The 288,358-nt window shown below is 41.8% G+C and overlaps 1 protein-coding gene across 2 annotated transcripts; it reads left to right on the forward strand.

Moving 5' to 3' along the window:
• Positions 1 to 12,648: 12,648 nt before the first annotated feature.
• On the forward strand, positions 12,649 to 233,403 carry LOC115194265 (ATP-binding cassette sub-family A member 1). Of its 2 annotated transcripts, none has more exons than XM_029753857.1 (50): positions 12,649 to 12,835; positions 26,232 to 26,359; positions 35,635 to 35,728; positions 36,613 to 36,754; positions 36,998 to 37,125; positions 38,852 to 38,979; positions 40,021 to 40,218; positions 45,416 to 45,502; positions 45,793 to 45,988; positions 57,474 to 57,613; positions 58,419 to 58,535; positions 66,304 to 66,501; positions 73,460 to 73,665; positions 74,159 to 74,332; positions 83,137 to 83,359; positions 87,502 to 87,723; positions 92,452 to 92,656; positions 93,698 to 93,814; positions 95,664 to 95,835; positions 96,784 to 96,915; positions 98,028 to 98,167; positions 100,512 to 100,649; positions 114,095 to 114,309; positions 116,327 to 116,405; positions 127,961 to 128,154; positions 128,660 to 128,708; positions 129,455 to 129,568; positions 129,714 to 129,755; positions 130,407 to 130,546; positions 136,527 to 136,654; positions 144,231 to 144,332; positions 145,535 to 145,724; positions 159,062 to 159,156; positions 159,520 to 159,625; positions 163,397 to 163,471; positions 164,641 to 164,810; positions 173,080 to 173,257; positions 177,398 to 177,513; positions 178,023 to 178,167; positions 185,751 to 185,874; positions 187,758 to 187,887; positions 188,691 to 188,811; positions 195,300 to 195,362; positions 200,684 to 200,790; positions 203,315 to 203,456; positions 204,452 to 204,586; positions 208,176 to 208,279; positions 211,582 to 211,674; positions 227,168 to 227,411; positions 231,827 to 233,403. In XM_029753857.1, exons 2-50 carry the CDS (start codon positions 26,294 to 26,296, stop codon positions 231,965 to 231,967), a joined length of 6,765 nt encoding a protein of 2,254 aa, XP_029609717.1. In that variant the 5' UTR covers positions 12,649 to 12,835; positions 26,232 to 26,293; the 3' UTR covers positions 231,968 to 233,403. The 2 variants fall into 2 exon arrangements, with proteins under 2 accessions (XP_029609717.1, XP_029609718.1); XM_029753858.1 differs by lacking the exon at positions 12,649 to 12,835 and adding an exon at positions 13,670 to 13,818.
• Positions 233,404 to 288,358: the final 54,955 nt, after the last annotated feature.

Genomic DNA, 288,358 nt, shown 5'->3' on the forward strand with positions numbered 1-288,358 from the left:
CACATGCGCACACGCACACGCGCACACGCACACACACACACAGCTTCCAAGAGGACGAGGATGTGACAGCAAAAGCACTCACTGATAAGAACATAAACATGTATTATACTTGTAAACACATTATAAATTAATCCTTCTCAACTTAAAGTCTGTTGGGTTCCGTCAAGTGTTGATCACAGTTTGATGGGCACCAATTGGAAAACAAGCAGCGGGGTAGTGAATTTGAGGTAATTAGGCAACTCAATTTAAGTGAGTTAGGTTGCATGACAACCAGGGGGTTGTTAAATTATATCTTTAAAACTGCATGGACAATGTGTCATCATGATTCTTTTAAGCAGACCCAGATATGTCTAGCACCATCTCTCTTTGTCGTCTACTATGGGTCTATTAGATTTTACCTGCTGTGAGTAGACAGCTCACTGAGGGAAGACTGGATATGATTTGCCAAGAAAATTCAGAACCTTGGACAGCGCCTCCGAGACATTGTGTTAAGTGCATTAACAGAAAGTACATTGAGCTGCTGTGTAGGCCAGTTGGTGTACAGTATATGCACAAGGGCATATGATGTACTGGTCATTTGTTAAACATACGGTGTCCATATAAGGACATACTTGGTCTCCACAGGGGACGGTGGCTGTCCTAATATGGACACCATAAACACAGGGTCTCCCAGTGACCAGTTCAGCTCGATGTTAGCATTCAAATGGTACCAAGGTTGACGGACAGGTAGACAATCTGCTTTTCAAAAATAATGATAAGGACTTGTTGGTTTTGTGTCATGACAGTTCTTGTCATTGTATTGTAACCCTCACAAGCATAGTCAATTGCATAAATATTACGATGTATGATTACAATGACATGTAGTCTGACAGGTTATTTTATGTTCCTCTGTTAGATGAATTGCGTGTGTGTTCTCGGCGTTCACAAATACAAGGGGCGGTATGTATCAATCATCTCAGAGTAGGGGTGCTGGTCTAGGATCAGGTCCTCATGGAATCCTATTCATTGTGATCTAAAAGCCCAAATGAATCCTCAGCACTCCTACTCAGAGACACTTGATACATACGGCCCCTGATCTGTCTGTTCTGTAGTCGTACCGTATGTTGTGTACAGTATCTCTGGGTATGTCAGTCATGCTGACATTAGACTATCCTAATTGAATACTGACGTTTTTTTTAGTTTTTTTTTTACAAATAATGTAAATGTAGCGAAATGCCTAATTAAACATTGCGCAGTGATGGTTGCATTTGTGAGTCTTGCATTGGTTTTGTTGGGCTATTGGTTATGCCAATAGCTTCAAGAATGCGTTGTGTTGTTGGGTTCGCTGGTTTGAATCTCAGCTCCACCAAGACAGTGATATACCTTGTTACATACAGTGTCTTTGGAAAGTATTCAGACCCATTAACTTTGTTACGTTACAGCCGTATTATAAAATGGATGAAAAAAAAATTATCCTCAAAAACAGGTTTTTAGAAATGTTTGCAAATGTATTAAATACAGAACAGTCAAAAGTTTGAATACACCTAATTCAAGGGTTTTTCTTTATTTTTACTATTTCCTACATTGTAGAATAATAGTGAAGACGTCACAACTAAGAAATAACACACATTGAATCATGTAGTAACCAAAAAAGTGTTAAACAAATAAAAATGTATTTTATATTTGAGATTCTTCAAAGTAGCCACCCTTTGCCTTGACGAAAGCTTTGCACACTCTTGGTATTCTCTCAACCAACTTCACCTGGAATGCTTTTCCAACACTCTTGAAGGAGTAACAACATATGCTGAGCACTTGTTGGCTTCTTTTCCTTCACTCTGCGTTCCAACTCATTCCAAACCATCTCAATTGTGTTGAGGTCGGGTGATTGTGGAACTCAGGTCATCTGATGCAGCACTCCATCACTCTACTTCTTGGTCAAATAGCCCTTACACAGCCTGGAGGTGTGTTGGGTCATTGTCCTGTTTAAAAAGAAATCATAGTCCCACTAAGTGCAAACCAAATCAAATCAAATTTTATTAGTCATATGCGCCGAATACAACAGGTGTAGACCTTAGTGTAAAGCTTACTTACGAGACCCTAATCAAAAGTGCACTTTCAAATAATATGGATAAGAATAAGAGAAAAGTAACAAGTAACTAAAGAGCAGCAGTAAAAAATTATATATACAGTTGAACACGGAAGTTTACATACACCTTAGCCAAATACATTTAAACTCAGTTTTTCACATTTCCTGACATTTAATCCAAATAAAAATTCCATGTCTTACGTTAGTTAGAATCACCACTTGTTTGTAAGAATGTCAAATGTCAGAATAATAGTAGAGAGAGTAATTTATTTCAGATTTTATTTCTTTCATCACATTCCAAGTGGGTCAGAAGTTTATATACACTCAATTAGTATTTGGTAGCATTGCCTTTAAATTGTTAAACTTGGGTCAAATGTTTCGGGTAGAATTCCACAAGCTTCCCACAATAAGTTGGGTGAATTTCGGCCCATTCCTCCTGACAGAGCTGGTGTAACTGAGTCAGGTTTGTAGGCCTCCTTGCTCGCACATGCTTTTTCAGTTCTGCCCACAAATGTTCTATAGGACTGAGGTCAGGGCTTTGTGATGGCCACTCCAATAACTTGACTTTGTTTCCCTTAAGCCATTTTGCCAAAACTTTGGAAGTGTGCTTGGGGTCATTGTCCATTTGGAAGACCCATTTGCGACCAAGCTTTAACTTCCTGACTAATGTATTGAGATGTTGCTTCATTATATCGACATCATTTTCTTTCCTCATGATGCCATCTATTTTGTGAAGAGCACCAGTCCCTCCTGCAGCAAAGCACCCCCACAACATGATGCTGCCATCCCTGTGCTTCATGGTTGGGATGGTGTTCTTAGGCTTGCATGCGTCCCCCTTTTTCCTCCAAACATGACGATGGTCATTATGGCCAGTTCTATTTTTGTTTCATCAGACCAGAGGACATTTCTCCAAAAAGTATGATCTTTATCCCCATGTGCAGTTGCAAACTGTAGTCAGTTTTTTTTATGGCGGTTTTGGAGCAGTGGCTTCTTCCTTGCTGAGCGGCCTTTTAGGTTATGTCGATATAGGACTTGTTTTACTGTGGATATAGATACTTCTGTGCCTGTTTCCTCCATCATCTTCACAAGGTCCTTTGCTGTTGTTCTGGGACTGATTTGCATTTTTCGCACCAAAGTACGTTCATCTCTAGGAGACAGAACACGTCTCCTTCCTGAGCGGTATGACGGCTGTGTGGTCCCATGGTGTTTATAATGGCATACTATTGTTTGTACAGATGAACGTGGTACCTTCAGGCGTTTGGAAATTGCTCCCAAGGATGAACCAGACTGTAGTATGTACATGTAGGTAGAGTTAATTAAAGTGACTATGCATAGATGACAACAGAGAGAGGTAGTGATGTGGAGGGGGGGGCAGGCAATGTATATAAAAAATTGACTCGATGTTGAGGAGTCTTATGGCTTGGGGGTAGAAGCTGTTTAGAAGCCTTTTGGATCTAGACTTGGAGCTCCACTACCGCTTGCCTTGTGGTAGCAGTGAGAACAGTCTATGTCTAGGGTGGCTGGAGTCTTTGACCATTTTTAGGGCCTTCTTCTGACAGCGCCTGGTATAGAGGTCCATGGCAGGAAGCTTGGCCCCGGTGATGGGCTGGGCCGTTCACATTACCCTCTGTATTGCCTTGTGGTCGGAGGCCGAGCAGTTGCCATACTAGGCAGTGATGCAACAAGTCAGGATCCTCTCGATGGTGCAGCTGTAGAACCTTCTGAGGACCCATGACAAATCTTTTCAGTCTCCTGAGGGTGAATAGGTTGTATCGTGCCCTCTTCACGACTGTCATGGTGTGCTTGGACCATGTTAGCTTGTTGGTGATGTGGACACTATGAATTCCACTGCAGCCCCATCGATGAGAATGGGGGCGTGCTCAGTCCTCTTTTTCCTGTAGTCCAAAATCATCTACTATGTCTTGATCACATTGAGGGATGGGATGGCATATCACTGCAGAATTCTGTGGTAGCCATGCTGGTTTAGTGTCATCAAGCACCACCACACCATCACACCTCCTCCTCCATTCTTCACAGTGGGAATCACACATGCGGAGATCATCCATTCACCTACTCTGCATCTCACAAAGACATGGCGGTTGGAACCAAATATCTCAAATCTGGACTCATCAGACCAAAGGACAGATTTCCACCGGTCTAATGTCCATTGCTCGAGTTTCTTGGCCCAAGCAAGTCTCTTCTTCTTATTGATGTCCTTTAGTAGTGGTTTCTTTGTCTCAATTCCACCATGAAGGACTGATTCACGCGGTCTCCTCTGAACAGTTGATGTTGAGATGTGTCTGTTACTTGAACTCTGTGAAGCATTAATTTGCGCTGCAATCTGAAGTGCCGTTAACACTAATGAACTTACCTCTGCAGCAGAGGTAACTCTGGGTCTTCCTTTCCTGTCGCGGTCGTCATGAGAGCCAGTTTCATCATAGCACTTGATGGTTTTTGCTAATGCACATGAAGAAACTTTTAAAGTTCTTCACATTTTCAGTATTTACTGACCTTCATGTCTTAAAGTAATGATGTACTGCCGTTTCTCTTTGCTTATTTGAGCTGTTCTTGCCATAATATGGACTTAGCCCTATTTGGTAAAAGACCATCTTCTGTATACCCTCCTACCATGTCACAACACAACTGATTGGCTCAAACACATTACGAAGGAAACAAATTAACTTTTAACAAGGCAAACCTGTTTATTTAAATCATTTCCAGGTGACTACCTCATGAAGCTGGTTGAGGGAATGCCAAGAGTGTGCAAAGCTGTCATCAAGGCAAAGGGTGGCTACTTTGATGAATCTCAAATATAAAATACATGTTTAACACTTTTTTTGGTTACCTCATGATTCCATATGTGTTATTTCATAGTTGTAATGTCTTCAATATTATTCAACAATGTAGAAAATAGTAAAAAATAAAGAAAAACCTTGGAATGAGTAGGTGTGTCCAAACTTTTGACTGGTACTTTTGACTGACACACCTGTCAATATAAGGTCCCACAGTTGACAGTGCATGTCAGAGCAAAAACCAAGCCATGAGGTCGAAGGAATTGTACGTAGAGCTCCGAGACAGGATTGTGTCGAGGCACAGATCTGGGGAAGGGTACCAAACATTTCTGCAGCATTGAAGGTCCCAATGAACACAGTGTCCTCTGTCATTCTTAAATGGAAGAAGTTAGGAACCACAAAGACTCTTCCTAGAGTTGACTGCCCAGCCAAACTGAGCAATCGGGGGAGAAGTTTCTTGGTCAGGGAGGTGAACCCAATGTTTACTCTGACAGAGCTCTAGAGTTCCTCTGTGGAGATGGGAGAACCTTCCAGAAGGACAACCATCTCTGCAGCACTCCACCAATCAGGCCTTTATGGTAGAGTGACCAGACGGAAGCCATTCCTCAGTAAAAGGCACATGACAGCCCACTTGGAGTTTGGCAAAAGGCACCTAAAGACTCTCAAACCACAAGATTCTCTGGTCTGATGAAACCAAGATCAACTCTTTGGCCTGAATTCCAAGTGTCATGTCTGGAGTAAACCGAGAGATCTTTAATGAAAACCTGCTCCAGAGCACTCAGGACATCAGACTGGAGTGAAGGTCCACCTTCCAACAGGACAGCGACTCGAAGCACACAGCTAAGACAATGCAGGAGTAGCTTCGGGACAAGTCTCTGAATGTCATTGAGTAGCCAAGACAGACTGGACTTGATCCCGATCTAACATCTCTGGAGAGACCTGAAAATAGCTGTGCAGCAATGCTCCCAATCCAACCTGAGAAAGCTTGAGAAAATCTGCAGAGAAGAATGAGAGAAACTCCCCAAATACAGGTGTGCCAAGCTTGAAGCGTCATACCCAATAAGACTCAAGGTTTTAATCGCTGCCAAAGGTCTTCAACAAAGTACTGAGTATAGGGTCTGAATACTTTTGTAAATGTGATATTTTTATAAATTAGCAAAAAATTCTAAAAACCTGTTTTTGCTTTGTATTTATGGGGTATTGTGTGTAGACTGATGAGGGGGGAAAATGATTTAATCCATTTTAGAATAAGGCTGGACCCTAATAAAATGTGGAAAAAGTCAAGGGGTCTGAATTCTTTCCGAAGGCACTGTATACTACTTAGCGCCGTAATCACACAGCTCATCAAGGGTTTCTTTTTCTCTTGAGTAAGCAAGGCAGTTTAAATATCATGCCACTGTGTCTTACAGTGGCTCAGCTCTTGTAGTCACTCAACTACATTTCAGTAAATTGGTTAGCTATTTACATGAAAGTGAAGGCAACTCAAGTTTTCATCTGTGGGCCTTTTATCAAGGAAGCAGATGGCGGACGACATTGTGCTTTGAAAGGGAGGATTGCAAGCCGCGTGATACCGCACTTTGGAGTAGATACTTACTCTTGGACTTTGAATCTGTGTCTTGGACTGATTCTATAGCTTAGTCTATTTTGTTTAATGTAGTCTTTCTGTTATCAGGAGCATGCATGCATATGCCTCTGCCCTAGTAGCCAACCACTGGCAATACCCCACAGCTTTGTTTTCTCTGTAGAAGTTTAAAAAAAAAATCTATCCCGACTTCACGGAGTAGCTGTGTGTGTAGAAATTAAACAAAATACATTGCCCTTGTTAAAGATTTTAGAATTCCTTTTTTATTACTATAATGTTTTGGGACAATAGCATGTCTCTTTATGGGAAGTAAAGTCTTTCCACTGTTTCTGACAGGCTTCACGGAGCAGCTGTGTTTTGTAGAAATAGTCATGTATTTACAGTATGTCAACCTTGTTTCAGCTACAGACCAAGACAAAATAATCTAGAGAAAAATGCACTCATTAAATAATGAATAGACCTATCTCATTGAACTTCATAGAGGTCCTCGGTACAGAGTAGGGCTTTGAATAAAGACAGCACATGAATAAGGTCTGCCTGGCACGTTATTCCTGATTTATCTTCAACCAATACTTCTCTCAATAATTCCCCCAGATTTTCCCACTCTATTGCATTTGATATCCTGGGAGACTTGTTAACTCCCCCCCTTTCAAACATTATTATTTATTCCCCCCCCTTTCAAACATGGACCCTCTCATATCAAAGAGGGTATTTTCTGATCAGCCAGGCTCCTGGAGCTGCTCCACCCACTACAGATGGTACAAGTGCTACAGTGACGTTGGCCCCGTCGATATCCTGGACAATGCTGGATTTGGCTTTCATGTTCCGGGTGCTGCCCGCTGCCAGTCCATCAGCAGCTGTCACTTCTGGCTCATGCCCTTGTGTACAGTTATCCACCTGGACAATATGTCGTGTTGGTGTGTGCATGTGCGTGGGTCTGTGCAAATGCGTTTCAGAGTGTGATCATAATTGTTGGTTTGTTGAATGGACTTGCATGTGTGCATTTCTGCTAGAGGTATAGTTTGGTCCTACGGACTACCTACAGACATTCACATAATGTATAGATCACTCCTTGATGATTCGATGGAAGAACTCTTGGAGACTTCAGTGGCTTTTTTTTAGCTTTCTTACCTTTTATTATGAATACAATACCCATCTACTCCCATAGTGTGCAACCGTGCTGCAGAGAAGCGTATCACAATATGATCCAATAAGAAAAAGGCTGCTCTCTCCGCACACAGTATCAGGTTCACTACTGCTGTGGCAGAGAACATCTTCCAAAGGTCAGACAAATAACGTTGTACCGCTGTTCAGCAGTCAAGAAAAGCACTGCAACCATTGGCAAGCTTTTATAAGTTGTCTTCAACTTTTGTGTTCTGTCTTTGTTTCCCATCCCGGGAGAAAGACAGAACAGGTACTGAAAGGTGAGGCGTAACACAAAGCCTACTGCACTCTCAATTTACGTCCTGCAGAGTGTCCATCAACTGTCCACACTCCTCTTGTGGTTGAGTGCGGCTAACAAGCACCTGTGTGAAAGGCTCCTCACTCCATCAACACAGAAAGAGAAGGAAACGGACAGTCTTGCTTTGACTCAAGGTCAGGCCCCTCAGGCTTTCCATCCTAGCTCTCCTTATCCTGATTGGCGGCTATGGCTTCTGGCATTTTGACACTCCTCACTCTTCACTCCTTCGTGTTGGTTAATTCCAGGCGTCTCTCTCACATCGCATATACATCAGGTGGGCCTGCCTGGAGGAAGGAGTTGTTCCCTACTGGTTATTAGACATGAGTTTTGCTAGGTGTGGGCACTGACAGTTGGACCTTTGAGGGTGAGGGGGAATGCACTCTTGGAACATACAGAGAATATCATGTATAATCTGTATGCTTCTAGAATGAAGTTTGGCCTGAACTCGATTGAAGCAGAAGGTATAAATCAGGCCTTAGACTGAACTGTTTTACCACTGTAGTGTTATTAATGTAATGGTGGCCCCATGGGAGATGTGAGGATGAATTCTAACCACCGATTCCAATCTGTTAAATAAGAGAGAGAATATTAACATGAACAATTCTGTCGCAATATTCCATCCTTGCATGACTTATTTAGTATACCTTTCTGTGGCTGAGGTAGAGTGAACCAAACGTATAGGTGCTGTCTTGATCTCTGGTTAATTGGGTGTCCTACAGGTATAGCGGCAGGTGGGACTTCATTACCTAGTTAGCCGGTTGGTTTCTAGGACTCTGTTGAGAATCTATTATGCACTCTCCTATTCTATAAAGGATGAGAGAACAAGTGTCAATCATCCTGCACTAATATCCTGAGAAAAGTTAATAATGATAGTGCTAATGATTAGAACTAACCAACCGGGTGACGAGAGCGTTCATACTTGATGCTTGACTTCTTGAACGCTGCTTGCTCATTAATAGGAAAGAAAATCCTGAGGCATCTTAGCTATATTTTGATGCTGCATCAGTTTCATCCAGCACTGCTCTCCCCACCCTCCTCATCTCCATTAAAGAGGTATGGGGAGGTCATTTACAAGGTCAAAGTACAGACCCTTTTTTTAAATTTTCGACTCAAATGGCATACCCATATCTAACTGCCTGTAGCTCAGGACCTGAAGCAAGGATATGGATATTCTTGATACCATTTGAAAGGAAGGACTTTGGAGTTTGTGGAAATGTGAAATTAATGTTGGAGAATATTACACAGATCTGGTAAAAGATAATACAAAGAAAAAAACCGTGTTTCATTTATTTATTTTTTTCATCATTTTTCAAACGCAAGAGAAAGGCCATAATATAATATTGCAGTTGAGGTGCAATTTAAATGTTGGCCATTAGATGGTAGCACTGTGTGTGCAAAGTTTCAGATTGATCCAATGAAGCGTTGCGATACTGGACAATATTTTGTATCAAGTCTGCTTTTTGAATTTTGTATCAAGTCTGGTCAATTGATACATTTTCAAGTATATAACTACAGAAAACATACATAAATGATATGGTAATACAACATTTTAGTTTACAGACTCCCAGGAATTTCATACATGATGGATGATTAGCTTATACACTAACTTTCACACATCTAGATGGCCGGACGGGGTGGGTGTGGAGCCAGAGACAGCAGGGGTTCAAACTGTTGAACCCAGTTCCAATATTTGAATATAAAAATAGATTTTATCAAACAAAACTATGCTACATTTTATCTCTGGGACCCTCAGGATGACACATCAGAGCAAGAATACTGAATGTAAGTACATTATTTACCTTCAGAGGTGAATGTATCAAACCAGTTGCCGTGATAAGTTTTTTGTTGTTGTGCACTGTCTTCAAACAATAGCATGGTATTTTTTCACTGTAATAACTACTGTAAATTGGGCAGTGCAGTTAGATTAACAAGAATTTAAGCTTTCTGCCCATATAAGACACGTCTATAACCTGGAAAGTTTGCTGTTACAACGTCATACTAATCACATTTGCGCAAGTTCGCTCAACCGTACTGGTATAGGGACACCGAATCCCGTAGAGGTTAAAATGTGTCTATTTAGTGTTGATAGGTTTAAATACCAGAGCCAATAATACATATTTGAGAAAACAATACATTTATGCCTAGCTTTGTTGATTTCCAGCACAGGCATATTGCCTAGGCAGGCTACGGCTGGGAAACACGAGAAACTCCGTTCAAGAGAGAATACTGTTATGTAGACAGAACGAGACTACTAGCTAAATTCTTAATAAACTGCAACTGTCCACTAGGACATATAAGGTGAGTCAAAAGGAACACACAACAATAATTCACAAGGGCTACATGGTGAACATAACAAATACAATTGTTTATTACGGATTCTCATGACAACTAAGTTGGCACGTGCTACACTGTGTCTGAATTGACGCTCTCTACTCTCGCGCGCACATTTTGACGCTGTTGATGACGACATCGCTCTGTGTGGTTTCAATTTTGGTCTATTCATATTAGGTGCATGAGTTTGAGCAATAATTCACTTGTGGTCTTTTTAAATAACAATTGTTTTTGACTGTATGGAGCACAAATACCACGGAGGAGCTTAGAAGGGAGGAACTCACATTCACGTTAATGCGCTAAGTGGAAATTTTTAAAAGTACAGATATCCGTATCGCCAGTAGGCTACATCACTGATGTGGTCCTTACCTCCAAGCGTTTATTCAAGTTGGATCGTCTTTGGATGCCGACAGCAGTCGTACCATTGGAAGACATAGCTTGGAGTGTAGCCAACAAAAGCCTATTACTGCTCTTGTCTAGCAATCCATCAAACGCATTTAGTGTGTCATCATAGTGGTCTCTGACTTGTGGTCAGAATCACTCAGGTGGAACAAACTTAAACTTGCACCTTTTATCAATGCTGATTTGAATGTCATTGAGAAAGCAGAAAGGTGTCAAAAACCGTTAGCAAACATTATTTCTGAATTTAAAAGTAATCCTAGAAGTAATCGTCTAGTTTTTCCAAAATATCTGTAATCTGGCCAATGTGAATTTGATGCATTAGCATTTTACCTATTACCCAGGTTGTGTCCCAAATGGCCCCCTTTCCCTTCTTTTTGCTCTACTTTTGACCCAATAGTTGTGCACTATAAAGAAAATAGGCTTTTCATTTGGGACGCATCTCCAGTTTAAGACTGGGTTAACTGGCTTGGGATCGGCTGGGCCCCCGTGTCTGCTGGTTGCCTGTGAGCCCCAACACTTAATTAATTGAAGCAATTACTTCGGGCAGCGGAGGTCTCACCTGGGCGTTATAGGTGTGAATATTTTTGATTGAGACTGCGCTCCAACACCCCTAGGACTAGCCTCTGAAACCCCCTGAGCAAGCATATGGAATAGAAACGTTTTGAAGTGCGCTCAAGAGATCATCGCAGAGTTGATAAACTTACTAGACCGAGGTCACTTTCCCTCATTTAGAGTTTCGTAATGGAGTTGGTCTTCTGTCATGAATATCCCCCTCTATATGTTATTCATTAAATATTAAACAAGTATTAAATGATGAATATCCAACATATGGGTGCTCTTGAAATTTTATTACATACTGTATGATTTAGACGAACATTTGGGAATGTATTGGTGTAAGGAGCGGAACTGAAGCACCTGATACATTATGAATAAAAATAGACATTTTAAAATCTACATAACATAGATAAGATTACGTAGAATCAACATAAAACTTAATGCAGGGTCTGGAATAAGCACCAGACTACCTGCCAAACACTGGTAAAAAGTGTCAGTGGCTGGTGGGCCATTAGGCCATGCTTATCGAATACTAAACATTCTCATATGGCTGCAATGATGCGTTTCCTGTTTGTTTCCTGGCTGCTCCCATAGTAAACATCCTCCTAATATACATAATTATGTCCCCCTCAATGCACCGTTGGTATTATAGTTTATCACTGAAAGCAGTAAACCCTTATTCCGTTGTTACCAAATTATATAGTTCCCATAAAACTCAACAGAAAATGCACTTAACAGGCTCCCTGTGATGCATCCACAAGTTGATCATCAACAGCATCATCAATATCAACAACTTGGCTGTTTCTAAATATGCTCTGCTTGTTCCCATCTGTTCCCTTTATAAAATAATATTTAAATAATAAATATTAAGTTCAATTTTGGGTTGGAATTTCTAACGCTTTGTTGAAGATCTGGTGACCACAGGATGTAATTCAGTATGCAGCTAGTCTTGTAAGAGAATACTTTTCAAGTCCAGGGGCCGTCTGCATCGAGCGTCTCAGAGAAGGAATGCTGATACAGGATCAGTTCAGCCTTTTACATCCTAACGAATCAGATTACAGACAGGGGAGACCAGGACCATTCTATAGTGACACATCATTGAACTTTATTTCCACACCTAGCCATCAATCCTCAGAAACATAGTCAAATGATTTGTTTCTCTGTTTAGCTTAGACAATAAAAGATCTTCGGTAACGCTTGACCTAAAGCCTACAAGTATAATGTATTACGATGCGGTTACAATACATTTTAAGACTTGAGTTATGAGAACGTATGATCTACTCAAGGTCATGACATCCCTCCCCCTTGATTTTTACCTCAGCCAATTAAGATAAGACTAGAGTCAACACGTGCTCCCGAGTTGAGCTAAAGGGAGTACATTGTGTAAGGTATATCTGCACACTACTGTACCTCATCACCTATTACCTGAGTACTGTTGCCATGGCAGTCCCTGTAGAAGTCATTTGCATACTTTATAGTGCTAGATAAAAGGGGATAGAGACAGGGAAGTAGAGAAGGGATAGAGAGAGAGAGAGAGCAGCCTCAGAGGGAAGAGGGTGACTACGTTTGGAGTTTACACTGGGTCAATTTCATCAGGGGACTCCTAAATATGTGCTGAGAATAATTATAGTCTAAAGAGCTAGGAGGTAAGTTGCTCATAAATTGATTTTTGGTAACACTTTACGATACAGAAATTAACAGGTAGCTTGTTTACATAGAAAGTACATGATAACTATATAGTTACACTGTAATATACTATAACATGCTTGTCTTTGGGATTCATGAAAACAAGTAACTCTAAGCGTCATTTGGTACCAGTTACCAAATGTGTTTTTGTGTGTTTTTATGTACATTTTACATACTGTAGCAAGGTCTCATGCGATGCTGTGGGTTGTTGTTGTAGCCTAGTGGTTAGAGCGTTGGGCCAGTAACCGAAAGGTTGCTGGATCGAATCCCCCAGCTGACAAGGTAAAAATCTGGTGTTCTGCCACTGAGCAAGGCAGTTAACCCACTGTTCCACGGGCGCCAAAGACATGGATGTCAATTATGGCAGCCCCCCGCACCTCTCTGATTCAGAGGTGTTGGGTTAAAAGCGAAAGACACATTTCAGTTGAACGCATTCAGTCGTACAACTGACTAGGTATCCCCCTTTCCCTTTGTTATAGTTGCTAGCTAGTTTCCTCATGGGGCTATGGCTGGGTCAGTATTTTGGCTGAGTCACTGTATTGTCATGTTTTCCATGGCTACATAATGCAATGATCATCATTAGTGGCTTCAATACCAGCAGCTTCGTGTGACTTTAAATGAGGTATCGGTCATTTCTTACAATTTTCTTCAGTAATTTCCTTGTCATGAGATCTATTGTTTACACTTTTTGAATAGCATGCACAAATGATGCAGTGTGACTTTAACAGGTGGGGAGGTAGATGGGTTAAAAAAAAAACATAGCGATCAGATTGGACTTCAGCCTTTTACGTAGTAGTGTCATAACGCTGAACAAAATGATTTACCAAAACCCTGTTGTATTGCTGGTGCGGAGATAAAGGCAATAGGATTCCTTGATAAGGATGTAATAAAATGACAGTCTCATGTCATGTGTTGACCCGTGCACGTGACAGGAAGAGTTTGAGTGAGTATTCTGTTGGGGTAAAGGTCAGGCCGATATATAAGCACCTACTTTTGGTGATACCACATGCTTTGCTATGATCTATTTGCTTTGGACAAGCTGGTTGTCTACTTAATACTTCATGCTTACCTTCAGCAAAAGTGATAATAAGTGAAGAACACAAACATTTAGAAGCAAAAGTCAGCTTGATTGGCATGAGCCACATTGCATGTAAACATGCAATAAATTGGTTCTAATGTGGCTAATTAGCAGCAAACGACTGCGTAATATGCACCAGATTAATATGACTCTACTGTAGTTGATTGATGCTAATAACATGCCGCTTTGAACATCTAAATAGCCTTAGTTCAAGAAGAGTTTCTGTCTTTGCAGTGACCCATTTTAAACATTTCACAAACAGTTTTGTTGTCAAGTTTTCAAAACTTAAAAGGGGCAATCTGGGTGGGAGGGTGTGTAAGTAAAAAAAACAAATAAAAAAGGGGGAAAAGTGTAATGTTATTTTTTATGATTATATTGCCCTTGCGACCCAATAAAAAACAATTGTTCACAAAAAAAGGGGCAATCTGGAACAACAAAGCAGTCATGTAACCACACTCCAAATCATACACATCTGGATGGATATGGATGCAAGAACTTACCATCCATGACATTCAAATGTTAGTTTTATCCATCTTTTCAAGCTATACAGAGTTTGTTTACAATATTATAATTTTTTACAAATAATTAACTTCTCTAGGGTAGGGGGCAGTATTTTGACGTCCGGATGAAAGGCGTGCCCAAATTAAACTGACTGCTACTCAGTAGGATATGCATATTATTAGTAGATTTGGATAGAAAACACTCTGAAGTTTCTAAAAATGAATGATGTCTGTGAGTATAACAGAACTCATATGGCAGGCAAAAACCTGAGAAAAATCCAACCAGGAAGTGTGGAAATCTGAGGCTTGAAGTTTTTCAAGTGATTCCCTATCCAGTACACAGTGACTTAGGGTTCATTTTGCACTTCCTAAGGCTTCCACTAGATGTCAACAGTCTTTAAAACGTTGCTTCATGCCTCTACTGTGAATATAGAGTGAACAAGAGGGCCTAGAAGTTGATGAATGAAGAAATGACATGAGCTCAGAGGCACGCACTCACGTGAGTGTGAGCTGTGTTCCTTTTCTTTTCTGAAGACATTGGAATTGTCTGGTTGGAATATTACTGAAGATTTATGTTAAAAACATCCTAAAGATTGATGCTATACATCGTTTGACATATTTCTACGAACGTAAATCTAACTTTTTTTGACTTTTTGTCATGACATTTTCGCGCGCTTCCTGCATTTGGAGTAGTGGACTGAATGCACGAACAAAAATTAGGTATTTGGACATAAATTATGGACTTTATCGAACAAAACAAACATTTATTGTGGACCTGGGATTCCTGGGAGTGCATTCTGATGAAGATCATCAAAGGTAAGTGAATATTTATAATATTATTTTTGAGTTTTATTGACTCCACAAAATGGCGGGTTTGGTTTCGTGTCTGAATGCTGTACTCAGATTATTGCAAAGTGTGCTTTCGCTGTAAAGTTTTTTTGAAATCTGACACAGCGGTTGCATTAAGGAGAAGTGTATCTATAATTCTTTGAATTACAGTTTAATATTTTATCAAAGTTTATGATGAGTATTTCTGTAAATTGATGTGCTCATTCACCGGCAGTTTTGGGAGGCAAAACATTTCTGAACATTACACGCCAATGTAAAATGGGATTTTTGGATATAAATATGAACTTTATCGAGCAAAACATACATGTATTGTGTAACATGAAGTCCTATGAGTGCCATCTGATGAAGATCATCAAAGGTTAGTGATTAATTTTAGCTGTATTTCTGATTTTTGTGAGGCCTCTCCTTGCTTGGAAAATGGCTGTGTGGTTTTTCTTGTCAAGGTGATGTCCTAACATAATCTAATGCTATGCTTTCGCCGTAAAGCCTTTTTGAATTCGGACAATGGGGTTGGATTAACGAGAAGTTTATCTTTAAAATGGTGTAAAATAGTTGATTGTTTGAGAAATTTGAATTATGAGATTATTGTTGTTTTGAATTTGGCACCCTGCTATTTCACTGGCTGTTGAATAGTGTGTACTGCAGGTGGGACGGTCACGTCCCACATACCCCAGAGAAAAGAAGCTTATATTTAGGTTGTTATGGGGTACAAGTTATATTGTTCAAGAATCAATGGCTTATATATCATTCAATTCAAAGTCCAGACATGGATGTGCCATTTCCAGATTGCATCTTTAACACACACATAACACCGAACCCAAACCGGCTGTGCACGTGCGCCATCGTGCGCTATCGTGCATAAATGTATTTTGTCCCCATACACCAAACGCGATCACGACACGCAGGTTAAAATATCAAAACAAACTCTGAACCAATGACATTAATTTGGGGACAGGTCTAAAAGCATTAAACATGTATGGCAATTTAGCTAGTTAGCTTGCACTTGCTAGCTAATTTGTCCTATTTCGCTAGCTTGCTGTTGCTAGCTAATTTGTCCTGGGATATAAACATTGAGTTGTTATTTTACCTGAAATGCACAAGGTCCTCTACTCCGACAATTAATCCACACATAAAACGGCCAACCGAATCGTCTCTAGTCATCTCTCCTCCTTCCAGGCTTTTTCATCTTTTAAACTTATATGGTGATTGGCATCTACACTTTCATAGTATTACCACGACAACCGGCAAAACATTTCATCTTTCAATCACCCTCGTGGGTATAACCAATGAGGAGATGGCACGTGGGTACCTGCTTCTATAAACCAATGAGGAGATGGGAGAGGCAGGACTTGCAGCGCAATCTGCGTCAGAAATAGGAATGCCTTCTATTTTAGCCCTTGGCAACGCAGACGCTCGTTGGCGCGCGCAGTGTGGGTGCAATAATTGAATAAAATGGATTTCTACATTTATTTTGCAACGCTCGCGTACGCGACGTGTCCGGTCTGGTCAGCATGTAACACAATGGCTTTAATGCAGTTGGTGTTCTGAATTCAATAACATGTTGAGTTAAAGCCATTGTACAGAATCAGTGGAGGAAGTATGAAACTGGTTGCAATGACGTCGTCATGACATTATTTACGACTTCAATATTACTTAATCAAGGTCATACTGATTGTATAAAACAGTTGTATTGCTAAAGTATACACAAAGTTGATTGAACTAAAGGGATAGTTCACCCAAATTACAAAATGGCATATTGATTTCCCTACCCTGATATCAGTCTATGTACAAGGTTAGACATCAATCCATATTTCGTTTTGTTTACCTGGCCACTGTCTCCAAATGGAAGGAAACCAATGTAATTTTGCAATTTGTGTGAACTATCCTTTTAATATTAGTGAGTGTCAAGATTCATTTTCTCCTATAAAATTCTCATTAGCTGAATACATGAAAATGCAACACTACATGCTTCAGAATACTTACTGTAAAACACTACAATTTACAGGGTCATGCCTCTTCAGCTGCGAGCAAATAACATTCCATTGAGCCACATTGCATGTAATTGTTTCTACATAGAGAAATCAAACAGGCTGTGCAGCAAAACTGCTCCGATGCAGAGGCAAACCTTTCAAGACGACCATTTGAGGCCCCATCTTGAGCGTACGTTTTATAAATAGGAAATTACCTTATGCATTTTTTATAACATAGGTTTCTGGTTATGTTAGGGCTTTTTTTTTTACCCAATGATGTTGTCTGTGTAGAGCGTAATGAAATATTCAAGTAAAGCAGAGACAAATACATTACCTAGTGCACACTGAGTTTCTGAAGGCTGTGGATGTCAGGAGCCTGAGCTAAATGTATTTATATCAAATAAACACGTTGTACTTTGTGAGGGCCACACAATATGCAGCCTTTTTTATACAGTAGCTACAGCCTTTAATAATGCGAATGTAGATATTGAACAGCATTTAAGTTTCTGTTAATAAGAATCTTCTCAGTCAACTCACCAGTGGTGGAAAAATAACCCAATTGTCATACTTGAGTAAATGAAAAGATACCTTAATAGAAAATGACTCAAATAAAAGTGAAAGTCACCCAGGTAAAATATTACTTGAGTAAAAGTCAAAGTATTTGGTTTTAAATATACTTAAGTATCAAAGGTTAAAGTATAAATCATTTCAAATTCCTTATATTAAGCAAACCAGATGGCACCATTTTCTTGAATTTGTTTACGGATAGCCAGGAGCCTACTCCAACACTCAGGCATCATTTACAAACAAAGAATGTGTGTTTAGTGAGTATGCCAGATCAGAGGCAATAATTAATGTTGCAAAATTTTGTAAGTGTTTCAACCTGGTCCTGAATAACCCTTGCCAGCTGTTCAGGAATAGCTTGGCCGAAAGAGGGGCGACAATACCTTGAAGGGACCATTCCATGGCCATGTTTTAAAGCACAGATGTTCAGGGGGATTAGTTTTGGGTGTTTAAGAGTTATTCTGGAGGGAAGTAGCATCAAGGAGTGCGCAGAAGGCCCTTGGCCCTCCTTCAATGCACTGTTGGTGGTATAATCTACTCTGGCTTTGTAAAGGTTTAGTTACCAAACTGTCTGTGACAATGCAGGTTTAAGTCCACTTTTAGGTTTATAGATTTTTAGGTTTTTTACTATGCAGTGCCTAGGCTTTTTTGGTTAGTGGTCTGGTGATTCTGGAATGTGATGTGTTATTGTGCAGAGTTCACCTCCTGCAATGGCACATAAAATATATGTTAAATGTGATGGTTGTCTACAGTAACCAAGGCAACACTTATTTGTGTTACTATACACTACAGGTCAAAAGTTTTAGAACACTTTTTTTTTATTTTTTACTATTTTCTACATTGTGGAATAATAGTGAATACATCAAAACTATGAAATAACACATATGGAATCATGTAGTAACCAATAAAGTGTAAAAACAAATCAAAATATATTTTATATTTGAGATTCTTCAAATAGCTACCCTTTGCCTTGATGACAGCTTTCCACACTCTTGGCATTCTCTCAACCAGCTTCACCAGGAATGATTTTCCAACAGTCCTGAAGGAGTTCCCACATATGCTTAGTACTTGTTGGCTGCTTTTCCTTCACTCTGCGGTCCGACTCATCCCAAACCATCTCAATTTGGTTGAGGTCGTGGGGATTGTGGAGGCCAGGTCATCTGATGCAGCACTCCATCACTCTCCTTCTTGGTCAAATAGCCCTTACACAGTCTGGTGGTGTGTTGGGTAATTGTCCTGTTGAAAAACAAATGATAGTCCCACTAAGTACAAACCAGATGGGATGATGTATCACAGCAGAATGCTGTGGTAGCCATGCTGGTTAAGTACGTCTCACAAAGACACGGCGTTTGGAACCAAAAATCATTCATTTGTACTCCAGACCAAAATACATATTTCCTCCAGTCTAATGTCAATTGCTCGTGTTTCTTGGCCCAAGCAAGGCTCTTCTTATTGGTGTCCTTTAGTAGTGGTTTCTTTGCAGCAATTCGACCATGAAGGACTGATTCACGCAGTCTCCTCTGAACAGTTGATGTTGAGATGTGTCTGTTACTTGAACTCTGTGAAGCATTTATTTGGGCTGCAATTTCTGAGGCTGGTAACTCTCATGAACTTATCCTCTGCAGCAGAGGTAACTCTGGGTCTTCCATTCCTGTGGCGGTCCTCGTGAGAGCCAGTTTCATCATAGTGCTTGATGGTTTTTCGACTGCACTTGAAGAAACTTCAAAAGTTCTTGACATTTTCCGTATTGACATTAAAGTAATGATGGACTGTCATTTCTCTTTCCTTATTTGAGCTGTTCTTGTCATAATATGGACTTGGTATTTTACCAAATAGGGCTATCTTCTGTATACCCCCCTACCTTGTCACAACACAACTGATTGGCTCAAACGCATTTAGAAGGAAAGAAATTCCACAAATTAAGGCACACCTGTTAATTGAAATGCATTCAAGGTCACTACCTCATGAAGCTGGTTGTGGCTACTTTGAAAAATATCAAATTTATTTTGATCTGTTTAACACTTTTATGGTTACTACATGATTCCATATGTGTTATTTCATACTTCTGATGTCTTCACTATTATTCTACAATGTGGAAAATTGTAATAATAAAGAAAAACCCTTGAATGAGGTGTTCTAAAACTTTTGACCGGTAGTGCACGTGTTTTTGTTTGTGTAGTTATTGTCATATGACTTTTTTCATTATGCAAACATACTGGGATAAACAAATGCTGCAGGCATAGGCAGGCCTAGATGTTCAAGTTACTTTCTCTGGACTCATTTTTTTATATTTGGTTAGATGATTACTCAGAAGCACCTGCCAAATACTGCCATGCTGATGTTCTTTGTTTTCTTGTTTTAATCTGATATACACTGAGTGTACAAAACATTAAGGACACCTCTTTCCATGAAATAGACCGACCAGGTGAATCCAGGTGAAAGCTATAATCCCTTATTGATGTCACTTGTTAAATCCACTTCAATCAGTGTAGAAGAATGGGGGAGACAGGTTAAAGAAGGGCTTGTGGTAATGGTATCAAATAATGGAATGGAATGGTATCAAAGACCTGGTTTCCATGTGTTTGATGTCATTCCATTTGCTCTGTTCTGGCCATTTTTATGAGCCGTCCTGCCCTCAGCAGCCTCCACTGATCTATACCCATGTAAATCTACAGGGTTATTACCTTGAGTGTAGACAATGTGTACATGTAAGCCTACATCTTCCTGGCGGATCGTTTTGAGTAGGATGTCCTGCTTCTATCACAATAATGATCACTTATAAAGCAGTACTTCTGCCACTGACGAGATATGTAGGTTTATAAAGCTGGCCTGAAAATACCTTTTACCAAGGTTAATTCATCTTTGAATGTGAGCTATAGTTTCCCTTATTAATATAACGTAATGAATGAAGACCTCATCAATGTCAACTCAAATACCACAATATTTAGAGAGGAATGTGTTGGATACTGATGTGTCTACCAGGGAGTGATTTCTCGGGAAAAGCTGGTAATGATACAGTATACTTGCGTGACCCAGCAATTCACCTCTCCCCTTAGGCACTAATTAAAATTAACTTTGCCATAAGCCATCCCCTTGAACCTGCCTCAGAGACTTTTATGATTCCCACATATAAATAGAGCGTGTAATAGAGGGGGTTAAAGAATAACAGGGATAGATGGAGGGGCAAGAAGAAGAGGAGAGGGAGTAGAAAGAAAGATGGAGAAGGGGGGGCATTTGCTCTTTGGAAAGGGTGGAACATTCTCTGCCCTCCGATTGGATGACAAAATATCTGTTTACACGTTCCATCATTGCGGGAGTTGAAATAATGCACTCTGATTTAGTAAGTCCCCAAATGCCAGGCATGCATCAGCACTTTTATCTCATACTACATGCCTGTTATTTTCTTTTTCTCTTTCCTCTGCCTCGCTCTGCGCTCTGTTCTTGGCTCTTTGGAACTAATGACACCATTGAGATGTCTTGTGGCACAGCAACATATTTCAATTATTCAGAAGTGTTCCCTCTGTCACTAGGAGAAAATGTTTTTATGGAAAACCCGTGAGATTGTAGTGTGCGGCTGACTTTTTGTTTAGTCTGTATTGACATTTTTCTTGGGGTACAAAAAAAATACATGTTATGGTAATATTTCAAAAGATTTATTAACCTCAGTGATCCACTTCCAGGTAGCTGTTGATGCCTATTCCTATGTTGCAACCATCTCTCCTACGTCTGTATATAGTATGGTATAAGATGTATGTATGCGTTTCCTAATTTCTGCATAAATGGTATGAGTAGAAAAAAAGTAGGACATAGTTAACAGTACCTTTCCAGATCAAATCCATAGACCTAACAAGACTCCTAACAAGTTAGAGTTTACAGGTTTGGTTTTGTCCGTCTTTTGTCTGTTACTTAGAGGTAACAGTAGTTTAACGCTAATGGATTTGGAAAACTGGATGTACAGTAACCTCAACTTCCCCATGACAGTAAATAAAACATCTATGAAGTAGGCCTAGCTGTAAATAATGTAAAGACACAGGGTGAAAATGGAAGGAAGAGGAAATGGATAGTTAAAAGCAAAATAATGGTCCCGGGCTTTCCCTCAGGCTAAAACGCAAATCCTCTATCCTAACCTTTTGCTCCTAAAGTCCTACAAGTCTTTATGCAGGACATAAAGTTACAGTATCTCAAAGTAGCTTAAAGCAGCATACTATACACATACTGTAGCTATCCTAGCTTGACGTCAATCTATATGGCCTATGATTTATAAATACAGTGTCTGATGTCTGGTGAAGTGTTAGCTCTGGTCCAGGGCATTAGTGCGTGTTCCTTCACGTTCACCAATGCCCTGGACCAGATCTTGTGTACTGTAGTGGTAGTACTACCAAAATTAAGTGAGAGTTGATTAGGTACGTTATTGAGATGATAAGTCGTCAGGCTAAATGTATTATTTGGTTTAGAAAAGCAGTGGGGTTGTCTAATGTAACCGTAATAGAATGCAGGAAAAGGTGACAGCATGTCAATGATGGACCCAAAATCTACAAGTTAAGGGCCTTTCCGTTGTGCAATTATTGAGTTTTTAATAAAGGTCACGATGAGAGTGTAAAATGCCATCGTATATCAATCTATGTTTATTATCTGTGTAATCAGTGTGCCAAGGCCACTAAAATGTTTCATAAATCCTTTTAGTAACGCCTGAAATCGGGAAAAATGTATCTATGTTGATTTGTTGGCCATCAATTATCATACAACTGGTTTGTGTGACGTGGTGAGGTTGGACCCAGGTGCAGAGAACAGACCAGACGAGGAATCGGTGGTTAAGGATAAACATAATACTTTACTGAGAAACGTTAGCCACAGGATCACAGTACACTTAAAAACAACAAACACTACGTCTCAAACTCAATCATGAAACGAACGCACACGGTAAACAAACTCAAGCTTCTGCAGAGGACAACAGAAAACACACCTCTTCAGGGAAATCATAATGAGTAAGTAGGACACACCTGAGTGTCTGTAATGTCTCTATGACGGCCTCTGCCGCCCTCTGGTGACAGGTAGAACCATGACAGTTTGTGCCTAGGATTCACATATTGTAACGGTACATTTTAGATATGGGCAACCATCTGGGATTGCTACGTTCTTTTTTGGCATTTTAAATCAATGATATTATAGCCTATAGCAGTTGGTTAATGAGGAATAAATTCCTCATGAGCTTAGTTCAATTTACCCCATCAGAACTGAAAATATAAGCAAGTTGTATTCCACTCTTTATACCACTGCAATTCTAAAGAAACACTCTATAGCTTCAAAACATGGTTAAAACTATAATTTTGACATAATGCACAGTATGGTCTGTTCTTGCATCCATAGCTCTGTCTATTAATTTGAGACTGGTGTATCAAGCCCAATCCCTCAGCTCTTTACTAATCCCAGATTGCCCCTTTCAACAATGAATAAAACATACTTGGCAAACAATGAATATACTGTAAATACTACATATGAAATAAATAGCTGCCTCTTATCTTTAGACAGAATTATTTGGAATGTAATGCACATTTTATTCTTCATAATGACTTCCCTGTGGATGCATGTACAAAGAATGCACCCTACAAGCAATGAATTTGTATAATTTAATAAGTAGCTGGAGTGTTGCGATTGATTCTATGTTAGATCAGCTTTAATATTGCAGGTAGCTTGTAAGGTTCTATCAATCCACTAACCCTACTACCCCTCCCCTAATTGGAGTAAACTAATTGACAACAATACTTAGGCTTCTACTTTCAGTTCATACATACTATATACATTTTATGGACACCGTATATTTTATATTAGCTATCTTTTTTGGTTTGCTTTTAGTCCCACCCTTCAGCTAACCTCAACCCCTCCCATCTACCACTGAAAACCATCCAGTTTTGATTTCTATTTGCCATATATGTTTTACCTGGGTCCTAAACCTTTCTATTCTCATAGTATCTACAGATTGTAAATTAAAAATTAACATTTTTAATAGGAGTAAAGTATTATATTATTGGTCATTTGACTATGGCTTTTAAAGTCCCCCAGCAGTGCTATTTGCAAAGTTAGCTCGAGGTAAATGTTGCAATTCTTCAGCCATTCCTGAATCTGTGACCAAAAATAAGCTACATATGGGGTGTACCAAAACAAGTGATTTAATGATCATAAACCATGTGCCATGGTATCAGCACATCGGAAGTCTCTTCCCAACTATTTTGCAACCTGTATGGTGCATCTGTCAATTTTTGGGTCCTTATTAAATTAAATTGGAATTATTTTTCGTTTATCACAATTTTCTTTAATTAACCAATTTTGGTCTTAATGTAGGGCCGACATTCTTCCACTTGCCTCCATTTTTTCCAGTAATGCTGCAATGAGTTGGTTGTAATTTTTGATAGAGCAGACATTTCCATAGATATTTGTTCTGTCTTTTCTGGTGGATTAAACTGAAACTGCGACCAGCTTTCAAATAACCAAAAGTGAGAGGTCGTCGTCTCAATAAAGGGAAAAAGGCTATTTTTGAACAATGGGTGAGCCATTCTTACTAATCTGCTGGAAAACCAGTTTCGACTTAAGTACAACCTTTGTATGACTGATACCTTTAGTGAGAGGTTCAATACTTCAATATTTAATCGTTTCAGTTCTCCATATTCATTATATAAATAGGCCCATTTAATTTTGGCTAGCTTGCCCTTCCAAATAAAGTGGAATATTTTTGCTCACAAGTCATTCAGTGTAGGCAGGGCCATAAGTAAATGGATAAACTTGGATTTGACTAAAGAATCAGGGTGATTTTTCCACACAAATAGACAGGTATTTACCTTTCAATGGTGGCAAGATCTTATCTATTTTTGCTAACTTTCTATTAGAATGTATCATAGTGAGATCATCTCTTTCTTTCGGGATTTGAATACAGATTATGTCCACTTCACCGTCAGACCACTTTATTGGTAAACTACATGGTAATGTAAAAGTAGTATTTTTTAGCAATCCAGTACATAACATGGTATACTTATCATAGTTTGTTGTAATCCTGACAGGTTAGACTAATTATCTAGATCCTCTATGAGGTGTTGCTGGGATCCAAATTGTGGATTAGTCAGTGTACAATGATACCTATGTTTTTAAGCCCTGTGATTTCTAGCCCTTGATATTATTGTTGGATCTAATTTTAATAGCTACCATTTAGATAACCATAATAAATAGATATGCCAATAGTGGACAGCCTTGTTTTACTCCTCTTGACAGTTTAATACTTTCTGAGAAGTAGCCATTATTTATTATATTACCCCGCAGGCTCCTATACATAACTCTGACCCGTTGTAGGCCTATGAGAGATTCTCCTAAATGAAAATAGTCCAGGTGTTTACATACAAATTCTAGTTGTATTTCATCAAAGGCCTTTTCAAAATGAGCTTATTAATACCTGGCCTGATTTCCTAGATTTTTCATAATGTTTTATTGTTTCCAGTACTTGTGTTATATGATCTCCAATGTATCGTCCATGTAGAACGCCTGTCTGATTAGGATGAATAATATCAGACAATACCTTTTTAATTCAATGTTCTATACATTTTTGCTATAAATATTGCATCACAACACCGAATTGTAAGGGGCCTCTAGTTTTTAAGCTGGACTGGATATTTATATTTACCACCTGGGTCCCGTTTCAGTAATAGTAAAATCAGTCTACTATTTTTATTGGTGTGGTTAAAACACGCTAATAACGGATCTCTGAGTACATCAAACATTTTTTTGATATACCTCAACTGGTATGCCATCCAGCCCTGGAGTTTCCCCAGACTTAAAGGCTTTAATTGCATCAATTAGTTCCTCCTCTGTAATTTGGCCTTCACATTAGTCTTTCTGTACAGCTGTTAATTTTACACCGTTTTTAATACTATTAATAGAAAAAAATCTTTACAACAAATTTCAGATGGATTGAAGTTGAATCAGTCTTTTTACAATCGTTTTTTTGCGCTAACTTGGACCACCGTGCTTGAGGTTTCTTGCGAACAGACAACCAACAATGCAGATTTAATCCAAGTTTCCATCTGTATGATCATTATAACTGTTTTTGTTTCCACAAGTCATCCATTTACTAAAATAGTCAATGTTGCTATTCTTTAGGGGTTAGTTTACCTTACCTCTTTTTGGAGGTAAGGAGACTAAAATGAAAACATTTGCTTAAGTACGTTTCTTCCATTTTCAAAATATGGTTTGGTGAATCATGGATGGCTCCAATTGTAACAAGTTTCTGTAAATTCTTTTTGGTAGCATTTCTACGTTGAAGATGAAAAAAGAAGTGGGTGATTAGTGGCGTTCCCTTATGATGCGCTTGTCCTCTGTATTAAAACAAAAACCTTGCTTTTATTCCATTTAGGGTCTATTAAGTGGGGGTTGCCATAACGACGCTTTGGCAGGATATTGCCTGGATAACGCATAATGGGTCTCCTGACACAACTCGGTCTGCTCCTGTGGAAGAACTTCACTCTTCGGAAGAGACAAAAGGTAACTGCACACCCTCTGTATAAAATCAATCTATGTCTGCTAAGATCGGCCAAATACGGGGTATAGAAGGATATACGACCGCGTGCTCGTGCTACAGTGGACAAGGACATCTTAAGTATTGTGATAGTGGAAGAGTAGAGGGAATTGTCCTAAACTGGTTCATATTAATGTGAGATGATGCCTTAATTCCCTCGCTGGAGAATGATTTTTTCCCCCAGACACACAGTTGGAAGTGTCACCTTCCAAATGTTATGTCACTTGCAGCCTGTGTTTTAGCTTTTACAAAGTCAGCCTGATGGGAACAGATGGGGCATTGGGAGTGAGTGGTATAAGGTTTGTATAAAAGCTAGACTATACCTTTACCCACCAAAACAACCCTCTATATAACGTGATACCTTGTATATGACACAATTTCAATTGTGTCGGTCCTACTGTAGCAAAATGGGTTCGTCATGCGCTTTGCTGATGTCCTGGTCAAAGTGAACTTTGTCCAAAGACTTTTATAAAATTAGCTAAATAAGCAAAAAACATCCGGGTCTCTGTTGATGGTTGTTGACTCCTCATCTTAGATCGGAGTGTGACATACCGAGTTTGATACCAGCTGCCCTCCAATTTCGCTAGAAAGCTTTGACTTTTACTGGAATGTACTCCACCAATCCGGCCTTTATGGTAGAGTGGCCAGATGGAAGCCACTGCTCAGTAAAAGGCACATGACAGCCTGCTTGGAGTTTTACAAAAGGTGCCTAAAGGACTCTCAGACCATGAGAAACAAGATTCTCTGGTCTGATGAAACCAAGATTGAACTATTTGGCCTGAATGCCAAGCATCATGTCTGGAGGAAACCTGGCACCATCCCTATGGTGAAACATGGTGTTGGCAGCATCATGCTGTGGGGATGTTTTTCAGCGACAGGGTCTGGGAGACTAGTCAGGATCGAGGGAAAGATGAATGGAGCAAACTACGGAGAGATCCTTGATGAAAACCTGCTCCAGAGCACTTAGGACCTCAGACTGGGGTGACGGTTCACCTTCCAACAGGACAACAACCCTAAGCACACAGCCAAGACAACGCAGGAGTGGCTTTCGGACAAGTCTCTGAATGTCCTTGAGTGGCCCAGCCAGAGCCCCGACGTCAACCCCATCGAACATCTCTGGAGAGACAAAAAAATAGCTGTGCAGCAATGCTCCCCATCCAACCTGACAGAGCTTGAGAGGATCTGCAGAAAACAATGGGATAAACTCTCCAAATACAGGTGTGCCAAACTTGTAGCGTAATACCCAAGACTTGAGGCTGTAATTGCTGCCAAAGATAATTCAACAAAGTACTGAATTAAGGGTCTGAATACTTATGTCAATGTGATATTTATGTTTTTACCGGGTATTGTGTGTAGATTGATGAGGGGGAAAAAATTATTTAATCCATTTTAGAACAAGGCTTTAACGTAACAAGATGTGGAAAAAGTCAAGGGGTCTGAATACTTTCCTAAATCACTGTAGTTCCTGAATTTCAGGACTTAGTCTCTTATTCAGGTTAAAGGTTCAACTCCCAATATCACTTTGCCCCGGCCAATTCCCCCGACCCTAGTCATTAGCTCCTCACCTCGCTCACTTTACACACACACCTCTCTCTCACACAAGCCTAATGTAGCAGCTAAAGAAGATACTTTAGAAAAACTAGATGATTACTTCTTGGATTACATTTAAATTCAGAAAGGATATTTGCGAAAAAATACATTATGACACCATTCTGTTTTCTCAATGACATTCAATTCAGAATCGAAAAAAAGGCGCAGGTTTAAGTTTGTTCCACCTGAGCAAGTCTGACCACAGGTCAGAGACCACTATGATGATGCATTTGATGGATCCTTTTTGTCTTCTTCTAATGCCTCTCAAGGGGATAGTTATCCAAAAGTAACTGAAAGTAATCAAATCACGTTCTGAGTTTGGGTAATCCAAGAGTTACGCTACTGATAAGAATTTTGGACGGATAACTAGTAAGGGTAAAGGATTACATTTAAAAAGTAGCATACAAAACCCTGTAGCTAATGGCGTATGGGCCATATAATACTCTGTGATGTCACCAACCAGCCATACGGTCCCAGACTATACTGACTTAAGGGAGATGTTGCCAGTAGGCAACGCCTAGGTCAGAGCTTGTTGTCAGTGAAACTATACTGCCTCCAGGGATGCCACTGTTTGTTATACAGTAGATACAATAAGGCCCTCCATTTTTTCAGTCAATGTCAATCACATAGTTTTTTTGACTTTCTCATAGTGACGGTGATGAGAAAAACACCCAGCAGTACACCGGGTTCCCTATGGATAAAGCACAGTAGGCTGCACCTCATTCCAGCATAAAACAGCAGACTTGGGAAAGTTTTCATGTCAGCTTTTTAATAAAGTTTCGTCTTTGTACTCGATTCAGATGACCCGTGGCAATTTTAGCATGTACATCTTAGGGGGCAAACTAAAACATTTTTTGGGGAATGCATGCCAGCAAAGCCACTACACAATACAACACTAAACAATACATTAATGGCCCCATAATGGTGACTAACGGTGCCCACAAACTATTAGGGCCTACATAAAGCTGTCCCAACAGCAGAGTCCCAACAGCAGTCCCAACACCTTACCACTGCTACACCTGGCTATTAGCGGAGCCTTGTCTGGCAGCAAAACAGTTCATTCAGCCTCATTTACTGCCTTTAAAAAAACATAGCTGATATGGCTGACTTGCTTAAACAAATGTGTTTTTTACTGATAATTGAGATGTACAAACTATGGCATAAGGGGACGACAAGCGGATACAAGGCAATCTGCAATTTCGATTAAGAAATGAATGTGCGCGCTAGGACGGACGAAGTCAGTTTAACTATTTGTTCAGCACCTTTGAAATGTACAGCGATATAATTCAGATCATGGGCCGTTCTTACAGTGTTCTCCCTGTACACCAAGTCAGAACAGTAGGATAAATGAAGGGGGCATATAAGCAGACAATGAAAGCTCTTACAATATTCAATGATTGCATTTCTATTAAACAGGTTACAGGCCACATGTGCACCGCCAAGTAAGAACAGTAGGTGAAATTAAGAGGGGTAAATAAACCAAATTATTAGGTGAGGCACATGGGCTGCTAACAGTTTACTACACAACATACAGTTAGTATTATTTTCATAGCCACAGTATACATATCTCTCTGGCCTATTACATAATTTATGCAGCAGCATACAAGACATTTTTAGACTCACCTTGTTGTGCTGTGCTCACTTGAACATGAAGGTGGCGCGGTGGTCCTTCGTGGGACAATTTTGTCATCAAACTTTGTCATCAAAGTCTAGCATTCTCTGGATTTATGGTGCTTTCAAATCAACTGGGAACTCTGAAAAACAAGGTTGAATCATGATGACATCAATGATATTCAGGTCATAGCTCTAGAAAGAGGCCTGAGTTCCCGACTTACAATTCGGAGTTGGATGAAAGTTCAAAAAGTATTTTCCCAGTCGGAGCTAGTTTTTTCCCCGAGTTCCCAGTTGTCTTGCACTCACTGAAGTCAGATTTCCCAGCTCCGCATTAACAGTTGTTTTGAGCATGGCAGAAATGATGCTGGATATATAGCAAGGCCAATGTTGAATGTTTATCATTTTAAGCTTGGAAAAGAGACCCATAAACCCAGAATTGGGACCACACACCCACTCCGCTGAATAGCAGGCTAGTGATTGCTTTGCAATGTTTGCAGCTTGCAGTTAGCCGCTGATTCCTTCCAAACTACACTTTTTTTTACATTGTTTTAAAACTGATATGTGACACGTATTACTGGCAAAATAAAAAAACATTTAGCAAAAAATGTGGGGCTCAAAACAAGTGGGGCTCTGTTTTGAATTAGAACATGTTAGGGGAAAGAAACATAGGATATTGACTTGTGGAAACTGAATGGGAGTTAACAAGGAGATTTGGTCTTTTAGAGGTTAATGACCAATTCAATTAATCACCGACCAAGCATTTTTGGGGATTTTATAAAAGTCATGAAACTGATTTTATGGTTCAACATTTCACATAATTTCATATGGAGAGATTATCCATTCACAAAGACCACCGTGTCCAATGGCTAATGCCTAGAGAGCCCTGTATTGAGAGAGTCCCCATGATCCTTCTCTTCTCGCTCTTTCCTCTGGTACTCTGGAATACATTATAATAAATCCCATTCTCAGTGGTACCACAATTTCCCTGACCCATGTAAGGCTGATGAAAATGGAAGATATGTGAAATGACCCAAGACATCCCTCAAAAACTGGGGGTTTCGTATTGATAATGTGCTTTGACTTTTGGATACATACAGCATAACATTGTGGAGCAAGAAATAGCTGAGTGATTATGTACTGTATCAACCAAATCCACTTGGTGTGGCTCATTTAAGTTATTTTATGATGGATTGTGGATCACTGGAGAAGCTACAACACTGAGTAACAACAAACTAAACACCTTTATACAGTAACATGTGGTTTGACAACTTGTATAACTACTGTATTGGCAGAGGACCAATGGTGGAAAAAGTACCCAACTGTCATACTTGAGTAAAGGTAAAGATACCTTAATAGAAAATGACTCAAGCAAAAGTCAGTCACCCAGTAAAATACTACTTGTCTAAAATGATTTGGTTTAAAATATACTTAAGTATCAAAAGTAAATGTAATTGCTAAAATATATTTAAGTATCAAAAGTAAAAGTATGAATCATTTCAAATTCCTTATATTAACCAAATCAGATGGCTCCATTTATTTTTATTTTTTTAATTTACCAAGAGCCAGGGGCACACTCCAACATTTAGACATAATTTACAAACGAAGCATGCAAGTTTAGTGAGTCCACCAGATCAGAGGCAATATGGATGACCAGGGATGTTCTGTTTATAAGTGTGTGAATTTGACTTAGATTTTTCTGTTCTGCTAAGCAAAATGTAACGAGCACTTTTGGATGTCAAGGAAAATGTATAGAGTAAAAAATACATTATTTCCTTTATGAATTTAGTGAAGTAAAAGTTGTCCAAAATATAAATAGTAAAGTACAGATACCCCAAAAAACGACTTAAGTGGTACTTTAAAGTATTTTTACTTAAGCACTTTACACCACTGCAGACGACCGTCTCACAACGGCGTCTCATTATGCCATTATGTATGGCATAATAATGGCATGACACATGCCATAGAGACTCCATAAGTTGTTCACTTTTGAGAGGATTGACAACAATAGACCTGTCAGTAGAAGAGCACTATTGATTTTTAAGGCTATGGACTCTTGCGAGAGCCAGGCTAGCGCTGCCTCTGATTTCTCTAAGCAGCTAGGTCACTCCGCTAGAGATGATGGGGGTGATGAACACGCCGCTAGACAAGGTTGGCGGAGGGAGAGAGAGAAGGCGCCGAGGGACGCGTAAAAGCCTAAATGAGGGAGGGAGGTGAAGAGTTGAGGCGAGATGTAGCATCGTAATATCTTTCTCCCTTGTTGGCTCCCTGCGAAGCCTGTAGACAGCTCACGCTGTTCGAGCACTTTGACTGTTGTTCTGAATTTCCCTCTCAAAGTGAACTCTAGTCGAGAGGGGAACGCAGGTACACCTACCTTGCCCCTTAGCTACACAAGTTGCCATGGCAGAAGTATTTCCAGGCTGCATATAGGAGTTGGTTCAACATTAGCAAGTTCGCCGACTACTCTTAGGAAAAAAAGGAGTTATCTAGAATCTGAAAACCCTTTTTTGGTTCCAGGTAGAACCCTTTTGGTTCAAAGTAGAACCCCTTTGGGTTCCATGAGGACCCTTTCCAAAGAATATCTACATGGAACCCAAAAGGGTTCTACATGGAACCAAAAAGGGTTCTACATGGAACCAAAAAGGGTTGTCCCTGGAACCAAAAAGGGTTATCCTATGGGGACAGCCAAAGAACCCTTTTGGAACCCTTTTTTTAGGAGTGTGTGGCTAGTTGATGCGTTTTAAGTGAGATAGCATAGGGCAAGAGTCCCATTGAAACTTTGATTAGCTAGGAGGGGTGAAAAGCCTCCCATCTCCCATGCCACGGTGAAATTGTACTCACAGTGTTCCTAGCCATCTCTGCAAAGGGCAAATGAAGAGATAGACTAAGAGAAAAACTAAAAGAGAACACATCAAGCCTCCATTTGGTCCATCGTTTTTTCTCTCCATTCTTCATTCCCCGGGGTTATTTGGAATAAAAGGCTGAGATCTTTGATGTGGTAAGAAGGGATACGGGCGGGTGGTGAAGTGGACATATTAACGAAGGGAAGGGACCTATGGGTCCAGACACTCAGGTTTAGGTTCCATTTATAGCAGGATGGACAGTGCCTGTGTCCCAAATGACCGCCTATTCCCCTATATAGTGCACTTCTTTTGATCAGAGCCTTATTGGGCAGCCCAAAATAGGGAATATGGTGCCATTTGGGATGCAGACAACGTATGAGGAGATGAGGTGAGTTAGCTTTGGCCGGGCGGAGGAGTGGAGGATTCAGTGGAGCTTGCAGTCTCATCCTCAGAGGTATAGGGATGTAAAAGCCGACCGACCTGACTGCAATGACTATGCTTTGACACACACACACAGGCGCCGATACGCATACACACACACACACACACGCTCCAGTGAACTCTCATTCACGTCACTGAACCATACCCAATGATTTGAAAAAAGCACATTTGTACATAACAGGTGATTTTGCAGAGGTGATGCAATTTACTGAAACATCTGACGGCTCTGTGAGAGAGCTGCATTTTTGGTAATCATAGATGGGTTGCTATAGTTTTTGTTTCAAATTCCCTGGAATCATCAGGACCTTTACAGTTTTTCTCAATTGCGTGAAAGCTTTGTTAAATCAATGCTGTCAAGACACGTAACTCTGTGGCCTTCTGCAAAACAGGAAATGCATTTTCAAAATGAAGTTGCCTTCTCAAAACGTAAATGCATTCGTCAAAACGATACTGTACCGTCCCAATTACTAATACATTCCGCAAAGGAACACGACTGCCTGCAAAAAGGTTAACGCAAACAGGCAAAACGTCAGTACAGAGACAAAGTGGAATCGCAGTTCAGTGGCCCAGACACGAGACGTATGTGGCAGGGTCTACAGACAATCACGGACTACAAAGGGAAAACTAGCCACGTCATGAACATTTACATTTACATTTAAGTAATTTAGTAGACGCTCTTATCCAGAGCGACTTACAAATTGGTGCATTCACCTTATGATATCCAGTGAAACAACACCGGCGTCTTGCTCCCAAACCAGCTAAACACCTTCGCCCGCTTTAAGAATAACACAGTGCCACTGATGCGGTCCGCTCCCAAGGACTGTGGGCTCTCGTTCTCCGTGTTAACCCTCACAAGGCTACCAGAACAGACGGCATCCCTAGCCACGTCCTCAGCATGCACAGACCAGCTGGCTGGAGTGTTTTTATGGACATATTCCATCTCTCCCTATCCCAGTCTGCTGTCCCCACTTGCTTCAAGATGTCTACCATTGTTCCTGTACCCAAGAAAGCAAAGATAACTGAAATAAATGACTATCGCCCCGTAGCACTCACTTCTGTCATTATGCTTTGAGAGGCTAGTTAAGGATCATATCACCTCCACCTTACCTGACACTTTAGACCAACTTCAATACCTAAATAAGACTGCTGTTCATTGACTATAGCTCAGCCTTCAACACCCTAGTACCCTCCAAACTCATCATTAAGCTCGGGTGGTGAAGGCAGGAAACAACACCTCCACTTCACTGATGCTCAACACAGTGGACCTACAAGGGTGCGGGCTCAGCCCCCTCCTGTACTCCCTGTTCACCCATGACTGAATGAGCTGATCATGGACTTCAGGAAACAGCAGAGGGAGTACGCCCTTATCCACATTGACGGGACCACAGTGGAGAAGGTGGAACGCATCAAGTTCCTCGGCGTACACATCACTGACAACCTGAAATGGTCCACCCACACAGACCGGCTACCACCCGGTTACTCAACCCTGCACCTTAGAGGCTGCTGCCCTATATGCATAGACATGGTGACTTTAATAATGGAACACTAGTCACTTTAATAATGTTTACATACTGGTTTATTCTACAGTATTTTAGTCAATGCCACTCCGACATTTCTTGTTCTAATATTTATGTATTTCTAAATTCCATTCCTTTACTTTTAGATTTTTGTGTAGTGTTGTGAATTGTTAGGTACTACTGCCCTGTTGGAGCTAGGAACATAACCATTTCGCTACACCCGCAATAATGTCTGCTAAATATGTGTATGTGACCAATAAAATATGATTTGAATTGATTTGATCTTGAGTCAAATCTGACAAAATAAAGTTATTCTATCATTTAAAAAATCCTAGTTATTAAATTGTTTTCTTTGAAGTCTCTAAATCATGATGATCAAAATTTGAAATACAACTATCAAAAGGTGCAGAATTATGCAAAATTACTCTTATGTACAGTACCAGTCAAAAGTTTGGACACACCTACTCATATTTGAGATTCTTGAAAGTAGCCACCCTTTGCCTTGATGACAGCTTTGCACACTCTTGGCATTCTCTCAACCAGCTTCATGAGTCAGTCATCTGGAATGCATTTCAATTAACAGGTGTGCCTTGTTAAAAGTTAATTTGTGGAATTTCTTTCCTTCTTTCCACTGTCATTCATTAATGTCATCACAATCCAAGTCCATGTATTCAAAACTGTACATAGGCTTGGACATTCCGACGGCAAGCAGAAACACACTCCCCAGTAGAAATAAGGAACGGTGAATACAGTGGAGGAACCACAACTGATATGAATGTATAGGCCGGGTCTAAAATATGCAATTGATGTACAAAGGCAAGAAAATGATCAGCCATTCTGCGAATGTATTTAAGCATTTGATCATTTGCTATAGTTATGTTTAACCACGGTTTCAAAAAAATACTGGTACGTGATGGAGATTTTTTTTATTGTGGACAGTAAACATCATAACATAACATGCATGGCATGTTAATCAAATTAGATTATATGGCATTTGTTGCAGAAATCTATGCATTTGGCATGCCGATTTGAATATACAAAGTATTTTATTGTGACGACAAACAATGTGACCCCAACTCCACTTCAGCAACAAGTGTCGAACCCTATCATTTAGGGCTAGAACACAGGCATTAGCAACACAAACACAGTGACTAGAATGGGATTCATGAGGTAATATACTGTAATATGATATAATATGATTTAACATGAGGTAATCTGTCTACTTCATCTTCAATTCAGGTGCGTCTGGTGGTGGAGTTGTTGTGGCCTCTCTTTCTGTTCTTCATCCTGGTCTGGGTGAGATCAACCACCCAACCCATTTACCAGGGCGAATGTAAGTAGAATGGTCCCAGTTTACGCAAACTGCAACTTATAAAGGCTTTATAATGCATGTATAAAGTATTTACAATTTAAATAGATGCTTCACAAATAAACTATAGGCTCACAAATCATATGCCAAATGTGACACTATATCAATTCCCCCAAAATGAAATCTATTGCACTACAATCATAGTGTTTCTAATCGTGAAATGCAGCGTGTCCCTTCCTTTCTCCAATTTCTGCTGTAACTTTGTCACCTGATAAAAGTAGCAATGTCACCGTGGCCCAGCAAATGTCATACCTAGGACTATAACACACTGTTCAGTATCACTCTTCCTACAAACTCTCATTAGTATAATGTACATTTTCGGACACCCCTACTCCCTCTGACATGAAGTATGAGTAGGAAGTAGGGACAATTGGTCATGTGGAGAATGGGTGTCCTAAAAAGTTCCCCTGACATGTCAAATCCAAGGGTAATGGCTAGATGGGCTTATGTCAAAGTGCAGCTTATGTCAAAGTGACATCAAAATATGCATGTTTGAGTTGCGTCTGGGATAATTTGTGCATTTTAGATGAGCCTAACTCTTCTCTTAACCTGTTACGTTAATTCTCCTAACCGGCTACGAAAAGTCACTTCTGACCATAGCTGTATACCTTCTAGTCAAAACTCTATTAAAGTGGCTGAGGGAGTACGCAAGATGGCCGCCGAGTCAGCTGACACTAACAAACAAGTCAGCTGACACAGAACATGAACACGCACACCAAGCAATTCCCTAATTGAAGCCATCATCTGAGGACACTGCAGAAAGCTGCAGAAAGATGGTGGAGGATGAGGACTGTTAGGTGCTCATGTATGGAAGAAAAAAAAAAAGTAAATAATTTTTTGGGTTCAAGGTCATTATCCAAATAAAGCCATGCCTTCCGCCGGGGTGCTGCCTTGGCTTCAAGGCATGATGTGTAACATAGACAACCCATGTGTAAACCATTCCACGCCAGGAGAAGCACCAGGACAAGTCAACAACTTCAACAATTCCATGTATGTAGAAGGGCAACCTTTTTCAAGCCATTTACCTACAGTGACAATTTCCAAATGTACTGTAAATGATCCTAGTTTGAGTTACATTATTTCACCTTGATAATGGCAGGTTTTGGTAGTCAGTTAGCCATTGATGTCCCTTCAGAAAGTGAGTTACATCACATTTGAAGTAGGCCTATTAGCTATCTTTCATTTAGCCATGCATTGTCTAAGACTTTCTAAATTCTTCCTCTGTCCAACCAGAATTGCTGGGATGTTGATCGAGTTACAGTCACTTCTGGCAAACAGATCCATCATAACCAAGATCCAGACGCTTTCTGATGATGTGGACCAGTGGGTTTTGATTCTACAGACATCTAACCATGAAAAAGGTACAGTATTTGAACCGTTTTCAAATTGTTCAAACTGTTTTTTTTAGAGCCCTAGAAAATCATGAGCATTGATGCATTGATGATCTACTTTAGCACACCAACCAAACTGATCCTGTACTCACTGTTCAATACACTGAGGACCATATTAATGAACTAAGTTCTAAGCCAAACCTTGAATATCTCATGAATAATAAAGCTTTTACAGCCACTGACTAATGGCTCAGCAGTAATTGGAACAGTATAATACTTTACCAGACTGACAATCACTTTGCCATAGATTTGACCACAGTCCTCTATCAACTAGAGTAGCCCATTCATGAGGGTGACAGTTTGGAGGATTTGTTATTCTCTGAGATCACTCGAAAAACAATGACAACTGATTATTTATGATCTAATTTGCCGTGTGGAGTGGCAGATCGTTTATCTTCATAAGTTGCTACTTTGCATTAGGCTCATTTAGCCTGATGATATTCAGATTTTCACAAGGCACCTAATTTGCAAATAGGCAAAAGTGGGCCCAGCCATTGTTTGAGGCTCACACAAACATCGCACCCAAAACCGTATTTGCATTTTGGGGTCACAGGCTTGTAATATACAAGATTAAATCCATCAGAGATCTAAGGCACGGCTTAATTAATGGGATACGCTGTCTGAGGCGACATGGCGAAAGGTCATATAGCACAAGGGAGAGGCAGAGGGATATCAAAGGGATATAAATGGCAAAGGTGATTGTGTTGTGCTTCTCATCGGAGATGTTTAAAAGTGTAGGGGTGGGGACTCCAATCTCACCCGGTAACCAAGTTCAGACAGAGCCCAGAGCATGTTTTTGTTTCGACCTGTACAAGCGTCATGTTGTCCTACCTTATTGATGGTGTTGAAAATGATCATGACAGAGGTAGTAGTTGTTTTAGTAAGAGTATAATGACAGGATAAGTATCTCTACCTTGAATTCCTATAAGCATGAATTAAACGTCATAGGTACATACTATCATTTATGTTCTACCATATTACAATGCCATGTATGTGGCTTAAGTCAAAATGTTCTCTGCATATTCTACAATATTGTATTCATGAGTTTGTTTCAAGAGCAGATTTCTTGAGAATACTCAACGAACCATGTAGCCTAAGAGATAAACATTGTGGAGTGAAGTGGTAATGGGCTGTCTTTGGCTTGTGATCTGCACCCAGACATTCTCACCAGTCTAAGCGGGGAGGATTACATTAAACAGTCGATTGGTTTTGATGTTGTCATTTCGACCAAGACTATCAGTGGGCATCTAATCAGTACAAAATGACTGCTTAACTGACTGATGCATGTTTAGCAACGATGTGCCAGCTCCCACTAAAACAATTCCACTGTCGACCCTCCCTCGCTCTTATCCACATTTTATTGCAACATTCACCTGTGGAATACAATACAATTTCAACTCTGATTACGACCAAATGCCTCCCAAAGTGATGTTAAACAAAAAAAGCATGGCAAAGCAGTTTGGGGAATGCTACACTTAAATATATCAGTTGGATGCTGTCAATATCAAATGAGTAAGGAACATCACATTTTCCAAACCCATCTTTGATGTTCGCCACGTCTATGGAGCATACTGTTTTACATGCCGTCTATCAAAACAAACTGAAACAGCTCCCTCAAAAATAGTTTTCATCCCAGATCCATTCTAATTCTGACCGAGTGGAAGCACATTACTTGTTCTCGCTCTTCATGTTTAAGGTCAGCCCATTCCTCTGAGAAGTATCCTGAATGACAATGAAATGTTCACCACATATCTGAGGGAAAACCTGTCCATGCCATCGATGGTAGCCGACAGTCTGATTACCTCAAATATTCGCCTGAATGAGGTGAGTCAGCATAATTACCACACAATATTTTTTTCACAGCATAGTACTGCAGAGTGGTCTGGAAACAAGATGTAATGTTTTGGGTGACCTGAACAAATTCACATAGAAATATGCATTATAGATCTGTCATTCTCATTGAAAGCAAGTCTAAGAAATCGTATATATGTTCTATGTGCACTATTTTAATGCTTCCTGTTCTTAAGGTTGTTTTTGTGTCTTTTGCTTTCGGTTTTGTACAAGGAAAAGATATTTCACAACTGTTTAGATGGTATAGATGGTATAATAAACTGAAATTAGGTGAACTATTAGAATTTTAGCAACCAGGAAATGGCGGAGGGATTTCTGCATAGTGCATCTTTAACAAACACAATGCAAATCTTCAATCCAAAATGAATCTTCTGCTCTTCTGTCAACCCCCTCTCTCACATAAGACACAACCTTCTGGCTTCAGGTCTACCTCTCCAACCTCTAGGCTACCTACCTACCCATATGATTGAAAATAATGCATTGCAAGGACATCATTTCTTGACTGTTCTAATCGATTCAGGAGAGACTTACTGTATGACTTTGCAGAGAATTTATTGTCAAAGTCAATGTTTCTCAATCTACTCTTAGGGGTACACATCTTTGTTATAGCCCAGCATTAACACACTTTGTTCAACTAATCAACCAATCCCCAAGCGCTGAGCTAAACCACAAATGTCACACATTGGGGGTACCCCAGGAATTGATTGAAAAACACTGCTCTACCTGACACGTTTGTGTTCGGGTGAAATGCAGCTGTTGTAGCGATAAGCGTGATCTGTGAGTGGCCCCTTCAGATGTTCCACATCGATACCTTGCCATGTTCCAACTGATGTCAGAGGAGTAGGAAAAATATCATTATTTGTGCTAGGCTATACGCTCCTCACTGACAAGGGTGCTTGGTGTGTGTGCTTGTGTGTGTAAAGTATACAAATCAAACTCCAGGTAGAAAACGGAATCAGATAGGTTTCTATTTTACTTCTACCACTTCTGACGCTCATCCTATCCTTTCACCAGATGATGGGCATTTCAAGGCAAGACGATCTGAGGATCACCCTTTGCAATGGAACAGCTCTTGATAGATATGTGGAATTCAGCAGCGCCTCTGACAAGGAGGCCTTTCAGAAAGTCAGCTGCTCCCTCACAGCACAGCAGTTGAGACAAACCGGAGAAGTTTTCCTACAAAACCTGGATACAAGGAAGATGCTCACCAATGTAAGTCAAATCGAATTAGGTCTACCACTCAATTATGGAAATGTCACTTGATTGTACTGTTTACTTCATTGTGACATAAAGATGTAATTATGTATTTTACTTGCTTCTTAATTTAACTTTTCTCTCTGTGGCTCTTAGTTGTTTGAAATCTATGTTAGCTACTGCCAAATAGCTCCTTTTTTTTATGTCATCCAACAAATGTAAACGCCTAGAGCTTTCTAAACGGTATTGGCGATTAGTACTGTATGGTCAGATGACATGAACACCAGTGGTGGGTTTGGCATCGAAAAGAGGAATCAAATGCAGAAAAGATCCCCATACCTAATGTAAAATATGGCGGTGGATCTTTAATGTTATTTGGTTATTTTGCTTCCGCTGGTCCTGGGGCCAGTATTTTGCCCAGTACCAGGACATTTTAACCTAAATCCTGGTCGGCTCTGCCAGGAGGCTAAAACTTGGCCGCAAGTGGATATTATAGCAAGACAATAACCCCAAGCACATCAAAATCCACAAAGAACAACATTTGGAATGGCCATATCGGTCTCTGGACTTGAACCTAATGGTTTTCAATGGAAGAGGGCATCCAATAAGAGCAGACGAAAGATATCAAGGATCTGGAAAGATTATGTATGGAGGAACGGTCTAAGAATGGTCTAAGATCCCAACGTGTTCTTCAATCTCATAAAACATTTTACAAAAAATGCTTAGTGCCTTTATCCTCGTAAGGTGAGATATTAACAGGTATTGAAAAGAGTGTTGCCAATAATTTTGACCCCTATCTTTTTGAGAGAAAATATATTACTTGTTTAACAAAATCTATTTGGTTTTAATTGTATTCATTTAAAATAATATAATAGTAAAAGAAATAATGTGCATACTTTATAACTCAGTATGTGTATTATTTATTTCACTCTTTTGATGGACCTGACTGCTACTATACATCTATAGATTTTGCCATGAGTGTGTGGAGTTGGCAACCATTTGGGTTTATATTCTAGATTATACTCTCCAGAGTACTTTCCTTACTGAATCTTGTGTCTTGTATCTCATTGACACCAATGCATGAGTTCACTTTTTCAATCTTGCACCAAACAGAGCGCCCTGAGGTCAAAACTGTCAAAGCCACTCACCATTTTAACCTGCTTTGTTTATTGCACCTTTGAAATATGTTAGTGTCTGAAGAATATTAGCTAATGAGCCAGCCAGCTAACATTAGCTAGCTAACAGTACGCTTTAACTTGGAGTCTTTTGTTTAGACATGTAGCTAGCTAAACAATGAACCATAATTCCAATCCATAGAGTACTAGCAATACAAACAGATTGTCATAGCTAGCTAAAGCTAGCCAACTAGGTTCAATGTTAGTTAACTAGCTAACATTAGGCTATAACTAGCAATGCAAATTACTTTCTGAGATATTACTACACAGATCATAGACGTAATGTTCTAGCGAGCCAGCCAGCTAATGTTAGCTAGCTATCTAACATTACGCTTTAACTTGAGATGAAAATGACTTTCTGACAAAATTAGAAACTTATATATTATGTTGGCATGATGATATAATGGTCTGGGTGACTGTGGGGACAAAGTATGTTTGATTAAAACCCAAGGTGAGAGATATTTTTCCTAAGCCTGAGAAGCTGAGCTTTGCGCTTCATTAAAGATGCTTTATGGATGTTCAGTCACTTAACGCAAGAAACCACACAATCCTTAGTTTTTGGCTAACAATATGCTTTTGTTCATGGTCGTGGGGAGTTATATACCTTTTAGTCAAATTAGGTAATCTCTGGCCAATATCTGTCCATTTAGGGGACCCCTTTTGGCTCAAGAGCACCAGAGGCAAAATGTCTGTACAACCTCTTTAATTGAAGTTTGTTCTCCATGCTCCTCCTCTCTTGGTCTCCACTAACCATTGTAAAGTAGAAACAATTAGATTTATTTAGCATTGATATTTGCTGGATATCATTGAAACCTTACTTCCTGTAGAGGCGACAAAAGAGTGCACTTCCCTTCCCAGTTTATCTTTGAGAGAAAATGTATGGGACAGCAAAAGCAATGAATAAGTGATGAGGCAAGAAGTTCATGGAGGGGAAAAAAAAGCCATTTGAACAACTTAAGCTTGGAGGCATTTTCAGTCATCGAAGAAAATGCCAGACAAGATATGGCAACAAAAAAGTCATCTGGCCCCCCTGAGCAAAATGGAGGCTGAAAAAAATACCCTTTCACACACTGAGAGCTTGGGGTTGAAGAAAAGTGGTGATAAAAAATACATAAAGAAAGGGACTTTAGAAATAAAAAAATTTAGTCTGGGTTTATCAAGACAGCATTGAGTGGTAGTGGGTGATTTAGTTGTGTTGAGACTTAATAGATATTTTTAAGGGAACGCAGAGCACAATATAGTGAGGTTATAGGGAGCATTGTACAGAAAGTAACTGGTGCTATCTTGTCTTACAAGAGTCCAGGTGCACATTACAGTAGCTTAGAAATATTACTTTTGCAACGTGGATATTTTCGGGAAAACAATGTGGTTGGTAGTATGTTATAAACATAGAAGAATTTAATTGAATACAAGTAATTTATCCCCAGAGGGGAAATTGGATTTGTCACCAGCATTGGGCACATAGCTACAGGGACAATACAGACACACAGGAATACATAAGAACACAAAGTCCTGATAATACTGATGGCTGGTGGAAGCAGTGCAATACACAGTGCATTCGGAAAGTATTCAGACCCCTTGACTTGTTACATATTTTGTTACGTTAAAACCTTATTCTAAAATTGATTAAATTGTTTATTTTCCTCATCAATCTACACATAATATCCCATCAAGACAAAGCAACAATTTTGCGATTACGGCCTCAAGTCTTCCTGGGTGTGAAGACTCTCCATGATGATGGTGCCAGCATCATGCTGTTGGGATGTTTTACAATGGCAGGGACTTGGAGACTAGTCAGTATCGAGGGAAAGATGAATGGAGCAAAGTACAGAAAGACCCTTGATAAAAACCTGCTCCAGAGTGTTCAGACTGAGGCGAAGGTTCACCTTCCAATAGGACAACAACCCTAAGCACACAGCCAAGACAACACAGGAGTGGCTTCGGGACAAGTTTCCGAATGTCCTTGAGTGGCCCAGCCAGAGCCCAGACTTGAACCCAATTGATCTCTGGAGAGACCTGAAAATAGCTGTGCAGTGACGCTCCCCATCCAACCTGACAGAGCTTGAGAGGATCTGCAGAGAAGAATGGGAGAAACTCCCCAAATACAGGTGTGCCAAGCTTGTAGCGTCATACCCAAGAAGACTCAATGCTGTAATCACTGCCAAAGGTGCTTCAACAAAGTACTGAGTAAAGGGTCTGAATACTTATGTAAATGTGATATTTCAGTTTATTTTCTGTCATAAATTTACACAGATTTCTAAAAACCAGTTTTTGCTTTTTCATTATGTGGTACTATGTGTAGATTGATGAGGATTTGTTTTATTTAATCCATTTTAGAATAAGGCTGTCACTTATCAAAATGTGTAAAACGTCAAGGTGTCTAAATACTTTCCGAATGCACCGTATGACGTCAATAGCATCAACAGAATCAACTACACATTCTGAAACATCTTAAGATATAGCCCCCATCACATGGTAAATGTATTGTAGTAACCAGTCATACTGTGTTGTGAAAGTACAGTAAATTACAGAGCTATTACTTAAGGTCAAAGTAACATTCGTTTTTGTCCCCGACTCATTTTCAGTGACAAAGTAGGGTGCTTGGATGTTATGAACTCTGAAACAACAAAAATCTGAGGAGGTTCTTTTGGGGGCATTCCTTCTGAAGTTACAGTATCCATTACAGCTCCCATTACATCTAGTAAGGTCACTGTCTTGGTAACCTTTGTGGTTTCTGAGTCCACAATGAAATGAATGTTCTATTTTTGTAACACCATTCCATGCTCTAGCCTCCTTTGGAAACACAGCTGAGAAATGACAGATCATGCGGAGAAAAAAAGAGCGAAACATCATAGAGTTTACCGAATGGCTCTGAGAGATTGCCTTGTGCCACGGGTCTACTTATCAAGCCATTAATACGATACAGCCCAAGACCTCACTTTCTGCCCATTGACTACTTAGCTGTGATTTCAAGCTGTTTCATCCCAAATTTCCTAAGTGAGATGCCCATGCTTTTCCAATCAGTACGTCTCGGCTTCCTTGTGTATTGCTGCCGACGGTAAAATTGAACCAAAATGAATGTACTGAGAACTCAATAAGGGCTGCCGGATAAACGGGGATTCGAGTGACACCTCCTTGAATTTGTAAATGCTCTGTGGCTTTATACTTTTCATAAATACAACTGGGGGGATTTAGGATTCATTTTCTCTCTTTAGCAGTCTCTCTCTATGGATTTGAGCTATATTGTTTTTCTCAGTGAAGGTCAATGGGGACTCATGTTAGCATACTCCTGACACATGGAAAGGATAGTGTTTCAAAGGAAACGTGCAGCGGCTGGGCTGCCTTGGGCCGTTGTGTTCTAAACATCAGATATGTGGTATGGCTCTGAATCATATTCCTGCCATTTTATAAAAATACATCCACAATAAACATTGTTGGGGAAGATATTGGTTTTAACATTGCTTAGACTAAACCACAGGCCTCATGCACCCAATGCTTTTGAAGGAGGGCACTGTTGGAAAAAATGCTGTGTCTAGGCTGTTTTTCCATTGTTACAGTAACTGCACTTTATATAGTGCTGTATATCCTCAAGCAACCATTACTTTAAACTGAATGACATGCACCTGAAAAAGGAAATGCAGAACTACTCTCTGTCGGCCAGTTTTGTTGCAAACACCTGAGGTTTTTGAGGTAACATCTGAGGTGTTCGCTTGAAGGGGGAAGTACAGTATTTTACAACATAATCTTAGAAGGTTTCTCACCGCGAAAGTAGTCTATGGGCTAGAATAAACTGTATCCACGGTTTGGTTTTCTTTAAATAGCCACAACGAACATGAGCGAACTTTAACCAACGATAGCTCAAAATCAACGGGAGTGATAAGGGCAACACTGCAATTCAGATTGAGGAACCATCTAACATTAAGTTGTAAAATACATAATTTAACCTTTAAAACACTGAGCCTGTTACAAACAAATGCACATTATATATTGAATATAAATCAACAATGTTTGCTGAATCAACTTCTTATTCCCTCATTTAGCTACCTTCAGCTTTGGATTTGACTCCGTCCGAGACCTTTGGATTAGTGAGAAAAACTACAGAGGATGCCTTACCCGTGCTTGATGAGGTTGGTGTGGTAGTTATTTACCATCTGACAGGACAGTGGGCCTACATGGAAATCCAATAACATTCAGTATTAGTTTCTGTTGAGAACACCTGTGTCGCCCAGTGACCTGGGCTTGTATGACTCATTGTAATCAATAATGGCAATTTGAAGACAAGTCTATTGAGAAATTGCATGATATTGGGTTGTATCATATCAATTTGTTGTCTTGAAGTCAATAAGTGAAGTACTATACCGTCATGTTCTGAAATGTAGTTGTGCATCTTCCTTCAATGACACCCCCACCAATACAGATGAACAAGTTGCAGAACTCAATGTTGTTAAAGGCCGCTGATATGCTGGATTTCAGAGCAGACACATTTGGCAGTCTGAACATCCTACTTTGTGGTAATGCACCAAACTCCAACTCCACAAAGACCACCATGAATTTCCCTGCTTTTGGAGCGATGAGGAATGACACAGAAAACAACGTCAGGAGCAGCAATTCCAGTAAGTATTGTTAATAGTGCACTCTGCCTTGACCTATCAAAATACTAACTTCAATTGTTGAAGCTTTTATTGTCATATTTACCACTGTATCAGTCCAAAATTGCATTTTAAACAAATATGTGAATGGTTCAATTCGAGCCCCCTGAAGCTTAGACTTTTGTTGCATTTAGGGGAGCTCATATCTCAACCGTAATTCACACTGAATACAATATTTGTACCAGGGTGAACAGAAAATTCCCTCAATGTTCTTACTTTTTTTGTGTAATTAGTTTGAGTTCACACAACAATAACAAATATTAATTTCTACAAAAATAAAATTACATTGACAGAACAGAACAGACATAACACAGGGGCGATTCCAAACACACAATGTTTTTTTAACTCCTTTTTCTCCCCAATTTTGTGATATTCAATTGGTAGTTAGATTCTTGTCCCATCACTGCAACTCCCGTACGGACTCGGGAGAGGCGAAGGTCGAGAGCCACGCATCCTCCGAAACACGACCCTGTCAAGCCGTACTGCTTCTTGACACACTGCTCGCTTAGCCCGGAAGCCAGTTGAACCAATGTGTCGGAGGAAACGCTGTACAACTAGCGACAAGAGTCAGCGAGCATGCACCCGGCCCGCCACAAGGAGTCGCTAGAGCGTGATGGGACAAGGGATTGCCAGCCGACCAAACCCTCCCCTAACAACGCTGGGCCAATTGTGTGCCGCCTCATGGGTCTCCCTGTCACGGGCCGGCTACGACACAGCCTGGGATCGAACCTGGGTCTGTAGTGACGCCTCTAGCACTGCGATACAGTGCCTTAGACCGCTGCGCCATTGTGTGGGAGGCCCACACAATGTTATACATGGAGTACCCATCACTGTGGGGTAGGAAGAGAGACTGTGGAGAAAAACCCCCTGCGCGAGCATTAAAACCAGGCCCTAAATAGAAGCATTCCAAAACATCAGGGACTAGTCTGCTGACAGCATCTAGTAATGCATGATCTTTTCCCCACCTCAAAGAATAAACACTAAGCCAATTTGAGAATAACAAAACAATACGATTCTTCTACCTTGGCCTTGATAAAAAAAATACTGTGGAGTTATACTGTACATGCAGCTCCAGCCCATGAAAAATCACAGAAGTAAAATACAATTGAATGTACAAGTTTGGCCAAGCCTCCCACCCATCTCCCACCAACAGTCAGTAGCAAACTTCTCAAATAGTAGAGATAGTCAAAAAGAAACAAAAAAGGGGAAGAAAAGAGAGGCAAGTCAGCCAAGCAATTGGTCTCTTAGGGCGGAGGATATCCCTGCCCATGCCTGCACTGTGGACGGCATCGCCCTATTGTTTTGCTGTTGTGCATTCCAAATGCACAATACTCTGGAAAACATGTAGTCAATTTCCAGAGCCAGCCCCGAATTACACCGTAACTGCACAATAGTTTTCTTTGCTGCTGTAAATCCAGCTAGTAGAATTCTATGTGGAATAAGTGTGAAAGATAAAGATGATTCATCATTCAGCAGGCAAGGAAGGATCTGAGATAAGGCTTGCCATCATCAATCTTGACAGCACTGAGCATGTGTCACTCCAAAATGTGTGTGTAACCGGACAATCCCGGAACAGTACCTACAACATTGATTGTACAGTGTGTGCAGTTTGGAATTATAATTTTCATCAGAAAACGTTTATATGGAGTTGCATATTTTCTGTGAATCAATTTGAAGTGAATGAGCTGGCTAAGATTCTTAGATCCCTCGCTCAGATTTGACCATATCCTATCCCATCCTATCCAACTCTGTCTCCCATACCACCTCCATGGGTAATATCTAATAAGTCTTCCCTGTAAGTGTGTCATACATCTCTGCTACTAGCCCTCTAAAACTGCTATCTGGACCTATCCAGCCTGCCATTGGGTGGCAAGGGCAAATTCCAGGGTACACCATAAGCCTTCATAGCTGACCTTAACTGCAGATGCAGATAGTATGAGGATCCTGGCAGGGAATAGTCTTCTTTAATATCCTGAAATCTGTGCAAGCCAATCTCAATATAAATACATCTGTTTCTACATCTGCATTGCTTGCTGTTTGGGGTTTTAGGCTGGGTTTCTGTATAAGCTTTTTGTGACATCTGCTGACACAACAAGGGCTTTATAAATACTCTTGATTTGAAATAAATGTGATCCTTCAAAACATAAACACCCTTTGAAGACCAAGAGGCCTGTGTGAAAGGATGTCCACCTGTCAATTATTTGAAATTGTTCCATATTGGAGATGACCTGATGACCTATTCACTTTTTCACCCTATATTCAAGGAGTTCAGAACTGTGCTACCAAACCTAAAACGAAGATGTTTTCTACATACCCCAGCAAATACAAACTGTTTTAGTCGATACCGTTTAACCAGATCAGATTCAATAGCTCTCCAAGGTACAAGTGATTGACGGTCCATTCACACTTGTAATGCTCTTATTTGAAAAGCCCAATGATATAAATTGAGAACCTCCTGTGCATTTAGCATGCTGCAAAGTAGGGAGTTTGATCCTAGCCCGTTTTCCACTTCATATAAAGTTAGAGATAAACGTTGGAGGTGGCGATAAAGGGATCATAAAGAATAAAAAGTTAACCTGGGGCAAGATATTCATTTTCACTGGGGTAACTCTGCCCTGTAACAATAGTTAGATTAGACCACCTCTGCAAATCCTTGTTAATGTTTTGCAACAGGCCATAGAAGTTGTCTCTAACAATTTTCTGCAAAGCAGGATGTATTTTAACCTCCAAATAAGTAAAGCTGGTGCTTATTGGTTCAAAAAAGGGTAAAAGAGCATAGCTGCTTTATTTAGAGGAACACAGATTTGGTCCAGTTTATCTTGTATCCAGCCAGCTCTTTAAAATTATCAAACAACTCCAGTACATGAGAGAGAGAGGACCCAACATTGGAGAGGAACAGAACGATGTCATCTGCATGACATGAGATAAAGTTTGTAGACCCATGAATTGCAATAGGAGATATAGTCATACTTTCTCTGACAGCCAGTGCAAAGGACTCTAGCAAAAAGCAGTGGGGACATAGGACAATCTTGTTTAGATCTGCGTTGTAATGGAAATGGAGACGATTGACAGGTACCAGTTGTCACTGAAGCAGTGGGGCTGTTATATCATGTTTTTATCATAGAGATGAAATTATGATTGAACTCAAACTGCTCCAAAACCATCCCTACATTTCCCCATTCTAACCGGTTGAATGCCTTTTCAACATCAAGTGACATAACAGAGTAGTCGTGACTAAAATTGATCAGCAATGTAAATAACATGCAGTACCTGCGTACATTATCTGCAGCCAATCTCCCTTTTAACAAAGCCAGTTTGGTCATGGTGTATTAACTTACACACCAAGAGATCAATACACGTGGCCAATACTTTTGCATTTAACTTTGCATCCCCACAAATCAGGTAGACTGGTCGGTAACAAGAACATTCAAGCGGGTCTTTTCCCTTCTTCAGTAACAGAGTAATTCATGCAATGTTCTGGTCCCTATGGAGTGACCCAGTCTCAATAGCATAATTAATGGAGTCCAAAATCTGGGGATCAACTTTATCCCATAGAACCAGATATAGTTCCATCAAGCAAGGGAGATTTTCCTTTTTGTAGAGCCCTGACCGCATCCCCAGCTCTTCTAAGGTTACGGGTTGTTCCAACAGCTCTGTCTAATAAATACCATTTAGTTAAAGCCAAATTCTGCATAAATAACTTGTTCCTTTGCATATCAAGTGTAGCTTCTGATGAGTAAAGGGCACTATAACAAATATTTAAAAATGTAATTTATTTCTTCAGGATCTGTGACTACTTGCCCATCACTTAAGCATATAGCATTAATTGATGTCTTAGACTCATTCTGCTTCTGCCACAGAGCAAGCAATCTACTAGGTCTTTCCCCATGAAAATATTTCTGTTTAGTTCAGTGCATAAAAAATGCAGCTTTGCGCAATGAGAGTGCATTGAATTCCCCTCTCAGTGCTAAGAGTTTATTTGACCTCTCCTCTGAGAATGCATCCATCTGCTCCCTCTCCAATGAGTCAACTTCAGCCTCAATCTCTGTGTAGCGCTTATTTCTGGCAGAGTTTAATGTAGAGGAAAACACTATACAATTGCCTCTGATAAAACATTTAGCTGCTTCCCATAATGTTTGAGGACTCTCACACTGCTCCCTATTGATTACCAACAATTCTTCCAGCTGTTGATTGATCTACATTGTCAATCCTGGGTTCAACAACAAAGAATCATTGAAACACCATCTACGAGCTCGAGGAAACTTATTAAAATGGGTTATTGTGCACATCACAGGAGAGTGATCAGATATCAAAATGGGCAACATCTCCAATGTTGATATATTTTCGATTAGTGAAGGTGTGACAAAGATAATATTCTAGAATTGACTATATGTAGAGCAGAGTCTGCCATATATCTATTAAATTCAGTTCTGCAATAAATGTTCTCAGCTCAAGGGAAGACGCAGGAAGAGAATCCTGACTACTTGAGGATTTATCTGACGCTGGATTAATCATTGCATTAAAATCTCCCCCCACAATGAGATGACCATAATGGAACCGTCGCAAAGAGACGCTGAGATCTGGAGTTTTCTATCAACCAAGACCAACAATAAAGACAGCATTTACCTTGAAAGCACACGGTACATGCAGTGACATTAAAGACAACAGAGGATACATATTTCCATCTAATAGCTATGTTAATTATCCAATCGGAGACAGGGTTGTAATCATCCATACCTGTCATCGCAGTCTTCCTGCTGGACTATTGTTGTGTTTCTTGGTAGTTTCGCTAGCTAGCTAGCCAGCCAGCCAACTACTCCCCCTACTACTAACAGTAACAGACAAGTTGCTTGCCTTTATCTACAAAAAAAGTATTCTTTCAGTTCGGAAGAAACGGTTCAGTAAAGTCCTCACAACAAAACAACTGGCCACGCCAGTTAATTCGTAAACTCAGTTCTGTGAAGCACAGAGCTGTAGCTAAGGTTAGTTTATGTCTACTAAAAATAGCCAAACAATTCAAGGACCTAGCTAGCTAGCAAGCTAGTCAGCCGCAACACAGTGGCTACCGCTCTATCCCAGGGTGAAGAGATGTCCATCTCCTGTGCGACTTTGTCTTCTCCGCAATCCAAGCCTGAATTGTCACTGCGGCCTGGGTTCGAAGTCCCATTTGCCTCGAATGTTGATCAGAGGAAATCCTCTGCCTCCCTGAGTGAGTTGAAGATAATCCTGTTGCCTCCATGCATTAGTTTAAGGAGTGCAAGATACTGCAGACATGTCTGTAGACCAAGCGCCGTCATCTTTTTTACCGGGGTGAATGCAGTTCTCTTATTTGTGGTCTCTGCACTGTAATCCAGAAAGAACTGCAGATGTTGGTGTTTGTGCATAATGGGGAAAACAGCCCTTGCCTCTTGCAGGATAGCCTGGCGGTCAGTGTAATCCAGCAGATTAAAGATCAGGGTTAGGGACCGCTCAGACCCGATGCCTTTGCCGAATACACAGTGCGCCCTCTCGATGTAGATGTCCTGGCCTACCAATGAAGTGCTCCAAATTGACAGATTTCCTTTTAGGAACCAACGGAGTCCGACCCTTCCTCTGAGTTGTCAAGTCCCACCAATTTCAAATTTGACATACGATTTCTGCCCTCGTTTTTCTTTCGTTTGTTCTCATGCACCTTGGAGTGAAGCTGGTCGTATTTCCCCTCGGTCTGTTTAAGAGACTTGCTCAAGCCTTCCACGGCCAAGGCATTAACTGAATTGGCTTTAGTCACCAGGACATGCAATCAATCACTCAATCAATCAAATGTATTTATAAAGCCCTTCTTACATCAGCTGATGTCACGTAGTGCTGTACAGAAACCCAGCCTAAAGCCCCAAACAGCAAGCAATGCAGGTGTAGAAGCACGGTGGATAGGAAAAACTTCCTAGAAAGGCCAGAACCTAGGAAGAAACCTAGAGAGGAACCAGGCTATGAGGGGTGGCCAGTCCTCTTCTGGCTGTGCCGGGTGGAGATTATAACAGAACATGGCCAAGACATTCAAATGTTCATAGATGACCAGCAGGGTCAAATAATAATAATCACAGTGGTTGTAGAGGGTGCAACCGGTCAGCACCTCAGGAGTAAATGTCAGTTGGCTTTTCATAGCCGATCATTCAGAGTATCTCTACCGCTCCTGCTGTCTCAAGAGAGTTGAAAACAACAGGTCTGGGACAGATAGCACGTCCGGTGAACAAGTCAGGGTTCCATAGCCGCAGGCAGAACAGCTGAAACTGGAGCAGAAGCACGACCAGGTGGACTGGGGACAGCAAGGAGTCATCAGGCCAGGTAGTCCTGAGGCATGGTCCTAGGGCTCATGTCCTCTGAGAGGAAAGAAAGAGAGAAAAAGTGAGAGAGAATTAGCATACTTAAATTCACACAGGACACCGGATAAGACAGGAGAAATACTCCAGATATAACAGACTGACCCTAGCCACCAACACACAAACTATTGCAGCATAAATACTGGAGGCTGAGACAGGAGGGGTCGGGAGACACTGTGGCCCCGTCCGATGCAATCTTTGGTGTCAGAATGTTGTCCACAGCCTTTTCCACGGTTGAGGTAATAATAACATCCATCCAGGCTGCGATGTTGTTCCACCATAGCCTGTCTAGAGGCCTGCAAAATGGCGTCGTGGAGCTCTTTACAGAGGGCCTCAGTTTCCCTAAATGTCTTCTTCACAGGAGAGTTTGCATCTTTTCTTTTGACCCCACCTTTGTACACTGACATGTTACAAGGTTGTTAGTAATACTTTAAATCTCAACACATATCAAAATAACACATTTCGAAGGAATTGGAGGTGAGCTGAGAAATCAAGCTTGCATCGCTCCCACTTTTTCTCCCCATTTTCGTGGTATCCATTTGGTAGTTACAGTCTTGTCTCATCGCTGCAACTCCCATACGGACTCGGAAGAGGAAACGGTCGAGAGCCATGCGTCCTCCGAAACACAACCCAACCAATGCCCACTTTACCCGGAAGCCAGCCGCACCAATGTGTTGGAGGGAACATCGCACACCTGCCTATCGTGTCAGTGTGCACTGCGCCAGGCTCGCCACAGGAGTCGCTAGTGCGCGATGGGACAAGGACATCCCTGCCGGCCAATCCCTCCCGTAACCCACAGCACAGCTAGCACTGTGCCACTCGGGAGGCCCCCCTCAATGTTCTTACAGTGTTAGTACTATGTTCCTAGAATGATAAAATCAGTTTTGAACAGTCCAAGGAGGTTTCTTTCATGTGTAAATGTTGTCTTACCGTTAAGGAATTGTGTTGTACAACAGTTTTAGAAAATTTGAAATAATGATTGGAATAGTAAATTATTATTATTATTGTTGTGCAAAGGGCTTATTATGTGGTCTTGGATCCATTTAGCTGTCAAACAGCAATGTTGGGTAATGTATACACAGCTCAGACATGGCACTCTACCATGTTTAGAAATTACATTCATGAACGCTTCAAAGGTCACACTTGTCATGTGGGACCTATATGATTCCCCTGATCACTGAAGTATTGTTCTGAGAAATGGGCTGCAATATGCTTCCTCCAATGACAATAAATCCATTTAGTATAACAGTAACCAGCTAGGCATACACACGTGGTTGCTATTCCCAATGACATTTAATAAATATGTAGCCCGTTTTCTTTTCTCTCTGTTTTCCGACAAATGGTCATGTTTTAAAATGCAGCCGAGCCATTGTCTGTTCAGCTTGACAAATAGTCGGGTGCTAAGATATTCATAGATTTTTTTTACAGAGTGGAAAAGTTTTCTGAGGCCAGGAGACGCCAAAGTAAAAAAAAACGAGAGAATCTTAAACCTTACCAGGGGTCTGACCTGTCAAGCCAACCTATTTATTTACAGTGCTGAGTTCCTCATTACACAAATGGGTTTGTCCCTCCGCTTACCACTGAGTACAATTTCTCAAGTGTAATGTTTTTCGGATTGCACTAATTAGGGGCTGCTCTATGCTGTTCCATTAATTGCCTGTTAGTTTGAGGATCCGCAGGATTTCTTTTTGATTTTAATACGTTTGGTTTTTCCGTGGAATAAAGTGTACACCCTAAAGTGGATTTGTGTTCTGGTGCCACTACAAATTAGTAAAACAATGCGGCAGCCATTTCAAATGAGTGCCAACACCTCTGTCTGCATGCTAATCGCTTAACTTGCTTCTTTTTAGTGTTCTGTACAGTACATGAGTATGGGAATACACATCTCTTTACAAGAACCAATATACAGCACGTCTCTTTTGCAAGACTCAAAGTGGACTCTGAGGAAAACTAAAATAGAAACAATAAAGGCTATAAAAGTTTCTTGGTAAAAAATGTACCCCTCCCAAATTAATTTATGTTGGGATTAGGCACCATCCAATAGCATCATTAAAGTAAAAAACAGGGTAGTAAGCTGCTGTCTGTGGCAGTAAACACTTGTAAAACATTTTTTAAGATGGCCTCCCACAAAGGAGAAATAAGTTTAGCCCTTTGGATCGATTGTTTACACTCCCCACTGTGCTGGGGAATCACATATCATAGAAAAAAATGGTGTGTATAGGGCATTGAAATGTATGATGGATAGAGCCTATAGCAGTTCTTTCCAACCCTGTTCCTGTAGAACTACTGTACCTTCCTGTAGGTTTTCAATCCAACCCCAGTCGTAACTAACCTGATTCAGCTGATCAACCAGCTATTTAGTAGAATCAGATGCACTAGGCTTAGAGTTAAATATCTTCAGGATGGTAGCTCTCCAGGAACAGGGTTGGAGAGTCCTGGGCCCTGTTTCGCCAAATCTTCTTTAGGATAAGTTCATTGTTAGAACTGTATGATCCTATAGTTCTAACAATGAACATAGCCTTAAGATGCTTCTGGGAAACCGGGGCCAGGCTTATAGCATACAGAATGATACGTTCATTTTGCTCGAGGCTGTTTCTATATACACTACCGTTCAAAAGTTTGGGGTCACTTAGAAATGTCCTTGTTTTTGAAAGAAAATTGTCCATTAAAATAACATCAAAATGATCAGAAATACAGTGTAGACATTGTTAATGTTGTAAATGACTATTGTAGCTGGAAACGGCAGATTTTTTTAATGGAATATCTACATAGGCGTACAGAGGCCCATTATCAGCAACCATCACTCCTGTGTTCCAATGGCACGTTGCGTCAGCTAATCCAAATGTATCATTATAAAAGGCTTATTGATCATGAGAAAACACTTTTGCAATTATGTTAGTACAGCTGAAAACTTTTGTTCTGATTAAAGAAGCAAGAAAACAGTAAAGTAGCGAGGCTACATACAGACACCGGTTAGTCAGGCTGATTGAGGTAGTATGTACATGTAGATATGGTTAAAGTGACTATGCATGTATGATGAACAGAGAGTGGCAGTAGCGTAAAAGAGGGGTTGGCGGGTGGTGGGTGGGACACAATGCAGATAGCCTGGTTAGCCAATGTGCGGGAGCACTGGTTGGTCGGCCCAATTGACCATTGATTGCCCTTAGTTGGATGTAGAAGTTGCAGTAGAGCACTGTTTGTAGATGTTCATGTGAATTTGTGTGTGTATGTGTGTGTCTGCACAAATATTATGTTTGTATCTGTGTGTGAGTGATGAAAGGAATATTGTATGGCTTTCACTTAAGAGAAAGTCCTGTTTGAATAACATTCTGGAGAGTTCTATTTGAATGTTGGAAGCGGTGCAGTCTAAGTGAGTGATGTGTGTGTTAGCCACGATAGGTAGGCGTGTGACTGTGTGTGTGTAAGTGTGCAGAGTAAAATGTATGTGTGTGTGTGAGAGAGAGTCTTATTTCTGCACTGTGCGGAACTCAAATGTATTAAATTTGCCAGGTATGATGAGGGGCTGACTAGAGGCTCCGAGCAATTACTTGGCTGCAGCTCCCTGTGTAAAATATGGATTCAGTTCATCCCTGCCACCATTGTGTGACAAATCAGACACCTTTGGTAAGAATATGATGGTATGTCACAGATTTGGGGGAGATAAATATTAATATGAATACGAATGTGTGGAAGAGATTCATCCTGATATCAATATTTATTGAACGGAGAGCTCTAAGCCATGTGACACTGTGTACTGCCTGTCTAAGCGATATGATTATAGGAAATTACGTGTGGTCAGGGGAAACAGCTGGCCGGAGTGAGGGCGGCCATTAGCACTCGACAGAGTTTCCCCGGAGCACCTTAGAAGGGATGGCCGCAAGGCAAAAGACTAACATTTATCGCACATCCTGCACTCAAAATTTCCACAAGTCTTATAGGTAGCCAGCGGTTAAGGGAGCACTGTGATAGAAGAGGTGGAAGAGGCTTTTGAGTCGAGATGACGAGTCAAGTATAGACCTACGCACCTGAGCCCAGACAGACGGACCAAAAGACACACATAAAAGTACAGACAGTTAGACAAAGACACAGCGACACATAGAGGCAGACAGAAACAGAGACACAGATATAGAGACATGTACAGTAGGCAGGCAGACAGACAAATATAGGCAGGCAAGCGGACAGACATACCGATAAACAGAGACGCTTTACAGGACAGACAGACATCCTCACACCCTACAGAACACAAACAAGTGGTGGTTTCAGCACCATGCTATTCCCTCAGATCTATCGTCCTGTGTAACCTACACAGCGCTCCAACCGACCTGGCAATATTCACATTGGCAGATTGGATAAATTAATAATGATCCCACTGCAGCTGAGCATATTGACTTGTTTTCTCCCTCAGTGTTGAGCACTCCTGGCTCCCAACTCCTACTGTGTGTATTCAGCTGTGCTGGACTGCTATATAAATATCTTGCTCCCTTCCTTCCTCTCTCCCCAGCCATTGTGTTATTAGCTACACATTAATGGAGTCGTTCGACACAAAATAATTGAGTCTTTGAAGTGTCGTAATTGCAATAAATCCTCCGCGTAGTGAAAAGTGTAAACTTGACCGGTTGTCAGATCGCCTCCTACTTCCATTATTAAGCATGTGAAGACTACCGTTTATTTTCTCAGCAGTGGCGTGAGGGTTTGATGTGATTTCTGGAATCTATGGACTCTATTTGTACCCATAGTGGTCCACTATAGGGAATAGGGTGCCATTTAGGATGCAGGATAAATCTTCTGTTTCTAACCATGAAACACAACAGATTAACAAACTTTTATTTTGATGGTAACTTTGATTGTAACAGATGGATTAAATGTGGTCCGCAAATGTGATGCCAACATAAAATGTTTTTCGTTTTTTTACGTCTATTATCATCAAGACATTATTAATTTATCTTATGTTATATTTGGTGGTTTGGTCCAAGTACTCATTCAGACAGATGTCTGTCCAATTTTTATCTGTTGCTTTTCTCAATTTCTAAGTCGCTAACAGGTGTATTTACACATGTTTTTTGAAGGAACAATAGATGTTTCTCTCTCACCAGGTGCCTTCTGCAAAGTACTGATTGACACTCTTGAGGCAACTCCTGGCCTACGTATTGTTTGGAGGACATTTCGGCCCCTGATCCAAGGGAAGATCCTCTACACCCCTGACACACCTGCAACTAGACTAATGGTGAAAGAGGTAAAACAAAGGAGAAACTCATATTGTATGCACATCACATGTCTGCCAGGGTTGGTGTCAATTTGAATTGAAGTCAGTCAATTAGACTGAAAGGAAATGGATGTCTGCAAGAATGTGGACTCTGTGATCCCAACACTCATAACAGTGTTGGGGACATTGACTTTGGGTGCCTATGTAAATAGCTTGAATAATTAAAACGTTTGCGATTGTATCTAATTGCATATTTTCACTTCACGAATCATACCAAGACGAGGCATTTAGATTAGCTGGTAAATCAAAACGTGATGATAGACGCTATGAACCCCTCTCCAGAAACCGCAAAGAAAGAGCCAGGGAGAGGAAATAGGGAACACACTCGGGATATGATCTATTTTTCATGACGTTTCTCCCATAATTAACATCATTTTGAAACTGCATAAACAAAACAAACCAATGGTGAGAAGCTGTAGGGAATTGGATGTGAAGAATATCTAGTAAGATAATGGCTGAGTAGATCCACCGACTTCACAGCGAGTGGCTCGGTCTTGCCATAGGGGCCCGTCTTCACACTCCTAGCAGCCCAATTGTTTACATCTCAGTGCTTGGGTGTAAATAACCCTGTTTACATTAGTCACAACGGGGGTAGAAATCAAATCAGTCTCCCCGGGGGATAGGTGAAAATACGAAGACGCAGTGTGTTCTCAAGGTCAGATTGGCTGCGAAATAAATTTGATAGCACAGTGTGAATGCCTTCAAATGGAGTAGGGTTAGAGATGGAATTTTCCATATTTTAATCACCACACTGTATCTCTCTTTCTTGTTTCAGGCAAATAGTACTTTCAACGCATTGGCCATGTTGAAAGAGTTGTTGGAAGCTTGGGAGGATTTTGAACCACGTGGTCGGAACTACTTTCAAAATGGCCCCCAAGTCAGTGCACTGCGGGTAAGATGTATGACTCATTCAACAGAAACATGGAAACCTGATGTACTACACCAGAGAGCTGATTTACATGTGACAGATGTTAGACAAGGATGAATGACTTGTCATACATGAGTATCACTGTCTTATCTATGGTGATTTTATCTAATGTTAATGTAAGTGAGAAAATAAAAATAACAGTTGGTTTTATGTGTTAAATCCAGTTGAAAAGAGCTTTAATGTCAATATACATCTGTGGAGGCTCCTCAGAGGAAGAAGGGGAGGACCATCCTCCTCAGTGAATTTCATATTTTTTTAAAGTAGTGAAACATTAAAAATTGATCCTTTTTAGATAAGACTATACTAAATATATTCACGTCACCAAATAATTGGTTTAACCACTGTTTTGCAATGAAGGTCTACAGTAGTCTCAACAGCACTCTGTAGGGTAGCATCATGGTGTAGCCGGAGGACAGCTAGTTTCCATCCTCCTCTGGGTACATTGACTTACAAAATACAATACAAAACCAAGGACGCTCGTGGTTCTCACCCCCTTCCATAGACTTACACAGTAATTATGAGGACATCCTCCACCCTACCAGAGCTCTTGCAGCATGAACTGACATGTTGTCCACCCAATCAAAGGATCAGAGAATTAATCTAATACTGAAAGCATAAGCTACAGCTTGCTAGTATTCCAGTGCATAACATGTGAGTACTTAACTAGCGAATGTTTAGCCTACTCAAACACCCGGCTCAAACAGAGAGGGATGCTATGTTAGCTAGCTGGCTATGGCTATCAAACACTGGAACTCTTCCAAGTCAAGGTAAGCTTTTGGTTTCATTAATTTATTGCAACCAATGCCCGCCAGTGTAACTGCTAAACTGCTTGCTGACTGACTGTATTACATGATTGTAGCGGATTTACTAACACGTTAGTTCTAGTAGCTACGTTGACTATGACGTTAGCTAATATGGTGACAACAATGTAGGCTGTGTTTAGCAGTTATGATATGAAGGATTGGCTTGGAAAGTTTTTTTTCACCTGGTCACAGGCAGCTGATGTGTTGTGCACTGAAGTCCACAAGCGAAGGGAAAAGGTGAGAGGAGGAGAGTGTAGATGCAAAAAATAATTATTCAATGATCAAAGGGATCATGTTTGTATGTGGCTGCTATGGAATTGAACAGTGTTTACGTGTGATCGGGGGTGTATTCATTCCGCCGATTCTGTTGAAATCTGTTTCTTAAACGGAAGCAAATGGACCAAAATGGGGATAAACATACCTGAATTTAACCAATAAAAACTCTTGTTTTCAACTGTTGGACTAATGATTACACTCTAGATCAGCTAGATGCAGGCATGTGTGCAAGGCGGTTTTGAATGTGTCAATGTCTGTTACCTTGATGACTCAAATTTATCTCGACCTGTGCACCTACGTTGTAAACTTTCATTCATGAGCTAGGTCCTAGCAACTTCATGATAGGTATAGGGAAAATGTGAGTATCGTGTTGTAGCCTAGACCTATCGATGTTACATTGATCTGCCTGAATGGAATATGAATGGCAGTCATCCAATATGCTGTAGTAAAAATAAGGCCATGCTCATAAAAAAATTATCGTCCTCCCTCATCTTAAAACTTCTTCAGGATCGGTGGGTCCCCTGCAGTATGTTGAGCTAACATAGGTTAATGCAATTAGCATGAGGTTGTAAGTGACAAGAACATTTCCCAGGACATAGACATATCTGATATTGGCAGAAAGCTTCAATTCTTATTAATCTAACTGCACTGTTCAATTTACAGTAGCTACTACAGTGAAAGAATGCCATGCTATTGTTTGATATACATATGGCCTTTCTCTTGCATTTCAAAGATGGTGGTACAAAAAAATACAGAAGACGGTTGGTTTTCTCTTTGTATTATCTTCTACCAGATATAATATGTTATATTCTCCTACATTCCTTTCACATTTTCACAAACTTAAGTGTTTCCTTTCAAATGGTATCACGAATATGCATATCCTTGTTTCAGGGCCTGAGCTTCAAGCAGTTAGATTTGGGTATGTCATTTAAGGCGAAAATTGAAAAAAAGTAGCGGATCCTTAAGAGGTTTCTAAACTGCACCAACCGCCACTGATATACAGTGTGTTCATAATGTATTCAGACCACCTGACCTTTTCCACATTTTTTTACGTTACAGCCTTATTGTAAAATTGATTAAATTGTATTTGTACCCCATAATGACAAGCAAAACTGGTTTTTAGAAATGTTAGCAAATGTATATAAAAAAAGGAAATATCACGTTTACATAAGTATTCAAACCCTTTACTCAGTACTTTGTTGAAGCACCTTTGGCAGCGATTACAACCTTGAGTCTTCTTGAGTATGACGCTACAAGCTTTGCACACCTGTTTTTGGGGAGTTTCTCCCATTCTTCTCTGCAGATCCTCTCAAGCTCTGTCAGGTTGGATGGGGAGCGTCGCAGCACAGCTTTTTTCAGGTCTCTCCAGAGATTCTTGATTGGGTTCAAGTCTGGGCTCTGGCTGGGCCACTCAAGAACATTCAGAGACTTGTCCCAAAGACACTCCTGTGTTGTCTTGGCTGTGTGCTTAGGGTCATTGTCCTGTTGGAAGGTGAACCTTCACTCCAGTCTGAGGTCCTGAGTGCTCTGGAGCATGTTATTATCAAAGATCTCCCTGTACTTTGCTCCATTTATCTTTCCCTCGATCCTGACTAGTCTCTGAGTCCCTCCAGCTGTAAAACATCCCCACAGCATGATGCGGCCACCACCATGCTTCACCGTAGGGATGGTGCCAGGTTTCCTCCAGACGTGACACTTGGCATTCAGGCCAAAGCAAACTCCAAGCAGGCTGTTATGTGCCTTTTATTGAAGAGTGGCTTCCGTCTGGCCACTGTACCATAAAGGCCTGATTGGTGAAGTGCTGCAGAGATGGTTGTCCTTCTGGAAGGTTCTCCAATCTCCACAGAGGAACTCTGGAGCTCTGTCAGAGTGACCATCCGGCTCTTTGTTACCTCGCTCACCAAGGCCCTTCTCCCCCGATTGTTCATTTTGGCTGGGAGGCCAGCTCTTGGAAGAGTCTTGGTGGTTCCGAACTTCTTCCATTTAAGAATGATGAATACCACTTTGTTCTTGGGGACCTTCAATGCTGCAGAATTTGTTTTGTACACTTCTCCAGATCTGTTGCCTCAACACAATCCTGTCTCGGAGCTCTACGGATAATTAATTTGACCTCATGGCTTTGTTTTAGCTCTGACAAACGCTGTCAACTGTGGGACGTTATATAGAGAGGTGTTTGCCTTTCCAAATCATGTCCAATCAATTGAATTTGCCACAGGTGGACACCAAACAAGTTGTAGAAACATCTTAAGGATGATCAATATAAACAGGATGCACATGAACTCAATTTCGAGTCTTATGGAAAAGGGTCTGAATACTTTCCATTATTTTTATTTGCAAAACAATCAATATTTGCAAAACAAACCTGTTTTCCCTTTGTCATTATGGGGTATTGTGTGCAGATTGATGAGGATTATTGTCACGGGTGTCGTTGTGTAGAGATGACCAAGGCGCAGCGGGTTGCGTGCTCATCATTATAATTTATTAAGTAAATGTGAACACGGGAAAAACAATAAACAAAAGAACGACAGAAGGCAGTTTAACAGGCTATACTTACAACAGCAGTGCTAAAGACAGCTACCTATATATAGGACTCTCAATCAGAGGAAAATAGAAACACCTGAACTAGACAGAACGTAGACAGAACGTAGAAAATGCAACCTAGAACATACCCAACACCCAGAACTAATAAATCACACACCCTAAACACAACCAACCACCCCGAACAAACCAAAACAAATACCCTCTGCCACGTCCTGACCAAACTACAATACAAATAATACCTAAACTGGTCAGGATGTGACAATTATATATATATTTTAATCCATTTTAGAATAAGGCTGTAACGTAACAAAATGTGGAAAAAGGGAAGGGGTCTGAATCCTTTCCAAATGCACTGTACATCAGTCGGAATTTTGAATGACATACACAAGCCATTCCACTAGGGATATTTACCAACCTTTATCTCTCAAAAGTAGAGTCCTACACTTCCTCCCACCAGAATATATATAACATTTTTAACACAAATTCAGCTGAAAATGTCACGTTCGTTTGTAGAAACAGACCAAGGCGCAGCGTGAGTAGCGTCCCACATAATTTATTAATAGTGAAACTTAACAAAATACAAAAACAATAAAGAATTAACAAAACGTGACGACAATGCAACTACACATAAACACAATATCCCATAACCCACAAGTGGAAAACATGCTACTTAAGTATGATCCCCAATTAGAGACAACGATTACCAGCTGCCTCTAATTGGGAATCATACACAATCACCAACATAGAAAAACAAACCTAGAACCCCACATAGAAATAATAAACTAGACTAACCCCCCAGTCACGCCCTGACCTACTCTACCATAGAAAATAAAAGCTTTCTATGGTCAGGACGTGACAGAAAAATATAGCTACATATCAGGTTTATCGATATGGAAAAAATAAAGTAATTATGGGTAAGTGCTGGATAATTTTCACCCCGGCAGTCAGGGAAGAGGATTAGCTTGGAATGAAGAGATGGAGAGCTCACACACCTTTCCTTTCCCTTCCCAGAAACCCCCTCTCTCTCCTTCCCCTTCCCTTGAAGCAGACATTACTCCCGTGTCACCTGAAATGAGCTTATGGGCAGCTAGGGAAGAGCGTAGCCGAGCACTCCATGTAGCCAGGTTATTCATTACCCCAGCCCTAACCTTTACACAAATGGACCCTGCAATTCTCCTTTGTCTTCATTTTCTCCCTCCGAGCAGCAGGCATCAGAACTGGTAGTTCCATGGTGTCATCTTCTCCAGAGGTCTCTCAAGGTTTTAGCAACTTTCTACATTGATGGCGGCAATTACAGCACAGTTGAGTTATCAGCCGAGCTGAAGAGAGAAATCTCTTAAATCCCAAATAAACCCCTAGCCCCCACTGATGGGATCTAGGAGGATTGGATAGGCATAAGCAATATGGTGACAATTCCACCTCATAGACATAGATAGACAACTGCTGTGACCAAAAGCCATTTTAGCATGGGCAGTGCTATTGAGGACTTGCATCATTTTGAAGGCAGGTTTACGTTTATTGTCATGGATCTTGTCCTGGAGGCAGAGCTGAGCGATTTCCGCTAATGGGCCAGCTGCAAGGTGAAAATTGTCTACATTGTAAAAAGTAATTTAATTTCAGGTTAGGCATTAGGGTTAGCAGTGTGGGTAAGTTTAATGTTAGGGTTAGGTTTAAAATCAGCTTTTACGACTTTGTGGCTGTGCCATCTAGTGCTCACTCTGCAGAGCTGCCTCCAGGGTAAGATTAATGACAATAAATGCCAACCGGCATGTTGAAGTAGTCAACTGGGTGTGACTCCCTATGGGTTAAGGAAGGATCACTTAATTCCATCCAGGTTATCAGGATGGATCAACCAATGAATTATACTCGTGAGCAAACATTCCACAACTGCAAGTTGTCTTTATACCTGTTCAAACAAGACAGTATGCACCCTTTCAGTTTGTTAACCAACTCATAGAAGTTGTAAAATAAGAAAATGGACTACTTAAAAATGGAGATGGTCTTTATGGCGCTACCCGTGCGCTCACAGATGCCTTAGTGGAACAGATACAAAGAAGAGTCCTCTAACTAGCTCTATGTTCCACCTTGACTATCAGAGGGCAAGATGGATTTACTACCATTTTCCCTATACCCATTCAATCCTCTCAGATCTATGCTAGTGCATAGGGGAGAGGGGATAGCTCTGATTTTATGGAATGGCTTGAAGGACCCAGAAAGCAGTATTCTCAAACACTACTCTGTGTAAAAATAATTACTTGTGTTGCCAACAGGTAATCGTATGGGTTTACATCTGTTCATATAGCATTCTATTACAGTAAAAGGGGCAGCAGGGTAGCCTAGTGGTTAGAGCGTTGGGCTAGTAACCTGAAGGTTGCAAGTTCAAATCCCTGAGCTGACAAGGTACAAATCTGTCGTTCTGCCCCTGAACAAGGCAGTTAACCCACTGTTCCTAGGCCGTCATTGAAAATAAGAATTTGTTATTAACTGATTTGCCTAGTTAAATAAAGATAAAAATACATTTAAAAAGGTTGGTTGCCATTTACTTGATGCCAAACCAGTGACCATCTAGGAAAATGTCAAGCAGGAATTATTATTAGAATGACCCTATGTTGGAAAATGGTAAGAGGGCTGGTTTGAGTTTTCATTGCCGTCGGGAGCCGACCATTTCCATCCTTTTAAAAGGCCAGGGGAAATGTGGGGAAAACAGGGGAACATGTATTTATTTGCTCGAAGACCTCATGTCGGATAATGTAATTTGACACTTGGACGCCGGGGTTAAACGGCATTTCTGCAACAATCCGTCCCAAATGCCACTGAACGTTAGTAGTAGTACAACATATATACCATGTTTAGCCACAGACACATTGGCAATGTATAATCAATAGAATTTCAGTGACCCTTTACAAATATTCTTAACTCTAAAGTAAAAAACGGCATATTGTTTACAATATATTTCTGTATGTACATCTTGAAACGAAATTAATTATTCCACTCTTACTATCACAGATATATGGTTAAACCTGATGTTTTTAATGGTCAGGAGCAGCATGGACGTTTGACACTTTGACCTCATGTTAAACATTCCAAAGTGTTTACTTACAAACGCCACTGAACACATTGGTCAGAATATGTTTGAGGCAGAAAGAGAGAGACAGAGAGAGAGAGAGAGAGAGACAGAGAATTTCAGCCTGTTTTGCCACACTACATTATCAGCAGACCATGTTCAGTTATGCAATACAACACCACTATTATCGTGTTATTACACGGTTGCAATTTCATGGTTGCGAGCATACTGTATGCACCCTACAGATCACACTGAGGGGAGCAGTCCCAGACAGATGGAAATTGTACATCCCAAATGGCACCCTAAACTCTTTATAGTGCACTACTTTTGATCTGGGCCCATAGGGATCAGGTCAAAAGTAGTGCACTATATAAGGAATAGGGTGCCATTTGGGATGCAAGTAATGTATTTTCACCAAACCTGTACCAGGGAACGTACAGAACCTGAGTAGGAAGCTATTATGTAAGGCTCCCATTGTTCTACACTACAGGGATGGGTGGCCATTCATTTTTGAAACTGCACACATACTGTAGGGAGGCTGTAACAGCAACACCATTTGCATTTAGATTAGCATATCTCTTCCTTAACTCTTTGAGTGCCGAGTGAAATCATGGAATGAGGCTTAAGCCGAGCTGACAGTTAAGACACCTGGTGCTTATCACACTGGGGTGAGGGCTGGGGAAGGAGGAAGGAGACAGTCACAGGAAGCACACAGTGTGTGTATGTGTGTGTGTGAGTGTGGGAATGTACGCTTGTTTGTGCACATGCCTGAGTGTGTCTGCGTATGTGCCTGCGACTCTACATGTGTGAATGTGCATGGTCATGAAAAAGGTGGGTGTAAATTCCCAAGCCTGCAATACAACAGTGCCATCTAGCTTAATGTTTCTAATTAATTCTCTCACAGAGGAAAAACTAGGTCCTAAGGATCTGCAGTGCTGCAGGTCTCCAATTAGCTTCCAATGCATTCATTTCTCAGTGCATTGATTGTTTTATAATCTGATGAGTGTAAATTACCCACACAACCCCTTTTCTCTGCTTTTCAAATCAGGCCTTTCTAGATAACCCGGTGTTTGCAACCGCACTCAGCCACGGGCTCAAAGGCACAAGATGGACGGAAGAACTGCTCGCCAACTTCCTGTACAACAGGCCCCCCGAGGACCGCCCCGCGGGTATGCCGCCGAATGACTGGCGCGACGTGTTCAACGCCACCAGCCAAATCCTGGACCTCCTGAAGAAGTTCATTGGGGTTTGTTAATTCTCTTCACATTGGCAAATGTTATTTGATACTTCCCCCCCCCCCTTTTACAAAATACACTGACATTTTGGAGTGTGTTTATGTATCCTCCCACTGGGCACAGACAGTCAATTCAACATTTATTCCACATTGGGTCAATGTAATTCCATTGAAATGAGGTGGAAACAACGTTGATTCAACCATTGTGTGCCCAGTTGTCTAGCTCTAATATATGAGTAAAAACGTTCAACATCGTGTGTGCGTTCACAAATATAATAGTTAAATTCTTCGCCCCCAACAGCACAAGTTGTCGTTTGATTGGGTGAATACAAAGCTAGACTGCCAATTGTTACGGTATATACAAAGGTCCATATCAATTGACAACTTTGACAACATTCCGAAAATACCAACTGTACTGCTGTGGTAATAAAATGGATTGTTATAAGCCTCCACGGACACACATTTCAGCTAACATAACAACACAAGACACAGCGCTATCTTTACACATACTGTTGTGACATGCAGACAGTTGGGTGAACATTGACGTATTGATCCGTTTGGTGGTTTGCAGCGATACACTACTTTCCCTGTTGCTATGTAGCCACACGTGTAGACTACAGACATTTTATCATCCCCCTCAATGCTAATACCTGGGAGATGACATCTAAGCCTCCTGGGGTTTAACCACATGGGGCGAAAGAATTCCAAAAGTAATGCAATCCATTTTCGTTCCTGATGTAATTCCATATCTCAAAATGGATGCCGGGATGATGTTTACTCGTCAATCATTTACCTTTTCCTTGTCGCATAGGCTCAACGCATGCTGAGCGTGGACAGGGGGGAGAAAATGTGAAATGTGCTCTCTTTCTCTGTCTCTCTCTTTCTCTCTCCCTACCTCTTTCCCCCCGCACTCCTATGTTTGCTCTCTCTCTCTCTCCCTCTCCCCCGCTCTCTCACATTCGCTCTCTTTCTCTCTCCCTCACTCTCTTCCTCTCTCTCCCTTTTTCTCTCCCCCTCTCTCTACCCTTCCCCCTCTCTCCCTGCTGTTTTATTTTTGCTCTCTCTCTCTCTTTTCCATTTGAATTTCTCTCAAGGTATAAAAAATGTAATCAGTATATTAATCAAAGGCTCATGTAGTCAATACATGTCAAGTTGAGGAAGCATGGCAACATTTAACTATAAATCAACATTTCTGGTCTTTCAGGTCCTTCAAACTCAAGAAGACATATGACTAGTAATACAACATTGATTCTTTATACTTTTTGAAAATGAAATGTCAAATTGGTTGGACTCATTACATCCACAGAATTTACTAATACAATATGAATTTTATTAATACACAAATTGTAGCTAATCATTGACCAGAGGACACGTTTGGTTGTGAAAGATGTTTACTGGGTGCCTACATAAGCTATTTCCTGAAGTGGTCCATAGATAGATTAACTGAAGTGAGTAGAAACACTTGATTTGTACTCTGTTATCATCTATAATGCAGACGGCTAGTCCTCCCCAGCGAATATGCTGGCACATGGCTAAAAACATATCATTATCATATACAATATATAAATATACACTGAGTGTACAAAACATTGTGAACACCTGCTCTTTCCATGAAATACCGTGCCTTCTAAAAGGATTCATACCCCTTAACTTAGTCCACATTTGGTTGTGTTACAGTATGAATTCAAAATTGATTAAATCAATTGTTTTATCACCCATTTACAAACAATATTCGTAAGGACGAAATGAAAAAATATTTTTTTATAAAATGTTTCAAGTTTATTGAAAATGAAATACAGACATTTCTAATTTACACAAGTCTTCACACCCCTGAGTCAATATATGTTAGAATCACCTTTGGCAGCGATTACAGCTGTGAGTCTTTCTGGGTAAGTCTCTAAGATCTTCACACACCTGGATTGTGCAATATTTGCCCATTATTCTTTTTAAAATGCTTCAAGCTCTGTCAAGTTGATTGTTGATCATTGCTAGACAGACATAAATTGCCATAGATTTTCAAGACGATTTAAGTTAAAACTCTAACTAGGCCATTCAGGAACATTCAATGTCGTCTTGGTAAGCTACTCTCCCAGTGTTTGTTGGAAAGCAGACTGAACCAGTTTTTCCTCTAGGATTTTGACTGTGCTGATAGCTGTATTCCTTAAATGTTTTCCCTAAAAAGCTCCCTAGTCCTTGACAATGACATGGATACCCATAACATGAAGCAGCAACCACCATGCTTGAAAATATGAAGAGTGGTACTCAGTGTTATGTTTGGGACAAATCCACCACAACACAACGCTTTGTATTCAGGACCAAAAGTTCCTTTCTTTGACACATTTTTTGGAGTATTACTTAAGAGCATTGTTGCAAACAGGATGCATTTTTTTGAATATTTTTATTCTGTACAGGCTTCCTTCTTTTCACTCTGTCATTTAGGTTAGTATTGTGGAGTAACTACAATGTAATTGATCCATCCTCAGTTTTCTCCTATCACAGCCATTAAACTCAGTAACTGTTTTAAAGTCACCATTTGCCTCATGGTGAAATCCCTGAGCAGTTTCCTTCCTCTCCGGTAACTGAGTTAGGAAGTACGCTTGTATCTTTGTAGTGACTGGGTGTATTGATACGCCATCCAAAGTACAATGAATAACTTCACCATGCTCAAAGAGATATTCAATTTCTGCTTTTTTTATTACCCATCTACCAATAGGTGCCGTTATTTGCAAGGCATTGGAAAACCTCCCTCGTCTTTGAGGTTGGATCTCTTTTTGAAATTCTCAGCTCGACTGAGGGACCCTACAGATAATTGTGTGTGTGGGGTACAGAGTTGGGGTAGTCATTCAAAAATCATGTTAACCACTATTATTGAACACGGAATGAGTTAGTGAAGCTTATTATGCGATTTGTTAAGCACATTCTTACTCATGAACTTATATAGGCTTGCCTTATCAAAGGGGTTGAATAGTTATTGATTCAAGACAGCTCGGCTTTACAGATTTTATTAATACAAAAAAAAATCTACAAAATAAATTCCACTTTGACATTATAGGGTATTGTGTTTAGATCAGTGACACAAAATCTAAATGTAATCAATTTTAGATTCAGTCTGAAAAAGCAAAGGGGTGTGAATAGTTTCTGATAGCACTGTAGAATTGACCAGGTGAATCCAGGTGAAAGTTGTGATTCCTTATGGATTTCACCTGTTAAATCCACTTCAATCAGTGTAGATGAAGGGAAGGAGACAGGTTAAATAAATCGTTTTTAAGCCTTGAGACATGGATTATGTATGTGTTCCATTCAGAGGGTGAATGGACAAGAAAAAATATTTAAGTGCCTTTGAACCGGGTTTGGTAGTGCGTGCCAGGAGCACCGGTTTGAGTCAAGAACTGCAACGCTCAACAGTTTCCCGTGTGTATCAAGAATGTCCCACCATCCCAAGGACATCCAGACAACTTGACACAACTGTGGGAAGCATTGGAGTCAACATGGGCCAGCATCATTGTGGAACGCTTTTGACACCTTGTAGAGTCCATGCCCCGACGAATTGAGGCTGTTCTGAGGGCAAAAGGGGGGCATGCAACTCAAGGTGTCCTTAATGTTTTGTACAGTCAGTCCATGCTAATGTCCTCCCGCAGCTATCATCTATCAACGTACCCTCTACAACCATGACATCACTGTGTCTGCTACTACAGTGTTGCCTCACGCCCAAATAGCAACCTGTTACATTTATGGTGCAGTTCTTTTGACCAGGGCCCATAGGGCTCTTATCCAAAGTAGTGCACTATTTAGGAAATAGGGTGCCATTTCTGAGTCTAATAAAGGGCAGCGAGAGATTGGAGGTGGCAGCCTGTCACATTGTCAGTAGGTTAGTTCCTCAACCGTGAAAGTCCGATCATTGCTATCCAACTGCTTAGACTTAGCACCACCATATCCAGTGGTTGGGGAAAAGCACGACATGTTTGACATAGGGCCAATTTCCTCTAGATGCTGATTTTGGATCAGATTCACATTTTCCCAACTAATGGTTGAAGTTAGGATTGGGGGAGGAAGATGCTGATCTAGATATGGACCTAGCGTAAACTTCACCCCGGAGCTAGTAGGGTTAGGGTTTATCGAGGACAAAAATGTACTTACTATGACTGTGATAGAATATGTGGTTGTCTCACCTAGCAATCTTACGATTAATGCAATATCCTATTATAAGTTATTAAATGTAATAGGATTTTGATGGGTTGACTTAGAGCAGTGGGCTTGTGCTGAGTGGCTGCTTAGCCTGCTTCCTCAATGGATCACTACAGATTACAAGTGTAGATCCAAACTCTTAAGAGGACAAACTTTTTAATGCAGTTGACGTTTGACTCGGCAGCGTTCTTGTCGTAAGTCGTCACGGAGATGATGAACTAAGTGGGATATTGAAGAGTCTGTCAGGTCTCAATTGAAACATCAGCTTGATGAGCACACATACACAGTCCATGTCACAATTGTCTCTAAGCTTAAAATGTTTTCTTTAACCTGCCTCCTCCCCTTCATCTCCACTGATTTGAAGTGGATTTAACAAGTGACATCAATAAGGGATCACAGCTTTCACCTGGTCAGTCTGTGTCATTGAAAGAGCGGATGTTCTAAATGTTTTGTACATTCCGTGTATATGACAATGAAACACATGTATTTGTTTAAGCGATGCTGCCACATGGTTGGTCGTACAGTATATAAACAGTCTCATAGTTAATACATTGCAGGTAAGATGACACAATATATAATCCTACCTAATGCATTGCGAATAAACCAATGCATTAAAACCCTTTCCTGCAGTCAAATGACCTAGTGGCCTCATTGGTGGAATAAACATATATATTTTTTAAATGCTGGAAATCCGGTGTTTCTATGTAAAATAGTTTGGTTATATTTCAGCCTTCTGTGATGTATATAAAGTGTAGTATTGGGATGGAAACTCAAAATGGAATACATTTCAACTCCATATCTGACATGGTACAGGTGTCTTCTTCTTTGTAAGCCCATAACCATGTGTGTGAGATGTATACTTCTGTTTCAAAGTAGATTTAAGACTACCAAGAAACACTCTGTGTGACCCTGATTTAGCCCACTGCTGCAAAAGGCGAAACAAACCTGACATTTCCCTACATACAGGGGAGGCACAAACTGCCCAATAATCAAATAATGTCATGTACTGCATAACGTACAGCCAACAATGTGACATGCTGAATTTGGACACTCAATAACAACATAGGCAATTATATGCTGTCTGTGAAAATAGTGAAGGACCTTCTTTACTGAGAGAAAGTAACATAACAAGCCCGTGTGGTAGAGGTATGTGTGGACAGCTGTCAAGCCAGACTCACTCCCCAGATGGCTAGCTCATTACAGTCCATTGGAAACAAGGATAAAGCGAGTACCAGCCAGCTACCAAATCTGTATCTCAGTATGCCTCAGCCATACTCCATAACATATCCCTTGGCAGCTCTGCATCATTTGTAACTCCGCTGTTGTCCAGTCTATTGTTTTCAGTGTCAGTACCAAAACATATTTGTTCTACTGCACCATTCCTCAGGCATGTCTTATGTTGTGGTTACTGTTCATCGCTTCTTTTTGGATCGTGGTATTGCAGAAAGGCTATTTTCCCTTTTTATTTTATTATTGTCTTTTAGTGAGGAGCATTAATACAAATATGGTACGATTAAGCAATTAGGCCCGAGGGGGTGTGGTATATGGCCAATATACCACAGCTAAGGGCTGTTCATAAGCACGACTCAACGCGGAGTGCCTGGATACAGCTCTTTGCTATATTGGCCATATACTGTACCACAAACCCCCGAGGTGCCTTATTGCTATTATAAACTGGTTACCAATGTAATTAGAGCAGTAAAAATAAGTGTTTTGTCATACTCGTGGCATACGGTCTGATATACCACTGCCGTCAGCCAATAAGCATTCAGGGCTCGACCATCCAGTTTCTAATCATGTGTACATGTCTAAAATCTTACTGTCGGTACAGGAGAAAAAGGTTGTGTATGATATTGCGGAAGACCTAACATGAGTTCGTATGCCCTGTGCACTGAGGCACAAACTTGATTTGCACGCTCAACTCAGGTTTAAATCGAGTTACAAATCATGTAATTTCAAACATTGTGTACAACAATCTACCAAAGGTACTCTGATGTTGACTATTGTCGCTATGATACATAATGGGGAGTTGAAATGAGTTGAGTGTTGATTGAAGGACATTTAGTTTAGATAGGTAAGATTACTTTATTAGTCACATGCACAGGGTGGCAGATGTAATCGCAGGGTACTGTGAAATACTTGTGCTTCTAGCTCAAACAGGGCAGGTCAAATGTGGCCGGTGACTCTTTGCTTCTTAAAAGCCCAATATCTTGAAAACTTGACTGCTGACATGCAAAACATTTTGGGACTGTATCAACAGCGGACTAATGGAAAAAAATACCAAAAGATAGTTTGAGTGGAGTTTTCCTTTAAGATTAGTTTCTGAAGGTAATGGGACTCTATTGAGTTCAGTAGTGCAACTACATATTACAAAAATTATATGATTCTACTCTTTCAACCATGCAAATAAGTTTAATCATGTCTTTCATGGGCAGTACAGTTGGCCTTGAAGTCTCCATCTTTCAGAGTTGTTGGAAAGATGGGAGATGTGGCGAGTGGGCGTAATGGTTTTGGACATGTTCTTTCTGTGTAATATCTATGAAACACCCAGGGCTGGAATTGGTTGGCAACGGGTGGGAACTTTTAAAGGAATGGGTTCCCAAAGTGACATTTTCAGTAAGATTTGTGTCCTGAGATGAATGCATACCTAAAGCACTCTCCAGCGCTCTCTTTTCTCATCTTATATTAAAGTAATGATCTTGTTTAAGACACCTAGCAGTTTGTAAAGAATTAAGTAAACTTATTTTCTCTCTTTCTTGGTGTAACTTGTCTTTCAATGTTACAGTGCCTGGACCTGGATAAGTTTGAGGCTGTTGACAGTGAGGGACATCTCGTGGCTAGAGCCTTGGAGCTTCTAGAAAACGATACGTACTGGGCTGGTATAGTTTTCGAAGAACTCGACCCTGCCGCCAGCCACCCCCCTCCTTACGTCAAGTACAAGATCCGCTTGGACATTGATGAGGGGGAGAGTACCAATAAGATTAAAGAAAGGTAGGCACAGTGCACAGACTCTCCGCTGTCAGCCTGTTCTGTTTTAGTGCTAACGAGAAAACATTTGGCGACAGGGCCCGTATTCATAGTGTCTCAGAGGAGTGCTGATCCAGGATCAGGTCTCCCCGTCCATGTAATGTTATTCAAAATGACCTAAAAGGTGCAAAATATCCTAGATCAGCACTCCTACTGTGAGACACTTTATGAATACAAGCCGTGATGTTGCTTAGCCTTTTTGTTTTTTACCAGACAATTGAAGTATCTAAAGCAAATAGACATTTTCTTGCATATTTCTCTGCTATATCTCAGATGATTAATAGTAAGCATTCAGTGCCAATAAATGGATGATTCCATGTCACTCATGGGATAAATGTCATTACAAAAAATGTATATATTTTGGTGTAACATATAGCGGTTTCATCCATGATGTTTTCAGCCGCGGCTGTCTCTTAAACACTGACAGTCATGTGACGTGTGTCCTTTCAATTTAAAGGGGATGGTCTCCCGGGGCCCGTGACTCCGTCAACAACCTGCGCTATATATGGGGAGGCTTCGCCTATCTGCAGGACATGATGGACCACGGCATTATACGGTTGCACACGAACAAATCACAGCCGCTCGGCGTGTTTGCCCAGCAAATGCCGTATCCCTGCTACGTGGACGACGTGTGAGTACAAAAGCTTTTATCTGTCTGGCCCATGATTAGAGAGGGAAGAAGGCATTACCACAATAAAAATCTACTCACTCTGGGACTTGCCACTCACCGCCACCACAGGCTTGAGTAATGGCAGTTACTAAGCCCTCACAAATGTCCCTGTGGAAATGTTTTTTTGAAGCTACAGGGTATCTCTTCTTTTGTCTTTCGTCGTTGGCTACTGCTGTCTGGTACAGCCACAACTTAGGAAAACATAGAGGAGAGAATTGTTAGTATTGCAACTCTAACATGAACATTTGAGGTCCGTCAGGAGTTTTGAATTATGAATTTTGGCTAAGCTGAGGAAAAACAAACTTGTGGCAAGATGGAGAGACAACAACAAGACAGAGCAGAAGAAGTCTGAGCTATTGATTTACTCAAACCGCAGGCCTCCCAGGTCTTGAACATTATATACCCGAGCCAGTTTTCCCAAAAGCATCTTAAGGCTAAGTTCCTCGTTAGACTCTTCATAAGAGCATCATTGAATCTTTAGAGATGTGTTTCCCTAAACCATTGTTACTAAAGTTGCAGTTGAAAAGGTTTGTTATTTAACGATTGCATCAGACCACTCGTAGAACAGGTACTGTAATTGGGTCGAATTAGACGCCTCACAAGTCCTCAACTGGCAGCTTCATTAAATAGTACCCGCAAAACACCAGTCTCAACGTCATCAGTGAAGAGGCAAGTCCGGGATACTGGCCTTCTAGGTAGAGTTCCTCTGTCCAGTGTCTAAGTTTGCGGGTATTTAATGAAGCTGCCAGTTGAGGACTTGTGAGGTGTCTGTTTCTCAAACTAGACACACAATGTTCTTGTCCTGTTGCTCAGTTGTGCACCGGGGACACCCACTCATCTTTCTATTCTGGTTAGAGCCAGTTTGCGCTGTTCTGTGAAGGGAGTAGTCCACAGCGTTGTATGAGATCTTCAGTTTCTTGGCAATTTCTCGCATGGAATAGCCTTCATTTATCAGAGCAATAATAGACTGATGAGTTTCAGAAGAAAGGTATTTTTTTCTGGACATTTTGAGCCTGTAATCGAACCCACAAATGCTGATGCTACAGATAATCAACTAGTCCAAGGAAGGCCAGTTGTATTGCTTCTTTAATCAGAACAACAGTTTTCAGCTGTGCTAACATAATTGCAAAAGGCTTTTCCAATGATCAATTAGCCTTTTAAAATGATAAACTTGGATTAGCTAGCACAACGTGCCATTGGAACACAGGAGTGATGGTTGCTGATAATGGGCCTCTGTGCACCTATGTATATATTCCATAAAAAAACAGCCGTTCCCAGCTACAATAGCCGTTTACAACATTAACAATGCCTACACTGTATTTCTGATCAATTTGGTGTTATTTTAATGGACCAAAAAATTGCTTTTCTTTCAAAAACAAGGACATTTCTAAGTGACCCCAAACTTTTGAACGGTAGTGTACCTACGGTATATATTTCAATGATATTGAAATACATTTCTTCTTCAGTCAATTGAGGAAAGATGTATGGTTAAAACACTCGTAAGCTTAAGTTCCATCGCTATCGGGAAACAGGGTCCTGAATGCTTGATGTACCTTTGAATTATTCAGGCTACATTCTTATAGTCCCTCCCTTTCATTCAATATTATTTTTCCTCCTTGAGAAAGTACCCAATTCCCTTATGAAGCCACTGACAAAGTCCATCATATAGAGATTGATAGGGACCATTCTATTCTGTGTAAATCAGGCATTCATTAGTGTTACTGTTTTATGTCACAATACATACAGTATCTGTATTTCAAGACAGAGAATGCACTACTGCGCTCAGTCTTAGGCAGCTAAGGTTTCCTTAGAGGAAATTACTCCCGTCTACATGGATTGATCATGTAGCTCAATGACGTCATCGGGGAACAGATAATAACAAAGGAGATCTAAGTCCACTTGTACAACAAAGTACACTGAGTGTACAAAACATTAAGAACACCTTCTTAATATTGAGTTGCACCCTGCCCTTTTGCCTTCAGAACAGCCACAGTTCATCGTGGCTTGGACTCATCAAGGTGTCTTAAGCATTCCACATGGTGTCACGCCCTGACCGTAGAGAGCCTTTTTATTTCTCTATTTGGTTAGGTCAGGGTGTGATTTGGGTGGGCATTCTAGATTATGTATATCTATGTTTTGTATTTCTATGTTGGCCTGATATGGTTCCCAATCAGAGGCAGCTGTCTTGCGTTGTCTCTGATTGGGGATCATATTTAGGCAGCCTTTTCCCACTGGGGTTTTGTGGGATCTTGTTTTTGCATTGCGTTGTATTTAGCCCTGCAGAACGTTGCGCTCGGTTTTTGTATTTTGTTGGTTTTGTTGGTGTTCATCAAATAAAGTAAGATGTACGCTTAACACGCTGCACCTTGGTCTCATTCTTACGACCAACGTGACACATGGATGCTGGCCCATGTTCACTCCAATGCTTCCCACAGTTGTGTCAAGTTGGCTGGATGTCCTTTGGGTGTTGGACCATTCTTGATACATACGGGAAACTGTTGAACGTGAAAAACTCAGCAGCATTGCAGTTCTTGACACAAACCGGTGCTCCTGGCACCTATTACCATACGTTCAAAGCCACTTCAATCTTTTGTCTTGTCCATTCACCCTCTGAATCACACACATACACAATCCATGTCTCAATTGTCTCAAGGCTTATAAATCCTTCTTTACTGAAATCCTCCCCTTCATATACACTGATTGAAGAGGATTTAACAATTGACATCAATAATGGATCATAGCTTTCACCTGGATTCACCTGGTCAGTCTATGTCATGGAAGGAGTTCCTAATGTTTTGGACATTCAGTCCCAAGTGACACCCTATTCCCTATAGTGCACTAAATAGTGACTAGGGTGCAAAGCAGACACAATTTTTCAGGACACAGATATTTCTCGCATTAGAAATGCTGGTGGCATTGATTAGAGCACATATATTTCTAATACTTTATCTGTGCTTTATCGAGCTTGCCCGATTCAATGTAACCCCTGGAATAGTCCAAAGTGTGAATCCCACCCATCTGGCACACCAGGTAGGCCCAATCAAGCTCAAAATGTTCATGCCAAATACTATTTGAACCCAGGTCTGGTTAGAAATGTGTTATTTTTAATGATGGTAAGTTACTCCATATGGTTGCCTTGGAAACATATGGTTAAAGACAACATCAGTGCTAGTCAGACAGAAAGCACATTGGCAGAGTCAGTAATGTCTTTATTGATTTGTCATCAACATCTGGACTAGCAATTGAATCTCCATGAAAAACGTCTCTCTTTAGCCGATAATCAGCTTGATTGGTAGCACAGACCACATAACATTCTGTTGAATCTTCAAAAAGGACCTTGATCGAATATAGGGCCTACTAGGCTTATACACAACCAACATAGAAAAATGATTAGGTGTTTGCAAAAATCGAATCTATCTGAATACTTGGAAATGAAGGTAAAAAAAATGCAGAACAGGCATAACAGCGTTGTTACCTGTGGTGCCTTTATGACAGTCCACTTTTATGGTTTCTGAGTATTAGCTCGTTTCAACAAACACATATATTACAGAGGTGGTTTGGTAAGCCACACTTGTGTGAGGACTAATCTTGACCGAGACCTGAAGATCTAATACCTTGGTTTTTAGCTCAGAGGGCTAACACAATCTCATAGCGAAGACCTGGGTTCAAATCCCAGTTGGTCACATAGACACTATGGTGACACACAACAGTAAACTCAGTTGGCTTTATCCCGTGATGACTGCTGGTGAGAGGGTGAAAGATCATCTTGCATACCCATTGTGGTTTGCTGTAGGCCTGTATTTTTAAGAGTGGTCCCCTCACCCTCATTCATGGCACAATGGAAACCATCCATTTTATGTTCATTATTTGCCAGTGAATGTTGCAAACGAGCTCAAATGAGACAATCAAAGTGTTATTTCCTAATGCTGCCCTCCTGCCTGGGTTCCCTCTCCGTGAAACAAAGGAATAATAACCACTGAAGATGAATGGGGGCTATAAAGCACCACAAAACCCTCGGTCCCTCCGCCATTTACTCTTTCCCCTGCCTAGACATTTGGGGGTTTCCCGTAAATTATTAACACTTGAAAACCGTTATTTAGTTCATAAATAATTGAGAGTGGGATTGCAGAAAAAAAAGGAAGATGCAGGGAAGCATGAGAGAAAGGACCTTTTGGGGTGATTATTGTGATCTCAAAATGTGTCGCTGCTGCTGCAGCCAAAAGTGGGAGGAAGAGCATTGTGCATTCAGATGTTCTTGTTTTTAACCTGCTGTAACCATTTTTCAGTTTAGAAAAGACCAAAATGCCTAATCTGACTTTAAAATGCAATTTCAAAACCAGAGAATTCTCAGTACTTTTACACAACTTATTATCAATTGAAAGGATGTGCACTTTAACTGTGCGAAGCAAATCAAATATATGGATTAAGGTCCAAAATTACATACACTTGACACAGTAATGTAAAGTGCTTTCTTAAAGCTTTAGTCCATGTAATGCCCTTGTTTGAGTTGATAACAACACACTTTCACTTTACCTGCATATTTTAGATGCAGATAGCATCCCAAAGGTGATTTTATGAACAGTACTTGCAATATTGATTTGATTTATCATGCTTTGTTCCATTTTCCATATTATAGAGGAATGAGCCTTGCACTTTCCTTTAAACATTGAGCTATGCATTTCAATCATTGCAGCTCTTTCTCAGGGATACTCTTAATCAGAAGAGTACATTCCGATTGGACACACATGGACACTTCCTTTCAACGTGGACAATTGAGTAATATTTGATTGACACGTTGATCAATGAGATCAGCTTATTCAACCACTCAATAACGTGAGATTGGTATCACTACACTAAAAGCACAACCAACATGATGAAATAATCCCGTGGTTAAAGTTTCGCCCTCCAAACAACCGTTTACATTAATGAATTTTTGCAAATCCAATGTATTTTACATTTAGATTCCACGTCACAAAACTGCACATTAATGAATTATGCTGAAACAGTGTTGATTCAACTATTTTTTCCCCAGTGGGTTTTCTTTCCCTCCATTGTTCCTATAATATATTATTAGACAGGGGTTGACCTACAGTATTGACCCAGTGGCTTTCATGGAACAAAGACCCATAGATACCACTGTGTTTCCAGCAGGTTTACCCTCTCTCCTTCCTCACTGTATTTCTCTCCCACTCCAGTACCTATATACAGTACAAAGTCAACTGCTACAGATCGGTTGGCTCTTCGACGAGAGCCGACCCTTTTTGCATTTTCAAACCGTATTAGCTCCATGTTTTTGTCACATTCCCACACCAACCATGCGATGAAGGCTGAGGATAAGAGTTCAGGCTCCTCGGCCTTTAAGGGCTTGATAAGACACGGAAAATGAGTCTCTGCTGCGCTCGAATCAGAGAATCAATTGTTTGTATCTCAATGCTGTTCCACATCAATAGTCGTTTAACAATGCCATCTTGATATTGTATCAGATCTTAATTACAATAACATGTACATAGAACTTGGATATTGCACAGGACAGGTTCCTATGAGGCTTTTGAAATTGTTTACAGCATAGGTATATGAGTATTGTGACTCCACTATCCAGCAGTGTTACTTTGCAAATGTGAAAAAGGATGTATTATCTGCAAATACGAGAGACACATTTACATCAATGATACTGCCCCTTTGTGCCCATATGCACAACAATAAAGACACCATATTGACTTTCAAACAGTAGATACTTTTGAGAATCACCACTTCTGCAAAGATGAATGTTTGTAGCGGCAGTCAAAATGATCTCTAAAACATACCAACCAACTAACCCTTGGATGATTTCCCCCTTTCAGTGGCAAGAACACATTTAACATAATTACACTATTCTCTGGGGTTTCTCTGCTCGCCATATCACTTGATTTACTAAGAACCCCAAGTCTCCCAAGTCTCCTAAATTTAAGTCACGGCGGCGATGTAACTCGAGCCCTGTAACATGCACCCAGTAGAGGACTTATATTATTTAAGCATCCTCAAATCGATCAGCAATGTATTATTCAGGAGCATCTGGTGGCAAGGTTGTCAGTGTCAAACGTGGTGTGCATGACTGATGTACTCTATAGTGACAAGTCGACAAGGAGTTAACGGTCGCAGGTTGGCAACCATTAAAGGGGCAATCTGGAATTTGGTACATCAATGTTGTTTGAATCCCAGATTGCCCCTTTAAAGAGATATTGCAATATAATAAGGACTCTGTAATAAGGGGATTACTATTCAATCTGATGCAACTGTTAGCTGAGGCACGATCTTGTTTGTTTGTTTTGGAAAAAAAGAAAAAAAAATAGGCACATTTTACATACAGAAAATGACGTGATCTAATATTTTGAAATATTTTGCCATAATAATTCAACATTTCTGTCCTCCATTAGGAAACAAAATCTGACATTATTAGATTAAAGTGGCTATAATAAGATCATTTTTATGTAATCTAGTATTGGAATGCATCCCAAAAGGGTTTAGAGTTGACATGTAAAGAAAAGATGTGATTAAAGTAAAAAATAGATTGAAAAACACAACCACTGTTTTCTTTTTTCCCTTTTTTTCTTTACTTTAAGCTCTTAGCAGACCTGAGTTGACATTAGACATGTTATGTTATTTGAAATCCACACACACACACATTTCAAGTTCAACTTTTTTGACACTCCTATTCTGTTTCAGTTGCTCCTAGAAACTTGGTGGTGTTAACTTGAACCCTTCTTGTGGCTTACACTGCTTCCTGTGAAAGTGATACATCCCACGAGAGAACAGGAAGTGACCTCGAAGCCAGGTCGCTCCCATTCAAGCACTCGCATTACTGAATTTTCTCTGTCACAAGGGCTGTCTCTACATTGCGAAGTAGAGGACAAGGTACACCATTATTCCCCTCTGACTCCCTAATTGGTACTATTGAGAGACAGCGTTTGGTTGATGTCTTTCAAAGCTAGGCACAACTCCAAATTCTCTCCACAAATGGTTAGAAAAGTCTATTTTGTGGTGCTTGCATTCTGGCATATGGTAGGGAAGGGGGCAGGTGAGGGATTTATAAAAGGCACTTCTCATCTTATAAATGGACTATCCTAGCGGATCACGCCGTAATTTGCAATTAATATGATACATTGGCCCGTGATATCATATAAACTTTTATAGTGTTTTTAAAATCTATGGATAGCCACTACCCATGTTTCTATGCTCACATATGCCTCTACTAACTCAGCTAGGTTTGGAGAAAATCTTTAGGTGCTGGAGAGAGAAAAAACCTGTCTGCTACTGCTTTCCTCGTGAAAATTGTCCTTATTGTCAGGGGCGAATTACCAATTAAGGGAAGTAGGCTTTTGTCCCGGCCCGTTTTCAATTGGCCGAGTTTCAAAAGCCCCTTAACAAATCACTCGCCCAAAAGTTAGCCGAGAAATTAGCCCAATGTAAATGCACTGGAAATGTACTTTCATTAAATCTTAATGTTTATTAGCTTGAAAGTGGGACACCGTTCTACCTATTACGGTATATAGAGTCCCTTTATCCTGCCTGCCTCACCGTGATAAACTGGTGCTTCGTTGGCATTCTAAGGATTGTATTTATGGTCGGTAAGCACAACTGATATGTGAAATCTTTACTTTGTCAAAGGCTCAATCCATTTGATATATCTTCTTCACTGTCTAATAGAGCATTGGCAGCACTTTATTATATTGGCGCCGTACAATATATTGACATGGCGTTATGAAACGTGTTTGAAGTTTATTGGGATGAATCTTATCCTGGGGCAGAGCTGAGCGATTCCCACTAGATGGGCCAATGAAAACAAGAAATTAGCTTTTTGGTCATTTAAGGTAAGGGTTAGCAGTGTGGTTAAGGTTAGGGTTAAGGTAAGGGTTAGGTTTACAATCAGATTTTGAGACTTTGTGGCTGTGCCAGCAAGTGACTATCCTGCAGAGCTGCCTCCAGTACATGAGTCATCCCAATAAATTCCACCAACCTGCTTTAATGCTGTCTGATTCTATTGTAACATCATCAAATGATCCATCATGCTGAGTATGGCGGGTGGTTCTAGATGGTTAGATAGAGCTGATGCACAAGGTTTATGAAGGCTAGCTCAATGTAAAATCCCCTTATAATAGAGCTGAATCTATAAACGTATTGGACCCTTGATTAAAAACTCCCAGAGTGTGTCTATCTTAATGGATCATCCGTTGGGACGATGACATTTACTGCATCAACAGAACTTATTTTCTCTCTCGGTCTTCTAAGGGGCAAGGGTCCATTCAACGGATGAAAAATGAGGTGTTCAGACAAAGTGTTATCCTAAACTGTGTTGAATTTCTCAAAATGACTAGAGGCCATTTTAACAATAGAACAATGGTTGCCAAGGCTCCCTGTTCAGTACATTATTATGCTTAGCTATGATAGTACGACAGGATCAAAACAACGTGTGAAAGACTATATTAGTCCATTAAACTAAGTGCTGATTCTGAACTCAAGATACACATTGATTTGAAGACAAGATTGATTTTGTTTTTGTTCGTTGTGCAACATGCCTCATTCAGCCCATCTCTTAAAACCTGATTGCGAGAGCTCTGTCTTTACATAAGGAGTGTGGTTTATACAACAGGTGATCAATAAATAATGCATTAACTCCCATCTCGCTGCATTACCTTCCCTTATCAAAACCTGGGCTTGTCGATATCACCGGCTTAGCTGTTTCGTGACCTCTGTGATTGCCTCCCTTGCCTTCCCTCTGCACCCACCAGCTTCCTCGCGAGTATCGGAACCATGCTTCCCATGTACCTGGTGCTGGCCTTCATGTACACCGTCTGCATGACCATCAAGGGCCTCGTCCTGGAGAAGGAGCTCAGGCTCAAGGAGGTTCAGCGGGCCGTTGGAGTTCAGAACGGTGCCATTTGGTTTGCGTGGTTCACCGAGAACTTTGTCCTGCTCATGGTCCCATGCGCATTCATAAGTGTCATGGTTAAGGTCAGTACTGAGAATGATGACTACTTTCAAATAACAAAGCACAATATCACTTGGTTACTAAAATAAACTGATGTGGAGGAACAGATTCCACCGGTTGTTAGCTATCATTGACTGTCCTTGAGCTTGTACAGCATATTGTTTCCTGATAGTCCTACTTAGTGTGCAAAGTAATACAGAAGAAGATTACCATGCAAGTTATAAAAACTTTACCTAATGAGTCAATTAAAACCCATCCTCGTTGGTGTAAATGCATTATAGGCACAGTGCCGTTTGAAGTGCTATATTGTTTAAAGAGAAGTAACAAGAAAACACTGTTTTATTTAAGAGAAGTATGTACATTCATCAGAGTAAGTGTCCATATCAGGACAGCGTGCAGGTGCACAATATTTTGTTATACAGGATCTAAAATATATTTAATTTGTAAAGTGGTTGTGCCTTGTTCTTTGTTACTCTTGCTCCCGTTAATTCCGGGATAACTAAAGCCAATAATAATGTTTAAAAAACGAATCATGCATGACCTATCTCGATTTCCACTGTGTCATGCTAATTGATTGAGCTTGGTACTAAAATCGTAATTTCCCTGCATTAAAATCAGCCTTGTTGTAAATCAAATGCCTGTATTTCCTGCGATTGCATCGCCTTCTTTGCACGCTATTCAAGCATATACTGAATGATGTGTATCATCGATGTGACACAACTTCCCTAGTGACACTCCGGAGAGTCATGCTGGTGCGACTAGATGAAAGACAGTATTCCACCCATCGAGACAGTCTTTGGATAAAATGTCTGTCATTGAGAATGGATACATTAGGAGAAGCTATATGTAAAAAAAAAAGTCCATCTGTTATGCTGTGCACTTACAGAATCAAAGCAATTTTGGATGCTTACCGGAATATCACATTAGACTGGATATGGCCGACTCGATACGGCCTCTGAGTGACTCTATATAATCAAGTATGACAGTAGGAACACTGTGTTCAATGTTGTACAACGGTCCTGTTCGCTGCCATATACATACAGTATGTCCTCTTGATAACTTTCAAATGCTGCATCAAAATGTCCTGTGTTACATACAGCTTTCACCTAGTTCTTACTGAACGGCGTCACTCTTAAAGCTGTTGTTGTTGATGTGAGACACATGAGCTGCTGCTCTGTAGCTTTAAATCACCCCTCTGTGTCATTGATCCTGCCGTGTGTAATTAAGTGGCCTATCTGTTAAATTGATCCCCTGTCCGTGGACTAATGTGCGTCTAAGCTAAATTATAGAACCATTATCACAATGAGGTGACCATTTTGTTTGCTCATCACCACACAAACATGTTTGCATTGTTTTTATCTGCCTCTAAAAGGTACTGTGCCCTTTTCAGCCTCCTAATTCATATGCATGGTTGAATTAAAAAGAAAAGGATAGTATATAATGTAGATCAGCTAATACATTTTTTCAGTTTAATTGGAAAATACTCCTGGTAAATAAAATTGATATTTGAACAGCTGGGCAAAATGTAATTTCCCCATCACCCTAATGTGTTTGCCAGCCACCAGCAATTTGTAAACATTAATAACAATAAATTGAGTTAGTTGGGTGGCTTGGAGGAACCACTGGGCATGGTGTGTATTCAAATCATAGAGATCAGTTATTATTATGATGATATTTTCATGGCCATTTTGTATACCAGGGAATCAGATGGAAATTGTTTGACTGCTGTGTCTGGACAAGGCATGACTGCCACAAGTTTGGTCATCCACACCTGAATTTCCCCTCTACTTTTCCAATTGCCATTCCACTCCAGGGGATGTCAAAATGCTAATTCCCCTCCTGTCTAGAGTGATTTATCGGAGTTTATTAATATTGTTGGCCCAAACACTGTGGCCTTTCTTTGCTTCCCACTCAAAGAAAAACAACATGAAGCATTGGTTAGGTAAATCAACAGATTGGTTTGGTTCTTCACAGACCATGTTCCCTAATGGAAATATGACTTTAGTGGTGATCAACATACCCCCTATATTCTACCTCTATACGACCTCATAATGCAGTTACTGCCCACTGGGCAAAAACTGGTTGAATTAACAGTGTTTCCACTTAATTTCAACCAAAAATGGTAATGTCATGACGTTGAATCATCATGAATTTGAAAAAGTCATCAACGTAAGGGAATTTAGTATTTTTCCCCCCAACTTTTAACCTAAATACAATAACATGGTGAAATGTTTTGTTGAATATACATTGAATTCACGTTAGTTGACAACTCAACCAAAAGTAAATCAAAAATAGGTGTTGGACTGACGTCTGTGTCCAGTGGGTGAAAGTCATTTCGGCGTCTGTGGATAACATTCATACTTTCTTTGAGAGTCTGCCACATGCGCTTGTACATTTCAAAACGACTGTATGTTGACACAGAACTTTGCAGAAAATGAATGAGGTCAAAACATTGGAAATCCATATCTCAGGCCACTTGAATGCTATCACCACCAGTGAAGTCTATTTGCTCTAATATCTATCAAGTTTATTGCTGGAAATCAAGTTGTAGTTACATAACACACACATTGGGATTTTGCCACGACAACAGCACAGTAGAAAATCTCAATCAGCGTCCAGATGTGACTGGGCCGTGTACACCCTGCCCGCTGTCCGACCCCTCCCCCACCTTAGGTTCCTCAGCTCGCTGGCGCGCTCTCTGCCCCTATACATGACCCTGGCCTGGATCTACTCGGTGGCCATGATCGTGAAGGGCATCGTTATGGAGAAGGAGGCGCGTCTGAAGGAGACGTTGAGGATGACGGGGCTGAGGAGCTCCACCTACTGGCTGAGCTGGGCCGTGTCCAGCTTGCTGCCGCTGGCTGTCAGTGCGCTCCTCCTCACCCTCATCCTCAAGGTGATTCACCACTGATTCCACTCTGATTCAGGGAGACCTTTGACCACTTCTTGAAGGGCTGTGGACAATGGGCACCAACTCATTCTCATTTCAAGGCTAAGATTGCCAATGGCTGGACTAGAAGGAAGTGATAAGGTATATTGTAATATCAGCATGTAGTAAACAATTAAGAAACAATCATTAGAAGTGCTGTAATACCAAACAGCAGAATTAGGCAACGTTTCTTATCAATTTAGATGAGGCTGTTAGCTTGGCTACCACTGCTTGTAACGAACCAGTGGTGTATCAATACTCCTAATGACAGTATTCAGTGGGTTTGGGTTTGTTCAATGGACATTGTAATGAAGTGTAATCAAAGAGTTGAGTTGCTCTAGTGGACAGACCTCCAAGACTGGGAAAGGGTCTCCTTTTAATGCAGCTAAGCAGAGTGACACCACTATTGGGTTTATATTACTACTAACTATAGACTAACAATTAAAGGCTCACTCCTTTATTAGAAAAACAACAAAATGGCAGCAAGTGGATTGCTATTGGGCTGGGGAAGGGTAACCACTTTCAAATCCGTAGAGGGAGTCATGGATGCAAGGACTGACAGTCCATTACGTCAATGTGATATTGAATCGTATTTTGATACTACGGTATGTTAGAAGTACAACAGGTGATACATTAGTAGTAGTCTTCATAAGACACTATCAACACCTGGTGAGTCACTCTGCCTACTGCTTATCGAATCCTCAGAAATTAGTCATTTTAATCAAAATATTTATTTTTGTTCTGCTTCGTGCTCTCTTCACAAATAATTACCTAATCACTCAGTTTTTGTTTTTGTAAGATGCCTGCTAGACACGGTTAAGGCTCAAACATCAATTGGCAATCAATACTCCAAAAGTGCTAACTAGGGTAGTTTTGTGGCTACCAATGGCCCTGTTCGAAATACATCCTTCCTTTATACTTCCTTGAAGTAAACACATATCAAAAATGTATTGATTGATGAAAGTAAAACCCTGATAATGTGGGATTATTTTTACATGAGATATTATTATTTTTTCTAAATCACAGTTCTGTAGTTCTAAAATATGGTGAGTTAGTTGTTTTGAATTGTAATGGTAATTGATCATCTACCTACAATAGCCTTGCTTTCACCTATCACCTATCACAGATCTCTGATTATCTCATGAAAATGAGGAAGGAAGCATTTCGAACAGGGCCACAGTGTTGTTTCCCCCTCTTGTCCCTTTTATTATCCCTTTCTTTCCTCTCCCGGTGCAGTATGGGAAGGTGCTGCAGTACAGCGACCCCTCAGTGATCTTCGTCTTCCTGCTGGTCTTCTGCGTGGCCACCATCATGGAGTGTTTCTTCATCAGCGTCTTCTTCTCCAAGGCCAACCTGGCGGCGGCATGCGGAGGCCTCATCTACTTCGTCCTCTACCTGCCGCACCTCCTCTGCTACGCCTGGAGGGACGTCATGGGGTTCCAGGTCAAAATCGCTGTGGTGAGTGGACCTATGGAACTACTGTACCTTCCACCACAGGTGCATAATGGACAGCAGAGACCCAGTGGGTGTTTAGTAGGGTTTTGGAACTGTATTGAAGACTCAGTAAGTGATTCTGTTATGGTATTGAAGAGAGATGAAGTTTGTACTTTGACCTAGAGAGTTGTGGGGTTCAGGCTAGGAAACATACTGTAAATACCAGGCATAATCCCAGCTTAAATAGCAGACCTGATTCAATAAATGAACTGATCGTCAAACCCGTGGTGAGTTGATCAATTCAGTTGTGTTGGGAGAAAAGCCTGCACACCCTGTGGTTCTCCACGACCAATGTGAATCTAAACAAATATGAGAAGTGGGTTACTGAAATAAACACACACACACACACTATCTCACACACACACACACACACACACACGCCCACACGCCTAGTACGGATGCTGGGATAATGTCCATACACTGTACAATCCCCATGACCTGAACTATAGATCCTTGCTCTGACACACAAGAATCATTTGGATAATAAACGAGACACTAATGATATCCCTATGTGCCCTGTAACCGTTATTCTCTCAACCTTTTAACTCTACCAGTGTATCGTCAGATCTATATTGCTACTTCAATAACCTTAACCTTAATAATAATGTTGTTGTATTTGTGGTTCCATTTGATCCAAACATTTATTGATCTCTCCCACCTTTTCACATTAGGTTCATGTGTTTTGAAATGTATCCCATTGACCTTATCCCATAAACAAGATGCAATTTGCAATACTTCTGTCTGTTTTCTGTGATCTCTAAGTTGGAAACGTTGATTTCCTCTGACATCGTGGACTTCTGGTTTTCTAATATCGAGTCGTGTTTTTCATTTTCTGTACGGGTGCAGTTATTGAGCTTTTAAGGTTTACTTCAAATGGGGATATTACTTTTCTGACTCTCTGCCAGAAGTACAAGCACTCAGTCATTTAACTCAGGACTTTATGATACACATACTTGAGAAAGCAGATAAGTGTGACTGAATAAACCCATTGGGTAGTTTTTATGGGATTCTGTCCTTTGGAAAAAAAAATACAAAAATAGCATATACATGCTCAACTTTGATTGTAGCGTTTCTGATTGACCTTTATGTTCTGTGTAGGATCATTTGTCCTGGAGTCGTCCGTTCTGCAGACACAGACACAGCAATTCTTAATCTTCATTGCAGTGAGGCCTAGACACATCTTTCGAGTAGAACCATGTTTCCTTGTTTATCAAAATTGAAATATTAAGCCGCGGCCTGAAAATATATCTTACTTTGGCATCTGACAATGCTTTGTGTGTTTTCTACACTACATGACCAAATGTATGTGGACACCTGCTTGTCGAACATCCTCATTCCAAAATTATGGGCATTAATATGGCGTTGGTCCCCCCTTTGCTGTTATAACAGTCTCCACTCTTCTGGGAAGGCTTTCCACTAGATGTTGGAACATTTCTGCAGGGACTTGCTTCCATTCGGCCACAAGAGTGTTAGTGAGGTCGGGCACTGATGTTGGGCGATTAGGCCTGGCTCGCAGTCGGCGTTCCAATTCATCCCAAAGACATTCGATGGGGTTGAGGTCATGGCTCTGTGCACGCCAGTCAAGTTCTTCCACACCGGTCTCCACAAACCATTTCTGTTCGGACCGCGCTTTGTGCATGGGGGCATTGTCATGCTTAAACAGGAAAGGGCCTTCCCCAAACTGTTGCACAGAATCGTCTAGAATGTAAATGTGTGCTGTAGCGTTAAGATTTCCCTTCACTGGAACTAAAGGGTCTAGCCTGAACCATGAAAAATAGCCCCAGACCATTATTCCTCCTCCCCCAAACGGCGAGCTTTATACCACTCCAGCCAACGCTTGGCATTGCGCAAGGTGATCTTAGGCTTGTGTGCGGCTGCTTGGCCATGGAAACCCATTTCATGAAGCTCCCGACGAACAGTTCTTATGCTTCCAGAAGCAATTTGGTACTTGGTAGTGAGTGTTGAAACCGAGGACAGACTATTTATGTGCTTCAGCCCTTGGCGGTCCCATTCTGTGAGCTTGTGTGGACTACTACTTCGCGGCTGAGCTGTTGTTGCTCCTAGATGTTTCCCCTTCACAATAACAGCACTTACAGTTGACTGGTGCAGTTCTAACAGGAAATACATTTGACGAACTGACTTGTTGGAAAGATGGCATCCTATGACAGTGCCACTTTGAAAGTCACTGAGCACTTCAGTAAGGCCATTCTACTGCCAATGTTTGTCTATGGAGATTGAATGGCTGTATGCTTGATTTGTATACACCTGTCAGCAACAGGTGTGGCTGAACTATGCGAATCGACTAATTTGAAGGGGTGTCCACATACTTTGTATATATAGTGTATATTTTTATGCCGGTATACACTACTTCCTTTAAACCCAGCATTCCAACAAGTAATGCCAACACGACGGCACAAATTGATCTCATCTGAGAGTAGTTTGTGTTCTAAGTAGTCAGGGTATTTATTGTGTTCTTGTGTGGAAAAGTTGCCAGTTCTCCTCATGGCATCTCCACTTTTCTGCCTAAGTGTGTTTCATATATATTGTATCATGAGGGGAGAAAAAAAACACTGCTTTACAGAACTATTTTATTCCGTGCACTCTTCCTCAGCCAAAGTGGTTTTGTGGAGTTGTGCCCTTGGCATTGAGACGTCCTTCCTCTGCTCCCCCTGCTTAGACAGAAGGCTACTCCTTTCATTTGCATGAACAGTGTTCCTCTGACCACGTTAACTTACAGTCCATCCCTATAGTTTATTTATCAGAGTGTAGGGATGTTTTTCCCCTTCCCAACATAGAGGAAAGTACATTGTTCCCAGGCACGCACGCACACACACACACACACACACACACACATCACCCGCTCAGTATTGTGCGTGCCTATTGTCTTTGATATCATATCCATACCACTGCATTTAAATAATGAAAAATATTGTATATTTTAATGAGAGTGTTGTGACTCAAGGATTTCTCCTAAGCAAAGGTATTGGCTGTGTGTGTGATGTCACAGGGACAGCAATAAGATAGCACAAATACAAAATCCAATTATCTCTCCAGCGTCCAGTTTTTTTTATTTTCTTCCTTTGATTCACCTCCACAAACAAACTAAGGATCCTCCTCTCAGATGTAAATGCGTTGTTTGTCGTCTGTGAGAGCTTTCTAACAGAGCTAGTAGCTTTTTCCTTCTTTCCGCTGGCTAGGCGCTTGTTGTGGCCTCCGTATTGTCATGTTGACGTGTTTTCATAGCGGGTGGTCTGTTTGTGTTTGATTCTGCTGTGTCTGCCCTTCTCAAAGTCAGACTGGCCGCATCGTCGCTCTGTCAGCCTGTCACTCAAAGGTCATGGAGGGGTCATTCACTGCCCTGCCGTCACCCATTGTCCGGTGGTTGGCTGCCCATTGTTTGGCAGGCGAACGTGTCCGACCTTGGGCTTAGGGGGACAGTTGAATGGATGCCAGGGGTTGTGCATGGAGAGACTGCGGACAGAGGTCAGATCAGACCTCGGGTGTCTGTGGGGCTGTAACTGCCCCTATTGTCACTGTCAGAATTTCATTCAGTTGGAGACTTTGGCAGTTGTCGATTTTAGACGGTTAAGATGCGACAGAAGAGGGCGAATATTGATACTTTTTTTGTGCTGTTGTACATAATGTGTTGGTCTACAAGGCTTTATTAAGGAAAAATACCACTCAAACACTATCTTTTGGTATTTGTGACCAACCGCCTCGATTCAGTCTAAATGAAGCAACATTTGAAATTGTGTTTTTTTTTACATTGGATAAAAGTAGAGATATGTGACATATCCCAACTTCTTTAAACAGGTCACATTTGTTTCATTAGTCCAAAATGGACTGTGACACTTTGTGTTTTGAAAGTTCTATATCTTGAAAACTTGATTGCTGACATGCTAAATATTATATCAACAGTGGACTAATGGAGCAAATACCAAAATACAGTTTTTGAGTGGTATTTTGTTTGTGGCATCTGCCTGGGCTTAAACGCTTGGGGGAAATTAAGCATGCCCAAACAGCTGGCAGGCAACATGGAGAAGAGAGTGATCGGCTGTACCAGAGGATGCGTCATGGGCAAATCATCATTTGCCATTTCCCTAGCTTTCCTACGGTATGAAAGATGTAACGCGTTTTTGTTTGACACACATGACTTGCCGTCCACATTTGTTTCTTTGACCAGCTGGAACTTCTTGGGCTGCACAAATCCAGTCTCCAAAAGCCGATGTCCTGTCTGCTGATGTTCTTTCATTCTTTGTACTTAAAGGAAATGATTTATCAATAATTTACATTGATTAGCTAGACTAGTGTGTCCACATACCAGGAGGGAGAAAGCGGTAGAAAGCATTTTGAAACATTTTAAAATTGGGTGGAATTTGCCCAATTAGAACATAGAATGGTGTTGTCTGTTGCAAAAAAAAATGTATCCTACATTTTGCCATATTGAACACGACCACAATTTCCCAAAGCTAGATCATGTACTGATCATAGACAAAGGCTAGAATGAAAATCAGCAAACACAATATAATTCAATGACATTGTTGCATCTCCTGTACAAGTTCATTGTTTTGCCTTGAACTTCCTGACGGGCTCTGCCACACTGATATTGAAGATGATATTGATGATCTGACATGATCCTGACGTCCAGTCTGAAATAATAACCAAACACATCTTAACTTCATCCATTTTCAGAGTTTGCTGTCGTGCGTGGCCTTCGGGTATGGCTGTGAGAACTTTGCCAAGTATGAGGAGCAGGGCATCGGTATTCAGTGGAGTAACATCGCCCAAAATCCTGAAGACGGAGACCGGTATAGCTTCATCGTGTCCATCCTCATGATGCTAGTCGACGCCCTCATCTACTGGCTGCTCACGTGGTACATCGAGAACGTCTTCCCAGGTAACTCATTCATGAGAACGCCATCAGTAATGCACTCATCCGGAGTGAAGTGTCCCCTAGGTACAGATCTAGAATCCCCTCCCCCAATCCTAACCGTTAGTGGAGAAAAAGCTAAACTGACCCAAGATCGGTGTCTAGGGGCAACTTCACCCTAGTGTACACCGTAATGCTCACTGTACGGTATCCATATTAGGATTCTCCAACTCCAAGTGAATCTGACACAACTTCCTTAAAGGTGGACAGTGAGCATTATGGTGAAGCTGCCCCAATCTGTGACCCTGGGTCAGTTTAGCATTCTCCTGAGTTTAGCATTCTCCTGAACACTTGAATAAATGGGGGATACAAAGTATATTGAAAGCAGGTGCCACCACACAGGTGTGGTTCCTGAGTTAATTCAACAATTAACGTCTCGTCATGTATACAAATGCTGGGTAGGCCATTATTTTGGCTACCATGGCAATGCCCCCATATAATGACAATAACCCCCATCCACAGGGCACGGGTGGTCACTGAATGGTTAAGAGCAGGAAACCGATGTAAACCATATGCCATGGCCATCTCAGTCACCAGATCTCAACCTAATTGAACACTTATGGGAGATTCTGGAGCTGTGCCTGAGACAGCGTTTTCCACCACCACCAACAAAACACCAAATGATGGAAATTATCTTCTCTTGTTCAATAGAGTTCCAGACACTTGTAGAATGTATGTGGTTGTCCAACGCCCTATTAAGACACTAAGTCTAAGTTGGTGTTTCCTTTATTCTGGTAGTTACTTGTATGTTATACTGTAATTATGAAATCCACAGAGTACACAGAACTGATACGCACCTCTCTTGCCAAAACAACTTTGGTCAATAATCAGAAAATATATATAATATCCCAGCAGATTGCCATAATGTATTCATCTCATCTTCTCTAATTAAAAAAAGAGGGGGATTTGTGCCAGTCTTGCTGGATGGAAATATGCACTGCAAAGCGCCATCCCTCAAGCCAAGCTGTTATTAAAATGTGAATGATGTTTCTCCATGCTTGATCACAGGCCAATATGGAGTAGCAAAGCCGTGGTACTTCCCATTCACCGCCTCCTATTGGTGTGGGACTTCATCGGCGCCCAATGCTGATCCCAGTCAGTTCAAGGACCCCATTGAATACACCGGTATAGTAGGCAGTTTTTCACGCACACACCTTTGCACAAACACACACTCAATCCCATAGTGGATCTATTCAATCAGCCATTACGCAACATTTATTAATTTGTCTGGTTTAACACAGGTCATTACAATCACAGACTGTTTGCAATCTAAATAAGTCTAGTTAATTAGAACTTGCCTCCTGATTGTTACCACCTTGGTTGTGTGTTGGATAATAATGGAGAAAGAGAATGGTTGGGGAAAACAAGGCTGAAGTTAAAACTGATTGTGTTATTCTGAGGGGGGAGAGCAGAGAATTGTTTTTATTTGTGTCACACAACACCCGTAACATAAAAATGTATATAAATTACCTTTTGTTATAATACCAGACACCTTTTTTTGATGTAATTAAGGGAATATAATTATTGAGCTGTGGGTAGATTCTGTTTGGAATACTATTTATTATGTATCTTTTCTGAGGACATGAATCAAAATTCTAATTTCATCTTATTAATGTAATAGTAAAATAATATTATACAACAGATGGGTCTAATCCTGAATGCTGATTGGTTATAACCCCATTCCAGCCTGTGTCTATTCCACAAATTACCACCGGCTAAATCTATGACATTAAAATGCCTATTTGCTCTGTTCCATCTGACTGCACAATCCACTGTCTCTTCAACCCAGACAGGTCATTTATAAACCTGATCACAATAAAAAGCATTGAGACATAATCTCACATTTCTTTTAGACTAACATTTTAGTTTTCAACAGCGGAGATTTGTATAAACCTTGCTGTCTGTCTCTCCGACATTTGCAACATTGTTTCAATTTTGAAATTTGATCTCCAGCTGTCCCATAGTAATGAAGGTGTTGGGAGTCGGGACGAGACAGGCATGCAGGCAGCTTTTCTCAGCCAGTCGAAATCACGAATCAGCTGGCATCATTTTTATGGATCTATACAAAGAAATGCCAATAGAAAACAGGTCAAATGAAATGCAGCTAGTTTGCTGTCTTTCCAGCTTCAGTTTGAAGTGATTGTGTTAGCTGTGTTGTTGGTTAGCTCCTCTGAACAACAGTGTCCTGACGAGAGAGCACATTTTCTATGCCAGGTGAAATCGTGCCTCATTTACCTTATTGTTATGGATGTATCCAAATAAATGTAATTAGAAAACAGCTTTAAAAAATGCTAATTCAGCTACTTTGCTGTTATTCTGTTTGCACTGTTTGACATGACTGTAAATTAGCCGTAGTTGGCTAGCTAGCAAGCAAGGGATAAGAACGTTGCCAGCCAGTATGGCAATGGAACACTTAGGACGAACGACTGGGTCGCGTCCATAGATACAGAACAAAGACTTAATGAATGGGCCGAACCGATCGGATGAACGACCAGCCAGCTTGGGTAGCAACCTTAGATTTGTGTCAGGACTATATCTCGTGGAAGGATGAAATAGTATGAATAAATTAATACAAATATAGTTAATGAAAATATATCAAACATTATTTGACTAGGTTGGTAACCTGTTGTATAAAAGTGATAATGCCCCCGAAGCCGGTGTTTGTCTCGGGCCTAACAATTCCCGTGCCAATTATATCCTCCAAACACCAGCTTCTTGGGCATTATCACTTAAATAATGGCAGACACTTTTAGCCTAAGCAACTTAGTCATCTGTGCATATATTTTACTTATGGGTGGCCTCAGGAGTTGAACCTACAATCCTGGCGTTGCAAGTGCCATGCTCTACCTACTGAGCCATACAGGCACATGTATTTGATATTTACCATCTATATATGCATTAATGACACGTAACCTATTGTCACATTCCTTAATTTGTCATAAGGAGAATAAGGTACGTCTTCTTTTTTTTAAAGATTATTTGGAAAAGCCACCACTCAATATGAAGGCAGGGGTCTCAATCAGGAACCTTGTAAAGATCTATAAAACTGGGAAAAAGCTTGCAGTGGATGGACTAACTGTGGACTTCTTCGAGAATCACATCACCTCTTTCCTTGGTCACAATGGGGCAGGAAAAACAACCACCATGTAAGTAACACAATAATATAAATGGACTGAATTTATGTAGTGCTCTTCTAGATTTTAAAGCTTAAAGGGAAAATTGCCTCAAAAACTGAAAGAAATACCTAAAGAGAGTTTTTGAGTGGATTTCCCCTTTTTAGAGCTTTACATCATTGTGTGGATGCAACTCACCTCATCCACTGCCAATGTGTAACACCCACCTGGGTGATGCCACAGCAGCCATTTTGTCCCAGAAAGCTCAACACACAGCTATCACAGTGTAGAGGTGAGGAAAGGACTTACAAACTGGCAGCTCTCCATGGTATCACATGAGGACACATTACATAGTACTTAAAATGTATTGTGCAACAAAAATAAATGCAATGATTTGCACATTTGTTTCATCTAGTTCATTTAACTCTGATTTCTTCTTGAAATAATGAAGTACACATAAAATAAAATCTTGCTCTTACTTTGCGATGAGTTTGAAAGATGACAAAACTGCGAGTGGAAAGTGAGTGGGAATTATACTTGACGGGTTACATTGTTTTCACAAGCTGTTTACAGTTAATTCACTTTTTAAAGATTCTACTTCACTGCAGCTGTAATGAGATTACTCTATCATGTCTATCCTCACAATTAAATATGTGAATTTTGTTGATTGATTAGCCAACCATGATACATTTTGTTGATTAGTTCTTATACACTGGGAAAGTGACGTCTATTTCCACCACCACTTTCATATTCACTTTTTCTGTTTTTGACTGGACTTCCAGATGATATAATCAAATTCCAGAAAATGTGGTTATTTAAGATATACAAAATTGTATATAAAATGATATTCATAATTGTGAATTAATTTACTTCTACACAATGCGTTTTATGAAGGTTTTCGATTCCGTTTCTATAGATACGGAAGTGAAAATGACGTCCCACTTTCCCAGTACATTTTCTTGTACTCCTTTTGTCTTACAGGTCGATCCTGACAGGACTCTTCGCTCCGACGTCGGGGACCGCTCTAATAAACGGTTATGATATCCGCACAGACATGGACACCATTAGAAAGCATCTGGGAATGTGCCCTCAGCACAATGTCTTATTCAACGAGTAAGTGGCATTCAACAAGTGGATCGATATCGCTCAATCACCTCTTCAATAACCTATATCCCAGCAGGCAAAACTGGTTGCAATGACATCACTATGTCATGGGCAGGTTGTGCACTGGTTGTATAAGGACGTTTTGCAAAGGTCTGACCAGATTACAGCCGAAATATGACAGACCCCCATGATCTCTAAATTTTGATATGAAAAGACGTCTTGGTTTCTTGGTGTAATAGAGACCAGCTGGTTGTAATTTGGCTATATGGCCTCTTCTCAACAGGAAAAAACATGTTTACAATTAGACAATGTTCATGAAAATGTTATGTCACAGTTAATGTTGGACGTATTCCAAATGAAACATCGACAGTAACTTGCATCTCAAATCATTGCGAAACTCTCACCCATCCTCAGGCCTACTTCGAACTAAGCTTTTTTTCATTCCATCCACTTTCTTCCCTCTAATAGTGTCATTATCAACCACGATGCAGACTCACAGGCGGACGTTGTTCGTTCTGCCCTTTCATAACCGGGTTCTCTTCCATTTTCCCCTTTGCTGAGTGATCACCTGCGACCTCCGATGCCTCATGTCTCTTACATCATGATTATGACTGAGTACCGGGCAAATTACGGCCATGAATATTTATCCCAACAGAACTGAAGTGTCTATAATTAAACTGGGGCTCTCAATATTCATGCGTACGGGAAGTAGGCTAGACGCTAAAACGTACGCACAGATATGCCCGCCGGCTTGCCAGTCAAGATGATTCCGCGAAAGTTCGTGACATGTGAACGGAGTCGGCTGGCTGGAGTGGAAACAGTGGTGTCAGAGAGGTGTGGATTGTGTTAATATGAAAGGTTGCGAGTTGATGATGAGGGTACTTATGGGCGCTAATAAGTCATCTATGAGTCATGAAGGACCATATGATTTTGTAATAGCAGTTGAAGTTCATTGGAAGTTTAGTTCAAGAGTGACTATCCCGTGTAACTTTAAGTACAATGAAATAATATATAATCAAACATTTTATTATTGTTATTGTCACTTGAGTCTGGAAATGCAGAAAATACTGGATCCACTTTTTGTACATTTGATAAATCAAATCATTTTTTCTGCTTCTTAGCCTTACAGTTGAGGAACACATCTACTTCTACTCCAGATTAAAGGGACGAAGCCGAGAGGAAGTGAAAACAGAGATCGACCAAATGATCAAGGATGTCGGGCTGCCACACAAACGCAAGGAATTTGCCAAGAACCTGTCAGGTGCGTGTGTGTGTCCAGGGAATGCAATCATGCACAAATTTAACTTTATATAACATTTTCATTAGGTAACTCTGTCCCCGAGCCACCACTTGTCAAACTGTGTGTGCACGCATGCGTGTGTGTGGAAATGCAGGTGTATAAACCATTGTCTGGGGGGCAAACAATATGCTTGATAAATTGGCTCCAGTCATGGGTTGCATGTGAACAAAATCACTGAAATATGCCATTCAAGGTTAATCTAGTCTGACATTTCCACAACATTAGCACAACACAAGACACATTCACAACAGCTCCCAGAGTGTCAGCCTGTGCTGTTCTGTGTCAGGTTTCCATCCAACCCTTTTTAATGTGAGGAAAGTACATGTCAAAAAAAATGTGACGAAAGACCTAATGGCCTGATGGAAAGTCATTATGCCGATACACAATCGGGTTTCTTCACCATTTGTGTATCTGCTTGTTAACAAATCAAATTTTGCAACGCGTTTAGACTTTACCGTGAAATGCTTGCTTACAAGCCCTTCCCAACGACGCAGAGTTTAACAAAAAAAATAGTAACACAAGAGGAATAAAATACTCAAGATTAGAGCTATATACAGGGAGTACCAGTACCAGATCTATGTGGAGCTATATACAGGGAGTACCAGTACCAGATCAATGTGGAGCTATATACAGGGAGTACCAGTACCAGATCAATGTGGAGCTATATACAGGGAGTACCAGTACCAGATCAATGTGGAGCTATATACAGGGAGTACCAGTACCAGATCAATGTGGAGCTATATACAGGGAGTACCAGTACCAGATCAATGTGGAGCTATATACAGGGAGTACCAGTACCAGATCTATGTGGAGCTATATACAGGGAGTACCAGTACCAGATCAATGTGGAGCTATATACAGGGAGTACCAGTACCAGATCAATGTGGAGCTATATACAGGGAGTACCAGTACCAGATCAATGTGGAGCTATATACAGGGAGTACCAGTACCAGATCAATGTGGAGCTATATACAGGGAGTACCAGTACCAGATCAATGTGGAGCTATATACAGGGAGTACCAGTACCAGATCAATGTGGAGCTATATACAGGGAGTACCAGTACCAGATCAATGTGGAGCTATATACAGGGAGTACCAGTACCAGATCAATGTGGAGCTATATACAGGGAGTACCAGTACCAGATCAATGTGCAGGGGTATGAGGTATTTGAGGTAGATATGTACATCAAGGCAGGTTAAAGTGACTATGCATCAGGATAGGTGCATAGTCACGTGTGGCTCAGTTGGTTGAGCTTGGCGCTTGCCAGGGTTGCGTTTTCGTACTGGGGGGACCAATACGAAAACGTATGCACTCACTACTCTAAGTCGCTCTTGATAAGAGTGATGACTCAAATGTAAGAGGAAGATATGTACATAATAGCAGAGTAAAGTGACTAGGCATCAGGATAGATAATAATATGAGTAAAATAGAGAACAGAATAGCAGCAGGCAGCATAGGATTTGTGTATGTGATGTGCAATCTGCTTGGAAGGTGTGATATTCACACAAGCAGATTGCACATCACACACACTGTCGATCAATAGTATAATTGTTTCATGTGCTTGTACTATCTGTAACAAAATGTCAAACTGACCATTAGCTACAGTACATACCTTGCCATTCTATGACAGTGTTGTCCTTATTGAGAAAGACACCTGGTGCTTTTGATTTCAACCAAAAACGTAACCTTTATGAAAGGAAAAAGCTGACAAACTGTAAGTGATATCAAGACCAAACCTCAAAGAAATTGATCAGAATGAACACAGATATGCTTTTTAAATGTCAAAATTGATCAGGCCTAGTCTTTGAGGGCCACTGTAAATGCTAGTTTTCATTTCAGTCTCTTGGTTCTCGTTTCTTCCCTGTATCGATCAATAAGGTCATTGATTAGCTAGGAAGTCCACACACCTGGTTTTCAGGTCTAACTCTGACACATTTTAAAGGAAATAAATAAAACCTGAAGACAATGTGGCCCCACTGCATGGATCTGAAATGATTGGATCATTTTACACAATATGGTTCAAATTCCACCTATCAGAGGGAAAGGTGGAGAAACAGAGTCCAGGAGCTAGGGGCCAGAATTTGATTTGGAATTGGGCCTGTATGTTCTCTCAAGGGCACATAAAGTCCTCTTCTAATCGTACCTGTTTCCCTATACCTATTCAATTCATTAAGATCCACCACACAAGTGTGTAGGGGCCAGGGGTCGATTTGGAATTGGGGTTATGTGTCCTTTGAAGGGGAAGAAAGTGTGCCCTTTGAAGGGAGCAGAAAGTGACCAAATATGAACTGTGCCCTTTCTCAGGGGGAATGCAGAGGAAATTGTCGGTGGCAATCGCATTCGTGGGAGGGTCCAACATTGTCATCCTGGATGAACCCACAGCGGGGGTGGACCCATACGCCCGGAGGGGGATATGGGAACTACTGTTGAAGTACAAACAAGGTATGGGATCTGTCGGTTGAATACCAAACCACTCTGTTGAGCTCCAAAGTCTATACACTATGTTTGATGTTGTTAGGAGTGTTGACTTTAAGTATTTATTATGGGTCTTCTCTATGAACAGAATTCTCAGATATGGACCAAGGTACTTCAGCTTCAGCTTTTTCACTGTCTTTTTACTGTTGTTTTTATTTCTTTGCTTATCTATTTTTCACCTAATACCTATTTTTTACTTAGAAATTGCACTGTTGGTTAGGGCCTGTAAGTAAGCATTTCATTGTAAGGTCTACAGCTGTTGTGTTCGGCGCACGTGACAAATAAACTTTGATTTGATATATAGGAATATCCGAAGTTAAATGCATTGTAAAACATCCAGAATTAAATGATTTTGTATTTTAAAAAATGACAAAATGAAGGTAGATAATTTGGCTTTAGGAGAGCTCACGCAAGTTAACTCTTTTTTTAAAATTAGCATTTCATTGATTTAGTTTTAATTACTATTTTTCTGGTATGATTTTGTTTGGGTCGGCAATGACACAGTTGTCTTCCCAGTCTACAGTATCGTCATGGAGACCGATAATGTTGACTAGATGACAGCGATAATAAGACATCGGAGACTCATCCAATTTGATGGGACAGTTAAAAGGCTCTTTAATTGTTGACATATTCAATTGCTTGTCATTTTCTGGGATGCACTTTTGCCTGTTTGCCCAAGCTTCCCTATGACTGAAAGGCATGACATGGACATTATAATAACACATTTCCAAGATGTCTAAATGTTTGATGTGCATTGAGCAGCATTTCATCTTAGCTATTTCATTAGCAGTATTCATTACCTAATCAAGTCCCATCCAGAGCTTGAGAACTCTTGTTTAATGAGAACATTCACATCCATACTAAGTTAAGTGTCATACTGTAGCATGTCTTATTGGCACCACAATGTTAGAATTGTTGCTAAAGTTTATCATTATCACTGGAATTAATTTGCACTGAGAGTATATTTGTTTGAAACCAAAGCCAAGCTGATATATAGCATGTTTTACTTCCTTGATTAAGTGCTTTGGTCTTAAACTTAAGAGTAGCTCAGACGTTTGGCTGTTTTTGGCTAATTGTTTTTCCAGGAAATGGTATCGTCTGATTCTCAAATGTTCCCATTAGTTAGTCTAAGTGTAATTGATAGCAAGTAACTGACACCTTTCACATAGTTGAAGCTCTGAAGTAGCCAAACTTGTAACATGTATGCACCGAAGCTTGTTAATTACAACATTCAATAGACACTAATGAGGTCCCTATAGGAATACATCACATTTCCACCTCCATTTATTCCTCTGAAGATCTCTTACACTCTGTAGATGTTTGATGATATGACCTGCATGGATAATTTGGTTGCTGATCTATGATCTTCCTAGATTACTTCTAAAACATATTTATGGAGATCTAATACGTTCCAATTGAACTCATGTGCTGAAAGCACTTGCCATTCCCCAATTTGAACTGTAGATGTGTGAGCATGTGTCAAATAGTTGGGTAGGAGAGAGAAGGGAGAGAGTGTAATCACAGCGTGGAGGAGTTCTTAAAGATCAACAAAACGCAACAATTAAGAAAAACAAGATTTCAGTCTTGGGGGGGTGTAGTTTGATGTGGCAGTTACTGATGTTTGTCCCCCATGAGACACCATAGGAACAAAGCCAGTATTCCTTCCTCAAAATATTTGAGAATGAATCTAAGATGCACTACATGACCAAAAGTATGTAGACACCTGCTCGTCGAACATCTCATTACAAAATCATGCACATTAATATAGAGTTGGTCCCCCCTTTGCTGCTATAACAGCCTCCACTCTTCTGGGAAGGCTTTCCACTAGATGTTGGAACATTGCTCCGGAAACTTGTTTCCATTCAGCCACAAGAGCATTAGTGGCTGATCGCACAAATGTTGGGCGATTAGGCCTGGCTCGCAGTCGGCGTTCCAATTCAACCCAAAGGTGTTCGATGGAGTTGAGGTCAGGTTTCTGTGCAGGCCAGTCCAGTTTTCCACACCGAACTCGACAAACCATTTCTGTATGGACCTTGCTTTGTGCATGAGGGCATTGTCATGATGAAACAGGAAAGGGCCTTCCCCAAACTGTTGCAACAAAGTTGGAAGCACAGAATCGTATTGAATATCATTATATGCTGTAGCATTAAGATTTCCCTTCACTGGAACTAAGGGGCCCAGCCCAAACTATGAAAAACAGCCTCAGACCATTATTCCTCCACCACCAAACTTTATAGTTGACACTATGCATTCAGACAGGTAGTGTTCTCCTGGCAACTTCCAAACCCAGATTCGGGCTGCCTGATGGTGAAGCATGATTCATCCCTATAGAGATAATATTTCCACTGCTCGAAAGTCCAATGGTGGCAAGCTTTACACCACTCCAGCCGTCACTTGGCATTGCGCTTGTGTGCGGCTGCTCAGCCACGGAAACCCATTTCATAAAGCTTCCAACGAACAGTTCTTGTGCTGACGTTGCATCCAGAAGACGTTTGGAACTCGGTAGTGAATGTTGCAACCCGAAGACAGGCGATTTGTACGCGCTATGCACCTCAGTACTCAACGGTCCCGTTCTATGAGCTTATGTGGCTTACCAGCTAGGATTGTGGCGGTCACGAAATGTCGTCAGCCGGTGATTGTCAAGCTAATAACTGTAGGTCTCATGGTAACTGTCTTCCACACACAGCCTACAAGCCACTGATGCAGACCTTTGGAACATTTACATTTTAAAAAGTCTAATAAATCCATGTAAAATAGCCTACACCTTCATAACAAATCCATGATTTACTTAAGACAGGTCTAAAGAAGCATGATATGAAGAAAATGTAGAAGAACAGAATAGCATACTCTGGCTATGCCAAATGGCTTTGGACTACACAAGTTAATTCAGGAGACAAGATTTGCTTAAAATTCCGCGGCATTATTTAATATGTTTTTATAGTATGAAGACTACAATTGAACAAAGCTGAATAAAATAGAAAGTATATTTTCTCCAAACGATTTGAGGCTATTCTGTGTTGAGCAGTTAAAAAAAGAAATAGGTACTCCTATATGCTTAATTTGGAGTTATTCATGTAACTTTAGTTGTTCTACAAACGTTGGGCTATATGTTTTGATATTTAATACATTGTAAGGCTGCATGATGCGACTCTAATTATGATTTGAAAAAGTTGCTTGAAAGGCATGAACTCTCCTTTGTTTTTTGAGCAGGCTGTACACACTCAGTCTCTCATTCAAAATTTGACAAGAAATTGATAATGCCTCAAATTTCACAGCAGCCTTCCCTTTGTGTGGCCGTAATGCACCCTCAAAAAGTCCATGCCTTTTGCGGCCAGTGGCCGTTGTGCCGTTGGCCTTTTCTCACAGGCTACAAGTGAAGACAGACACATCAGGGACTCAATTCCAAGGTGCATATTGAAGATATTGGAAGAACTGTCCACATTTACTTTTCGTCAGTCAACAAGATGAGTAGACCTAACGAACAGCAAAAGCACTAGCCTATGTCAACCTACTATCCCCCATAATAATAAAGTCAACCTATTCTATTCTGTGCGAGAAATAAATATTCCAAACATAGTCTGGGACAGTTGTGGGATGCAATAGATCCCAAATTAATACAGCCACTAACATCAAAAAACTTTTATAAGCAATGTGGCTGACGCAACAGATCAGAACATTTACCTTAAAATGCTGATAAACTATTAGGCTATTTCTTCACATTATAAGCACAGCAATGCGCATATGGCAGTAGGCTATATGGTCAAATGTTCCATTAGTGGGAAAACACCATTATCAAAAGTGACTTCAAATGTGATTATGCGTGTACCGTAAATTCCGGACTTTAAGCCACAACTTTTTTCCCAGGCTTTGAACCTCGCGGCTTAAACAATGACGCGGCTAATATATAGATTTTTCCCGCTTTCAATTTTTTTTCTTAAAAAAAAACACATTCTGTGACGTGCTCAGTTTTTTGGCGGCATGAAGCTTTCATTAGACCAATGAAATTGCCAAACGGGTTATGGTCAAACAACTTTTTTGTTTACTGTTTAGATTAAATCGAGCGCTCTCAAATTTCCCATCATTCTGATTACGGTAGTCATTTTGTCACCCTCATCATGGCAAAGACACGGAGAAATGCATATGATGCAGCTTTCAAGTTGAAGGCGATTGATCTGGCTGTTGGAAAAGGAAATAGAGCTGCTGCACGGGAGCTTGGTCTTAATGAGTCGATGATAAGACGTTGGAAACAGCAACGTGAGGAATTGACTCAGTGCAAAAAGACAACTAAAGCTTACTGCTAATTTTGTATTTTTTGTTACAAGCCGTGTTTCATTAAAGTCTATTTATTTTTGTTACAAGCCGTGTTTCGTTAAAGCCTATTTATTTTGTTACAAAGCGGATTAATGTGGTTCATTTTAAGAAGATATTTTGCCACTTGTGATACAACCTTATCAAAACATATATGCCTATGGGCTAGGCTACATGAGGTGTGTGACTATGATTAGAAAAAGTGTCAAAAAGAAGGCATTGTTTCTTATGCTGGGTATCATTCACAAGTGATTCATATATAATTCACAAGTGATATATATATATAATTCACAAGTGATATTATAGAATTCTTTACATATACTAAATAATATACAAAACCAGTCAAAAGTTTGGACACACCTACTCATTCAAGGGTTTTTCTTTATTTTTACTATTTTCTTCATTGTAGAATAATAGTGAAGACATCAAAACTATGAAGTAACAGATATGGAATCATGTAGTAACCAAAAATGTTTTAAACAAATATATTTTTTGTTTCCTTCACTCTGCGTTCCAACTAATCCCAAACCATCTCAATTGGGTTGAGGTCGGGTGATTGTGGAGCCCAGGTCATCTGATGCAACACTCCATCACTCTCCTTGGTCAAATAGCCCTTACACCGCCTGAAGGTGTGTTTTGGGACATTGTCCTGTCGAAAAATAAAATGCTAACCAGGTGGGATGGCGTATTGCTGCAGAATGCTGTGGTAGCCATGCTGGTTAAGTGTGCCGTGAATTCCAAATAAATCACTGACAGTGTCACCAGAAAAGCACCCCCACCATCACACCTCCTCCTCCATGCCTCATGGTGGGAACCACACATGTGGAGATCATCTGTTCACCTACTCTGCGCCTCACAAAGACATGGCAGTTGGAACCTAAAATCTAAAATGATTGACTCATCAGACCATAGGACAGATTTCCACCCGTCTAATGCTTATTGTTCATGTTTCTTGGCCCAAACAAGTCTCTTCTTCTTACTGGTGTCCTTTACTAGTGGTTTCTTTGCAGCAATTCGACCATGAAAGCCTGATTTACGCAGTCTCCTCTGAACAGTTGATGTTGACGTGTCTGTTACTTGAACTCTGCGAAGCATTTATTTGGACTACAATCTGAGGTGCAGTTAACTCTAATGAACTTATCCTCTGCAGCAGAGGTAACTCTGGGTCTTCCTTTCCTGTGGCGGTCCTCATTAGAGTCAGTTTCATCATATCGCTTGATGTTTTTTGTGACTGCAAATGAAGATATTTTCAAAGTTCTTGGAATTTCCCCGATTGACTGACCTTCATGTCTTAAAGGCATGATGGACTGTTGTTTCTCTTTGCTTATTTGAGCTGTTCTTGCCATAATATGGACCTGGTCTTCTACCAAATAGGGCTATTTTCTGTATACCACCCCTACCTTGTCACAACACAACTGATTGGTTCAAATGCATTAAGATGAAAAATTAATTCCACAAATTAACTTTTAACAAGGCACACCTGTTAATTGAAATGCATTCCAAGTGACTAGCTCATGAAGCTGTTTGAAAGAATTCCAAGAGTGTGGAAAGCTGTCATCAAGGCAAAGGGTGGCTTGATGACAAATGTAAAATATAGTTTTGTATGTAACACTGTTTTGGTTACTACAGGATTCCATATGTGTTATTTCATAGTTTTGATGTCTTCTCTATTATTTTACAATATAGAAAAAAGTTCAAATAAAGAAAAACCCTTGAAGGAGTAGGTGTGTCCAAACTTTTGACTGGTACTGTATGTGTGAAATTTGTTTTGATTTAGAATGGACCATTATCATGCACCTGTCTCAAAGCAGGGGCAGCAGAAAAAAATACATGTCATCTATGCACTTTAATAGCGAATGGAGGACAGTTTTTCCGTGGTCCATTTTCATGCCAGCCAGGTAGGCTATACTCCTGTTATATAGATAAGTAATGTGCTTAATATTGGTAAAGTTGAGAAATATATATATATTACTAGACCTAGCCTAAATAAAGCTGATGGGATCCTCCTCTTTTTAGTAGAGGCCATCACTCTGTTTTCTCGCGCAATTGCTTAGCCTATAGAAATGTTGTGCAACATGAGCTCATGGGCTCTCATGAAGTGGTTGATTCGATTTTCGAATACATTTGCATTGATATCAGAGTGATTAGAGGGACAATAGAGTGCTAAGTACCAGGCAGTTATCAACTTTGGTAGACTACTAATGACCATCAGCAGCATCAGAGCTTGGAGAAGCCAAATTACTGTGATTAAATGGTCACGTGGAATTTGACTGCCTTCAATGACTCCAGACCGCTGGTGTGGGGGTAATACGGTCACCACAACAGCCCTACTACCACCTCATGGCTGAGCAGTTGTTGCTCCTAGACGTTTCCACTTCACAATAACAGCACTTACAGTTGACCGGGGCAGCTCTAGCAGGGCAGAAATTCAACAACTGACTTGTTGGAAATGTGGAGTCTTATGACGGTGCCACCTTGAAATTCACTGAGCTCTTCAGTGATGCCATTCTACTGCCAATGTTTGTCTATGGAGATTGCATGGCTGTGTGCTTGATTTTATACCCCTGTCAGCAACGGGTGTGGCTGAAATAGCTGAATCCACTAATTTGAAGGGGTATCCACATACTTTTGTAAATATATTGGTAGAGCATGGTGTTTGCAACGCCAGGGTTGTGGGTTCGATTCCCACGGGGGGCAAGTACGGGGGGGGAAAAAAATGTATGCATTCACTACTGTAAGTTGCTCTGGATAAGAGCGTCTGCTAAATGACTAAAATGTAAATGAATAAAGTGTAACTTAAGAAATCTGTTATGTGTTCTGTGGTGGGATTTGATAGAGTGCAATCCCTGCAGCTGTGTATCCCGTGTTAGTGGGCAACTGAGCATTGTCGAAATCGAAACTCAAGCCTCAGAGACTGACTTTATGAACAAAATTATCCTATTTACACTTTGTTGTCAATTTTGACACTAGAATACATTTTCCAGACTAATATCGATGCCACATAGGCAATAAACTACTTCTCTGATAGAAAGCGGCCTAACTTCAAAGTTTAACTCGGGAGTACATTAAATAACATGTTCTGATATTACAGCTTACAGCGTTATATATTTGGTTAAAGCTTAATGTCTCAGCAGTGAAATATATTCTCATATTTAGGCGAGGATGTAGTTGACAAAAGGTTTGGTAATGATAGTGGATTATGTTTAAGTTGCATTCGATCAGTTGGGGAAACAATAGCGTTTATGCCATTTAGAGAATGCTAGAAAATGATCCGTGCGTATCTGATGCTACAGCCTGCAGGGTGTTTTTAATTAAAGTGATGAATCATTGAGATAAGACAAATGTTCTAAGCATAAATCAAAAAGCATAAACAAAAGGCATTTTATGGAAATTATGCATTTATGAATGAAATTAGGCTGAATTAAATGCCTCATCTCCCACACATTTTTTTATAATCAAGTCAATAAATGAAATAATCACTGATGCCACATTGCCTTGCAAATGAATCCTATTATCACCGACATCACAGCTGAAAACCAATTCATAGGTTATTCCATGAACAATTTGTTTCGTAGTTGCTCAATCTATTATGTATACAGATTGTAATTTAATACAGCATCTCCCCGGTTGACAAATGACCTAATACAGTATAAGAACAAATTAATCCCCTGTTGACAAATGACATAATACAGTATCAGAACAAATTAATCCCCTGTTGACAAATGACATAATACAGTATCAGAACAAATGAATCCCCTGTTGACAAATTACATAATACAGTATCAGAACAAATTCATTCCAAACGTTGGAGCAGTAGTGTAAACAAGCTTTGCTTGTACAGTAAGGAATCTGTCGGTGCTGACATACAGTTCCTTCAAAAAGTATTCTTACCTCTTGATTTTTTCCACAATTTGTTGTGATACAGCCTGCATTTAAAATGGATTCAAATTAGATTTTGTGTCACTGGCATGCACACAATACCCCATAATCTCAAAGTACAATTATGTTCTTAGACATTTTTACAAATGAGTAAAAAATGAAACTTTGTTATGGCAAGCCTAAATTAAGTTCAGGAGTACGAATGTGGTTAACAAGTCACATAATAAGGACTCACTCTGTGTACAATGCATGGACTAACTCTGTGTACAATAATAGTGTTTGACATGATTTTTAATGACTACCTCATCTTTGTACCCCACACATACAATTATTGGTTAGATTCCTCAGTCGAGCAGTGAAATTCAAACACAGATTCAACCACAAAGACCAGTGAGGTTTTCCAACGCCTTGCAAAAAGGACACCTATTGGTAGATGACTAAAAATAAAAACAGACATTGAATATCCTGTTAATTACACTTTGGATGATGTATCAACACACCAAGTCACTGCAAAGATACAGGCGTCCTTCCTAACTCAATTGCTGGAGAGAAAGGAAACCGCTCAGGGATGACATTAAAACAGAGAGTTTAATGGCTGTGATAGAAAACTCAGGATAAATCAACAACATTGTAGTTACTCCACAATACTAACCTAAATGACAGAGTGAAAAGAAGGACGCCTGTACAGAATACATATCAAAACATACATCCTGTTTGCAATAAGGCACTAAAGTAATCAGGGAGAAGGGCCTTGGTCAGGAAGGTGACCAAGAACCCGATGGTCACTCTGACAGAGGTCTAGAGTTCCTCTGTGGAGATGGGAGAACCTTCCAGAAAGACAACCATCTCTGCAGCACTCCACCAATCAGGCCTTTATGGTAGAGTGGCCAGACGGAAGCCACACCTCAATAAAATGCACATGGAGTTTGCCAAAAGGCACTTAGACTCTGACTATGAGAAACAAGAATCTCTGGGCTGATGAAACCAAGAATAAACTCTTTGGCCTAAATGCCAAGCGTCACGTCTGGAGGAAACCTGGCAGCATGAAGCATGGTGTGGCATCATCATACTGTGGGAATGTTTTTCAGCTGCAGGGACTGGGAGACTAGTCAGGATCGAGGCAAAGATGAATGGCGCAAAGTACAGAGAGATCCTTGATGAAAACCTGCTCCAGAGCGCTCAGGACCTCAGACAGGGGCGAAGTTTCACCTTCCAACAGGACAACGACCCTAAGCACACAGCCAAGAGAACGCAGGAGTGGCTTCGGGACAAGTCTCTGAATGTCCTTGAGTGGCCCAGCCAGAGCCTGGACTTAAACATCTCAGGAGAGACCTGAAAATAGCTGTGCGACAACGCTCCCCATTGAACTCATATGTACATATATATTATTCAGACCCCTTGAACTTTTGAGTTTTACTGGGGTGGCGGTGTGGTAAGAGAGACCCTCCACCGTTGTGATATAACTCAACACTCTCAAGACACTAAGAAACCCTATCCTTCCAATTCATCAGTAACTTCCCACTTTTCTCAATTGAAATGTTCTATGTACCGTTGATAAGATAAACAGAACACTCTCTTTAGATACAGCCTGTTTGAAGTAAAAGATGTAGACAACCCCAAAACTAAGTGCAAGTCATGTTTGTAAATGTAGTCCCTTAAAAGCGAAACATCACAATTTGTCATCTTCATGTTCATCATCTCCTGCACCACCCCAAAATCAACAGACTGTATGTGAAAATGTTGCGTTTCTGTGTTTTGTAGTAAAAAAGATAGAGCGAGATAAGTGTTTCCAGTGACATCGTCAACCAATAAGTAGGAAATGCCTACTCACAGTTGGTCAAAATCACGCGATGCACACCGATGATGTCATTGTTAACACTTATCTTCCTCTGTCTATGCTATGGAGTGTGGTGAATGTCAGACTTATTTAGTGGTTTAGTAATACGATAACTGCAACACTTCAGGCAGATTTTCTGTTTCTCATTGAGTGAGAGAAAAAGAGAACAAGCCCAGGTACTGTTCAGGTGTAAATAGTTTCCACATTATTGATCTAGTTATTATGGAATCCATATTAGGAATATTATCATTCCTCAGACCTCACCCTTCACCTAGTCAAGTTTGACGCTTGACTAGTGCAGGGTTTGGACTTGACTAGATGAGGGCTTGAGGAGGAGGGAGGAGGATTGACTAGTTTACAGTTAAGAAGACTGGGTGATGTCTGAGGAGGAGGGAGGAGGATTGACTAGTTTACAGTTAAGAAGACTGGGTGATGTCTGAGGAGGAGGGAACATTTTCTGAATGTGGATTTGGTTAATTAGGGTCCAGCCTCGGCACAGCAGTACGAAGTGTTTACTTTAGCCTAAATATACACGCCTATTAACTATCTATGTTAAACTGCATGAATGTCTGCATCCCTCCTTTTGATGTACTCTTAAAGGAATACAGGATTTTAGAACTTTGGTTTTCACCGGTATTATGTTGCATGTAGTCACAGCACAGGAGATGTGCCCGTGTTTCCCACTACTTTGATTTATCACTTTATTCTGTAATGCACCACAACACACCATAAATCAGTATACCTTTGTGGGCTGCACACCAACCAAACACATTTATTTTTCTCCCAGCTCCCATCATCCAGTGTGTTTTTATTATTTCTCCCTGTAAACCAAGGCAATTTCTTGAAAAATCAACAGCGAGCACAAACGGCCATGCAAAATGAGCCATGTCAGTAGTGCCGAATCACATGGGACTACCTGCGGCACTCCACCCAATTTCCCCCTTCAAAGAACCGCTCTTTGCCATACATTTTATACGCATGGAAAGTGCATTCCGTCACATTTGGTAAAATATGAACACAACTGTAGCCACCTCCCATCATTCTGGAGTTTTTTTTATGACAGCGTTACTCGTTCACTATCTTGCTACTTCGGGGAGAAACAATCTGATTGGAAAGTGTAGACATCATGGTATACAGTGATGGAGACACCAAACCGTTTTTGATACAGCATCTTGCTTCCTAGCAACGAGATTTGCATTGGCTAATTAATGTTAAATAAGTGCATTGTTTTCCCCCGCAGTTAGTCAAGGTAATTAGTTAGCCAGCAAAATGTGTTTGCAGTTGGTTAGCAATTGTTTCTACCCTATTTTGCGTGCTACAGTAGTGCTGCCGTGTCAATTACTTGTCTCCAAAAATGAGGTGTCTCCAGTTGTTTACATTTTACCATTGTGATTGACATATTTACAGTTAGTTAAGTACTGCACCCCTCTTTGCTAGCGAACCTAATGCTGCCTAAAACTAATAAGGTGGCTGCACTAATGTTTACATTTTGATGTTTGTGACATGCTTGTTTTGATACTTTCCGAGTCATGGGATCTCAGTGAGACACTCAATGGGCGTCTGGGCCATGGTAGTAAAGAGCTATAGCATAGCACAGAGAACAAGTTTAGAAGCTCAGATGGTGACAGGGCACAAGAGGTGGGAGGAAAAAAATGGTTGGGTTCTCAGGTTCTCCAAACAAAATAGCATATTGCTGCGTGAGGCTATGGCTAACGACCTCCGAGTGTGTCCTTATCCAGGTAATGCGTCCTGTGGGAATACAAATTTAACTAGCTCGGAGGGGAAAAAACTACACTCTCAGCAGATAGCCCTGACCTTTTGTAATAATGACCCCAAATCTGACGAAAAATGGGGGGGGGGGGTGAAATCCAGCCGGTCAGCTAATCAAGAGAGCGTGTGCGTCATATCACGGAACTGTATGTCCGACTGTACAATGCCCCTCTACTTGTGGCTGTTAGTGTATCAGCATGAATTCTCCTGGTAAAGGACTGCATCACCAATATTATGCAGATACAACTGTCAATTCCACAAAACAGCACAGTGTATTTCACTTCCATATTACTTTGACTCTAGTCAGTATCTTGTAATATAGGGGTTGCTAGTTTTCCCATTGTTGTTTTACACAATGGTTGCATGTAGTGTTTAGGCCTAATTTCACATCCGTTTAGCAGTCTTGCAGTATGTAGCCTGTTACATCATTATTTCCTCTTAAAATGTAAATATCCTGTTACAATGGCTTTATTGAAGTGTGCTAACCTTTAAAATCCTACATTTCCTTACATATCAGAGTATAAATTGGAGACAAGGGGTGTTTATGCTGTTTTGAAATGTGGCACAATCAACAAAAACAGAGATACATTTCACCGCTGCCACTACGCACGCTGTGAGCTAACGACATCGGCTAGATGACCATGCTGTGACTTCATCACAAATGTCATGCCTGCTTCCTGATTGACTAGGAATGTGCTAATTAGTATATGTTAGCTCAGGCTGCATGATATAACCCACCCCCTCCCTCTGTGAATAAGCAGGCTCCGGGGTTGTGTATGGATTCTCTGTGGTTGCCATTTGGTTTCACTCAAATATAACTTCCACTGACAAAAAAGGAAAGTGTGTTCAGAAACACAGCAAAGGGACTGTTTAGTAGATTTATTTAACCAGGCCTATGCATAGTTGTATGTTGGTTATATAGTATTCTATTTAGGAGGAAGTGTATGTAGTTGTTGTTTTCTATCTTGATTTGGAAGGAAAACTGTTATTGCAGAATTTGTCATTTGTTCCAGATTCCCACCCACACACAGTCTTGTTGCTTTGCAGTACAGTGTGAGTGTTAACACAGAGGGCTGGACAATGAGGAAATAAGCACAAAAACACATTGTGGAAACTTGTCTCAGTTCAATGACTTTACATTTGTTGTTTATTTGGTGCAACTTTCTTTATTTCTCAAGATGGTTGACAAAACAAACAAACTACTCCCAGAGTACTGACTCACACACATGCACACACCATCCCCCCTACCACCCACTAGCAGTTCTGGAGGGGGAGGGGGGCAGGGGGGGCCAGTGCCCTTGTGACAACAATTTTGGACCCCCTTGTGGCCCCCACTAAATGTGGAGTATGAAATAATTTTTACATAACTAATTTTTGATAGCGTTCTTTTTTTACATCCGTTATTAGACAGTGGCAACGCGGAACATGGTCTTTTGCCTGCTAATGCCTGCAATGCAGTGAAGAAAACGATATGACAACAATAACGTCTAATGTAACTGGCCCCAGCATGCCCCCCCCCCCCCCAGTTGAAATGGTCTAGAAGCGCCACTGCTACCACCTCAAATTGGACCCATTGAGTGAAATCAATAGATTGGTTTTCTCCATCTCTTCCCCGTAGGTCGCACAATCATCCTCTCCACTCATCACATGGATGAGGCAGACATCTTGGGAGACCGCATTGCCATTATCTCTCACGGCAAGATGTGTTGCTATGGCTCCTCCCTGTTCTTGAAGAAATACTTTGGCAGTGGCTACTATCTCACTCTGGTCAAGGCCGGAGACGAGCAAATGACCAACCAGTGCACTGGAGTCGAGCAGCGCCAGGTGAAAGAGGTAAATGGAGGAGAGTGAAGTTGCCCCTAGACACTGATCTCGGGTCAGTTTTTCATTTTCCCAAACAATGGTTAATTAAGGTTTGGAATAGGTGAGGGGAAACTGATCCGAGATCTGTACCTATGGGAAACATCACCCAGGAGCAAAGTTAATAATTTACCATGTGTGCTGCATTTTGCATTGATGTCTGTTTTGGGCATAGGAAATGTTATGTATTGATAACTTATCGATATGATTTTTGAAAGTTGTGCTAACAGTTGAAATTGTTGAAGATCCAAAACATGCCCCCAGATTGATAAATAGTTCTCTATTTAGGAAATGATGGAGCTGGGTGAACTCCACACTTGACACTTCATGTGCTACCTAGTTAAAAATCCCAACTTTTGTTTTATTTTTATTGGCTGTGCGTTTTCAGCTTAGTTTCATTTGATCATTGTGAGCTAAACCTGTATTTCCAAAGGAAACATACAACTCTGGTGCATATTTGCAATTGCCCATTCATGATGTCTGATCCCACATTGAACAACATCATTACACCGACCTATAATTCACCCATAATGGGGCATGATCATTTGTTAGACTTTTTGCATCTGGGGGAATCACTCCAATAGTAACCTCTAAGACACATCAGCAACATTTGCCATGCAGTCCGTTATTGACACGGTTCCTCTGACTTTCCAAAGTGATCTGACTTGTTGCCCACCCCTGTAATGATCTATGTTTAGTCTCCCCCAGCATGAGAATTGGCAGATACCGCTGTACTGGATGATACTAATTGTCTTGAGGGAGGGGGGGAGTGGGATTCTTGATCTAGTTCCTTGCAGTGCCTTGCACACTTAGTTTTAATCAATAGCAGCAAATGAACAAGATTCACTGATGCCTGCAGGGCTACAACAATTACCATTCGTCTATAGGCTCTTTGTGGGGAGTGGAGTAATTTGTTCAAAAATAAATAAATAAATTGAGAACAAAAAGACAAACAAGAGATGTAATGCTCCCCCAAAATGACTTGCATATTCAGCCCATTGGTGCCGAGGACTTGGCCTGTGGTTCTCATAAAAACAATAGTTCAGGCTTCCCATTCTGTCCATTGACTGTAAAGTTAAGGCCAGGCACCACAGGGTGAAATTACATCTACTTATCAATTTTGGGTATTTTGGTCCTTTAATATCATTATTTTCGAAAAGTAAACACAAAAATGGTCAACAACTTGTTTAGCACACTACCGTCATCAAAATGTCATGAATTGTAACTATTTTTACACGGATACACAGTACAGTGGGGTCCAAAATTATTGACACCCTTGATAAAGAGGCACAATAATGACTGTTTAAAATAAATAATTTAAATACTGACCGATATTAAATGCTCCAAGAAATTGGGAAACTATTTTCTTTAATACTAATACAATTGCTCATAGAAATAGATTTTGTTCAACAAGTCATATGTTTTTCCCTCAAAGGTGGAGGTAAAAATGATTGACAAAGATTCTTATCAAGTAGTCAAAAGTTTAGTATTTGGTACCATATTCTTAGCACGGAATGACTACATCAAGCTTGTCACCCTACAAACGTATTGGATGCATTTGCAGTAAAAAAAAAAAGTGTGTGTTTAAATTTTTTTGAGCCCAGTAGAAATGAATGGTAAATAATATATGCGTCATGTTGGAGTAACTTGCGTTGTAAATAACAATAGAATATGTTTCTAACACTTATACGTTAATGTGGATAATCAAGAATAAATAGTGAATAATGATGAGTGAGAAAGTTACAGTGGGTCAAAGATCCTACCCACAAGACATGCTAACCTCTCACCATCACCAATAACTCATGGCACGATGGTTGAGCGAATAGCATGAAGTATATACAGTGTCCATATTAGGATAGTCTCAGTAGGACTTTCAATCTCAGCAGTCCTGCTTAGTGGTGATTCGATAGATATGAGGAGAGAATGATGAAGGTAACAATCAGCCTGAGAGCTCCACCGTGATGCAACCTTTTGAATTTCTCTCTAACAGGAGACTGGTGAGTCATTGAGGAGAACCAGTCTGATTGAAGGGATCGCAAGACAGAACTGGAGTAACTCTGAACCCACAGGTAGGACTAACACCACCTAAATACAATTCATCAACAGGATCCACCTTAATAATGTATCCGAACCTTGTCATGTTTGTCCCTTGTGCTTCATTCGCAAGAGCCATATACAGTATGTTTTACCTTAACTGTCATGGGAAATAGTTAAATTGAAGGACGATTTTATGTAGTGTTTTTCCAAGTACTCAAATCACCTAACATTGTATGGGTGGAACTCACCGCCACACAGCTAGAACAGAAAAGAGAGACGAAGAGTGGCCTGAGAGTCTGACAGGCTTTAGAATGTCATGTCAGCAGTTGATTGTGCACTCCATTTCTTGTCACAGTGACATCTCTAAGTATTCTAGTCCACTCTCTCTCTCTCTCTCTCTCTCTCTCTCTCTCTCTCTGAAATCTGTGACACTGGCTAGTGGGTCTGATTGCCCGACCAGTGTCAGTCTCAACCAGAGTAGGTGTCGACCGTAGTCCCAATCAGTCATAAGGCAGCCTTGGTCTTCCAAATATTTTTTTTAAACTTGGAGTGATGATCAAGAATCAAGGAGCTGGGATGGGGGCCTGGATTGTACCTATCATGAAGGGAGAAAGACTGGATTTTGATTGATTGATTGTGTGAGTGTGGGGGGGGGGCGGCATGAATACAATGTCATGGCTTCATTTTGATCAATATCCAAACCGTCTAAAAAAATATACACAACAAATATGACAGAGGGAGCTTTCCAAGGATATATTCAATCATATCCTCTCTGTAGAACTGTCTGGGTATGCCAATGTTCTACTTAAAAACCACACCGATGTACCAGTCAAAAGTTTGGACACATCTACAGTACTCATTCCAGGCTTTTTCTTTATTTTTACATTGTAGAATAATAGTGAAGACATCAAAACTATGAAATAACACATATGGAATAATGTACAGTAGTAATCACAAAAGTGTTAAACTAATCAAAATATATTTTAGATTTTAGATTCTTCAAAGTAGCCACTCTTTGCCTTGATGACAGCTTTGCACACTCTTCGCATTCTCTTAATCACCTTCATGACGAATGTCTTTCCAACAGTATTGAAAGAGTTCCCACAATGTGACCAACCACCTTATGTAGCAAAAGTTGAAATTGTGTTTTTTACATTGGATAAAAGCAGAGACACAAGCTACAAAATGGTTTATCATACACTGCATTTGAGGAACAATGGGAAAGTAATTCTCCCTTGAAAGTTGATTAACTTGTAACCTCTCTTTTGCAAAAATGGCCTTTGAATGTTTTGGTACCTGCTGGAGAGCTCTCCTTTGTCTACACCCATTTAGCATTGTTCACACCCTCTTCAGCTTTAGCCCCCACACAAACTCTGACCATTTTACTCGCCCTAGCAGAGCTGGTTAGGTTGTTTTCATGTTATCCAGAGCGTTGGTGACTAACTGTGCTGCTGGCAACAATTTAATTACGCTTTTTTGCCAACGTTTACTGACACCGGCCATATTCAACAGGTGTTGAGCGTTCCTAAATTCATCAGTTATTCTGCGCTATGGCACACAGACGAGAGTGCTCTGAATTAGGAGTATATGGCCAGACTGAATATGCGAACGCACCCGAAATAGTTGCTTGCATAGTGGTCTTTTGTTAACTAGCTTAAAACCTCTTGAGACTCTCATCCCGTTAGCGGGATCATTTTCCAGCGAAAAACTCCTAGCGACATTAGCATAACGAAATTCAATATTTTTTTTTTTCAAATATAGGACTGTCTCATATCGTTTTATAGATACACCTCTCTTGAATCGACCCTCGTTGTCCGATTTCAAAAAGGTTTTACAGGAAAAGCACAATATTAGATTATGTTAGAGGAGTACATGGTAAAAGTAGCATCATATGAATTTTCCGACCAAGCACATGCATCACATATAACCAAAACACAGCTAAATGCAGCACTAACCTTTTACAAACTTCATCAGATGACACACCTAGGACATCATGTTACACACAGCATGCAATCTTTTGTTCAATAAAGGTCATATTTCAAATAAAAACAGCATTTTACATCGGCACCTGACGTTGACTAACTATTTTCCCATAAAATGCGTCCCGGGAAACAGTGCTACAATTTTATAAATTACTATTCGAAAACGATTTTTTTTTAATATATTGTCAATCTAAGATTTATAGATGAATATCACTTGAAAACACCCGTCATAACAGATTTTAAATTAACTTTACAGGGTAATCACACTTTGAGATAAAAGGGGATGCGATACTCAGAAAATGAGCTAGAAAGCCTAGCTCGTCGCCATCTTGGAACAATCGCACATCACATCTGATCTTGTATAATATTGCCAATAATCCCTCACCTTTAGTTGTCTTCATCAGAAAGCACTTCCAGGAATCCCAGGTCCACGACAAATGTATTTTCGGTCGAAAAAGTCCATCCTTTATGTTCCATTAGCTTGCTGTTGTTAGCGCGTCCTAAGGCTGTGCGCGGCACTTGGCTAACGAAAAATGACTATTTTCCCTCCGTTAGGTTCGTTCAAACATGTCAAACATTGTATAACATTAATCTTCAGGGCCTGTTTCAACAAGAGAGCCAATAAGATTCGAGTGGGACGATTTCATTGTGTTTCAAAACGTTTCCAAAGGTGGGGGCAGACACGGCCGCCGACGTCACAATGCTGATGGCCCTCCTACTGTGACCAATTGCCACATTGTCTCCTACACTGAGTTTCGACTGTAGAAGCCTCAAAACACTTTGTAAAGACTGGGGACATCTAGTGGATGCACTGGAAAGTGCTCAATTATCATTTTTTCACGTTGTGAATTACAGGGAAGGCTGTGAAGTCGAGTCCACAATTCAGAATCCCACTTCCTGGTTCAATCGGTCTCGGGGTTTTGACTGCCATACGAGTTCTGTTATACTCACAGACACCATTCAAAAAGTTTTATAAACTTTAGGGTGTTTTCTATCCATATAAAATAAGTATATGCATGTCCTAGCTTCTGAGTTTGATTAGTAGGCCGTTGAAAATGGGAACAAATTTTTTCCAAAATGCGCTGTGGCGCCCCCAGTGGTAGGATATACGCAAGAGGTTAACAATGAACCACAATCCCAACTCATGACATTACTACCCTGCATGAATCTGCAGGTAGCTAACCAGCCAGGTTCAATGTTAGCTAGCTAACATTAGAATATAACTAGCCAAGCAAATGGCTCTGAGATACGAATAATAAGATCATACACGTAATGTTAGCTAGGAAGGCAGCCAACTAGCGTTAATTAGCTAACTGTACACTTTAACTTGAAATTAAACCACTTTCTGTCAGAATTAGAAACGTGTAATATCTGAAAATGTAGCTAGCTAGACTATCTTACCCATAAACATTATAGATGGATGTGTCTTGTCACAGATGCCATGGTTGCCCTTAGTTTGAAGATGTAATCCAGAGACAGGTGTTTTCTCCATCTCCTTAGCTACGAATTCCGCTATGAATTCCACTGATTTCAAAACTCGGTCCTCCAGAAAGCGGAGAGCAACACATATGCAGTTTTACTACGTAATAAAAATGTTTAAAGCCGTGTTAGACAGGATTACCTACACATACTGACAGGCTCAAATAGACAGAAGCGTGCTATATGGCAGACCAATCCAAACTCAACTCTAGGCATGTCCAGCCCACTCATTATCTCAGCCAATCATGGCTAGCGGGAAGGTTGCTGGCTTTTTCTGTGGCTAAACCAACTAGGCTCATAATCAATTTTATTCCTATTTACAGAAGGCATACAAGTTTGTTATTAAGGCACATGAAAGTTCATATGTTCGAGATGGCATTTCTGCCAAAGAAACACATTTTGATAAAGAAAAAAGTTTATGTTCAAGTGGCTCTCCTGTGAAGTAGTGATCCGCAACATACGCCTTGTTTCCTTAAACGGGTCACACATGCTGGCACTCTTGGCATTCTCTCAACCAGCTTCCCTGGAATGCTTTTCAACAGTCTTGAATGAGTTCCCACATATGTTAACCATTTGTTGGCTGCTTTTCCTTCACTCTGCAGTCCAACTCATCCCAAACCATCTCATTTGGGTTGAGGTTGGGTGATTGTGGAGGCCAGGTCATCTGATGCAGCACTCCATCACTCTCCTTCTTGGTCAAATAGCCCTTACACAGCCTAGAGGTGTGTTTTTTGGTCATTGTTCTGTTAAAAAAAGAAATGATAGTCACACTAAGAGAAAAAGAGATGGGATGGAGTATCGCTGCAGAATGCTGTGGTAGCCATGCTGGTTAAGTGTGCCTTGAATTCTAAATAAATCACTGACAGTGTCACCAGCAAAGCATCACCACACCATCACACCTCCTCCTCATGCTTCACAGTGGGAACCACACATGCAGCGATCATCTGTTCACCTACTCTGTGTCTCACAAAGACACGGCGGTTGGAACGAAAAATCTCAAATTTGGACTCATCAGACCAAGGACAGATTTCCACCGGCCTAATGTCCATTGCTTGTGTTTCTTGTCCCAAGAAAGTCTCTTCTTATTATTGGTGTCCTTTAGTAGTGGTTTCTTTGCAGCAATTAAACCATGAAGGCCTGATTCACACCGTCTCCTCTGAACAGTTGATGTTGAGATGTGTCTGTTACTTGAACTCTGAAGCATTTATTTGTTCTGCAGTTTCTGAGTCTGGTAACTCTACTGAACTTATCCTCTGCAGCAGAGGTAACTTCCTTTCCTGTGGCAGTCCTCATGAGAGCCAGCTTCATCATAAGCGCTTGGTTTTTGTGACTGCAATTGAAACTTTCAAAGTTCTTGACATTTTCTGGATTGTCTGAACTTCATGTCTTAAAATACTGTATTACCTCATCCCAGGTGTAGATGATTAGATTTCACTTTCACCATAGCTTGTGCATGTCATGATAGTCTTTGAAGCAGTCCCTCTCTGCCAGGAAACAAAAAGTGAACTGGCATTTCAGCCTGAAGATCTGGCATTTCACACTTTTTCTCCCCTGTGTTTTGTGCAATGCGTGCAGTTCTTCCTTAAAGTCTTTTGGCATGTGTGTTGAATAGTGGCGCTCACCTTGAGTGGGGGGGGGGGGGGGGGGGGGTCTTGTGATGGTTGTGAGGTTGCTTTGGGCCCCCAATTCAGACATTTCCAACACCAACTGCTTTCAGAAGGCCAACTGGGAGAGAGGGGTTTGACCTTTTGCTTTGGTCATCTACTTGTGGAGAATGAAGTCCTTTACTGTAGCAATGTCCACAAAGTGGTAAAAAAAGCCTTATACCACTTCCTGGTCTTGTGGAGGACCTGGTAGCAGAGCATCAGATAGGTCGACACCCCCTATGCTGGCATTGTAGTCCTTCAAAGAAACAGGAATGGGGTCATTCTTCCTCAACCATGCCCCATTGCCATTTTTCACCCACCTTGAGACATGGTCGTTATTGCATGGCTTATGCTGTGTGGTGAGCATGGTTATTTCCCTAGTGTCCTACCATTTCACAAAAAGCAGTTTGTTAGTCCTGATCCAACGTATGGTCCCCTCTCCAATGTCTTTGTCATGTCGTTTACCTTGGTCTTGGGGAAACCGATTCTGTTAGGACAAATGGTGCCACAAGCCCTTATTTTCTTTTTCAAGACTTCTATGAAAAAAGCATGGGACTAGTAAAAAAAATGTACACAAAGAGCTCGTACCCAGTGCCAAGTAAGGAGAAGTCCATCAGCTGCATGACAGAGTCATAACTAAGGCCCTACCCAGCGGGTGTGATCGTCTTCATAGATGAAAAAGTTCCATGTGTAGGCAGAGACTGAATCCGCTTGAACAAAGAGCTTGTAGCCTCATTTGGTCAGCTTAGTTTTCATATATTGCTTCAAGCCAATTCTAGCCTTTGAGGCAACCATGCGCTCATCTATATATAGATTTTGAGCAGGCTGGAAGTAAGTTTTGCATGCCTCCACCATGTCATGATGAAGGGGCTTGACTCTTGCAAGACAATCATACCCTGCAGTCCCCTTATTCTGGTCATTCTCCTGATACTTTTGTGTGTCACTCATGTGAGGAGTACGGTTGATGGCCAAGAATCGGTTTTCACTGATGGAGGTGGGGAGCTAGAACTGATAGAGTGGGGACTTGCTCCAGTTGTCAACTAGTCTTGATACCTTTACCAGTCCCATGAAAATCACCAAGGAAATGTAGTTGAGCATGTCACCCATGGTGACAGGTTTCCAGGACAGCTTCCTTCCCCCCTGCAGCTTCTTGTCCCCATACTTGTTGGTAATACTAATTAGTGTTCCCAGTACAGAGGTGGTAAAGTAGAGCTGAAACAGCTGTAAAGGGATGTATGTTTCATCACTCACCAACTGTGGGCATTCGGGTAGTTTGGGTTGAAACTTCAATTGCTCTGGCTCCTGATCATTTTCAAGGACCGTAAACCCCCTGTCCTCAGTTTCATCTCCCTCTGTTTTGCTGCTTCCACTGCCTCTCCCTCTTCTCTGTTGAGGCCTAGATCTCCTCCCTGCCCCACACCTCCAGATGAACTTGCAGAGAGAGGAGTGGTGCCAGGGCCTGCAGTGGGGGTGGTTGAAGAGGAGTGGTGTCTTTGTCGAGTGGTGGATGTAGAACCATCAGACAGGGTGATTGTCATAGCAGTGGGTCGCTCGCTGGGGTGGGGTGGGGTGGCTCCCAAATGTCATCATCCAAAACCTCTGCATCCTCCACTCTGTGCTGAATAAAATAAAGGGATATATTGTTGTAAGACTAAATTTACAAAATAGCATTACTGTAAAGGAAAAACACCAATCATACCCTTTATCTTTACAGTGACTCACACAGAAGGTGTGAAGGACACACCCAATGAAAACAGTAATACCTTGGAGACAAAGGCAGAGGTGAGAACCACAAATAAACAATGGCCACGAGAGTTTAGTGGCCTCTCCAAAGTTACAAGGATGAAACTTAGAACAGCAAACAGTGAACTAATACGAAACATAGACAATAACTACTTATAATTACAACATTAACTTTGAAATTAGTTGTTACATAGGCCTATGTAAACTAAATCCAAAGCATAAAAAGCATAATCCTAAAATACATAAATACATAAAATACATTATCGTAAATTAGCTATTTAAAGTCATGAAAATAATTTACTTACAGATCTAAAAGTGGATCCTTCTAGAAAGCAATCTTCGTCTGCCGAGTCGAAATCCTCGTTGACCAAATCGTTCCCCTGATCCGAGTCCGACTCCAGTATTTTATTCAAAGCTTCTATTGCAGTATACTTATTCATAGCTGCTTTCTTTTTAGGTTCCTATTCGATATTCTTAGTTTTGACCTTTTTCCCTCCTTGAGCAGCCATCTTTTATGCTAAAGCGATGAAATTAAAGTCATGAAATCTGTTTACAATGTAATGTAGCGTGCTCAGTGCGTCTCATCTCTGAGCCAGGTAGCAATAGTTAGCATTACGCATAAAAGGTTCTAGGCCTTGGTTTGTCCCACCCAGGTCAACTGCATATCCCTGGAAAACTTATCTCATTGGCTACAAGACTGTGAAGGTGCCATAGCAGCCAATCCCCTGTGTAATGGATGCCTACAGCGCGTAAGCAGGCAACATCATATTTTTGATGCGCAAAGTTAGTCACTCGGTGGCCATTCGATGTTGCCATTAAGTCATACATCATCAGATAATATTGGCAAAAAAACATTGTTCCTTCCAACCTAAGGATTCATTTAGAATCACCCTATGTAGCTATACCTCAAATCAAAGCTTACCTTGTAAGATGTTTGCTGTTTGAAAACTTTGTGTAAAATAAAAATATTGACTCTCGGGGCTGGTGATCAATAACAGTAGGTCACAGGCAGACAAATGAGATATCCTAATGATCTGTGAAGTCCCGGCTTTCGGTGTGTATCAACGTATTCAATGTTTATTTTGTTTCTGCTTCACAATGCTAACCAGAATGTCGGTAGCAGCCATCTTGAAATGAGGTCATCAGCTGGGCCTGCCCTTATAAATTTGTATGCCCATATATGGTAGTAAGTCACACCAAATAAAACAAATCAAATAGGGCCCCTTACGTTTAAGAGGTTGTTAAACCTCTTACATCTAGACGTTCCGCTAGCGGAACACCTGCTCCAATATCCAATGATAGGCGTGGCGCGAATTACAAATTCCTCAAAAATCCAAAAACGTCCATTTTTCAAACATATGACTATTTTACACCATTTTAAAGACAAGACTCTCCTTTATCTAACCACACTGTCCGATTTCAAAAAGGCTTTACAGCGAAAGCAAAACATTAGATTATGTCAGCAGAGTACCCAGCCTGAAATAATCAGACACCCATTTTTCAAGCTAGCATATAATGTCACAAAAAACAAAACCACAGCTAAATGCAGCACTAACCTTTGATGATCTTCATCAGATGACACGCCTAGGACATTATGTTATACAATACATGCATGTTTTGTTCAATCAAGTTCATATTTATATAAAAAAACAGCTTTTTACATTAGCATGTGACGTTCAGAACTAGCATTCCCACCGAACACTTCCGGTGAATTTACTAAATTACTCACGATAAACGTTCACAAAAAACATAACAATTATTTTAAGAATTATAGATACAGAACTCCTTTATGCAATCGAGGTGTCCGATTTTAAAATAGCTTTTCGGTGAAAGCACATTTTGCAATATTCTGAGTAGATAGCTCGCCATCACAGGCTAGCTATTTTGACACCCACCAAGTTTGACCCTCACCAAACTCAGATTTACTATAAGAAAAATTGGATTACCTTTGCTGTTCTTCGTCAGAATGCACTCCCGGGACTTCTACTTCAATAACAAATGTTGGTTTGGTTCAAAATAATCCGTAGTTATATCCAAATAGCGGCGTTTTGTTCGTGCGTTCAAGACACTATCTGAAGGGTGACGAAGGGTTACGCGCCCGACGCGTTTCGTGACAAAAAAATTCTAAATATTCCATTACCGTACTTCGAAGCATGTCAACCGCTGTTTAAAATCCATTTTTATGCGATTTTTCTCGTAAAAAAACGATAATATTCCGACCGGGAGTCGTTGTTTTCGTTCAAAGACGAAATAATAAAAACATGGTGTCGCCTCATGCACGCGCCTCCAGTCTCTGTTCTCTGATCGACCACTATCCAAAAGCACTATTGTTTTTCAGCCAGGGCCCGCAAAGACATCATTCAGCGTTTTGCCGCCTTCTGAGAGCCTATGGGAGCCGTAGGAAGTGTCACGTTACAGCAGAGATCCTCAGTTTTCAATAAAGAGAGTGTAGAAGGCCAAGAAATGGTCAGAGAGGGCGCTTCCTGTAAGGAATCTTCTCAGGTTTTGGCCTGCCAAATGAGTTCTGTTATACTCACAGACACCATTCAAACAGTTTTAGAAACTTTGGAGTGTTTTCTATCCAAAGCTAATAATTATATGCATATTCTAGTTTCTGGGCAGGAGTAATAATCAGATTAAATCGGGTACGTTTTTTATCCGGCCATGAAAATACTGCCCCCTATCCATAACAGGTTAACTTCTCTGGGGTATGTGGGACGTCACCGTCCCACCTGCGGTACACACTATTCAACAGCCAGTGAAATAGCAGGGCGGCAAATTCAAAACAACAAAAATCTCATAATTCAAATTTCTCAAACATACAACTATTATATCCCATTTTAAAGATACATTTCTTGTTAATCCAACCACATTGTCCGATTTCAAAAAGGCTTTACGGCGAAAGCATAACATTAGATTATGTTAGGACAGCACCTAAACAAGAAAAACCGCAAAGCCATTTTCCAAGCAAGGAGAGGCGTCACAAAAACCAGAAATACAGCTAAAATGAATCACTAACCTTTGATGATCTTCATCAGATGGCACTCATAGGACTTCATGGTACACAATACATGTATGTTTTGCTCGATAAAGTTCATATTTATATCCAAAAACCCCATTTTACATTGGTGTGTAATGTTCAGAAATGTTTTGCCTCCCAAAACTTCCTGTGAATGAGCACATCAATTTACAGAAATACTCATCATAAACGTTGATAAAATATTCAACAGTTATTTAAAGAATTATAGATACACTTCTCCTTAATGCAACCGCTGTGTCAGATTTCAAAAAAGCTTTACGACGAAAGCAAATTTTGCTATAATCTGAGTACAGCGTTCAGACACGAAACCAAACCTGCCATTTTGTGGAGTCAACAAAACTCAGAAATAATATTATAATTATTCACTTACCTTTGATGATCTTCATCAGAATGCACTCCCAGGAATCCCAGGTCCACAATAAATGTTTGTTTTGTTCGATAAAGTCCATCATTTATGTCCAAATACCTCCTTTTGTTTGCGCGTTCAGTCCACTACTCCAAATGCAGGAAGCGCGCGCAAATGTCACGACGAAAAGTCTAAAAAAGTTCTATTTACGTTTGTAGAAATATGTCAAACGATGTATAGCATCAATCTTTAGGACGTTTTTAACATAAATCTTCAGTAATATTCCTACTGGACAATTCCAATGTCTTCAGAAAAGAAAAGGAACACAGCTCTCACGTGAGCGTGCACCTCTGAGCTCATGTAATTTTCTCACTCATCAACTTCCAAGCCCTTTTGTTCGCTCCATATTCACAGTAGAAGCATGAAACAACGTTCTAAAGACTGTTGACATCTAGGGGAAGCCTTAGGAAGTGCAAAATGAACCCTAAGTCACTGTATACTGGATAGAGAATCACTTGAAAAACTACAAACCTCAGATTTCCACACTTCCTGGTTGGATATTTCTCAGATTTTTGCCTGTCATATGAGTTCTGTTATACTCACAGACATCATTCAAACTGTTTTAGAAACTTCAGAGTGTTTTCTATCCAGATCTACTAATAATATGCATATTCTACCTTCTGAGCCTGAGTAGCAGGCAGTTTAATTTGGGCACGCCTTTCATCCGGACGTCAAAATACTGCCCCCTACCCTAGAGAAGTTTTAAGGGTCATATTCAGAGTTGAGATACAGTTGGTTTTTGAGTTTTGCAAAAACCAGCACCATGACAAGTATGGAAGATATTCGAGATATGCAAGTGGATATGAAATTATACATTCCAAAGAGATACTGGAATTGCCATATCTTGTTAGTTCTTCATCATCATGATATATAAAGAGCAAATCTCAAAATCAAAGGTATTGCGCTTTTTATAGGGAATAGGGTGCCATTTGGGATGCACAGCCCAAGAAAACACCACCTACTCCATTGATCACATAGATAATTACAGCTGCTCAACCAAGCGAGGCTTTGGCTTTACGAGGAAGTCGGAAAGTGGATCGGCTTCACATGCTTTACACTTTTGCCTTAAGGAGACACCGATTCATCTCACTTTTGAAAAAGTAAAAAAGTTGTATAACGTTTTTGTGTTGGCGTCAATGATTTTAAATGCAGTGTATTGACTTGTACGGTTTAATTTTTCAAATGTTATTATTGTCATTTGTCAATATAAAGGACAACAATTATACTGTAAGTTCTTTTCAATACATCCAAGTCATCCTTCCTGTTTCTCTTCATCATGTTGTGCTCATAGATGTCAGTAAGGTGGTGTGTCGGCATGTTCCCGAGGCGGTGTTCCTCGAGAGCATCGGCCAGGAGATCACCTACATCCTTCCCTATGGCGGGGCCAAGGATGGCACCTTTGCCCTCCTCTTCAAAGAGCTGGACCTCAAGATGGCCGACATTGGTGTCACCAACTATGGCATCTCAGATACCACACTAGAGGAGGTATGAGGCAGGCGAGACACACACATACACTGCGCTCTCCTGAACTAACCAAATGCTTACTATGCCAAGGGTAGTTACATACCACCAAGTGAGTGTTGTTAAACACAACTCATATGTCTCAGATATTCTTGGCAGATGAAGAGGCACGGCAGGCAGTGTGAATAATTTCTTTTCAACAGACACAACAAGGTTATTCAGGTGGTACCTACTGCACATATTTACTTAAGGAAGGGAAACGAGATGTCAGTCCGTGGTATTTTCAATATTTTGTGTGTGTGTGTGTGTACGTGTGTATGTGTGTGTGGATGTGTGTGTGTGTGTAATACAGGAGGAGAGAAGGAGGACTATTTATCAGTGTAATGAAGATAGTCCTTGTTTTTGTAATTACAGGAGTGTTGTCGATCATTTGTTTAAGACACACATAGAGGTCACTTCAATGATGAAAAATGATGACAAAAAAAAGCCATTTCATATCATGGTAATTATGCTGCGTTCCATCTCACAGATTTTCCTCAAAGTGGCAGAGGACACAGGTGTTGATGCGGAAATACCAGGTAAAATGGCGGTTGACTGTAATTTGGGGGGTTAAAATGTAACAATTTAGTAAAATAGTTTAATTGTGGACTGATTATATGAAGTATCGACACTAGAACAGACACATCATTGAGTCTTCTGTCTTGCTTTGATTTTCAATGATTCTCTGTACTACATTGATTGAACTAGTGTTTGAGTGATTATGCACTCTTTTAGTATAACTCAACAGCATTTTCCTTGTTGGATCAATTACCAAAGGACTTTGCTTTTCAACCTACAGCCAACCTTCGCTTTTTATCTCAAATCTTACAATTACTTAAAAACCCTGGTCTTTTAGGGTTTTCTGTTTTTACATACATTAGTGTGTGGTGATGGGCACTGATATGGAATATCGATACGATATCAGTTTGTATTGGTTTTATTAAAAAAAGCATTGCAACTATGTGAATGTTCACTTTTGCTCTCGAGAGTCCAGACTTGCTGATCGCCCATTGGGCCAGGTGTGAATCTTCTGGGAGCCTAAACCTGCCCAACTAATTTGAATGCAATGGGAAGCCCATCCGCCGTGATGTCCCAAGAAGAGGAAACTGATATGACGATATACCTTGATCGTATCGATATCAATATCATAATATTAGTATTAGTGCCCACAGCTAGTACTAATACATCGTATAGGCCACAATACAGGTTGACGTACTTTCTGTATGGTGTTCATAACTGAAAACGGATTAAGCCAAAACAACTCATCTTAAGTGTATTCTTTCAGCTATCAATGCAGCTTTGGTAAGAGACAAGACAAGAAGTTCAAGGGAATCCAAGAGGCAACGACAAAGCCTCACCAAAGTCGGGAACACTTCAGACGAAATGCCTGGGAAAAGTGGTACGCCATTAACTTTTGATAAGTGTTATCGTCAAAAAATAAAAAGTAATTAAGCCTATTCTGAACTAGAGAAGGGATGTTTAAGTGTAACGTGTGGTCATGATCCATTTTCTTTATGTCCTCCCGGTCTATTGTTACTATCCAGCTGAAGACGAGATGAAAGTGAAGTTCACTAGCAGAGTGGAGGGTACGTATACCGAGTCAATGCCTTGTCGTCTTGCAGCAGTACACACATTCATGTCAAAAAAAAGGCTCATTATTTGCTGCTCTCTGACAATTAACTCTGGAGAAGATGCAAAAAAGGTCAGTCATTGTGACAATTCGTGCTCCTTTCTCTCCTTGGTTGCCAAGATAGCTGATTTGTCATACAGGTGGCTTTTCCACACTAGCGGCCATTTTGGAAAGCCAAATGGTCCTACTGCCCTTTGAATTAATATTTCTCACAGGAGGTTTTCATTTTCCACCATTCAATAGTATCAGAACATGTCTCCCATCTTGCAATTTCTCCCTGAGCAAGACCATTTATGAAACAAATTCAATATCACACGCCGGTTCACCATTTGAATATGCTTTGTGTCAAAAATATTTTGGTTGGACTTTTGAGACTGATAAGGGGTTGCTTTTTTTTGTGGGGATTGTTTTACTCTTTTGGGTGGAGACTGATAACTGTTTTTTGTTCCTTTTTACGCTATGGGAGAAGCTAAATAATTTGTATTCACTTCCTACAAACCCAAGAGCCTAACAGATTGTCAGTTGGTTATCAATTCACTTCATACAATCCTATTCTACAGAAAGCGGACTGTAGTAATGCAGATATTTTGTATGCCTTCCATTTTAGATGTGGAGAGAGTGGCCAATGTGAATGGGAAGGGCTCCAGTGTGATCACGGGATGGGAACTGATCCGGAGACAGTTCCTGGCCCTCTTCATCAAACGCTTTCACCACGCACGCAGGAGCCGCAAAGGCCTCATTGCTCAGGTAGTGACCACACATAACCCCCATTGTTCTCTATGCCCTGTTATAAACTGGGTGGTTCGAGCCCTGCATGCTGATTGGCTGACAGCCGTGGTACCCATATACCACGGGTATGACATTTATTTTTACTGCTGTTTTTACTTTGGTAACCAGTTAATAATAGCAATAAGGCACCTCTGGGGTTTGTAGTACATGGCCAATATACCACGGCTAAGGGCTGTATCCAGGCACTCCACGGTGCGTCGTGCAAGGAACAGTCCTTAGCTGTAGTATAGTGTTGTCCTGTCATGAAAAAATAATTGACATTGTAAAAAATAGGTTGCACTGTGGGAGGGAAGTAGTTTTATAAATAGATGTGATAATACTTCCAACCAATGAATCTGTGGAGGAGAAATGAAATGAGCTAATGAGAGAACTTGTTTTAGGGGACAACACACATTTGAATGCTCAGCCCCTATATATCTGTGTATGCAACACACCTAGAATGCATGATCAGTTTCTTAAGGGCAGTGGAGATTTGATCTCATCTGAAGAATTTTGGCTGTCTCTAGCTGTTGCCAAGGAGACGGAGGTCGTCACAACTTTAAGAGATGCTCTGTAATGTAAACACACACGCGCGCACGCACGCACGCACGCACGCACGCACGCACGCACACACACACACACACACACACACACACATACACACACACACACACACACACACACCAGCCACCAGCTCTGTGAACTTTGTCTCCCCACCACAACGGATTCCACTTTAAATTCATAGGAACCTGAAAGTCAGAGACATGTCTGATTTGTTTAAAGTTTTTTTTTTCCTAATTTGCGAGTATGCTAATAATGTGGTTTAATGAGTTATGTATCAGATAAGATTATCATAACAATTAGCTCGCTGACAGGTTGCTATTAGCCTATTAAGTGTGTGTCTCTATCATTTTGTGGGTCATTTTAATTTCCAGTCAGAACCAATACACGGTTATCTATTTACACGACAACTTCAATTTGTCTTTCATCAGAGAGGATACACAATTGTTGACTTACAACCTGAGAATTTGTTGTTCTTTTCTCATTTATTTTGAGCTCTGCTCCCTTTATTAATCACAAAGATGAAAATCTATATTCATAACACGTGTATAGACGTGGTGTAACCCCATCAGCGATGAATGATACCACGACATTGAATTAATTACACTCCAAAGGCATCGTAATCATAAAGTGCACCACTCCGCTCCTTCCATTTGCTCATGTGTAAACCTACCACCTGCCGCGTTATAGAACACACTTCCTCCTGTAACTCTGCAATACTGATCCCACCATTAGTCACTGTCAATCCCGGACGTCGCTCTGTTGCGTTAGCGAGGGAAGGTGTGTGGAAGTGTGTGTGGAGTGTTGTGTGGAGTGTTAGTGATTCCCAAAATGCACCCTATTCCCGATATATTGCCATACGTTTCATTTTGAGCTCTAGTTGAAAAAGTAATGCCCTATGGAATATTGGGATGCAGACTGTTTCTGGGCTACTCTCCTCCCTCCTTCCTCCTCTCTTCTTCCCCATTCATGTCACTTGCAGGACTGAGAAAGGGCCTGACCGTCATGTAAACACCTCCCATTGTCAGCTGATTGTGAAGAGCATCTCTTCAAGCCGAGCCGGTGGGGAATTCAAAAGAGATGATGGTGTGAGACTCAAAGGGAAGTGATTTATGGGGACGAAAGTTAGGGGATGGACGCTTATGGATGTGGTGGGGAGGCGAGCTCATTGGTTGTGTCGTGTGAGCGAACTCGACTGAATCGGAGCTCGGCGTGCGTACATGGGATTGATTGCGATGCCTTTTGGAAAGGGGATTCCAGAGCTACTTGTGTGAGGAAGCATCGTGTTTGATTCAAAATGGAAGTCCTCTGCCTCCACAGCAGATGACCCTCCCGCCAATGGAAGCACGGGGGGGGGGGTTGCGAATCAGGCCCCTCATAAGAATTAAACTATTTTGTTGCTGTGCACCCCCAAGACATGTTGGCCATTCCCAAGAGTGAATGTGTCATTTGAATACAGCCGATAGTTTGCGGCAAAGTGAAGTGATATCTAATGACACTTTTGTGTGTTATGCCAAACAATTGGTATTAACATTGCACTTGAAGAACAATCATCATAAAAAATAAGAAACATTGAATGCGGGAAACCAGACCCATGACTCAGCATATGTTGTAATTTTAAGATCAAATTACTTGGACAGTTTCATTGAAAAGTGAATGATGTCAATCTCGGGCATCATACTTACAGGGAAATGAAAGGACAGTCTTGTTTTTGTAGACTCCTACGACATTGTCCTTCCAGTCTCTTTGTTCTACCATTTCTCTATTATCCTGTGGTTAACTCGTCAGTAAGTTGATGGTCTGAGCTGCTCTTTGACTTCTCAGACCTGTAACCAATGGCAACAAAGTTACATCCTTAAACTTGGCCCCCGAAGTAGCTTTCTGTGGTGTTCTGAAATGTTCCATCAATTGCTTATTTCTTCTTATTAGTCATCAAATTAGCCTGTGTATTGCAGTGAGTCTCTGTTATTAGCACTTGTGAATTAGTCTAATTTATTATCGCGAGTCATTGTTATTTCCTGTCAATTAGCATTTAATGGCCAACATCGTACATTATATACTGTAGCATCACCTTGACATCCCAGGTCAGATACATAGTGTGGAGAGAGGAATGCATATCACTTATGTTGTTCTACATTGATTCCACACTGGTCTGGATTGAGACCAAGGTGTCATGATTAGGATGATTATCAAAATCCCTGTTGATGGAATATAATTAAATAGAACACTATTAGTATATCATATACTGTACAGTACCAGTCAAAGATTTGGACACACCTACTCATTCATTTCTTTATTTTTACTATTTTCTACATTGCATAATGATAGTGAAAACAGCAAAACTATGAAATAACACATATGGAATCATGTAGTTACCAAAAATGTGTTAAAAAAAATCCAAATATATCTTATATTTGATATTCTTCAAAGTAGCCACACTTTGCCTTGATGACAGCTTTGCACACTCTTGGCATTCTCTCAACCAGCTTCATGAGGTAGTCACCTAGAATGTATTTCAATTAACAGGTGTGCCTTGTTAAAAAAAGAATGTATATTTATTTATCTTAATGCGTTTGAGCCAATCAGTGGTGTTGTGACAAGGTAGGGGTGGTATACAGAAGATAGCCCTATTTGGAAGAAGACCAAGTACATATTATGGCGAGAACAGCTCAAATAAGGAAAAAGAAACGACAGTCCATCATTACTTTAAGACATGAAGGTCAGTCAATCTGGAACATTTCAAGAACTTTGAAAGTTTCTTCAAGTGCAGTCCCAAAACCATTGAGCGCTATGATGAAACTGGCTCTCATGAGGACCGCCACTGGAAAGGAAGACACAGAGTTAACTGCACCTCAGAAATTGCAGCCCAAATAAATGCTTCACAGAGTTCAAGTGATTTATTTAGAATTCAAGGCACACTTAACCAGCATGGCTACCACAGCATTCTGCAGTGATACGCCATCCCATCTGGTTTGCGCTTAGTGGGACTATTATTTGTTTTTTCAACAGGACATTGACCCAACACACTTACAGGCTGTGTAAGGGTTATTTGACCAAGAAGGAGAGTGATGGAGTGCTGCATCAGATGACCTGGCCTCCACAATCACTCGACCTCAACCCAATTGAGATGGTTTGGGATAAGTTGGACCGCAAAGTGAAGGAAAAGCAGCCAACAAATGCTCAGCATATGTGGGAACTCCTTCAAGACTGTTGGAAAAGCATTTTTCATGAAGATGGTTGAGAGAATGCCAAGAGTGTGCAAAGCTGTCAAGATAAAGGGTGGTTACTTTGAAGAATCACAAATATAAATTATATTTTATTTAGTTTAATACTTTTTTGGTTACTACATGATTCCATATGTGTTATTTCATAGTTTTTATGTATTCACTATTATTCTACAATGTAGAAAATAGTAAAAATAAAGAAAAACCCTTGAATGAGTAGGTGTGTCCAAACTTTTGACTGGTACTGTGTCTCTATGGTTGATGGTCTGTTTTACATGTAGGACGGTGTACATATTAGGACGTACGCCACATCAGACAAGTAGCACGTAGCATGTTGGATGCATTTTCTGTTGGATGTCTGATGCAGTATGTATGTCCTAATATGTACACTGTACATTACCTGTGCATTTGCAAGCTAGTTGATTCACAAAAGCAAATGTATTGTGCCAACAAGCCAGTCTGCCCTCAAATGAAATGAAATTTTACAGTGAATCACAAAACACAATAATTGTGTTTTGGTGTTTGTATTGTACCCATTTAGAAAGATGATATTCGTTGTTTCACCAGACTTGAGTATGTGCTGCTAAACTCAGTCTATAGAGTGCATTGACATTGTGAACGTAATGACTTTTCTGTATTGTTTGCGGGGCGTTTGCAGAAGAACTACTACAAGCTGCCACACACAATTACAGTCAGAGTGTGTGTTCTGTTGTCCTCCATCTTACGCATTGTCTCATTAAGCCGCTTTTCAGTAAACGCGGTCTATTCCTTTTCCGGTGCCTGCATTTACATAGAACTCTGGTAAATATAGCATTTTTTCAAATGTATTGTACTGTTTGAATGGGCTCCGGCAGTTGCAGCATGCAATTAATCAAGTTGAGCAAACATCTCTCTTCAGTGGAGTACCTAACGGTACAAGTGATTAAAGAGATATTGCGCATTCTATCTGTGACTTTTTGTCAGCTCCAAGAACGGAAATGAAAAGGGAACATTTCCACGAGAGAGAGAAAGGGAGGAAATTGTGGCAGTGAGCTTCGATGGTAGAAAAGAGAATAAAGCAAAGTGGGAGACGATTGATGATGTTTGAAAGTGTTTAATAAAACTCCTTACACATGCATGGCAGCCAAAACAAGTTCACGGTGAGCATAATAATTGACACGGGTACAAAAAGGCTTCGGTCTCATGTCTTCTTGCTTGCATCACTATTGTTGTGGAGTGTAACAGAGATTGGGTGGGGGTTGGGGCTGATGATGGGGGTAGGATGATGTAACTGCTGTAGCAGTAGATGTTAGGAATTACCCTCCCCACCCATCTCTTCCACAACTACACAAGCAGGCACACACAGGCACTGGCACGGACGCACACGCCACACGCACACACACACACACAAATGCAAGCACGATTAATAGATTTGTGGCAATGATACAGTGCATTCGGAAAGTATTCAGACCCCTTTCCTTTTTCCACATTTTGTTACGTTACAGCTTTATTCTAAAATGATTTTTTTTTTAAACAAATGTAACGTAACAAAATGTGGAAAAAGTCAAGGGGTCTGAAAACTTTCCGAATGCACTGTACTTCATTTGAATGATGCTTATTCAGTGCAGTACAGTACACATTTCCAATCTGAGTGAAAGCATGAAACAAGTGAAAAGACAAATTATCACTCCCAGCATTTACTAATTGGATTGTGCAATAACACTTTGATGCTGCCTGAGTGAGCCTCGGTCGTACACATGAAACTACATCCCTCTTCTAGTTCTATGGGGAATATGCTCTGTTCGTTTGGTTGGCTGGTGAAAGTGGTGCCGTAACACACATTATTATTTTAGATATCCCACTATTAGATTAAATTACCTTAATAACAGAACATACTGTACTGTAACAGTACTCTGTATGCAAGACTTGCATGTAGCGTCTGTCACATGATGACATGAATGACAGACCAGCCATGACACTGTCCTAACATGGAAAATAGGCAACTTTTGTTAGTATCATTACAGAGTTATGTGGACAGTACGTTATTGTCATGAACTGATATGACAAGCATTGTGTCAGCCTTGTGTTGTGACAGTGTCACAACAGTGTATTGACAGGATAGGACACCTAAAATAGGCATCACCAAAGAAGCGTCATTTTGCAGCTGATTCTGATATCATATCTATGTCACACAGGTGATTCTGCCTGCTGCCTTCGTCTGCCTGTCTCTCATCTTCTCCGTCATCGTCCCCCCTTTTGCTGAGTACCCCAACCTGGAGTTGCAGCCTTGGATGTACGGACTGCCCCAAACGACATTCTACAGGTGAGCCACTGAAACGTCATGCTCTCAGACTTTAAAATGACACCTCTCAGTGCAGGTGTACATGTTGATATTTGTATTGAATATGTATAAACGTAGCGAACGCAGCGGGGTAACCTGACCGGGACAGATATAAAATAATTCTTAAAAGATGTAAAGTAGTTCTACTGTGTTGTTATGAACAATGAGCATACTGTTAACTTCTTAAGGTATAGGGGGCAGTATTTTCACAGCCGGATGAAAAACGTACCCAAATTAAACTGGTTACTACTCTGGCCCAGAAACTAGAATATGCATATTATTAGTAGATTTGGATAGAAAACACTCTGAAGTTTCTAAAACTGTTTGAATGGCGTCTGTGAGTATAACAGAACTCATATGGCAGGCAAAAACCTGAGAAAAATTCAACCAGGAAGTGGGAGATCTGAGAATTGTAGTTCTTCTTTCTTATCCCTATCGAAACGACAGTGTCTGTGGGGTCACGTTGCACTTCCTAAGGCTTCCATTGTTTGTCAAAAGCCTTCAGAAAGTTGTTTCATCCGTCTCCTGTAACTGGGCAGAGTATAGGAGCTCAGTCAATCAGTGGACTGCCTGGGGACAAAGGGATTGGATATGCGCGATCCCGCGAGCGCGCCTTTCCTTATTTTTCTTCTGGAATGAATACGCTATTGTCTGGTTGGAATATTATTGCATTTGTGCATTAAAAATACCATAAAGATTGATTTTAAACAACGTTTGACATGCTTCTAATAACGGTAATGGAACATTTTGACTTTTCGTCTCTGGTACCACGCTCGCGCGTTATGCCTTTGGATAGTGCTCTGTACGCACAAACAAAACGGAGGTATTTGGACATAAATATGGATTATTTCGAACAAAAACAACATTTCTTGTGGAAGTAGCAGTCCTGGGAGTGCATTCTGACGAAGATCAGCAAAGGTAAGAGAATATTTATGATACTAATTCTGAGTTTAGGTGACCCCAGAACTTGGCGGGTGTCTGTATAGCTTGCTTTGATGGCGAGCTATGTACTCAGAATATTGAAAAATGTGCTTTCGCCGAAAAGCTATTTTAAAATCTGACACAGCGGTTGCATAAAGGAGTACTGTATCTATAATTCTTAAAATAATTGTTATGTATTTTGTCAACGTTTATGATGAGTATTTTTGTAAATTGATGTGCACAATCACCGGACGTTTTGGTGGGAATACCTTTTCTGAACATCACGCGCCAATGTAAAATGCTGTTTTTGGATATAAATATGAACTTTATCGAACAAAACATACATGTATTGTGTAACATGATGTCCTAGGAGTGTCATCTGATGAAGATCGTCAAAGGTTAGTGCTTCATTTAGCTGTGTTTTGTGTTTTTGTGACATATATCCTTGCTTGGAAAATGGCTGTGTGGTTATTTTTGTCTATGTACTCTCCTAACATAATGTAATGTTTTGCTTTCACTGTAAAGCCTTTTTGAAATTGGACAATGTGGTTACATTAAGGAGAAGTGCATCTTTAAAATGGTGTAAAATAGTCGTATGTTTGAGAAATTTGAATGATGAGATTTTGTTGTTTTGAATTTGCCACCCTGATATTTCACTGGCGTCCCATGTAGCCCAAAGAAGTTAATGTGAATGCAGAAAACACATACTGTAGCTGATACTGCGGATCGCTTCTAGTTCCAATGTTTGGAGGGAATCATTGTTTTGATTACTTTCCCCTAAATCAGGCACTCCATTAATTCCAGGTCTGGTCTCTAAGTGTGTGTGCTTCAGCCAACTCTTCTGACTATCGCCGTCATATCAACCCCATACTGTATGTCATCATGACATTGATTGTCAGAGAAGTTGTCTGAAGCACATTAAGGTCTAGGACCAGGCTAGTCCTTTCCTTCCATGGTTGAGTCTGCAATGGCATACTAAATAATTCATCTTACTGTGTGCCCCAAATAGCACCCTATTCACAATATAAGGCACTACTTATTTTTTTGTTGTTGAAAAATGTAGTGCACTCCATAGGGAATAGGGTGCCATATGGGACATACGCAATTTCTTTCTAACCTCAAATCAAATCACAATTTATTTGTCACATGCTTCGTAAACTAACAGTGAAATGCGTACTTACTGGCCCTTCCCAACAATGCAGAGAGAAAAATGTAGAAAAATAATAACATGACGAATAAATACACAATGAGGAACGATAACTTGACTATATACATGGGGTACCAGTACCGAGTCAATGTCCAGTGGTACAAGGTAATTGAGGTAGTACAGTACATACAGTACCAGTCAAAAGTTTGGACACACCTACTCATTCAAGGGTTTGTCTTTATTTCTACAATTTTCTACATTGTAGAATAATAGTGAATACATCAAAACTATGAAATAGCACATATGGAATAATGTAGTAACCAAAAAAGTGTGAAACAAATATATTTGAGATTTGAGATTCTTCAAAGTAGCCACCCTTTGTCTTGATGACAGTTGTGCACACTCTTGGCATTCTCTCAACCAGCTTCATGAGGTAGTCACCAAGAATGCATTTCAATGAACAACTGTGCTTTTATAAAAGTAGATTTCTGTAATTTCTTTCATTCTTAATGCATTTGAGCCAATCAGTTGTGTTCTGACAAGGTAGAGGTGGTATACAGAAGATAGCCCTATTTGGTAAAAGACTAAGTCCATATTATGGCAAGAGCAGTTCAAATAAGCAAAGAGAAATGACAGTCCATCATTACTTAAAGACATGAAGGACAGTCAATATGGAACATTTCAAGAACTTTGAAAGTTTCTTCAAGTGCAGTCGCAAAAACCATCAAGCGCTATGATGAAACTGGCTATCATGAGGACCAACACTGGAAAGGAAGACCCAGAATTACTTCTGCTGCAGAGGATAAGTTCATTAGAGTTTCCAGCCTCAGAAATTGCAGCCCAAATAAATGCTTCACTGAGTTCAAGTAACAGACACATCTCAACATCAACTGTTCCTAGGAGACTGCATGAAACAGACCTTCATGGTTGAATTGCAGGTTCCAACTGCCGTGTCTTTGTGAGACACAGAGTAGGTGAACGGATGATCTCCACATGTGTGGTTCCCAACATGAAGCCCAGAGGAGGAGGTGTGATGGTGTGAGGGTGCTTTGCTGATGACACTGTCTGTGATTTATTTAGAATTCAAGCCACTCTTAACCAGCATGGCTACCACGTTATTCTGCAGCGATACGCCAGTGGGACTATCTTTTGTTTTTCTACAGGACAATGACCCAACACACCTCCAGGCTGTGTAAGGGCTATTTGACCAAGGAGGTGATGGAGTGCTTCATCAGATGACCTGGCCTCCACAATCACCTGACCTTAACCCAATTGAGATGGTTTGGGATGAGTTTGACCGCAGAATGAAAAAAAGCAGACAATAAGTGGTCAGCATATGTGGGAACTCCTTCAAGACTGTTGGAAAAACATTCCAGGTGAAGCTGGTTGAGAGAATGCCAAGAGTGTGCTAAGCTGTCATCAAGGCAAAGAGTGGCTATTTTGAAGAATCTCAAATATAAAATATATTTTGATTTGTTTAACACTTTTTTGTGTTGATTCCATATGTGCTATTTCATAGTTTTGGTGTCTTCACTATTATTCTACAATGTAGAAAACAGTAAAAATAAAGAAAAACCCTTGAATAAGTAGGTACTGTATAGGTTGGTATAAAGTGACTAGGCAACAGGATAGATAATAAACAGTAGCAGCAGCATATGTGACGAGTCAAAAGAGTTGTGCAAGTAGGGTCAACGCAGATAGTCCGGGTAGCTACTTGGTTAACTTTTTAGTAGTCTAATGGTTTGGGGGTAGAAGCTTTTCAGGGTCCTGTTGGTTCCAGACTTGGTGCATCAGTACCGCTTACCGTGCGGTAGCGGAGAGAACAGTTTATTACTTGGGTGGCTAGAGTCTTTGACAATTTTTAGGGCCAGCCTCTTATACTGTATAGAGGTCCTGGATGGCTGGGTGCTCGGTCCCAGTGATGTACTGCAGGGTACGCATTACCCTCTGTAGCTCCTTGTGGTCGGTTGCCAAGCAGTTGCCATACCAAGCGGTGATGCATTCAGTCAAGATGATCTCCTTCAACGTCATCAAGACAAAGCTGATCATGGACTACAGGAAACGGAGGGCCGAGCACGCCACCATCTACATCACCGGGGCTGTAGAGGGTTGAGATCTACAAGCTCCTCTGTGTCTACGCCAAAAAGGAATTAACATGGTCCACACACACAAACACACGACAATGTCTCTTCCCCTTCAGGAGGCTGAAAAGATTTGTCATGGGCCCTCAGATCTTCAAAAAGTTCTACAGCTCTTCTTTGTTCAAGTGGCCCAAAAAAAACACTTACATTTACCGTGCCCATATTAGGATAGCCTCAATCTCAGCAGGATTTTATGTTCTCCTGAGATTGAGGCTGTCCTATTATGGGCAACATAAGTATTCAATACATAACATATCGACAAGCCTGTTTTTAGACTTACAGTAACACAGATATCTTCTGTGAAAGTTCACCATCAGTACATTTTCTTTGAGAATTTCATTTTCTGTGTTTTGGGGTTTGCATCTGAAATACATCCCGAAAAACGTAGATATAATGTGAAAAACATGTTGAATATTTCATAGAGTTGCCGATACTCTGCTAATGTATCCAACCGCTGCAGTGACAATGAATCTTATTGGAGTCCCTGCTCCCGCACATTGATATTCTATTGAGGTTTGCTTATTTTATCCAGGGGAGATCATTGCATTGTAATAGATTGATCCCGTTGGACAGTTTAAAGGCGGCCAAATGCAGCCGTTTTTATAGCAATATCAAATCATTTCTGGGTAACAATTAAGTACATTGCTGTAACAGTGTTCCATTAAAATGGGCAAAAATTGCTTTTTATCTTCAAGGAAGAATCTTTCTGGGAGTGGTCTGAGTGGGGAGGGGAAAACTGAAAACTAGCTGTTCTAGGCAGAGAGGTTTGGAACTCTCTTTGTTATTGGTCTATAAACCAATTAACCACATGGTGACGTCAACATGGAAAGCCGAAACACGCCCCCATGCAAACCTGCTGGTTAGATTGTACTTTCAACCAGTCAACATGGAAAGCCGAAACACGCCCCCATGCAAACCTGCTGATTAGATTGTACTTTCAACCAGCAAATATCAGGAATAACACTGATCAAACTTATTCACACTTCTACAATATTAGTTTCATCAGCTGTTTTACAATATGATACAAGAAATATGGGGAAAACAGATTTTTGACTGCACTGGGCTTTTAAACAGACAATATCAGGCTCTAGCATGTTGCTATGGAAATCACAGGTAGAGCTTCACCTTCTTAGTCAAAGTTAGACTAAAGGCAGTGAGTTTTAACTGCAATTGTTACGCCACATTAAATATGCAGAACTCAACAGAACGACCAGAATCTAGCCTGGTTATGTGTCACATCATTAGCAAGCTGAAGTTCTTTCTCTTCTCTGACATTCTCTGTGGTCAATTACTGCATATTGTCTTCTCCCCTGAATAATTTTAAGACACTTCCCTTTGTGAAGTCTTAAGCTGGAAAGCCATACCAGGCTGAGACAGAGAAGGTATGCATAATTCATACAAGCTCAATTAGTCAATGTCAACCAAATGTGCCTGGGAAATGTGGCAAAAAAATGCAGATTCAAATGCAGGTTAAAAAGATTGGTTTAAAAAGAAGTCGTCCTGATACTAAATTCATATCACAGTATGGTCGTACATTGATGACACTATTAGATTCAAACACAATTGTCCCATGGACAAAATTGTCTTAGGACTTCATTCCTTTAACATGTAATATCCGTACAATGCTGTCTCAGATATTAGGGGAGTTGAAAGGAGGGGGTTGCATGTTTAATTAGACTACTCTCTACTCTGTTACTCTGTGACGTTTCACAAAGTTCATCCACCTGACTGATTTTCCTTTACCAGGAGAGTGGAGGCTATGATGATCAAAACCATCCTTTCTACCAAAGCAGTCTGATGAGAAAGTAACCATTTATATTTTACACTCAAGGAAACACATCATATTTCCTTCCGGGAACATTAAGCCTATTTTATTTCCCAAATTAGTATTTCAACACTCAGATCTGCATTGTTTGTTGTTATCTCATTGCATCTAAATAGACTATTACCTGATTTTCCCTTTCTGTAGATATACCTACGATTCAACCTAAGATTAGTTCCAGTCTGTCTCTGCTCGTTTTGATCCCCCAATTGTCTTGTTACTTTGAATAAGAGTGCTTCCCAAATGGCATCCTATTCCCTTTATAGTGCACTGCTTTTTACCAGTGCCCTACAGGCCCGGGTCAAAACTAGTACACTATATCGGGAATAGGGTGCCATTTGGGAAGCAGACCCAGCTATTGTTAATGTTAAAACAGATGGCTGAGCAAAATCCATTTTTACAATCAGCCACTTCGATTGGACTCCTCGCTTATGGTGGCGGAAATTATAGGTTGACCTTCATGAGAGATAAATGAGCCTATGAACATTGTATTAATCCCATTGGCCAGCAGTGACTACAGCTGGACCCTAGCCATGATCTTTATAAAAAGCTGTTTTCGCAGCGCCAAGGTACACTCAAGACAAAGAGCAGAGATTGTGTATACATTGATTGTAGAAAGCGGTCTGTTTTTCCTCCAGGCACATATGTACAATAGCGTGCTCTGATGCACACACACACGCACTCTCACACGTAAGCATGCGTGCGCACACACTCACACACACACACACACACACACATATACACACACAGAGTTTGTTATGTTGACATGTGCTCCATTCAGTCAGAATGCCAAGAGCTTTTCTCACCCATACGTGCTCAGTGGTGTGTATTCATTTGGAAATGTAATGTTCTCAACAAAATACCAGCGACATACAACGATTCTTCATTCATCCTTTATTAAACTAAGTCTGGTTGCATGTTAGCTGGGCATCATGCACTACTTTAAATCCAAAAGTACAAAAAAAAACACCTTTTGGTCTCATTTCCTTTTGGCAAATTTCTCTATCTAGAGATGGATACATTATACCCATTCTCTTCATCTTTGTTGATTCCCGTGGGCCATACCCTCCGTGAACTAATCAATGCTATAGCGTGCTTGATCAACCCCGGTTACGGTATCTGGTCCAGTAATTGAAACTCCCAAAGTTCCACCAGGATAAACAGTTGGTCAGGTCATGATCCAAGTGCTTTGAGCCTGAACTTCTGCCTCACATTCAGCTCTTAAAGCCACAATGCTTCGTTTGTTTTTCAGTCAATGGCAGCCCCACCACTTGGTTTCCTGTCAATCTAAGGGATGTGGTTGGAGGGATGTAGAAATTGCAGTTTGCACCTTTCAAAATGTTCTGTTTCCACATTCTCTGAATATGTGCACAGTCTGTTTGTTATCGTGAGGACTGGGGATGTTTTGTAAATCCAAGATGGTGGGCAATTAAATGATTAGACGATCACCTTGGATTATGTCGATAATTAGCCCTCCTGTAAGGGATAGTGTTGGAGTCTAGCTAACAAGGTCCAATTTCATTACAGCAATGATGGACCGCCAAATAACACGGAGGTTGCTCGGGTGGCGGACTCTTTGGTGAATAATCCTGGGTTTGGGACTCGCTGCATGGCCAACAACCCGATACCGTAAGTATGACCAGCGGCCATTTTAACACACCTGTCCCTCAATCCACAGATTATTACTACATTTGTTTTGTTTGCAGTGTTTCTCCTGTTTCAAATGTTCTTGCACAGCATGACAATAGCTACATTGTCCAGGAAGTACAAGAGGCTTCTAAACAGCTTCTATCCCTAAGCCATAAGACTCCTGAACATTCGAAAGGATTGCATACCCTCTGATATGCTTGGTGTAAATGTTCCCACATTGTTTCCTTGTCTGTCATTCCTTCAGATCGCCACCGGTGCATTTTGGGTGGGGGCTATGGGTCGATTTGAAATTGGGCAAACATCTCCCCCATTGGCACATTGCTCACCTCAATAAGACAATAAACATGTTGTTTTGACCAAATCTAAAGCTGGTTGATTTGGAATTGGATCAAAGTATGGCCCATTGGCATGTTTTTATAAAAATTATGTTTTGACCGAATCTGAAGTTGAATATCTCATGGAGGATAATTCTTTGAGAGACAAAGTTCAGTTTTATTCTTACATGTTCTAACACAATATCCATGCGGTAAAGTAAATCATTGACTTAATCCAACCATGGAATAAGATTCTTCAAATATTAATTGCATACGACTGAAGGCATTTACAATGTATCGTATAATACATGAATAAACATAATACATTATTCACGGCTTCATTCTAACTTATATACCACCATTTATTTTATATTCATTTGTTCTGGGGTTCCCAGAGGTGAATGATGTTTGTATTGTGTAGATTTGCCTTGTTTTTTTACGGTTAGGGGTTGAAATAATGTTGACAATAGTAAGTACCCCTGATATCCTATATCTGCTCTATCTTCTCTCTGTCAAGCCTGATCAGGTTCAACATGCTTTATCAAGCTGTTCTGCTTCCCTAATTCTTCAGCTGCTTATTGAAACATGCTACATTACCTCCATGTTTTAGATTAGGAGACTTGTATGCTGTAGCTGTGTTGATAACGTGATTTATTATCTACGTTTAGAAAGAGCTTGACCTAAAACGGGTATTATATGAGAATGGCATGTCTTTCTGAGGATAACTGCTGAGAATTCTTCTGCCGAAGTACCATTTTTCCTATTCGGATGTATTCTTTATTGAATTATGCTGGTTTCTTATGAAGGTTAGCAAATGGATTCTCATGTTTCATCATTATCATTGTTGTTTTACCCCTTTTTCTCCAGAAATCTCCCATGTGTCCCGAATGATTCTAAGTGGTTCACTCCCACAGTGGATCCCTCTATCAGCAACATCTTCATCAACGGAAACTGGAGCATGGCCAACCCTTCCCCTAACTGCCAGTGCAGCACTCCTCAAAAGACCACCATGTTGCCAGATTGCCCACCTGGAGCCGGTGGGCTGCCTCCCCCTCAGGTTAGTCCACAATCTGGCAACCCCAGGTCTCCCTGTAACATAACGATTTACAATAGCAGTACTAGACCTCTGGCCTGAAATGTGTGCTGATCTGGCAACCTGCGTTGGACCTGAAGTCTTGTGTTAGCTCCCCGAACGAATGCCTAAGCTTTAGCTCTGCCAGCTCAAGAGGGCAGGCTTCCAACCCCAGACAAAATTGGTGCAGTGACCCAGGTGCAGTGAGGAGGAGGTCAAAGGGGGGTGAAGTGTAACATAGTTGGTTCAGTGTGTTATGTCTCTAGTGTCCGGCAATGGCAATGCAGGGGTTTCTGTTGTGAAACCATGTTTCCCAGGGTAACCCTCTTTCTTGGGGTAATACTGATTGAATGCTCTGTCTCCCCATTGTAATATATACACCTTACCAATCAATCAATTTAATCCAACAGGACAATACATTATGATCATTAACCACAGTTACTATATTACAAGGGTCAACCAGAGTATTCATATCCAACACCCAATATATGCCCATATGGGAACATGTATCCAGTGAATTTGGACATTGTTTTATGACATTAATGTTACTATTGTCTCATGTCTTCCACAATAGCCTTATGGCTGGTCTTAAGACAAAAATGTATGTTGAGATAATGCGTCTCATCACTCTTTTTTTGGCAACCCGTGAACTCTGACCTCTCGTAGACCAACCCTTGGAGAGCAGGTACGGGTTAGCACTGAGCTTGCTGATGTCCACCCCCTCCCCTATAACGTCCAAGACCTGAGCTTTGTCTGTCTCCTGGAAATCAATGGCAATGTTTTATAAGCTATTACCCTATCAACATACATGGCCAAATGCAGGAGGGCCAATGTTCCTGAGCTGACCTCTGGATTCTTAATCCTGGCTGGGATAGATGGGAGGTCCTCATGGTCACCGGGCTTGGGGCTCTTTCCCCCTAGAACCATTACATGGCCTAAATGGATTGCTCCAAACGTACACTGTAAAACCGGATAAGTTCTCTACATAAAAAACACTAATTCAATTAAATCAATATGGTGAAGTGAGCACAACAATCTTCTTAAGTCAAAGTCTACTTAATAAGTATATAGCTGCAGTCAGTGTCGGTCAGTGAGGGAGGATGTTAATCTCATTTCTATTACAGCATATTGGATGACTGTCATTCATATACCATTCACACAGCTCAATGTAACATCAACAGGTTTAGGCTACTACATGATACTCACATTTTTCATATACACATCATGAGGTTACTACAACCTAGCCTATGAATTCAAGTTTTCAACATAGGTGCACAGGTCGAGAGAAAAAATGGAGTAATCAAGGTGACAGACAGTGACACATTCATTACTGCCTTGCACACTCTTGCCTGCATCTAGCTGATCTAGCGTGTAATCATTAGTCCAACAGTTGCAAACGAGAGTTTCAATGATCAAATTCAGGTTTGTATATCCCTGCTTTGTTCCGTTTGCTTCCTTTTAAGAAACGTTTTTCAATAGAATCGGTACAATGAATACACACCTGATCACACGCAAACACAGTTCACTTTCATAGCAGCCCCATACAAACAGCATGATCATTTTGCTCGTTGTTTAATTCCTTCTCGCATCTACGCACTGTCCTCCTCTCACCTTTTCCTATGCTTGTGTGCTTCAGTGCAGTGACCATGCAAAAAATCCTTCCCAAGCCACACCTTCATATCATATCCGCTACACACAGCCGACATTGTTGTGACCATATTAACTAACATCATAGTCAACATAGCTACTATAACTAACGCATTAGTAAACCCGCTACAATCATGCAGTCAGCAAACAGTTCAGCAGTTACACCGGCGGGCAATTAATTAATAAAACCAAAAGCTTACTTTGACTTGGAAGAGTTCCAGAGTTGGATAGCCATAGCCAGCTAGCTAACATAGCATCCCTCTCTGTTTGGGCTGGGTGTTTGAGTAGGCTAAACTAGCTTGCTGCATTCTCTAGCTACTGTAAGTGAAAGTGAAAAAAAATACAACACTCTCACTCGCTCTTGCTTCTCTTTTAAATTTAAAGAAATGCATTTGTTCAAAACTGTTCAACTATTGTCTTTCTCATTGAGTTAACTACTCACCACATTTTGTGCACTGCAGTGTAGACAGAGAATTACTAGAATGGACAAAGCTCCTCAGACCATTTCAATTTGACTGGATAGACGGAAGCAGTCATCGTGTGGGTTATCGGTCCACTCAATATGGCCGCCGGTCCACTCAATCACAGAACATTTACTTGAAGGGGAAATGCCATTCCATGGCTCCAATATCTTGAATGGTAATGAAAAAGCTAGACATTGATGGACAGGTGCATTCTAACTTTTATTGGAAATGGCTTTTGGTGTTTACACAAGGTTTGTTCTCTGCCAGTGCATTATGGGTTATTATTTGAGGTATGTGAGATGAGAGTCTGAGTGTGCCAAGTGATCTTGGAAACATATCTATCATAAAGATGGTAGATTATAGTCCATTACAGGACCAGAGGGAAATGTGTCTGCATACATAATGCTTTTTGTTACATTCTAGGGTCGTTCATGCTTGGCTCATTGACAGTTGTTCATGTCTTGACATGAGCTGTTTCTGTTCTGCTGGGTTTTAGGAAACCAAATAATTTTCTAAGAAAATATGTTCCGCTCCCGCAAATGGTTTAAGTGCAATGACAAAAAGTTAAAGGGAATGAATGTACCCCTGAATAATGAACTCATGATCTAAATCAATCCCGGTTATAGGGCACACAAAAAGTTATAATAATGTATAAAGTTTCGCAAATGATCAAAAGCACTGAAAGTCAGTATACAGTACCCAGTGGTTTGATTGACTGATTATTTTCCTTTTTTTCTTGGTGTCTTGGCATGTAAATAGAAAGTCAATATCCCACATTTACACACAAAAACTAAAACCAGTCCTTTGAGTCGTGCTTTTCAAGACACAAACATCTACGAATCCCAATACTACTAGATGGGGTAGTCATGACATTCACTGTTTTGATTCTGGGGGCTTTGTATTGACAGCCACATCGTTTTCTTCCCTCAGACAGAAATACCACCTGTCTATTTTGTCAATCAACTCCTGGTTTGATGTGCCTGTCCAAATCCCAGCTGGGAGATATCTGTGGACACTCCTTGAGACTGAGGACAAACACTCTACTGGTGAGGAGGCGTGAGGTTGATTTGATAGGTGATCGACAGAGTTAGTCACCCACCTGAATGGTACATTCAACAGTTGATCAAAGACCAAAATAGGGTGATAAATCAAATACAGTGGATGAATAAATTTACATTCTTGTCAGAGAAGATGTAAGGAGTGACACTTTATCCCTGCAGCGCTATGCGAAGGTGTGATGCCTTTTGACATGTATTTGCAGACAGTGTTTTGACTTGCACAGACATTGTGAAAAGTTCCTCTGTTTTTCACCCTTCTTTCCCCTCTCTTTTACCCCCTCCTGTTCTTAGAGGAACTTGAATGTCTAAGAGGCGGATATAGTACTGACACAGTTTCCAAACAAATATCCAAAAGCACAGTCTGACAAATCTGAGATCATTTGGTTCTGTGGAGCTTGTGAGGGAGATGACTGTTTTTTTCTGCTTGGCGTCACGTTCTGAAGTACAGATGTAGGATCTTAATGTGATCACCCTGTGGCACGAGATTTAAGATTTAAAAAGGCTTCTGATATTTGTAATTTCCCCTTTTACATTTCAGACTTGATTTTCCCTTATATCAAATGTATCAACTCCTACAAAAATATCCATTAATTATAATCCACATAATAATTCACATTTTGTCATGCTGCAAGATTATTTTCCTGCTGTAGCAAACTGGCTCAAATTAAAACCCTACATCTGTATCGCATAAACTTGGAATGAATATTTAGATGTTTGACTGTGAAGCCTTTGAATATTTTTCTAAGATTGCTAATTGGGATGTTTGACAAAATCTTGGCAAAGAGGACCTCTTATACACACACACACACGGAGACAGACGGAGACAGACGGAGACAGACGGAGACAGACAGTCAGACGGAGACAGACAGTCAGACGGAGACAGACAGTCAGACGGAGACAGACAGGCAGGCAGGCAGGCAGGCAGGCAGGCAGGCAGGCAGGCAGGCAGACAGACGGAGACAGGCGGACAGACACATGAGAGAGGCTGGAAGTAGCACATAGTAGGTCACAGAGCAGGGCCCCTGAAGCAGGTTAGAGTTTAAATGCCAGTACCTGAGGTTCTGATATTAGCAACCCAACCTGCCCAACCTGTGTGTTTGTGAATGCCAATGTGTATGCATGCATGTGTGTTAGTGTGTACACATTTCTGTCTGCTGAGTCCTCTCAGACAGACAGTAAGAGGCCCTTGAAAGCCAAAGGCTTCCCCTAACCACAGCCCATGCTGTTTGGTGATAATACCCTTTTTAAAGACGCACGGCTCATCCCCAGTCCTCATCTCTTCCCCCCATCCTTCTGTCCTTCCAAGAGCTCATTTATAGCGATGGACTATCACAAGACGTCCGCCGTTGCCGGATATATAATGCCTCGTTGAGCTTGTGCGAGCCTCACTGTGTACCTCCACATCCTGTGACAAAGCAGGGCCTATTTGAAGTCGGGGTTGGAAAAAGGTATTATGGGATATGGATTGTTGTCGAGACAGTCGGACGAAAGGAATACCCTTTGTGTGGCCTTTCTTATTCTGACACATGGATGTTCCGGATCTCGACGAGGTTATCAAGGTGAGACGTGCTGTTGGATACATTACACGAGTCTCTCTCTCCTTCTCAATTTTTTTCCGTCCCTTCTCTAAGATCACTGTATTTTGATTGTATCTCTTTCTGCCACTCTTCCCTTCACATGGTGTTGTTCAAACACAAGCGTTCAATGGTATTTGGGGAATTTTTGGAATACGTTGGATGATGTTGGACCATATAATCCATGCCTTTAATGAGCATGGAACATTAATGCCACGTGTAGGCCTGATGAACAAGTCAAACGGATGAATGTTACATTTCCTACCGGCAAGACATGAGAACGTCTACTTCATTCTCCTCTAGCAGAGCTAAATGACTCATCAGTTGTATGACACAAGAATGCTTTCATTGTGATTTGTCGCATGCTGTCTAAAACAGCAGTCCTATTGGAACATACAGTATTTTACCCACATATCTTGTACGTCATTCTGAAGGAAGATGACATTCCACGCCATCTGCCCTTGTGAGTTCAGAGGAATAAGCTATACTACTCTTCAGATTTGGGAGAAAGAGGTACAGACATGAAACATATAAAGATAGATGCACTTGTCGCAGAGTGAATCCCACCCCCGCGCGCACACACACACACACACACACACACACTGGCACATGCACACACTCTGGCACTGACCATGCACAGTCGTGGCCAAAAGTTTTGAGAATGACACAAATATTAATTTTCACAAAGTCTGCTGCCTCAGTTTTTATGATGGCAATTTGCATATACTCCAGAATGTTATGAAGAGTGATCAGATGAATTGCAATTAATTGCAAAGTCCCTCGTTGCCATGCAAATGAACTGAATCCCCCAAAAAAACATTTCCACTGCATTTCAGCCCTGCCACAAAAGGACCAGCTGACATCATGTCAGTGATTCGCTCGTTAACACAGGTGTGAGTGTTGACGAGGACAAGGCTGGAGATCACTCTGTCATGCTGATTGAGTTCGAATAACAGACTGGAAGCTTCAATGGGAGGGTGGTGCTTGGAATCATTGTTCTTCCTCTGTCAAACATGGTTACCTGCAAGGAAACACATGCCGTCATCATTGCTTTGCACAAAAAGGGCTTCACAGGCAAGGATATTGCTGCCAGTAAGATTGAACCTAAATCAACCATTTATCGGATCATCAAGAATTTCAAGGAGAGTGGTTCAATTGTTGTGAAGATGGCTTCAGGGCGCCCCAGAAAGTCCAGCAAGCGCCAGGACTGTCTCCTAAAGTTGATTCAGCTGCGGGATCGGGGCACCACCAGTACAGAGCTTTCTCAGGAATGGCAGCAGGCAGGTGTGAATGCATCTGCACGCACAGTGAGGCGAAGACTTTTGGAGGATGGCCTGGTGTCAAGAAGGGCCGCAAAGAAGCCACTTCTCTCCAGGAAAAACATCAAGGACAGACTGATATTCGACAAAAGGTACAGACTGCTGAGGACTGGGGTAAAGTCATTTTCTCTGATGAATCCCCTTTCCGATTGTTTGGGGCATCCGGAAAAAAGCTTGTCCGGAGAAGACAAGGTGAGCGCTACCATCAGTCCTGTGTCATGCCAACAGTAGAGCATCCTGAGACCATTCATGTGTGGGGTTGCTTCTCAGCCAAGGGAGTGGGCTCACTCACAATTTTGCCTAAGAACACAGCCATGAATAAAGAATGGTATCAACACATCCTCCGAGAGCAACTTCTCCCAACCATCCAGGAACAGTTTGGTGACGAACAATGCCTTTTCCAGCATGATGGAGCACCTTGCCATAAGGCAAAAGTGATAAGTGGCTCGGGGAACAAAACATTAATATTTTGGGTCCATGGCCAGGAAACTCCCCAGAACTTAATCCCATTGATAACTTGTGGTCAATCCTCAAGGCAGGTGGACAAACAAAACCCCACAAATTCTGACAAACTCCAAGCATTGATTATGCAAGAATGGGCTGCCATCAGTCAGGATGTGGCCCAGAAGTTAATTGACAGCATGCCAGGGCGGATTGCAGAGGTCTTGAAAAAGAAGGGTCAACACTGCAAACATTGATTCTTTGCATCAACTTCATGTAATTGTTAATAAAAGCCTTTGACACTTGTGAAATGCATGTAATTATACTTCAGTATTCCATAGTAACATCTGACAAAAATATCTAAAGACACTGAAGCAGCAAACTTTGTGAAAATATATATTTGTGTCATTCTCAAAAGTTTTGGCCACGACTGTATACACACACACACACACACACACACACACACACACACACACACACACACACACACACCAACTCAGTGTTAATTTATCAAACAATGAATGCTATAGATCTTACCTGTGTGCCGTAGTCTTGAATGGGGGGGGGGGGGGGGGGCTTGAATTGATTTGTATCTCAGGCAGACCCACCAACAGAAACCCAGAGCATACAGAGAATATATTCCCTTTAAAATTGATTTATTTTCTTTTATCCCTGCTATCCTCCCAATATGCCCTTGAAAATCTGCAGAAAGGAAAGGAAGCGAGAATAAAACAGGCCCACACAGACACAGTAGTTAGTGTGAAATTGTTGTTTCCATGGAAATGGCATGTGACAGTAAGTCTTATTACCAAATCTCAGGTATTGACTCTCATTGGCGATATTTAACCTTCACAGATGAAAAGGCCTCCATTCATGCAAAGGAATTGATAAAGCCGCCGTGCTCTGGGTATTACAATTGATGTCTTTATCATCAGGAGACCGCTCTAACTACAGACTGTTTGCAAATGATTCTCCTCATCTACTGCTGCATAGCCCTGCCGCCATTATCTTTCAAATAAATCATTGAAGTTGTGCATATTTTCTTCATTCAACACCTTTGTGAGTAGAGGTGGGAGTTATTGAAAATGCTTATATCCCAATTCAATGAAATATGCTTTCGGAAGCCTTCAAAAACAACCCTTAATATAGTAACAATAACATATGCCATACATATGCACACATTTTACATATGGGTGGTCCTTGGAATCAAAACCACTAGACAATCCCTTGCAAAAACTATTTTGAATGAATGAAGCACACTTAGTTCACAAAACATGAGTACAGCCAGAGATATTGAAAACTAGGCATTCAAACTTACACTGTTACTGATGTACTCCTGTTTTCTAATTGGCCAGGGGTCCAAATTGGACAAGTTTAAGGGCAACCCTCCCTGTTTCAAATTACTTTTTCGTATTTTTTTTTCTTCAGGGTGTTGTCCTGGCATGGTAATGCATTGTTATTATATTGTACATCAACATTACCAATTTCCATTGTATTACCTGAATAATATGAATCAGAGTTCAGCTTATTGGGAACGGAACCCCTCATTGACCAGCCTAAGCCACTCTATGACGTAAAAATATCTGAAAATAAGCAACACAATGTATTTGCAAGTCCTGCAACCTGGATTCAAGCAGAGAGAACAAACAATTTGGGTTGGCCACATCTTTGCTTCAAGAGATTACTGTTGTTTTATTTTGGCTTTTACCCCCAAGATCCATTTTAGTGTTAAATGACCTGTCCAAACCGGTTCGTTCAACAAGGAAAGGCGTCTTGGAAAACAAAAGTGAAAAGGTTGTGAGGTCACGAGATGAGGCAGATGGTGGAATGAGGCCCAGTAATTTGTTTTAGTTTTTGGGGAGTAAAACTAGGCTCTGCCGCTGATAGTATATCTACAGCGTTGACTTGTAAAGATGGAAATGTCTCTCGCAAACACAGGGAAAACACCCCAGCAGCTTATGTTTGTGTTCTTTTGAACACAGCCTTATGTCAGAGGTTGATCCACACAGCAAGGTGAGGTGTTGTCAATAGATTTTCTTCAAACCAATGTCTGTTGTGCGGTGTGCGAACGAAGGTACTCAAAACAGATTTTGCAGTTCCGAGTTAAGTTGTTTTATGGGTGGCACAAATCATACTTCATTGACAGCATGGCCAATGTTGAATGTTTATCATTTTTAACTAGGAAAAGAGACCCTTAATCTTAGACTTGGGATCACACAGCCACTCCACTGAATAGCAGGCTAATGATTGCTTTGCAATGATTGCAGTTAGCCACTGATTCCTTCCAAACCACTCATTGTTGAATTTGCAATTTCCAATTTGTTGTGTAATATTTATGTCCAATAGCCAATGAGCAACGACACGTTTTAGCTATAATTTATCTTCATATGACAAGGATTAAAAAGGATTTACCAATAGATTGTCGACTTGATTCATGATAATGACTGCTAGCTAAGATTTTGAAAGTATGATGTTGACGTGATCAGTTCAATCGAAGCTACTGGAGATATGTGTTTTGATGTAATTTTATCTGTGGCCAATGACATTGAGCCTTCTTGGATGGGCACTAATGTAACTCCATGGCAGCACCCAAGGGGCTTGAATTTTCTAGCTCTACCCTTAGACTTGGCGGTGACGTAGTGTCCCCATGAGTGACAGAACACTGAGCCAATCATGGCGCAACACTCTGTATTTTCTGCTGGCTTGCCCCACCACCACAGAAAGCCCTGAGCTAGGCTGAAACACCTGCATTTTGGAGCTACCTTACTCAAGAAAACAAAAAAGAGACCATGTTTTTATGCAGCTTTATTAACTTAACTTTATTAACTTTATTAACTTAATATATGTATATTTTTACATTGTTTACAAACTGATATGTGACACATATTAATTAATATGCAAAAGCCCCCCATCCAAATCAGGAAAGCCCCCTCCTCCCCATAAATGTGGCGCTCAAAACAGGTGGGGCTCTGCAAATAACTTACCAGCAGTTACTTTACCAAGACTCAGCTCCACAAACAAGACAGGTGCAGCACTTTTGACGGGAAATTATAATTATAAGTCGTGCCTTTCTGGAAATGGGAATTAAATGTTGTGTCTTTATAAACATAAGAACACACAATTGACTTGATCATAACTGAGCATTTCTGAGAGAATCAACAAACTACATGAGACATACTCTGCCTAGTCCTCCAAAGCTACATACAGCAGATGGCACACATAGTTTAAAGCAGAGCTCTATGTCCCGACGATTGCATTCCGTTGCTGTCTGGTGAAAACCTCTTATCTCCAAAACAAAAACCTTTCAGGAAATTACCATATTTTCCCATTAACGAACATACAATTATGGAACTTCAGAAGCTATTTTGAATACATGTTCTTGTTCTTAGAGTCATGAAATGTTCCAAGTACATCGAGGGGAGTTAATGCTTTCAGTAATTAAAATAAAGAATGCAAATTGACAAAAATGGAGTTTAAAGGTTTTCATCAGACAGCGACGATTTGTTTGTGCCAGGTAAAATTGGACGTTGGTCTTTGAGGTTTGCAACACGAGGCTCACGTAGTTTTAAGCAGAACTCTACATCCAGAAGATTGCATTTGTTTGTGCCAGGTAGAATTGGTAGTTGGTCTTTGAGGTTTCCCAAGATACAGAGGCTATATGCAGAGATTAGTAAGAACACTGCCTACCCTCTTAAGGTCTCTCTAACACTGCAGCATGTCAGCTCAGGTTTGATTACTCTGAGTTTACATATGCCTCTCCTGTTTGCCTCTCCTGTGTGTCATCAACCTGCAGTCATCTGGTCGAGAGCGACAGATGCGTGCGGAATAAGAGATGTCATGTATAGGAAGTGCGGGTAAATAGTTGGGATATATAAGACGTAGATGGCCAATATGCCTTAAAATGACTTATGAAGTCGTGAGCGGCATATGCTCGTGGAATGATTGATGTGAGGTATAGAATGACAAGTGTAGAGAGAGCATTCTATGTACAGTAAATCATCTAGATGAGAAGTGGCTGATGGGAGGAGATACCTGAAAACGTGCTCATTGTTAAGGCTGAAATGGAATAATTGGAAAGGTATCAAATACATCCAACACATGGTTGCTATTTCATTCATTCCATTTCAGCCATTACAATGACGTCCTCCGATATCTATCAATGGAGTTACATAAATAGCTGACACATACGGTGTCCATATTAGGACACACGTCCATGGAATGTTGGAAGAGACCTCACGTTATCTGTGGTTTCGATTGGAGGATGTGGAAATCGGCCAAGGCAATTAGACTCATGCTGGCTGTGAGCTGTACGGTTAAGTCAACTCTCTATCTGTTTGTTTATGCCTGAGTTCCTGCTGCTCGGACAGGAGGCCCAGATTTTTCAGTGGTAAACAGTGTATTGTGCTGTGACTCATCTGCTTCTTCCTGTTACACAACTTCCTTCTTGCTTCACTAGTAGAGAAACTACATTTTCCAGTAGTGTGGAGTTAGTTGAACTACATTTCCCAGTAGTGTGTAGTTAGTTGAACTACATTTCCCAGAAGTGTGGAGTTAGTTGAACTAAGTTTCCAAGTAGTGTGGAGTTAGTTGAACTAAGTTTCCCAGTAGTGTGGAGTTATTTGAACTACATTTCCCAGTAGTGTGGAGTTAGTTGAACTAAGTTTCCCAGTAGTGTGGAGTTAGTTGAACTACGTTTCCCAGTAGTGTGGAGTTAGTTGAACTAAGTTTCCCAGTAGTGTGGAGTTAGTTGAACTACATTTCCCAGTAGTGTACGGTTAAGTTGAACTAAGTTTCCCTGTAGTGTGGAGTTAGTTGAACTACATTTCCCAGTAGTGTAGGGTTAGTTGAACTACATTTCCCAGTAGTGTGGAGTTAGTTGAACTACATTTCCCAGTAGTGTAGGGTTAAGTTAAACTAAGTTTCCCTGTAGTGTGGAGTTAGTGTAACTACATTTCCCAGTAGTGTGGGGTTAGTTGAACTAAGTTTCCCTGTAGTGTGGAGTTAGTTGAACTACATTTCCCAGTAGTGTGGGCTTAGTTGAACTACGTTTCCCTGTAGTGTGGAGTTAGTTGAACTACATTTCCCTGTAGTGTGGAGTTAGTTAAAGTACTTTCAAAATAACATGGTTCGTTTGTAGACAACTAATTTTCTCAACATGTTGTGGGTTAGAGTGTTAAAAGCTCAATCACTACACATTCATCTCATTTGAAGTAGAGTCCTGCTATTACGTATTGCAGACTGCATTTTCTGCAGTTGGCCTGTATCTTCAGTTCAACCAGGGGTGGATTTGGAAAGTCCATCTAACTATCTGACCAAATAAATTCTGGTCAGATAATACAGATTACTGGGCAAGCAGTTGAAAAAAGATGAAAATAAGAACAACATGGAACCCTCCAAATATCTATCTGAGGGACTGGTATCTGAGAGACAGATAGGCACACAAACAAGCTTTTGGAAAAGAACCCCCGGCCTTGCACTTCCCCTCTCCCCTCCTAATCCGCCCCCTCGCCCCAACCAAACTAGGAATTCATTAACAAGCAGACGCCCGTTTGCATACATATCCATGTCATTACTAAACGACATAGAAAATAGGCATACAAACACAACTTATCAGCATGGGGGAGGCTATTTCAACTCATTATGTGGGCAGTGTTGTTTACCATCGGTTAGCGCGATAAGCTAGGAACCCAGTGAAGGGTGGAGAGAACACAACCGGGCAAAAGGGAGTCAGGGTGGGTAGGGGAATGAAGGCGCTTGAGGCTCGGCTTGGGGCGCTCTGGACCCTAATAAGCAGTCTCCATTAGCGTTGCCAAGAAATCCTTCTAATCAGCGTAGTATCCCGACACCAGGAAATAAACTGGGCCAGACAGGAGGGGCTTGCTAGTTGTTAGCACGTGGTGGATGTGACTATGGAGGGTATGTGGAGTGGACGCACACCACAGTGTCGCATCCTCCCTAATTGTGTCTTTGAACGTGCCAATTTATGGAGAGGACGGGCTAATGAGGGCCCTTTGACATTAGCCACAGCTTTGGCTGTATCATAGTGATGGGGAAGGCTCCAACAGGCTCACTATTAGGCTCAGGTTCAGTGTTCTTAGTTGGGTTCCACAGCGCCACGCATATCTGAGTTGTTTATGGTTAGAAATGTGGCTGGTGCCACCATCGTGCAATAATGATTGGAGTGCTTCCACCCTGTTTGTATTAGAATGGTGTGGCCATTGTTTTGGCTGAACTTTTTCGATCATGATCATAGTGCCTGGCTTTCAACGGTAGACATGGCAACCGGTAGTTGGGATTCAGTTTTTTTTTTTTTGTCTTTGATCTCTTTGACATTGTGTTAAAACAAACACCATATTATTCGTCAACAGCTGATTGGATATGTAGATAGGTACAGGTACATTTCAGTGCCCAATCAGTGAATCAGATAGAGGGTTGAAGTACATAGCCTGCCAGACATATATATATATTTTTTTGCACAATACAATATCTGGAGCTTGTATGTATCACCACTGCTGTGTGGCTCAGTTTGTATGGTGAAGCGCTTGCAACGTCAGGGGTTGTGGGTTTAAATCCCGCTACCAAAATGTACGGACGTGGGGTTGTATGTCCCTTTGGATAAATGCGTCTGCTAAGACGGCATGTCGTTGCTATTTTATCCATTGCTTTGAATGCGCCATTTTTTTCTTCATATTTTCCTCTTAAGCAACCTTAGAAGTCTGTACACTTTAGCGAAACGCACATCACATGTCAGTGAGCGCTGGGCTGAAGAGGACGAACGTATCTTAGAAATAATACCATCTCATTATCTTGTATTTCCAGAGGACCCAGAATACAACGGACACACTGCAGGACCTGACGGGGCGGAACATGACAGACTTCCTCTTAAAGACCTACAAGGAAGCAGGGAGAAAAAGGTAATTTTACTTCTTTTACCAGACACTATTATCCAGAGTGGTCATTTTGCATTCACCTATGTGCTTGGTAGAACTTGCGTAACATTCAGATATAATGCCAACAATGCGGCAGGAGATATCTAAGATAACGTGCATAATGTTAAACTCAAGGTCCTATTCATGATAACTAATCTAAGAGTAAAATGAAAGGTTACTGTTTAGTGTGTGTGTGTGTGTGTGTGTGTGTGTGTGTGTGTGTGTGTGTGTGTGTGTGTGTGTGTGTGTGTGTGTTTATTCCTGTGTTTGTGTGTCCATGCGTTTTCATTTCTTATTAAATTGCACTGTGATCTCTGCCCCCACAACTACCACTACCCACCACTCAAGGTATGGAGGGATTTCTGTCGGAGGAGTCAACTCCCAAGTCAGGATGACTGAACCGGAAATAGAAACTGTGATCAGGGATTTGAGGAGCCTATTAAATTCCTCCCAGGTATGCTATGGATATTGGAATCGTGGTAGCCTTTCTGCCGGCCGTGGTACAGCTTGACTACTGAGGGAAAGCGCATTAATTTAATATGTGCCTGTGTGGGAGGAGGATAGACAAGGTACGTTTGCTGCGGTTGAAAGCCAGAAGGGGTCTTTGGAGACCTCAATTCACTGAGGTCCTTGGATGTTGTTTATCTATGTTCAATTATGCATAGACGTAGAAACCAAGGACAAACCCAGCTTATAAACCGGCCTGATAGCTAATGCTAAGCTTGTGCTCTTTGTGAAACATGGACTTGAATCTGCTTGAGTGACTCTTGAATTTCAATACATTACCTTCAAATCGAACTCAGAGGAAAGTTAAAACTCAGATAGACTTTTTGGTGTCCATGGAAACTGGGTATGATGTATTTCAAAAGATGTAGTTCTTCCTCTCTTTCTCCTCAACACACTCAAACAAGTGTACACACTCCCACTCTATCTATCTACTATCTCTCTCTCTCTCTCTCCCTTTCACTTACACTTACACACATACCCTCCCACACACACACATACCCTCCCCTCCTCACACACACACACACACACACACACACACACACACACACACACACACACACACACACACACACACACACACACCGTCCCACACACACACATACTCTCCCACACACACACATACCCTCCCACACACACACACACACACACACACACACCCTCCCACACACACACACACACACACACACATACCCTCCCACACACACACACCCTCCCACACACACGCACACACATACTCTCCCACACACACACACACACATACCCTCCCACACACACACATACCCTCCTACATACACACACCCTCCTACACACACACACACACACACACATACCCTCCAACACGAACACACACATATACCCTCCCACACACACACACACACACACATACCCTCCCACACACACACACACACACACACACACACACACACACACACACACACAGATACCCTCCCACACACACACACACACACACACACACACACACACACACACCCTCCCACACACACACATACCCTCTGCCACACACACACACACACACACACACACACACACACACACACACGCACACACTTATCCTCCCACACACATACCCTCCCACAAACACACACACATACCCTCCCACACACATACCCTCCCACACACATTAAATGTTCAAACCTGTCGAAAGCCCGGACCTCAAACTTCTGTGAGATCAGCAGAATGTTGCCCGCCCTCGGGGCATCTTCCCCATCCTTACCCAGGGCACTTCTCCACGCTCCAGATTCTCTACGCTAACACAACTTTAATTAGTCGCCGCAGTGATGATGTAACTCTAATGGCCGAGCATGAGCCGTTCCCAGCTCTGTGCCTTTCCCTTATTAAAGTGGAAAATTGTCCTTGAGATATGGCTAACTCGCTGACTGTGACTGGGTCCCAAATGGTATCCTATATAGTGCAGTATTTTGGGCCGGGCCAAAATAGGGTGTCATTTAGAACGCAATCTGTGTCTCCTTGGGTTGCAGAAGGAGAGAGAACAGTAGTACTCTGCTTTACCACCTGACTGGGCTGGAAGTTAGCTTTTAAATTCACGTTCATTTTTTGGGGGTGGGTTCCACGGCTGAAATTGAAATGAGACTCAAAGGATTCTGGGATTGATTAAGATGATGGATATAATAACATGGTAGAAACAAAACACACCGTGCTTGAAGACGATTAAGACAGACTAGTAAATAAAGTAGTCAAATGCAGTCAAGTACAGTGTCTTGAGAGCCATACCAAAACAGCTTTTAACATAGGTTGCAACTTGTCACGCACTCGACACAACACGTCGTGCCACAGTCGTGTCACTGGCCATGGCTGTGGTGGCCGGCCGGCTCATTTGCCATACAACCATCACTTTTTTCTCATTTGCCATCACCCTTGAGGAGGAAGTTGTTTCGTAAGGGATTAGCAGCAGTAAACGCTCGCTGTGGTTCCATAATCTCCCTCTGTCTCGCCCGCGGTGAGTCTTCCCGTCTGGCTAAGAAACCAGTGGAACAAGCAGCTAATTCTCAGGAAGACCCCATTCCGATGTTGTGCCTGCTATGTTGCCAACCTGCGCCAGACTCTTTCTCCCTACACCTCAACCCCCTCGGGTTTCCTCCTCCCTCTAATCCCATTCCTCAAAAGGGAGAAGTAAAAGCAAAATATACATAAAAGCAAAATGTGAGTCCCAGCTTTGAGGGAAGGAGAATTACAGACAGAAAAATGTGTTGTAGTTCCTGGGCTCATGAATAGTAAATGAGCTAGAACAGGAAAGTCATTTAACACAGATATTTATGTCGGTGTTCTGTGTGTTTCTGTGAAATTTCTGAAATTCACAATTCAGAGAGATAGGAATGAACCAGAGTCAACGTTATCAGTTTAATCACAGTCTCTCGACCAATGTTTCCAGCTGATACGTCTGTACGTACACAATGTCAGTTGGGCATAGAGGAAAGGGCAGAGTTGGGACATCCGGCTATCTTATGTCACTGCCTTATCCGCTTGTTGCCCTAGCGTAAATATCCCCCGCAAAAATAGTATCTAGCAAGATGGAGTTCAGTGGTTATTTTTATTGAGTGCATTTCGTAAGTGGTTAGTTTGCATCAACCTTCACTAAAAACACTGCGAAGGTTTTGTCTGGAAATTCCCGTTCCAAATCGCGATGTTCTGGCATGTCTGCCTCGTGATTTGCTGGGAGAGTTGTCTGTCTTTTAAGAGGACCCTCCCCTTTTCGAAGTTAGTAAGAGAATCCATCATTAATCCCAGACCAAGTGCTGTCGCTGCCTTAGGTCTGGACTCCATAGGACCCAAGCAAAGTCCGATTTGAAGATGAGAGAAAAGATATGATGATAGTGAAATGTTCACGGGCCTGTTCCCATCCTAGTCCTCTCGGGGGTGGCATGGGGTCATCTCTCTCTCTTTCCCTCCCCCTCTTCCTTCCTCTCTCGTATTGTAGGCTTTTGATCAAGGTGAGGGGAGCCATTTGCATTTATTTATATTACACCTGTAACGTGTGCAGTGTGCGCCGGGTTGAACTGGGCACAGGCAGGATGATGGGCCATCGCAAATCACACGCGGCAGCCCAGTCATCTGCAGCAAGCCCATTTCACATGAAACATGACCAGAGTGTATTTTTTGAGGCGACCCATTCAGCCCACTTCTGCTTGGTCCTGTAGCTGTCGTGTGCTATATGTTATAACACCATGTTATTTCCATAATGAGAAAAGAGAGACATATGTAAAAAAAAAAAAAAAATCATTAAGAGAGGAGAGCGAAACAAGTGGAAGGCAGTCCTAGGTTGTCGAAGTCACTCGGCCCCCACTCGGTCATCAACATTGACTCATTCGGCTCCCACTCCCACCTGCCCTCTATAGCTCTAGTACTCAGGGGCCGTATGCATCAAGCATCTCAGAGCAGGAGTGCTGACTTAAGATCAGTTTTTGTATCATTTAGATCACAATAGATAAGATGACATGGACATGGGGGCAAGCGAAAGGCAGTGTTGCAGGTTTGCCAAAATAACAAGAGAATGAATGTTACTTCTCAAGCGTATATAAAGGAAGTGGGCCTCAGCAACCTACAGGTATTGCTGAGAGACCTATCCCCCTCTCCTGTTCTGTGTTGTTCTGCATTTCAAAGAGGATATGTATTTTCCCAAGTGTGTCCAATTAAGCCTTTTTCTGTTGTTTTTTAATTTTTTAATTCTCTCCTTCATTAGGATAACATGACCGATCAGATGCTCCTGAATACCGAGACGCTCCTGAAAGAGCTCGGGACCAGGGATAACGTCAAGGTATTGTATCATCATTCATCTTGAGGCTTAGAGACTCAGAGGTTCCTTGGTGGCCATTGCCATTTTTGTTTGGTCATCATCGTGAGTGCTTGGTGAGACGACACAGTAGCAGGTATAGCCTAACGCTGGTGTAGCCTAACGCTGGTGTAGCCTAACGCTGTGGTAGCCTAACGCTGGTATAGCCTAACGCTGGTATAGCCTAACGCTGGTATAGCCTAACGCTGGTGTAGCCTAACGCTGGTGTAGCCTAACGCTGGTACAGCCTAACGCTGGTACAGCCTAACGCTGGTACAGCCTAACGCTGGTGTAGCCTAACGCTGGTGTAGCCTAACGCTGGTGTAGCCTAACGCTGGTGTAGCCTAACGCTGGTGTAGCAGCCTAACGCTGGTACAGCAGCCTAACGCTGGTGTAGCCTAACGCTGGTGTAGCCTAACGCTGGTACAGCCTAACGCTGGTACAGCCTAACGCTGGTGTAGCCTAACGCTGGTGTAGCCTAACGCTGGTGTAGCCTAACGCTGGTGTAGCCTAACGCTGGTGTAGCCTAACGCTGGTGTAGCCTAACGCTGGTGTAGCCTAACGCTGGTACAGCCTAACGCTGGTACAGCCTAACGCTGGTACAGTACATAGATAGATAGATAGATAGATAGATAGATAGATAGATAGATAGATAGATAGATAGATAGATAGATAGATAGATAGATAGATAGATAGATAGATCTCTGCCTGTGTAGTATGATGCTAATTTGATAGTTGCTTTTTTTGGTTCTAGTTGCTGTTATATCATTGTTTTCATGTATTAAGTATGGCAAGGGCCATGCTTTACATTGGTATTTAACTGGACTAACTACCAGGAGCACTCTGTATCATTTACATAATTAGCTAAATTAAGCATATCTGATGATGTAATATAGTTCCATAACAGATTGACTTATACCATGGAATAATGGTTATGTTATGCTAAGTGTTTCCACATCTTGATAACTGTTGTCACTTGCTTTGGTGCTACATAGGTATGGAGTAAGGTACACTCCATGGGCTGGTTTTCCAGACCAAGATTAAAACATTATTTTTATCCTAGGGCTCGCTTTAATCTTTGTCCGGGAAACTGTATATATGCTTTATATTGTCTTTGAACTATAGCAGCAATAAACCATCTGTCATGTCTCCAGGTGTGGTTCTACAACCAGGCGTGGCACAGTATTGTATCGTTCCTCAATGTGGCCAACAACGCCATCCTGAGAGGCAACCTGCCGCCGGGTCATGACCCCAGGGAGTATGGAATCTCCGCCTCCAGCCACCCCCTCAACCTCACCAAGGCTCAGCTTTCCTACCAGGCAATGTAAGTCGGGTTGAATCAGCTCTGGGGTTCCCCTAGGTACAGATCTAGGATCAGTTACCCTTCCCCAATCCTAACTGTAACCATACATGGGGAAAATGCAACGCTGACCCAAGATCAGCATCTAGGGGTAACTTTACCCTATACCAGAGCCAAAGGGAGGGAGGGAGGGGTTTAGACAGAGGGGGAGGGAGTGAGGGAAGCTGGAGCGGCAGAACGAGTAGCGGGAGTCTGAGACGGAGAGGGGAGAGGGAAAAGTGGAGAGAGGGAGAGGGATAGTATTAGGCTGGCGTATAGATGAATAGGGAGATTGAGAGGATGAGGCCCTCTGAGAAATAAAGAGAAATAGTGATGGGAGAGAAAGGCAGAAAAATAAAGAGTGACGGAGAGAAAGAGAGAAATAAAGACAGAAAGACAGAGAGAAAGACAGAGATATAGATTTGTGTTTGTAATAGCACACTAGAGGCGATCCCATGGGGACCGCCCGCTTTCACATACTGTTGCTTTATAACCCTAGTGATCAGTCTGGAGCCCTGAAGCTCCCCCATGAGATCTCTAGTGTCAATGAGGGCGTTATAGAAGTACAGAACCACAAGCCTTCACTGTCTAATGCAGTCTGAGTCTATCATCGATCTAATTTCCATCATCGAGCAAACCCCTCTCTGAAATGAGGTAATGTAACATATAATAACATATAGTGTAGCATAATACAGAGTAATATAGCATAACATAATTACTTAACATATGAAACCATACAGTAGCATAAAATAGCACTAGCATGACATAACACAGCGTAATAAAATAACATGCCGTAACATATCACATCGTAGAATAACATAACATTACATAGCAAAGCATACAGGTGACTGGCAAAATAAACGAAACGCCAACATTCCCGTGTTCTAATAGGGCGTTGGGCCACCACCAGCCAGAACAGCTTCAATGCACCTTGGCATAGATTATACAAGTGTCTGGAACTCTATTGGAGGGAGATGACACCATTCTTCCATGAGAATTCCATCATTTGGTGTTTTGTTGATGGTGATGAAAAACGCTGTCTCAGGCGCAGCTCCAGAATCTCCCATGAGTGTTCAATGTGGTTGAGATCTAGTGAATGAGACGGCCATGGCATACGGTTTGCATCGTTTTCATGCTGATCAAACCATTCAGTGACCACTCGTGCCCTGTGGATTGGGGCATTGGCATTCTATGGGGGCATAGCCATGGTAAAATATGGCCAAAATAATGGCCTACCCAGCATTTTTATACACCCTAAGCATGATGGGATGTTAATTGTTTAATCATCTCAAGAACCACACCTGTGTGGAAGCACCTGCTTTCAATATACTTTGTATCCCTCATTTACTCATGTTTCCATTATTTTGGCAGTACCTATAGCATAGCATAACATTACATAGCATAACATAAAGCTCTATTTGTGTTGTCCTGTACATCTTTCTCTGTAGATGCTTACTTTTCACACTTTGTTTGCTGAAATGTCAGTTTCGATGTTGAAACCTGATGCGATCCTGTGGACACGATCAGTCATGCCACAGATTCCACTCAATTCCTTATTCCTTTGTTGTGTTACCAAGTAAGGTATTTATGTAGTGGCCGGGTGTTAGCAACAGTGGTGAATTAGAGAGAGAAGCTGGCTTGGCTAGAAGATAACGACAGCTTCCAACCCATAAATTCAGCCCAAGACAAATCTCTCTTTCTTTGTCTCTGTTTGTGTCTCTTTGTCTCTCTCTCCTGCTCTCTCAATCTCCATGTGGGCCCTGCCTGTAATTTATTATCCATGATCTAGAGATTAACTTGGGATTCTCCTTCCATGTAAAATGAATTACCCGAGGAAAAAAGCTAGGGTGTCCGTGTCCTATGTGATCGTGCTCGTGCCCCTGCATCATTGCCTTAATTCAAGAGTTATTTCCCACTCAAAGTATGGTTTTCAATTTATCAGATAGGGCAACGTGGAGGGGTGGTTGTGTTCGGGGATAGCTTCTGTCCGGGCATTTTGTTTGACTGACCGCAGTGCTCTGCTAGCGTAAGAAGACACAGTAAATCATCATGGTGGTTCTATGTGACCTGGAACTTGCCTTCAGTGAGTCAGAGAGAGACCTGTTCAGTCACTAAATCTCCAATGTCCTTTAATAAAAGAGAGCTTGACATTTAGGGCTTTGCGTACGGTCTTCACAGAAGGTATTCGCTTTTCCGGGTAGTTAGAAAGAAACATCCTTTGTCATGAGTTTACTTTTTCTTTTCTTTTTACATTGGTAGCACCAAACAGATGTTGACAAACTAGTAATTATTTGGACAACTAGTCCCTCTGTGTTCAATAGAATGAACAGATTTTCATTATGGCTACATATACTGGAAAATTGTTTACCTAAACAATTGAAAGACAGATGATTATTTGACCACTTCATTCTGGTTTTCTAACCCCCCTCCACACCTCCATTTTTGAAGCAGTACCTCACTCTAGACCTTGGGCAAAAACAACTGGAAAGACCAGGCACATTAAAATACCTTAAAAGCTTCTCCCCAACTATACAGTTTGTTACTTCACTAGCAGGGTGCGTGTTCCCTCACAGTGATAAGCCGCTAGCCCTTGTTCAGGGTTACCTCATTAGCCAATCACTTGCCTCAAATAATCTTTGGCCCCGTTGAGTGCGGTCTAGATAAGCCTGTTGAAAACTGTTGAAAGTGGGGCAGCACCCACTGCGTCAATTATTTCATGTTTACGCAGCCCAATTACGTCCAGGCCATGGCGGGGCTGCACGTGACGACTAATGTAATATGTTAATTACCTGGCATGTGGTCTGGTGAGAGATTGTGGCAGGGTGGGGAGGGAGGAGGGACGTTTGTGTGTGTGCCTGCCTGTTGGTCTGTCCGTATCTGTATGTGTGTGCGTGGGTGTGGGGAGGCGGTAGAATACACTAGTCTGGTTCACAGCTAAATAAGCGGACGCAGCAAGGACGTTTTGACAGCAAAACATTTAGAAATTAAGATGTATTCTTATGAAGGAGAGGTCAGCCGCTTCTGAGGAGAAAGAAACGGTTGCGCCTTGCCCCTCACAAGTGAGTTGGGAAAGAGATGAACTCTTTGAGCCTCTCATTAGATCTTAAGCTAAAGACGTGGTCGCCCACTGCCTGCAATCTGCAATTAGCTAATAAACTACACAGGGGGGTAACTAAGACCTTAACATCTATAATCGCCAACTCCTCTAGTGTTTCTTCTTCAATGTGGATAAAATAGCAAAGAAGAAATCCATTTGGAGGAAGTTTTTTATTTTGGCCCACTCCATACCAGCTAACATGAATAATTGAAGTGCTGTTGAATGACCTCAAACGTCCAGCACCTCTCTGGTGCAGTTTCCATTTCTTGTTTGTGAACTTCCAAAACCACCTCCTACCCGAAACTCTGTTAGATGTGACAGCAGAGAGCAGAAAGAGGGTGATCCATTCATCAAAAGAGACCAGCAGGAGCTCTGAATTGACAGAATGTGAAAGTATGGAAGGCAAGAAAGCACAACATGCCTTTAGCGGGGTGAATGATATTCAAACAGCATGGAGGATCAAGAGTTTCCATGAAGAATCGTCATTGGTTCTCGGAAATGTTTTCAGTAGTTTTGCCTGATTGCAAGTCAAAAAGAGAATTCAGTCAAATTGAGTCATCTATTGGTAACAAGCTAATACATAAACTAACAGTATATTATAGAACATAGACAGAAATGATCCAACTGGCCATATTTTACCAATTAGCCCCGTTCCGCCTGCGGAACCCCTAGCCAACAGCCAATGGCATCGCACGGCGCGAAATACAAAACCAACTAAAATACCACAATTGAATTTTCTCAAACAATCAACTATTTTACACCATTTTAAAGATAAGATTCTCGTTAATCTAACCACATTGTCCGATTTCAAAAAGGCTTTACAGCGAAAGCAAAACATTAGATTATGTTAGGAGAGTACATAGACACAAATAATCACACAGCCATTTTCCAAGCAGGCATATATGTCACATAAACCCAAACCACAGCTAAATGCAGCACTAACCTTTGATGATCTTCATCAGATGACACTCCTAGGACATTATGTTATACAATACATGCATGTTTTGTTCAATCAAGTTCATATTTATATCAAAAAACAGCTTTTTACATTAGCATGTGATGTTCAGAACTAGCATACCCATCGAAAACTTCCGGTGAATTTACTAAATTACTCATGATAAACGTTCACAAAATACATAACAATTATTTTAAGAATTATAGATACAGAACTCCTTTATGCAATCGCTGTGTCCGATTTTAAAATAGCTTTTCGGTGAAAGCACATTTTGCAATTTTCTGAGTAGATAGCCCAGCCATCACGGGCTAGCTATTTAGACACCCACCAAGTTTGGTGCTCACTAAACTCAGAATTACTATTAGAAAATTTGGATTACCTTTGCTGTTCTTCGTCAGAATGCACTCCCAGGACTTCTACTTCAACAACAAATGTTGGTTTGGTTCCAAATAATCCATAGTTATATTCAAATAGCTCCGTTTTGTTCGTGCGTTCAGGTCACTATCTGAAGGGTGACGCGCGAGCGCATTTCGTGACAAAAAAATTCAAAATATTCCATTACCGTACTTAGAAGCATGTCAAACGCTGTTTAAAATCAATTTTTATGCTATTTTTCTCGTAAAATAGCGATAATATTCCAACCGGGCGACGTTGTATTCATTCAAAGGCTGAAAGAAAAAAATGGAGTAGTCTCGTGGACGCGCATCTCCAGTGTCACTGTTCCCAGGCTGACCACTCACAAATTCTCCTGCTGTTCTTCGCCCAGAGACTGCAGACACCCCATTCCACTTTCTGGCGCCTTCTGAGAGCCAATGGAAGCCTTAGAAAATGTCACGTTACAGCACAGTTGCTGTATTTTCAATAGAGATGCTACAGAAGGACAACAAATTGTCAGACAGGGCACTTCCTGTATGGAATCTTCTCAGGTTTTGGCCTGCCATATGAGTTCTGTTATACTCACAGACACCATTCAAACAGTTTTAGAAACGTTAGTGTTTTCTATCCAAATCTACTAATTATATGCATATTCTAGTTTCTGGGCAGGAGTAGTAACCAGATTAAATCGGGTACGTTTTTTATCCGGCCGTGAAAATACTGCCCCCTATCCCAAACAGATTTTAATTAAACCATATGGGACTTGTCTGCTAATACTCAACATTTGGTTTCATTTTAGTCATTAACCCAAAAAGCACCAAGGTGTCAAAAACATCATTTCGAAAACTTTTTTTTTTATCCTCCTTAAATGTAAGGACTTTGTCAAGCAACTAGTGAAAAAGTATTATAAAATGCACTATGATTTCATGTTCTCTGCAGCGTACACACAACCCGGTGTAATTAGAATGCCTATTTAGAATGTCCAGTTTCAATTGACGCAAGTCAGCGTTTGAGCAGGCCACACTGTTTTTTCACAAACACAGTCCTTACAAAGTTATGTCCTGAACTGTGACCAGTTTATTTTTGAATGAAATGTTCAGACATTCACAGAAGTAGTGACAGCGCAACACAATCATCCAAACAGAAACATGTAGGTTGCATTGCTCCTAGCGCTAACGGAGGAAAGATTGACATAACACAAGCTATAATATTTAGCTAACTCTCAGCTGACAGAAAACACAATATCAATTAGCTAATAGCAATTATTATTTACAATTCATCACATCGTGGGTGAGCTCACCATTGATCGAAATAATTGAGTAAAACACTTTCAAAATACTCGAAAGTAATCTGACGATGGGTAGTTTGTGCGCTCCAACATGTTTGTTTTTTCCTCGTCAAACAAAGATGAGAAGAGAGGACAATTTGAAACAGTGAGCGCATTCTGACATCACATGCATAAAACAACTCACACTGCGGCGACCGTAAGATATTTCTAACTCGTGTGAAAAGTTTAATATGGAGAAATGAAAAATGATCTCCCTTTTGTGTACTAGTGGTGTGTCTAAACCTAACATTTTGACTCAACAGTTCCCTTTGAGATAAAAGCACCACATTTGTCACAGAGGTAGATGTAAGTACCCTGAAAATATATAGATATGGAGCCACCCCTAATTTGGCCCCTTGGGGCCGTGGCAGCCACTATAATTGAAAAATAACTACAAAATGTGAATACATTTTTAGCTTTCAGTCAATGTCTCTATACCAAGTTGAGAGTCTCACATTTCAGATGCAATAGCGGACATGCATGAAGTTGGCGGCCCGTCTGTACTTACCAGAAATGCTTTATTTGCCATATCAGACAGTGCTCTCAGAGTTTCCATAACTTTTTTTGTTTGTTTTAGCAGTAGCACAGTAAACTTGATCCCAATACTATTGACATATTGAACCATGTTGCGCGCTGTAGTTTAAGAACTCTGTAGGTAGGACATCCTTGTTTTTAGGCCTATCTTAATTCCTCCATCTTTATGCACCTTCGCCATTGGACGTGAGTTGATAGCCCATCGCGTTCCAAAGTTAGAGCTTTAAGTCTGATGGCACCGCTGCCCATATCACTCATATCAGCAGTCATCTTAGGTTGTACCGGTGTGTCAGATTAGCTTAATCACCAATTTATCAGCCTCTGAGTATCACAGAAACAGCACCGTGAATGAACAGCGCTTTGAATGTTGCTTTAAATGAAATTGATCAAAATAACTGTTCAAAACATGAAAACATACAAAAGCATATTTATTTTTACACCAAATTTGACTGTAAATGTGTGGATCTTTTTTAAATATGTTTATTTAGGGGACTTAAAACCATTTACTTGTGTTACAAAAGGTTAATAAAAGAAAAAGTGTTACAGCTTGACATACAATCATCACCATAAAAAATGACTCCTGTTGGTGCTTTCAGGGTTATAAATATGTTGGCACTTTTAGAGTTCTAAATATGTTGATGCTTTTAGGATTAATTAAGTAGAAACTCTTATCCAGAGCAACTAAAGTATAAGTAAAACATTTCAGTAGCATTTGTGTTCATTCCAGGTCAAAGGCAAGATTAACGACAAGACTGGGGCAGAAAGTGTGAGATTTCACTTAGAATGAAACTCAACACCTGGAAAGGTTATGAGGCTTACTTCCACCAAAAGGCCTCTTGACCATTCCTCCATCTACAGCCCCTGTGGGCTAAGCAGACATTGGCCTCAGATCCCTGGACTACTTTTGACAAGGGCCCATAGGGGTCCGGTCAAAAGTAGTGCACTATATAGGGAATAGGGTGCCATTTGGAATGCATCCAATGTCAAGTTCATAACATACTTCTAGAAAATGATTTTTTCCCTCTTTACCACTGTGACCCTATCTGCTCCCTAGAGTCCTCGCGTGTTAGGACTAATTGTCAGGTGAAAGGTCTGAGTGGCCTCTGGCTCTTGTTTGTTAGTAAAGGAAGTATATGGGTTTCAAATGTGTCCTCAGTTTTCCTCTGGCTACTCCTACTGTTTCCTAGTGAGTCATTAATCCATTATGGGAAAGAAGCAAAACAAGGGAAACACTATTTTTTAAGTGTTGACTGCATCATGGGAAACGCACGGAAACAAAACACTTATAGAATTATAAAAACAAGCTGTTCACACACCAGACTAAATATTGTATGGCCCTTTAGGACTGATCTGTACGGGTTTAGGCCAGGTTACTGTAGAGGACATGACAGAAGATGTAAAAGAGTAATGAATACATTTCATGATTGATGGATCGATACTAGAAAAATCAATCACTCTTAATGGTGGAGTTCAATATTTTACAACTTCATGCTAGATGGTTCTGCACACTGAAAGTAGTCTGTGGGCAGGGGGAAACTGTAATCCATTGTTCGGTTTTCTTTAAGAGGTCCCTTCACCTTCCTTTATCTACCGCTAGCTTGTTAGAAATTCATGGCAGTGATTGGGTCATGTGGGACCTGGGGAAAAAAGGCTAAATCAACTGAAATAAACTCAATTATTTGGTTTGACCTTACTTATAGGTGATTTGGCAATTGTTTTGCTCCCATCACAATGTATTTTTAGTTAGCCGTTGCTACAGTTAGCTGACGTTTGTAGTGGCTGTTTAAAGAAAACCAAATCATAGATTAGGGTTTATCATCTAACATTGAGTTGTAAAATACTAAACTTCCCCTTTAAAACAATTGACCCTTTATCAGTTCTAGAAATATCAACCAGACCTATTGATAATGCTAGAAGATCACACAGGATCCAACTTGTACTCAACTTCCTGTTTTCTCTCCTTCAGGGCCGCCACCTCCACCGATGTGGTGGTGTCCATCTGTGTCATCTTTGCCATGTCCTTCATCCCAGCAAGCTTCGTCCTCTTCCTCATCCAGGAGCGTGTCAGCAAGGCCAAGCACTTGCAGTTTGTCAGTGGCGTCAACCCGACCGTCTACTGGGTCGCCAACTTCGCCTGGGATATTGTAGGCTATCTTCATTAGAGAATTTAATAGTACAGAGTTCAACGTTATTGTCCAATGTGAATCGTAAATGTGTCTTTTTGCTGTCTTATGTCATTCCCAACCCCCCGGACATCACACATACACACATGCAAGGCACAGGGTCAGCCACAGAGAAGGGCCCCTGGAACACATTAGGTGTTAAGATCTTGCTCAAGGGCAAAACAGCAGTTACCTGACACTGCTCTATGTTCACTACATACTTCAGTCTGAGACTGCCATCATTGAAGTCATTTGGGGTGTTGTCAAAATGAGGGGTGTTGTACAAAACAAAGTCATCAGCGATTGGATCATTTCTAACCAACTCGAGTATCAAAGCCAATAAAAGATTATCAAAATGCTGCGTAACCCACATGTGTTCTGGCTCTGACCCAACCCATCAGTTTCTGAGACCAATCAGAACGGTTAGAATATGTTTGCATTCTAGAAATCGTCAAGGAGGCACTCAGATCTTGACTCATTGCAGAGAAGAAACAAACGTGCGTGGGGTGACGTTTTGTCGGAACAGGGAGTTTGGTTAGTCAGGCAACAATGGCAGTTGGTGGCACCTGAGATTCTGATGCCAGCAAACCTTCGGTTTCTCCGCCATCTTACCCCTAATTGGTGACCACACCAGGGGGTACGCAATGGCCTTCTACTGTCCACCGTGAGGAAGGGATGGATGAGAATGAACCTCAAATAAAAGTATAGAAACCACAACCAAATTATTCCTGGATGTTGTAATTGGTAGAGCGATGATTGCAGAGGGATTGGAATGTGGTCACAAGTGAGGCGTGTCGAATAACCCACTAGCCTTTCCATCAGTGCCACATGATGCATCTTGGATTGCTGTTAACGGTTTCCATATTGGGACAGCCTGCGTCTCAGCACATTATGCATCACTAAGTATATTTGGATAAGGATACATTGGAGTAGATCATCCATAGGCTGTATAGAACGAATACTCATCAGCAACATTAATGGCAAATGTACCTGTGATCGCAATGGCTGCTAGGAAGTCCATGCCTGAGTAACTGTTATTGGCAAGCGTTGAATTATTGACACCGGCTGTTCTGATTTGTTGTGCTCAACAAGCTTAGCAGTGGCAAAAAGTGATGCAAAGTGGTAGAACATGATCACGTTCCCTCAGGCTTAATGGCGGTAAACCGTTATCAGGTAACTCAGAACTATTAGCCATTATGCTGGATGAATGCTAACAAAGTGAAAGACAAATGTAATTATGCAGAGAGTCACATTTTTTCGAAAAACTCTGTCAGATGGTGAGCTTAAGCATTTCCGTTCTCCCCGAATGCTTCCCAATGGGACAGTGAAGCATTTGGTCTTCTTTTGGCTGTATACTTAAAAGGTATTGAATGTAGATGCTGCTATGATTACAAATATTATACCCCCCAAAAATTGCTAACCTCCCATGTTATTGTAAAGGTGAGAGGTTTGCATGTCTTCGGGGCATGATATTTGTGCATCTGTAGCTTTCTCACTTATCATTATTCACGATTCATTCAGGATTATCTAGCGAAAATGCTTAAGCTCACCATCTGACAGAGCTTTTCGACCGCATTCAATACCATTCCTTTAAAAGATATGAGGCACAGAGGGGGAACTGTGGAGTAGAAGTTTGCAAATCACATATGTTCTTTTTATTTGTATATATAGTTTTTTCCCCCACATCGATTCATCATGCCTATTGCAGTATTTAGCGATTCGTTAGCCAATATCAAGATTGTAAAACTTGTTTCAGATAGAATATTGATATTCTTATATACAGTTGAAGTCGGAAGTTTACATACACTTAGGTTGGAGTTATTAAAACTCGTTTTTCAACCACTCCACAAATTTCTTGTTAACAAACTATAGTTTTGGCAAGTCAGTTAGGACATCTGCTTTGTGCATGACACAAGTCATTTTTCCAACAATTGTTTACAGACAGATTATTTCACTTATAATTCACTGTATCACAATTCCAGTGGGTCAGAAGTTAACGTACAGTAAGTTTACTGTGCCTTTAAATAGCTTGGAAAATTCCAGAAAATTATGTCATGACTTTAGAAGCTTCTGATAGGCTAATTGACTTAATTTGAGTCAATTGGAGGTGTATCTGTGGATGTATTTCAAGGCCTACCTTCAAACTCAGTGCCTCTTTGCTTGACATCATGGGAAATCAAAAGAAATCAGCCAAGAACTCAGAAAAAAGAATTGTAGACCACCACGAGTCTGGTTCATCCTTGGGAGCAATTTCCAAGCGCCTGAAGGTACCACGTTCATCTGTACAAACAATAGTACGCAAGTATAAACACCATGGGACCATGCAGCCGTCATACCGCTCAGGAAGGAGACGCGTTCTGTCTCCTAGAGTTGAACGTACTTTGGTGCGAAAAGTGCAAATCAATCCCAGAACAACAGCAAAGGAACTTGTGAAGATACTGGTGGAAACAGGTAGAAAGGTATCTATATCCACAGTAAAACAAGTCCAATATCGACATAAACTGAAAGGCCGCTCAGAAAGGAAGAAGCCGCTGCTCCAAAACCTCCATAAAAAAGCCAAACTACTGTTTGCAACTTCACATGGGGTCAAAGATCGTACTTTTTGGAGAAACTTTTTGGAAGAAATAAAAATAGAACTCTTTGGCCATAATGACCATCGTTATGTTTGCAGGAAAAAGGGGGAGGCTTGTAAGCCGAAGAACACCATCCCAACCGTGAAGCACGGGGGTGGCAGCATCATGTTGTGGGGGTGCTTTGCTGAAGGAGGGACTGGTGCACTTCACAAAATAGATGGCATCATGAGGCAGGAAAATTAAGTGGATATATTGAAGCAACATCTCAAGACGTCCGTCAGGAAGTTAAAGCTTAGTCGCAAATGGGTCTTCCAAATGGACAATGACCCCAAGCATACTTCCAAAGTTGTGGCACAATGGCTTAAGGACAACAAAGTCAAGGTATTGGAGTGGCCATCACAAAGCCCTGACCTCAATCCCATAGAAAATTTGAGGGCAGAACTGAAAAAGCGTGTACGAGCAAGGAGGCCTACAAACCTGACTCAGTTACACCAGCTCTGTCAGGAGGAATGGGCCAAAATTCACCCAACTTATTGTAGGAAGCTTGTGGAAGGCTACCTGAAATGTTTGACCCAAGTTAAACAATTTAAAGGCAATACTACCAAATACTAATTAAGTGTATGTAAACTTTTGACCCGCTGGGAATGTAATGAAAATAAATAAAAGCTGAAAAATCATTCTCTCTACAATGTTTCTGACATTTCACATTCTTAAAATAAAGTGGTGATCCTAACTGAACTAAGACAGGGCATTTTTACTAGGATTAAATGTCAGGAATTGTGAAAAAATGGGTTTAAATGTATTTGGCTAAGGTGTATGTAAACTTCCGACTTCAACTGCACTACAGTTTGGTACATTGCGAGATGGTTTTCATTAGATTTGTCCAGTCAGGCCAGCCTCAGACTCGTCTCCTCATATGAAGGGGAATAGATTGCTCTCTTGTTAATGAGCAAATGAAAGAGGGTAGCTGTGAAAGTGAATTGAAACCTAATCTATAGAATTGACATTTACTGGAGTTCAACATATTTTCTTTCAGAGGGTGTAACTACATAGTTCAATAAGGGGTTGTGTATTTTATTACAATGTAACTACATAGTCCAATAAGGGGTTGTGTATTTTATTACAGTGTAACTACAGTCTAATGGCTTTTGTGTGCTTTATTACAGTGTAACTACATAGTTCAATAAGGGGTTGTGTATTTTATTACAATGTAACTACATAGTCCAATAAGGGGTTGTGTATTTTATTACAGTGTAACTACATAGTCCAATAAGGGGTTGTGTATTTTATTACAGTGTAACTACATAGTCCAATAAGGGGTTGTGTATTTTATTACAGTGTAACTACATAGTCCAATAAGGGGTTGTGTATTTTATTACAGTGTAACTACAGTCTAATGGCTTTTGTGTATTTTATTACAGTGTAACTACATAGTCCAATAAGGGGTTGTGTATTTTATTACAATGTAACTACATGGTCTAATAAGGGGCTAAACTTGCTTTATTACAGTATAACTACAGTCTAATGGGTTTTGTGTGCTTTATTACAGTGTAACTACATAGTCCCGTGTCTAATAGTCATCGTCATCTTCCTGTGCTTCCAACAAAAAGCCTACGTGTCCCTTTCTAACCTACCAGCTTTGATTCTGCTACTGATGATGTATGGGTAAGTAGAGCCAAAATGATATCCATATTTTTATGTGCTGACTTACTCAGTTCAAAGAAGTTTCAGGAGAAGTAAGAACATTGTGATTGGACTATAGATGTAATGTTCATACGGAGCAAGAAGTTTGAAATGTTTGTATTGTGGTACGAGAAGGTCAAGTTGACCCACATAGTGCTTAGTCAGCAAACATCTCATGCATTCTACAAATAATATTTGAGGGTTGTTCAACTTCAAATTCACAGTTTTCCACATGGTATGCCACAGTCAATACAGTCCAGTGAGCTCTAAACGTATTGGGACAGTGACACAGTTGTCGTTGTTTTGGCTCTGTACTCCAGCACTTTGGATTTGAAATGATAGAATGACTATGAGGTTAAAGTGCAAACTGTTCCTTCAAGTCTGTATACCCCTCTTCATGTATCTCCCCCTGTTGCATTTCATACTGTGCTGTTTAAATAGTCAAATATGAAAACTGAAGCTTCTATGCAGTTAACCGTCTGTGTTTTCAGGTGGTCTATCACACCCATGATGTACCCAGCCTCGTTTATCTTCAACGTCCCCAGCACGGCCTACGTGGTGCTGACCTGCATCAACCTCTTCATCGGCATCAATGGGAGCGTGGCCACCTTCATCATGGAGTTGTTCGCTGATGACGTAGGTGATGCGGGTTGCCTCTTTCCTAAGTCTTCATTGTTACGGTGTCCATATTAAGACAGCTTCGGAGTAACAAGGGATAGGTGTCTGTGTCCTTTTGGCTGTCCTAATGTGGACACCGTACATACTGGGAGGAAAATACACACATTTATCAAAGAAACGATTGCTCACTCTAGCTAATTGATCCCTTTCCTCAATATACCACTGTGTATTTGTGTGTAGGCTTTCAACTAGTTTCGAGGGAGATTTTCCTCCTGGAATTGCTTTTTTTGCTTTTAACCCACTCGATGAGTTTCAAAGGTGGTATTTTAAATTCACTTTAATGTTTAATTGTGAGGTGAGAATTGTGCCTTTGTAGAATGTGCTTCATCCATCTTTCATTCATACCAAAAGCTTCCCTTTCTCCCTGGAGAATCAAAAGACAAAGAAGGAGAAAAGAGAAATAAAGAAAGTAACTAAGAGAAAAAGACAACTGGAGAGAGTTAAGAAGATAGATAGCAACAATGAGAGCGGTAGAGTGAGAGATGCCATTTTTCAGTGTCATGGTTGCTTTTGTTTAGACTGAATTGTCAGTTATCAAAAGCATGGCTGTTTCAATACTTACCAAGATAACAATGAGTTAACTTCATGGAGAATACTCATACACTGAACAAAAATATAAATGCAGCATGTAAAATGTTGGTCCCATGTTTCATGAGCTGAAATAAAAAATCCCATACATTTTCCAAAAAGCTTATTTCTCTCAAATGTTGTGCTCATATTAGTTTACATCCCTCTTACTGAGCATTTCTCCTTTGCCAAGATAATCCAACCTCCTGACAGGTGTGGCATATCAAGAAGCTGATTAATACCACCATTACACAGGTGCACCTTGTGCTGGGGACAATAAAAGGCCACTTTAAAATTAGCAGTTTTGTCAAACAACACAATGCCACCGATGTCTCACGTTTTGAGGGAGTGTGCAATTGTCATGCTGAGTGCAGGAATGTCCACCAGAGCTGTTGCCAGAGAATTGAATGTTAATTTCTCTACCATAAGCTGCCGCCAATGTCGTTTTAGAGAATTTGGCAGTACATCCAACCGGCCTCACAAGCATAGACCACATGTAACCACGCCAGCCCAGGACCTTCACATCCGGCTTCTTCACCTGTGGGATTGTCTGATGTGGGGTGTGGTGGTGCTGAGGAGTATTTCTGTCTGTAATAAAGCACCTTTGTGGTGAAAAACTAATTCTGATTGGCTGGGCCTAGCTCCCCAATGGGTGGGCCTGGCTGCCACGGGGTTGGCCTATGCCCTCCAAGGCCCACCCATGGCTCCACCCCTGCCCAGTCATGTGAAATCCATAGAATAGGCCCTAATTAATTAATTTAAATTTAGTGATTTCCGAATATATAAATGTAACTCAGTAAAATCTTTGAAATTGTTGCATGTTGTGCTTATATTTTTGTTCAGTATATTTATACTAAGGACAACATTTTCTTAGTTTAACCATTCTTTATAAGCTGGAACCAGGCCCCCAGTGTCTGCTCTGCTGGGCAGATAATGCGTGGAAATCTAGCGGTGCCAAAATCCCTGGTCCAAACCTTTTTTTTTACGCTCTGAAATGCTCTGAAATGTGTTTATAATGATGAAGTTCAATCCCCAACGTGAATTATTTTAACGTTCGCCACAAGTGTGTGTGTGTGTGTGTGTGTGAGAGAGAGAGAAAGAGAGAGAGACCATTTGTGCTTATCCATGTGTGCACATCCCTAGTGAGTGTGTGCGTGGTTATCAGTGGAGGCTCCTCAGAGGAGGAAGGGGAGGACCAACCTCCTCAGTGATTTTCAGAAAAAGAAAACCATTTATCCTTTTATGATAAGACTGTACTAAGTATAATCACGTCGCCAAATAATCGATTAAAACATACTATTTTGCAAAGGCGGTCTACAGTAGCCTCAACAGCACTCTGTAGGGTAGCACCATGGTGTAGCCTGAGGACAGCTAGTTTCCATCCTTCTCTGGGTACATTGACATCAATACAAAACCTAGGAGATTCATGGTTATCACCCCCTTCCATAGAATTACACAGTAATTATGACAACTTCCGGAGGACAGCCTCCAACCTATCAGAGCTCTTGCAGCATGAACTGACATGTTGTCCACATTTTGTCCACCCAATCAAAAGATCAGAGAAATAATCTAGTGCTGAAAGCATAAGATACAGCTAGCACTGCAGTGCATAAAATGTTGTGAGTAGTTGACTCAAAGAGAGAGAAAGACAATAGTTGAACAGTTTTGAACAAATTAATGTCTTCCAAAATGAAGGTGAAGCAAGAGAGAGATTTTGTCATTTTTTTAGATAGCAAATGCAGCTAGCTAGTTTAGCCTACTAAAACACCCTGCTCAAACAGAGGGATGCTATGTTAGCTAGCTGGCTATGACTATCCAACACAACACTGGAACTCTTCCAAGTCAAGGAAAGCTTTTGGTTTTACTAATTTATTGCCACCAGGGCCCGCCGGTGTAAGTGCTGAACTGCTTATTGACTGCACACTGTAGCGTTACTGCATGATTGTAGCAGGTTTACTAACACGTTAGTTCTATTAGCTATGTAGACTATGACGTTACTTTAGCTAATATGCTGACAACGATGTAGGCTGCGTGTAGCGGTTATGATATGGTTTGGCTTGGAAAGGTTTTTTCACCTGGTCACATACAGCTGATGTGTTGTGCATTGACGTCCACAAGCGACGAAGGGAAAAGGTGAGAGGAGGAGAGCGCATAGATGCAAGAAGGAATATGACGTGGCTCTTATGAAACTGTGTTTACACATGATCGGGGTGTATTCATTCCGACGATTCTGTTGAAAACATGTTCTTAAACGTAACAAAACGAGAATAAACATACAGTACCTGAATTTGTCCAATAGAAACTCTCCTTTACACCTGTTGGACTAATGATCACACCCTATATCAGCTAGAGGCAAGCGGAAGTGTGCAAGGTGGTATTGACTGTGTCACTGTCTGTCCATGCGTCACCTCAAATGTTTCTCACGACCTGTGTGCACCTACCTTGTAAAGTTTCGTTCGTAGACTATGTTGTAGCAACCTCATGATGGGTATAGGGAAAATTTGAATATCATGTACTAGCCTAAATCTATCACTGTTACATTGAACTGGGTGAATGGAATATGAATGACAGTCATCCAATATGGTAATAGAAATAAGGCCATGCTCATGAAAAAAACGAAATTGTACTACCTCATCTTAAACGGCACTGACCGCCACTGGTGCTTATCCATGTATTTGTGTGCGTGTGCGTGTGTGTGCGAGTGAGAGTGTGTTGTAAGCACTTCACTCCGACAAGTTGCGACATCAGGTTCCCCCATCTGAGCTTCCACTTCAAAAGTCAGCTAACTCTAATCTCCACTCCAACCTGAGCAATATCTTGGCTTCACTGACTTTGTCATATGCTCCTGTCCTTTGAACATTCATCTTCTCTCCACCCTCTCTGGTTTCTCAGACATAGCTTAATGTCGGCGGTCTCCTTTTTACATCACCAGACAACCTCATTTGCATGGAGATTTCATTATTGCCATTGCCGTCGTTCATCATTGATTTGTTTCTGGTTTGTCTTTCCGCTGACAACCTCCCCATCAAACAAAATCATATTTTTGTTGTCACTTGTTTTCCCATATATTTATCAGTATTGTTTTGGCGAATCTCATTCATAAGGGGCTCTGGCAATAATAATGGAGCCCGTGCCGGTCACTGCCAATTTGTGAGAGTGACTTACCAGGCTCTTCCTTGTCAAGGGCATTTGCCTAGTGTATTGGAAAGCTTGCTGTGTAGTGTAGCTCTGAGGGTCAATTGAGACATGTCAGACAGGGGACAATAACAGCCCAGCTATCACTCCTGGGGATGTCAATGCAGATACGAGCCCTGTAGTTGGCCACGGTCCCGGACTGATGCATCACTTATCCTACCAATCGACTGTCAGAGTTGAACTGTCACTGTTGGACCGCCTGGAAAAATAGGCTGCGACATGCCGGGATGTTGTCTGTTTCCACATTTCCTCTGTTCTGTTCTGATAAACCCGATGAACAGAGAGGAGCCAAAATGTCCGACATAGATAAGAATGCACAAGACCCCCCCCCCCCCCCCCCCCCCCCCCCACACACACACACACACACACACACAGTTAAGCGCGACAGGTTGTATTGAGATACCTGGCAGCTCGATCTTTCTCCGTCGTCTCTATTTCCACGCTTTCATGCTTTTATTCCTTCGCTTCCACCCTGTGCTGCGACGAGAGCTAAAATGGGAACAGCGTAGTTGAAGTTCTCTTCGTTCATTTATTTCTCCACTGAAGGTCAAAGTGAATAGCAAAGTGAATATGGGACGATGACTGGTAGTCTAGAGGGAATATTTAAAAAAAATGCCAAATCTTGAGACAAAAGCAAAGCACACTACAGCATCACATTTAGTACTTTATGTCCCAGTTTTATCTGGAGACTGAGCGAGAGAGCATGGAAGATCCCCCCTCCCCATGCTACCTGAGCATCGCATCAATCGCAGCCTGCCTTGCATACATGAGACAGCACCTGAGTCAATAGACCAGCCGCTAGCCACTCAGACAAGCCTGTAGGGCATGGATCTGGCCAGGCTAGGGGCAGAGTGAGTCGGGAGGGAGGAAGTCGATGGGGCTGTATTAGTCAGGGACATGATGTAGTTTAACTGTAGTGCGCTATATGCTTTGAGGTGACATGCTTTGGCGTAGTGATGTGTGTGGGTGGTGGTGGGAGTGATATGTGTTTAAATACAGGAAAATGTGTGTTTATCAGCTGTCCACATCTTTTAGTGTATAATATAGTGTTTTGTATATACAGTGCTGTACTATGTTACATTCCATTTGGGATGTATTGTACATTACTGATTATGAAGTTTCAATTTAATTCCCTTTACACATCTAGTTTGAGAAATCAGCTAACGGTCGCAATCCCCACGACGCTTCCAGCCATATATTTTCCTTTTCGGAAGTCCCTCCGGTGAAGATGGAGGCGATGCTTGGGGAATATGAACACTAAAGCAAAATGGGTCAGACGAGAGCCTTGGAGATTTTTCCCCTTCAGAACCCATTCAGAGATGATTTATAGGCATATAGCGCAAACTTTGAAGAAAATTGTCAAGCGTTTCATCATTGCCTAAAAACCTCTTTGATCTCCTTGATAAACACCCAGTCGAGAGAAGATCTGTTATTTCACATATTGATCTCCAATTAGGTCTCTATTTCTTCAAATCTTTCTCGATGACAAATGGACCCTCGGCTGCACAAGGTCATTGGTTTGCTTTTATTATTTAATTTTTCCCAATTCACTTATGTTTCTAAATTCAGGCTCTTTTAGCCTTTTGCCAGCTTCTTGAAGTTTGACCATGCCGATTAACACTTTCACATATAGTTCAGTAGGAATAGGCCCAGAATGTGTTGATATGACCAGATATATTCAAATTGAGCTTCTTAGCATTGAAAATAAAAAGTAACTATGTGATACATTATATGGATGGCAAGATTATTAGCCAAGATATCCCGCTTGACATTTTAGTTGGCTAGCGTGTGCCTTAAGTCTTTGAGAAAACAGGTAGAAGTTCAATAAGACCGAGATGAATTGGCAGACATATTGCTTGACATTTGAGAGTTAGCTGTGACACCATAATCAATTAGGTATTTTTGTTTTGCATTCATACTTGCCTGCAGGGAAATTAGGCCTGGACTGCCCAGTTACTCCCTGGCAGAAATGCTCAGATTACTGCTGCATGTAAACTAGCTGTAACTTTCCAACTCTAACCTTTGATCTGTAGCTTAAGTTTGGCCATTAGGAGAAGATAACATATTTACTTGAAGTTGAGCTACATTATTACTGCTGTATACCCAGACGTCATACATGAAGTCCTAAACCAAATTTGTTTTAATGATGACGGTAGTAAGTTACCATCCATGACCAAAGAGCCCAATTCCATCCATAACAGATGAAGGAAACTGTACTGCTAAATTCATCCTGAATGTTTTCTCTACTATCTTAGAAAAAAAGGTGCTATCTAGAACCTAAAACGGTTCTTCGGCTGTCCCCATTGAAGAACCCTTTTTGGTTCTCCAAATGGGTTCTTACATGGAACCAAAAAGGGTTCTACCTGGTACCAAAAAGGGTACTCCTATGGGGACAGCTGAAGAACCCCTTTGGAACCCTTTTTTCTAAGATTGTATGACAGGTGTTCACTGCTTCACATCCAACATGCTGCAAAAGCTCTCTGTGGACATTGCCATTGGGTAGTGCCTCTAAACCACACCTGTGCTTAAAATATAGCAGAAACAGTGTGTGTGAACCACAATTGATTGAATCTACAAGTCATTGAGTTGCAGACCAAGTAAATCCTTTCATTGATGCCATTCCTCAAACTAGAGGAAAACATTGCAAAGCAACAACTCTCCATGAATAAATCTGACAACGATAAGGTGCCATCTGTCGTTCTCATCTGCCGCCCCACATTGCACCATGTTAAGAAATGCATGGCACTTTTTGCCTACCAAAAGAGGAAACAGAGAATTTATGGTTTTTCTCAATATACGCTAGTGTCTTTGAAGACTTTCCTGAGACCAAACGTATGCATTATGCATAACCTTGCTTTAGAACAGGCAGAAGTGGCAATATCTTTCCTCCATCTCTCTCATTCTCTCTCTATTCATCTATCCCTCTGATTCACTCTCCCCCCTCTCTTTATTCCCTCAATCCTCTGTAATGAAAGCGATGTGGAGAGCTGAGACTGGCGTTGTAGTAGTCAGTGCAGTCTGGCTGTCTTTCATTCCTTCTTCACTTAATTAATTAGGGCTTGTGTGCTTTAAAAGGCGCCATCGTTCCGCAGTATAGCCACAGGGAGGAGAAGGGATTTCAGGGGTGGCTTAATCAGGAAGGACCAGATATGAACGGGCCTAACCTAAGTAATTAAACAGCCAATAAGATGGCTGTGAATTTGTGCGATAGTGTGACTGTGTGCCTGTAGGTTTGTATTTTATTGCAAGTGGGAAAGTGAGAAGTGGGTGTGTATATCACTCTGAATGTGTTCATCTTTCAAAGTCTCGGGGCTTGAGATGAGAAAGTTTCCATCTGTATGTGTGAGCAGCTGTTCCTGCCCTCACATTACGCGGGTGAGAGAGACATCACTGAGCGAGAAAGCGTGCCCCTTAATAACGAGTCAAGAAGCCGAGGCTCATTTCCATGTCATTTGGCGCCCCACTCAAGCACGCAGTGTGCCTCCGCTGATGAGCAAGCATGGATGATGTGCTTTAATTATCTGGCGAGTGTCGGAGAACTCGAAACTCCACGAACACTCTTTTACCGCCGCCGGGGGTTCCAAACCCGCTGCTTCCCTCAGGTCACTCGACAGACTCGTGCCTTGTTGGGCACAACACAGACGCATCCAGCGGGTTCTCTGTCACGTGTCACCCCTAATACCAATCTGCCCTTATGTCTAGCAGTCTTTCTAAATACCATTTATGCGTCGCTAATGCATTGTTGTTGTTTTTCTGTTTTTTGTTTTTTTCTCCCACAGAACATCTCGAAAATCAATGGTATTGTGAAGCAGGTGCTGCTGATTTTTCCGCACTTCTGTCTGGGTCGAGGGCTCATCGACATGGGCAAGAACCAGGCTATGGCCACCTTGTACGAAAGCTTTGGTGAGCATCCACCCAACCACCTTCGGAGTAAATCGAAGGATGGTGAAACTATTCAAATCAAACTTTTTTAACATATACTGTATCTATATCTGCAGAGATCTGTATACTATCATTACACTCCAACACACGTATTAAAATTGTACTTTAAATGAATTGTTTTTTTCAGTCTTTTAGTATATTATATATACAGTATACTACCATTACACTCCAACTGAATAACATTGTACTTTTAATTACACATTACCATTTTAAATTTGAATTCATAACTGTAATATGAACAACTAAACTGCGAAATGACACTGACAGTGTCAGTACATTTTATTTGTAAATTGTTGTCCATCCACAACTGTTTTTTGCCTTCAGAACAGTCTCAATTCTTTGGGGAATGGACTCTACTAGGTGTCGAAAGCGTTCCACAAGGATGCTGGCCCATGTTGACTCCAATGCTTCCCATAGTTGTGTCAAGTTGGCTGGATGTTCTTTGGGTGGGAGACCATTCTTGATACACACAGGAAACTGTTGAGCGTGAAAAACCCAGTAGCAATGCAGTTCTCGACACAAACTGATGTGCCTGGCACTTACTACCATGCCTCGTTCAAAGGCACTTAAATCTTTTGTCTTGCCCATTCACCCACTGAATGGCACGCATACACAATCCATGTCACAATTGTCTCAAAGGCTTAAAAATCCTTCTTTAACCTGTCTCCTCCCCTTCATCTACACTGATTGAAGTGGATTTAACCAGTGACATCAATAAGGGATCATAGCTTTCACCTTTTTCTATGTTTTGTATACTCAGTGTATATGTTTGCACTCACTGTACTGTAAACTGCTTTGGATAATAGTGGCATATATTATTAGTAGTAGTATTATATTACTATGGGTAACAGCAAAGAACAAAGGTTAGTCGGTGCAAAGCGTTCCCCTCCTAGCTAGATGGAATTAAACGTAAGTGGTAGGACGAAAGGTCAAATGAAGCTGAGTGGTACGAGGAAAAGAAAGTATGCTGTAAAGAAAGATGATGTCATGGCTTTAGCTTTGGTGTTGTCTTTCAATATTTTATTCAGAATAACAGGTGCAAACGTTCCACTTGCTACATACTAATGTAACATTTGGTAGAGAACATTTTGGGTTTAAGATTAGCCAAACGCCAATAGCTTAGCTACTTTAAAAGTAGTCCTCTACTTATACAATGCTTTCACACCATCTTCTTCATACCGTTACATAGTGCCTTTTGCAGTACACTTCTTATGTGTTGCTACATCATTACCAAAAAGCAGCTTTTAGTCCCTTAAGGGGACTTACATTTGACCAATAACGCGACCGTAGCCCTTCGTTCTCAACACAAAATGTAGAAAACAAAAGGGAATATGTACACAGGGGAGATTTAGAGGCAGAGAGACACATGAATGGCGGGAGCAAAGGCTTTATCTGGGGAATAGATGTGGCAGGAAATAGCCGTTAGAGAATCATTTGCAGCGACAAAGGTAATGAGGAAAGCAATCACAACTTAAAAGGCTAGTCTGGAGAGGGCCTATTTGCTGGAGAATGAGACTGAACACTTCCGTTTCTGTCCATCATGCCTCCAGCACAGAGAGGGAGAAATAGGGAGGAGAGAGAGATAGTCAGTTGCTGTCAGCTTTAAACAAACATCTATATTAGTGAAAGGGCTCCCATTTAGAATAAAGTGCATTTGTTCAGATGTCTCCCACTGATTACGGTGGAAGGCAGCTCTATGAGTGTCAGTCAGTGGTTCTGAGCCGCTGAGATTTAGACCATTACCATTGAGTTCCAGTGACACCCGTCCAACGTGATTATGATACATAGCAGTTACAAACATTATGTTTCTCTTGATGAAGAACTGTGTTTTTTGTCTCTCCCAGGGGAAGACCGTTACCAGGACCCCCTCAGCTGGGACATGGTGGGGAAGAACCTCTGTGCCATGGCCATCCAGGGGGCAGTCATGTTCACCATCACTCTCCTTATCCAATATAAGTTCTGCTACAAACCCAGGCAAGAGTAGAATAATAATAACTTTGGTTCGTAATTAGGAGCTACAGCGGCTCAGCCGCGAAGTGGTAGGCCACACAAGCTCATAGAATGGGACCGCCGAGTGCTGAAGCGTGGAGGGCGTAAAAATTGTCTGTCCTCGGTTGCAACAAACATTACCGAGTTCCAAACTGCCTCTGGCACGAGAACTGTTAGTCAGGAGCTTCATGAAATAGGTTTCCATGGCCGAGCAGCCGGACACAAGACTAAGATCACCATGCGCAATGCCAAGAGTCGGCTGAAGTGTTGTAAAGCTCGCCACCATTGGACTCTGGAGCAGTGGAAACGCATTCTGATGAAGTGTGATGAATCATGCTTCAACATCTGGCAGTCAGACGGACGAATTTGGGTTTGGTGGATGAAGTGTGGAAGAACTTGACTGGCCTGCACAGAGCCCTGACCTCAACCCCATCAAACGCCTTTGAGCTGAATTGGAACGCCGACTGCAAGCCAGGCCTAATCGCCCGACATCACTGCCCGACCTCACTAATGCTTTTGTGGCTGAATGGAAGCAAGTCCTTCAATAATGTTCCAACATCTAGTGTAAAGCCTTCCCAGAGGAGTGGAGGCTGTTATAGTAGCAAAGGAGGGACCAACTCCATATTAATGCCCATGATATTGAAATGAGATGTTCGACGAGCAGGTGTCCACATACTTTTGATCATGTAGTGTATTAACAGGTGGTCATCATTTGGGATTTGTATTGTTGGCTTTATGGGAATGTGGTGAGAATGTGTGGGTGTTTTTGAATCCTTCTTTTTCTCCAGACTGATTTCTGGAGAGTCATTCTCCGAGGAGGACGAAGATGTGGACGTGGCACGGGAACGTGCACGCATCCATAAAGGTGGCTCTGAGAAAGACCTGCTGAGAATCTGCGATCTTTCTAAGGTACAGTACCACCGTTTACTACCACACTTAGTGGTAGCAACATCACGGTTATATTCGTTAGTGCATACTGTAGCGAAACATTTCCCAATGGAAAACAGAAAGCGTTTTATTATTGGACAAGATCAGGTAGTCCCTCTCAGTTTCAGCCTTTGTGCTTCTGTTTTATTCCTAGTGAATATGATCCAGGGGCCTCAATGCTCAAGGCCTAGGGTCTGTTCAGGACATGACATTACAAAAAAATCTAACAAATATGATTTCAAGTTTCAATATCACACGCACAGTGAAATGACTTTCATGCCAGCTGTAACCCCAACAATGCAGTAGTCCATAACAATGTAATACTAAAAAAAACATAAGATAGAACAAAAACACACGCGAAATAAGAACACAAGAAAGTAAGTAAGTATACTATATTTCCTGTTATGTAGCATATGACAGGTTGCTTAGCTACATTTCTATCTGCAATATTCTGAAGTTCTGAACGTTTACCCCAGCTGTGTCTGTTGGTATCCTCCTCCCTTTCCTTTGATACTTGGGTGTCGTTAATCTGTCACAGTATGCTGCAGGCTGGCGAGGTGCAGCTGTAGTCACTCCACACTCCACGGACACATTGGGAGTGTGGGGAGAAGTGTGTGAAGGAAGGGAGGGGTATGGATTTTCTGTGAGGCAACACTGATGAGATCTCTCTCTCTCGCTCTCTCTCTGCGCCGCTAAGCCCAACAACTCTCGTCCCCCCCTCCCTCAAAGGTTTTTCTGCAAATGAGCATGCGAGTGCTGCACGGCATACCGGGTAACGGAGGCCACTTAATCACGCCCAGATTAACACCCTGGCCGAGGCCAGATGTTCTTCTCTCGAGCTCGTGGCGGCAGGAAGCGTCGCCGCGGCAAACAACCCTTCGTCGACATCTGTCCAAACTTGACGTCTCTTCAAACCCTCCCTTGTCATCTCGCGTCATCTCACCCACTCCATCTTTCCCCCTCAATCTCTCACGGATACACTCACTCACACTCCGAGGTAATTAACAATCTAGCTTTGAAAAAAACAGTTGGGACTGGATGATGTATTGCCGCCCACAGCAGACAAAGTAACTTCATAAGGTCTTGTCTCGTCTTGTTTCACATTCTGTAACCTGTGATAAGTTAGCTTAGAGCTACAGCTGAAGTCGGAAGTTTACATACACTTAGGTTGGAGTCATTAAAACTCGTTTTCTAACCACTCCACAAATTTCTTGTTAACAAACTATAGTTTTGGCAAGTCAGTTAGGACATCTGCTTTGTGCATGACACAAGTCATTTTTCCAACAATTGTTTACAGACAGATTATTTCACTTATAATTCACTGTATCACAATTCCAGTGGGTCAGAAGTTAACGTACAGTAAGTTGACTGTGCCTTTAAACAGCTTGGAAATTTCCAGAAAATGATGTCATGGCTTTAGAAGCTTCTGATAGGCTAATTGACATAATTTGAGTCAATTGTAGGTGTACCTGTGGATGTATTTCAAGGCCTACCTTCAAACTTAGTGCTTCTTTGCTTGACATCATGGGAAAATCAAAAGAAATCAGCCAGGAATTGTAGACCTCCAAAAGTCTGGTTCATCCTTGGGAGCAATTTCCAAACGGCTGAAGGTACCACATTGATCTGTACAAATAATCGTACACAAGTATGAACACCATAGGACCACACAGCCATCATACCACTCAGGAAGGAGACGTGTTCTGTCTCCTAGAGATGAGCGTACTTTGGTGCGAAAAGTGCAAATCAATCCAAGAACAACAGCAAAGGACCTTGTGAAGATGCTGGAGAAAACAGGTACAAAAGTATCTATATCCACAGTAAAACGAGTCCTATATCAACATAACCTGAAAGGCCGCTCCGCAAGAAAGAAGACACTGCTCCAAAACCGCCATTAAAAAAGCCAGACTGCGATTTGCAACTGCACATGGGGACAAAGATCATACTTTTTGGAGAAATATCCTCTGGTCTGATGAAACAACAATAGAACTGTTTGGCCATAATGACCATCGTTATGTTTGCAGGGAAAAGGGGGATGCTTGCAAGCCGAAGAACACCATCCCAACCGTGAAGCACGGGGGTGGCAGCATCATGTTGTGGGGGTGCTTTGCTGCAGGAGGGACTGGTGCACTTCACAAAATAGATGGCATCATGAGGAAAGAAAATGATGTGGATATATTGAAGCAACATCTCAAGACATCAGTCAGGAAGTTAAAGCTTGATCGCAAATGGATCTTCCAAATGGACAATGACCCCAGCATACTTCCAAAGTTGTGGCAAACTGGCTTAAGGACAACAAAGTCAAGGTATTGGAGTGGCCATCACAAAGCCCTGACCTCAATCCTATAGACAATTTGTAGGCAGAGCTGAAAAAGCGTGTATGAGCAAGGAGGCCTACAAACCTGACTCAGTTACACCAGCTCTGTCAGGAGGAATGGGCCAAAATTCACCCAACTTATTGTGGGAAGCTTGTGGAAGGCTACCTGAAACGTTTGACCCAAGTTAAACAATTTAAAGGCAATGCTACCAAATACTAATTGAGTGTATGTAAACTTCTGACCCACTGGGAATGTACTGAAAATAAATAAAAGCTGAAAAATCATTCTCTCTACAATGTTTCTGATATTTCACATTCTTAAAATAAAGTGGTGATCCTAACTGAACTAACACAGGGAATTTTTACTAGGATTAAATGTCAGGAATTGTGAAAAACTGGGTTTAAATGTATTTGGCTAAGGTGTATGTAAACATCTGACTTCAACTGTATGTACAGTACGATTCACCTTTATGACATCCCTTGTCAGACAGGAAGTGGTGAGCGTCACAACAGCAGAGTACCACTGTACCTTCCTATCGAGGTTCAATTATAGACCCATCCGTTTTGTTGTCATGCATCTGTTTTTGGGTTCGCTATTGTAGTACTGACAGTGACACTGAAACATGTGGAGAACGACACAAAACCACAAAGCTCTTCAAGGTGCCTCAACATATGATTTGATTTATATCGGTTGGAAGATACAGAGAGTGCTCCCATCGCCTCCCACCACAACTGGTGCAATCCAGCCATAGAGTGCAGATAACGAATTGATCAATGAGTGCGCCACCTCAACCGCCGCACCACCTTGGTCTCGCCATAAATCTGAGCATCTCTCTCAAGCGATTGACAGCCCATCAATCATCTGTCAGATGCCTCCTCCTCCTTCTCTTCCTTCACTCAGGAAGAACCATTTACCTCCCAACAACGGCCGCGGCGGCCTCATGGGTTAGTTTAACCTCTGGGTTAGCTGTTACCATGGCGGCGTAATCGATGGGTTCCGTTATGACAGCACGTCCTCCAGTTAGCACTAACACGCCCCGCGCTGTTACCGTGACCTTCCAGTCACTCAGAAACTAGGAGAGAAACTTTCTTATGCCGCACTGCCTGTGACAGCTGTTTGATGTTATAGGAGTCATGTGAATACGGTATCCATATTAGGACGTGAGCTCAGTGCTTGGCAGATACATACTGTATCATTTCGATTTTACCGTTGATATAATTACTTCTAGAATTATTTCTGATGATTCATCAAATATTTATGTGATCTGTCAGTGTTGTTTGTGTGCGAGAGGTGACCATTTTTCACACTGTTTACTGTGAAATTTCAATTACTGAAGTGCCGGGTAACCGGATGTTAAACAACAACAACTTAGAGACATTTCACAAATACATTCAAGTTAGTCAGATGGTTTCAGACCTCAAAAGTTGTGTTTTGGGACTTGATTTCATCTTGACATTAGAATAATTTAGAGGTCTGAAAAGTTCTGACATACTTTGATTTGAAAGTGTAATGTCCCTTTAATATCATGTGTTTCACGAAAAAGTGAAGCACTAGTTTAGCCCTTTGTTTTGTGTCTCCCAGCCAGGCTTGTGACCCCAGCTGTTGGGGTCAGAAAATACAGACTCCTTGCTCTCTCCAAACAGTGTGTGTGTGGTCCGTCGAGCAGCATCAGATTTTCTCAGCTGTCTCATCTGATTAACTGGCCACCACCTCGACAGCTATTATGCTTGTTAGGATAGGAACTTTTACTTCTTCTACTAGTGTTGTACCAGTGCTGTGGCGCAGCACGCTAATCCCAAAGTAGCATGCAATCCAGGGGAGTAGCATTTCCAAGTCCCCAACAACAGTGCATGCCCCCTGGGCTTTTAAGCAAACATGATGCACATTTGACACGCTATCACAGCGATGAATAAGACATTGTTGTTTGTCAGGCTTGAACTGGCACTGGGGGGGCTCTTGTTGTCGAGGTTGCATTGCCTGCATCTCAAATGGCACCCTATTCCCCTATATAGTGCACTGCTTTTTACCAGAACCCTTGTCAAGTAGTGCACTATAAAGGGAATAGGGTACCACTTGGAACACCTCCGTTGAAAGAGTGGGGAAGGGTTGGCTACTAGAGAGCAGTTAAAGTTGATTCTTAATCATTTACTTACAAACCAAGTGTTTCACTGCACCAAAAGGTTGTAACTTAATTTTGGCCCCATTGGCACTGCTCCAAATACACACGCTGACCCGGAAGAGAAAGACTTGCTGTAATTAGGTGTTTCATGGCCCAATATTCATTCAATATTCAAGTACCTTCTTCCAAAGATGAATGGAATTGTAAAGGTGTCTCATGAATCCAGAGAGTAGCTCATGCACACGTTTAACATACCCTGGCCTGCCCACAGTCATATACTCATTTTAACGTAGCAATGACCAGGAAGTGGACATAAAACATGCATTTACTCCTCATGTCCATTGTACTACTAACTCATAGCACCTGCATTACATGGAAAGGAAAGGGCTGGTCAGAGGAAAATCCAGAGACACATAGATAGAGCTATAAATACTATAGATAGATCCTGTAGATATAAATACTGTAGATGGATGTGCAGACAGACAGGCTGGCTGGCAGACAGATAGACCAGCAGAGCATTTGACGTGCGTTAGGTCCCCGACTTCTTTACAACCAGAGCAGACATCAATTATCGACCATAATGATGTCATTACAGGATGCCATTATGCCCCCGTGGGTCTCTTACGTTGTATGATTCAGACCTGAGAAGAGGTAGACAGAAATACAAATGACACAATTATCCTGGAATCCATCCCCCAAGGAGAGTAGAGCTGCGTCCGTCCTTCCTGTCGAGTGCTGAATGAGATCTCAATTGCCAGACCTGCCAAGAACCTTGTAAAGCTTCTGTTTTTTTTTCTTACACAGAAAAATACATCTAACTTCCCTTTGAAACCACTTCAAACTCGCTCCTCGTGGTCGGCCCGAGGTGGAAATGTTGCTTGACATGCTAAGTGCTTCATTTTGTTGACAATTGCTCGGTTATTTGTACACTCCCGAACCCATTTTACTAGTCTAAGTGTCGGTTTGTTTACCGCTACTCGCAACAGCAGCGTCGATGATGCCCGACTCGAGAATTTTGACTTGTTGGAGGAAGGTGAGTGAGTAGCCTGCTTGGGCTGCACCTCTGCGGCTGAGATTTGATATTTGCTCGGGAAGAAGAAGAAAAAACGGTTAAATTTAAATTCCAACACCAAATGGAGAGTTAGTTTGCAGGCTAGGAGCAGTGAAACCCAGACACATTCTAATCTGCAGTTTTCTACAAGATCTAGGCGGGAGTCGGAATCCTACGGAGAATACCAAACTGTTGTACTCTTTGTACTCTCCGTGTAAACTGTCAATGGGTTACTGAGCCCAGTGGTAGACTTACAGTACCATCAGGCCTCAGACTGGCCTCTGCCTGGGGGCTTCCCAATCACTAAGTCCGCCCCTGACTGAGCCTCAGATTGCCCCGTAGGCCCAAGTATGCAGTCTAATGTTCTTATTTCACACCTTTATCCACTGTCTTATGTTATGTGCATTAAAGAGAAAGGACCCTTTTTTCAACATCAAATTCAGCATCTCCAGCACCACATGAAAACGACGGGTTTCTATGTCTTGTAGTGAAAACGAGAGAAGATAAGTGTTTCCGATGACATCCCCCGGAGACACTGATAACCTCATCTGGTGTGCGTCATGTGATTTTAACCAACTATAACCAACCATGTCTCTTTGTTTTTGAAAGTGGTAATAGGCTACGATTGGGCTTTTTGTGGGGAGGGGAAGGGGTAATTATATTGTTTTGAAATGCAAACCAACTTATTGCGAAAAAGTAAGATGGACTGAATGACATGATACACAAAATACTAGTTGATGAAGGTTATTTTTATCTGAGGTATAATGAATTTAAACAGAGTGTAGTGAGTAGCAGACTCCACCTGAGGCTAAGACTGCTTCCCTAATGGCACCCTACTTATTAGTCCACTACTTGGGCTCTGGCCAAATGTACTGCACTGTATAGGGAATAGAATGCCATTGGGATCCGTGTCCAGAGAGGGGAGGCCTCTCGTTCCCTCGCCTCTTACCTCCCTCTGATTAATTATGCCGTCTGTTCCTTGCAGGTGTACTCGGGGAAGAAGATTCCTGCTGTGGACAGGGTGTGTGTGGGCGTTCCAGCCGCAGAGGTGAGCCACACACACACACACACACACACACACACACACACACACACACACACACACACACACACACACACACACACAAATAAGTTGATACCAAGGGGAAAAATCCCTGATCCATCTCATGCTCAATACTTTCTCTCCCTCTTTCTTTCTCTTTCGTTTTCTCTCTCGTTCTCTCGCTCTCATACACAAACACTCACATCCCAGAACTCTTTGATTTCAACAGGATCTCCGATGCTGACACGTACACACGCGGAGGGGTGTATTCTCCTCGCCCTGTTTACCACAAACTGAATGTAAATGCCAGCGGAATATGACTGAATCTCATAGTTTGTTTCATGCATTATTTACACCCCAGCTTCGTCTTGCCACCACACTTTCACAGGACAGGGTTCGGAAACAAGAATGGATCGATAAACTCAATGGTTCGTTGGGTAGGTTAGGTTGGGCAGGGTGGTTAGTGTGTGAGGTAGTGTGGGTAGGTTGGGTAGGTACTGTAGGTTAGGTTAGGTTGGGTAGGTGGGTGGGTAGGTACTGTAGGTTAGGTTGGTGGGGTGGGGTGGGTAGGTACTGTAGGTTAGGTTGGGTAGGTGGGGTGGGGTGGGTAGGTACTGTAGGTTAGGTTGGGTAGGTGGGGTGGGGTGGGTAGGTAGGTACTGTAGGTTAGGTTGGGTAGGTGGGGTGGGTAGGTACTGTAGGTTAGGTTGGGTAGGTAGGGTGGGTAGGTACTGTAGGTTAGGTTGGGTAGGTGGGGTGGGGTGGGTAGGTACTGTAGATTAGGTGGGGTGGGTAGGTACTGTAGGTTAGGTGGGGTAGGTGGGGTGGGTAGGTACTGTAGATTAGGTTGGGTAGGTGGGGTGGGTAGGTACTGTAGGTTAGGTTGGGTAGGTGGGGTGGGTAGGTACTGTAGGTTAGGTTGGGTAGGTGGGGTGGGTAGGTACTGTAGATTAGGTTGGGTAGGTGGGGTGGGTAGGTACTGTAGGTTAGGTTGGGTAGGTAGGGTGGGTAGGTACTGTAGGTTAGGTTGGGTAGGTGGGGTGGGTAGGTACTGTAGGTTAGGTTGGGTAGGTGGGGTGGGGTAGGTAGGTACTGTAGGTTAGGTTGGGTAGGTGGGGTGGGTAGGTTGGGTAGGGTGGGTAGGGTACTGTAGGTTAGGTTGGGTAGTTGGGGTGGGTAGGTACTGTAGATTAGGTTGGGTAGGTGGGGTGGGGTAGGTAGGTACTGTAGGTTAGGTTGGGTAGGTGGGGTGGGTAGGTTGGGTAGGGTGGGTAGGGTACTGTAGGTTAGGTTGGGTAGTTGGGGTGGGTAGGTACTGTAGATTAGGTTGGGTAGGTGGGGTGGGGTAGGTAGGTACTGTAGGTTAGGTTGGGTAGGTGGGGTGGGTAGGTACTGTAGGTTAGGTTGGGTAGGTGGGGTGGGGTGGGTAGGTACTGTAGGTTAGGTTGGGTAGGTGGGGTGGGTAGGTACTGTAGGTTAGGTTGGGTAGGTGGGGTGGGTAGAACTGTAGGTTAGGTTGGGTAGGTAGGTACTGTAGGTTAGGTTGGGTAGGTGGGGTGGGTAGGTACTGTAGGTTAGGTTGGGTAGGTGGGGTGGGTAGGTTGGGTAGGGTAGGTTAGGTTGGGGTGGGTAGGTACTGTAGGTTAGGTTGGGTTAGTAGTGTATGCTAGGTTAGGTAGGGTGGGTAAGTAGGGTATGCTAGGTTAGGTAGGGTGGGTAGGTACTGTAGGTTAGGTTGGGTTAGTAGTGTATGCAAGGTTAGGTAGGGTGGGTAAGTAGGGTATGCTAGGTAGGGTGGGTAGGTACTGTAGGTTAGGTTGGGTAAGTGGGGTTTGCTAGGTTAGGTAGGGTAGGGTGGGTAGGTACTGTAGGTTAATGTAGGTTGGGTATGCTAGGTTAGGTAGGGTGGATAGGTACTGTTGGTTAGGTTGGGTAAGTAGGGTCTGTTAGGTAGAGTTGGGTGGGTAGATACTGTAGGTTAGGTAGGGTATGTTAGTTAGTGTAGTGTGGGTAGGTACTGTAGGTTGGGTAAGTAGAGTATGTTGGGTAGGGTGGGTAGAAACTGTCGGTTAGGTTGGGTAAGTAGGGTAGGTTAGGTAGTGTAGTGTGAGTAAGTACTGTCGGTTAGGTTGGGTAAGTAGGGTAGGTTAGGTAGTGTAGTGTGAGTAAGTACTGTAGGTTAGGTTGGGTAAGTAGGGTATGCTAGCTTAGGTAGGGTAGGGTGGGTAGGTACTGTCGGTTAGGTTTGGTAAGTAGGGTAGGTTAGGTAGTGTAGTGTGGGTAGGTACTGTAGGTTAATGTAGGTAGGGTATGCTAGGTTAAGTAGAGTAGGGTGGGTAGTACTCTAGGTTAATGTTGTTTAGGTAAGTAGGGTTTGCTAGGTTAGTTACGTTAGGGTAGGGTAGGTACTGTAGGTTAATGTAGGTAGGGTTTGCTAGGTTAGGTAGAGTAGGGTGGGTGGGTAGGTACTGTAGGTTGGGTAAGTAGGGTATGCTAGGTTAGGTAGGGTTGGGTGGGTAGGTTCTTTAGGTTAATGAAGGTTGGGTAAGTAGGGTATGCTAGTTTAGGTACGGTAGGTACTGTAGGTTAATGTAGGTTGGATAAGTAGGGTAGGCTAGGGTTTGGTAGGGTAGGTAGGTACTGTAGGTTGGATAAGTAGGGTATGCTAGATTAGGAAGGGTAGGTCGGGTAGTTACTGTAGGTTGGGTAAGTGGGGTGTCCTAGGTTAGGTAGGGTAGGGTGGGTAGTTACTGTAGATTAGGTTGGGTAAGTAGGGTTTGCTAGGTTAGGTAGGGTGGGTAGGTACTGTAGGTTAGGTTGGGTAAGTGTGGGTAAGTAGGGTATGCTAGGTTAGGTCGGGTTAGGTGGGTAGGTACTGTTGGTTGGGTAATTAGGGTATGCTAGGTTAGGTACGGTAGGTAGGTATTGTCGGTTATGTTGGGTAAGTAGGGTATGCTAGGGTAGGGTGGGTAGGTACTGTCGGTTAGGTTGGGTAAGTAGGGTATGCTATGTTTGGTAGGGTAGGGTGGGTAGGTGCTGTTGGTTAGGTTGGGTAAGTAGGGTATGCTATGTTTGGTAGGGTGTGGTGGGTAGGAGCTGTTGGTTAGGTTGGGTTATAGGGTATGCTAGGTTAAATAAGGTTGGGTGGGTAGGTACTGTAGGTTAATGTAGGTTGGGTAAGTAGGGTATGCTAAGTTTGGTAGGGTAGGGTGGGTATATACTGTAGGTTAATGTAGGTTGGGTAAGTAGGGTATACTAGGTTAGGTAGGGTAGGGTGGGTAGATAATGTAAGTTAGGTTGGGTAAGTAGGGTATCCTAGGTTAGGTAGGGTGGGGTGGGTGGTTACTGTCGGTTGGGTAAGTGGTGTATGCTAGGTTAGGTAGAGTAGGGTGGGTAGATACCTTAGGTTAGGTTGGGTAAGTAGGGTTTGCTAGATTAGGTAAGGTAGGGTGGGTAGGTACTGTAGGTTGGGTAAGTAGGGTATGCTAAGTTTGGTAGGGTTGGGTGGGTAGTTACTGTAGGTTAGGTTGGGTAAGTGGGGTATCCAGGTTAGGTAGGGTAGGGTAGTTACTGCAGGTTAGGTTGGGTAAGTAGGGTTTGGTAGGGTGGGTAGGTAGGTACTGTAGGTTAGGTCGGGTAAGTGGGGTATGCTAGGTTAGGTAGAGTAGGGTGGGTAGGTAGGTACTGTAGTTAGATTGGGTAAGTGGGGTATGCTAGGTTAGGTAGGGTAGGGTGGGTAGGTACTGTCGCTTAGTAGGGTAGGGTAGGGTGGGTGGGTACTGTGGTTTGGGTGGGTAGGTTAGGTAGGGTAGGTAGGGTCAGTAGGGTGACCTGACCAGGAGGTGTGTTTTTAGAAGAAGTGCCCTGGAGGAGGAAGTGGAAGTATCAGCTCTGTCAGAGAGAGAATAAAAAGAGAGCTCTGTCAGAGAGAGAAGAGAGCTCTGTCAGTGAGATAAGAAGAGAGCTCTGCCAGAAAGAGAAGAAGAGGGCTCTGTCAGGAGAAGAAGAAGAGGGCTCTGTCAGAGAGAAAGAAGAAGAAGAGGGCTGTCAGAGAGAAAGAAGAAGAGGGCTCTGTCAGAGAGAGAAGAAGAAGAGGGCTCTGTCAGAGAGAGAAGAAGAAGAGGGCTCTGTCAGAGAGAGAAGAAGAAGAGGGCTCTGTCAGAGAGAGAAGAAGAAGAGGGCTCTGTCAGAGAAAGAAGAAGAAGAGGGCTCTGTCAGAGAAAGAAGAAGAAGAGGGCACTGTCAGAGAGAGAAGAAGAAGAGGGCTCTGTCAGAGAAAGAAGAAGAAGAGGGCTCTGTCAGAGAGAGAAGAAGAAGAGGGCTCTGTCAGAGAGAGAAGAAGAAGAGGGCTATGTCAGAGAAAGAAGAAGAAGAGGGCTCTGTCAGAGAGAAAGAAGAAGAAGAGGGCTCTGTCAGAGAGAGAAGAAGAAGAGGGCTCTGTCAGAGAGAGAAGAAGAAGAGGGCTCTGTCAGAGAGAGAAGAAGAAGAGGGCTCTGTCAGAGAAAGAAGAAGAAGAGGGCTCTGTCAGAGAGAGAAGAAGAAGAGGGCTATGTCAGAAAAAGAAGAAGAAGGCTCTGTCAGAGAGAGAAGAAGAAGAAGAGGGCTCTGTCAGAGAGGGAAGAAGAAGAGGGCTCTGTCAGAGAGAGAAGAAGAGGAAGAAATGTTATGTTAAGTGGTTAGGTAAAGAAGGGGAAATGGTGTTCAGAATGCTCTGGTGTGTTTGTATGTGGGGGGGTGGCTGTAGTGGGGGATTGAGGTGAGTGGTGTGTGTGTTTTGCATCTTAATGTGTTTGTGTGAGTGTCACGTGTGGACAGTTGAATGTATGAGTGGTATTCCTAATGTAAGACACTCAATGTTGACACTGAACGGCCATATGTAATTGTGTACATAAATTCCTGTCAATTTGTTTTGTTTCAATGTGTGGATAACTCAGATAATATTGACACGGTGACGCAGGCACTGCCTCTTACGACACACAGTTCCTACAGCACAAACAATACGATTATATTAAGTCAACAGACTAGTACCAAAAGTGCAATTCCAATCATGTATGTTGAATGACTGAATCCATTTATTGGATCAGTCAGGAAATGATTCACAATCCATTATCTACTACCAATACCTTTACCTCAATAAAGGTTAACTGTAGAGTAGAGCATCTTGTTCTTTGAATCATCTTCGTCCTATGTTTTTTGTTACGTAATGAGATGCTCCATTGGAAGTCTTGGATCTCTTCGTCCAATGTTCTTTGTTAATGAGGGCTCGTGTGTGTGTGTGTGTGTGTGTGTATGTGTGTGTGTGTGTGTGTGTGTGTGTGTGTTAATAGTGCTTTGGACTTCTGGGGATTAACGGGGCAGGAAAAACCACCACCTTCAAGATGCTGACGGGGGACATCTCCATCTCCGGAGGGGAGGCCTTCCTAAACGGATACAGGTGAGGAGGAGCCACTGGCTGTTAGCACATACACACACACACACACACAAATTGAGCGCCGTACCACATCGTTGTGCGCCTTTTACATTTTTAACAATGCAGAGGGCTCCACATAGCTCCACATTGACATGATTGGTTGACGGGAGGTGGGGGCGGGAGGTCCTGTATAATAAACACAACTTCCTTCACATCAGCTCTGTGCTGTTCTATCAAGTGCAAGAAGCATGAATGCTCTGACTTCTGCAGCGGCCGTATCACCGTAAATGCTGTACGGCCACTGCAGACGTCGGAATGACCATGCAGCGCATTTATGGGATAGAGCTAAGGGAGTTTTGTTAACTTTCCTAGTTTCCATTGGCTGACCCATTCCAAATGGCACCCTATTCCGATATAGTGCACTACTTTTGAACAGGGCCCATAGGGCTCTCGTCAAAATGAGTGCACTGTGCAGTAAATAGGCTGCCATTTGGGACACAGTCCTACTCTTTCTCAGCAACTTTTGCTCTCACTCACTTTGGGTTTTGCTCTCTCCCTCTTCCTCTCTCTCCCTCTGGACGTCTCGACCTCTCTTGTACATTCTGTTTTCTCGTCCGTTTCAACTCCAGTCCTCTCATGTCCTTGTTCATTTTTTCAACGTGCTGTCTCGCACATTCCCCATTCTCTCTCTTCCACTCTCCATCTCCCACATATTTCATTCTGTTGCACACCCTCTCTCTTTCCCTCTCCCTCACTCCCACTCTTGTTTTCTGTCCCTCCTGTCACACACAGAGACTCAGATGCACACACACACACAGAGACTCAGGCGCACACATACACTGTATACACACACACACACACACCCAAATAAACAAACACAAAAATTCCTTGTACACTCAAAAAGGGGCGTGTTCTTTCATATTTAGAGAGAAAGAACATCTCCCTCTTATCGGCTCTGTATGAAGTAATCATCTCTATGGAAACGATGTAAGGCAATCGGTGGATGGATACTAGTTCACTGCGGTCTCCACTGGTTTGCGTCCCCAGTTGTGCTGCCATAGTTATTCATTTATAAAAACGGATCCTTTTCTTTGTGTTCAACAAAGAGATGGCGCAAAACACGTCAACATTAATGTTGATTAATGTTGCCACCGGTGATCTCTTGGACCTTCAGGGAAAGAAAAACAGAAGTACGACCACCCTCTGTTTTCGCCTCATTACGTTCCTGGTAGGATGAGAGAATGACTCTTTAAGCAGTGTGGAACAACAAATAGAGGGAAAACGTCATTTTCTCTCCAAATAAAAGAGTTAGTGTTGAACCCCCATATCTTACATCTGTTGATTGTCTGTTTACACTCGTAAAGCCCGCAGCAAATAACCTCCATCCCGTGAGCGATTACTTCCTACCTGTCACGTCCTGACCATAGAGAGTCCTTATTTTCTATGGTAGAGTAGGTCAGGTCGTGACTGGGGGGTTAGTCTAGTTTATTATTTCTATGTGGGGTTCTAGGTTTGTTTTTCTATGTTGGTGATTGTGTATGATTCCCAATTAGAGGCAGCTGGTAATGGTTGTCTCTAATTGGGGATCATATTTAAGTAGCTGTTTTTCCCACCTGTGTTTATGGGATATTGTTTTGAGTTAGTGCACATAGCATCTCTGTAGTCACAGTTCATTGTTAGTTTATTGTTTATTTGTTTTTGTCTTTGCTTAGTTTCACTTTCTAATAAATAATGTGGAACTCAACATTCGCTGCGCCTTGGTCCGACATTTATTCCAGCGAACGGGACAATACCGGCCCACTGCAGAGCTTGGTACAGCATTTTTTTCAGTCCCCCCCCTTCCAACCGATATCCAAATTGTCATGTTCCAGCTGTAGTTTTACACATTGTGTAAGGCAGATTAACGAAAACTCTCTTTAGACAGGAAGCATTCCTTTGCAATATGCAAGTTTAGCTGCCTTTTTTTCTACTTTCAGACTACAGATGACAAGCAACGATATGCCCCAAAGCGCTGTTCATTTTCCATGACATATATTGTTTGTCGAAAAACGTCACCTGGGCCCAAGAATACATAATGCAAATGAAACTTCTGTGTTGTTCCTCATGTTTGGCTCCATACAACGTGTGGAAAGCGGAGAGTTCTCTTAACCAAGTGGTGATATTTATTCTGGTAATGGATCAACGTGTTCCGTGAGGGCCTTTTCTTTTCACACAGCCTCTGTGAGATACACTATACAGAGCACTTGTCATACACGCTGTACTTCTTTGACCTCCAGAAAACCAAATTGATTTCCAAAATGTAAATGTAGTATAATGGTAATATTTCCTCTCTGAAAACGACAGTATTACCCAGGTGTTATTTGAATCAGTCGGTGGATGTAAGACACTACCTACTGTATAGGGATGATGGTGACGACACAGTTGGATCACTCATCTTCATCATGAACATTGTGTTATTGTTGATAATGACGATGATGTTGACGAGTTATCCTAATCATGTGGTGTTACGGACTCTGTCTGAATATATGTTCCATGATTCTCCTCTCAGCATACGGACAGAGATGAGGGACGTTCACCAGAACATGGGCTACTGCCCGCAGTTTGACGCCCTCAACGACCTTCTCACCGGACGAGAGCACCTGGAGTTCTACGCCAGACTACGAGGCGTACCGGAGAAAGAAGTCCCCATGGTAACATTTCCCCTTGTCTGACCTGAATGGTATCATTTCCTGTTCCTGTACGACGCAACCCCATTTGATTCCTATGGTCATACAGTTGTCATGATGACGGACGAGAACAAAGAACTTCATATCCTTTCAGACATTTCTTCCCCCCACCCATACAATACCTGCACTTCCAACCGTAAAATAAAGTGCAGACATAGACAGCACAATGCGCTTGGTCAAAGTGCTGAGTAACCTCTGAAGTAGAAGACCTATGTAATACGTAAGGTTCTGGTTAGAGGAGCTGGCCACGGGTAATTCATTTACATTGTTCACCAGCATACCTAGCAGTGTGGCCGCCCCACCATGGGCCCCCAGTTTCTCCACGGCCCCCCTCAGCAACAATAAGATCAAAAGAAAGTTGGCTGGTCAACTTGCCAGTGGCCTCAGCCTCAGGCCCAGGCGCCCAGGCCTTTGATCTCACACTACTAGGCCAAGGGACCCAGTTTCTCTGGTCTCTGTTCCGTTTGGTCTGCTGAGTTGTGCTTTGTGATGGCCATTTTGGCTCCAGGGAGAGCCCCGGGGAGCTGGTGTCATTTCCATATCATTAGTCCACCAACATGTCAATATAGGGAGTAAATGAATGTCCGGATGGTTGGAATGAAAACATGCCTGCATACAATACATTTGGTTGGGGGTACCTGAGGATAGGGATTGGAGAATCGCTAGGGGGATGAATCCTGGATAAGTTCCTGCTGGCTAGTACTATTTTTTTAGCTTGTGATGTGGCCCAGAAACCCACAGTGCAGCATATCAGCCTTGAAAAAGGTCCTGTGGCGATGCCAACCATCATGCATGCATATGTCTCATGCCAGGGGAAAGGAAGGAAGAGAGGGAGGGTGTGAGAGCAGAATGCCAGCACTAGACAGCCCAAACCAAAGTGGATTGTTGTGCTACTGTCACAGAAATACAATTTGTAATTATATATTTAAATGTTTTCTCGGTTGTGTTTTTGTTATTAGGTGGCAGAGTGGGGCATCCAGAAGCTAGGCCTGGTCAAATACTCGAACAAGTCAGCCGGTACCTACAGTGGAGGGAACAAACGCAAGCTCTCCACCGCCATGGCTTTGATTGGCTGTCCTCCTGTGGTCTTCCTGGTAAGATGATTGGCTCAGTCCAAAACACAGCCTTATTATTGCCCGATGACAATGTTATGAACACCTTTTGAGATCATTGATATGACACTATTGATATGGCTCTATGATAAACGCCTACTAGCTGTATTAACACTTTATTAAGATATTTTACAGATCACATCCAATTTTATGGTTCAGTTTATATTACTGAAGTTTGTCCTGAGCAGTGATTAAACTTTCAGTGAGGGCAGAAAAAAAAGGATTAAACATTTTCTTCATCTTTTTTCGGGGTGCAAAAATATCACTTTGGAACTCCAAAATGTTTTTGCCAACTAAGACTAGATTGGATTCCACTTTGGTTCCTTGTACAGCAAAGAGGAGAGAGAACCAATTAGAGGATGTATGCCTGCTTGACAACATAACAAATCCTGGATACAACTTAGAAATTAATGAATTTCCTTGGGGATTATAAGTCAATTACTAGTAGATGACAAAAAAGGGGCTGTATTTCAGTCGGGTCGCCATCCGGTCACTTTTTAATTAATCTTTCAGAGTCCACCCAATCTCGTTTGGAAATTTAAAGCATACGTAACGCTGTTTGCAGGAATTAACGCCTTATACTGGGATTGATTTGAACAGGGAGAGTCGGTGGCTATATGCTAGCTAAGCGTTTCTCACAGAAAGAAAATGGCATCTTAATTAAAGTGTGTTCCTTACCTTATTATGTAAAGCAGGCTGGCCATAGAGAGGGTTGAAAAAGTATTATAATGGCATAGCCTCATTAGGAGGGACCAACTTTGGGACCTGACAAGTTACTTCAAAATCTTACTGATTCCATGAAACTACGATCACTAAAATATTGCGCCCACACGCCTGATTAGGCAAATGTTATGTTTACTGTTATACCACTAAAGTATTAATTAATTCATCCATCCATCCTACCCACCCATGAATTAATTCATGAATTCAGCAAGTCAGTCAGTCATGACACAGGAAATCATTCAGGTCCCCTCACTATCTGTAATGCTGTTTAATGTTATATGTACAGTACCAGTCAAAAGTTTGGACACACCTACTCATTCAAGGGTTTTTCTTTATTTGTACGATTTTCTACATTGTAGAATAATAGTGAAGACATCAAAACTATGAAATAACACATGGAATCATGTAGTAACCAAAAAAGGGTTAAATAAATCAAAGATATTTTATATTTTAGATTCTTTAAAGTAGCCACCCTTTGCCTTGATGGCAGCTTTGCACACTCTTGCCATTCTCTCAACCAGCTTCATGAGGAATGTTTTTCCAACAGTCTTGAAGGAGTTCCCACATATGCTGAGCTCTTGTTGGCAGCTTTTCCTTCACTCTGCGGTCCAACTCATCCCAAATCATCTCAATTGGGTTGAGGTCGGCAGATTGTGGAGGCCAGGTCATCTGATGCAGCACTCCTTTACTCTCCTTCTTAGTCAGCCTGGAGGTGTGTTTTGGGTCATTGTCCTGTTGAAAAACAAATGAGCGCAAACCAGATCGGATGGCGTATCTCTGCAGAATGCTGTAGTAGCCATGCTGGTTAAGTGTGCCTTGAATTCTAAATAAATCACAGACAGTGTCACCAGCAAGCACCCCACACCATCACACCTCCATGCTTCACGGTGGGAACCACACTTGCTCTGCATCTCACAAGACACAGCGGTTGGAACAAAAATCTCAAATTTGGACTCATCAGACCAAAGGACAGATTCCCGCCAGTCTAATGATCACTGCTTGTGTTTCTTGGCCCAAGCAAATCTTTTCTTCTTATTGGTGTCCTTTAGTAGAGGTTTCTTTGTGGCAATTTGACCATGAAGTCCTGATTCATGCAGTCTCCTCTGAACAGTTGATGTTGAGATGTCTGTTACTTGAACTCCGAGAAACATTTATTTGGGCTACAATCTGAGACTGGTAACTCTAATGAACTTATCCTCTGCAGCAGAGGTAACTCTGCGTCTTCCTTTCCTGTGGCTGTCCTCATGAGAGCTAGTTTCATCATAGCGGTTGATGGTTTTTGCAGCTGCACTTAAAGACCCTTTTAAAGTTTTTGAAATGTTCCGTATTGAATGACCTTCATGTCTTAAAGTAATGATGGACTGTTATTTCTCTTTGCTTATTTGAGCTGTTCTTGCCATAATATGGACAACACAACTGATTGGTTCAAACGCATTAAGAAGGAAAGAAATTCCACAAATGAACTGTTAATTGAAATTAATTCCAGGTGACTACTTCATGAAGCTGGTTGAGAGAATGCCAAGAGTGTGCAAAGCTGTCATCAAGGCGAAGAGGGACTACTTTGAAGAATCTCAACAACAACACAATTATTTGTTTAACACTTTTTTGGTTACTACATGATTCCATATGTGTTATTTCATAGTTTTGATGTCTTCACTATTATTCTACAATGTAGAAAATAGTACAAATAAAGAAAAACCCTGGAATGCGTAGGTGTGTCCAAACTTTTGACTGGTACTGCATGTACATCATGTAGCTTACCTACCTACACAATATCCTCTATTTCATATTCCAACACAGTGCAGATGCTAGTGTTCATTCAGACAGATAGTTCACTTGCAGTTGTTTGGTAGCCCTGGCTCGTAAGTTTGAAACAGACGGATAATGTAGTGTTAGAGTGAGTTTCCATTTGTGTGGCAGGTAGAACACTGAGTCTTGCTTGGTTGCCTTAAGGCACCGCCATGTCAGCTTTGCACTGGGACACCGTCAGCATGGTGATGGAGATCCCTGGTGGGATTTGGGGGATTCTGGCAGTGTAGGAGTGAGGCTGGAGCACAGGCAATGGACTGAGTCCTGTCTCTCTCTAATCGTCCATGGACAGACTAGCCCGGGGAGAGAGAAAGGGAATGGGGAATGAGAAAGTGTGTGTGCCCGCGCATATTGCATTCACAATGTCTGTAAGAGAGAAGTCCCCTGGGAATTTGTTTGGCTGGGTCTAAAAGTGCTTGATGCCCTCGGCTCTCCCCATGTAGCCTCCCCAATTCCAAAGCTCCTCTACACTGCTTTGATTCCACTGGTTAGTGTTGGTAGCAGGAGCCTTTGAAACATTAAGTGTGCTTTCATGTCTAAATGTAGTCCTCTTCCAACTAGAAGGGGCATATCAGTCTAGTGTCAGCAGCATAATTCTGTGAGATGTCAAAGTTTGGGGCTATAGGGATATGAGACCTTTGGAACACATTCTGAAGGTTAAAGGCCCAATTTGTAATTTCAACAGCCTGACCATGCCATTAAAAATCAATTGTATATTATTAATCACAATCACTATTGATTAAAATAAAATATTACAGATTTAGCATTTAAAGGGATAATTCACTCAAAATAAATATTTGAATATTGTTTGGGATTGTACTAGTTGACTAATGAACAAAATACCAAAATACATTTTTTTAATGGACAATCCTTTTAAGCTTAGAACATCTGTCTATGGTTCTGGAACATTTAATTAAGATTGAGATCATTTGAATGGAGAATAAGAATAGAGATGTGAAATGATGTGATAACATTGGGATAACGTAGAACATAATGGAGGTCAAACGTTGACGGAATGCTTTTTGGCCCATTACTGTAGGATGAGCCAACGACAGGGATGGACCCCAAAGCCAGACGCTTCCTGTGGGACTGCATCCTGAGTGTCATCAAAGAGGGACGCTCAGTCATCCTAACATCACACAGGTATGTTCTCTTACTGTTTTAAGGCACCTCTCAAATTAGATTTGGGAGTGTGACACTGATTTGCAACTTCCTGTTTTACAATTGGATCTGGTTCGCAAGTTTGAAAACATTATTTAAACATTAGCAATACAACCTTTACTCATGTCCTTGCAACATATGTTTTTTTGATTATGATAAGATAACAAAGCAGTATTAAAGAAATTCTGGCATTTCTAAGCAGTGTCATTCAAAAACCATGAGGAAATAAACATTTCCTTAAAGTTCATATGTTGGTCCTTTAAGCTCTTGGATCTGAGTTCAGAGTTAATATGTGCAAATGTATGTATACACAATTATAGTGAATGGGCCAGGTGGAGTGGATAATGGTGCAATTACCAATACGACACACTGTAACTCAAACTAAGAAATCCAGGAAATAAAAACAAACAACGAGATGGATAGTACTTCACTACACTCATGTTTATTCATGACTCCATTGTGGTCTCTCTCCAAACTGCAATATTGTTTTTAAATCTTTAACTTCTTATGGAAGCGGGTGATACGAAAAACGTTGTACAGTTTAGTTTGTGAATCCATTATCACCATTCCATATTGTGTTATTTTTCAGAGAAACAAAACGCATTTGTTGTATTAGTGATAGCTGGTACACAGCTCAGTTGCGTCCAATCGTCCATATTGCAACCAGGTGCTTTTGTTGGTCAAGTGGCGCATTTGCCAGGTTTTACATTATCATAATACTAATTGCTCCATCCCTCAGCAAAGCGATACAAAGCCTCCGCCTCAGCAAGAAATGAATCGGGCTGCATCCAAAATGGCAGCTGAAACACAAAACAAAAATGTACAGATGTTCGACTCCGCTCCCCCTAATTAAGCTAGGGCTGTCAAAGGAGATGTCCTAAAATGATCACCAGAGCCCGGGAGCCAACCATCCTGCTCTCTGGACCTGAACCAGGCATGAAAAATTAGACCCCCCCGCCTCCGAACGAACAGCGTGAAGCGAATCCCAGCTAAAATAATTATTCAGCTAAAAGTTGTCCATTTGCTGCAGTATTTACCACAAAGCTGAGGAAAGGTGGATGCGGCATGCATATTTCAAAGACAGGACAGATGTGTCTTGTTTTTTTTCTTCAAAGAAGGAAAGAGACTGAACTTGAACATTGGTCATGAATTTTACGGGAAGTGTATTCCAATAAGATCCTTACTGTGTGGAATACATTCGACATTATTCTGATAACTTTCATGGAAATATATACAATATATAAACAAATAAGCCTTGATTAGGCAGTTAGCATTCTCAAACACACTTTCCCACGGATGACTCCATTGTTTGGAATGTTCTTAGGCATTGCTATGGGCCTACAGGAACAGTATGTGTGACCCACCACCTGGATTCGGTCCTATGTAGCAACATTATACCAGTGTTTTTTTATATTGGATAAAAGTAGAGACTCAGAGATGGTATGTCATACACTGCATTTCAGGAACAACAAGAAATTGAAAGCTGATAAACTCGTAACCCCACTTTTGAGGAAATGGCCCTTGAATGTTTTTGTACACCTACTGGAGAGCTCTTCTTTGACTACACCCATTCAGCATTGGTCACACCCTCTTAAGCCTTAGCCCCAACCATCTCTTTAAGGATTCACGTAAGGCCATGTGCTAAAAAGAGTGAGTAGTGTAGTAAATAACCAAAGATTTCAAGACTAAAAGTGGTAAAAGTAGTACCCTACAATTAGGAAAAACTCCAGGTAAAAATACACTTTATCTAGTCTTTGGCCTATATCTTAATTTGACTTTTGTACAGGTCATGTTGTTCTTCACATTGCCACCTCTGGTAAACACACACTATATCAAATACATTCTAAGTTGATTTGTCACATGCAGAAGGTTTTGACGGTATAAGGAAATGGTTACTTGCATATTATAGTAGCAATATCAATAACTGTGTCCAGATATAAACATTTTATAATTATTAGACGATGCTTACCCAGACACACTTGTCTAAATTGATGGGTTATGTGAAAAAATGCTATAACCACCCCCCAGCCACATCTAGCTAAGTGGATGGGTCACTATTGTCTGGACATGTACACATGTTCATGAAATACTTTAGAGGGCCGTAATCACCCACAGACACACCTGGCTAACTTGATAGTTCATGTAATCATCTGGCGAATTGGAGTCTTTTCTTTAGACATGTAGCTAGCTAAACATTGAACTGGCATGATCCCAACTCATACTACTACCAATACAAATGGATTGTCATAGCTATAGTATGAATCTGTAGGTAGCTAAAGCTAACCGACTAGGTTCAATGGTAGCTAGCTAGCTAACATTAGGCTATAACTAGCAATGCAAATGGCGTACCTACACAGATCATACACATAATGTTAGCTAGTGAGCCAGCAACAGTACACTTTAACTTGCAATGAAAACAATGTTCTGACAAAATTAGAAACATATAATATCTGAGAATGTAGCTAGACTCTTACCCGTATACATGGATGAACACTTCATGGCAGACTGGAACCATTTAACTCCATTTTGGTTTGTAGCTGCATCTTGTTTGGCCAGCGTTGTGTCAAGTCACTCCGGTTCACATTGACCGTGGCGTGTGCAGAAAGTAGCCCAGCACAACTTTTTCCAGTTGATCTGTCGAGAGCGCCTGCTAAATTCAGGGCATCAAAGATGTTGAGAAAAGTTGCAAAGCTTTTGTAGTTCTCGATGGCTAACGTTATATCTTTAAAAAAAATCAGCGGTAGAAAGGATTATCAACACATACTGAGCAGCTCATGTTATAGACAGAAGTATGCGACATGGCAGACCAATCCAAACTCATCTCCTGGCATGTCCAGCCTATCCAATATCTCAGCCAATCATGGCTAGCAGGAAGGTTCCTCCTTTTTCCTGGCTAAACCAACTAGGCTTGTAATTTACCAATTGTATTAGTATTTACAGATGGAATACAAGTTTGTTATTAAGGCACATGAAAGGTCACATGTTCCAGAAGGCATTTCTACCAACAACAAAAAAACGTATTTTGATGATAAAAATGAAAAAAGACGTTCCTATGAAGTAGTGACATGCGACATGCACCTAGCTTCCTGAAACGGGTCACATATGACATGTTACTAGTCAGCCCTATGGGATGGAGAACAACCAAACCAGAAAAAAAATCTTACTGACTTGTTTTGTTTCTGCAAGTCTTTTGACTAACGTTTGTGTAGAGTAGAAAAATTGTGCCCTATAGTACACAATTGAACCTTTCTCTCTCTCTACCTCTCTCCCTTTGTCTCTTACAGCATGGAGGAGTGTGAGGCCCTGTGCACGCGCATGGCCATCATGGTGAATGGACAGTTCAAGTGTCTGGGCAGCATCCAGCATCTTAAGAGCAGGTGAGGCCTTGACAGCGGCACTAACAGCTTGGCCACAGCCTTAATGCTCTTAATGGGAAAATTCCAATGCAATGTACATCGAGTGAACAACCTCAATTTGTCAGGGCATGGACTCTACAAGGTGTCGAAAGCCTTCCACAGGGATGCTGGCCCATGTTGACTCCAATGCTTACCTGAGTTGTGTCTAGTTACCATGCCCCGTTCAAAAGGTACTTAAATATTTTGTCTTGACCATTCACCCTCTGAATGGCACACATACGCCATCCATAACTCAATTATCTCAAGGCTTCAAAATCCCTGTCTCCTCCAATTCATCTACTCTGATTTGAAGTGGATTTAAAAAGTGACATCAATAAGGGATCATAGCTTTCACATGGATTCACCTGGTCAGTCTGTCATGGAAAGAGCAGGTGTTCTTAATGTTTTGTACACTCAGTGTTTAACAACTTATACTGAAGCCCTGCGAAATGAGTGACATACAGAAACGCTATTGATCATTAGCCTTAGCCTTAGGTACACTCACATGTACAGTACGTAGGCATGATGCTATCTAAGGTTTGTCTGTATTCTATGAAGGCCAGTACCCTTGTAAAGGGATTCCAGTATTAAGCAACAAGGCCCTAGGAGGTGTGGTATATGGACAATATACCACGGCTAAGAGCTGTTCTTAAGCACAACACAACACAGAGTGCCTGGACACAGCCTTTAGCTGTGGAATATTGGCCATGTATCATAAACACCTTAGGTGTATTATTGCTATTATTATATTATATATATTTTATTAAAATTTTTATTTTACTAGGCATGTCAGTTAAGAACAATTTCTTATTTACAATGACGGCCTACCCCAGACAAACCCGGACGACGCTGGGCCAATTGTGCGCCGCCCTATGGGACTCCCAATCACAGCCGGATGTGATACAGCCTGGAATCAAACCAAGGACTGTAGTGACACATCTTGCACTGAGATGCAGTGCCTTAGACCGCTGCGCCACTCGGGAGCCCATTATATTATCAACTGGTTACCAACGTAATTAGAGCAGTAAAAATAATTGTTTTGTCATACGTGTGATATACGGTCTGATACACCACCATCAGCCAATCAGCATTCAGGGCTCGAACCACCCAGTTTATAATGACGCATACATCATCAGTGTTTCTCAAAATCAGAGGTGATTATTTCTTGGTAGTTCTCAATAACATTATGGACATTCGGTCTAGCCTTAACGGAGCAAGCCACCCTCTCCGTCTCTAAGCTGTGACATGAGTGTGTCCTCATTTGGCAGTCTTTGGGAAATCTGGGATTGATATGTCCATTCTTTATCCTCCAATGTATGCGTTCAGTTGCCATGCACACTGTGATAAGCAACATTTTGAAATCTATTTTGAATTGAATAAACTTTATTCAATGCAACATGGTGAAGTAAACAGATATTAGCCTACAATTCCATAGAGTGCATTAGCATTAGTCTTGATGTATTATGTTAATAGCGCATGTTGTTTTTTTCCCCCTTTAATGATGTTGTAGTAAACAAGTATTGCTATTATAGTATTTTACAGTACAGGGTTAGAGTTAGGGTTCTATCCATGTAAATAACACACATTGGTTTTTCCCCTCATTCACGTATTGAATTGAATGACTATTGAATTGAATAAGCATCGTCCGGGTTAGGGAACGGTTTGGCCGGGGTAGGCCGTCATTGTAAAATAACAATTTGTTCTTAATTAACTGACTTGCCTAGTTAAAGGTTAAATAAAAAAATAAAAAAATAAAAAAATGTTTATGAACATGCATCCATCTCATCCATATTACTGTAAACCAGGGTTCCCAAACTAAGTTTCCTGGGGGTGTCATGGGACCTTTTTTGTTTTTACCCCTTTTTCACCCCAATTTCGTGGTATCCAATTGGTAGTTACAGTCTTGTCCCATCGCTGCAACTCCCGTACGGACTCGGGAGAGGCAAAGGTCGAGAACCATGCATCCTCCGAAACATGACCCTGTCAAGCCGTACTGCTTCTTGACACAATGCTCGCTTAACCCGGATGCCAGACTCACCAATGTGTCGGAGGAAACACCTTACACCTGGCGTCCGTGTCAGCGTGCTTGCGCCCGGCCCGCCACAGGAGTCGCTAGAGAACGATGGGACAAGGGCATCCCGGCTGGCCAAACTCTCCCCTAACCCAGATGACGCTGGGCCAATTGTGCGACGCCTCATGCGTCTCCCGGTCGCAGCCGGCTGCAACACAGCCCGGGATCGAACCCGGGTCTGTAGAGACGCGTCAAGCTCTGCGATGCAGGCCAAACAAATTCACAATTGTTTAAACAAATCTATAACCGCACATTATGTCGTGATGCTTTATCCTAGAAACAAAATGCCCGATATCTTCATCTCTATGACATTCAGAAGCTGAGCTAAACATTCTAAAGTCAGGACTGGGAAGTAATGTTTTGCAACGTGTGACTCTGTCGCTATCATTTATCTATTCACTTTCTGTAAAAAAGAATATGTATAATTAAATTAAGGTTTCATATAAATTCTAATAATAATAAAAAAAATTGCGGATTAATATTTGGGGAAATCAACTATTTTCCCTATTTATTATTATTAAAAAGCCAATCTAAAAGATGTCAATAGTCTTGGTAAGCTACGTAGACTTGCAGGAAGTTAGTTTCAAAACAACAAAATGTTCGTAGGTCGCTCAATTGAAGACTGTTGGTGGTGTATTTAATTAACAATAACACAAAAGGTTGGGGAACCCTTGGTCTAAACCACAAGATTTTTTTTTTGTGTGAAAATAAATCCTTCTTTGTCTCTTCCATCTTTACCCGTCCTGTAATGGCATTTATACACGCCTCTTAACACATTTAGTCAGGCTCCATCTCCAATCTCCCCCTGACCTTAAACCCGGCACTTAAGTATGCTCTCTGATATTCACCTGACATTTTCACAAGGCCAACCCCCTTTTGGGCCATCTCACATGTGGTGATGAGGGTGTGGGTGGGGCCATCCATTATGTTGTGCTGGGGGGGGTTGACATTATTACAGCAGTATCGTGTGATCTTCTAGTAGGACATTACAGACTAAAGGGACGAGGGGGGGCGATCCATTTTACAAGTCAGAGAGTGGGGAGAGGACGGGTACGGGTGGAAGGGGAAGGGGGAATGTATGCCTACGTTAGGTCGGATGCTGAAATGAGCAACGGGTGTCAAGGATATTTCCCATCGAGAGGGTTGATGTCATATCCTCTCTGTAGCCGTTAAATCAGAGAAAAGAGAGCGGGGGTGCGGGGACAGAAGAAAAGGGAGAGAGAGGAAAGAAGAGAGAAGAATATAGAGAAGGAGAGAGTGAGAGAGAGGAAGAAAGCCATGGGCTGACCTGTCCCTCCCAGCTGTTGGTGTAATTGACAGATCCTCCGTGTCAATGACTTCCTGTCCTCAGGGACAACGAGGCCGCCCTAAATCATTTGAGAGACACTGTATAGTTAAGGGATGTGGAAAGAGGGAAGAGGGAGGCGCTGAATGGGTTAACCCGTGCTCTAGTCTACTGTATAGTCTATGCTGTCAGCCACAGCCAATCACTCATTTCTCCCACTTCATAGACCAGAGCAGGGGGGAAAAAAACAGATAAACGCATTGGCAGTTTTTTTTGTTAGTAATTTTAGGTCACATGACTTTTTTGGGTGTGGCTGTTGAAATGCTATCGCTCAGTTCTTGCGACACAGTGAATAATTTCTAATTAAGTGTCGCTATCTCTTTCTCGGCTCATGTAATTCATGTTTCATGAGGTGTGGGCCCCGTTAATGACTCGCCGCTGTTTTCCTTTCCACTCTTCCCCCTGCCACGCACGCCCATGAAATGTGTCCACTTTCCACTCTTCCCCCTGCCACGCACGCCCATGAAATGTGTCCCCAAAGCAGGTGTGGGGGGGGGGGGGGGTTCAGGCAGAGAAACGGGACAGGGGGGGAGGGTGGTAGCAGAGCGTTTGATCGACCATCTTTAAAGTCAAGCTGCGCAAACCACTCGGCAATGTAATCTGTCCACATTTACCTGTGGAAGCATGGCATCGCTTTTCTTCTGCTTGTTTATGTAAATGGCCCGGCCATGCTGTGAGGGAGGGGCGTGTTTACGCAACATCTCACTATTACCCAAGTTGTTGCCGATTAGGAGACGGGAAGACTTCCATCAGCGTGTGACTGGAGGGGGTCGAGGCGGGTGGCGAGCCGCTGGCACGCAGTGGTATTAACGACTGACCTGCGTGATGGGCAGGGCTTCTTCCCCCCCCCCCCCCCCATCCACCTCATCATGGGTGAGAAAGAGTATGGAATCTCTCCACAGGATGCCTCTCACATTTTGACTCCGTATTGTGTGTGTAATACCTGCTAGTCCACCTTCTTCCTCTCCGTCTTCTCGTCACCCCACCCGCGCACTCATCCTCCTCCTCCAAAACGTCTCGTTACATTACCTTTATATGTTCATCCTCCAGCTGCCTCTCTCTTTTTATCTCTCTCTCCCTCCGCCCTCTCGCTCAGTTGGGGATGGAACATCAACCCACCCTTGTTTGTGCTGCCCCCTTCAGGCCACACCGATGACCTGTCTTCCCACCTTCTCATTGGAGCTGCCTGGCTGGCGGCCTCCTTGTTTTAACAACTCGCCCCTGTATATCAATCAGGTCCAAAAAGAAGCAAAAATAGCACCATTCAAATCAGAGAGAGACCTCTTAACGCAGTTAGGGGACGGATAATGTTTTAAGAGGACGCCCTCCATTATCTGGGATCGTGATTGTTTTTGACCCTCTCTACCCACCTGCCCCACGACCGGGTCGGCTCCGTTGCATTTCGAATCAATCAATCGTTCGTCGGAGGAGAGAATTTATGAAAGCCAAAAAGAGAACCGGGGAGATAAATAAGTGGCTGTAAATATACTTTTTACAATCCAGGAGCGTCAGATCCAGTTCAGTCCCAGGTGTTTAGTAAAGTGAAATGAAGTGCACGGCAGTAAAAAACCTTCCATAGCTCCCATATAAGCTGGTCAGGGGAAGGGAGAAGGACGCGGGAAGCTGGTGTTCTTTTCCTGTGACTGACATCATTCATATTTAGTATTTTATGAGGATTCCCAATTAGCCTCTGCCGAAGCAGCAGCGACTCTTCCTGGGGTCCAAAGAGGAAATTAAAACTTAACATTCATACGTCTGGAGAATAAGGGTTTATGCGGCTAGCAGGAGCTGTATTTCGCTGCATCTCAGCGTTTTTTCCTCCGTCCTTACTTAGAGAACCAGTGCAGTCACAAACATGAGTTTCATGTGTTTTATATACCCTGAGTATACAAAACATTAAGAACACCTGCTCTTTCCATGACAAAGACTGACCAGGTGAATCCAGGTGAAAGCGATGATCCCTCACTGAAGTCATTTGTTAAATCCACTTCAATCAGTGTAGCTGAAGGGGAGGAGACAGGTTTAAAGAAGGATTTTTAAGCCTTGAGACAGTTGAGACATGGATTGTGTATGTGTGCCATTTAGAGGGTGAACGGGGTATGGTAGTAGGTGCCGGGCGCACTGGTTTGTGTCAAGAACTGCAATGCTGCTGGATTTTCACAGTTTCCAGTGTGTATCAAGAATGGTCTACCACCCAAAGGGACATCCAACCAACTTGACACAACTGTGGGAAGCATTAGCATCAACATGGGCCAGCATCCCTGTGGAACGCTTTCGATACCTTGTAGAGTTCATGCCCCCGAAGAATTGAGGCTGTTCTGAGGGCAAAAGGGTGGATGCAACTCAATATTAGGAAGGTGTTCCTAAAGTTTAGTTTGCTCAGTGTATATTTCTACACTGAGGTTGGAATGATATTGTGAAAATTATGATAATGCTCTTTTAGTGTAAGAGCTGTTTGAAAAGACTGCCTGAAATTTCAGCCTGTTTTGGTGGGATAGAGTTTTGTCCTGCCCAGTTAATTGACCAATAAGAAAAATTTCCAAACCTCTCTGCCAGTGACAACACATTTTCAGTTTCACTTTCCACTCAGACCACTCCCAGACAGTGCACAATTCTTGCTTGAGAAATGGCTCTTATCAAAGAAGCTATTTTTTTTTTACCATTTTAATTGAAAACAATCAGTCAGGTACTTAATTGTTACCCAGCCAGAACTGATTAGATATTGAGATATAAACAGCTGCATTGGACCTTTAAGGGAAAAGAGTGAAATAAAATATAAACGAAAGCTGCGAAGTGCATTTAATGCATTAAGGTAATGTTGCGCGCAGCGCCGGAGAGTTTTATAAGAGCATCTAAAAGTTGTGATCAATCTGAGGAAGTTGCCTTTGAGATGTCTAATAAATTTGTGCATTGACTATGTGGATTGACTGCGTTGCACTGTAGCTAAGTAATACATTATCTAACTGACTGTTAGTGTCTGAGATGGATGGGGAAATAACACCCCTTACAGTTTACAATGCATCAGCTGTTATTAATACCCATTGTACACGGACAGATACAGTGTGTGAAATCCTCTATGGCCATCGAAAGCATGTGGTGTCTGTTTGAGGCATATATCATGCGTATGCGTACATATTTATGTATGCAGTGTATGTTTTGAAGTGTGTGCGTGTACACGTGTCCGTGTGGATTCATGTCTGTCTCTCTGAGTGGAAGCGTGTGTGTGTCCATTCCAGACCTCATCTGAAGAGTACCATATGTATTTTCAACTCCAGCCTTGAATAAAACATGCCTCTGCACCGTATATATCCATCGCCCATGGCTTCTCCCTGCTAGGGAGCTTCAGTGATGACCCTTACAGGCGACCTCTGTGTGTGTGACCCATCGAGGACTTCCTGCCTGATCAAAGCACGGCCACCCAAGCCTGGGGTGTGACCCCTTTCCCCACTCCCTTCAACCCCCCCTGGACACCAATATGGGGGGTGTTTGGTGACCTTTTCCCTCTCTTCCTCAATCTTTTCAAGAGGGGAAAGATGGGAGAGGAGAGTGTAGAGGATAGATGATAGAAGAGAGATGGGATAGAGGAGAGCAAAGAGGAGAGATGGAGAGTGGAGAGAGGATAGATGGGATGGGAGAGATACTGAGAGGAGAGATTGGAAAGGAGATGTAGAGAAATGCACAGCACTCCAGCAACAGCTTTCTGAAGCTGGAGGTTATGTGCTTGAAATGACACGGGAGGGACTCCAACTGAGTCGGGAGATAAAAGAGGAGAGATGGAAGAGGAGAGATGGGAGACGAAATAGATGGAGGAGAAGAGAGATGAGAGGAGAAATGGGAGAGGAGAAATAAGAGAGGGGAGATGAAATGGGAGAGGAGGAGAGTGTAGAGGATAGATGGGAGAGGAGAGTGTAGAGGAGAGATGATAGATGAGAGAGGCGCAAGGAGAGATGGGAGAGGTGGGAGGAGTTATGGGAGAGGATAGATGGGAAAAGGAGAGAGCTGGAGAGGAGAGCTGGGAGAGGAAAGAGGATGAGAGAGATGAGATGGGAGGGGAGAGATGGGATAGGAGAGGATGAGATATGAGAGAGACGGGAGAGGAGAGATGGGAGAGGAGAGATATGAGAGATGGGAGAGGAGAGATGGGAAAGGGGAGACGTGGGGAGAGGGGAGATGGAAGAGGAGAGATGGGAGAGAAGAGGAGAGAGGAGAGACGGTAGAGGGGAGATGAGAGGAGAGATGAGAGAGAGAGAGAGGAGAGATGAGAGAGTGGAGGAGAGCATGGGAGAGGAGAGATGGGAGCGGAGAAATGGGAAAGGGGAGACGGGAGGAGAGATAGGAAGGAGGAGAGATGAGAAAGATGGGAGAGGAGATATGGGAGCGGAGAGATGGGAGAGATGGAGGGGAGAGATATGAGAGATGGGAGAGGAGATATGGGAGAGGAGATATGGGAGAGGAGATATGGGAGAGGAGATATGGGAATGGAGAGATGGGAGTGGAGAGATGGGAAAGGGGAGACGAGAGATGGGAGGAGAGATGATGAGATGGGAAAGGAGGAAGGAGGAGAGATGGTAGAGGCGAGATGAGAAAGTGGAGGAGAGAGTGGAGAGGAGAGATGAGAGGAGACATGGGAGAGGAGAGAGGATGAGAGATGGAAGAGGAGAGATGAGCAAGAGGAGAGATGAGATGGGAGAGGAGAAAATAGATGGGAGTGGAGAGATGGGAGAGGCACAAAGAGAGATGAGAGATGGAGAGCGGAGAGGAGATATGGGAGAGGAGACATCGGAGAGAGGAAAGGTGGGAGGAGTTATGGGAAAATAGGAGGGCTGGAGAGCAGAGAGGAGAGATGGGAGAGGAGAGATGGGAGAGGAGAGATGGGAGAGGAGAGATGGGAGAGGAGAGAGGATACGAGATGGGAGAGGATACGAGATGGGAGAGGATACGAGATGGGAGAGGATACGAGATGAGAGGTTATGAGATGAGAGATGGGGAGATGGGAGGAGAGATGGAGAGCGGAGAGCGGAGAGGAGAGATGAGAGATGGGAGAAGAGGAAGAGAGCAGAGAGATGAGAAATGGGAGAGGAGGCGATATGAGGGGAGATGAGATATGGGAGAGGAGAGATATGAGAGAGGAGAGAGGAGAGAGGATGAGAAATGGGAAAGGAGAGATATGAGAGGAGAGATGAGATGAGGGAGATGAGAGATGGGAGAGGAGACTGGAGATGAGAGTAGAATGGAGAGGAGAGATGGGAGAGGAAATAAATAGAAGAGAGGAGAGATGGGAGGGAATAGATTAGAGAGGAGATGAGAGATGGGATAGACGAGAGGAGAGACGGGAGAGAGGAGAGGAGACATGGGAGAGAAGACATGGTAGAGGAGCCATGGGATAGGAGACATGAGAGATGAGACAATAGAGAGGAGAGAGGATATGAGATGGGAGAGGGGAGTAGATATGAGAGAGGAGAGATGGGAGAGTAGAGGAGAGCACACAGCCATGCCATCTCCATAGAGAAACGTTGGCAGTGGAATGGCCCATACTGAAGAGCTCAGTGACTTTCAACATGGCACTGTCATAGGATGCCACCTTTCCAACAAGTCAGTTCATCAAATTTCTGCCCTGCTAGAGCTACCCCGGTCAACTGTAAGTGCTGTTATTATGAAGTGGAAACGTCTAGGAGCAACAACGGCTCAGCCGCAAAGTGGTAGGCCATATAAGCTCACAGAACGGGACCGCCGAGTGCTGAAGCACGCAGCGCGTAAAAATCGTCTGTCCTCGGTTGCAACACTCACTACTGAGTTCCAAACTGACTCTGGAAGTAACGTCAGCACAAGAACTGTTCGTCGGGAGCTTCATGAAGTGTGTTTCCGTGGCCGAGCAGCCGCACACAAGCCAAAGATCACCATGCACAATGCCAAGCTTCGGCTGCAGTGGTGTAAAGCTCGCCGCCATTGGACTCTGGAGCAGTGAAAACACATTCTCTGGAGTGATGAATCACGCTTCCCCATCTGGCAGTCGGACAAATCTATATGTGCCCTGTAAGGAAACAGCGCGCAGCTACTATCTACTATGCCAATACCAGAATGGGTACACTCACTATATAACGCAACATTGTTTGTGAGAAAACCATGAATTGAGTTGAAAATGTTATAGAAACCCATTGAACTTTTTTTTTCTGATTCAGTGCATGGAAATTTAACCGCAAAAGGTATTTTAATGTGCACTATGTCATCCCGCACAGCCTTTTTTCTGCGACAGGTTAATTTGATGGAAACACATCTCTAGTGGAAAAATGCGCATGTTGTTTTTATGCCGATTTTGAGAGAATGCCAAGAGTGTGCAAAGCTGTCATCAAGGTAAAGGGTGGCTACTTTGAAGAATCTCAAATATAAAACATATTTGTAGTTGTTTAACACTTTTTGTTGGTTACTACATGATTCCATATGTGTTATTTCATAGTTTTATTCTACAAATAAAGAAAAAGCCTTGAGTGAGTAGGTGTGTCCACACGTTTGATTGGTACTGTAGGAACAAGTGGTCAATCTGGGATTGGGCAAACAATTGATGAGGGAAGGTAACATTTTACATTGTGGTCGAGATTATTTTCTATTCAAATCAAATTGTATTTCTCACATGCGTGGTAAACAACAGGTGTAGACTAACAGTGAAATGCTTACTTCCGGGCCCTTCCCAACAATGTAGAGAGAAAGAACATAGAGAGATAATAGAAGAGCGATAGCAGAAGTAGTAAATCCACAACGAGTAATGATCACTTATATTATTGTGAGACGACCGAAGGGTAGAAATTGGAAAATGAATAATACATACCGCCACTCTCCTGTTGGAGTATAGCGGAGAAAATAGAGCACAGAGAGAAAACAGAAAGAGAGCGAAGACGAGAGAGCGAGAGCTCATTGATCAGCCTCTTCTTTCTGCTGCTGGGGAGCGCCGTTTGATTACACATGTACGGCTGAAACCTCTTCTAGCGACGCCCCCGAGCATTATTGGATAAAAAAAAACATATTGTCTTCGCTGAGCTCAGCACCTCTGAAAGCTTAGCTGCGCCTCGCCACTCTGAGCGCCGGCCGATTTCCTGTCTGGCTCGATCCCATCGCTAAATGGAAGGGGCGTTTGTCAGACTCATGATGATTGGATGATGAATCAGACTGGATAAGAGCTAAATCTCAAAAAGGGTGGGATTTCAGACGACTGCTACTCAGACTGGCTTCTCTGTTGACGTTGCTCTTTGTTCCTTCAAACTTTGTACTGAAGGCCTATTTCAAATTGCTACGAAAAGAAGTCCACAGGACTGTGTAATCACAGAGAATTGGACAGATAAATCATGGATGGTAAAGAATAGTTGATCTTCTCTCTCGTTTGTTATTTCCTATTTAAATGTTGACGTTCCGTTCTAGCAATCAGAGGAATGAAGAATATGCGTTTTAATCTAGGATTTCAAATAAAGTATTCAATCAGCACATAGACATGGCTTTGTTATTAGGTATAATGATGTATTCCCATTGAAAGGCTCTGGGAGTTGACCGTCATGTTGAATATGTACTGCTAGTCTCTGTTCCTATCGCCATGCAGACGAGCGTACAATTTAGAATGAAGCAATGTATTTGGCCTTGGATTCTACGTTGCGTGCTAGTACGGACATTGAAAAGAAGCCATAATACGGCTGAGGCTTACACACCACGTCTCTAATTACTTTTAAGAGGTTGCTGCCTCTCCTTGCATATAGCACTTAGCAGCCCCCAATGGACATTTTCCACGGCTAAATATAACATTAGGGGATTCATTAAGCAGAAAACAACGGTAATAATAGTACTAACAACAAAATAACACTGGTCTCACTCGACTTAGCATAAAAGCCAAGGAATGTTAAAGGCTGGTAGCCCATTCCAGCTTTGAGGGATCATTGAATGTCAACGTTAGAATCATATTTTTGTGGTTTTTATTTGATGTGCCGGTGCATTGATTGGGATTTGTTTTAATTATTCATGTCAGAGTACACAGTGTAACTAAATAGAAAGTGAATTAATGCACACCGCTTTATACAAATAGATTCGACGAGTGAATCTCATCATATGCTGATGTGCCTTAAGTATTTCACAGAGGTCTTTGGAACAATGCTTTTGTTTGCACATTCTTAAGAGACCTGGAAATAATTTGATAAGTCAGACTTATCTGATTTTGGATTCACAATAACAAGTCATTACTAGGCCTCATTGCCATACTCCTACCTAATTCTTTTGAGGCAATCAGTTTTTCTGAATTTCTTTTCTGAATATAGAAATAAATAATGGGATTGAGACATTGTAATTTGCAGAGGTATGACTTTTTCCACATTTTGTTACGTTACAGCTGTAACGGGTGTCGTGTGTGGAGGACCAAGACGCAACAGGAAAATGTATACTCATCTTCTTTTTAATTATTGAAGAAGGTGAAACAAAACAAAACACGTATACAATATGAAAACGACTCTGACAGTTCCGTCAGGTGAAGAACACAAAACAGAATACAACTACCCACAAAGGGACAGTCGAAAACAATCTCCATAAGTATGACTCTCAATCAGAAACAACGATGTACAGCTGTTCCTGATTGAGAGCCACACCAGGCCAACAAAGAAATACACAACCTAGAATCCTAGAATACCAAAGCAAGAACATACACCAAAACCCCTGAAACACATAAATACAACACCCCTCTACATACACATAACCCCCGAACCACATAAAACAAATACCCCCTGCCACGTCCTGACCAAACTACAATAACAAATAACCCCTATTACTGGTCAGGACGTGACAACAGCCTTATTCTAAAATGGATTCAATTGTATTTTTCCTCATCAATCTACACACAGTTTTGCTAATTTATTACATTTTTTAAACTAAAATATAACATTTACATAAGTTTTCAGACCCTTCACTCAGTACTTTGTTGAAGAACCTTTAGCAGCTATTACAGCCTCGAGTCTTCTTGGGTATGATGCTACAAGCTTGGCACACCTGTATTTGGGGAATCTCTCCCATTCTTCTCTGCAGATCCTCTCAAGCTCTGTCAGGTTGAGATGTTTGATCGTGTTCAAGTCCAGGCTCTGGCTGGGCCACTCAAGGATATTCAGACTTGTCCTGAAGCCACTCCTGCGATGTCTTGGCTGTGTGCTTAGTGTCGTTGTCCTGTTGGAAGGTGAACCTTCGCCCCAGTCTGAGGTCCTGAGCACTCTGGAGCAGGTTTTCATCAAGGATCTCTCTGTACTTTGCTCTGTTCATCTTTGCCTCGATCCTGACTGGTATCCCAGTACCTGCCGCTGAAAAACATCCCCACAGCATGATGCTGCCAACACCATGCTTCACCGTGGGGATGGTGCCAGGTTTCCTCCAGACGTGACGCTTGGCATTCAGGCCAAAGAGTTCAATCTTGGTTTCATCAGACCAGAGACTCTTGTTGCTCATGGTCTGAGAGTCCTTTAGGTGCCTTTTGGCAAACTCCAATTGGGCTGTCATGTGCCTTTTACTGAGGAGTGGCTTCCATCTGGCCACTCTTCCATAAAGGCCTGATCGGTGGAGTGCTGCAGAGATGGTTGTCCTATCTCCACAGAGGAACTCTAGAGCTCTGCCAGAGTGACCATTGTATTCTTGGTCATCGCCTTGACCAAGGCCCTTCTCCCCCGATTGCTCAGTTTGGCTGGATGGCCAGCTCTAGGAAGATTCTCGGTGGTTCCAAACTTCTTCCATTTAAGAATGATGGAGGACACTGTGTTCTTGGGGACCTTCAATGCTGCAGAATTTTTTTGGTACAATTCCCCAGATCTGTGCCTTGACACAGTCGGAGCTCTATGCACAATTCCTTCGACCTCGTGGATTGGTTTTTGCTCTGACAAGAACGGTCAACTGTTGGACCTTATATAGACAGGTGTGTGCTTTTCCAAATCATGTCCAATTAATTGATTTTACCACAGGTGGACTCCAATCAAGTTGTAGAAACATCTCAAGGATGATCAATGGAAACAGGATGCACCTGAGATCAATTTCAAGTCTCATAGAAAATTAAAATACCCATTTAAAGAAGGTATTTCTGTTTTTTATTTTTTATAGATTCGTCAAAATTGTAAATAAAACTGTTTTCGCTTTGTCTTTATGGGACATTGTGTGTAGATTGCTGATATTGAAAAAAATATTTAATCAATTTTAGAATAAGGCTGTAACGTAACAAAATGTGGAAAATGTCCAGGGGTCTGAATACTTTCCGAAGGCACTGTACATACACTAAGAGAGATTTTGAGGCATTCTGAAAATATACTGTATGTCCTTAGATTAGGATTGGCTTTAAGATGGCCTAAACGTATCAAGACATGCACGTATCAAGACATTTTAAGTCTGAATAATAGAAAATAAACTATACACCCGAACCTTGTCATAGTGGGTGTGTTCCACATCATCTGTACAGATTGTACGATCGTTATGTAATGTTTCTTTTTTACCTTTATTTAACTAGGCAAGTCAGTTAAGAACAACTTCTTATTTACAATGACGACCTACCCCGGACAAATCCGGACGACGCTGGGCCAATTGTGCGCCGCCCTATGGGACTCCCAATCACGGCCGGATGTGATACAGCCTTGAATCGAACCAGGGACTGTAGTGACGCCTCTTGAGATGCAGATGCAGTGCCTTAGACCGCTGCGCCACTCGGGAGATGTGGTTGCTGAGACATTAAACACTTAAACAGTCCAGAAAATAAACACTATGCTTGAGTCCCAAATGGTGGCCTATTCACCATGGGGTGCCATTTGGGACACAGACTACATTAAACAACCCCAGGTATTTTAAAGATCTGATCATCTGTGCAGACCTGTGTTGAAACTGTGTGTCTGGAATGCAGCCAACATGTCACACTGTGATCCACTGCTTACATATACAGTAGGTACACCCAAAGCACCATGGGTAATTCTACATGCCAACTCATGGATTTGTCCAAACTCAGGATGTAGCGTCAGCACCTAGCATTAGCACCTTCTGAAGCAGAGCTAACAGCGGAGGGAGGGGGAAGAGAGGGATGGGAGAACAGCAGTAGGAGGAGTGAATATTCCTTCAGGCGACGGAAAAAAAACTGTGGCGTTGGCCGACTCCCGCTGTTTGTGACGCACCTGTTCCTCGACACGCTGCACCGGATGCAAAGGGAGCTTTCAACGAGCCGGGGAAATGAAGATCAATTATGCCTCCCCCCTCCCTCGCTCCCCATCTCCTACATTCCATCCCTCTATCCGTCCTTCTCCTCCTCTTTCATCACATTATGTTTGCGCAAGGGTACCACCAAATTCAGCACAGTGAGGAAATAGAAGCATATTATTTAAGTGCTGCTGTTAAATTCAGGAGTGTGCACTTTAGCTTGGGTGGTGCATAGACATAAGGCAAGGTGAATATGGAATCAAGGGAATTCGCTGGAGCATACAAAATTGTTCCAAAAGGGCATTTTATGGTGTGTAATTTACCAAACTGCACTAACCTTGAATAACCTCACTTTTTTTGTGTGTGCGTTCTTGTGTGTCAACAGTCAAGTAGAGGTTGCTTATATTTGTCCTGTTTCACACATGTACAAGTGAGCAACCTGTACAAGTGTGTGGTGTGAAATGGAAATATGTTTTTTGCATATCCCACCCTTGGAAAGCGGGGTCAAGGCCAGGGATCAGCCATTATTGACTGCAACCCTGGAGCAAATAGGGTTAAGTACCTTGCTCAAGGGCAGACCGACAGATTTCACTTAGTCGGCTTGGGAATTCAAACTAGCAACCTTTCAGCAGCCAACACTCTAACCATTAGGCTACCTGCCGCCCACATTAGGCAAGGTGAATATCGAATCAGGTGATATGCTGGAGCATAGAAATTGTTCCAAACAGGCACTAACCTTGGATAACCTCAAGTTTTTGTGTGCGTGTTTGTGTGTGTGTTTTTGTTGGTTTTGTGTGTGCATGTATGTGTGTGCCTTTTTGTCAGTCCATATGCTTTAATTGATGTGTAGTGTATGTGTTTATCCATGTGTCTGGTTTTTCTAGGTTTGGGGACGGCTACACTGTGATCGTGAGGGTGGGCGGCTCGCCCCCCGCTCTGGGCCCCGTGGAAGAGTTTGTCCACGAGACCTTCCCTGGTAGCGTACTGAAGGAGAAGCACCACAACACGCTGCAGTACCAGCTCCCCCACAGCGAGGGCGCTCTGGCCAACATCTTCAGCCAGTTCACCACTCATCAGCAGAGGCTGGGTGTGGAGGACTACTCTGTCTCCCAGACCACTCTGGATCAGGTAACCAGATTAAACCCTTCATTCAATTGTGGTTCTGGTTGTGGACCATAGAGAGATAATAGTATTTCTATGGTATTTTACTGTATTCTGTTGTGGGGACACACCATGTGTGGAGGCTTTTGTTCCATCCCTGTACAAACAAGCTTAATTCAACAAATCAAGGTATTTTTTTGTGTATGGCGGTATGGGTGACTCTGATCCTGGAGGGCAGGAGTGTGTGCAGGTTTCTTTTCTTGGAAGGTGTGTTAAGGCTGGAGTAAACGTCTGCAGACACTGTGGCCCTCCAGGAGTGAGATGCCCATCCCTTTTAGGCATACATTATCTATAGAACACATTTCCTTTAAGACTTGTACACTGAATGCTATTAGACTTGATGTCGAATGTCGACTGCCTCACCCCACGTATCTGATGTGATGTGTGAAGCTTGAGATCTGTTGCAATCAAGCCTCAGTGAGAAAGTGCCTGGTCTTCAAAGCACAGCAGTGAAGGAGTAAGGCTTGACTAGAGCACCTTCAGAGGGGCAAAGGTCACCTGTCCACTCATCCTTGGGGAGGAAAGGAGTGGAAAGAAGGACTGTCCAGAATAAAACAAGCCTCAGGGTGAGAGCCTCTCAAAAGCAGCTGCCAGGAGAGGAATGCTGGAATCCTTCAGGAAGGAAGGAAGGAAGGAGGAGGGATAAAAAGAAAGAGTGAAAGAAAGAAAGAAAGAGTGAGTGAAAGAGAGAAAGAGTGAGTGAAAGAGTGAGTGAGTGAGTGAGTGAGTGAGTGAGTGAGTGAGTGAGTGAGTGAGTGAGTGAGTGAGTGAAAGAGTGAGTGAAAGAGTGAGTGAAAGAGTGAGTGAAAGAGTGAGTGAGTCAGTGAAAGAGTGAGTGAAAGAAAGAAAGAAAGAGTGAAAGAGTGAGTGAGTGAAAGAGTGAGTGAGTGAAAGAGTGAGTGAGTGAAAGAGTGAGTGAAAGAGTGAGTGAGTGAAAGAGTGAGTGAGTCAGTGAAAGAGTGAGTGAAAGAAAGAAAGAAAGAAAGAAAGAAAGAGTGAAAGAGTGAGTGAGTGAAAGAGTGAGTGAAAGAAAGAAAGAGTGAAAGAGTGAAAGAGTGAGTGAGTCAGTGAAAGAGTGAGTGAAAGAAAGAAAGAAAGAGTGAAAGAGTGAAAGAGTGAGTGAAAGAAAGAAAGAGTGAAAGAGTGAGTGAGTGAAAGAGTGAGTGAGAGAAAACAATAGAAAGAGATAGAGAGAGAACCAACAATGCAGCCATTCTGTAATAGACCATACTGTATTTACCAGATCACAGAGACTAAATAAATCACATGCGGGCTATAAGGTCACTGCACTAAAACACAAAGGGGATAAAAACCAACACCTATGGGGGACTGAGACCAGACAGTCACCTTTCAGCTGGTGATTTATTGATGACAGTCCTGACCTATTGTACTGTAAGACCTGGCTCGCACTACAATTAATATTGATCCGGCCCCAAGGCTGAGGCGTTAATGCCTATATTGAAAGACATTGGCCGTGTCCGAAATCTGTCTTGCCTACTACTTAATAAAACAACATACTGTGTACTAATCATACTATATACTATTTAGATCGTACTGTTGTGTGGTAAGCTACAAATATCAAGATACTAGGCTCACCCATACTGAGAAGGTGTCATCTAATATGCAATGGTGTTGTTTCCCAACATTTGTCCATTTTGGTACAGCCCGTCCCCTTATCTGATTATCAGCTGATTATCAAGTATGTATCAGCTGATTATCAAGTATGTATCAGCTGATTATCAAGTAAGTAGCCGGAATGAGTCATAGGAGCTGGAGCCTAGCTCCTTACAAAGCAAGTACGGGTATCCAGATACAGCATTGTCCAAAAGCCACTGAACTTATGAAGTACATGATTCACTGTACCGCAAGACTGTACTTTGTTGTGCATATTGTTCTCTGAAACTGAGTTTTTCACAAATTGAAAACACAATATTTAACTTGAGCACGAGGATGCTATTCCTCAACTGTACGTGTTAGACATTATCTTCACCTTCATGGAAAACAAAGGGTTACCTTTTGTCTGATAATGAGGACAAGCACTGATGCAGTGATAACATTACCATCTTCTATGTTCCTGGATTGACACCTAAAATGAAGTGGCACGTCCATTTTTACTGTACCTTACATCCCTGAGAAAAAAAAAGTGATTTTCCACCACACACCACAGAGAGCATTTCAAAGACAACGGAGCACATAGCTGGGCATGGACTGGGACGGCCTGCATTTAAAAAGTTCACCGAGGCGTGCGTGTGCCGCGCAGGGACTCCACCTCCAGAGCGGCAAAGGTTAATTGAGCGCCTCTGCATCTTTCTCCTCCTTGCCACGCATCGGCAGCCATGTAATAAACACCCGAATGCCCCCTCGCCATAATTAATGCCCACACCCATCTTTTATGAACAAAATGTCAGTGAAGACCAATGGAGCATGTGGTCTAAGTTATAATAAACGAATTGTTAGAAGATGAGAGGTGATTAGAGAAACATGTTTGTAGCGAGTACACTGGGGAAAGAGATGTTATTACTGTGTGTGCCGTATGAAATGCTAGTATTTGAAAAGGTCACATGCTCCGTTCCACCAATCTAAAGTCTTTGAGCAGATGCAGGATATTAAATATCTTCACCATATGATTAAACTATGCAGGATATGTATGCTCCCATGTGGGTTATTGGTGACAACATTTTGACCACTTGCGTAGGTCTACATCAGGCCTGCCATACGGAGCGCTCTATTGTTTAGAATGCATTCATAAACGCAACCTTGTTTCCAGCCTTGACAAATATACAGTAGACAACTTAAGAAGTGCAGCAGTATGTGGTCTGGATATTGTATTGTCTGTCAAACTCTGATATGTAAGGTCAAAGGCATCAATGTTTTAAGCCTCTTAGCATACTGTATTCAACCAATGGCATCTGGGGTCGAGGGTGAAATAATCCTCCTGATAGGCGGAGTTGAAGAAGGTGTTGTTGTTTTTCAACTGCCTCATTTTCTCCCTGACAAGATGTCACAGCCGTCAAGTTATTGAATGGAAACTGAAGAAGAAGAAAAAAGGTTTGTCAGACATTTTTGTAAGGAAGCATTTTGCTAAACTTTGTCTGTCAGTTTCAAAAGCCCAAAGAGCCGAGCACTACAGTTCTTCACTGCGCAAGTCCTCCCCAATTTAACAGGACGTTTCTTGAAACAGGATCTAACACTCAAGGTCCTCCTCCATCAAAGGTATCACATACTTACCGTCCCATCTGACTTTTCTCTGGAGTCTCGACCGAAGACTTTCTAGTTCCAATTAAGATGGTCGACATTATCTGACACTAGAACGGATCGGGGAAATCGGTGGAACACCTCCCCTTTCTTTTCAAATGAAACATGCCAGGCTGATAACAGCCAGTTATATCACAACTATTGCATCAAATGCGCTGTACTGGGCTTTCACTTTAACGCTGAAGCTAGAAGAGGGAATTTGATTCCACCAGGGATTCAGAAGATGCCTGTGGAGGAGAGGAGGAGGAAGAGCTGAGGAGGGGTAGTGGGTGGTGGAAGGGAGTTTTTTTGTTTGAATCATTTTGTCTTTGCTGCCGAAAGGAAATAGAAGTGCACTTGCTCTATGCCTCGAAGGGGACTGTATACATATTGTGTGGCATTATTTTATTGGCTGTAACTGTTGAGGAAGATATACTTCATAGGCAGTGCTTAATGGACTTGGCGGAGATAAAAAAAAAAAAAAAAAAAAGAATAATAATCACTTCCCCTGTAAACGGTTGTTTCACTGCAGAAACAGTCTCCGCTTAAGTGACTCAGATAGCATGGTATAATATTAGTCAGGTCGATCCGTTGTTATACAATCTGGCCGTTCCACATTTCCTCTCGTAGTACATATAGTCACGTCATATCTTAATATATATGGTGGCCTTAACGGGCCTTTTTGTTTTATGTCTTGTCCTTCTTTCCTAATACTTTACCTGATGAAGACTTTTACTGTTGTTTCCCCACCCCGTAAAGCAGACCAAGGTTGATGTCTGACTCCTTTTCACCGTGAATAAAGAAATTGTTGGGGGGGGGTTAATAATTAACAGGATACGTTCTGTCTTGTTTCACAGTGAAGTGTAAGATATTTAAGGATACATCATATAAACATGTTTTGTTTAAATTTCATTAGAAGAGGCAGATCGAATATGCTGATTGACTTTCGGTTTAAATGTTGAAATAATTCTGAAAACAAAACAATCTTTAAACATATTTGAAGCCCATTCATATGAACAGATGTGTGTGTGTGTGTGTGTGTGTGTGTGTGTGTGTGTGTGTGTGTGTGTGTGTGTGTGTGTGTGTGTGTGTGACATGCAAGGACGTTCTATCTACAGCTACTCTTACCACCATGTCTTCATCTTCAGGTCTTTGTCAACTTTGCGAGGTACCAACAGGAGGAGGACAATCAGGCCCTGCAAGTGTATGACAACAAAGTGGACGTGTCCGACGAAATGCCAATGGAAACTCGGATCTCAACCGACTCAACTGTACCAGAGAGCGTCTGAGTCACTTCAGATTCCATCACTAAATCACAAGCACTGTTTATCTCAGGTCTAAGCTTGTAGATAGCTTTTGTATGTTTTGCTTGTGCCATCTGCCATAATGAAATTTTGCTATGTTATTATTGAAATGTTAAACGTGAACAACACATATAATGGAATTCCACACCTAGCAGAGCAAAATAAAAATGTGATTGGTCTACCTGCATCAGAGGAGTGTGAGGTCATCAATGTTTAGATTAGATACTGTTATTTTCGGGGATTGCTTGATTGTGAAAAACAGAAATACAGATTTTCGTCAGACCTTGTCCTGTTTGCCAAATTATATGGCTAGGAAAACACCTCTTCCTCAAAGGTCAACACATTGATTCTATTATGTTGCCCCTCGACATTCTCTTACGATCGTTGTTGCAGTTGTTTCACTACTGACAAAACAGTGAATGCTTCCCAAATGGTACCCTAGTTCTTTTACAGTGCACTTCGTTGGACCAGATCCAGATCTTCCAGGACCAGATATTTTCATGTTATCCTCTCCTTCATTCCAAAATTAGAATGGCATGCCCTGCTTTGCAAAATATGCTTTGTGTGCAATACGGAGTCGAGAGCCTTCCGGTGTGTATTTGCAGGATACATTTAGCCTACCCTCTAACCCAAGAACTTTGTGAAGAAGAAATATTTGTTTCCATTTTTGTTTATTTTCGACTACCCAGGTAGATATGCGTGTAATATAACTATATTTGGAATGCGGGTAGTTTTTAACAATGGTGAAACCACCAAACACTTTGCCAGTAAAATAATGGTTTATTTTTGACAATACACACATAGACACGCATATATTACAGCTATATTGAGAGAGTGTGAGTCGTCCTTTTTTAACAATGGTGAAACCACACCAAGCACTTTGTCAATTTGCCTACATTACCTTGCAAGTGGAATTAGCACTTTCTAATGCAAATAACTTCTCTGTATGTTCAAAGGGTTTACTTTAAGAGCCCAATGTAATTTGTATGCCGTTCAATGTCTCCCGTATTATTATCTTGTTCATTGCAAAGAATAAGGAATCCCATTTGTACTGAATATTGCTTTATTCCAGGACAGATGATTAAACATTTGCACAAATTGGCAAGCGACTACAAGTTGAATTTGTAGATCCCCAGCTTTATTTCCTCCGGGATTTATTGGGCCTTGTTTGGAAGTCACTTTTAGCCACTTGAAAGATATGCGGCAGCCACTTTTAACTTCTGACTCTGCTGCTTCAATAAGTGCACCATTATTGTATTCTTTGTTTAACACTCCTTTTTAATCTGTCTCTGTCGTGTAACTCACAAGTGCAGCATTTCAGCTTTGACATAGAACTCTGCAAATGGTTCGATGGTGAGTTACTTGTTTATAGCCAAGTGGACAGTAGTTTACCATAATAAACAGACACGCTTTTTATCTTCCCCCTGCTAACCTTTCTTTTTTTTATTCAAACACCAAGTTCCCTCAAAATACTTTTTATTCAGTTTTATTAACAGCATTTAGATGTGTCAAAAGAGCATCAAAACGCTACATTTTTCTTTCTCAATGTGCACGTAAACTATGAATAAACAATGTCAATTTTGACAGTTATGAGATATCAGCACTCTTCTCCTCTGAAACCCTGCCAGTTCTGGCCATGCTACCCATAGGCCTTTGCTCTCTTTGCTACCAGCCCCATGAATCCTCCAGATGCACAGCACCTCTTCTCCTCCACTACATATGCATTTCTGGTTCATTTTTTCACCCACTACCTATCTTTATCGAATGTAGTCTCACTCAGTGTTCATGTGTTGTAAATCCGGAACACTTCAATTAGTATGATAGTGTGATATGTATTAATTAATAAAAGTAAATCCGAACACTCCAATTAATATGATAGTATGATATGTAGGATGTCCATTATCCATTTCGTATGATACGTTACGAGTTACAATTCATACAATATGTTACGAATTTGCAAATGTATAATGTTATGAATTCCAATGGCTAACGTTAGCAAGGTAGCTAACTTTAGCTAAGTTAGGGGTTTAAGGTTCGGGTTAAGGTTATGAGTTAGGTTAGGGGAAGGGTTGGCTAACATGCTAAGTGGTTACAAAGTAGCTACATTTCTAAAGTGGTCCGTAATGAGATTCGAACACGCAAACTTTGACTTTCACGTTATACGCCCGACCAACCCCCTTACTTTAGATTTTGCCTTAAGTAACCTTTTGTCTTATGTAACCATTCCAAACATAACATATCATATCATCACTTGAGTGTTGCAGATTTACGTTTACTATGTTATGTGTAGTCTATGAGACCAGGCTGGTTTGCATGGTCTCCCTGGTTTTGTCTGTGTGTCTGTCACACTTTGACCTTTAGTCCTGGGGCTCATATCAGGAAGTGGATGACTGCAGTCCTCCAGAAGCTTCTACCATTCTTCACCTGCAGGAGGTATCTGCCATGCCATCTCCTAGCCCACAACAACATCTGGGTAGATACCAATGCAGAAAAGACTGCACCTAGGAAGGAAGCATATGCTTGGTAGAAACATGGTGGACGTCGTCAGTAGATAAAGTCTGTGGAGGTTTGCTTATTAACCTGTCTGGGCAAGGTGGGACGTTTGCGTCCCACCCTAGTCAACAGCCAGTGGAATCGCGTCGTGCGAAATACAAAACCTCATAAATGCAATAACTTCAATTTCTCAAACATATGACTATGTTACACCATTTTATAGATACACCTCTCCTGAATCGAACCACGTTGTCCGATTTCAAAAAGGCATTACAGCAAAAGCAAAACATTAGATTATGTCAGCAGAGTACCCTGCCAAAAAAAATCACACTGCCATTTTCAAAGCATCTACATGCATCACAAATACCCAAAACACAGCTAAATGCAGCACTAACCTTTGACAATCTTCATCAGATGACACTCCTAGGACATCATGTTACACAATACATGCATTTTTTGTTCGATAAAGTTCACATTTATATATAAAAACAGCATTTTACATCGGCGCGTGACGTTAAGAAAATATTTTCCCTCAAATGCTTCCGGTGGATCAGCGCTACAATTTACAAAATTACTATTCGAAAACATTGTTAAAATTTAATATTGTCATTCAAAGAATTATAGATTAACATCTCGTTAATGCAACCGCATTGCCAGATTTAAAAATAACTTTACTGGGAAATCACACTTTGCAATAAACGACATGGTATGCTCAGAAAAATAGGCTAGGCAATACATGTTAGCGCCATCTTGGTTGGAACCATCTAAAATCAAAAATACTATCGTAAATATTCCCTTACCTTTGATTATCTTCATCAGAAAGCACTTCCAGGAATCCCAGGTCCACAACAAATGTAGTTTTGTTCAAAAAAGTTAATAATTTATGTCCCAATAGTTCCTTCTTGTTAGCGCGTTCCGAAGGCTACTCATAATGTACTGAAGCGCACGGGACTTGTCGTCACGAATGTGCAAAAAATATATATTTACGTTCGTTCAAACATGTCAAACGTTGTATAACATAAATCTTTAGGGCCTTTTTCAACCAGAGCTTCAATAATATTCAAGGCGGACGATTGCATTGTCTTACTAAACGTTTCGAAAGGGGAGGGTAGCCATGGGCGCCCGCATCATAGTAGTAAATGGCCCTCCCCCTGTAACCAATTTCCAAAGCCTCTCTTTCGGTCAGTTTCTACCATAGAAGACTCAAACCACTTTGTAAAGACTGTCGACATCTAGTGGAAGCCTTAGGAAGTGCTAAATGATTAATAAGTCCCTGTGTGTTTCAGTGGCAAAGGTTTGAAGTGATTCCACACATCAGATTTCCATTTCCTGTTAGGATTTGTCTCAGGGTTTTGACTGCCATATGAGTTCTGTTATACTCACAGACACCATTCAAACAGTTTTAGAAACTTTAGAGTGTTTTCTATCCAAATCTACTAATTATATGCATATTCTAGTGACTGGGCAGGAGTAGTAACCAGATTAAATCGGGTACGTTTTTTATCCGGCCGTGCAAATACTGCCCCCTATCCCCAACAGGTTTTAAATGCCAAATCTGTGATAGTTGTTTTTGATCATTTAAATGAATGATACATACCTATGGATTCTTGAAGAATAACACTCATAAATAGCTCACAAGCTTAGTTCAACTGTCTAATCCCATCAAAACCCACATGGTTAATTTAATCCATCGTTTGCATGCTACATTTTGTGCAATTCACTTAAATGGAACAGTTTGTGTCATGATGGATAAGCTAAGCCAAGCACCAATCTGAATGAAATAATGGTCAGGGACATATTCAGAGTCGTCGGTAATATAAAGAGGACAACATTTGTCATCACAATGTAATTGAGAATTTAATGTTAGCTGTGTGAAATGTGGTGTTTACAAACTACTGCATGCGATCATGTTATCAGTATATAACACTACATAAGGTTGAAGTTGGAAGTTTACATACACCTTAGCCAAATACATTTAAACTCAGTTTTTCCCAATTCCTGAAATTTAATCCTAGTAAAAAATCTCTGTCTTAGGTAAGTTTGGATCACCACTTTATTTTAAGAATGTGAAATGTCAGAATAATAGTAGAGAGAATGGCACCCCAATGGTGGAACAAGCTCCCTCAGGACGCCAGGACAGCGGAGTCAATCACCACCTTCCGGAGACACCTGAAACCCCACCTCTTTAAGGAATACCTGGGATAGGATAAAGTAATCCTTCTAACCCCCCCCCTAAAAGATTTAGATGCACTATTGTAAAGTGGTTGTTCCACTGGATATCATAAGGTGAATGCACCAATTTGTAAGTCGCTCTGGATAAGAGCGTCTGCTAAATGACTTAAATGTAAATGTAAATGTAGAATGATTTATTTCAGCTTTTATTTCTTTCATCACATTCCCAGTAGTTATTCCCAGTAGTTCTTTTTTGGCCTATTCCTCCTGACAGAGCTGGTGTAACTGAGTCAGGTTTGTAGGCCTCCTTGCTCGCACACACTTTTTCAGTTCTGCCCACAAATTTTCTATAGGATTGAGGTCAGGGCTTTGTGATGGCCACTCCAAAACCTTGACTTTGTTGTCCTTAAGCCATTTTGCCACAACTTTGGAAGTATGCTTGGGGTCATGGTCCATTTGGAAGACCCATTTGCGACCAAGCTTTAACTTCCTGACTGATGTCTTGAGATGTTGCTTCAATATATCCACATAATTTTCCTGCTTCATGATGCCATCTATTTTGTGAAGTGCACCAGTCCCTCCTGCAGCAAAGCACCCCCACAACATGATGCTGCCACCCCCGTGATTCACGGTTGGGATGGTGTTCTTCGGCTTGCAAGCCTCCCCCTTTTTCCTCCAAACATAACGATGGTCATTATGGCCAAACAGTTCTATTTTTGTTTCATCAGACCAGAGGACATTTCTCCAAAAAGTACAATATTTGTCCTCACGTGCAGTTGCAAACCATGGTCTGGCTTTTTTAATGGCGGTTTTGAAGCAGTGACTTCTTCCTTGCTGAGTGGCCTTTCAGGTTATGTCCATATAGGACTCGTTTTACTGTGGATATAGATACTTTTATAGCTGTTTCCTCCAGCATCTTCACAAGGTCCTTTGCTGCTGTTCTGGGATTGATTTGCACTTTTCGCACCAAAGTACGTTCATCTCTAGGAAACAGAACGCGTCTCCTTCCTGAGCGGTATGACGGCTGCTTGGTCCAATGGTGTTTATACTTGCATACTATTGTTTGTACAGATGAACGTGGTACCTTCAGGCGTTTGGAAATTGCTCCCAAGGATGAACCAGATTTGTGGAGGTCTACAAATTTTTTTCTGAGGTCTTGGCTGGTTTCTTTTGATTTTCCCATGATGTCAAGCAAAGAAGCACTGAGTTTGAAGGTAGGCCTTGAAATACATCCACAGGTACACCACCAATTGACTCAAATTATGTAAATTAGCCTATCAGAAGCTTCTAAAGGCATGACATAATTTTCTGGAATTTTCCAAGCTGTTTAAAGGCACAGTCAACTTAGTGTATGTAGACCTCTGACCCACTGGAATTGTGATACAGTGAATTATAAGTGAAATAATCTGTCTGTAAACAATTGTTGGGATATTTACTTGTGTCATGCTCAAAGTAGGTGTCCTAACCGACTTGCCAAAACTATAGTTTGTTAAAACCTCTTATGGCTAGGTGTCCCGCTAGAGTTCCACTACAACAACATCTGGTGAAATTGCAGAGAGCAAAATTCTAAATACAAAAATCGTAATATTAAACATTCATGAAAATACAAGTGTCATACATCATTCTTTAGCTTAGAATGTTGGTAATCGAACCGCTTTGTCCGATTTACAATAGGCTTTACGGCGAAAGCATAGCATTTGATTGTCTGAGGACAGCACCCCGCATACCCTCCGCATACACATATTTTTCAAACCAGCACAGGCGTCACAAAAATCACAAATAGTGATAAAATAAATCTCTTACCTTTGAAGATCTTCCTCTGTTTGCAATCCCAAGGGTCCCAGCTACACAACAAATGGTTGTTTTGTTCGATAAAGTCCTTCTTTATATCCCAAAAAAGTCTGTTTAGTTGCCGCGTTTGATTCAGTAATCCACCCGTTCAACTCGTTCAACATGCAGACAACGGAATCCCAAAAGTTACCGGTAAACTTCATCCAAACAAGTCAAACAACGTTTCTAATCAATCCTCAGGTATCCTAATATGTAAATAAACGATAAAATTTAAGACGGAATGTAGTATGTTCAATACCAGAGATAAATAGCGCCCTCATTCTCGCGCGCCACAAGACTTCAGTCCTAATGAGGAACACCTTGAATAAACTACAACTACTTGTTCATTTTTCAAAAAACAAGCCTGAAACCTTGTATAAAGACTGTTGACATCCAGTGGAAGCCATAGGTACTGCAATTTGGGCGATATTTGTTTGGAAATTCAATAGGCCAAAATAGGAATGGCCTGGGAGCTCTCAAAAAAAATAATTATGGATGATTTTCCTCGGGTTATCGCCTGCCATATCAGTTCTGTTATACTCACAGACATTATTTTAATAGTTTTAGAAACTTCAAAGTGTTTTCTATCAAATACAACCATGCATGTCCTGCTTCTGGGCCTGAGTAACAGGCAGTTTACTTTGGGCACGTCAGACTATCCAAACTTCTGAACACTGCCCCCTAGCCCTAAGAGGGTTTTAACAAGAAATTTGTGTAGTGATTGAAAAACGTGTTTTAATGACTCCAACCTAAGTGTATGTAAACTTCCGACTTCAACTGTAACTGTATTGTGGACAATGGACCACTTTATAGAGCCAGGTGAAGGGATTATAGGTGGGTCAAGGATATGTAACTCCTTTACCTGTTGACAGAGGTACAAAACGATTGCTTTAGCAAATAGAAATGTGTCTTCTGGTTTATCTCAACCTTTAATCCATCTATGTTTCTATGATTCCAGCATATTATCTGATTGCTGGTCCACCTCTCTAACCACTGGGCTATCTGCTGCTACATTAGTATTCAATTGGGGCGGCAGGTAGCCTAGCGGTTAGAGCGTTGGACTAGTAACCGAAAGGTTGCAAGATCAAATCCCCGAGCTGACGAGGCAAAAATCTGTCGTTCTGCCCCTGAACAAGGCAGTTAACACGCTATTCCTAGGCCGTCATTGAAAATAAGAATTTGTTCTTAGCTGACTTGTCTAGTAAAATAAAATGAATAAAAAAATTAACTTCAATAATCCAACAGACAATATGCTGTTAGAAAATAAAATTTGAAATATTTTTCACTGACAAATGTTTTCTGCCTTTGTTGTTGTGTTTGCCAACCTTCACTCGTTCTGTGCTCATTAGAACACTGTGCCTTTGGCAACCTGCCTGGGAGCAGAACTTCTGAAGTGCGTGGGAACCTTACACTCCAGTCTTAAGTACAGTATGATATTTTCTCTCTTAAGCCTGCTCCTCCTTTTTTCTTGATTAATAGTTAGGATGTTGTTGCAGCTGAGGGTATAGCTCAGCTCTGAGGAGATGGTCAAACGTGTGCAGGCAATGGAAATGTTGAGTTTGTTAGTTAACCAACAATATATCTCCACACTCTTACATTACATATTTTTACACACTCTGAGGCCCCGTATACACATACGTTTTACAACATATTTGGCAGAACAGTTGTGATACAACTGTTTTTCACCACAAAAATAATTACACAATGGTTGTGGAGACACCACACAATGGTTGCATAAAATATTATGTGCAGACAAACTCAGTTGTATCAAATGTTATATCACAACTATTGTGTCAAATGCGTTTTACATCAGTTTTGTAACCTGAGTGTGTACAGGGCCTCAGCACAACATCTGCGACTCATTCCTAATGCTTTATCCCATCAAGGTAAAATATATGTCTTTACAGTTCCTGTGTTCGTCCACATAATCTGATTTCTTCCCTGGCTGGAGCACTGTCATTTCTTCATCTTTGACACCTTGCACATACCACATTCACTGTTAATGAGAAATTGTATGTATCTTAGCCATGTGGTTTATGACCCCTAGGAAGCTAATGCTGAGCTCCAGCAGTGAGCTCGGATGTTCTTTCCTCGCTTCAATCTGCTTAGACGTGAGCCCATCTTAATCATAACCCCCTGGTGTCTCTGTCACAGCGGAGAGATGGAGAACGATATACCTATGATGACAAGGTAAAGCTGTTTTTTTGGGGGGGGGGGGGTACTTTTCCAAGTTCTGCCGAATCCTTTTCGGGCTTTAATGAAAAACCTGCGGCCCTGTTTAATCGGGTGGGGAAACAGCCAACTGTGGCTTGATAAGGGCTTCAACTCGCCAAGCGGGCGTGTTTTCCGTTTGATTCGAGTTCATGTAGAATCTCCAGCAGGGAGGACATTTTTCAGCGTTGCACAGCAGTTTCTGGCGTGCTCGTGGCCTCGCCTGCTTCCGAAGTAACCACGCTGTTTTGCTGAAGGATGTCTGTGTCCTCTACGGGTCCACGTTCATGGTGTGATGTGGCCGTGCACTGAGTATGTACATTTTAATCCTTTTGCACGCTTTACGTCACCTTAGCAGTCACTCTCCGATATTCATTACTTCACCTCTCCGTTGCACTTTCCCAACTCATATAAAAGATAATTGTCTTTTCTGAACATTTCAGAAATGATTATCATAACTTTAATGAGAAAGGTGAAGAGGGAATTATTTGAATATTGATAGAAAGGGAATGTTATCAATGCATGTCTGCAAGAGGATAGGCTTACTTATACCTACTTTATCTTGTACGACTATCTGCAATGTATATTTCCACTTAATTGTTTGTTGATTTCCAAGGCTTTTCTTTTAATTAGTTTGGTCTTTAATGATCCCGTGTTCAATTAAACAGGAATTTTCTGAGTGCTTGTCTGTCTCATAAGACTCTCGCTCAGGAGTAGGAGGTTGTTTGTCAGATTAGATTTGAATCGTCAAAAATGCTTTTCAAGGTCATGATAACGTCATTATTCACACAACTCCACAGAAGATCTCAGCGAATAAGATCATGTATAAGTGTCCAAGTGGCTTTTTTAATACAAATAATGAGCAACAAATGTATATTATACAGCCACTGCTATTTCAATTATGTATGGAAATGTTTTTATTACTGTCCTCCAATTTTCACTTCTTACTGAGGTTACACTATAGAGAAAAAGTATACGCTAAAGGGGTAATTCAATTACGTGTTGGGGATATTTAATTCCGGTTCAATGCGTAGAATAATACTTTGCTTCATGGAGCTTTTTTCATCAAAGATGCAATTTACCAAAAAGCAAACCAGAGATGGAATCACCTGTTTATTATTGTAATCTGTAAGAAAAAAAAACACAAAACAAATAAAATAAACATATTCATTTACATTCTAATGGAGACATAATGACACTTCTTTAAAGTAAATGTGACTCGTTCCTACCAATTACTTGTATTTTCCTGACAATATTTTCAATTACTTCTCGTTTTCCTTCTCAGTGGTGTGCATGATCTCCAATATTTAATATTAATTCAAATATTTTTCTGATGAGAACTGACACCCAACTAGAGAGACACAGATGAGATGCTATTGCAGATGATTAGATCCTTAATTTATTCATACTTTTGAAGCTAGTCACTTAATTAGCTTGAGGCTCATTTGAAGTGTGAAAGGTACGGATCTGGGACATGATGATATCCAATATGTATTTCCTGTGAATTTATTTGTAGGGAAATTACATCTTGCAGTTCAAAGTTTAAACTATGTGCAAAACAATCTGTAAACTCAACTAAAAATACACTCAGATTCTACGACGTGTGAGTCAGGGGAGTTTTAGTATCGTGTGAGATCTGAAAGGATTAACGGGGATGGAGAATGCCACAGTTGGGTTACTATTTATAATATACAGCATTTCTTTCTGTAGATCTATCTTGAATCATCTTATATCTCCCCAAGAAACTCTTATTTTATACATTCCGTTTGTCTCATTTCTGCCGTTTCACCCATTAAAGTGATCCTTGAAGTCTCAGCAGCGCTTGTGACCTTGTATGTAATTTTGTCTAAAAAGGCACTTCTCTCGAAAGAGCACCAACATATCTCGCTGACAATAGAAGCGAAATAACGAGCAGTTGATGCCGACGCCGCTCCCCACTTCAAAAACGACAACATCTAATGGGGAATGTGGAGTAAAAGAGGAGCATGGAGTTTGCCAACAAGGTTGATGGGGGGTGATAGGGAGAAACGAGAGAATGAATGGGGAGGGGAAAGAGAAATTGAAGGAGAGTTCAAGGCTCTTTCTTGTCTGACTGTGTCTCTTTTCTCCCGCCTCCCGGCGCTTTCCAATCTGTTTGGTGGCCAGGTGTGCCACTCCTCTCTCGGTATTGATTTGACACCATGAAGGGTCTCGCCAAACCTATCAGAGGGCGCGTGCCAACACAGCAGATGAGAAAGCCGCTGAGTCTGTTGGGGCTTTGCCTTGCCCTCAGGCACATCACCTCCTCGGCCCGGTGGAGGCAACGCCACGGAGGCAACCCTCTCATGATTCACTTTGACGGGGCTGCATTGTTCCGGGCGAAAGGGCCCGGGCTTGTTTCCCATAGCAGATGTTAGAAACTGCACCCATTGGCACTTGCTGTGATAACGCTAGCTGAGGAGGAGAAAGAGGCTACTGCTGCTGGCTGTGGTTGAAAAACAAAGGCGTTCGCCTCTGGTATATTCACGTGGAGGGTTGTACAATGAGTGGTTGACATAATACCCAAGCCAGGTCATGAAGCCCCTGTAGAAGGCACAACCCTATGGGGGGAGGGTTCTTTAATTGAACTGTTATACTCTTTGTTGTCCTGCCCCCCCCCCCCCCCCCCCGAGCCAGAATATAAAGGATGGAGAGAGACCTATTAATGCATCTCACACATCAGCCTGGGTCGTCATATACTGATCTGCAAAGCTTGATGATTCACCCGTGCTTCCTATTTGGTTGAGTGATTTGAGACCCGTACATGAAGGACTACTGTGCTCTCCCTTTGGTCCTTGGCCTCCTCATTAAGAGCTCATGATGAGGCCGGTTGCTAAGCCCCAGGAGCAATGAGCTCCCTAAAATTCTCCACATGTATATTTTTCTTCCTCTAATCAAATGAGGTTTGGTCTTCCTCTCTGCAGAATATAAAACAGGCACTCTTTAAGCTCGATTTGAGTCCTTCCTGATAATCTGCGAGTGGAGTTGAGGAAAGCACCAGTATCAGCACACTCGCAGGTAAGTGCAGTCTGCAAAGAAACGTAGGAAATGCATGTTTACCAGCAATATTCACTGCATCAGGGGAAAAACATAAGGAAACAAATGGCTGACCTTCAGGCTTGTGCTTCTGCTTCTGTAGAGTATAGTATTATATTTTGCATCAGACCGAAATAGCATCAACCTCAAGCTACAATGATGAAGACAATAGTGACAGGACAACAGTTGTTCCTAGACTAGTTCAGTGTTCCAAGACAGACATAATATTATTGAACATTACTTATATTGCTCAAGAACAGTAACTGAGTCCTTTGTCCTATGCAGAGCTCGTTAAAGCAGGAATCCGCAGCTTGTGGGTGACCCTATGTGTAGTGATTTCACTTTGAACGAAAACAAGTGTTAATGTATCATCCTATGACTTGATGGCCCACAGTCCACCAATAAAAAAAATATATATATTGGTTTTTGCCAAACAAGTGACCAGAAAGGTGACTGTTCTGTCTGGCATTTAATTGTTGACATCCAGTAGACAGCATGTTCATATTGGAGAAAGTGACACATTTAAGGAGATCATGTTGTGACATGGAAGTTATTTTCTGTTAGTTTTGAGTAAACAAAATTATAGGATATATTTGTTGTCTTAAAGGGGAAGGTGTTACAGGCTTTGGTTTTTCCATTTATGTTTTGAGGTTAGACATAAGCACATTAGCACGTGAAGCACATCGATTTGGCGTCACTTTTTTAGTCATTATGTATTACACCTGTGCTGGTTTGTGACAAGGTAGGGGGGGTATACAGAAGATAGCCCTATTTGGTAAAAGACCAAGTCCATATTATGGCAAGAACAGCTCAAATAAGAAAAGAGAAACGACAGTCCATCATTACTTTAAGACATGAAGGTCAGTCAATACAGAAAAGTGCAGTCGCAAAAACTATCAAGTGCTATGATGAAACTGGCTCTCAAGAGGACCACCACAGGAATAGAAGACCCAGAGTTACCTCTGCTGCAGAGGATAAGTTCATTGGAGTTACCAGCCTCAGAAATTGCAGCCCAAATATATACTTCACAGAGTTCAAGTAACAGACACATCTTAAAATCCACTGTTCGGAGGAGACTGTGTGAATCAGACCTTCATGGTCAAATTGCTGCAAAGAAACAACTACTAAAGGACACCAATAAGAAGAAGAGATTTGCTAGGGCCAGGAAACACGAGCAATGGACATTAGACCGGTGGAAATTTGTCCTTTGGTCTGGAGTCCAAATTGGAGATTTTTGGTTCCAACCGCCTTGTCTTTGTTAGACGGAGTGTAGGTGAACGGATGAGCTCCGCATGTGTATTTCCCAGGGTAAAGCATGGAGGAGGAGGTGTTATGTTGTGGGGGTGCTTTGCTGGTGACACTGTCTGCGATTTATTTTGAATTCAAGGCACACTTAACCAGCATGGCTACCACAGCATTCTGCAGTGATACGCCATCCCATCTGATTTGGGCTTAGTGGGACTAACATTTGTTTTTCAATAGGACAAGGACCCAACACACCTCCAGGCTGTGTAAGGGCTATTTTACCAAGAAGGAGAGTGATGGAGTGTTGCATCAGATGGCCTCCACAATCCACCGACATTAACCAAATTGAGATGGTTTGGGATGAGTCGGACCGCAGAGTGAAGGAAAAGTAGCAAGCAAGTGCTTAACATATGTGGGAACTCATTCAAGACTGTTGGAAAATAATTCCAGCTGAAGCTGGTTGAGAGAATGCCAAGAGTGCGCAAAGAGTGGCTATTTAAAGAATCTCAAATATAAAATATATTTTGATTTGTTTAACACTTTTTTGGTTACTACATGATTCCATATGTGTTATTTCATAGTTTTTATGTATTTCTACAATGTAGAAAATAGTAAAAATAAAGACAAACCCTTCAATGAGTAGGTGTTCTAAAACTTTTGACCGGTAGTGTAACTATACTGAACAAAAATATGAATGCAACAATTTCAACAATTTTACTGAGTTACAGTTCCTATAAGGAAATCAGTCATTTAAAATAAATTCATTAAACCCTAATCTATGGATTACACATGACTGGGCAGGGGCATAACCATGGGTGGGCATGGGAGGGCATATGCCCACCCACCCCTGGAGGCAGGCCCTGTCAATCAGAATCAGTTTTTCCTCACAAAAGGGCTTTATTACAGACAGAAATACTCCTCAGTTTCATCAGCTTGTTGGGTGGCTGGTCTCAGACGATCCCTCAGGTGAAGAAGCCGGATGCAGAGGTCCTGGGCTGGCGTGGTTACATGCGGTCTGCAGTTGCGAGGCTGGTTGGACATACTTCCAAATGCTCTAAAATGACATTGGAGGTGGCTTATTGTAGAGAAATTAACATTCAAGTATCTGGCAACAGCTCTGGTGGACAGTCAGCATGCCAATTGCACGTGTGACAAAACTGTTGTGTGACAAAACTGTACATTTTAGAGTGGTCTTTTGTTGTCCGCAGAACAAGGTGCACCTGTGATAATCAGCTTCTTGATATGCCACACCTGTCACGTGGATGGATTATCATGACAAAAAGGAAATGCTCACTAACAGGGATGTAAACAAATTTGTGCAACACATTTGAGAAACTTTTTGTGCGTATGGAACATTTCTGGGATATTTTATTTCTGCTCATGAAACATGGGACCAACACTTTACATGTTGAGTTTGTATTTTGTTCAGTATATTTTGGCCAATTACCAACAAAATAATTATTGAATCACAAAGCATAACAAAAAATGCATTCTCTTTCAGTGTTGGGGTTTGCAAAACCACCACTTGTACAGCCTCAGGTTCCCTCAAAATCAGTGTCCACCAGTATTGTCCTGAGAAATACATGTTTGTGTGATGTTAATGTACTGAATTGCATAGTTAGATTACATTGCTTGAGGTGGTCCTGGGCCGAAAATGCTGTCAACCACCTAGCTAGCTACCATTGTCATCTACGAATGAAGCAAACAGTTTTATCAACAATCTGCATATCTAGCTTTAGCTAGCTACCGTTAGCTAGTTGAAATAAAGGCACTGGGCATTTTGTGGGATTTATGCAGTGTAGCTACATGATGCTATCCTTAGATTCCTTTGAGTACAAAATAGTCTGAATACAAAAGATGCTAGCTAGCTAAGTAGCCAAGTTCTCTAGCATTGAACACACTATTAGCAGCTAATGTAGCTATTAGGCTAAAAACACAACCAAACACTTACCTAACATTACCAGTCCATGAGAACGGTGTTCATTTCAGCTTCACTCTTCCACCTTCCAAAATGTATTCCAATATTTATCCGGTTTCTGGATTGGTCATGAGCAGTCTTTTTGTTGCTTCTTTTTCTCTTTTGGAGATGAGTTGATTTAGATTTAAGAACCGAGAATGATGCTTGTTGGCTTCGTCTTCCCTGTTTGTTTCTGGTGGCTGTAACATAAGGTTGGAAGTGACTTTCACTTCCTTGCCAGCTCCAGGGCAGCAGGGTCAATCGAGTGGGCGGGATTAATGCAAAGACACACCTAGCCCAAAAGGCCAGCCCAAGGCAGCTCAGGGCTCAACTCCCTTGTTTTAGTTCAAAGTGAAAACTTTACACAAGAAGTGGGGCGGCATAGGGTCGCCCACTACCTGCGGCTTTCTGCTTAAATTAAGTGAAAAGTAATATTTTAGTATTTTTGTTAGCTTGATTTTTTATCATTTCAATTCACTTATGTAAAAAAAAGACTTCTCTGCAACAATGGCGCTCATTTCCATAAAGTTAATCTCCCCCTTGTTACGACCGTGTCATTTTTTATTTTGTGCTTTATTGTTTTGTATGAAGCACAGTCCAGATAAATTATCCTTTATCAGTGGCTACTCAGTGAGGGGAAAGTCATATTTTTTTTATGTCGCTTTTTAAAATGCTAATGTGGCCTTTTGGCATTTAGCAGAACTCTGGAGGATACTTTGGAGGCTTGCAGACACGGCTGTCGTTAGCACCGCTCGCACCTCTCGGCACGCCTCGTGGTCTTGGCAACCAAGAATCAAATTACAGCCCATGCAAATGGACCTCCTGGTGAGTGTGTCGGTCTCCCACAGTAACAGACCATTCTCTCTCTCTCTTTCTCTCTCTCTCTCTCTCTCTCTCTCTCTCTCTCTCTAATAGCTTGAGGTGGAACTCTAACTGTGGAGTAGGGGAAACAAACCATATGCTATGGGACTAACAATATACATATATCTATGAAATGAAAAGCATGTTCAGCCCTAGACAAATAAAACATACAATTCAATCTACTTGGCAGACCTGGGTTCAAATAGTACTTTTATTTAAAATACTGTCAGCGTTCCATTGAGCCTGTCTGGAGTGCCAGAGGGGTGGTGTTTTGACTTTTGGGGCTATTCCATTGGTTCTATTGCGCCAGACAAGCTCAATCAAGTGAAGCTGAGGTATTGAAATAAACAAATACTATTTGAACCTCAGACTCATGTACTGTCCTTCTGTAGTACTCATTGGGACATTAGTTGTGAATCTGAATGTCTGTGCATATATATGTATTGGTGGATGGTGGATGGTGAATAGCTGCTGCAAAGTGAGCCTTGTGTGTGTATGCGCAAATTTGGTGTGTGTGTTTGTTGATGGGGTAAGCACTTCCGAGTGCCCCTGTGTGCCCACTGCCAATGGAAGGCCACTCGAATCGATTGGCAGGGCTTAAGGGCCTCAGGGAAAGGGCACATTTGGGCTCCCTCTCTGAGCTCCGCGGGCACACTGTGCTATGGTGCTGCCCCACTGTCGTTTGCTCTCTATACCCCTTCCAGCAGGCTCATCCAAGCACACCGTGATGCCAATACACCATGCCAAAGGGCAGCGAACGGACGAAGTGCATGGGGAGAGCAGCTCGTCTCTAAAAAGAGGCAATTTTAATCCATGGTCTATTTTGGTCACCAGAAAAAAGGCTTCACTTACGTTCTTTGTGCATAGTGTCTCTGTTTGAATGGCTCATACATTGCAATTAGCATTTAGCCACCAATGCAAAACTATTAGAGGCTCTTGCAATTAACAAAAACAACGTGTGTTGGCATGTGTTAGCGTTGGAGCCACTAATGACAGGATGTTAATAGATCAAGACATATGTCTTTCTGACTAGCCTCAACTACTTTTCCTATCATCTGAAGCTGACTAGAGACCCCATCACTCTCCGTCTTTTCCGTCTAACTATTTTCCACTTTTCCATCTATCCCCTTTATCATTTAATTGTCAGTATACTGCAATTCAGCTTTTCACTGTGAATGTGTGCAAGATTAAACAAGCCAAACTATATATCATCATTTTTTCACTTCAGAAAGTTGTTGAACAAACAGGGTCTCCAGCAGGGTTTTATGTAGTGCAGGGAGTGGCAGAAACAGGCCAAGCAGGGCAAAGAAAACAAGAGAAACAAACATGGTGGTCATTTGTCAGAGGGTACGGGCATCACCTGCTCCTGTCCTGCTCTAGTTTAAATACAGTAGTTTAGATGTGTATAGGAACCGTGTTTGTGTGTGTGTGAGAGAGAGAGATGCGTACAAGGGGTTGCAGATAGCATTGTAGTTATTTTTTGTGCAATCTTATTCCATTCTTATTGATTTGTTTACAACTATTCTTTATTTTATTGGCACTGGTATTATAATAACAATTGGATATGTAATGACGTGTGTGTGTGTGTGTGTGTGTGTGTGTGTGTGTGTGTGTGTGTACATAAAAAAATAAAACATCAATGTACTTTACTCATACCAGCGAATATAATTTATTATAGACTTGTATGGTTCTGCTTTTCCTTTCTTAGTCAACCTTGTGTTATTTTTCTTTGTGTTCTTGAACATAGCCCTATTTCTTTGTGTTCTGGAACGTAGCCCTATTTCTTTGTGTTCTGGAACGTAGCCCTGTTTCTTTGTGTTCTGGAACATAGCCCTATTTCTTTGTGTTCTGGAACGTAGCCCTATTTCTTTGTGTTCTGGAACGTAGCCCTATTTCTTTGTGTTCTGGAACGTAGCCCTATTTCTTTGTGTTCTGGAACGTAGCCCTATTTCTTTGAGTTCTGGAACGTAGCCCTATTTCTTTGTGTTCTGGAACGTAGCCCTATTTCTTTGTGTTCTGGAACATAGCCCTGTTTCTTTGTGTTCTGGAACGTAGCCCTATTTCTTTGTGTTCTGGAACATAGCCCTATTTCTTTGTGTTCTGGAACGTAGCCCTATTTCTTTGTGTTCTGGAACGTAGCCCTGTTTCTTTGTGTTCTGGAACGTAGCCCTGTTTCTTTGTGTTCTGGAACGTAGCCCTGTTTCTTTGTGTTCTGGAACGTAGCCCTATTTCTTTGTGTTCTGGAACGTAGCCCTATTTCTTTGTGTTCTGGAACGTAGCCCTGTTTCTTTGTGTTCTGGAACTTAGCCCTGTTTCTTTGTGTTCTGGAACATAGCCCTATTTCTTTGTGTTCTGGAACATAGCCCTGTTTCTTTGTGTTCTGGAACTTAGCCCTGTTTCTTTGTGTTCTGGAACGTAGCCCTGTTTCTTTGTGTTCTGGAACGTAGCCCTGTTTCTTTGTGTTCTGGAACGTAGCCCTATTTCTTTGTGTTCTGGAACGTAGCCCTATTTCTTTGTGTTCTGGAACGTAGCCCTCTTTCTTTGTGTTCTGGAACGTAGCCCTGTTTCTTTGTGTTCTGGAACGTAGCCCTATTTCTGTGTTCTGGAACGTAGCCCTATTTCTTTGTGTTCTGGAACGTAGCCCTATTTCTTTGTGTTCTGGAACTTAGCCCTGTTTCTTTGTGTTCTGGAACTTAGCCCTGTTTCTTTGTGTTCTGGAACTTAGCCCTGTTTCTTTGTGTTCTGGAACATAGCCCTGTTTCTTTGTGTTCTGGAACTTAGCCCTGTTTCTTTGTGTTCTGGAACTTAGCCCTGTTTCTTTGTGTTCTGGAACGTAGCCCTGTTTCTTTGTGTTCTGGAACGTAGCCCTGTTTCTTTGTGTTCTGGAACGTAGCCCTGTTTCTTTGTGTTCTGGAACGTAGCCCTGTTTCTTTGTGTTCTGGAACGTAGCCCTGTTTCTTTGTGTTCTGGAACGTAGTCCTGTTTCTTTGTGTTCTGGAACGTAGCCCTGTTTCTTTGTGTTCTGGAACGTAGCCCTGTTTCTTTGTGTTCTGGAACGTAGCCCTGTTTCTTTGTGTTCTGGAACGTAGCCCTGTTTCTTTGTGTTCTGGAACGTAGCCCTGTTTCTTTGTGTTCTGGAACGTAGCCCTGTTTCTTTGTGTTCTGGAACGTAGCCCTGTTTCTTTGTGTTCTGGAACGTAGCCCTGTTTCTTTGTGTTCTGGAACGTAGCCCTGTTTCTTTGTGTTCTGGAACGTAGTCCTGTCTTTCATTTTTGTTCATTGATTTCACCTGTGTTCGTTTCTCACCTGGTCTCATCAACTCCCTATTTAGTTCAGTTCTTTCTGTTTGTATGGTTGTGAGGTATTGTTTGTTTTTGACTGCCAGTGTTTGACCACTGACCGCCAGTGTTTGACCACTGCCCGCCTGTGTTTGACCACTGCCCGCCTGTGTTTGACCATTGCCCGCCTGTGTTTGACCATTACCTGCCTGTGACTACGATTCCTGCCTTCTGTGAAGGCTTAATAAATATCTGCCGCGCTCTGCGTGTGAATCTACACCTTTTTCATTACAAAACTATCAGCTCTTGGAACATCCAGGGCCTATACTCTTCAAATTTTGGTTCTAAAACAACAATTCCAGAATTTCTTAAAAACATCAAGGGACAGGGCTTCATAATGTTGTGAAACACGGTGTTGTGGAGACACTGACACTCAGTGTTGTTCTGGCTATAGAGAAAGTTTACTATCATCAATCAAACATAAAAATGTTAAACAAGGCCGGGACTCATGGGGGAATCATCAGTTGGCATAAGCAGGATTTAGCACTGAATGAAATGAAAAAAGGTACTGACCACATTTGGCTAAAACTTAACAAAGGTACAATCTATTGTGACAATGGCGTATATGTGCAGCTTATGCTCCTCCTCCAGATTCATCATATTAAGATTATCAGATTTTTGACAATCTCCATACGGAAATCCTTCAATTTCAGGCAGAGGGTGAAGTGCTTCTTTGTGGAGATTTCAATGCAAGAACAGGTTCTGAGCCTGACTACACTGATGAGGGAGGTAACCACCACATATGTGGACACCCCTCCTTGTACAGTAGCCCTATTATAAATAATAGAAACAGTCCTGACCAAATACTGAACAAAAACGGGAAGGAGTTAGTGCATCTCTGTCGAGCCTTAGGCCTGTACATGCTTAATGGTAGAATCAGAGGGGACTCTTTAGGTCAGTTTACTTACTGCTCAGCTCTTGGGACAAGTGTAGTCTATTATGCCATCACTGACAGCGACCACTCCTCCATTAGTGCATTCACTGTCAGACCACAGACACCATTGTCAAATCACAGTCAGATCAACGTGTTTCTGAAGAAATTAACCAGCAAAATTATTTTAAAAAACAGCCCAATAAACTCTACAACATGAACCAATCATACAGATGGGCTCCAAACAATGCAGAGAAATTCATTGGAACATTGAACTCAAATTATGAACTCTATACAGGTCTTCAATAATTCACAATACTAAAACAAAGAACGTGTCAATTTGGCTACTCAAAACATCAATTGCATATTCGAAGAAGCAGCATCAAAGCAAATTTGAGAAAACCGAATGCAACATCAGAATCAAAAAACAAAATGTTTCCAATTTTTTTTGATAATGAATTTAAAACAATTAGAAAAAAACGATGAAAAATGTCAAATGAAAAACATAAGCAGCAAAACAACCTAGAACTACGCTATGAATAGTTTGAAACTCTGAAACAGTATAAACATACACTGAAACGCAAGAAATGTAATTATACCAATAAGACACTTGATGAAATTGAAAACTCAATTGACCAAAATCAGTTCTGGGACATGTGGAACAATTTAAGCGCAACAATGCCACAAGAATTAGCCATACAAGATGAAGGAATTTGGAAAAATTGAACATCCTTGAATTAGTCATTGAAAACCAAAATCCATTAGATTACCCAATAACCCAACAAGATCTAAATGAAAAGCTAAGATCTATTAAACCAAAGAAGGCTTGTGGCCTAGATAACATCAGAAATGAAATGCTGAGCTTAAATTGTTCAACATGGTACTAACATTTTACATTTACATGTTAGTCATTTAGCAGACTGTCAAGTATATCCTTGGTAGCAGGAAAGGGGCAGAGTCAAGTGCAGGAGACTGACGTCCGTTAACACAGATGTTTATTAAACACCGTATAAATAAGGTAGCCACAACGCAGGGTGCGCAAAACACACGACAGGAGAACAGCTCCAAAATTCAAAACGCACGGGGCGCAGCCCGGCAATCCCAATGTCTGATCCAAAAGTACGCTGCATAGTAAAAGCAGCGCAAAATACCAACTGCCACTCATACATGACATGAAATAATCCCGCACGAATTCCCAAACAAAAAAGACAAACGAAATACCCCCCACTAATGACTAACAAGGAACAGGTGCGGACCTAGACAGACAAAACCAAAAGACACAGAAACATAGATCGGTGGCAGCTGGTAGGCCAGCGACGACGACTGCCGAGCGCCGCCCGACCGGGGAGGGGCGCCACCTTCTGTGGACACTGTGACACAGACGCTCTTATCCAGAGCGACTTACAGTAGTGAATGCATACATTTCATACATTTCATTTCATGCATTTGTTAAATTAAAAAATATATAAAAAATTAACTTCTGGCTGCTTTCCTGATGTCTGGAAACAGGGGAACATCTCTCCTATCCACAAATGTGGAGACAAATCAGACCCCAATAATTACAGCAGAATTTATGTAAACAGCACTTGGGAAAGGTTTTCAGTAGCATTTTGAATTCAAGAATTCAAACCTTTCTTCAAGAAAAAAATGTAATAAGTAAATGTCAAATTGGCTTTCTCCCCAAACATCGCACTACTGACCATATACAGTTGAAGTCGGAAGTTTACATACACTTAGGTTGGAGTCATTAAAACTCGTTTTTCAACCACTCCACACATTTCTTGTTAACAAACTATAGGTTTGGCAAGTCGGTGAGGACATCTACTGTGTTCATGACACAAGTCATTTTTCCAACAATTGTTTACAGACAGATTATTTCACTTATCATTCACTGCATCACAATTCTTGTGGATCAGAAGTTTACATACACTAAGTTGACTGTGCCTTTAAACAGCTTGAAAAATAACAGGAAATTATGTCATGGTTTTAGAAGCTTCTGATAGGCTAATTGACATCAATTGAGTCGATTGGGGGTGTACCTGTGGATGGATCTCAAGGCCGACCTTCAAACTCAGTGCTTCTTTGCTTGACATCATGGGAAAATCAAAAGAAATCAGCCAAGACGTCAGGAAAAAAATTGTTGACCTCCACAATTCTGGTTCATACTTGGGAGCAATTTCCAAATGCCTGAAGATACCACGTTCATCTGTACAAACAATAGTACGAAAGTATAAACCCCATGGGACCACGCAGCCGTCATACCGCTCAGGATGGAGACGCGTTCTGTTTCCTAGAGATGAATGTACTTTGGTGCGAAAAGTGCAAATCAATCCCAGAACAACAGCAAAGGACCTTGATGCTGGAGGAAACAGGTACTAAAGTATCTATATTCACAGTAAAACGAGTCCTATATCAACATAATCTGAAAGGCCGCTCAGCAAGGAAGAAGCCGCTGCTCCAAAACCGCCATAAAAAAGCCAGACTACAGTTTGCAACTGCACATGGGGACAAAGATCGTACTTGTTGGAGAAATATCCTCTGGTCTGATGAAACAAAAATAGAACTGTTTGGCCATAATGACCATCGTTATGTTTGGAGGAAAAAGGGGGAGGCTTGCAAGCCAAATAACACAATCCCAACCGTGAAGCACGGGGGTGGCAGCATCATGTTGTGGGGATGCTTTGCTGCAGGAGGGACTGGTGCACTTCACAAAATAGATAGCATCATGAAGCAGTAAAATTATGTGGACATATTGAAGCAACATCTCAAGACATGTCAGGAAGCTAAAGATTGGTCGCAAATGGGTCTTCCAAATGGACAATGACTCCAAGCATACTTCCAAAGTTGTGGCAAAATGGCTTAAGGACAACAAAGTCAAGGTATTGGAGTGGGCATCACAAAGCCTTGACCTCAATCCTACAGACAATTTGTGGGCAGAACTGAAAAAGCGTGTGCGAGCAAGGAGGCCTACAAACCTGACACAGTTACACCAGCTCTGTCAGGAGAAATGGGACTAAATTCACCCAAATTATTGTGGGAAGCTTGTTGTAAGGCTACTCGGAACGTTTGACCCAAGTTAAACAATTTAATGGCAATGCTACCAAAAACTAGAAGCAGTGCGGCTTAGCTGGGTCGTGTTTCGGAGGACGCACGGCTCTCAACATTTGCCTCTCCCCAGTCCGTACTGGAGTTGCAGTGATGGGACAAGACTAACTACCAATTGAATACCACGAAATTGGGGAAAAAAAGGGATACAAATAAATACATTTAAAAAAAAGCATGCTTCACCCGAGGCAAGCTCAACTAATCCAACTGGCGTTTGAGGAGAATCTTACAAGAAGATTTTGGGGAGAATGGAATGATCGATTCAGGAAGTTCCACAGAACTTCAAGGAGGCTGCTACTTTTTCAAACAAATCTAGCTGGTTGGATTTGATCAAAATCTTGCTTTAGTGTGTAGGGCGCTGTCCACGGTGCTGATAGAGTGCAGCGGTGATTTCGTGCCATTGAACCTGGCACTTCTTGGTCAAAAGCATTTCACTTTTGTTTATTGTGGTATAGTGTGATAAGCAGAATTCTATATAATTCCAATGCAAGAACCTAAATGATGACCCTGAGTATAGCTACATATCGAGGTATTTCATCATAGAAATGGATACATTCTATTATTGTTATCTTGGTGTCTTGGTTATCTTGGTATCTTGGTATTGGCTTTCATTGCTGTAAATGGAACTGTATGCATTGGAAACATGTATATGGTAGGTCGGCATTGCTTTATTGATTATATGGGTCAAATTTGATTCATATCACAACGTGTTGCTGAACGCATGATTCTCCATGTTTGAAGGGGGCCTGTATAGGCCTATTTATTTAGCAAGACAGCTGTGCTTGGCTGCATCTCACTGTAGTAGGCAGTAGGCTACGTTTTGATTATTTGGGTCTCCATTAGACTTTTGTTTACTGCGTTGTTTACTGTTAATGTAACTAGCCTAAATAAAGATTGTGTCATGCCTTTATCGATCTGATATTTTGTTTACTAGGACTACTACTTAGTAACGCCGTTTTGTTTTGTTCTGTTTGCATTCACTCATTCGTATTCACAGTTGTTGGTATTCTAAGCCAAACTGCTATTCAGTATTTTTTGTTACATGCATGAATAACTTAGCTACTACTTTCAGCATTTAGTTTGCATTATTTATTTTGTTGGTATTATTATTTTGGTAAGACAACTGTGTGTATGGCTGCATTCAAATTTCCCTATGTTCATTACCAAAACAGCCTTGTTGTAGGGCTCTGTCCGTTGTACTGATACAGCGCAGCAGAGATAGGCTACAGATTTCAAAGCATCTCAATGTTTTCTGAGTTTCTGCATTTGGACTTTGTTTATTGTGGCAGAGTGTGATTATATAAAGAAAATTCAATATAATTCCAAAAGCAAGAACCCCCCCTCAAGTTTAAACACCTCAACGATTTCAATTGCCCCCTTAGTCACTTTATTCTGGCGCAGTGTCTGGTGTGTGTGCCAGGTGTGGATTTGCGTGATTTTCATCTCACAAATGATTAAGAAACAATAATCTTCTCATAATCTAAATCAACTATAAAGACTATTTATCAGGGAAACTATGAAGTTTAATCCTCTCTTAATAAATTAGAAACATAATTATATTGGTCTCTTTGTAGCATGCAGAGATGTTTAATACTCACTGTGCCACCTGGTGGTTACACCTTTTGATCGAGTCGTGATTTCCAGTTGTCGGTCAGAAATAAAACACAAGGTATATTTGGAGTGGTCCAACATACTGAGTCAGAAATACCCGAGATGTAAAAGGAAGCACAGACATTTCTTATGATGTAAACATGAACATTTGTAGATATCTGATGAGAAATATGGAAAAGACATACAAGGTTCAAGTTCAGAAAGCAAATATTGTGGAACTTTGAAGATAGAAATATCATTAAATTGTCACACCCTGAACTGTTTCACCTGTCTTGTGCTTGTCTCCACCCCCCACCAGGTGTCTCCCATTTGTCTCCATTATCTCCTGTGTATTTATACCTGTGTTTTATGTTTGTCTGTTGCCAGTTCGTCGTGTCCCGTCAAGTCCTACCAGCGTGTTCCCATGGTTCCTGTGCTCTAGTTTTTGTTTTTCCTAGTATGACCTTTCTGCCTGTCTGGACTCTGGTCCGGCCTGCCGTCCTATATCTGCCTGACTCTGATTTGGATTACCACTCTTTGACTGCCTTGACTTACCTTTTACCTGCTCCTTGTACTATAATAAACTCTGAGACTCGTACTGTCTGCCTCCTGTGTCTGCATCTGGGTCTTAGCCTTAGCCTTGATAGTACGAACTGACCTTGACTGACCCAGGAGACTCGGACCAGCTCCGCAATGCTGTCTCCTCCCAAGGAGCCACCATTGGAAGACACAAGGAGTTATTGCAAAGCCTAATGGATTGACTCCATATCCTTGCAGAACGCCATGACCATGCATTCAATACATTGCTGGAGCAATTCTGTGGATTCCTAACTACGCAGCAAGTCACAACAGTAATCCCCCATACTATCAGAAACCCCGCCACCAGCTGTGCTTCTTCACAGCCTACCCAGGTGTCCCGAGAACCTTGCTTAACTTCTCCAGAGCGCTACACTGGAGATTCTGGAACATGCTGTGCTTTTCTCTCCCAGTGCTCCCTCATCTTCGAGCTGCAGCCTCTTTCATTCCCCTCGGACTGCTCGAAGACAGCGTACCTCATAATTCTGATGTCCGGGAGGGCACTCGCCTGGGCTACAGCGGTGTGAGAGCAACAGTCCACCGTTTGCCTAAGTCTGGAGGAGTTTGTGGCAGAGGTGTAAAAAGTGTTTGATTCTCTGTTATCCAGGAGAGAGGCTGCTTGTAAGCTGCTCCAACTACGTTGACTCCCATAGTTTGGCAGACTAAGCAGTGGATTTTCGCACATTGGCAGCTGAGAGTGCCTGGAACCCAGAAGTCCTTTTCCACACGTTCCTTCACGGATTATCGGAGGAGGTTAAAGATGAGCTCGCAGCCCGGGAGCTTCCCATGGACCTCGACTCCCTCATCGCCTTGGCCGTACGGATTGATTGGCGGCTACGGGAACGTAGGAGGGACAGGAGGTCAGTTCCCGGTCACACTCGCTCGTCCACTGCTCCCGCCTCACCTCTGAGGAATCCCGGAAGTTCTCGACGTCCACCTAACCGAGAGAATCCAAGGTCACCCGAGTGCCCACGAGAATCACCGAGGGCAGTCGACTTGTCTCCTCCAGAGCCCAAGCAATTGGGAAGGGCTAGATTGTCTCCGGATGAACGTATACACAGGTTGAGCACCAAGAGCTGTCTGTATTGTGGGACTACAGGACATTATATTTCCACCTGTCCATTAAAAAGACCAGGCTCACCAGTAGGTACGAGTACTCTGATGAGCCGTACGGGGATTTTCCAATCTCCCATTAGTTGTACCCCTCTCCATGCCACCCTATTGTGAGTTGACCAGGCCAAATCTCTCCGGGTGCTCAGTGACTCTGGGGCTGACGAGAGCTTTATCGACGCTACCTTGGTGTCAGAGCTGGGAATCTCCACTCAACCCCTCTCCATCCCCATGGATGTCAGAGCGCTGGATGGGCGCTCTATTGGCAGAGTCACCTGCAACACGGTTCTTATCAACCTAAGAGTATCAGGAAATCCAGGTGAGTGTATGCAGTTTCCTGCTCATAGAATCTCCCCATGTACCCGTGGTAATGGGGTATTCATGGCTCCAGAAGCACAATCTCCTGGTCGACTGGGCTACTGGTTCTATCATGGATTGGAGCCCGTTCTGCCATGCGCAGTGTCTTAAGTCGGCACAGCCTGACCCGGGACGTCTTCCTGCAGGCTTGAAAGAAGCCTCAGATCTCTCTGTAGTACCTGGACTTCCAGGAGGTCTTCAACAAGGCCCGTGCTACGTCCCTCCCTCTGCATCAACCTTACGACTGCGCCATTGACCTTCTCCCGGGAACTACAACACCTCGGGGGCGGCTTTACTCCCTGTTGAGTCTGGAAACCAAGAAAATGGAGGAGTACATTGAGGACTCTCACTGCAGGGAGTGTTCGTTTATCTGCCTCTCCCGCCAGTGTATCGACTACCGGGGCCTCATCTTCTCGGCTTTCAAACCTCTTCAGGGAGTGACCATCTTCTCTAAGTTGGACCTTCGGAACGCCTACCATCTTGTTTGGATACGTGAAGGAGATGAGTGAAAAACAGCCTTTAACACAGCTAGCGGGCACTATGAGTACTCGGTTATACCATTCGGACTGACCAACGCTCCCACTGTGTTCTAGGCCCTGGTCAACGCTGTGCTCCAGGACATGCTGAACTGGTTTGTGTTTGTCTACCTTGACGACATCCTTGTCTTTTCCCGTTTAGCTCAAGAACCACGTCCTCCAAGTCCGACAGGTCCTTCAGCGTCTCCTGGAGAACCAGCTTATCATTAAAGCAGAGAAGTGTGAATTCCATCGCTCCACCATCTTCTTCCTAGGGTACGTCATTGCTGCAGGACATATACAGATGGATTCAGACAAGGTAAGAGCGGTGGTGGATTGGCCTCAACCCACATCCAGAGTGCAGCTGAAATGTTTCCTGGGATTTTCTCATTTCTACCGCCCCTTCATCCAGGGTTACAGGATCCTGGCTTCCCTCCTCTCAGCACTCACCTCTCCCAAGGTTCCATTCATGTGGTCTCCAGCAGCTGGGCGTTCTCTTACCTCAAACATCGATCCACTACAGCCCCCATCTTAATCCAGCTGTCAAGATGGCATTGGAGCAATGGAGGCACTGGTTGGAGGGGGCAGAACACCCATTCTTAGTGTGGATTGACCATAAGAACCTGGAATATATTTTCACAGCGGAGTGCCTCAAGTCTAGGCAGGCTTGTTGGGTCCTGTTATTCACCCAGTTCAATTTCACTCTCTCCTACCGCCCGGGTTTCAAGAATGTGATGCCTGATGCACTCACATTTGTATAGCCCCACTGCTACTCAGTCTGACCCCGGTACCATCCTCCCTACCTCCTATCTAGTGGCTGCACTCGTCTGGGGTATAGAGAGCCTGGTCCAGAGGGGGTCCGGCTAACCGGATGTTTGTCCCGGACTCTGCCCATTCCCCAGACCTGGAATGAGCACATTCCTCAAGACTGACCTGCCATCCAGGCTCCCGTTGGACCCTGGCTTTCATCCGACAATGCTTTTGCTGGCCTTCCATGATTCCTGATGTCTCAACATTCATTGCCGCCTGCACTGTATGTGCACAAAATAAGACTCTGCGGCAAGCTCCGGCTGGCCTTCTTCAATCACTCCCTGTTCCTCATTGCCCTGGTCCCATATATCCCTGGGCTTTGTTACTGGTCTTCCTCCATCAGATGACAACACCACGATTGTGATGCTGGTGTATTGGTTTTCTAAAGCTGCCCATTTTATTCCCCTTACCAAGTTACCCTCAGCCAAGAAGATGGCTCAGCTCATGGGGCAGAGGGTATTGCTTTCCACTCGGGACCTGCCCCTCCAAGTGGAGTCCCGTAAACTTTCCCCCCGTTTCATCCACCCTTTCCCCATCTCTAAAATCCTTAGCCCATCTGCAGTTCATCTTCTGTTGCCCCGCACCCTCTGTATACATCCCACTTTTCATGTGTCTAGAATTAAACCCCTGTCTCACAGCCCTTTGTCTCCTGTTTCCTAATATAGCTGAAGTTTCCTTATTCTGCATGTCAGAGAGGCAATTTTGTTTTAATTCCATCTGAATGCTTTACAACATTGTGACCTTCTTAATGTGTCCCTGGTCTTTCCTGTGGTACTTTGTGAGAGCAGCAATCACACTAACTTCCTGCTGTTATGGTACTTTGTGAGAGCAGCAATCACACTAACTTCCTGCTGTTATGGTACTTTGTGAGTGCCACAATAACTTGTTCCTGGTGTGTGCTGGTATTTACTGTGCTCCAGCCAACCTGCCAGCCCTGGTCAGCTGAAAACATGTAACGTAGAGAGAAGGAGGCAATGGTCCTCAGAATACAGTCATCTCTAAGAAAAGGACCGTCTGGAGAAAGAGGGGGAGTAAAAAAAAACAGAGAGAGGGGGAGGGAAAGACAAACAGACAATGAAACCACAATGTCTGTAGACTTGAAAACCCATCATACATTCTGCTTGAAGCCAGGGGACATATACAATCGCAAGAATTTTGACCTGTTTTCCTTCATAACACAACAGTTTGCACCACTTGAAAAACTACTCGAGCCACTTTGGACATACAGTAGTACCGCAAGCTACGCGTCCCTCTGGGCACACCATGGGACGAGACGTTGATACATGGGATTTCAACCTATATTCACCTTTCAAAAAGAGAGCCAAAAGTTAGTTGAATTTCCAATGTGTTATCACTATTCTTTCAACCATCTAAAAGCACAACCAAATTCCAAAGAAAAAACTATCTCTGATTTTTGGTTTAGTTGTCACCCAAATGTCTATCACTGCGCTTTCAACCATTTAAAAGCATGGCAAAGTTAAAATAGGAATGCAATGTCAAATATTTAGTTTATACAACAGCTAAAGGGTAGAGCTGCTGCTTTCAAGGAGCGGGACTCTAACCCGGAAGCTTATAAGAAATCTCGCTATGCCCTCAGAGGAACCATCAAACAGGCAAAGCGTCAATACAGGACTAAGATCGAATCGTACTACACCAGCTCCGACACTCAGCAGATGTGGCAGGGCTTGCAAGCTATTACAGACTACAAAAGAAAGCACAGCTGAGAGCTGCCCAGTGACACAACCCTACCAGACGAGCTAAATTACTTCTATGCTCGCTTCGTGGCAAGTAACACTGAAACATGCATGAGAGCATCAGCTGTTCTGGACCACTGTGTGATCACGCTCTCCGCAGCCGATGTGAGTAAGACCTTTAAACAGGTTAACATTCACAAGGCCACAGGGCCAAACGGATTACCAGGACGTGTACTCCGAGCGTGCACTGACCAACTGGCAAGTTTCTTCACTGACATTTTCAACCTCTCCCTGTCTGAGTCTGTAATACCAACATGTTTCAAGCAGACCACCATAGTCCCTGTGCCCAAAAACACTAAGGTAACCTGCCTAAATGACGACCAACCCGTAGCACTCACGTCTGTAGCCATGAAATGCTTTGAAAGGCTGGTCATGGCTCACATCAACACCATTATCCCAAAAACCCTAGACCCACTCCAATTTGCATACCGCCCCAACAGATCCACAGATGATGCAATCTCTTTTGCGCTCCGGACTGCCCTTTCCCACCTGGACAAAAGGAACACCTATGTGAGAATGCTATTCATTGACTACAGCTCAGCGTTCAACACCATAGTGCCCTCACAGCTCATCACTGAGCTAAGGACCCTGGGACTAAACACCTCCGTCTGCAACTGGATCCTGGACTTCCTGACAGGCCGCCCCCAGGTGGTAAGGGTAGGTAACAACATATCCGCCACGCTGATCCTCAACACGGGGGGCCCTCCTGCACTCCCTGTTCACTCATGACTGCACGGCCAGGCACGACTCCAACACCGTCATTAAGTTTGCCAATGACACAACAGTGGTAGGCCTGATCACCGACAACGATGAGACAGCCTATAGGGAGGAGGTCAGAGACCTGGCCGTGTGGTGCCAGGACAACAACCTCTCCCTCAACGTGATCAAAACAAAGAAGATGATTGTAGACTGCAGGAAAAGATGGACGGAGCATGCCCCCATTCTCATCGATGGGGATGTAGCGGAGCAGGTTGAGAGCTTCAAGTTCCTTGGTGTCCACATCACCAACAAACTAACATGGTCCAAGCACACCAAGACAGTCGTGAAGAGAGCACGACAAAACCTATTCCCCCACAAGAGACTGAAAGCCACACGGTCCCGTGTGGCTCAGCTGGTAGAGCATGGTGTTTGCAACGCCAGGGTTGTGGGTTCGATTCCCACGGGGGACCCGTACGGATAAAAAATGTATGAAATGTATGCATTCACAACTGTAAGTCGCTCTGGATAAGAGCGTCTGCTAAATCAAATCAAATGTATTTATATAGCCCTTCGTACATCAGCTGATATCTCTAAGTGCTGTACAAAAACCCAGACTAAAACCCCAAACAGCAAGCAATGCATGTGAAAGAAGCATGTGCATTGCAGCATTTTAGTCATTTTAAATGACTAAAATGTAAATGTAAAATGCTGAAAAGATTTGGCATGGGTCCTCAGTTCCTCAAAAGGTTCTACAGCTGCACCATCGAGAGCATCCCGATGGGTTGCATCACAGCCTGGTATGGCAACTGCTCGGCCTCCGACCGCAAGGCATTACAGAGGGTAGTGCGTACGGCCCAGTACTTCACTGGGGCCAAGCTTCCTGCCGTCCAGGACCTCTATACCAGGCGGTGTCAGAGGAAGGCCCTAATAATGAGTCATTTTAAGGTTGAATGCTACATTAGTTTGTAGGACAGCCTTAACTTTAGGCTACTTACTGTAAAAGTAATTGAATTATGTTTGGTTGACAACGCAACAAAATCTTACCATTTAAAGAAGATCTACTGTATACTGCTTGCATAGTTCCATCTGAGCCACTGGCTTAATCCCATTTTTTTACTTGTGTTTTCGGTTGATTTGGAGATGTGAATCCAACATATCATTTGTTAACTTGTCGACAAGTTAATAGGCTATTTATTGTATTTCAAAAGTGATATGGAATTGTGTTTGGTTGTTAACGCAACCAAATAACAACAGGATATTTATCCTCTGCTTGGATAGTTCCATCTTTAATTCCAGTTTGTCTACAAATGAATAATTGATATGTTGGATTCACGTTTCTATCTCAACCAAAAATCGAAGTTAAAGAATAGGACTAAATCAAACTTTAAATTCATTTTAATGCAAGTTTGATTTGATTCAGTCCTATTCTTCAACAACAAAAAATGGTTGAGATTCAGATGTGAATCCAACATACAGTATCAATGATTCATTTGTAGACAAAATCAAATTAAAGGCAGACTAAGTCAGTGGCACAGTTGGAACTATCCAAGCAGAAGATACATTTCCTTCAAATGTTGAAATGTGGCTGCGTATACAACCAAAAACAATTCAATATCATAAAATTTTAAATCAACCAGAGCTTGAAACCCTAGGCCTATTGTATTGAATTCTGGGTTGAATTGAAACCATAGCTGTTGATCACTTTGCAAATGCTATACAGGCCTAAATAGCATAATTGATGATGTATGAGGGATAAAGTGTGGTCACATGTCAACTATCATTCTCACGATACAATACCACATTGGTAATAGTCAGTGACAAATATCATCGATAAGCTGGGCTTGGTTAAAACCCTGGATGGGAGACCAGTAGGAGGTGCTGCCCAACCTATTGTTTATTTTTCTGATACTGGATGTAACGTTGAAGATCTGACATTGATATAAAGTTTACAAATTCAACATATTTGGTTTGTCTATGTTGAAATGTCGTTATCATGACATAATCCTGTGATTGATGTTTCACCTTCAAAACAATAGATTTGATCACTTTTTTGAAACCCATGTATTTTCCACGTAGATTCCACGTCACAATATGTTAACTAATTACGTTGAAACAACGTTGATTTAACCATTTTGTGCCCAGTGGGTTACTTCTAGCAGCACTACGATGCATGTGGTTGCCTTCATGAGTGGAAGTTGGGATTGTGTTACATAATTTTTTATTTATTTATTTATTTCACCTTTATTTAACCAGGTAGGCTAGTTGAGAACAAGTTCTCATTTGCAACTGCGACCTGGCCAAGATCAAGCATAGCAGTTAAGACACATACAATACAGAGTTACACATGGAATGAACAAAACATACAGTCAATAATACAGTAGAAAAAAAGAAAACAAAAAGTCTATATACATTGAGTGCAAATTAGGTAAAATAAGGGAATTAAGGCAATAAAAAGGCCATGGTGGCAAAGTAATTACAATATGGCAATTAAACACTGGAATGGTAGATGTGCAAAAGATGGATGTGCAAGTAAAGATACTGGGATGCAAAAGGAGCAGAATAAATAAATAAATACAGTATGGGATGAGGTAGATAGATGGGCTGTATACAGATGGGCTATGAACAGGTGCAGTGATCTGTGAGCTGCTCTGACAGCTGGTGCTTAAAGCTAGTGAGGGAGATTGGAATCTCCAGCTTCAGAGATTTTTGCAGTTCGTTCCAATCATTGGCAGCAAAGAACTGGAAGGAAAGGCGACCAAAGGAGGAATTGGCTTTGGGAGTGACCAGTGAGATATACATGCTGGAGCGCGTGCTACGAGTGGGTGCTGCTATGGTGACCAGCGAGCTGAGATAAGGCGGGGCTTTACCTAGCAGAGACTTGTAGATAACCTGTAGCCAGTGGGTTTGGCGACGAGTATGAAGTGAGGGCCAGCCAACAAGAGCATATAGGTCACAATTGTGGGTAGTGTATGGGGCTTTGGTGACAAAACGGATGGCACTGTGATAGACTGCATCCAGTTTGTTGAGTAGAGTGTTGGAGGCTATTTTATAGATGACATCACCGAAGTCGAGGATCGGTAGGATGGTCAGTTTTACAAGGGTATGTTTGGCAGCATGAGTGAAGGATGCTTTGTTGAGTCTGGAAGGAGAGTTTACAGTCTAGCCAGACACCCAGGTATTTGTAGTTATCCACGTATTCTAAGTCAGAGCCGTCCAGAGTAGTGATGCTGGATGGGCGGGCAGGTGCGGGCAATGATCAGTTGAATAGCATGCATTTAGTTTTATTTGCGTTTAAGAGCAGTTGGAGGCCACGGAAGGAGAGTTGTATGGCATTGAAGCTCGTCTGGAGGTTAGTTAACACAGTGTCCAAAGAAGGGCCAGAAGTATACAGAATGGTGTCGTCTGTGTAGAGGTGGATCAGAGAATCACCAGCAGCAAGAGCGACATCATTGATGTATACAGAGAAGAGAGTCGGCCCAAGAATTGAACCCTGTGGCACCCCCATAGAGACTGCTAGAGGTCCGGACAACAGGCCCTCCGATTTGACACACTGAACTCTATCAGAGAAGTAGTTGGTGAACCAGGCGAGGCAATCATTTGAGAAACCAAGGCTGTTGAGTCTGCCAATAAGAATGTGGTGATTGACAGAGTCGAAAGCCTTGGCCAGGTCGATGAATACAGCTGCACAGTAATGTCTCTTATCGATGGCGGTTATGATATCGTTAAGGACCTTGAGCGTGGCTGAGGTGCACCCATGACCGGCTCTGAAACCAGATTGCATAGCGGAGAAGGTACGGTGTGATTCAAAATGGTCGGTAATCTGTTTGTTAACTTGGCTTTCGAAGACCTTAGAAATGCAGGGTAGGATAGATATAGGTCTGTAGCAGTTTGGGTCTAGAGTGTCTCTGCCTTTGAAGAGGGGGATGACCGCGGCAGCTTTCCAATCTTTTGGAATCTCAGACGATACGAAAGAGAGGTTGAACAGGCTAGTAATAGGGGTTGCAACAATTTCGGCAGATCATTTTAGAAAGAGACGGTCCAGATTGTCTAGCCCGGCTGATTTGTAGGGGTCCAGATTTTGCAGCTCTTTCAGAACATCAGCTATCTGGATATGGGTGAAGGAGAAATGGTGGGGGTTTGGGCGAGTTGCTGTGGAGGGTGCCGGGCAGTTGACCGGGGTAGGCGTAGCCAGGTGGAAAGCATGGCCAGCCGTAGAGAAATGCTTATTGAAATTCTCAATTATAGTGGATTCATCGGTTGTAACAGTGTTTCCTAGCCTCAGAGCAGTGGGTAGCTGGGAGGAGGTGCTGTTATTCTCTATGGACTTTACAGTGTCCCAGAACTTTTTTGAGTTTGTACTGCAGGACGTGAGGCAGCTTGATGTAAAATTGTGAACTCGTGCTGACTGAAGAGAAAGTGTACAGTATGTAGGATCAGTCTGATCTCAATCACAGCTCTGAGAGAGATTTTGACAAGATACTGAGCGTTAACACCTCCATTTCCAATGCACAAATTTGATTCCACCATTTTGTTTGTGGACACTTAATGTACTACTCCAATCATGTCTTAAAGGCGATAAAGAGGTCTAATTTGCTGAAGAGTGTATCAGTATCTCAATTGATTGTGTATCCTACTCAAAAAGGCAATGCAGTCGAGGTTTAATTTATTTATAGCATATTTTAGTGTATATCTCCAAGCCGTGAAATGATAGCGGATGTAATATTGATGTCCCAAATCGATATAATTTATTAAATCTGTAATCGAGGGTAAAGTGCTTGGCAAATGCTGTAGTCTGCTAAGTGATTTCAGTTCTCATGAGTGTCTTCTTATGTGGTAACATAAGTAACTAAGTAGCCTTGCACAAGCCTTGGTTTGTGTGAGCCAGAATGGCTCATAGGAGCAGGAGACTATCTCCTGTTTCTGTAGCGTGAGGCAGCTTGATGTACAAATACAGAAATGTTAGTCTATCACAGGGCCCTAACCCCAATCTCTCTCCTTATGTGGTAAAATATGATATAAGTCTAATAAAAAGCATGAGCTGGCGCACACCCAGGGAAAAGTATTTAGTGTAGAGGTGCTGCCTAACGGAGATTAAACTGTAAGCTATAAAAAACTAAGAGAGTCGCACACTCCATACTTATAACCTCCAAGTAATTTATTGAGTAAAAAAACACCAACGTTTCGGCATCACTGTGCCTTCTTCAAGGTTTTTTTACCCAATAAATTACTGGGAAGTTATACATATGGAGTGTGCGACTCTGTTTTTATAGCTTATTGTAAAATATGATATAACAAACCTTATATTCCAAATAGCAGTGCAAGTATTGTATATTGTTGCATATTATGTACTGTATATTATATATACTGTATATTATGCAAGTATTTTTCTTTTTCGTAGAATTGAATGGGCTAGCAACATTTCCCAAATTAAAATATAATAATAATTTAAAAAAAAATGATTTTCAGTTTATTCAACTGTATTTAATGTATTGCTCATGTGCAATAAACCAACTTCCATCCCAACTGAAAATCATGGAAGCCTTTAAGACCAAGAGAAGCCGATTTAATAAAAGGTCTACAAACATAATTTCTCATTGGATATCCTACAGGAAACAAAAAAGACCTTGAAAATGATCTCTTCTAGTTTTAAAGATTAGATGACCTCCAAGCTGTAAACCCAATATTATTTGGAGGGCATGCATAATAGCGATCCAATCCAATGCCACCCAGACTGCATTAATCTACTCTATTCTTGATCTCCCTGGACTCATTGAAATATTATTCTGTGTGGCCTCCCTCTGCTATTGTTGGATTTAGGGGACATCTGGAATGGCATTTGGAAGCAGCTGCGAGGGTGCCATTACGGTTGCCCGCGCCTCGTCAGACATATTTCTTCCATCAGCGTAACCGCAGCAATGAGGTTTTCGGGGAGGGATCCGACCCGGAGGTTGGCCTCGTCTTCCAGACCAATCTGTTTCCGGGCGAACACACTTATACACACACACACACACACCTAATGCACACACACACACACACACACACACACCTAATGCACACACACACACACCTAATGCACACACACACACACACACACCTAATGCACACACACACACACACACACACACACACACACACACACACACACACACACACACACACACACACACACACACAGAGAGAGAGAGAGAGTTCTCCAAGCCATATACATTGCTTAATGAGGGTTACTCCAGTGCCAGAGTGGTGAATGACTGACAGGACACAGGTGCATTGAGTGGCGGGTCGTCCACAGCACAAAAGTACTGAGATGGAAGTCTCCAAAGCAAGCCTAGACATGCAAGGCAGGGAAGTTTCTGGGCCTGTGGTGGAGAGCTACAAAACGCTTGACCCAAGGTGACTTCCCTACACTCTTTTCTCAGTCTGTCTCCTTCTGAAATTGCTATGATAGAGCGTGTTGAGGTTGCTGCAGAAAGTTTACAAAGCAATATTATTGTTTTGTAGGGTTACTGTCACCATATTGTAGGATTACTGCCACCATATTGTCTTGTTTTCTGATCTGGTTTGAAAACCCAGTCATGAATACTCAAGACTTTTTCGTACCATGTTAGGAGAACTAAAGCAGCAGGTTAGGAGAATTAACGTAACAGGTTAGGAGAATTAACGTGGCAAGTTCGGAGAATTAACATAGCAGGTTAGGAAAATTAATGTAGCAGGTTAGGAGAATTAACCTAGCAGGTTAGGAGAATTAATGTAGCAGGTTAGGAGAATTAACGTAGCAGGTTAGGAGAATTAATGTTGCAGGTTAGGAGAATTAACATAGCAGGTTAGGAGAATTAGCGTGGCAGATATGGAGAATTAACGTGGCAGGTTAGGAGAGTTAACGTAGCAGGTTAGGAGAATTAATGTGGCAGGTTAGGAGAACTAGGCTAAAGTTAGGAAAAGGGTTAGGGTTAGCGAAAATGCTCTCCTAACCAGCCACAAAAATCACTTCCGGTCATAGGTGTATCGAAGTGGCGTGAAAAGAGTGTGTCCCATGAATACACAATGTGAATGTGTTATGTAGCCTTCCTATCTGGTTGACATTCTGATTGATAGGCTTCTCTAGTATATGAAGATATCAGGTTATCCGTCCTTCTGTTTGTGTAGACTTGTCCTTGTTATCTGTCCGTGTAGACTTGTCCTTGTTGCTCAGCACTCTCCTGTTGAATTATCTGCCTCATGGCTGTGTTGCTGTCATTAAGTCTGAGAAAGACAAAATCCTACTTCAAACTAACAACATCTTAAACAGGCTTTAAAGAGATACTTTGAGATTTTGGCAATAAATGCCTTTATCTCCTTCGCCAGAGAGATTAACTGGTGGACACCATTTTCATGTCCCTGTGTCCAGTATGAAGGAAGTTAAGAGGTAATTTTGCGAGCCAATGATAACTATGAGTTCATCAGACTCTTGGGAATACTGAGAAAATCACAAAGTATCACTTGTCCATGTGTTAAAGTCTTTTAATTAGCTGTTCACAAGTTGGACCAGACATTGATGATATGTATTTGTACAGTATATTTATATCATGTAATATGGAAGAATAACAATGGCATATTGCCCCAGTCTTTTACACAAAACGAGTGTCTATGTGGTTCATGTAATTACTATGTGTTGTGTGGTCTTTTACAAAAGCTGTTTTTACTTCAATTATCGTTCTCTGACAAATTATAAGGGCGGTAATGATATGCCATTCATGTTTCTCCCAGCAATTATCTAATTTTAATGGATATGTGCCTGCTTCATTGTTTCCCTTGGAGATTTTATTATTACATTTTTTAAGGAATGTGTATTTTGATTTGATTTATTAGGATCCCCATTAGCCAACGCCAATGGTGACAGCTAGTCTTACTGGGGTCTGACGCATAACAAAAAATATATTACAGACAAAAGGTGTGTGTGTCTGCGTGTGTGTGCGTGTGCGTGTGTGTGTGTGTGTGTGTATTTGGGTGTTGTGTGTGTCCGAGCTTGTCTGTGTGCATGCAAAAACAAACAAAATAAAACTGCTCAGTAGTTCATGGCTTGGCTGAAACATACATCTCCCAGATGAATGGGGGTTTACCCGCAGAATACAGTTTGGAAAAATGGCTGTTGATGTAGGAAGCAATGCAGGCATCTGTTGGGGCACCATCTGGGCCCACCTTGCTAATGAGCGTGATGGACCCTTTTAATAACTTTCCTAATGTCTGCTACATCACAACAGTGAGAGGTGTGAATGCACCAAGACAAGTCCCTGGATGGCAGTAATTAGCTATTTTTGTTTGTGTGAAGCCAACTTAATTCACAATGTGGGAAGATTGTAGGGACTAGGGTTTGATGTTCATTATTTAGCACCTGTGAGTTGGTTGTGTGGGTCTTTTGACTCACCGTATTGTGATCCTGAAGGGCCACCACACTTTGGCTCAACATAGTTGTTATGCTAGCTGAGGAACTTGAGCATGTTAGAGTGATAGCTAATAAGCCAGAGCCGTTTTTAAAGAACAAAGTCTCGTTCTTCCAACACAACATTGGCGACGAGCATGGCTAATTCTGCACCCGTCATCCCCACCATCTCTCTGCCTCCTCCTGACCCGTTTCTGAGTCACCCAGGCGATCCTGGGAGCAATGGAAAGGCTTGTTTGAAACGTACCTTCCAGCCATAGGACTGGATACTGTTGCCGGCACCAGGAAACATGCCATTCTCCTACACTGCCTCGGAGAGGAGGGGCGCTGCATTTTCAGCACTTTGGTACCTGTGGCCTCATAAGAAGAAACAATAGCAGCTCTCAACTAACATTTTTTTAAATCTCCAAACTTTCTACTGAGATTGCTTCTGTTCAGACAACAACATCAGCGAGCTAGTGAGTCAGCTAGCCAGTTTGTAGCTGATTTGAAAGCTCTAGCACAGTCATGTAATTTTGGAGCAATACAAGACGAACTGATAAGAGATCAGCTGATTGAAAAAAACTGGACTTTTATTTGAAGATGCTAATTTAACCCTTGCTAATTCACTCACACTTGCTCTACAAATTGAATCAGCCACTGAATGTACTGCTACAATAGCTGAAACACAAGCTTACCCCACAATAAGTGCTAGCATTAGGGAGTAGTCAGGGCACCAGCTACATACTAGGTATGACGTGTGTGACTTAGACTCAACCTCCAGCAATACAGCTAGCACGACCCTACCAAGGGCCCCAGCAGAGGCGCTGTGGAAATTGTGGATCTACCCATCACGCTACAAGGGCCCCAGATATGCAGACCCTGTCAAAAGTTGAACATTTTGCAAAGTGGTGCAGCTCCACCTCCACTGACGGCTCAGCGCAACCACGTGCCTACGACAGCCACAACACACAGGCAGTGATCCATACAGTGGGGCCCCACTGATTGAATTCTTGAGGTGGAGTAACTCTGCCGAATCACGGTCGAACCAGGGGCTGAACCTGTTTTTAATTCTCATTTTCTTTATGGGGGCATGTTTGTGAACAATACCACATTCTAAGAACTAATCAGTCCCTCAACAATGGAATGCACGCGCACATGGCCGAAGGTTGCTCTCTAGGGACTGCCCTCTCCCAGACCCTTCTCCAATATCGCTCAGCTAGTCTCTCCACCACGGGAGTCTCCCCCGCCCTCACTCATGTTGGGGCGTGAGCTGGTGCTGCCCCTGACCAGACTCCGCTCACCAAGGGCACTGCCACCTCACCCACCAGTTGGGTCTTCAGTGCAGGAGCATCAGCGTGACATGAAGCAGAAGTTCGATAAGAAGCACAGAGCTCAGCCGACAATCATCAAGGTGTCTGACTGGGTCAGTGCCCGTCGATCTCATCAGGCCAACAAACTGAGCACCTTCTGGTCCTTTCCAAGTCAGGTCAGTTGTCAACTGGGCCCAGTGACCTTTCAACTGGCAGATGATCTCATTGGCATGCCAGCTGTCTCCACAGGGTTCCTGCTCCCGTGAACACATCCAACGTGGCCACTGCTCCAGTGATCGGAGCAGGCCCTGTACTGACAGCTGTCTGGGTTCAGATCTTGATGGGCAAAAATGCTTCTTTGCTTTTTTGACAGTTCTTGAGTCTTATCTCCTTGGTGTTTTATGGTTGCGGGTAATTTGTAAATATATTTTTTCCCCTGTTGTCTTTCCTGTCATGTTAGAGCAGCCAAATACTGCACAGAAATTGACCATGGTGATTTATCAACTAGTTTTAGGAACTGTTATCATGCAGCTGTTGTTATCTGAAGATTTGATGCTGTGGTCTTCCAACATAGTCCTGTATTAGCAGATCAATGTAGCCCTGTAGTGTTGGCTATGAGTTGGACCGCAGAGTGAAGGAAAAGCAGCCAACGAGGCATGTGGGAACTCCTTCAAGACTGTTGGGAAAGCATTCCAGTTGAAGCTGGTTGAATCTCAACTCAAAATTATTTACATTTGTTTAACACTTTTTTGGTTACTACATGATTCCAAATGTGTTATTTCATAGTTTTGATGTCTTCACTATTATTCTACAATGTAGAAAATAGTAAAAATAAAGAAAAAGCCTTGAAGGTGTGTCCAAACTTTTGACTGGTACTGTACATAGACCGTCGAATGCCCCCAATCTTTTTTCTTGTGCCCCACCCTGTAATAACAGCTCACGACAGAAAACAATGCACCCCAGGTGAAGTGGGTTAGCGTTGATTGCATTCGTTTTGGAACTGGGCTGCATCCCGGGCATAAGCCAGGTGCCCAGTTTTGGCCGATGGGGAAGTTGGCTCAAAACAAAAGTGACGTAGGTTAAGCATGTGGAGTGATGAGTAGGATTCTGTTTTCACATGTGAAAGTGATTGCTTTTGATACAAATGATTTATCTGCCTTCCCAATGAAACTAGTTGTACTTTCAAACATATTTTATGGAAAAGAGATGCATGTTTCTAAAAGATGCATCATGCTGCCTTGTTGGCAACATGACCGAGCGGCGCACATTTCTGCTCCTCTATCATCGCTTTTTCCCGTTCAGGTCACGGCTGATAGCCCGGTGCACTTTATTGATCTCCCTCATTGGCTTAGAATGATGGCTCCCTTCCAATCAGGCAATGCAACGTTGATTGATAAATGTGTCGACCCTGACAGCCGTTGAGGAGTGAAAGACAGACAATTAGAACGCTTGCTAGAGGAGAGCCCCCCCATACAGGGGTTTCCATAGAAACGTCAGATGTAAGAGTTTGGCTTTCTAGTCTGTCGGGGAGGAGAATGAAGAGAGGGAGGAGATGGCTGTGTCGAATGTGGAACTACGGAGGCATCAGAAGTGATGTCTTCTACACAACAACACAAGTGTTAGGACACGTTACTATACCTTCCTAAATCTCCATGCAATGCCCAGTTCAACCCTCAATAGTGCACTACTCAGCTGCTGACGGCTAAGGATGAAACCAGATCTACCAGGAAAATATGTGTGTGCCAATGTCGATCATCCTGGACGTGGTGACATGCTGCCATTACGTGTCATTCATTTCGATGGCATCAGTACATCAATTATTATGGATGATTATTATTGATAAAGACATTATACCTCTAGCATACAAATGCCCAGCTCCAGTGTAGCTTTGGGTTGTAACCATACAGCTTGGATATTAGCATACCTCTGTACCGTTAAGGTAATCAATTTAAGATTGACATTTATCTATATTCCCGAGGGAGAGCGAACGCGAGTTGTGAGAAAAAGATTGACTGAAGGCTGAAGGTGCATTTAAATGGATACTGTTGTTCTGCCACCTAGTGGGCATTAAGATAATTTCAGTTACACTGAAAGGGACATGGAGACTATTTCATGACTAGTAAATAGAATAATTTGAATATTGTGCAATCTTATACAGATATTTTTTTTAGAGCTTGGCGCTTCCAACGCCATTGTTACAAACAGGTATGCTCGCATGACTAAGTAGCTTTGCATAAAAGCATCTACTAAATGGCATATATACACTGAGTGTACAAAACCTTAAGAACACCTTCCAAATATTGAGTTGCACCTCTTTTGACCTCAGAATAGCCTCAATTTCGTCGGGGCATGGACTCCATAAGGTGTTAAAAGCGTTCCACAGGGATTCTGGCCCATGTTGACTCCAATGCTTCCCACAATTGTGTCAAGTTGGCTGGATGTCCTTTGGGTGGTGGACCATTCTTGATACACATGGGAAACTGTAGAGTGTGAAAATCCCTGCAGCGTTGCAGTTCTTGACACAAACCTGTTCGCCTGGCACCGGCTAGCATACCGCGTTCAATGAATTTCGTGTCAAATCGCCAATTGTCAACCCATCCCGTATGGGATTAATTGGCACATAAACAAGCATTACAATAATTCACTGTCAAAAGTTTGGACAAACCTACTCATTCTAGGGGTTTTCTTTATTGTTACTATTTTCTACATTGTAGAATAGTAGTGAAGACATCAAAACTTTTAAGTAACACATATGGAATTATGTAGTAACCAAAAAAGCAGCTATATATATAACATTCTGTTGGTTGCAAGAATTATGCTCTTTAACTCTTAGCAAGTGGCTCCTGAGACCTTGACCCCAGTCAAATGTTAATTACCTCGAGCTGATCTCCTCATCTTTATTATCAAAGACAAGGGTAAAACTGCACTTCTATATATCTACCTACCACGCCAACCTATGTGAGTGAAAATATCTTTGATAATACTCGGGGAAACGGCTAAGAAAAAAAAGTAACCGTTCCCCTTTAAAGACTGTACTTACACGCTTTATGAAGTGTATTTTTCACGTCAAGAACAGTTGTGGAGAGACGCACCTGTGGAATAGAAGGAGATGGAATGTGATTAAGTTGCGACCTTCATTTATTGTTTGCGAAAACCAGAAGCTTCCGCAGTGATTTATGGCTGTCAGAGCTCGTCCTAATTTCCGTCTGGGTGACACGCCGACGCTAGCGTGAATCATACTTCAGGCGCTGACAGGAGAGTTGCAGAGCTATCTCCCCCTCCTCCCGCCTCTCCTCCTCTTCCCTCCCACTCTACCTCTCAGCGACTGTCAGAAGCGCCGTGATTGAAGATTGTCATGCAGGGGTAGGCTCACACATCTCCATTGAGTATCAATGCCCTCTAGAAAAGTGTTCAAAGGAAAACGAGAAAGAAAATACATATCACTTTCGATTTTTTTTGATTCATGAATCCAATGTGTCCCCCCCACCTGCATGCGCACAGCTTGGGTAGGTACACGCCTACTCACTCACACAGACACGTGCGTGCATTCACTTACCATGCGCGCATACACATACGCACACAAATACGCACGCACACAAACTTATATACACTCTTTTATGTACAACACACGTGTGTAATACACACACACACACTCAATCTATTCTTCCACTGTCTTTATTCTCAGTCCCTGTTGGCACTGCAAAGTCTACCTGGATCTGGGCCTCATTACTATCCGTACATGCAGCCTGGTTTGGAGTTGAGGTAGGAAATTGAAGTTTTAAATGTCACCTTTGGTTCCTTGGCTTCTGGGAAAGGGCTACAGAGAAGGGAATGGGACTGGGTTGGGATCTGCTAATCCCTAGCGTTGGGACAGATGGCACTTTCGGACCCTTGGACGAGGAAATGGGTGGGCCATGCCAAACGGCGTAGGGGGCGTGGACACAGGTCGCAACGCTCAATCAAGGCCACGAACCGCAGTGTCAAGAGGGTGGGCGGGGCCCCAGCTGCCGAGTTGGCCGTGGTGACTCTAACGATGGGTCAGCGGCCAAGAATAGGTCTGGACTGACCATGACTAGATACCTCTCTTCCTCTCAATCAAAGATTAGCAGTAATGGAAATAGTGTGGAACCAGTGTCTTCACAATGGTTTAAGCCAGACTTGGAGTTAATTGGGGTTAAATTGGAAATAGAATTTGAAGTGGAAAACCTAATAAATGAATATGGTTGCTTGCTTTCCAATTCAGATTTAATTACCAAATCAGTTATGGATTGACTGTAATTGAAAATACATTGACCCTTCCTTGCAAGCCTATATTCCCTTTCATACAATGCTGGTACTATCTGTCACAAAACAATTACTCATATTTTTATCGTCTTTCAATTGTGCTTCTCAAGTCTACTATCTTCGACTAATGACGCAGGTTGGTTGTCAAGACGTCCTCGCAAGTGGCATATTTGGCAGTGACATTGAGCGACTGCATCTTATTGAAAATAATAAAATTGGATGTTTTCCAATTAAAAGGGAAATGTCAGGAATGAAAGAAGAAGCTTACTTGTGCCTAGCTTGTTTTCCAAGTGCTAAAAGAGAGTTGCTCTGCTTAACCAAACTGAGCAATCAAATTCTAGTTAACCTTGAAATCCCAATTGTCCCAGCAAAGTAAAGTTCAGCCATCTGTGCAGCATTCGTCCCGACGCTGTAAGAGTGTGTCGCAGTGCAATCTAGTTGTTAATGTCTTCTATTTACTCTTACCCGCCTGGTTCTACCAATCACCTAACGTGGTAGAAATTGAAATACTGTGTGGTCTTTACACTTCAATAAGCTTGTAATTGCACATTTGCAGTATTAGTTACAGCTTTCTATTGTCTAACAACGTCACAGAATCATTGGGATAGTGGTTGTGGCTTGTACACATAAGCCATTCAGAAAATGGATGTGTTCTAAGAAAATAGTAATTGTGTAATAATATTTACATTGCTGTCAAAAACATCTGCTATCTAGCACAAATGCGTGTCAAAATCTCCAAGATTTTTCACAATGACTTCCCATAGCACCACGGTCTAAACGGACTTGTGTTTCTCCATCATCCCTTAGACCTGTTTGGTAGGTGAAGACTCTTATTTTCCCATAGTTTTAAAGTGGAAATTACAAACTTTGTAAACCTTTTCAAACCTTGAATACACTACAATTTTGCATTTCCTGCAACAACAGGTATAGATCCGTCCAACCCGAGACTGCCTCCACATATATGCTAACACTTAGCCCAGTCTGTGGAAAGGAATCTTGAAATCGTAGATAGTGGTTTGAGCTCATATTTTCATAACTCTTATATCTTTCCACCTTCATTTCTACCTGGGAAATATAACATGACTGCCAGTTTTGGAAAAGTTCAGTTTCTCAATCTGTTGCATTACAGCGCCGTTTGGGACACAAACAAGGTCAAATTGAAATATGAGGCTTTTGAACATAAATATTATCATTCATAGTCAGTTATTGGCTAACTCAGTGGAGGCTTTAGGTCCCTCCAATCAAAGACCTTGAGGTGGGTTGATTGACAGTGCCTGGCAATCCCTTGTCACACTTACAGTCAAACTACACTCCTCTTCTTCTGAGTAGAATAGATCCTTACAATGCCTATAAGCCACAGTTTATCCATTTGATGATGCCCTTCGCTCTACCAAGCAAAGACTGTCTTTCTCTCTCTCTGTTTGTGTGTGTGTGTGAGATTGAGTGTGCGGTCTGTGTCTTGAATAAAACATGTGCCGCTCTGTATCTCCACCGCCTGTGTGTGTGTGTGTTTGTTTTGTGCGCACTAAATGCATGTACAGTCTGTGTTGGTATGAATATGACGCTATCACTATGCATGACACTATTACCAAGCATTGAATATGTGTCTGACTGAAGCTACAGTCGCTTCAACTTTGTTATCACTGTGTGCTTAGTCTGCAACCATCATGTCCTTAGGCTGTATGTCAACCCATTGCAATTCCAGGAAGTGTGTGTGTGTATGGTATGACGCTATCTCTATACACAGAGTTTGACTGTACAGCATCACCACTGGTTAGAATCACCTCTTCTCTGGTATGCAGTGAAACAGTGCCATCTATGGATAGGATGTAGACTACTTTTTTTAAATTTAATTTATTTAACTAGGCAAGTCAGTTAAGAACAAATTCTTATTTACAATGACATGACGCGCTTGGGAACAGTGGGTTAACTGCCTTGTTCAGGGGCAGAACGACAGATTTTTACCTTGTCAGCTCTGGGATTTGATCTAGCAACCTTTCAGTTACTGGCCCAATGCTCTAACCACTAGGCTACCTGCCTAAGTGGAGACAAAATAATTACATTCTTAGCAGGTAGGAAAGGGGGTGGTTGTACAACTGAATGCGTTCAACTGAAATGTGTCTTCCGCATTTAACCCAACCCCTCTGAATCAGAGAGGTGCGGGGGGCTGCCTTAATCGACATCCACGTCTTGGTGCCCAGGGAACAGTGGGTTAACTGCCTTGCTCAGTGGCAGAATGACTTATTTTTACCTTGTCAGCTCGGGGATTTGATCCAGCAACCTTTCGGTTACAGGCCAAACGCTCCTACCCGCCAGGCTACCTGTACACCACCTGCATTATATATATGTAACAAATTACATGAATTCCCTATGCTTCTCTTAAAGAAATACGTCATGTTTTCTATGAAAAAATGCATTTCATTCATTTGCTTTGGATTTATTTTTATTTTTATATATAAATAATTACACAGTGTCAGTGATGGATATGTACTGTACATCCAGTGGTAAGCAAACCCACTGCTCACTAGAAGCAGACCTGGGTTCAAATACTATATATGTGATTGATTGAGCTTGCCTGATGTAATGGACTAATAGAATGCTCCTAAATCTACAAACCCCGCTCATCTGGCACTCCAGGCAGGCTAGAGCAAACGCTCCAAGTATTTCATTTATTTCAAATAGTGTTGGAACCCAGGTCTGACTAGCAGAGCCGGTGCCCTGGCTTCATGATTGTAAATATTCAGCTGACTTGAGAAAATAAGTCTCATATGTCAGGTTCCGGTGCTCTCAATCATGCTTATTGTTGTTATGAAAGCCTGTCAGCTCAGAGCAATATTCTATCCACCGCAGGATTCTTCAATTTTCTCCTCACTATTAACAGCCTAATAGCATTTCCAGTTTACTGATGCCTTGGGACCCACAGGAGATGTAGATTCATTCTGATCTGTCAAATCGTGTGTGCTCATTTGACATATGCTTTCGAGGGTAAAAGTCTATTTTGGAGATGCTCCCCCCCCCCCCCCCTAAAATACTCTCATAAACAAATTGAGTAGTTCCCAAATGACTGTCCTGTGATAAAATGAATAGATGTTTACTGTGTGGTACAGTATGTGGGTTCCACTGCTCTTACCATTATCTCTATTGCAAAAGTGTAGCCTATGAAGTGATCTAAGGTCTTTGCTAAAGAGATATAAGCTGCTTGAGAGAGAGAGAGAGAGAGAGAGAGAGAGAGAGAGAGAGAGAGAGAGAGAGAGAGAGAGAGAGAGAGAGAGAGAGAGAGAGAGAGAGAGAGAGAGAGAGAGAGAGAGAGAGAGAGAGGAGAGAGAGAGAGAGAGAGAGAGAGAGAGAGAGAGAGCGAGAGAGAGAGCGAGAGAGAGAGCGAGAGAGAGAGAGAGAGAGAGAGAGAGAGAGAGAGCCAGAGCCAGGTGCTAAGCTTAGACTGTGAGATGATTCCCCTAGCCACCAGGTAGAGATAACCCCCCCTGTTACTTCACCCCTTTACCATCCCTCCTGTCTTCTTTCTATCAAATAGGAAGTGCAGGGCTGAAAACAGTACAATGTGTGCTGGCAAATACCCAGAGCCCAACGAGTCTGGAAGCCTGGTGTCCTCCAGGGCCAAGAGTCTGTCAGTTCTGTCTTCACTCTCAGCCCTCAATTACTGAATCAAAGGAGAGGAGAGGCCCAATCCTATGTTACACCAGGTCTTCATCTCCTCACCCCAAACCTGACAGACACACACTACGGTGTAGCAGAACCCGTGGGAACCTTGCAAGCGAGCTGGTGGTTGTGCTCCAAAGAAGCTCTTTCTCTCTCGAGCAAAGACACACATCTCTCCTAACCCCATCCCCCACCATCTTACAAACATTGGTTGTATATACTGGTTATGCAGTATCCCCCAGCAACCACTGCATTTTAAAACTGCTTGTAGTCCTACAAAGGGGAACGTACTCTTTATCTGGCGCTTGTTGACTGATCATTTCCATGCACAGAGAAAGGTCAAGGCTCAACCCGGAAGAGAGGATGAGATGACAGCTGAAATATTAAAGTGACTGCTACCACTCGACTAGTTTATTATGACAGACAGGCTACAAAAATAACTTCCTTTTCTCTTCTGCATCACATACACCGAGGATAAATATTCTCCAGACAATTTCTGCTGGGTTGTGCTCCAAAGCCCTGGAGAAAAGGCTTCATAAAATCCTTGCTCCAGTAAGGTTTTTCAGTGCAGCACGTGGCAAACTGAATTTTCAGTGGCAAAGGAGCTTGAAAGGTTTGCCAGGAACTGTGTTACATGACAAGTCAAGCTCCATTTTTTTATTGGGGGCTTAGTTTTTATGTGAGGGTTTTGTCGACAAGGCGCAAACTTGTGGCTAAGGTTTTTGGCCTTGTGGATTTGTTGTGAGTGTCACGACTGTCTTCGTCTTCTGACGATATAGCGAAATCGTCATCTGAAAATGTAGACCAATACGCAGCGGATGTCGTGTTCATTTTTGAATTTAATAAATTGCTCACGTGAACACTATACAAAAAAAACAATAAACAATGACAGTGCAACAGTTTTGCAGGCTATCCTAACGCAGTGCATGGGACTCTCAATCAAAGGCAAATGGACAACACCTGCCTTCAATTGAGAGTCCCAACCCCAATTAACCACACATAGACATACAACAGCTAGATCAATCATAGACATACAAAACAAGGAACAGTGCCCAAAAACCCCGCAATACACAAATCAAATCCCCTACAACAAACACACCACCCCGAATACCATAAAACAAATACCCTCTGCCACGTCCTGACCAAACTACAATACCAATTAACCCTTATACTGGCCAGGACGTGACAGTGAGATAACTTTCTATTTAAACTAATCCTCCTGCCTTGTTGGAAATCTGTCTTTTGATGAAACAGTACATATATATTTAGACTATTTAGTGATACTGAACAACATATACACTGAACTGAATACTATTACACATGCAGTTATATTGAATCATATGGTCTGAAAGAGACATCTATCATAGGTCAAAGCATTTGTTTTTGCCTTTCACTATCAACCGGTGCTGCTACACGTGCTAGATGTACCTATGTGTTAGTTACACATGTTCAAAACAGACTGTTGTTTGTTTTGAAATATGATTCATAGTTCTTGTGAGAGTTACAGTAATGGTAAAAGGTTACAGTCCTTGTACATTATGGTTATAGATAAGGCTTGTCACTAACACAAACTAAAATGGCCGCTTAAAAGAATAGCTCCCAGTCCTGAAGCTTAAAAGGATTTGGGAACCAATGACAGCAAAGGCCCCACTGAGAGGATCACAATAAATGCAGGTTGTAGTTTTTTCTTTTACATTTACTCAAGCTTTTACGTTTTTCGTCATTAAGAAATGCCCTAAGAGAAGAGTTGAATCTGGGTAATCTGGAAAGGCTTGGTTGGTTTAAAAAAAAGAACAACTGTGAAAAGGTTTGAAGGACATCTCAGGTAGACCTAGTACAACATTAAATGTCCAACTGGTTGTCCACAATGTCTCCTTGGTTCATCCTTACTCCAACCAAATCATTAACTTCTCGATCATCTCACCACATAGTCCATCCTATTATTAACCGTGCTTCACATAGACCATCTAGTATACTATACCGTTCTGTCGTGGCGTGATCTTATACATCTCAAACACCCACTGATATATGTATCAGTTGACATCCATTAATACTTTGTTATTACAGTTTTTTTGAGAATTAGTATTTTCCTGTCAAATCGCCAGTTGGCAGCCCATCACTTATGGGATTAATTGACACATAAACAAACGTTACAATAATTCACTGTGGTAATTCGGTGATAATTCTTCTCTGCGGTGCGCATCGCATAAAGAGTGAAACATTTAAAGATACAAGTCAATACATAATAGTAAATAAGGTTATCTAAACAATAATTATATCCCTAGAGCAGTAAAAAAGATATACATACATACATACATACGTACATACATACATACATGCATACATGCATAGCATATACAGAAAAATGAAACAGAAGACATTTGAACTCAGTCTGGCACAAAGAAAATATGCATGTAGCTTTCTTTATCTACTTCAAGCTTCACTTACGCAAATTACTATGTTTTACCTTTAACAACAGGAATCACATGTGAATTACATAAGTCTTACAAGGGCCCATGTGGAGATTCTTTTTCCACCAAAGGGCATCTGTATAATTCATAATTGCCCAGTTGGACTAACTGTGAGATAACAGTGCAGTGCCATGTGATGCCGGCTCTTTCCTTCTCCCTTTCTCTGTACAGCACCTGTGTCACCTCAGCTTTTCTGCAGCATACACTGCTGGGGCGTTGCGCTTGATAAATCACAATGTTCCCAAGAGTCAGCCACCGGGAGGAGACAAACATTAATTATCCGAATGTCTCCGACTTCCATTCCCTTCTGCTGCAGGTTGCTCCCATTCTTGCTTATCTCACCCTGCCTTAGCACTTCTCTAACGAGCTGCTCCCACATTACAGGGGAAGTCTTTGGTTAAGAGGAGGATGATCAATATTCCATTTAAGCAGATGCTGAAAGAGGCTGGAGTGAGTTTACTGTACTGTACTGTAGGTACCTGAATCAAAGCCAAGAGTAGAGGAATTGGTAGTGCTTTGGGTCTGTGCTTTTTGCTTAGCACTGAACTGTTCTGGCAATTCATCCCTTTTCTACTTAACCAGAGATGAACTCTTGGATACCATTTTTAGGCTTCTGCATGCAGTTTGAAGAAATTTGCTTACTATTTTATTGTTATTTATTTCACCTTTATTTAACCAGGCAAGTTGAGAACAAGTTCTCATTTACAACTGCGACCTGGCCAAGATAAAGCAAAGCAGTGCGACACAAACAACAACACAGAGTTACACATGGAATAAACAAACATACAGTCAATAACACAATAGAAAAAAGTCTTTATACAGTGTGTGCAAATGAGGTAAGATAAGGGAGGTAAGGAAATAAATAGGCCATAGTGGCGAAATAATTACAATTAGCAATTAAACACTGGAGTGATAGATTTGCAGAAGATGAATGTGCAAGTAGAGATACTGGGGTGCAAAGGAGCAACAACAAAAAATAACCGTATGGGGATGAGGTAATTGGATGGGCTATTTACAGATGGGCTATGTATAGGTGCAGTGATCTGTGAGCTGCTCTGACAGCTGGTGCTTAAAGTGAGTGAGGGAGATATAAGTCTCCAGCTTCAGTGATTTTTGCAATTCGTTCCAGTCATTGACAGCAGAGAACTGGAAGTAAAGGCGGTCAAAGGAGGAATTGGCTTTGGGGTACCTAGTGAAATATATCTGCTGGAGTGCGTACTACAGGTGGGTGCTGCTATGGTGACCAGTGAGCTGAGATAGGACGGGGTTTTACCTAGGAGAGACTTGTAGATAACCTGTAGCCAGTGGGTTTGGCGACAAATATGAAGCCAGGGCCAGCCAACGAGAGCATACAGGTCGCAATGGTGGGTAGTATATGGGGCTTTGGTGACAAAACGGATGGCACTGTGATAGACTGCATCCAATCAAATCAAATCAATGTTTATTTGTCACGTGCGCTGAATACAACAGCGAAATGCTTACTTACAGGCTCTAACCAATAGTGCAAAAAAGGTATTAGATGAACAATAGGTAGGTAAAGAAATAAAACAGCAGTAAAAAGACAGGCTATATACAGTAGTGAGGCTACATACAGACACCGGTTAGTCAGGCTGATTGAGGTAGTATGTACATGTAGATATGGTTAAAGTGACTATGCATATATGATGAACAGAGAGTAGCAGTAGCGTAAAAGAGGGGTTGGCGGGTGGTGGGTGGGACACAATGCAGATAGCCCGGTTGGCCAATGTGTGGGAGCACTGGTTGGTCGGCCCAATTGAGGTAGTATGTACATGAATGTATAGTTAAAGTGACTATGCATATTTTTTATATATATTTTTTATTTCACCTTTATTTAACCAGGTAGGCAAGTTGATAACAAGTTCTCATTTACAATTGCGACCTGGCCAAGATAAAGCAAAGCAGTTAGACACATACAACAACACAGAGTTACACATGGAGTAAAACAAACATACAGTCAATAATACAGTAGAAAATTAAGTCTATATATAATGTGAGCAAATGAGGTGAGATAAGGAAGGTAAAGGCAAAAAAGGCCATGGTGGCAAAGTAAATACAATATAGCAAGTAAAACACTGGAATGGTAGATTTGTAGTGGAAGAAAGTGCAAGTAGAAATAGAAATAATGGGGTGCAAAGGAGCAAAATAAATAAATAAATACAGTAGGGGAAGAGGTAGTTGTTTGGGCTAAATTATAGATGGGCTATGTACAGGTGCAGTGATCTGTGAGCTGCTCTGACAGTTGGTCCTTAAAGCTAGTGAGGGAGATAAGTGTTTCCAGTTTCAGAGATTTTTGTAGTTCGTTCCAGTCATTGGCAGCAGAGAACTGGAAGGAGAGACGGCCAAAGGAGGAATTGGCTTTGGGGGTGACCAGAGAGATATACCTGCTGGAGCGTGTGCTACAGGTGGGTGCTGCTACGGTGACCAGTGAGCTGAGATAATGGGGGACTTTACCTAGCAGGGTCTTGTAGATGACCTGGAGCCAGTGTGTTTGGCAACGAGTATGAAGCGAGGGCCAGCCAACGAGAGCGTACAGGTCGCAGTGGTGGGTAGTATATGGGGCTTTGGTGACAAAACGGATGGCACTGTGATAGACTGCATCCAGTTTATTGAGTAGGGTATTGGAGGCTATTTTGTAAAATGACATCGCCGAAGTCGAGGATCGGTAGGATGGTCAGTTTTACGAGAGTATGTTTGGCAGCATGAGTGAAGGATGCTTTGTTGCGAAATAGGAAGCCAATTCTAGATTTAACTTTGGATTGGAGATGTTTGATGTGAGTCTGGAAGGAGAGCTTACAGTCTAACCAGACACCTAGGTATTTGTAGTTGTCCACATATTCTAAGTAAGAACCATCCAGAGTAGTGATGCTGGACGGGCGGGCAGGTGCGGGCAGCGATCGGTTGAAGAGCATGCATTTAGTTTTACTTGTATTTAAGAGCAGTTGTAGGCCACGGAAGGAGAGTTGTATGGCATTGAAGCTCGTCTGGAGGGTTGTTAACACAGTGTCCAAAGAAGGGCCAGAAGTATACAGAATGGTGTCATCTGCGTAGAGGTGGATCAGAGACTCACCAGCAGCAAGAGTGACATCATTGATGTATACAAAGAAAAGAGTTGGCCCAAGAATTGAACCCTGTGGCACCCCCATAGACACTACCAGAGGCCCGGACAACAGGCCATCCGATTTGACACATTGAACTCTATCAGAGAAGTAGTTGGTGAACCAGGCGAGACAATCATTTGAGAAACCAAGGCTATTGAGTCTGCCGATGAGGATGTGGTGATTGACAGAGTCGAAAGCCTTGGCCAGGTCAATGAATACGGCAGCACAGTATTTTTTTCCTATCGATGGCGGTTACGATATCGTTTAGGACCTTGAGCGTGGCTGAGGTGCACCCATGACCAGCTCTGAAACCAGATTGCATAGCGGAGAAGGTGTGGTGGGATTCGAAATGGTCGGTAATTTGTTTGTTGACTTGGCTTTCGAAGACCTTAGAAAGGCAGGGTAGGATAGATATAGGTCTGTAGCAGTTTGGGTCTAGAGTGTCCCCTTCTTTGAAGAGGGGGATGACAGCAGCTGCTTTCCAATCTTTTGGAATCTCAGACGACACGAAAGAGAGGTTGAACAGGCTAGTAATAGGGGTTGCAACAATTTCGGCAGATCATTTTAGAAAGAAAGGGTCCAGATTGTCTAGCCCGGCTGATTTGTAGGGGTCCAGATTTTGCAGCTCTTTCAGAACATCAGCTGACTGGATTTGGGAGAAGGAGAAATGGGGAAGGCTTTGGCGAGTAGCTGTGGGGGGTGCAGTGCTGTTGACCGCGGTAGGGGTAGCCAGGTGGAAAGCATGGCCAGCCGTAGAAAAATGATTATTGAAATTCTCAATTATAGTGGATTTATCGGAGCTGACAGAGTTTCCTATCCTCAGTGCAGTGGGCAGCTGGGAGGAGGTGTTCTTATTTTCCATGGACTTTACAGTGTCCCAGAACTTTTTTGAGTTTGTGTTGCAGGAAGCAAAATTCTGCTTGAAAAAGCTAGCCTTTTCTTTCCTAACTGCCTGTGTATATTGGTTCCTAACTTCCCTGAAAAGTTGCATATCGCGGGGGCTATTTGATGCAAATGCAGTACGCCACAGGATGTTTTTGTGCTGGTCAAGGTCAGTCAGGTCTGGAGTGAACCACAGGCTATATCTGTTCCTGGTTCTACATTTTTTGAATGGGGCATGATTATTTAAGATTGTGAGGGAAGCCCTTTTAAAGAATAACCAGGCATCTTCTACTGACAGAATGAGGTCAATATCCTTCCAGGATACCCAGGCCAGGTTGAATGGAAAGGCCTGCTCGCTGAAGTGTTTAAGGGAGCGTTTGACAGTGATGAGGGTTGGTCGTTTGACCGCAGACCCATTACGGATGCAAGCAATGAGGCAGTGATTGCTGAGATCCTGGTTGAAGACAGCAGAGGTGTATTTGGGGGGCAGGTTGGTTAGGATGATATCTATGAGGGTGGCTGTGTTTACAGATTTGGGGTGGTACCTGTTAGGTTCATTGATCATTTGTGTGAGATTGAGGGCATCAAGCTTAGATTGTAGGATGGCTGGGGTGGTAAGCATGTCCCAGTTTAGGTCACCTAACAGTACGAGCTCTGAAGATAGATGGGGGCAATTCATTCACATAAGGTGTCCAGGGCACAGCAAGGGGCAGAAGATGTTCTATAGCAAGTGGCAACGGTGAGAGACTTATTTCTGGAAAGGTGGATTTTTAAAAGTAGAAGCTCAAATTGTTTAGGCACAGACCTGGATAGTAAGACAGAACTCTGCAGGCTATCTCTGCAGTGGATTGCAACTCCGCCCACTTTGGCAGTTGTATCTTGTCGGAAAATGTTATAGATAGGGATGGAAATTTCAGGGTTTTTGGTGGCCTTCCTAAGACAGGATTAAGTCACGGGTTGGCAGAGTGTGCTAAAGCAGTGAATAAAACAAACTTAGGGAGGAGGCTTCTAATGTTAACATGTATGAAACCAAGGCTTTTACGGTTACAGAAGTCAACAAATGAGAGCGCCTGGGGAATGGGAGTGGAGCTAGGCGCTGCAGGGCCTGGATTAACTTCTACATCACCAGAGGAACAGAGGAGGAGTAGGATAAGGGTACAGCTAAAGGCTATAAGAACTGGTCGTCTAGTACATTCGGAACAGAGAGTAAAAGGAGCAGGTTTCTGGGTGTGGTAGAATAGATTCAATGCATAATGTACAGACAAAGGTATGGTAGGATGTGAATACAGTGGAGGTAAACCTAGGCATTGAGTGATGATGAGAGAGGTATTGTCTCTAGAAACATCAATTACGCAACTAGCGTTAGCGTAATACGCAAATAGTGTTAGCGCAATACCTGTAGCACAATACCTGTAGTCTTCCAGTCATTGCGGTAATGCTAGTTAGCAATGGCTCGTGAAACTACATTCAACTCCCTTCAAACTGCACGCAGAGACATAAAAACGGTATCATGAGTTTAACTGAAAAAGTGGAAAAAGGACTTATAGTTGAAGTCGGAAGTTTACATACACTTAGGTTGGAGTCATTAAAACTCGTCTTTCAACCACTCCACACATTTCTTGTTAACAAACTATAGTTTTGGCAAGTCGGTTAGGACATCTACTTTGTGCATGACACAAGTAATTTTTCCAATTGTTTAGACAGATT

The sequence above is a fragment of the Salmo trutta genome, chromosome 5, assembly GCF_901001165.1.
Source record: "Salmo trutta chromosome 5, fSalTru1.1, whole genome shotgun sequence".
Lineage (NCBI taxonomy): Eukaryota > Metazoa > Chordata > Actinopteri > Salmoniformes > Salmonidae > Salmo > Salmo trutta.

Coding starts and splice junctions, on each gene's coding strand:
- LOC115194265 (XM_029753857.1), top strand. CDS start 26,294: ATGGGTCTCCTGACACAACTCGGTCTGCTCCTGTGGAAGAACTTCACT. Junction 73,666..74,158: donor ACCAATAAGATTAAAGAAAG/GTAGGCACAGTG, acceptor TTCAATTTAAAG/GGGATGGTCTCCCGGGGCCC. Junction 185,875..187,757: donor CACCTTGTACGAAAGCTTTG/GTGAGCATCCAC, acceptor TGTCTCTCCCAG/GGGAAGACCGTTACCAGGAC.